Source organism: Pleurodeles waltl, chromosome 11, assembly GCF_031143425.1.
Source record: "Pleurodeles waltl isolate 20211129_DDA chromosome 11, aPleWal1.hap1.20221129, whole genome shotgun sequence".
Classification (NCBI taxonomy): Eukaryota; Metazoa; Chordata; class Amphibia; order Caudata; family Salamandridae; genus Pleurodeles; species Pleurodeles waltl.
In genome coordinates this window covers 913783170-914070747 of record NC_090450.1, presented here as the reverse complement: position 1 = coordinate 914070747, position 287578 = coordinate 913783170, and the positions used below count along the sequence as shown (strand labels likewise).

Sequence of the window (287578 nt, the reverse complement as noted above, 5' to 3'; positions counted from 1 at the left end):
CAAACTGTTTGCTGACTTCGGCTCTGGTGTTTACCTGGTTTTGTCCTCTACTGTTTCTGACTTGACTCTGTTTGCTGAGTTAGATTTTATTGCTGTCTTGATTTTTGGCCTGAGCAGTCGCTGACCTGCTTGAACCTTCGGTGGGATTTGCTGCAAATGATCCTAGTTGCTCCTGTGACATTGACTGCTTATTTGGGTCAGCAACAGTCTGTCCAAGTACTGCTCACCCTGAATCTTCAGAAGAAGCTGTGTGCATAAATATTCTGCTTTGTGGAGCCTTCTCCTGATGTCACTATGCATGTATATCTACAAAGGCTGCGACTGGTGTATGCATTGTGTTTATAGGTGTTTCTCAAAGGCGGAGCGGTTGTAGATTGTGGTCCTTTTATCCATCTCCCAGGAGTCCTCCTGGGTGTGTTACATCATGGGTCCCTCATTCCACAGTCACATATTAGTGCATTTATAATATAGTTGTGCTCTCTTTTGGTAATATTTAGCACAGTAACTTATGCCTTTTTTATGCTTCAGAGTAGCCTCCACCTGACTTTTCACCTTCAGGACAGAGAATTTTGCTACAGTTTGGCTAAGTCTGACAATCTTCTCCATGGTTTTGTGGGACGGTCCTGCCTTGTGAACCAGACAATGTATATAACATACTCGCTCTGGTTTCACCTGGGGCTACGGAGGAGGAGGCAGTGACTGTACGCCAAGGGCAGGAGCCCTTTAAAATCTGAATAGCGCTCCCGCCTCGCGGGACGTGCTCTGGTTTCACCTGGGGCTACGGAGGAGGAGGCAGTGACTGTACACCAAGGGCAGGAGCCCTTTAAAATCTAAATAGCGCTCCCGCCTCGCGGGATGCGCGCAGGCGCGCCCGGGCCAAGGGCGGGCCCATCCTGTGCCCGTCGGAGACCGGAGGAGGCTGGGCCACCCCCCTTTCATCTGTATTGCGGTAGCAGTAGGTTTGTTAGTGTCTGGTTAGTACTTGGTGGGATTCCCAGCCCCAGGTTCCTCTGTTCTCTTCCTACCCCTGGGAGAACCTTGCGGGCGGGGCCATTATCACCCAATCTCGTTTTTTTTTTCTCTCGTTTTTGGGGTCCCCAGACCTTGGCCCGGACACGCTGTAGTGAAACTATGGGAAAGCGCAAGGCAGATGATGTTCCTGCGCCCCCCTCTGGCGCCAAAAAACATAAGAAACGAGCTGGTCGGAAAACTGACGTCCCTCCGAAGCCCATTAGGAATCAGTTTCAAGCTATTGACTCCCTGTTCAAAGAAGTAGAGGCAATATTGAGGAGTCCATCCATTACCGCTCCTTCTATCCCGGGCAATTCGACCACTAGGAAGATTCCGGATCTATTTATTAAGAAACTCGGGCCCCTTCCCTTGTCTGTGGAAGCAGACCTCCATCCCCCTCCTAGACTTGAGGCTGTAATTTCCTCACCGCCAACAAGGCCTACTTCAAATGTTGATGTTGCAGAATGTAATCAACCTAGGGACTCCTTGCATTTGGGCTCTAACTCTGTAGCTTCTAGCAATATTCTCTGTTCCAATATATTTCAACTCCTATCCTTTTCTAGTGAGAGCCCAGGTAGTTCTCTGCCCTTAATTTCTGTGGAACCTGATACAGAGGAATTGGTCCGGCAGGCTAAATGTAAGATGTCACTGGAACTGGAAATTGTTTCCCAGAAGCTGGATAACCTAAAATCCTTGGTAACTGTTATCCTGGACAAAATTTCTGGACTATCTGAGACGAATGCATTGTGTAATTGTAAATTGCTCAGCATGAATGACCACCTTCCTGAGCTGATTGGAGGGCCTAACGCGCTAGCCACTTTAGATACTGGGGATAATTTAGTTTCTCACCCCAAATGTCCAAACCAGGGGGCTAAGTCTATGTGTATGGCTATAAATAAAAAGGGGAGATGCCTCTCTCTATCTGATGGCAACCCCATCGTCCCCGGCCGCATGTTTATCCCCGCTCCAACAAATAACGATCCACGTCCTTCCTGTATAAATCCCCTGTCTATGGGAGTCATGGTTGGGAAGGGTGCAAGGGTGTTTGCAAGTCCACCCAGAGTTTTATGCCCAGGTCAACTCCCAGCCACTCAGGCAGCAGTTCCAAAGGGGAGACACGATCAGAGTAGGAAGGATGCATACATCTATATGACAGGGGTCCCCAGGCTATCTGCTGGGCAGAGAGAGTCCCATGATTCTCTCATTAATAAAGTTGTCTACTGGTTTCACACACAGAGGAAATGTCTGTCTGTTATCCGCTCTGACATCCGGGAGGTACGTAGATATGCCCAACCAGACTCAGATTTAGATTACATTTCAATCCTCTTTTTTGACATCTTCATGGTTGATAACCTTATGACCTTCAACCAACGGACTCGATGTCTGATATCTGGTAGAAATATTGGAATCGGCCTCTGTAAGCACTCTCCGGGGGGGAGTTACGAAGGACTAATAGATCTTACAATATTCATGAGGGGAAGGCTTTGGGTCCACTTAATAGCAATCGATCACTTTTGACCAAGATCCGTTCCCCCAGGTTATCCGATTTAGATTGACTAAACAATATCTCTCCCTTAGCGCCTCCCACCTTGGTTGTTATGCCCCATAGAGGCACACGATCTAGGGCTTTGAACTCTACCACAACCCTGAGAGCCAGATCCACACCCGTGCCCTTTGTACTTAATATTTTATCTTGGAATGTGGCTGGAATAAGGAAAAAGTTGGGAGATCCTGGTTGGGTTAATTTCATTTCCAAGCAAGACTTATGCCTTTTTCAGGAAACCTGGGCGGAAGAGCTAACATATATTGAGGGGTTTACAACTTATTTTGTCGCAGCCCAGCCTGCCTCTGGAGGCTTTGGTAGGCCTATGGGTGGGCTTATGATTTTAGTGAACCAGAAATTGCAATGCGACCATTCCGTATTTCCCCTCAACTCATCAGATCTCATGGGTGTCAGACTTATATTCCACCCTGGTTTCACAGTGATCTTGGTCAACGTGTACGCGAGGTTCGTCCCCCCCCCCAACATGGAATCAAGGGTACTTGCTCAGCTAGTAGAGTATATGGAATCTTTGCATCCTTCTAACGATCTGGTGATAGGGGGTGATATTAACTGTTCTTTTGTATCCCAGAACCTCGTAGGAGATTTAACAACTGAAGAAGACGACTCCTGGGGTATCCCCCAAGCGAAGGATGATTTTCCTAGCACTGGTTCTTGTGCCGCTATTCAGATGGCTTCCCTCTGCCTACGCTATGGACTCAGGGAATGTAATGGTCGGACCAGATCTGATCTAAATCGCGCCCCCACTTTTAAGCGGGGGTGCTCTTTTAGTACCATTGATTATTTTTTTGTTGACATTAGGCTTTGGTCGCATATTCTGGATATGAAGGTTGAATCTCGTTACGACAGCGATCATTACCCTCTATGCCTTACTCTATTCAATAAAGCCTTTGGGAGAACTTAACATCTAGAGATCACTGACGTCCCGACCCCTTCTCTAAATTCCAGGCAAACCCGTGTTAGTTGGCCAAAAGTTATATCTAACTCATTTTTGGTCAAACAAATTTATTCTTTCTTCTTACAGTTGTTCTCTGGTCTTGAAAACCAAGAGGCCGATAGTCTTCCAATCATGAAAATTCATGCTGAATTGATAAATCTTTTACAGAACATTTTCTACAAAGAAACCACTGTGAGACATGCTCCAGACGCTATCCGATCCAGGGAATGGTTCAACAATGATTGCGATCTTGCTAGGTTCAATCTCAAATTGGCCCTCCGCAAGCACTCACAGGAGGAGATTAGGACCGCTAGAGTCGGCTATACTAAGGCCCTGAACCTAGCAAAGAAAAACTGGGAATTCGAGATCTGGCAGAAGCTGCTGGAGGCAGTCGAAAATCGAGACGAGGGCTCTTTTTGGAGGCTGTTGACGCACAGGCAAAGAGAGGGCTGTGCCACTCTTAATTTTCATATTCAACCTGAAAGATGGGTGGCTAATTTTTCCGAGATTTATGCGTCATCTGCCCAACAGCATCCTGCGGCCCATACGGGTGACAAATGCAGACCTCTTATTGAGGGTCCCATGGAGGGCATTGTTTTTACAATGGCTGAAACCACAGTAGCTATTAATTCCTTGAAACCAGCCAAGGCCCCTGGTCCCGACAAGATACCGGGGGACCTGTTTAAGTCTGAACCCGTTATTTGGGCGTGGTACATTAATACTTTATCCAATGCTATTGTAGCAGGTAGCCCCATTCCGGACTCGTGGCTTGGAGCCGAAATTATCCCTATCCATAAAAAAGGAGATGTGGGACTGCCTGCCAATTATCGCCCAATTAGCCTCATTGATAATTTCCAAAATATTTTTTCCAAGCAAGTCCTAGATAGGCTAACGGACTGGGTCCAAGCTAACCAAGTCCTATCACCCCTCCAGGCTGGGTTTCGATAAAAAATTAGCACTATGGACCAAGTTTTTAGACTCTTTTTGTTACTCTGGAAATATGTTACCCTGGCCAAACAAAGTTTGTATGTTGTTTTTGTTGACCTTAAGTCTGCGTTCGATCTTGTTCCAAGGCAGAAATTGTGGGAAGTCTTAAAGAAAATTGGCGTCCCGATGAACCTGGTGCATCTAATTCAAAGATTACATAAGAATACCTATGCTCGAGTAAGGTGGGGCAGCCAGGGGGAACTTACTGATCGTATTAATATCAGGCGGGGAGTACGCCAGGGCTGTGTCCTGGCACCTACTCTCTTCTCGTTGTTTATCAATGAAGTAGTGCAAGTTGTAACTGACTGCCAAAATGATGCCCCTTCCTTGAATAACTCAAAAGTTCCAATTCTCTTATTTGCCGATGACTCTCTCTTGATCTCTAAATCACCAATGGGTCTTCAGGTTCTCCTGGATAGGTTTAGTGCGTTTTGTGCAGATCACGGATTGGAACTTAACTCTAGTAAAACAAAATTCATGATTTTTGGTCCCGGCAGCTCTAAACGATGTAACATCTTGCATAATGGGGTTTCCCTGAGCAAGGTATGCTCCATTGACTATTTAGGGGTGAGAATCAGTAATGATGTGAAATGGCAAGCCCAGGTAGGGAGGAGTTCAGCCCTCCTAGCACATAGGTCAGGGGCAATTCTGCGCTTCCAAATGTCTAATATTGAGAAAGTTGTTTCTCCAGCTATTAAAATTTATCTAGCCAAGGCTCAGAGTGCCGCGGGTTATGGTGCTGAGGTCTGGGGTTGCTCTAAATCCAGCAAGCTATCTGTGGGGGAAAATAGCTTTGCAAGATCACTCGTGCATGTCCTCGTAGCACGCCCCTGGTCCCAGTGTTTATGGACCTAGGGTTCCCTCGAATTTCTGATGTAATATCTCTAAGGCCTCTAATTTTTTGGGTTTGTACCTGGACTACCCCTGAATTAGTCACCTACAAGGAATCCTTGCACGATTTACTGGATAGACCAAACGTATTTTCTATCCCTTGGTTTAAGCACATTTCAGAATGGTTCCATACCTTGGGGCTTAGTCACTTTTGGAGCCAGCCCAATAGTTTAAGGAAGGCATATAAGGACCATTTGAAATCTGTTTACTGGTCCCATGTTAGGGAGAAACATCTGTCTTGCACCTCACATGGTAGGTTGACGTCTCTTTTTCTTGATTATAAGTGGTTTCCCCACTTTGAACCTTTCCTGGACCTAATTACCGATCAACTTAGCAAAAGTTTGTATGTTCGTTTTAGGTATGGAAGCCTCCCTCTGAAATCTTTTTCTAGCTTATGGAGCTCCACCCTGCCATCAGATATATGTCCCTGCTGTAATGGTTCTGTGGAAACTGTAGTGCACTTTATGTTTATTTGTCCTGCCTATGGCATGGCTCGGCGGAAATGGCTTCGTCCCGCCTGTAGGAACATGGGGATAAGAACGTGTGGAGATGCCCTTAGGTTGATATTGAGAGATTGTTCCATTCCCCTAATTTGTCCGGTCAGCAAGTTCCTTGCGTCCGCTTGGTATACACGCACATCCTTTTTAAAAGAAAAAGGTTTATAGTGATTTGATATTAACTGATCCCTGATTTTACCTTATTTAACTTAAATTGTTTTATTTATTGAATCTTTTTTTTCTTATATAAATTATTGATGAGGAAGTTTAAAGCAGCCAACAAATGGAACTTTGACTCTTGCTCCTCATTTACAGGACGGGTCGCATACGCAGGTTTTATTGTAATTTTCCTTGCAGACTCCTCATTTTATAGTCTTTTATCTTATTTTTTATTATTTATCTTTTAGTCTTGCTGTTATATACAGTATTTATTATGCAAAGATCATGATTCCATTGTTGTAAGTTATTGCTTTGATGGTTATTTAGACCGAATAAAACATACTTATTATCCAAGGGTCGGCTAGGAGGGCACTTCGAGATTCAAAACATCTGGCCTTCAAAAGGGAAGCAAAATGTCTGCAACTCTTCTAAACTCAGAATGCTCTCTTAAAGGAACTGCTGGAGTGAGGTGCTGCTATGTAAATATCAATTAGCATGATTAGTGAAGCAAAACGTCTTCATGACAAATAAGGAAACATTTGAGAAAAACACTATTTGAAATACATTTTTTTATTTAGCAAGGTAGCATCTCAACAAGACATTCTGATGCACATAGAAACGGTTTGTGCGGTAAGAGATCAATATTTGTGTGTACTTGGCTTGTTGGATGTTTGTTGAGGGAATGCAGACTAAACAAACATTTACAATAGACAGGCTGGGCAGCTTACTTTATATACATATTTAGATTGTGGGATAGTGGGTTAGATACCGTAGCAGAGTACGATTAAGTTAGTAGGAACTGGTTGTAGTCACTAACAAGCATATGTAGGTGAGGGACGGCAATGCAGCTTTGAAAGCTGGAAGAAAGATACGAGTGTAGTTCGGCTGGAGTTGATTCCATTGATAACCAAGTAATTAGAAGGAGGTGAATCATGAATTGGAGAATAGTAGTCTGGCAAGAACGTTCTAGTTAGATGAGTGAAAGTTAAGGGTTAGATGAGTGAAAGTTGTGTGATGTCACTGCGATGTTGGCACTATAGGTAGTGTGGCAGTGGGCGTGGCGCTAATAAGGACTAAGATGTGCAGTTGGGGTGAGAAACAATGGTTTTTATTAATTTTAGTTATCTGTAACAGTGCTCAGGGGTATGTGGATAGTTGTCTTGTAACCCTATGTTGTTTTCTTCTTTTCCAGGACTCCTCTTGACAGGCGAAGATAGTCTCCGTGATTTCCCAGGTGGACCGAGAACAAGAGGAACGGAAAGATGGGTAAGTCTGGGTTTTTTGGATGTGATAGAAGTGAGAGAGAGAGAGAGAGAGAGAGAGAGAGAGATGCTCCCCTCTTCCCCCTCCTCCACAACCCTCTCCCTCGCCAAATTTAATCTTAAGCTGTCCTTTAAAAAGGACCGTACCTGATATAGCCACGTCCCTCCTGGGGCGTGGCGGAATTCACGTCCTTCTGTAGCCTCTTTTCCTGTTGTAGTGTTCTTGACAATCAACGTCTTCGTCTCCTCCGTTGGTCTTCTTTCTGTCCTTCCTGGGTTTCTTCCTCCGTCTCTCCTCTCGTCTCCTCCGACGTCCTCCTTCTTTGGACTGCGCGCCACGCGTAGTCCTTCATTCCTTTTCATGTCCTGGGGAACCCGGATATCCGGGTTCCCAGTGACGCCGATCACGTCTGTGGCGTCCTGGCAACCGTGCGAGGGCTCGGGAATCCGCCCACTTGGATTCCTGACGCCGGCATCTTCGTCGCACAGGAAAGGGAATCGAGACTCTGTTCCCGATTCCTCCCGTGATGTAGCCGGTAATTCCTGTTGCCGGCTACACACCCCATCCCAAGATCGGGACTGATATAGTTCCGAAGGCCCGGGAAACTGAGACAAATAGTCCGCAGGACCCTGAAGAGAGCCTGGAATATGACGAACCTGAAAAGAGAAGGGTTGTAGTTCCATAAACCATCTGAGGATGTGGGAGTTGGTGTACTTATTAGAAGCCAACCAAGTGAGGAGAGCATGGTCTGTGAACAAAATGAAAGGATGCCCCAAAAGATAGTACCTCAGGTTCTCAACAGCCCATTTAATAGCCAGACATTCACGTTCGATAATCGGATAATGACATTCCCTTGGCAACAGTTTTCTACTAATGTAGACGATGGGGTGGTCATGTCCATCGTCGTCAGGCTGGGAAAGCACAGCCCCTAATCCCACGTCCGAGGCATCAGTTTGAAGATGGAAAACCTCAGTAAAATCAGGACACCGTAGGACAGGTTCCGTAGTGAGGCATGATTTTAAGTGTTGGAAACTAGCCTGTTGGGAGGCTGTCAGGCAAGATATCTTAGACGGTAGGGAATTTTTTAGGAGGTCTGTGAGGGGGGCTGCTAAGATGGAATAACTTGGTATAAATCGACGATAATACCCTATCAGTCCTAAAAAAGAGCGGAGTTCTTTTTTTGTAGTGGGGGTAGGAACTTGCTGGATAGCTTCTATCTTGCTTTTCTGGGGTCGGAGTTGGCCTTTACCTATAAAGTACCCAAGATAAGCAATGTGGTCATAACGCAGATGACACTTTTTTGGATTGGCAGTGAGTCCGGCTGAGTGTAATGCATGGAAGATCTCATTGAGATGGACAAGATGGTCTTCCCATGTTTCGCTGAAGATCACAATATCGTCTAAATAGGCAGCAGCGTATTTTTGGAAAGGTCTTAAGAGGTGGTCCATCAACCTCTGAAAAGTGGCCGGGGCCCCGTGGAGGCCAAAGGGGAGTACAGTAAAGTGGTAAAGTCCTGAAGGTGTGGAGAAGGCGTTTTTTTCCCGATCGGCTGGCGCTAGGGGTATCTGCCAGTATCCTTTTGTTAGGTCAAGTGTTGACTTATATTGGGCTTTGCCTAATCGTTCAAGTAGGTTGTCCATTCTGGGAATAGGATAAGTATCAAATAGTGAAATTTCATTTAGACGGCGGAAATCAATACAGAATCTGACAGAACCATCTGGTTTTGGGACAAGTACTACGGGTGAACACCAAGGACTTGTAGATGGCTCTATTACTTTCATTTGTGACATGGACTGAACCTCTTGTTCAGTTAAATGTCTATGGGCCTCTGGAATGCGATAGGGACGTTGTCATATTACCTGTCCCTCAGGGGTTCTTATGTGATGTTGGATTAAGTGTGTTTTACCGGGTTTAGCCGAGAAGAATGCGCTATGTATTTTCAAAAGGTCCTCTAATCGTTTGAGTTGAGTTTCTGTGAGGTCTGGGTTATTATGGGGTGTCTCTGTGTCTATATCTGTACTGGTGGGATACAATTCAATGTCTAAGGTTTTCTCAGGGGTAACTAAGAATCCTGTTGCCGAATGAGTTGGGATGATGTCAGGTTCTTCCCATTTTTTTAGTAGGTTGAGGTGGTAGATTTGTGTCCTTTTTGGGTTTTTGGATATTTCCACCAGATAAGTAACAGGGGAAACCGCTTTTAGTATAGTATATGGACCCTGCCACTTGGCAAGGAGTTTATTGTCAGAACAGGGCCGTAATATTAGAACTTTGTCGTCGGGCTGTAAGTATCGTGGTTTTGACCTCCGGTCATAATATTTTTTGGGGGTATCTTGGGCTTTTTCCATATGTCTGCGTACGTCCTCCCATACTGTCTGTAGGCGGTATTTCAGTTCATGTGCATAGTCTAATAAGGGTTTTTGTTCTTCTTCCTCTTCCTCCCATATCTCAGCTGCCATATCTAACAGGCTACGGAGTTGTGGCCCAAAGACGAGCTCGAAGGGACTATGTCCGGTAGAGGCCTGTTCATGTGATCTTCTGGCGTAAAGGACCAAGGGAAGTTTACGGTCCCAATCTCTCCCGGATTCGGAGACCGTTTTCTTTAATAATGTTTTTATGGTACGGTTGTACCTTTCAACCAGACCATCCGTCTGGGGATGATATACAGAGGTCTTAATTTGTTTGACTCCTAAAGCCTTACAAATATTGGCCATTAAAGCAGACATAAATGGTGTCCCTTGATCCGTTAGGATTTCGTTAGGAAACCCTACCCTGGCAAAGAAAGTGATCATAGCTTGGGCTACATTTTTCGTTGTCATGCTCGTAAGAGGTATAGCCTCAGGATACCGGGTGGCATAGTCTACGAGTACAAGAATATAAGTGTGTCCTTTGGTGGATGGGAGAAGGGGACCTACGAGATCCATGCCAATTCTGGAAAAAGGGACCTCAATGATAGGTAAGGGTTGGAGGGGTGCTTTCCTTAGGGGACCTGGATCTATGAGCTGACATCGGGGACACTGGGCACAGTAGCGCCGTAAGTGCGCATATACCCCTGGCCAATAAAATCTTCGTAATAAATATTCTTCCGTCTTTTCCCTCCCGTAATGTCCCCCTCCCGGTTGATTGTGGGCCAGGAAGAGTACCTGTGGGCGGTAGGGCTCGGGTACTACTAGTTGACGTTTCTCCCCTTCGTCTCATTTGATGACTCTGTATAGGAGATTTTTTTGGACAAGTAAGTACGGACCCACCTCGTTAGTAATCTCTGTTTTAGCCATTTTCCAAGCGTTACGGAGGGTGGGGTCTTCCCGTTGACAGACCCGGAAGGAAGGTGAGGGAGCTGGAATAGTAGCCACGACCTTTTCTACATCTTTTCCTTTTCCAGTATTCCGATATTGTTGTTTTATGTGTCTTTTCTCACGTTTGGCGATTTATGTCGGCAGGGTTTATTCTAATATACAGTCTTCCACCAAACGGTCCATGACCCCCACCGGCAGTGGATCTTGTTGTCCGTCCCATTCGATTTGTACTATGGATAGTGGGTAGTTAACTTTATCCCCATGTATGCAGCATATAGAGACCCATTGGTGGGTCGGTTGGCCTGATAGATCCACTACATTGGCTCTTATGACGGATTGACTACATCCGGAATCTATCAGGGCTAGGAGAGCTTTCCCATTTACTTTGATTTCCTGTCTGTATCTTGGGTCCCCCCCGTGCATAGGACTCTTCCCCTTGTGACTCCTATCTCCATAGGTTCCGATTTGTCTCCTTTCCGAGGGCATATGCGAGCTATATGTCCCCACTCACCACAGCTGTAACACTGTGGTTGTTGCATAGGTGGGTGGTCTCCCATTTTGGGAAGTCCATCGTCTTCTGAGGTTTTCCTGGGAAGAGTTCGTAGAGGTATGGGTGAAGACCTGGTGGTCGGTTTGGAAATCCTGCTCTTAAATTCGGACGATCGATGGTAGGCACAGGCTAAGTCCACCGCCATAGCCGTATCAACATTCGGGAGTTGACGTATCCAACTTCGGGTGGAGGGAGGGATTCTAAATATTGTTCCAAAATTACCGCTTTTATAACGTCCTCCCTCTCTGTTCCCATAGGGCCCAGCCATTTCAGTCCCAAATCTTTTACCTCGTAATACAATGTTCGAGGGTCTTCTGTGGGGCCCCAATAAATTTTCCGGAACCGGAGGCGGTAATACTCTGCGTCATGACCTACTCTCTCCAATATGCTCTTTTTGATGTCCTTATATGGTGTGGTACCATCTGGATTTGCAGCCTGATAGGCAGTTTGGAGAATACCTGTCAGTAACGTGGCTACATATTGACCCCAGCGTTCTTCAGGCCATGGGGCGTAGGAGGCTACCCTTTCAAAGTTGGTAAAGAAAGTGTCGGGATCCTCCCCCTCCTGATACTTTTGGAGAACCGAGCTAGGCACATTAGGATGAACCTTGCTAGCTGCGATCGTGTCCGTAAGCTTTTGGAGGGCCGTTTCATGTACTAATTGATTGTTGGCCATGATAGTGGCCTGGCTCTTTAACGCGCTCTGTAGGGCCTCTCTATCTTCTTTAGCCTCCCTCTGGTGAGCCTCCCATAAAAGCTGAAGATGGCGTTGTCCTTCAGCTAGCTGCTGGATCATGTCCTCCAAAGTGGGTTTTTCCCCCATTATCACCTTTGGGTGTCCTCTATCGCCCACCGAAATCCCACTTCTGACACCACTGTGGCAGTGGGCGTGGCGCTAATAAGGACTAAGATGCACAGTTGGGGTGAGAAACGATGGTTTTTATTAATTTTAGTTATCTGTAACAGTGCTCAGGGGTATGTGGATAGTTGTCTCGTAAACCCTATGTTGTTTTCTTCTTTTCCAGGACTCCTCTTGACAGGCGAAGATAGTCTCCGTGATTTTCCAGGTGGACCGAGAATAAGAGGAACGGAAAGATGGGTAAGTCTGGGGTTTTCGGATGTGATAGAAGTTCGTGCAGACAAAAGAGAGTGAGAGAGAGAGAGAGAGAGAGTCCGCTCCCTAGAACCAAGTGATGATGTAGGTCAGAACCAAAAAGGGGGAAGTCACCTTGGTGTGGCTATATAAGCGTCAGAATTACTCTTTTCTAGTGCTCGTGTTCTTCTCTTCTAGTGCCCCTGTTCAAAATCCCTTCTCTCCTCCTTCTTGCGTACCTCTACTCTCCCTCCCCTCTCCCCTCACCCCCAGCTCCCCTCCTCCACAACCCTCTCCCTCACCAAATTTAATCTTAAGCTGTCCTTTAAAAAGGACCGTACCTGATTTAGCCACGTCCCTCCTGGGGCGTGGCGGAATTCACATCCTTCTGTAGCCTCTTTTCTGGTTATAGTGTTCTTGACAATCAACGTCTTTGTCTCCTCCGTTGGTCTTCTTTCTGTCCTTCCTGGGTTTCTTCCTCCGTCTCTCCTCTCGTCTCCTCCAGCGTCCTCCTTCTTTGGACTGCGCGCCGCGCGTAGTCCTTCATTCCTTTTCATGTCCTGGGGAATCCGGATATCCGGGTTCCCAGTGACGCCGATCGCGTCTGTGGCGTCCTGGCAACCGTGCGAGGGCTCGGGAATCCGCCCACTTGGATTCCTGACGCCGGCATCTTCGTCGCACAGGAAAGGGAATCGGGACTCTGTTCCCGATTCCTCCCGTGATGTAGCCGGTAATTCCTGTTGCCGGCTACAGGTAGGTATTCAGCAGATTGATTTGTGACATCTTTAGGGGCTAGAATTAACTAAGTTGCCATAACCAGGCAACTAGGATAGCAGAGGAGAAGACCAAGAAGTAGGTCTTTGGTGTAGTCTAGTTTGTTCAGGACAGGCCCATAGAGTAGTGTTTTGACTCTACGAAAAGAGATGGGATGGATTTCTGCTAATACCTGGTAACAGTGTCAGTGTTGATTATGAAGAATACCCCAGTTAAAACTGAGTTGAAATAAAGATCAGGGTTTCTGTCTGAGTGTGGGGTCAAGGGAGTCAGAGAGAATAGTAAAGGACTTGGTAAATTTGTGGTTAGAGAAGTGCATAATTTTGGTGATGGAAGAGTTTAACATGAGGGAACAGGTAGCCACCCAGTGACAAATGGCTGCGAGACAGCCTGAAACTTTGAACTGGAGATCATCACTGGGTGTAGGAAAGGAGAAGCAAATCTTTGTGTTCTCTGCATACTAAGTATAACAAAACCTGAGTAATGAGATGATGTCTCCTATGGAATACTGTTTAAATATAAGACAGAGAACAGAAGCTAGTGGTGCACTGACTGGCAGAGGACTAGGACTTGAGATAGACTTAAATGTGTAAGTTATTTGGTGCATGTTCTAGACAAAAATCCTTCCCTAGCCATCAACTGGGGATATTGATTCAATCTGGGAAAATTTCTTGCATCCTTAATTACAGTTTAAAGAAATCAAAAGGTAAAAGGTGAACAGCTAACTTTAGAAAACCTGTAGCTTCTTTACATTCCCTTTATGTGATTTTTTTTGTTCAAATGTTTTATTAAAGTTTCCCATCGGTACGAATTACACAATCATCAAGGGCATAGATTGAGGGTGTACAAGGATATGCATGATGGTACTCGGAGATCTGCATGTGCAGGCAAGCGGGTTTTGGAATATGCAAAACAATACCCAGGATACATAACTAGCTTTTGTTTTTCAGTGACATAAATGTAAGTATCACAGAGAAAAGAACACATGTAGCAACATACATATATATAATAAAAAAAAGAGAAAGACCTCACACCCAAACCTAACAAAGTAAAATCCTGTGTTATTGGGGGGGGCAATTTTAATCTAGACATGTAGTCGATGAGAGGGTGCCATATTGCAGAGAATTTTCTTTTGATTAGCATTCACGCGGGAGAGAGGTGCTCCATCACAAGAGTGTGCCAGAATGTGTTAAACCACAATAAGGTAGCTAGGATCTCCTTTTTCTTCCAGAGCAACAAGTTCTTTTGCCCGCTTGTCATAAAGTTTAGGTCTCTCTAGTCAGAGTATGTCATGCCCTCTAACTGCATAGTTTGCAATCCAAGTATCAATATGGTAAGTTCTGCCGGAATGGGGTAACCAAGTGTATTTTTAATGTGGACGAGAATTTTCTACCAGAATGTTTAAGTCACTACACAAGACCACTAGTTATGAGTGAAATCCCCCACAGCCTGCTTTCAGCGCCAGCATAGAGTAGAAACTATGGGATATATTTTGCTAAGCCAAAGAGGTGTTAGGTACCATTGGTACATAACTTTAACCCCTTCTGTGCCGAGGACGTAGTGGTTGCGTCCTTCAGCACAGTGCTGCTGTGCAGAGGACGTAACCACTACGTCCTCGGCACACAGCCTAAAGGGAGCGCTCTCGCTCCCTCTGTGTGCTCCCCACCACCCCCCAAAGGCAGGGATGGAAGGGGAAGCCCTTCCCCTTCCACCCCCGACCCCCCATAATGATGTCAGCGTGCGATCGCGCGCTGACTTCATTATGGGGTTCCCGTTGCACAGGAAGCCATTTGCTTCCTGTGCGGCGAGGTTGGAAGAGGTGAGTTTCTCTTCCCAGTGGGTGGGGGGCTTTGCAGAAAGAGGCACTGGGGGAAAGGAAAGGGTTTTCCTTTCCCCCAGTGTCTCTTTGAGCATTCCTGCTGCCCGATCGCATTGCGATCGGGCAGCAGGAATGCCCACTAGACGCCAGGGATTTTTTTTTTTCCAAATTGATTGTGGTTTCACTGTCGGGGAGCAGCCCCTTGGGCAAGGGTCGCTCCCCTTTTGGGGGCAACAACTTACGGCCATTTCTGCCCCCCGAGGGGGCAGATTGGCCTACTTTTTTAGGCGGATCTGCCCCAAGGGGGGCAGAAACCACTGGATCACCAGGGATGTCGTTTTATTTGTGTATTTATGTGGGGGGGGTGCCCCCTTGTGAAAGGGGCGCCCCCCCCCAAGGGGGCATAGAACTGTTGGCCTTTTCTGCCCCCCTTGGGGGCAGATCAGCCTATTTTTTTTTAGGTCCATGCCACCAGGGATTGTGTGTGTAGTGGATGGGGGGGCGGCCCCTTGGGCAAGGGTCGCTCCCCTTTGGGGGGCATGTCTTTTAGGGCCATTTCTGCCCCCCTTGGGGGCAGATCAGCCTATTATTTTTAGACTGATCTGCCCCAAGGGGGGCAGAAACCACTAGAACGCCAGGGATTTTTTAAAATTTGTTTATTTTTGTGGGGGGGGGGCGCCCCCCCAAGGGGGGCATTGACCTGTTGGCCATTTCTGCCCCCCCTGGGGGCAGATGGGCCTATGTTTTTAGGCCCACCTGCCCCCAAGGGGGGCAGAAGCCACTTACACACCAGGGATAGTGTGTGTGTGTGTGTGTTAGTGGATGGGGGGGGGGGGCCTTGGGCAAGGGTCGCCCCCCACTTTGGGGGCACATGTACTGAGGCCATTTCTGCACCCCTTGGAGACAGATCGGCCTATTATTTTTAGGCTGATCTGCCCCCAAGGGTGGGCAAAAACCACTAGAATGCCAGGGATTTTTTTGTATTAGTTTATTTTTGTGGGGGGGAGCCCCTTGGGCACGGGGCACCCCCCCCCCCCCGGGGGGCATTGACCTGTTGGCCATTTCTGCCCCCTTGGGGGCAGATGGGTCTATTTTTGTAGGCACATCTGCCCCCAAGGGGGGCAGAAGCCACTTAGACACCAGGGATAGTGTGTGTGTGTGTTAGTGGATGGGGGGGGCATTGGGCAAGGGTCGTCCCCCCCCTTTGGGGGCACATGTACTGAGGCCATTTCTGCACCCCTTGGAGACAGATCGGCCTATTATTTTTAGGCTGATCTGCCCCAAGGGGGGCAGAAGCCACTTAGGCACCAGGGATAGTGTTGTGTGTGTTTTTTTGTTTTTTTTGTTTGGGGGCTGTCCCCTTTGGCAAGGGTCGCTCCCCATGGGGACACACTAAAATAAAGGTATTTTCTGCCCTCCTTGGGGCAGATAGGCCTATTTTTTTAGTAGGCCCATCTGCCCCTATGGCAGAATCCACTTAGGCACCAATTTCTAAATGTTTGATGGTGGGGTGTTTGTCAACTGATGAAGTATTTGCATTTGTGATAAAAAAAAATGTCCTCCTTTTTGTTCTAGTTCAAAGCTTTTGCTTTATTTGCTGTGGCTCCTTGCGGTTTTGGCGGTGGTTGACCTGCAGTTTGCACAGTTGCATGTTTTAGGTAAGTAAAAACAATTTACTCCAAAGGAGTATTGTTGCCATGCATGAATGACATGTTTGTAGGGGGTGTACTAAATGCAGGATTGTGTGTGAAATTGTCCTTAGATTTGTGCACAATGATATTTGTTTTGTCTTATTTCTAATTTGCCTTTCTTTCTTTCTTTTTAGTGGGATATCATTGGTGATTGCTGTGTCTGTGCAGAGTAGTTGCTGGTGAATCAAGCTTTTTCAGGCAAGTGAGCGGTATAGTTTTTGAGTTTATAACTCTTACTAACAAAGCTACACTTTGTTACTTGTCTTACATAGTGCTAGTTGGTGGTGAATTTGTCCAGTTAATTTTAGTAGGAAAGATCATCGCTAGCCGCAGGATGACCGCTCAGCAGGTGGTTGGTATGCTTTTTGAGTCATTGTCTGATCATGATTATGAGACGGACGCTGCTTCTGAGGCAGAGGAGGAAGTGAGAGATTCTGGCAGTGATGTTTCTGTTGGAAGGGAATCTTCTGATGATGAAGCCACACTCAGTGCAGATGAAGGGCCTGTTTTAGAGGAGGACACTGATGTGCCATTAGTGCAGAAACCTGGGGCTGAAAGGTTTCCCGTTATAAGACCTGAACTCTGGGTTTCCCCAAACATGGAGCAGCCAGAGTTGCCTGCCTTTACTAGTCTCCCGGGGTGTAACACCAATACAGAGAAGTTTTTGCCTATCAATTTCTTTGAGTTATTCATGGATGATGTGTTTTTGGAAGAGATTGTTGAGCAGACTAATTTGTATGTGGAGCAGCATTTGAGGGACAACGCTGCTAGACTTAGGCCACACTCTAGAGCTGCCCAGTGGATTCCCACAAATTTGGAGGAGATAAAAAAGTTTTTGGGTTTGACTTTTTTGATGGGGTTGATAAGGAAGCCATCACTGGCTTCTTATTGGTCTACTAGTCCCTTGATGGCAACAGCTATATTTCCTGCGACCATGAGTCGTAATCAGTATTTGCTTCTTCTTAGGATGCTGCTTTTTGTTGACAATGCATTAGCCTTGCCACGAGATCACCCAGATTCTGACCGTCTTTTTAAGATTAGGACTGTCCTTGATCATTTTGTAGATCGGTTTTCGGAGGTCTATGTTCCAGGCAAAGAGATAAGTGTGGACGACTCTTTGGTCCTCTTCAAGGGTCGTTTGGTTTTTATGCAGTACATTCCTAGCAAAAGGGCACGATATGAAATTAAATTGTATATGCTGTCTGAAAGTAGTACAGGATATGTGTATAGTTTCCGTGTCTACACTGGTAGGGATTCCAATATTGACCCCCCTGGTTGTCCTCCCACTTTTGGAGTTACTGAGAAAATTGTGTGGGATCTTGGTAGACGACTGTTCAACAAAGGTCACCATTTGTATGTAGATAACTTTTACACTGGAGTGCAGTTGTTCAAGGAATTGTTTAAAGTGGACACTGTTGCTTGTGGCACAATTCGTTGTAACCCGAAAGGCTATCCAAGGGAGCTTGTTTGTAAAAAACTTGAGAGGGGACAGTGGTGTGCCTTGCGGAATGATGAGCTGCTAGCTTTGAAATTTTCAGACAAGAGGGATGTCTACATGCTAAGTACCATCCATGATGAGAGTACTTCCCCTGTGACTGTTTGGGGCCAGGTTGCTGAAGTGCGCAAACCTGTGTGCATTTTAGATTATAATAAGCACATGGGAGGTGTAGATAGAGTTGATCAGAGGTTGGAACCTTATACTGCTATTCGTAAGTCTTACGTTTGGTATAAGAAGTTAGCAAGTCACCTCTTACACTTAGCAACCTTCAATGCTTTTATTGTGTTTAAGGATAGGTCTCCAGAGTCAAAGATGACATTTGTGAAATTTCAGGAGTCAGTGATAGGGAGCCTTATTGTGGTGGAACAGGCCAGAGTTCCTAGAGTAGCAGTTGTTGGAGGATGTGGCTAGATTGAAACATCCCCACTTTGCTGAGCACATTCCTCCCACACCCAAAAAAGACTTTCCAGCTAAGAAATGTAGAGTGTGTTTTCGAAGAGGTATCCGGAGGGAGACTCGAGTGTACTGCCCAGATTGTCCTTCAAAGCCTGGGCTGTGTGTGGGTGGTTGTTTTAAGAATTACCACACCCAGAAGAATTTCTGGGAACAACCATGAGTGTAAACTCATGTCTGTTTTGTATTTTCATGTGTTCAGTTTCATGGTTAGCATTTCTGTCATGTACTTAGTTAGAGCTTTTGTGTTTGTAGTTTTGTAATTCTTTCTACTTAGGGGTTCCTCTGTTTAAAAAAAAAAAAAATGATGCCATTGTGTGTGGAGTGGGGCTTGGCTGAGAGTGTACATATTGACTTGCTGTTGGCTACTGCAACACACTGCCAGCCAAACACCAGTCCACACACTCCCATCAGCTGGTGTGATTGTTGTATCAGGCATGTGGGCGTATGTAAGTGATGGGCACTTGAGTGGTGCTGTCTGTCGATGTGAGTGTTGTAATGTGCTGGGCCCGTGGCTGGCGGTGTGAATGGTCTTGTGCATATCATGTATGAAAGTTGTATGAATGGACTGTAAAGCGGTTGGTGCCTTGTCGCGGCTTTACAGCTCACGAGCTGTGAGTCATTGGTTCAGTTTTTTGCCTTTCAGTTATTAACAGTGCATTTCATTTTTGTGAAAGCTCTTTTTAATAAAATTTGATCCACTGAACCATCACTCACCCTCGTGCCAAATCCAACCAGTAAGTGTGGTAAAAATGACAAAACCTTCTCCTCTGTAATCAGGCGTTGCAGCACACCTGTGACACGCTAGGTGCCTCAGGTGGGACGCCGATGATGAAGCATGCCACCAACTTGGTTGGTGGGTGAGGGGTCTTTTTCACATAACCTAAGTGTGTTTCTTTTCACAATTTTAGTGTTTGGCACATCACGGACGTATGTGGACACATCAAAATGATATATTACAAAACTACCTGTGTTTGGGGGGGAGGGGGCACCTATGTTTTTGGTCCTGGGTGCGGCCTTCATCTAGGGAAACCTACCAAACCCAGACATTTTTTTAAACTAGACACCCCAAGGAGTCCACGGAGGTGTGGCTTGCGTGGATCCCCCAACATTTTCTTACCCAGACTCTTCTGTAAACCTCAAAATTTGCTTAAAAAAGCATATTTTCCTGAGTTTTCTTCGTAGGATCACCGCTTCAGGACAAAATTCCTACTCCCCAGTGTTCCCCTCAGTCTCCCAAGTAAAATGACACCTCACTTATGTGGGTCCCCAAAGCAGAGTCAGTCTAAAGATGTATAAAAGAATATGTCCTCATAAACTCGCTGTGCTATCCCCTCTATCTCTACAAGTTTTGGGCCTTATTCTGTTGCAGGCACCTGGCCCACCCACACAAGTGAGGTATCATTTTTACCGGGAGACTTGGGGGAACGCTGGGTGGAAGGAAATTTGTCCCTCCTATCAGATTCCATAACTTTCTGTCACCGAAATGTGAGGAAAACGTGTTTCTTTAGCCAAATTTTGAGGTTTGCAAAGGATTCTGGGTAACAGAACCTGGTCAGAGCCCTACAAGTCACCCCATCTTGGATTCCCCTAGGTCTCTAGTTTTCAAGAATGCACAGGTTTGGTAGGTTTCCCTAGGTGCCGGCTGAGCTAGAGGCCAAAATCTACAGGTTGGCACTGTTTTCTATGAAAAAATGTGATGTGTCCACGTTGTGTTTTGGGCCATTTCCTGTTGCGGGCGCTAGGCCTACCCACACAAGTGAGGTACCATTTTTATAGGGAGACTTGGGGGAATGCTGGGTGGAAGGAAATTTGTGGCTCCTCTCAGATTCCAGAACTTTCTGTCACCATAATGTGAGGAAAATGTGTTTTTTAGCCAAAATTTGAGGTTTGCAAAGGATTCTGGGTAACAGAACCTGGACAGAGCCCCACAAGTCACCCCATCTTGGATTCCCCTAGGTCTCTAGTTTTCCAAAATGTACAGGTTTGGTAGATTTCCCTAGGTGCCGGCTGAGCTAGAGGCCAAAATCTACAGGTAGGCACTTTGCAAAAAACACCTCTGTTTTCTTTAAAAAAATGGGATGTGTCCACGTTGTGTTTTGGGGCGTTTCCTGTCGCAGGTGCTAGGCCTACCCACACAAGTGAGGTATCATTTTTATCGGGAGACTTGGGGGAACCCTGGGTGGAAGGAAATTTGTGGTTCCTCTCAGATTCCAGAACTTTCTGTCACCGAAATGTGAGGAAAATTTGTTTTTTTTTAGCCAAATTTTGAGGTTTGCAAAGGATTCTGGGTAACAGAACCTGGTCAGAGCCCCACAAGTCACCCCATCTTGGATTCCCCTAGGTCTCTAGTTTTCATAAATGCACAGGTTTGGTAGGTTTCGCTAGGTGCCGGCTGAGCTAGAGGCCAAAATCTACAGGTAGGTACTTTGCAAAAAACAGCTCTGTTTTCTGTCAAACAATGTGATGTGTCCACGTTGTGCTTTGGGGCATTTCCTGTCGCGGGCGCTAGGCCTACCCACACAAGTGAGGTATTCTTTTTCTCGGGAGACTTGGGGGAACGCTCAGTGGAAGGAAATTTGTAGCTCCTCTCAGGTTCCAGAACTTTCTGTCACCGAAATGTGAGGAAAATGTGGTTTTTTTTAGCCAAAATTTGAGGTTTGCAAAGGATTCTGGGTAACAGAACCTGGTCAGAACCCCACAAGTCACCCCATCTTGGATTCCCCTAGGTCTCTAGTTTTCAACAATGCACAGGTTTGGTAGGTTTCCCTAGGTGCCGGCTGAGCTAGAGGCCAAAATCTACAGGTAGGCACTTTGCAAAAAACACCTCTGTTTTCTTTAAAAAAATGTGATGTGTCCACGTTGTGTTTTGGGGCGTTTCCTGTGGCGGGCGCTAGGCCTACTCACACAAGTGAGGTATCATTTTTATCGGGAGACTTGGGGGAACGCTGGGTGGAAGGAAATTTGTGGCTCCTCTCAGATTCCAGAACTTTCTGTCACCGAAATGTGAGGAAAATGTGTTTTTTTAGCCAAAATTTGAGGTTTGCAAAGGATTCTGGTTAACAGAACCTGGTCAGAGCCCCACAAGTCACCCCATCTTGGATTCCCCTAGGTCTCTAGTTTTCAACAATGCACAGGTTTGGTAGGTTTCCCTAGGTGCCGGCTGAGCTAGAGGCCAAAATCTACAGGTAGGCACTTTGCAAAAAACACCTCTGTTTTCTTTAAAAAAATGTGATGTGTCCACGTTGTGTTTTGGGGCGTTTCCTGTGGCGGGCGCTAGGCATACCCACACAAGTGAGGTATCATTTTTATCGGGAGACTTGGGGGAACGCTGGGTGGAAGGAAATTTGTGGCTCCTCTCAGATTCCAGAACTTTCTGTCACCGAAATGTGAGGAAAATGTGTTTTTTTAGCCAATCCTTTGAGGTTTACAAAGGATTCTGGTTAACAGAACCTGGTCAGAGCCCCACAAGTCACCCCATCTTGGATTCCCCTAGGTCTCTAGTTTTCAGAAATGCACAGGTTTGGTAGGTTTCCCTAGGTGCCGGCTGAGGTAGAGGCCAAAATCTACAGGTAAACACTTTGGAAAAAACACCTCTGTTTTCTTTAAAAAAATTTGATGTGTCCACGTTGCGTTTTTCGGGCATGTCCTGTCGCGGGCGCTAGGCCTACCCACACAAGTGAGGTATCATTTTTATCGGGAGACTTGGGGGAAAGCTGGGTGGAAGGAAATTTGTGGCTCCTCTCAGATTCCAGAACTTTCTGTCACCGAAATGTGAGGAAAATGTGTTTTTTTAGCCAAAATCTGAGGTTCGCAAAAGATTCTGGGTAACAGAACCTTGTCAGAGCCCCACAAGTCACCCCATCTTGGATTCCCCTAGGTCTCTAGTTTTCCAAAATGCACAGGTTTGGTAGATTTCCCTAGGTGCCGGATGAGGTAGAGGCCAAAATCTACAGGTAAACACTTTGCAAAAAACACCTCTGTTTTCTTTCAAAAAATGTGATGTGTCCACGTTGCGTTTTTCGGGCATGTCCTGTCGCGGGCGCTAGGCCTACCCATACAAGTGAGGTATCATTTTTATCGGGAGACTTGGGGGAAAGCTGGGTGGAAGGAAATTTGTGGCTCCTCTCAGATTCCAGAACTTTCTGTCACCATAATGTGAGGAAAATGTGTTTTTTAGCCAAAATTTGAGGTTTGCAAAGGATTCTGGGTAACAGAACCTGGACAGAGCCCCACAAGTCACCCCATCTTGGATTCCCCTAGGTCTCTAGTTTTCCAAAATGCACAGGTTTGGTAGATTTCCCTAGGTGCCGGCTGAGCTAGAGGCCAAAATCTACAGGTAGGCACTTTGCAAAAAACACCTCTGTTTTCTTTAAAAAAATGGGATGTGTCCACGTTGTGTTTTGGGGCGTTTCCTGTCGCAGGTGCTAGGCCTACCCACACAAGTGAGGTATCATTTTTATCGGGAGACTTGGGGGAACGCTGGGTGGAAGGACATTTGTGGCTCCTCTCAGATTCCAGAACTTTCTGTCACCGAAATGTGAGGAAAATTTGTTTTTTTTTAGCCAAATTTTGAGGTTTGCAAAGGATTCTGGGTAACAGAACCTGGTCAGAGCCCCACAAGTCATCCCATCTTGGATTCCCCTAGGTCTCTAGTTTTCACAAATGCACAGGTTTGGTAGGTTTCGCTAGGTGCCGGCTGAGCTAGAGGCCAAAATCTACAGGTAGGTACTTTGCAAAAAACAGCTCTGTTTTCTGTCAAAAAATGTGATGTGTCCTCGTTGTGCTTTGGGGCATTTCCTGTCGCGGGCGCTAGGCCTACCCACACAAGTGAGGTATTCTTTTTCTCGGGAGACTTGGGGGAACGCTCAGTGGAAGGAAATTTGTAGCTCCTCTCAGATTCCAGAACTTTCTGTCACCGAAATGTGAGGAAAATGTGTTTTTTTTTAGCCAAAATTTGAGGTTTGAAAAGGATTCTGGGTAACAGAACCTGGTCAGAACCCCACAAGTCACCCCATCTTGGATTCCCCTAGGTCTCTAGTTTTCAACAATGCACAGGTTTGGTAGGTTTCCCTAGGTGCCGGCTGAGCTAGAGGCCAAAATCTACAGGTAGGCACTTTGCAAAAAACACCTCTGTTTTCTTTAAAAAAATGTGATGTGTCCACGTTGTGTTTTGGGGCGTTTCCTGTGGCGGGCGCTAGGCCTACCCACACAAGTGAGGTATCATTTTTATCGGGAGACTTGGGGGAACGCTGGGTGGAAGGAAATTTGTGGCTCCTCTCAGATTCCAGAACTTTCTGTCACCGAAATGTGAGGAAAATGTGTTTTTTTAGCCAAAATTTGAGGTTTGCAAAGGATTCTGGTTAACAGAACCTGGTCAGAGCCCCACAAGTCACCCCATCTTGGATTCCCCTAGGTCTCTAGTTTTCACAAATGCACAGGTTTGGTAGGTTTCGCTAGGTGCCGGCTGAGCTAGAGGCCAAAATCTACAGGTAGGTACTTTGCAAAAAACAGCTCTGTTTTCTGTCAAAAAATGTGATGTGTCCTCGTTGTGCTTTGGGGCATTTCCTGTCGCGGGCGCTAGGCCTACCCACACAAGTGAGGTATTCTTTTTCTCGGGAGACTTGGGGGAACGCTCAGTGGAAGGAAATTTGTAGCTCCTCTCAGATTCCAGAACTTTCTGTCACCGAAATGTGAGGAAAATGTGTTTTTTTTTAGCCAAAATTTGAGGTTTGCAAAGGATTCTGGGTAACAGAACCTGGTCAGAACCCCACAAGTCACCCCATCTTGGATTCCCCTAGGTCTCTAGTTTTCAACAATGCACATGTTTGGTAGGTTTCCCTAGGTGCCGGCTGAGCTAGAGGCCAAAATCTACAGGTAGGCACTTTGCAAAAAACACCTCTGTTTTCTTTAAAAAAATGTGATGTGTCCACGTTGTGTTTTGGGGCGTTTCCTGTGGCGGGCGCTAGGCCTACCCACACAAGTGAGGTATCATTTTTATCGGGAGACTTGGGGGAACGCTGGGTGGAAGGAAATTTGTGGCTCCTCTCAGATTCCAGAACTTTCTGTCACCGAAATGTGAGGAAAATGTGTTTTTTTAGCCAAAATTTGAGGTTTGCAAAGGATTCTGGTTAACAGAACCTGGTCAGAGCCCCACAAGTCACCCCATCTTGGATTCCCCTAGGTCTCTAGTTTTCAACAATGCACAGGTTTGGTAGGTTTCCCTAGGTGCCGGCTGAGCTAGAGGCCAAAATCTACAGGTAGGCACTTTGCAAAAAACACCTCTGTTTTCTTTAAAAAAATTTGATGTGTCCACGTTGTGTTTTGGGGCGTTTCCTGTGGCGGGTGCTAGGCATACCCACACAAGTGAGGTATCATTTTTATCGGGAGACTTGGGGGAACGCTGGGTGGAAGGAAATTTGTGGCTCCTCTCAGATTCCAGAACTTTCTGTCACCGAAATGTGAGGAAAATGTGTTTTTTTAGCCAAAATTTGAGGTTTGCAAAGGATTCTGGTTAACAGAACCTGGTCAGAGCCCCACAAGTCACCCCATCTTGGATTCCCCTAGGTCTCTAGTTTTCAGAAATGCACAGGTTTGGTAGGTTTCCCTAGGTGCCGGCTGAGGTAGAGGCCAAAATCTACAGGTAAACACTTTGCAAAAAACACCTCTGTTTTCTTTTAAAAAATGTGATGTGTCCACGTTGCGTTTTTCGGGCATGTCCTGTCGCGGGCGCTAGGCCTACCCACACAAGTGAGGTATCATTTTTATCGGGAGACTTGGGGGAAAGCTGGGTGGAAGGAAATTTGTGGCTCCTCTCAGATTCCAGAACTTTCTGTCACCGAAATGTGAGGAAAATGTGTTTTTTTAGCCAAAATCTGAGGTTTGCAAAGGATTCTGGGTAACAGAACCTTGTCAGAGCCCCACAAGTCACCCCATCTTGGATTCCCCTAGGTCTCTAGATTTAAAAAATGCACAGGTTTGGTAGGTTTCCCTAGGTGCCGGCTGAGCTAGAGTCTAAAATCTACAGGTAGGCACTTTGCAAAAAACACCTCTGTTTTCTTTAAAAAAATGGGATGTGTCCACATTGTGTTTTGGGGCGTTTCCTGTCGCGGGCGCTAGGCCTACCCACACAAGTGAGGTATCATTTTTATCGGGAGATTTGGGGGAACGTTGGGTGGAAGGAAATTTGTGGCTCCTCTCAGATTCCAGAACATTCTGTAAACGAATTGTGAGGAAAATGTGTTTTTTTAGACAAATCTTGAGGTTTGCAAAGGATTCTGGGTAAAAGAACCTGGTCAGAGCCCCACAAGTCACCCCATCTTGGATTCCCCTAGGTCTCTAGTTTTCACAAATGCACAGGTTTGGTAGGTTTCGCTAGGTGCCGGCTGAGCTAGAGGCCAAAATCTACAGGTAGGTACTTTGCAAAAAACAGCTCTGTTTTCTGTCAAAAAATGTGATGTGTCCACGTTGTGCTTTGGGGCATTTCCTGTCACGGGCGCTAGGCCTACCCACACAAGTGAGGTATTCTTTTTCTCGGGAGACTTGGGGGAACGCTCAGTGGAAGGAAATTTGTAGCTCCTCTCAGATTCCAGAACTTTCTGTCACCGAAATGTGAGGAAAATGTGTTTTTGTTAGCCAAAATTTGAGGTTTGCAAAGGATTCTGGGTAACAGAACCTGGTCAGAGCCCCACAAGTCACCCCATCTTGGATTCCCCTAGGTCTCTAGTTTTCCAAAATGCACAGGTTTGGTAGATTTCCCAAGGTGCCGGCTGAGCTAGAGGCCAAAATCTACAGGTAGGCACTTTGCAAAAAACACCTCTGTTTTCTTTAAAAAAATGGGATGTGTCCACGTTGTGTTTTGGGGCGTTTCCTGTCGCAGGTGCTAGGCCTACCCACACAAGTGAGGTATCATTTTTATCGGGAGACTTGGGGGAACGCTGGGTGGAAGGAAATTTGTGGCTCCTCTCAGATTCCAGAACTTTCTGTCACCGAAATGTGAGGAAAATTTGTTTTTTTTTAGCCAAATTTTGAGGTTTGCAAAGGATTCTGGGTAACAGAACCTGGTCAGAGCCCCACAAGTCATCCCATCTTGGATTCCCCTAGGTCTCTAGTTTTCACAAATGCACAGGTTTGGTAGGTTTCGCTAGGTGCCGGCTGAGCTAGAGGCCAAAATCTACAGGTAGGTACTTTGCAAAAAACAGCTCTGTTTTCTGTCAAAAAATGTGATGTGTCCTCGTTGTGCTTTGGGGCATTTCCTGTCGCGGGCGCTAGGCCTACCCACACAAGTGAGGTATTCTTTTTCTCGGGAGACTTGGGGGAACGCTCAGTGGAAGGAAATTTGTAGCTCCTCTCAGATTCCAGAACTTTCTGTCACCGAAATGTGAGGAAAATGTGTTTTTTTTTAGCCAAAATTTGAGGTTTGAAAAGGATTCTGGGTAACAGAACCTGGTCAGAACCCCACAAGTCACCCCATCTTGGATTCCCCTAGGTCTCTAGTTTTCAACAATGCACAGGTTTGGTAGGTTTCCCTAGGTGCCGGCTGAGCTAGAGGCCAAAATCTACAGGTAGGCACTTTGCAAAAAACACCTCTGTTTTCTTTAAAAAAATGTGATGTGTCCACGTTGTGTTTTGGGGCGTTTCCTGTGGCGGGCGCTAGGCCTACCCACACAAGTGAGGTATCATTTTTATCGGGAGACTTGGGGGAACGCTGGGTGGAAGGAAATTTGTGGCTCCTCTCAGATTCCAGAACTTTCTGTCACCGAAATGTGAGGAAAATGTGTTTTTTTAGCCAAAATTTGAGGTTTGCAAAGGATTCTGGTTAACAGAACCTGGTCAGAGCCCCACAAGTCACCCCATCTTGGATTCCCCTAGGTCTCTAGTTTTCACAAATGCACAGGTTTGGTAGGTTTCGCTAGGTGCCGGCTGAGCTAGAGGCCAAAATCTACAGGTAGGTACTTTGCAAAAAACAGCTCTGTTTTCTGTCAAAAAATGTGATGTGTCCTCGTTGTGCTTTGGGGCATTTCCTGTCGCGGGCGCTAGGCCTACCCACACAAGTGAGGTATTCTTTTTCTCGGGAGACTTGGGGGAACGCTCAGTGGAAGGAAATTTGTAGCTCCTCTCAGATTCCAGAACTTTCTGTCACCGAAATGTGAGGAAAATGTGTTTTTTTTTAGCCAAAATTTGAGGTTTGCAAAGGATTCTGGGTAACAGAACCTGGTCAGAACCCCACAAGTCACCCCATCTTGGATTCCCCTAGGTCTCTAGTTTTCAACAATGCACATGTTTGGTAGGTTTCCCTAGGTGCCGGCTGAGCTAGAGGCCAAAATCTACAGGTAGGCACTTTGCAAAAAACACCTCTGTTTTCTTTAAAAAAATGTGATGTGTCCACGTTGTGTTTTGGGGCGTTTCCTGTGGCGGGCGCTAGGCCTACCCACACAAGTGAGGTATCATTTTTATCGGGAGACTTGGGGGAACGCTGGGTGGAAGGAAATTTGTGGCTCCTCTCAGATTCCAGAACTTTCTGTCACCGAAATGTGAGGAAAATGTGTTTTTTTAGCCAAAATTTGAGGTTTGCAAAGGATTCTGGTTAACAGAACCTGGTCAGAGCCCCACAAGTCACCCCATCTTGGATTCCCCTAGGTCTCTAGTTTTCAACAATGCACAGGTTTGGTAGGTTTCCCTAGGTGCCGGCTGAGCTAGAGGCCAAAATCTACAGGTAGGCACTTTGCAAAAAACACCTCTGTTTTCTTTAAAAAAATTTGATGTGTCCACGTTGTGTTTTGGGGCGTTTCCTGTGGCGGGTGCTAGGCATACCCACACAAGTGAGGTATCATTTTTATCGGGAGACTTGGGGGAACGCTGGGTGGAAGGAAATTTGTGGCTCCTGTCAGATTCCAGAACTTTCTGTCACCGAAATGTGAGGAAAATGTGTTTTTTTAGCCAAAATTTGAGGTTTGCAAAGGATTCTGGTTAACAGAACCTGGTCAGAGTCCCACAAGTCACCCCATCTTGGATTCCCCTAGGTCTCTAGTTTTCAGAAATGCACAGGTTTGGTAGGTTTCCCTAGGTGCCGGCTGAGGTAGAGGCCAAAATCTACAGGTAAACACTTTGCAAAAAACACCTCTGTTTTCTTTCAAAAAATGTGATGTGTCCACGTTGCGTTTTTCGGGCATGTCCTGTCGCGGGCGCTAGGCCTACCCACACAAGTGAGGTATCATTTTTATCGGGAGACTTGGGGGAAAGCTGGGTGGAAGGAAATTTGTGGCTCCTCTCAGATTCCAGAACTTTCTGTCACCGAAATGTGAGGAAAATGTGTTTTTTTAGCCAAAATCTGAGGTTTGCAAAGGATTCTGGGTAACAGAACCTTGTCAGAGCCCCACAAGTCACCCCATCTTGGATTCCCCTAGGTCTCTAGATTTAAAAAATGCACAGGTTTGGTAGGTTTCCGTAGGTGCCGGCTGAGCTAGAGTCTAAAATCTACAGGTAGGCACTTTGCAAAAAACACCTCTGTTTTCTTTAAAAAAATGGGATGTGTCCACATTGTGTTTTGGGGCGTTTCCTGTCGCGGGCGCTAGGCCTACCCACACAAGTGAGGTATCATTTTTATCGGGAGATTTGGGGGAACGTTGGGTGGAAGGAAATTTGTGGCTCCTCTCAGATTCCAGAACATTCTGTAACCGAAATGTGAGGAAAATGTTTTTTTTTAGACAAATCTTGAGGTTTGCAAAGGATTCTGGGTAAAAGAACCTGGTCAGAGCCCCACAAGTCACCCCATCTTGGATTCCCCTAGGTCTCTAGTTTTCACAAATGCACAGGTTTGGTAGGTTTCGCTAGGTGCCGGCTGAGCTAGAGGCCAAAATCTACAGGTAGGTACTTTGCAAAAAACAGCTCTGTTTTCTGTCAAAAAATGTGATGTGTCCACGTTGTGCTTTGGGGCATTTCCTGTCACGGGCGCTAGGCCTACCCACACAAGTGAGGTATTCTTTTTCTCGGGAGACTTGGGGGAACGCTCAGTGGAAGGAAATTTGTAGCTCCTCTCAGATTCCAGAACTTTCTGTCACCGAAATGTGAGGAAAATGTGTTTTTGTTAGCCAAAATTTGAGGTTTGCAAAGGATTCTGGGTAACAGAACCTGGTCAGAGCCCCACAAGTCACCCCATCTTTGATTCCTCTAGGTCTCTAGTTTTCAACAATGCACAGGTTTGGTAGGTTTCGCTAGGTGCCGGCTGAGCTAGAGGCCAAAATCTACAGGTAGGCACTTTGCAAAAAACACCTCTGTTTTCTTTCAAAAAATGTGATGTGTCCACGTTGTGTTTTGGGGCGTTTCCTGTGGCGGGCGCTAGGCCTACCCACACAAGTGAGGTATCATTTTTATCGGGAGACTTGGGGGAACGCTGGGTGGAAGGAAATTTGTGGCTCCTCTCAGATTCCAGAACTTTCTGTCACCGAAATGTGAGGAAAATGTGTTTTTTTAGCCAAAATTTGAGGTTTGCAAAGGATTCTGGTTAACAGAACCTGGTCAGAGCCCCACAAGTCACCCCATCTTGGATTCCCCTAGGTCTCTAGTTTTCACAAATGCACAGGTTTGGTAGGTTTCGCTAGGTGCCGGCTGAGCTAGAGGCCAAAATCTACAGGTAGGTACTTTGCAAAAAACAGCTCTGTTTTCTGTCAAAAAATGTGATGTGTCCTCGTTGTGCTTTGGGGCATTTCCTGTCGCGGGCGCTAGGCCTACCCACACAAGTGAGGTATTCTTTTTCTCGGGAGACTTGGGGGAACGCTCAGTGGAAGGAAATTTGTAGCTCCTCTCAGATTCCAGAACTTTCTGTCACCGAAATGTGAGGAAAATGTGTTTTTTTTTAGCCAAAATTTGAGGTTTGCAAAGGATTCTGGGTAACAGAACCTGGTCAGAACCCCACAAGTCACCCCATCTTGGATTCCCCTAGGTCTCTAGTTTTCAACAATGCACATGTTTGGTAGGTTTCCCTAGGTGCCGGCTGAGCTAGAGGCCAAAATCTACAGGTAGGCACTTTGCAAAAAACACCTCTGTTTTCTTTAAAAAAATGTGATGTGTCCACGTTGTGTTTTGGGGCGTTTCCTGTGGCGGGCGCTAGGCCTACCCACACAAGTGAGGTATCATTTTTATCGGGAGACTTGGGGGAACGCTGGGTGGAAGGAAATTTGTGGCTCCTCTCAGATTCCAGAACTTTCTGTCACCGAAATGTGAGGAAAATGTGTTTTTTTAGCCAAAATTTGAGGTTTGCAAAGGATTCTGGTTAACAGAACCTGGTCAGAGCCCCACAAGTCACCCCATCTTGGATTCCCCTAGGTCTCTAGTTTTCAACAATGCACAGGTTTGGTAGGTTTCCCTAGGTGCCGGCTGAGCTAGAGGCCAAAATCTACAGGTAGGCACTTTGCAAAAAACACCTCTGTTTTCTTTAAAAAAATTTGATGTGTCCACGTTGTGTTTTGGGGCGTTTCCTGTGGCGGGTGCTAGGCATACCCACACAAGTGAGGTATCATTTGTATCGGGAGACTTGGGGGAACGCTGGGTGGAAGGAAATTTGTGGCTCCTGTCAGATTCCAGAACTTTCTGTCACCGAAATGTGAGGAAAATGTGTTTTTTTAGCCAAAATTTGAGGTTTGCAAAGGATTCTGGTTAACAGAACCTGGTCAGAGCCCCACAAGTCACCCCATCTTGGATTCCCCTAGGTCTCTAGTTTTCAGAAATGCACAGGTTTGGTAGGTTTCCCTAGGTGCCGGCTGAGGTAGAGGCCAAAATCTACAGGTAAACACTTTGCAAAAAACACCTCTGTTTTCTTTCAAAAAATGTGATGTGTCCACGTTGCGTTTTTCGGGCATGTCCTGTCGCGGGCGCTAGGCCTACCCACACAAGTGAGGTATCATTTTTATCGGGAGACTTGGGGGAAAGCTGGGTGGAAGGAAATTTGTGGCTCCTCTCAGATTCCAGAACTTTCTGTCACCGAAATGTGAGGAAAATGTGTTTTTTTTGCCAAAATCTGAGGTTTGCAAAGGATTCTGGGTAACAGAACCTTGTCAGAGCCCCACAAGTCACCCCATCTTGGATTCCCCTAGGTCTCTAGATTTAAAAAATGCACAGGTTTGGTAGGTTTCCGTAGGTGCCGGCTGAGCTAGAGTCTAAAATCTACAGGTAGGCACTTTGCAAAAAACACCTCTGTTTTCTTTAAAAAAATGGGATGTGTCCACATTGTGTTTTGGGGCGTTTCCTGTCGCGGGCGCTAGGCCTACCCACACAAGTGAGGTATCATTTTTATCGGGAGATTTGGGGGAACGTTGGGTGGAAGGAAATTTGTGGCTCCTCTCAGATTCCAGAACATTCTGTAACCGAAATGTGAGGAAAATGTTTTTTTTTAGACAAATCTTGAGGTTTGCAAAGGATTCTGGGTAAAAGAACCTGGTCAGAGCCCCACAAGTCACCCCATCTTGGATTCCCCTAGGTCTCTAGTTTTCACAAATGCACAGGTTTGGTAGGTTTCGCTAGGTGCCGGCTGAGCTAGAGGCCAAAATCTACAGGTAGGTACTTTGCAAAAAACAGCTCTGTTTTCTGTCAAAAAATGTGATGTGTCCACGTTGTGCTTTGGGGCATTTCCTGTCACGGGCGCTAGGCCTACCCACACAAGTGAGGTATTCTTTTTCTCGGGAGACTTGGGGGAACGCTCAGTGGAAGGAAATTTGTAGCTCCTCTCAGATTCCAGAACTTTCTGTCACCGAAATGTGAGGAAAATGTGTTTTTGTTAGCCAAAATTTGAGGTTTGCAAAGGATTCTGGGTAACAGAACCTGGTCAGAGCCCCACAAGTCACCCCATCTTTGATTCCTCTAGGTCTCTAGTTTTCAACAATGCACAGGTTTGGTAGGTTTCGCTAGGTGCCGGCTGAGCTAGAGGCCAAAATCTACAGGTAGGCACTTTGCAAAAAACACCTCTGTTTTCTTTCAAAAAATGTGATGTGTCCACGTTGTGTTTTGGGGCGTTTCCTGTGGCGGGCGCTAGGCATACCCACACAAGTGAGGTATCATTTTTATCGGGAGACTTGGGGGAACGCTGGGTGGAAGGAAATTTGTTGCTCCTCTCAGATTCCAGAACTTTCTGTCACCGAAATGTGAGGAAAATGTGGTTTTTTAGCCAAAATTTGAGGTTTGCAAAGGATTCTGGTTAACAGAACCTGGTCAGAGCCCCACAAGTCACCCCATCTTGGATTCCCCTAGGTCTCTAGTTTTCAGAAATGCACAGGTTTGGTAGGTTTCCCTAGGTGTCGGCTGAGGTAGAGGCCAAAATCTACAGGTAAACACTTTGCAAAAAACACCTCTGTTTTCTTTAAAAAAATGTGATGTGTCCACGTTGCGTTTTTCGGGCATGTCCTGTCGCGGGCGCTAGGCGTACCCACACAAGTGAGGTATCATTTTTATCGGGAGACTTGGGGGAAAGCTGGGTGGAAGGAAATTTGTGGCTCCTCTCAGATTCCAGAACTTTCTGTCACCGAAATGTGAGGAAAATGTGTTTTTTTAGCCAAAATCTGAGGTTTGCAAAGGATTCTGGGTAACAGAACCTTGTCAGAGCCCCACAAGTCACCCCATCTTGGATTCCCCTAGGTCTCTAGATTTAAAAAATGCACAGGTTTGGTAGGTTTCCCTAGGTGCCGGCTGAGCTAGAGGCCAAAATCTACAGGTAGGCACTTTGCAAAAAACACCTCTGTTTTCTTTAAAAAAATGGGATGTGTCCACATTGTGTTTTGGGGCGTTTCCTGTCGCGGGCGCTAGGCCTACCCACACAAGTGAGGTATCATATTTATCGGGAGATTTGGGGGAACGTTGGGTGGAAGGAAATTTGTGGCTCCTCTCAGATTCCAGAACATTCTGTAACCGAAATGTGAGGAAAATGTGTTTTTTTAGACAAATCTTGAGGTTTGCAAAGGATTCTGGGTAAAAGAACCTGGTCAGAGCCCCACAAGTCACCCCATCTTGGATTCCCCTAGGTCTCTAGTTTTCACAAATGCACAGGTTTGGTAGGTTTCGCTAGGTGCCGGCTGAGCTAGAGGCCAAAATCTACAGGTAGGTACTTTGCAAAAAACAGCTCTGTTTTCTGTCAAAAAATGTGATGTGTCCACGTTGTGCTTTGGGGCATTTCCTGTCGCGGGCGCTAGGCCTACCCACACAAGTGAGGTATTCTTTTTCTCGGGAGACTTGGGGGAACGCTCAGTGGAAGGAAATTTGTAGCTCCTCTCAGATTCCAGAACTTTCTGTCACCGAAATGTGAGGAAAATGTGTTTTTGTTAGCCAAAATTTGAGGTTTGCAAAGGATTCTGGGTAACAGAACCTGGTCAGAGCCCCACAAGTCACCCCATCTTTGATTCCTCTAGGTCTCTAGTTTTCAACAATGCACAGGTTTGGTAGGTTTCCCTAGGTGCCGGCTGAGCTAGAGGCCAAAATCTACAGGTAGGCACTTTGCAAAAAACACCTCTGTTTTCTTTCAAAAAATGTGATGTGTCCACGTTGTGTTTTGGGGCTTTTCCTGTGGCGGGCGCTAGGCATACCCACACAAGTGAGGTATCATTTTTATCGGGAGACTTGGGGGAACGCTGGGTGGAAGGAAATTTGTGGCTCCTCTCAGATTCCAGAACTTTCTGTCACCGAAATGTGATGAAAATGTGTTTTTTTAGCCAAAATTTGAGGTTTGCAAAGGATTCTGGTTAACAGAACCTGGTCAGAGCCCCACAAGTCACCCCATCTTGGATTCCCCTAGGTCTCTAGTTTTCAGAAATGCACAGGTTTGGTAGGTTTCCCTAGGTGTCGGCTGAGGTAGAGGCCAAAATCTACAGGTAAACACTTTGCAAAAAACACCTCTGTTATCTTTCAAAAAATGTGATGTGTCCACGTTGCGTTTTTCGGGCATGTCCTGTCGCGGGCGCTAGGCCTACCCACACAAGTGAGGTATCATTTTTATCGGGAGACTTGGGGGAAAGCTGGGTGGAAGGAAATTTGTGGCTCCTCTCAGATTCTAGAACTTTCTGTCACCGAAATGTGAGGAAAATGTGTTTTTTTAGCCAAAATCTGAGGTTTGCAAAGGATTCTGGGTAACAGAACCTGGTCAGAGCCCCACAAGTCACCCCATCTTGGATTCCCCTAGGTCTCTAGTTTTAAAAAATGCACAGGTTTGGTAGGTTTCCCTAGGTGCTGGCTGAGCTAGAGGCCAAAATCTACAGGTAGGCACTTTGCAAAAAACATCTCTGTTTTCTTTAAAATATGTGATGTGTCCACATTGCGTTTTGGGGCATGTCCTGTCGCGGGCGCCAGGCCTACCCACACAAGTGAGGTATCATTTTTATCAGGAGACTTGGGGGAACGCTGGGTGGAAGGAAATTTGTGGCTCCTCTCAGATTCCAGAACTTTCTGTCACCGAAATGTGAGGAAAATGTGTTTTTTTAGACAAATTTTGAGGTTTGCAAAGGATTCTGGGTAACAGAACCTGGTCAGAGCCCCACAAGTCACCCCATCTTGGATTCCCCTAGGTCTCTAGTTTTCACAAATGCACAGGTTTGGTAGGTTTCTCTAGGTGCCGGCTGAGCTAGAGGCCAAAATCTACAGGTAGGCACTTTGCAAGAAACAGCTCTGTTTTCTGTAAAAAAATGCGATGTGTCCACGTTGTGCTTTGGGGCATTTCCTGTCGCGGGCGGTAGGCCTACCCACACAAGTGAGGTATAATTTTTATAGGGAGACTTGGGGTAACGCTGGGTGGAAGGAAATTTGTGGCTCCTCTCAGATTCCAGAACTTTCTGTCACCAAAATGTGAGGAAAATGTGTTTTTTTTGCCAAATTTTGAGGTTTGCAAAGGATTCTGGGTAACAGAACCTGGTCAGAGCCCCACAAGTCACCCCATCTTGGATTCCCCTAGGTCTCTCGTTTTCAAAAATGCACAGGTTTGGTAGGTTTCCCTAGGTGCCGTCTGAGCTAGAGGCCAAAATCTACAGGTAGGCACTTTGCAAAAAACACCTTTTTTTTCTTTCAAAAAATGGGATGTGTCCACATTGTGTTTTGGGGCGTTTCCTGTCGCTGGCGCTAGGCCTACCCACACAAGTGAGGTATCATTTTTATCGGGAGATTTGGGGGAACGTTGGGTGGAAGGAAATTTGTGGCTCCTCTCAGATTCTAGAACTTTCTGTCACCGAAATGTGAGGAAAATGTGTTTTTTTTAGCCAAAGTTTGAGGTTTGCAAAGGATTCTGGGTAACAGAACCTGGTCAGAGCCCCACAAGTCACCCCATCTTGGATTCCCCTAGGTCTCTAGTTTTCACAAATGCACAGGTTTGGTAGGTTTCCCTAGGTGCCGGCTGAGCTAGAGCCCAAAATCTACAGGTAGGCATTTTGCAAAAAACACCTCTGTTTTCTTCAAAAAAATGGGATGTGTCCACGTTGCGTTTTGGGGCGTTTCCTGTCGCGGGCGCTAGGCCTACCCACACAAGTGAGGTATCATTTTTATCGGGAGACTTGGGGGAACGCTGGGTGGAAGGAAATTTGTGGCTCCTCTCTGATTCCAGGATTTTCTGTCACCAAAATTTGAGGAAAATTGTTTTTTTTAGCCAAATTATGAGGTTTGCAAAGGATTCTGGATAACAGAACCTGGTCAGAGCCCCACAAGTCACCCCATCTTGGATTCCCCTAGGTCTCTCGTTTTCAAAAATGCACAGGTTTGGTAGGTTTCCCTAGGTGCCGGCTGAGCTAGAGGCCAAAATCTACAGGTAGGCACTTTGCAAAAAAACACCTCTGTTTTTTTTCAAAAAATGTGATGTGTCCACATTGCGTTTTGGGGCGTTTCCTGTCGCGGGCGCTAGGCCTACCCACACAAGTGAAGTATCATTTTTATCGGGAGACTTGGGGGAACATAGATTAGCAAAACAAGTGTTATTGCCCCTTGTCTTTCTCTACATTTTTTCCTTCCAAATATAAGAGAGTGTGTAAAAAAGACATCTATTTGAGAAATGCTCTGTAATTCACATGCTAGTATGGTCACCCCTGAATTCGGAGTTGTGCAAATAACCACTGCTACTCAACACCTTATCTTGTGCCCTTTTTGGAAATACAAAGGTTTTCTTGAAAGCTATTTTTCACTCTTTATATTTCAGCAAATGAATTGCTGTATACCCGGTATAGAATGAAAACTCCCTGCAGGGTGCAGCTCATTTATTGGCTCTGGGTACCTAGGGTTCTTGATGAACCTACAAGCCCTATATATCCCGCAACCAGAGGAGTCCAGCAGACGTAACGGTATATTGCTTTCGAAATTCTGACATTGCAGGAAAAAGTTACAGAGTAAAACGTAGAGAAAAAATGATGTTTTTTTCACCTCAATTTCAATATTTTTATTTTTCAGTTGTTATGTTCTGTAGGAAACCCTTGTAGGAGCTACACAAATTACCCCTTGCTGAATTCAGAATTTTGTCTACTTTTCAGAAATGTTGCGGTTCCTGGGATCCAGCATTGGTTTCATGCCCATTTCTGTCACTGACTGGAAGGAGGCTGAAAGCACAAAAAAACATTAAAATGGGGTATGTCCCAGTAAAATGCCAAAATTGTGTTGAAAAACTGGGTTTTCTGATTCAAGTCTGCCTGTTCCTGAAAGCTGGGAAGCTGGTGATTTTAGCACCGCAAACCCTTTGTTGGTGCCATTTTCAGGGAAAAAAACAAAAGCCTTCTTCTGCAGCCCCCTTTTCCAATTTGTTTGAAAAAAAACGAAAATTTCACTGTATTTTGGCTAATTTCTTGGCCTCCTTCTGGGGAACCCACAAAGTCTGGGTACCTCTAGAATCCCTAGGATGTTGGAAAAAAAGGACGCAAATTTGGCGTGGGTAGCTTATGTGAACAAAAAGTTATGAGGGCCTGTGAGGGGTGGGTGTGTGATCGGGCTACAGAGAACACGGACGCAGATTTACACCCTTGATAGGGATTTACGTGATATATTTAAGTTATAGGAGTGGTGGAACAATTAATGTCTTTTGGTAGTTCTTCTTTTCCCTCCTCTTGCTTCCCTTCCTGCGTTTTCTTTGGGCCGCTACGGTCTTTAATGTTTTCCTTTTTGTTTTTGTTTTTCAGGTGGCGAACTCCCAGTGTCCTCCTCTGGGGATCGTGATTTCCTCGGGAGGACAGAAAAGGATAAAGCAGGTAAGTGGGACGATATTTTCTTCATTCCTAATTGTGGGGATTTTGTGCGGGGAGGGGAGAAGATGTGAGGGGAAGAGGAAGTGACGGGTGGTGTTTTTAATTTTTAGTAAGGAGGCTAGGAGGCTGCTCTGAACTCTCATCTAGGTTAAAGGTCAGGTGGTAGGGTGCCCTGGGAGTTTCCCCAGTCCTTGTCCCCCTTTCTTCCACCCCTCTCTTCTCTCCCCTCTCTGCCTCCCCTTCTCTCCCCCTTATTGAGAGTGCCCTTGAAGAGGGCACGTACCTTGTGCAGCCACGACCCTCCTGGGCCGTGGCAGGCTGTCTCGTCTCCTCCCGGTCGTGCAGATCCGGCCGTCTCCTTGTGTTCGGGGTCTGTCCTCGTCTTCTGCTCCTCTTGCGCTCCAGGTCCGTGGCGTTTCCTCCGCTCCGATTCCTCCTTCTCCTTCCTCACCCCGATCGCGGCGTCTCCTTCATTTAAAATGCCGGCAACCCGGAAGTCCGGGGCCGATTGCCGTCTCCGCCCCCACGCGTCTCCTTGACGACGTGGGCGGAAGTCGGGGAAGGCGTTGGATGAACGCCAATGTTCCGACTCTGTAGGCGAGGCGAGCGACGCCCACCTACAGGGCCTAAGCGCGAACTGCCCCAAATAGCCAAAAAAGGCTCGCCACAGGAGGGGGGAAAAGGCCTGGCAGCGAAGGGGTTAAAGAAGTCTCCCTAAGTGGAATACTTCAAAATGTTTTAGGAGTGTCCTTCCATTAAACGTTCCACTCTTTACACAATATGGGTATTCCATGGTCGGCCTTCCAGCATGATTGATGCGGTTGTGTCGTGAGCAGTCTTAAAGTGCTCTGTATGTGTCGGAAGTAAGGCCCTTAGTGCAGTTATCTAAGCACATCATTTTCTCATACAGGGTGAGAGTTCTAGTGGAGGCGAGAGGGCCGGAGGGACATAGGGCCGGAGGGACATAGGGCCCAGGGATGAATCTGGAGATACCGAAAGCGAGAAGATGTTGATATTTTGAATTCTAATTTGCACTGCTTGAATGTTTTGTTGGTGCCCCCTTGAATAGGTCACTGAGTGTTCTATAGTCACCCTCCTCCCATTCTGGAAGTTATTGGTGTAAAGTCAGGGTTCAGAGCAATACGGGTTTTGGGTGAGCCAGACCAGGCCCCACAGGGGGGGCGACACATCACAGCTCCGTCCATGAGGAACTATGGTTTTTCACTCCCTCTGATTACCTGTTCGAGAGAAAGCACAGGTGGGTGGCCCTGTAATAGTCCACCAAGTTGGAACATGCTAAACCACCTTTATAACTAGGGAGCATGATGCACAGTCTTTGTCCTCCCTATGTGAAGGACTGAATTTTGGCCTTAAGCACTTGACAACTCTGAAGCAATGAGTCTTTGGGGTTGGTGAAAGTGAGAAGAGCATCGAAATAATATCTGTATTTAACCACTGCTCCATCTTGACCACTGACTCCCCTTTGTACTTAGCCTAACTGCACACTGTCACATTGGTGACCACCAGTTTCATTTTGATTACTGACTCCTTTTTGTGCTTAACCTAGCTTTAGCCACTACCACATTAGAGGTGCAAAAGCTGCAGATATTTTTCTGCGCACAGGTTATGCAATGTTTTCACTCTACGTGTTCTCTTCTCACCAAGGGCTAGGACATAATATGGGGAAGTGAAAGGAAGATACGGATGTACCAGGATAATGTTTATGGTAGTTTTGAGAATGCACCTTGGGATGTGGCCAGTTCCAACGTGTTTTTTCAAAACTGACCTGAAGTAGCCAGCGTTTGAATCACAAGTCACCAGATGGGAGGGGGTTCTAGAATTCTCCTCTTCGGCTTGTTTAAGGTATATAAGAGACGGAAGCTAGACGGCTGTGGAAAAGGATTGAACTCAGACTGGAGAGGACGCACTGCCTGCCATTACTCCCTTGAGGTGGATGTCTCTCTTTCTCCCCGGTTGACTGGGTTCATGACCTGTTGCTGTCAAAGAGATGAAGCAAGCAACCCCCATGGTGATTAATTCTTTTTAATTATTATTTTTTAGCTTTGCATTGTGCATGAATATATAATCATTGTATATGGAGATATAGAATCCATGATCAAAGTAGTGTATTTTCAGTGTTTGTTTTTATGATCATTATTATTCAGGGTTTGTGTTGCTGCATTTGACCCACATAACTCCTCCTTTCGAACCTTAAACAGTACTTTAATAAATGTATTACTCATACTAAGAGCTCTGCATTGTTGGAATTCCTTTTATTTGTGTTTCCTCTCAGTTAGAAGTTGAAGCAGAATACTTTTATTCTACTGCAGTGTTTTTTTTTTTAAATGTGCACTTGTGTTGAACAAACCTTGCAGAGTGCCTTGATATATGTATTTCCTGAACTGAGGGTGTTGCATACCAGAAATTCCTTTCAGTACTTTTGTATTTATTCTTAGTCTGCAGTATAGCAAAACAATAATCAGCAAAGAGGTTTATCTTATGAGCTTGCCCTTCAAAGGTGACACTGCTATTAAAGTTGAACTGTCAAATCTTAATAGCAAGCGGGTCTACCACCAGGGCAAAGAGTAAAGTTGATAGGAGACACCCATGCCTAGTACCCATGACAGAGAGATTGGTTGAGTGGTTTGGACATTAACCCGGATGACCGCAGATTGGGTCGAATAGGCTGCTAAAAAAGCCAAAAGCAAAAGTGAAATGACTCTTATTAGGTAACCTTGTAAACAATGTGAGCAGTGCTCCATTATCGCTGATCAAGTTCACGCTCTTAGTGCTGTGAGTGCCATGGTAGCTACGAAATGCAGACAAAAGAAAAAAGTAGTTTGCCCAGGCTGAAGTATATCAGCAGTTGTGCAATAATCCATGTAATAGGGTCAGTCTGCAGGGCAGTAACAAAACCACCCCAAGGCGGGGTAAATGTAAAGCATTTACCAATGACATCAAGTGATTTTTTAAAAGCAAGCCCACGAACAAATGAAAGTGATGGGTGTGGTTAAAAGCCTAAAATACTTGCAACAGGTCAAAGCACTTGCGTGCTCGGACTCAAAAAACAGGGAGGGCATCACATTGGTTCCAACCTCTGATGATGCTCTAGTTGGGGCTTGTCTTTAAGCAAGATTTAATGAGGAGTTGAGATTTTGCACCCCACCCCAACTGTTAATAACCTGAGAGACAGGGCAATACTGCTTTTTGTTCCACTATTTTGGGCGATCTGCATCAATCTGAGAAACAAGTACATTTGATTTTTCATAACCATAGAACACAATTTATAAGATAACTTATTTAGGTTCCAGCCTTTACTACTGGCGGATGTAAGCTAAGTGCCTGTATGAGAAACTGAGCTGGCAGTGCTTTCTCAAGGAGAAATAAACCTCTGGAAAAAGGTCCTGAATGAATACAGATTCATATAGATTCTGCTAATAGCTCAGGTCACCCCATGCACAGCCAGTGTCTTAGTCATAAGGAAGACAGTACCAGAAACTCACCTAAGGGCATGAAAATTCAGACGAGGAAAAAGTCTTGTATGGTTTACATCAGCTCTCTCTCTTTATAAAATGTTCATCCCAAGATGGTGGTTAGCCCATTGGAAGCTATTGGCATATCCCAATCCAAGATATTGGTCAGTTTCTAATTTTGAAGTCAGTTCTTGTTTCAGACATTCATAAAGCAACGTTTGGAAGGTCACCACCTATCACAATGTATTTTGTACCCTGCAATTCCCAATTGCAATTCCTTTCTGTCAATTTTTCTTGTTCTCAGCAGTTCTTAGCTCACTGTCTTCATAGATCATATTTTGACTCTATTGATTTGCTTTTTCTTTGTGGTGTTCAGGAGAAGATTGGTGCCTAGCTGTTTTCATGAAGATTGCCAAAGGAGGTTTTCCTCTTTGTGGGGTTTGCTCCAAGATATCAGCTGCTAAATGAGGCACTTGTCACCTCTCACATAACATTAGTCTGTGCAAGCCGGCACCATAGCTACTGGGTGGGAGTTGCCCTTTCCTCAGGAATCTAGACGGGCACTCAACTGACCTTCTCAGTGTTCAGTCCTTATCCGACAGTCTTGATGAGACGCTTAGGGTCGTTCTACCACAATATCAAGTTTTAAATATTGTCCTAACACAATATTATATCTAGAATATCAACTACCACAATAATATGAAGAAAATATTATATATATATATATAGGATATATTTAGTCTTTCATATTCCTTCAAAATATAGCACAACTTGATGAATCATTTTAGAGAAGTGGCATTATGGTAAGGGATATTCTAACCACAGTACTATGGCTGGATGATATTTAGTCATTCGATATTTCACAATACATCCCTCTAAGGAACTTTTAGTCAATGTTTAGAATTTTAAAGACTATTTTTGTGATGAGTTTTTCGATTGTTACCATTTGAACAGATTACTAAAGTGGTTCAGGCATGTTTATGCAAATTAAATTACTGTTGATGTTTTATTTTTAATTTAAAAAAACATAACTTAGACCCTTTCCCCATATTTCTGCAGTTGCCACCACTGACTGCTTAGTGGTAACTAGATAATGATTTTTGTTATGTTTATACCTACTGTGGTTTGTGCCAACAGCTCTTACTTTCTTAACTGTTTTGCACAGTGGTTGTTGATTTCTCTACCCCCAGCACCTCTAGTAAAGTTTAGCTGTGAGAACAGCCCCTGCTACCTAAACAAGAGCCTAGAGTATTTCAACAAGCTCTTTTGGTTGACCACTGTTTGTCTTGTGACAGCTCAGTAAAAGTGTGTTAAGCATCTACCTGCCAGTAACCAACCTCATTCTTGCCACTCATGTACTGACAAGGTCCCTCCCTTGTGTAGAGCTCCCAGATGTTACTGATGAAGCATTTCACTCTTCTTCAGGCGATGGGTCTTTTATTCTTTGAAGGGATAAACTTAGGGAGTTAGCTTTCAACCAGTCATCATTCATTTACAGTCTAACCAATTTGGTCACACAATGAAGACTCAACTTGGAAATAAACTATTACAAATTAACACTCAGGTTAATGTAAACATATCTCAAAAGAATACTGTAGAGATACAGAATAACAATAAGATAGCCAAATCTCCTGAAGAAATTTAGATGAATTAGCTTAAGACAACCCGAGAATTCAGTTACAGCAATACAGAATATAGCAATAGAATCTGATTTTCAGAGAACAGTCTTCGGTCTTCCCTCTTACATAGAGAGAGTTTGGTGTATGCCTCAACCACACTTAGCTAAGCATAGGGGCACGGGAGAAAGTCAGAGGTCTGTACGTATCAAAGACCAGGGAAAAGTGTCCTAAAATCAGCCTGTGAGACTGCTAGGTAATACAACACAGTTATGTTAGGCAACAACTTCATTCACACCATCTTGAGATCCATTGTTTTCTTCTGTCCCACGCTGTAGCTTGCAACAATTGCACTCTCTCCCAGACCGTTCCTGAGAATGCTACTGTTATTGGTCCTCTAGACATCATTTGTAGCATGCATGAATAAAGGACAACCACCTCACACTCAGTTTCTCCATGTTCTTCCATCAAGGTCTCTTTGTTAGACTCTTTAAAACAATAGTACATCTATTTCCAGACTAAAATTGTGCGTGAATGCCCCAGCAATGAAATTACATGTAAGCAGAAAATGGAAAACAGTTCTCACATTGAAATAAACTGAGGCATTATCAGTGTTTTTTGATTAATTTCCCATATGATCATGAGAAATGTGGATGTTGTTGGTCTTTGTTTTCACCACAAAATTGCACTGCATAAACTTACCTCGAGGCCCAAGTTTCTGTATGAGTAATACCTGGGAGCCCTGCCAAGTGCATTCTCTGTGAAGGCATATCCCTTGGCTAAATCTTCAGTTTCCCGCACTCGTGACACTTCTGTGAAGTTGTCCATAAACTCACAAAGATTAACCTGAAGAATGCATTTGGCTTGTAAATGTTTCACTCCCTTTCATGTTGTGTTGAAATATTTTGCGTGCGTGTACCGCAACGTCTACAGTAGACCAGAGTTAATTCATGCACTATACGCAGGGCCACTGCAATTATGCGATTGTGTGGCTGTGGCGATTTTTGCATAATTATAGATTTGCTTCATTTGCTACATAATCCATCATCTGCAGCGTAATCTGCCAAATTTAACAAAAAATTGTTTCTATCTCAAACAGTTCAAAAGTGATTAAAAACGCAGCAACATGTGTTGCCACACAGTGAAAGGCCATTTGCAAAGCGTAACTTGCCACCTTTTGTTGCTTTTGCTATATTTGGGAATTAAAATGGACTAATGAGGTGCAACCAATGTCCAGATAACATTACCATGATTAAAATGATGAAATAATGAAGTAATACTATTACAAAACATCCTGCGTTATGCCGCACAATTCGCTGCATAATTCACTCCTGCCGCATAATTTGTCCCTCTCCTGCCACATAGTTCCAAAGGACCTCACTATACCCCTTCTCTTCTGTAGGACTTTAAAAGAACGCAATTTAACCCAAAGTCGGCTCCTTTGTCATAATATATATATTTTTTGGGGGAAACTCTTTTTATGAAAGTACTTAAATGCTCATAATATAATTCTTGTCAATATTAAAATCTGGATCACAATTTACTATTCGATTGAATAACACAATGTTTCAATTTGACATACCAGTCGGGTAGTGCAATTCTTATTCAATAATCCTTTTAAGTCTAACCCTCTTGTATCAAAACCATCCCTACTAATCAGTGACTTGGGGTACTCAATGCCTAGCCCTGTGTATACCGTTCACCTAAAAGCCTCTGTAGTTGAGCCAGTGGGCCCAAATGTTCTCGTACTTCTTAGAACAGCCCCTACCTTTGTAGATCTCTTGTTCAATTCTTGACACCAGTCCATATGATGTTTCCAGTCTCTAACCGATGGAGGGTCGCATGTCCTCCATGCTTTAGCTATATCCCTTTTGGACACTCCAGCCAATACCCTTAACCATGTTGCTTGCTGTCTGGGCCAGTTTCCCTACCCTGTAATATTGAGGATAAGCTACCTTGCTTCTAGCGGTACCTCTATGCCAGTTGCTCGGGGCATCCCTTGTACCACCTGGGACCAGTAGCCTTGAATGACTGGGCAGTCCCACACCGTATAGAAGAAAGTTCCCGCCTGTCCGCACCCCCTGCTGCATGAATTATAGTCATCCCGGCCCATGCGATGTAGGAGGGATCTGGAATAGTATGATCTATGTAAGAGTCTAAGTTGTATAAGACGAAATTGGGCTCGGATCGCCATCATTCGTGGGCTCTGTAGGGCCTCCTGCGAGTCCTTGTCCTTTATGGGGCCTATGTCTCCTTCCCAGGCCTCCCAAAGTTTACGCAGAGGATCTGAGGTGTTATTCAATATCTTCCTATAGATCACGATACTGCCTTGTGTGGGAGTGGTTCCAACAACAATTTGTCCTCCAGTGGGGACGCATCTGGAAGTGTCCACCCCCCCTTATGTGGCGTCCTAGTGCATGGCTTAACTGTTTGTGTCGATATTTCTTTGAGTCTGCCATTTGAAACTCAGTGCGAAGTTCTTCAAATGAGATAAACCCTCCATTCCTCCACACATCTCCCAGTTGTTCTATGCCAAAGAGATTCCATCTATTAAAACCCCTCAGTTTACACAGGTCACCCATGTTCGCTATCCCAAAGTGGGGTTGCACTCGTCAGTATATTCTTCCATCCTAATACCTTTGTAACCTCTCTCCAGGCTCGAACCACAGCTTATGTCTTGGAGGCATGGGGGTGGGAAGAGACCAGGCTCTCTCCCTCTAGAATATAGCACTGTAGGGTGGCCCTTCTCTACCATTTCAGTTCTATCTATCCTGTATGCTGGTTCTTCACTGTCTGCAAATACCCACCCATTCACTGTGGCCAACTGGGATGCCCAATATTATGCTCGGATATCCGGGATTGCCAAGCCCCCTTGAAAGACTCCTCTCTGAAGCTTGGTAAGGGCAATACATGAACTACCCCCATCCCATAAGAGGGCCCCCAACTCACTGTTGATTTTGTTAAAGAAACCTGTGGGCACTGGATATGGAGAATTTTGTAGAACATATAACAATCGAGGGAGTGTCATCATTTTGATTAGGGCCATGCGGCCCATTAAAGATATTGGAAGTGCCCGCCAGTGCAGTACATCGCCCCGAAGGCGATCTAGTTGCGGATGGAGATTTTTTTTAAATAAATGATTCCAGGCTCTGTGTAATGTAGATTCCCGGATAGGTGAACCCATCCTTGGTCAAGGATAACTCATCTTCGGGTGGCAGAACCTGTTTCCCCTCTGTTTACCAAAAGACCAGGGACTTATCCCAATTTATTTGGTACCCTGAATATTGTCCAAAGGTGTGCAGGATTTGTAGTATCCTATCTATTGAACAACTCGGTCTTGTGCCATATAGCAAGACATCATCTGCATTTAGGGAGATCCGGGCCTCCCAGCTATGCCCTTCCCGGATTCCACAGATGAGAGGCTCTTGTCGAACCCAGACAGCCAGTGGCTCTATCACCAGGGCAAATAGTAATGGGGACAATGGGGACAATGGGGACCACTGTCTCATGCCTCCGTGGAGCGTGATGGAGTGCAAAGCCGATCCATTTACTTTAACTCTGGCCCCTGGTTCATGGTATAGGAGCTCAACCCTGGGCGAATCCCATTTTAGTGAGTACTGCGAAAATGAATGGCCACTCTATACTATTAAAGGCCATTCTCGCATCCAATGGCAATAAAATCACTGCATCTGCATTAGGTGCGTTTGTTGCATGGAGTATCCCATATAGTCTTCTAAGATTGAGTTTGGTACTCCTGTTCGGCATAAAGCCCAACTGTTCGGGATGTACCAGGCTCGCTATTATTAACTGGAGCCATTTACTCAGGCTTTTCGCCAGCACTTTAGCTTCTACGTTTATTAATGATATTGGCCGAAAGGAGCCACAAGCTGCCCGGGTCTTGCCCTTTTTGTGTATTACTACAATCATAGCCTCTCTTTGGTCTGGGCGGAGGGACCTCATCTCTCGTGCCTCCTGAAACATGGCTAGCATGTGAGGGGCACTATGTTAGCGGCTCTCTTGTATAACTCGACTGGTCGGCTGTTGGGACCCTTCTCCTTTCCTGATTGTAGCCCCCAGATAGATGCTGGCACCTTCTCCACAGTTATATCCTGATCCAGTGCCTCTCTATCTATCCTCGACAGGACCGGAAGATGGAGGTCTCCCAGGAGTTCTGCACAGTCCTCTACTGTATGAACGGTTCTGGAGGCATGTATCTGTTCATAATAGGAGGCAAAAGCCTTTGCTATTTCCTGTCCTGAGGTGTGTGTCCTCCCCCCGTCATCTTGTAATTCTGCCACCCAATTTTGACCCTGATCTCTTTTTCCTAACTACATTATCAGTTTGCCGACCTTATCTCCCACATCATAAAGGCATCTTTGTACTGACACTGCATGTTTCCTGGCAGCATTTTCTGCAAGGTCCTTAAGTTCTTGCTGTTTAAGCCATAGTTGGTGGCATTGGTCTGACGTCAGCTCCATACCCGTTGCCTTCATTGCCTCCCCTTCCTCAATCTCTCTCTCTCTATTAGCTTATACTCCAGTTTTTTCTCTTTGTTGATCCCTCCCTATCACTGCTTGCGCATGGCCCCTCAGCACCACCATTAATGCTACCCATAGAATGCCAGCTGATTCCACTGATCCTAACTTTCTTGGATGTAGTGCTCTGCTCCCTCCCTAATTTTTTCGCAAAATTTGCCGTCTTTAAAGTGCCATGCTACTATCCCGGGAGGCAGGGCCCTAGACGTCATGTTTCCTGACAGCAGAACTACCACTGGGGAGTGATCTGATATACCACGTGCCAGATGCCTGGCACCGTGGAATCTCACTGCATTAGTCATATGTGTAAAAAAAGTAGTCCAGTCGGGAAAGGCCTCTGTGTGAAATTGCTAAGTATGTCAACTGTTGTGTCTTGGGGTTATGGTCCCTCCATAGGTCCACTAGTCCCAGGGAGTCAGAACGATCTCAGCGGGCTTGTGGGATTAACTGCTCTAGCGCTTGTCAGTCTGTCACGTTCTGGTTCCATAGTATCATTCATGTCTCCCCCCAGGAGCAAAATGCCAGCTGGCATTTCCAATAATACTTTTCCCAGGGCGGGGAGCATATCACCATGTAACTTAGGTGGCACATAAACTGAACAGATACTTATTGTCTGACCATTCCAGGTACCCGTCTGCACCACAAATCGGCCTATGGGGTCAGCCCAGACGTGTCCCGGAATAAATGGTGTGGAAGTCCTGCGCAATATCCCCACCCCCTTTGAGTTGGAGAGAAATCCAGCATGTACCAGCAGAGAGTATCCCATTTGGTTCAGAGGATTGTGGTTGGTACCTTTCAGGTGGGTCTCCTGCAGTATTGTCTGGGGCATGTTGTCTGAGAAACTGCAGGACAAGGTACGTTTAATCTTATTTCCGAGACCTGATGAAACTGATGATGAGAACGGGAGAAGAGGAGCCAATCATGGACGTGGGAAAGACTGTCTAACTACACCATAGATTTAAGAATGGATGTTTATTGGTTCTTCTGTGAACACCCAATGTTCTGACCAATGATGGTGCAAGAAATTACTTTGTGGATTTGACATATTCCAACTGCACATACCAGGAATAGCACAGTTCCAGATACGCTTTCTTCCTAGTTCTTTTTTGCCTCATTGCATAGTTATTGCTATTATTGATTGTTAATACTATTGCTTAGTTTGATGCCCTTTCTAAGTTGGTTCAGTGAACTTAGAGCCCAGTCGTGGCTGAGCCAATCCCCTTTACTTTCCCCTTACCAACGCTGACCAGACGGATGTCCGACTGATGAAGAAAGCTGCTGGATGCACAAGGAACTTTGCAGTGCTTTTAAAACTGTTGCACAAAGGAAGTAATAAATATAAAAACACACACGTGTTTCTGTCAGAAGCCAGAGCTGAAGAAGTGCTTTCCTGCTGGCCCAGGCCCACGAACCCCCTGGAAATGTCACAGACCCTTGGGGGGCCGCGGACCACAGGTTGGGAACCGTTGGGTTGTGGTATTATTCACCCACCCTTCACTCTCTGGTACTTAACTCTACAGTCCGTTCCATGCTCTGAACTGTAAGAGAATCTCGCCAATCCCTCCCACCATCTGTGGAATGGAGATGTACAATGGACAATATTTTCATTGGGACCTTTTTGCACATTTTGACCCTTGTGTGACCCTCGTTCATGCAACTACCATGTATCTTTATGACAGGGACTACACATTGCAGAGTTTTCCAAAAAATATTACAGAACATTTTCAGTCATCTTCCCTTTCGGCAATACTAATATATGCTTTACTAATAAAATGCTCGTATCCCCAGAGGATGAGGTAAGGCTGTAGCCCTATGACACTAGTACAAGGTGGCACCAAATTACAAGAAAATAAACAAAAAACACAGCCTTTTCATTACTGGATGGGGACAGCTCCACAAGCTGCACCTTTCCTGATTTACTACATACATTTGAATGACACTCATGCATTATTATGTATAGTTATCAGGTAAAGTGAACTGCCTCACCTAAGGCACTCGCATTTCTTCATTTGACCCACCCAACACCCTAACAAATCAAGGACACACACTTTTCAGATTCACATCTATTTATTGCATCTGTTATGCCTCACCTAAGGCACGCCTACTTTCTTCATTTGACCCACCAAACACCCTAACAAGTCAAGGACACACACTCTTCAGATCTGCCTCTGTTTATTGACAGAAACATATCATTAAGACCATCAACAGAGAACTTGGGCTACCAAGTCCAGAATTAACATCACAGTAGGAACCAAAATCTGACATACGTACATACATACATATGTACATACATACATACATACATCCAAAAGATAATTGCCATTAATTCCAAATCTGCCATTCCCAGAAAGATCAACAAAGGGAATAGCTCCATAGCCCAAAGACGCGACAAGGACAGCAGAGAGACCTAAAGAATAAAGCACCAAATTATCAAGAAGAAACCATTTTCCATTATCTTCATCCACAGAGAGATTTCCTGGGCAGACCCAGGACCGTGCCACATTCATTTACCCTGGATCTTGTCCAAGTCTTCTAAGGTAAGCTGTCTCTGAATCAACTTCAGAGATTTAGTCCCACCTCCAAGCACACTGGATAGCCCACAAAAGCTTGGCAATGTTTCAACAATAAATCTACAAAAGCTCATTTCCTCTGTTCAGCAGTGTGTAATTCAGATCCAGAAATAACTGCTTCATTATCTCCTCCGAGCTGTAAATCCAGGAGCATGGCTACCATCTCTCCAAGTCTCCAGTGCACCTCAGAACATCTATATGGGGGATACCTGCTGGACCCCAGATGCCCTGAGATGACTGCCTCCCCTCAAGCTGTCTATCATCTTGCGTCTGTCCACCATTTTTACCAGGGCATCCAGTGCATTGCTTTGAAAGCTTCAGCAGTCTGTCAGTCGTCTCCCTATGATGACCCTTTAAACTCTGCACAGAGACACCACTTCCTCATGCAGAGATTTCCGTTTCAGTACTCCAGTGATGAGATCCTCTAGCTTCTGTTATATACTATTAATAACTTCCTCTCTTTTGTCAGATGTCTCATACAAGTCTGTCCTTAAATCTCAAATGGACTGAAAGAGCGCACACACTTTCAGAAGCAGTTCTGACACAGGGTTCCAGTGGCCACCACTGAATGGTACAACATGTGAAAAGACAAAATCGTCTGTCACCTTTTATTTCCCTGCTATGTTGGCTCTCAATGAGAACTAGCAACAGGGATTAGAACTTGCCTTTTAAGCCTTCGGTCTTGATGCAGTGGGTCCAAGGTCTACACTTCTTTGTCCCCTACCTGCTGCAAGTAGGACAATCCCTCCAGTTAAAATAAGTCCACAAGGCAATCTCTGATGGTGAAAGAACATGACCCATTTAGCCACGAGACCTTCTGGGCCTTCATACCACCACATCAGACCTCATCACACCACACTTCAGGGAGCTCCTCTGGCTCCCAATACACAAACAAGTTCATCTCATACTTCTTACACACACATCCAAGGAACTATACAACTTAGGGCCCACCTACCCAAACGGTTGGATCTCCTACCACCAACTATGCAGACACCTCCCCTCCCAGGATTCCTACTCACACACATCCCACCCATACCCTGAACCATATCAGGAGGATAGCCATTCTCTTACATCGCTTCTAAAGCATGGAATGGCCTCCCACTTCACATAAGACCCTACTCCTCTCTTTTTGAATTCTGAAAGAGGATGAAGACCTTGCTTTTCGAATAACCAACATACCAGAGGCAAAGATACACACCGCCTCGGTGCCAGGATACCCTTGCGGTTCTCAAACAAAATAACATGAGCCCCTGAGCACTGAATGCTCACTAACAACCAATTTCTATTGTTTTTTTTACTCTACCATGACAGGCAGAAAGAAATATGCCTATAGAACATTTTTTGTAGAAATTATAACATGCTTGAAGGAGATACCAATCGTAAGCCTATGCCAAAAAATAAACTCAACACAAGCAACGCTTATTAGACCAAAATAGCAGTACACCAAATTATAGAGCACTCGTAGCAGAAGAAGCCTGATGCAACATCTTCAGAGGTGAACCACCACTCATTGGTGCATGTTCAGACAATAGCTAAGCACTGGACATCAGCCGTCCCTAAGCATTTACTGATAATTTTAATCTGTTTTCTTTAATAAGGGATAATTTTATGGTCAGTGACGATCTTCTGTTCATGTTTATTCACTTATAAAAATGAATCTTTGATGATGAAAGTTCTTCACAGGCTGACTCACACATACACTAATCACTTCGTGCTCACTCATGCTAAATTTCTATTTCCTTTAGCCCGCCAGTCTAAAGACAAAGGTAAATACACCTATAGAGCTTATGTAGTAGAAGCATTTCATTACCACATGCTTAGAGAGGAGACCCCAATCATCAACCTGTGCTCAAAATATGCAACCATACAGGGCAAAATAGAAGCAGACCGCACAAATAGAGGGTGCATAGGAGAAGAAATTCATTACTACGTGGTCAGAGAAGACCTGAGGTGATGGACATGAGCAGGCAGTGAGCAGTACTGTTTTAGGATTTCTTACAGACCTGCTCTTTCATGGTGGATTCTTTTGTGGTCAGTGACTGTCTCTTGCTCATTCATTCCTAACATCAGTCAGTTGCAATGAAAGCACGCTATAGGCAGAGTCATACAACTTGAGACACCAATCAGTCCCAGTGATGCTGAATTTCAACATCTCTGCTACTCCTCATAAATACACCAATAGAGCATATGCAATAGAACCAGCTGTAATAGCAACAGAGCTTTACCACATGCTTAGTGGATACATCCTAATCATCACCCTCTGCTTAAATATGTTCATTCTCATTCCCTCTTAGCCTGACTCAGTGACAATGGAAGCACTCCAAGCAAGGCTTGTACAACCTGAGACATTGATCACTCCATGCTTACCCATTCCAAATTTCCCTTTATGTTTCTGTGCCAAAAAAAGAAATAAATATGCAAACAGAACTTATGAGATACATAGAGCTAGCTCATCATTGCATGCTTATTCAAGAAATATTAATCACCTACCTATTCTCAAAATATGCGACCCCGCTAACACTACTCAGGCCAAAACAGCAGCGAACCACACAAAACCTGTTGTGTCATGCTCAGTGGAGAAACACTAACTCCCTGCATGCTCAGAGAAGACGTATGCACTGGCTTCTCAGTATTTCCAGATACCTTCACTCTGTCTTGTGGGCATGTTTTTTCTGGCATCATCTTTTTATGATCAATGACTGTGTGCTGTCCATAACCATTTACTCCTGACATAAACCAGTGGCAATAGAAGCCATCCAAGGAAGTCTCAGACAGCTTGAGACACTAGTCACTGTGCGTTCACAATGATCAGTCTCTCCCTCCAGTTCATGCTCATTCACTCCATACTGAATGTTTGATATTATAATGAAAGCACCCTATACAAGGACTCCTACTCCTGATGTTTCTGGAGACTGATGAAGAAGAAATAAAATCTCAGCAGAGAAACAGAAATCACCAGTGCATGCTTGGAGTAAACCGAAAGCACCAGACATAAGCACCCCCTAAGCGTTTCCGGATACTTTTAATCTGTTTTATGGGCACACACATTCACAAATTATTCTTTTGTAATCTTTCTGTTTCCTCTTCCAGCTTATTCACTCCTGGAATGAATCAATGGCAACAAAAGCTCTTGGACTCATTCAACTGGACAGACTAATCACAACATATTCAGTGTGTGTCTTTTGTTCCTGCTCCCTCACGTCTGGCATGAATTCATAACAATAAAATGACAATATGGACTCACAAAATATACCCACCACTAAAAAGTGTAGAGGTTGATGAAAAAAACGTGTGTAGGAGAAACATTAATTTTCAGTGCATGCTCTTAGAGGACCTGAGGACAAGAGCATCAGCTACACCTTTCCAAATTTATTCACCATAAAGGCTGCTGCAGTAAAAAACAACTACAAAATTGAGTACTTTGTGTATCTGCAATGCAACGTGTATGTATGATAATTGAGTGATAGTCCCAATGTAGACAATCCATTAGGAGGCAAAACGATGCACCAAACAAGTCAATAGCATGAGGTGAGAAAGAGATACTACCCTGGGACTGAGCCAAAGCCCACTCTATATTTAAAATATTTTGTAAGAAAAGGTTTGGCACAGCAAAGGCTGTTTGTACCCTTCCATAAAAAGGAAGCCATTTTATGGTGCACACAATCGTCGATTGGACTCGGAAGAAGAAAGGAAGCGGCCACCATTGGGCAGTGAAGGAGAAAGATTTGCCAGCGCTGGAGTTACCATCTGTGCTCGTATCCTTAGCTGTTAATCTTCTGCATCCATCCAACTTTGCCCATTCAAAATAATGTTTACACCTTGAAAAGTGTGTACTAGAAATTGTCAAAAACAGTGAAAGGAAGAAATATGCTGCTGCTTCGAAAGAACAAGGTGATGGTTTACATGCTGGCGGCATGCCCCTCAGTAAATATTGCACACACAGAGGCAAGTGAACTATTAGTTCTTTGTCTTAGTCTTAAGTACGGGATATGTCTGGTAGTAGATGCTTTTTCGTACCTCTGATTAATACACAAATCACTAAAACATGAGCAATGGCCAGCACGCCCCTGGCTAGTATCTGGTGGGATGACCATGAAGTGCATAGATTAGTGAAACTGGATACATGTATTTGACTGAACTGAAGAAATAGTTTTGATCATTAGCATCCGAAAGGTTTACAGGTATCCCATGATTATTTGCTACCACAATAGAGCTTAGGAGCAATCTTCTCAGATGAATTCCTGCCAAATGCTTTCCTCAACTTATTAAAGTTCTCTGCCAGAAAAAAATAGGACAAACAAAAACGTCTCCCATGTGCTAATGTGACCATCACCCACAATGACCTGTAGTCTCTATATATTCAACTTACTTGCCATTGGCAACAGCAGTAACATCTCATTTATGCATGCACGGGTGTCAACTACTCACACAGTGAGTATGCAAACTGTTGAGTGTCTCTTGTAGTCTCTCGGGATGTGCTGAAGTAGACTTATAGAGGAAAGCATTGGAGGAGTGCCTTATAACTGCAATGTAAATTAGGTGATCTCCCAGACACTTGGGGCATCATTACAACCCTGCCAGTCTTGAGGCTGCCAGAGTCGCAGATTGACCACCGCCAATGTTGCCACGGTCGGACCGCCAGCACCACTAGTTCATGACTTTTCGTCAGTCTGGCGGTGCTTGCGGTCCTAATCTGCCAATCTGGGAATTACGAGTCCCTTCTCTGTTGGTCGCCCTGCCATGTAAAGGCTGGCAGAGACGGGGTGCAGGTGCCCAAGGGGGGCCCAAGTACTGCCCATGCACTTGGCATGGGCAGTGCAGGGGCCCCCCTGGCCAGCCCGGTCGCGATTTTCACCGTCTGAAAATTGCGACAGGTGCTGGTGCACCCTACGCACTACAGCATTGCTGCTGGGACGCTTATGGGCCGTGGTCAATGTTGTAGGCTGTTTCACACTGGGCCAGCGGGTGGAAATTCTATTTTCACCCACTGACCCAGCAGGAAACTCTTAATGGGGCCCGCGGGAAGGGGACCACACTGGGGACCTGACTATGGGAGTTTGGTGGACGGCCTTTTCTGTCCACCAAACATGTTATGACCCCCTTATTCACTTTTCATGAAAATGCTGCAAGGCATTATCCACAGATAGCACCAGGGACAATGTAGTCCCCAATTTCACAGGGTGCATTTACAAAAGTATGACATTTAAAGAAAGAAATATATTTAATGAAGAAAAAAAGCAACCTAAAGAAACATTGCTATTTCACAAATTTTCTAACTGTATATATCAGAAACAATGCAATCTGTAAATAGCGCACATGTAAGGTAAGAAAAATAGGCGTAAGTAATGTTTGTGATGACCATTCCTTGTGTCAATCACAACCAGAGTAATTTATGCACACTTAGGACTGAAGGCTTTATGCATCACGTTTACAACTGATGATCTAAAATCAGCCCAGCAATATATTTTCCTGTTATCTCTGGTAATTGATTTACTGTAACAACTTTTAAATTAACCTAATGGTGCAGCAAAAGAGCTTTGAGGAACTCGAAGCACGAATATTGTTTCTCTTCTTTCATAGTAATCCCACTAGTAGCCTTTTCCTAGGGCTAAAGGGAGGCGTTCATGATTAATTAAAACAATATACTATTTCTCCAGTAGTGGGAAGACAGCTGCTGAGCTCCTTTTAATAGTTAAGGGGAGTGTGGAGCTCCTCTGCTGCTGGAAGCATTCCCCAAGTACACACAGAATCGAGCTTTGGAAATACCACAGCATCAAACTTTACTATAATACTATTAGCAGGGACATGGGGCCTGGTGGTGCCATTATTCCATTTATCCCAAATTTTCTTCTCACAATGTGGGCACTTTTTCTGCAACATAATGTGGCCAATTACTCAATGTACACATCCTCAGTGTACCGTGGTTCGGTAGTTTGCATCGAATTGGCGTGCCAGGTGACACCTAAAGCTGTCTGCAGGCAGGCGTTTTAAAAAAACTAAACTCATATGAACTCAACGTGATTTCACTATTCCACATAAACCTACCAAGAGAGGGCCTTCATCTGGCTACAGAAAGAAGAACAGGGGTTAACAGCAGGAAAAGAAAACAGTAACTTAAGGTAATTTAGTGGTTTCTGGAACTGTATGGCTGGGTTTATTTGGGCAGACATTCCTTTTGCCATGGGCGTGAGGTTGCCACCATGACTCTTTTTTAATATTTATTTTTCAGCATTTTATTTTTACATGCCACCCCCTTATTAGGGATTATGAGATGCATAAACTTCATTTATACCGAGGGGGCGGGGCTTGGCAGCAGCCAAGATGGCTGCGCTGTAAGGGAGCTCTGGTGAACTAAAGCAATTAACTCCGTAAACCGCCTAGAATCTGACTTCATCGGCACAAAACTCGCCCCCACAGAAGAAATTTAAGAATAATACACCGCAGAAGCGCGGAAGTCTTCTGGCCAAACCGTGTTCTCGTGCGGTGACCGCGGTGAAGGAGCGGGACGCACGAGGAACCGAAGACTGGTGGCCACCGGCAACGGGAGGAGAGGGGCACCGGTAGGCCGTTTGAGCTACAGAGAAGATGACGAGAGGCAGCAGAGTCACGTTGGGCCGGTGTTCGGTGGCGGCCAAGAGACTGGGGCCTGGGAGCGTCTAGCTCAACCCGTTGGATGAGGCAGCGGAGGCCGGTGAGATGTGCAAGGTGCCCCTCCTTGGGCAGTTGGGCGAGAGAGTACAGTTGCCGTCGGGGGTGCTGGGACCAATTGGGGGCGGCACGGGGGAGGGGTTTGGAACCTCTGCCCCCCAATCCTCTGCCCCCAGTGGATTACGTCAAAGGGGGAGGAGGTGTGGAACGTGGTAGGGCCATCTGGGCCAGGACCCAGAAGGGAGCTGCCCAGCGGGGGCCTAGGGACACCCAAATATTAAGGAGGACAGCGGACGATGAGGGAAGAGTGCGGGCCTGGCAATGAGGATGGCTCGGCCTGAAACGGCGGGCAGTGCCTACCCTGACAGCAGGTGAAAGCGACGGTAAAGAACTGCATGGCGGTGACGGCTGGATTGTAGAGGACGGGCTGCTGGGAGCGGTGTGACTTGGCCACAACAGGTACCAGAGTGAGAGAGCCCGAGGCAGAGCAGTGGGACAGAGAGTAGAAAGGAGTAAAGAGTGAGGAGCAAAAGTGACCTATCCAGCCTGGCGAGGCCTGCGTGCGAAGCAAAGGGGGTGCGTTGTGTGGTTGCCCGCCCGACAAGGCCTAGGAGCATAAATGGCAAGGAGAGTTTCTTCCCCATTCCCTCCTTCCCCCCCAAGCCAGCAGACCGGACCCCATCTACCCCCCAAAAGGACACAGAGAGGGTAAGGGAAAATGGTGAAACCGAAGAGCCACACACATGCACAGTCAAATAAAATGGACACGTACGCAGTGGCAAGTCAGCTGACGAAGAGTACTGGGGGGGTGGTGAGAGGCCACGAGATGCAGAGCCCTTGATGGGAGCCATAATGGACGCAATTCGAGAACTCAAAAGCTCGCTTGAGCCCAAGTTGGATGCTGTTCCGATGGATGTCAATCTCTTGTGAGCGGATTTTCACAAGATGTCTGAAAAAGTTAAATCCGCAGAATCACACATTCACCTTTTATTTTGCAATCTACAACGAAAAAGCTGGAGGACCAAATTCAGTGCCTAACAAAACAACTGGCACAGATGGCAGCCCGGCTGGAGGACCAAGAAAGTCGGGCAAGGAGAAACAATATCGGGGTGGTGGGGGCCCTGGAGGAGGTGGAGGAGGTGGAGGGGACTGCTGTACACGTCTTTTTAGAAGACTTGATAGTCAACCACCTCCACCCGAACCAAATCTCAAACTTTTTCTCAATCAAGCGGGCGCATAGGGCACCGATAGCGCCGCCCAGGCCGGGGCCCTCCAAGGACTAACATAGCTAGGGTGTTCAACCACTGGTCCGGGGTGCAATTCTTCAAGCAGCCCGTTTGCAAGGAGACCTCACCTACGAGAACATTACAGTGCGTTTTTTCCCAGACTTTACACTGCAAGTTCAGTGTCAGCGGCGGAGCTTCGATGAGGTCAAGAAGAACCTAAGAGCGAAAGATATTAAATACATGATCCTCTTCCGGGCCAGACTACGGATAGTAGCGGAGGGCAAATCCTGCTTCTTTGCCACGCCGGCGGAAGCGTGGAACTGGATCGAGAGATGCCGTCTGGTGGGAAAGCGTTCCCCAAGGAGCGGGAAGTCAGCTGGGACCATAGACCAACAATCCAGAGATGCAACGGTACAGCCAGTGCCGACCACATCGAACAGAACCCTGCCGAGGACTGGGGGAGACATAGGGATGGGTACTGGGAGGGAGAGAGTGTTCCGGCTGACACGGAGCTGAGACAATCGAAGACCAAAGAGTGAAGAACAGAAGTAAGGCAGTTGGTCCATAAATCTAATTGACTCAGGGGGGCGATGAGCAATGATGGAGGATTGCCAGGAGGCAGTAATTCAACTAGTCTGAACAGTGCTAAACTGGATGTTCTGTATAACCGATGTATGGTTAATTGAATCAGATAAGGGGTGTCGGGATCACACACATACTAAACAAAAGTTGATTGGTGATGCCAGCCTGTCCTTTACTAGTTAGATCATTCTAGGACGACAGGCCCTCTGCAAGTTGGGGTGGTGGGCAGGTTCAGGTCCACAATGCAGGGTAGCGGGGCGGGGAGAGAGTTATGAGGGAGGTTATCCAGGGTCACTTTGCGACCCTCTAGAAGGTTATTTGTTCTGCTCAGCTACACAATGTTCACGAGTGGGGGCACGGTTACGGATCAGGAAAGGGTGGCACACCTAGACGCGACATGGAATGTAAGGGTAAATCAGAGGTCAGGATTATGACCTGGAATGTCAATGGCCTTGGAAATAAAATTAACTGTACCATAGTCTTACAGTACATCTGGCGACATACACCAGACATTATCCTGCTTCAGGAATCTCATTTGAAAGGGAACAGATATAAGGCATTAGATTGAATGGGATACTCCCTGGTTGCGCGCACGGGCTACACATAAGCTCAAGGAGGGTGGATGAATATTGGTCAACACATCGGTAGCATATCCTCCGGGCAACACACGTGCAGACCCTTTGGGCAGATTTGTGTTACAGACGGGCACCTGGAAAGGTCAAATGATAAATATCTGATCGCTCCATGCACCGCCCACGCTGCACAGTGACACCTTCCGAGAGCTGGCGGGGGGTGGGGAGGGGTGGGGGAGCTTCTAGTGCTGCCCAAAGGTATTTTGATCCTGGGTGGCGATATGAACAACATCATGGATGCCATGATCCCCCCCCATCCCTTTGGAGTCCAAAGGGATGGGGGGGATGAGAGTCCCCTCAAGATGTTCGTGGAGGCAATGGGACTTGTGGACCTCTGGAGGGAACATAACCTAGGGGGGAACCTATATACATATTTCTCGAAAGCAAACACCAGTTTTTCACGAATAGACTACCTCTTCCAGCTGCATCTCCAGGCAAGACAGTTTCAGGCGGCAACTCATCTTGCAAGGGGTGTCTCTGATCACTCCCCAGTGATTGTGACGCTCAGCGGTCCGAGTAGAGATCGGGGGATGCCCCCAAGGTTGGAAGAAAAAAAAAAAGAAAAACTTCATTTAAACCATGTTTAATATGGCTGAGGGATCAGGTGGCATTTATTTTACAGACCTAATACTTCTGACAATCTCTTACACTTTAAAAATTAGCTCAGTGGAGCATAGATCCCATGGCTGGTAAAAAAAAGAAAATAATCAAAGCAAGTTCTCGACATAGACAGGTTCCTTCAATAAGGTTTGCATAATGTAGGTACAGAAAAACAGCAAAAAAGAATGATAGGTGTGCTTCCAAGAGCTAGTCCTATTGTGCTGAATTTGCATCTGACCCCATATTCAAACACGGGAGCTATGCAGCACTTTTGAAAGACTACTGTGTTTTTCTGGAGAAGATTTTGTAAATCAGAAGTTCTGTAAATCACTTGAGATTGGTATGAAGAATGAAGTTTTAATGTCAATATTCACAGTAAAAAAGAGGGTGCCTATAACTGAGAAAAACAGCCAGTGCAACATTAGTGCGCAAAGGCGTGACCATGGGGAGCTAGCAGAGAAGAGAGATCCAGAGAAGTAAACATCAAAGATTCTCAGCAATGTCCTGGATGGTAAAGTCAGACCTCTGGTACCAAATCCAAGGCAAAGAGATCACATATTTTTCAGCTGCTGAAAAGAGACTCCCTGTTCTTCCTGCACAGAAGAGATAAAAAAAACAACCATTTATCTCAGATAATCTGTCTGTCTGTCCGTCATCTCTGATGGGCTAGGACTGACAAGCAAGTGCATTTCAGAGCCAACCTACACATCGTTTACCAACATGTTGCTTACAGCCCAAAGAAGCCTATTACCTGATACCTAATCAAACAGCACACCAGACCTACCTATCCTATCCTCAAGGCTATTAGTAAGCCATCCTCAGGGTGAAACCGTTGATTCATCCTTCCAAGGAAAAAACAATCTCAAACTATAAACATCCTGTAGGCTCGATTATGCACAATCCAATAACACATACCTTTAGTCATGCAGGCTGAAGGGTGAGCAACAAACACCTAGTGGACAGAATGTAAATTACATTGTATTCTGGTTATTACTAATCAGGTGCACATGCACTAAGTGTGGGTGACCCAGCTCTTCCCAAACTATGTTTTTTTCTCATATAATTTATTGTTCTTTTATTACTTGGAGAGCAGATATGTGCCCAACAGTCTTTGGAGCATACATCCAAAAGGTGCCCATAATTTATTTTTTAAGTGCCGTAGTTTAAGTCCCAAAACTCACATACACCCCTAACAGCTCATTCCTTCTTTAAGGGCCTGAATCTGAAACCCTCAGAGAGTACACGTACCAAGAAACCCAGTTTCCCGTAGTCACCACAGCATGATAGTGTTCTGCTTCAATAACTACTTTTTAGGCCCTTACTCAGACATCCTTACTCCTGAGGACTTAAGACAGATGCCGTTTCATGATGTGCTCCAAAAAATACAAATCAAATAAATTTTTTACTAGTCTCTGAACAACCACATAGTAATTTGTCCAGTTCACTATTCCTTCAAATTCACCTGGTAAAGTCTTTGCAGCCCAATGTGCTCCCACTCACAGGAACTGTAACTAATTCTTGGCACTTATGCGTTACACCCCAATCGTTGGATAGAAAAGCAACAGTGAGCAGAAAGCAAAGACTTTGATGCTCATTGCAGCTTTGTGATCAATTTTAGTGAACTTTGGATTTTCCCGAATTCGGTGATTTGATCCTGCACCCCATAGGATATATATAGATGAATGGAATGGTTTTGGAAAAATATTTATTGTATGTTAGCTTTACAGTTTTTAAAAATATTGTATTCACTTTTTCATTAGAGAACAGTATAGTCACAATGTTTTTGTCACATTAGGTTCAGGTGATGCGCAGCAGACACGTGTTTCACTCAGGCCCATAACCCAAGGAGCTTCCTTAAGGGTTAATTCATAATGAAAATTCCGTAAAATATGGCAATAAAATTACATTCAGTCATGTTGTGTAGCTGTATAATGTTTGTTGTCACTTTGTTGCGGGCCGGTCACAAACTTACTTATTCTTCCATTTTGAGTCAAATACGGAATAAAATATCTCAAAAAATCACACTGACATGGGCTTTTCATACATATATTTATCGCTTGGTGTGTACGGTCAGATTAATTTACAATTTCTACTTCACTAGGACTATAAGGTCAAACCCTGACAAAAAGCACCCATTAGTTGGATTTAAACATGTATAATTCCACTACAGTGCCCAACTCATCTTCTCAAGTGGAAGACCTTCTTTTGCCAAGCTGTTCCGGAGTTACCTCACATACAGACACCTCAACAAGACTTCTTTAAAGATCTGGGTCTGAGGCAGAGGTTGCATCTTTTGCTGATTATGCCCCATCTGTCCTCCATGTTATGCAGATGTGTAGAGCGCACTATCACCCAGGGGGTATCCTGGCTCTGAGCAGGTACAAGTCTAACCAAAACTAGGGCCCAGTGGAACTACAGGAAAAGCCAGGTCTTCACTTGCTTGTGGAATTCTAGAAGTGAGGAGGAGGCTCATGTGTAGCTGCAGGTCATTCCATGCTTTAGGAGCGATGTAGAAGGCTCGATGCCTCTGTCTTTCTTTATATGTGGGATTTGTGCAAGTAGGAGTCTGACAAGTGGTGGTGTTTGGAAGTTTGTCATAGCAAATGCAATTGTTGAGGTATGCTGGGCCATTGTTATGTAGTGCCTTGAAAGTGTGGATGAGGAGTTTGAATTGTGCACGTTTGTTATGGGGAGCTAATGGACCTTCTTCAGGTGTGGTGTAATGCGTGTGCGGCATAGGAGGTTCAGAGTGATTCTGGCTGCCGAGATCTGAGATAATGGTTTGCAGACTTCTGGTGAGGTTTTTTTGTTGACCCACGCACAGTGGGACAATTTTAAAGCAACCAGTATTTACACTATGCCGGCCTCTTCAGTCGTCAGAAGCCCCGGCCCAGTTCAAGAATGGTACAGCTGGAGATTTCCTGTGTGTTGAAGGAAACATTGGGGGCAGAAGGGTATAGACACTCATTGGGCTGTTATGGAGATGTCCAAAGTTATATCGATACTGGCAGGAGGCACTGAAACCGCTAATAATATCCTTCAAAACAGAGATCGCTCAGTTTCCAGCCTACACCTTATTGGGTCTCCCTATAAGCAGAGGTGTCCCCTACGCTCTGGGAGAGGTAACGCAATCATAGTTGCATTGTGTACAGCCAGGTCAGCAACAACTGCACTACGAGGAAAGGAAATGACACTGGAATATGGGTCTTGGCTCACCAGGCTCAGGGAGCTTTTGGGTATGGAGAAGCTGTCAGCACATCTAGAAAGAAAAGAACTTGAGACAGTTTGGGAACAATTTATTAAGCTCCTGTCCTCTGAATACAGAAATCTTACTTGCCTTAGATATACCAGAGTACTTGGTACTATACCAGTCAGTGGTACTGCTAGGTTGCCATGGGCCCTAGTGCAAGCAATGTAACTAGGCTCCCTCATTAGGTGGACAGCTCAGTCTGTCATCTGCCCCTAACATCCCTCAGCATCTGCCATATCAAAACTCATTACCTTTCTAATGCACACACTATTGTATTTCCACTCCCTGCACTGTATTTCTACAAGTGATAGCTATAACCTTAAAATACTTTACCAAAGGCAATGGGTTTGTTGGCCCTTGTAAAGTGCATGCACACAGAGACATACCTCGCAGGGACCCCCCCACTCACAATGCTGCTCTCACATAAGCACAGTCCTTACGCTGCACTCGCAAAGGCATATGCCCACTCTGCAGGGTAAGTGGTCTACAGGTTGAAGGTTGTGCCTGTGTGAGTGCACTCACAAAATACAATGTTAATCCTACACTCACTCAGGCATATCCTTCACAATGCACTCATAAAACACTGTGCCTACCCTGCCGTTACACAATCACACTGCTCACAAACAGGTACACCGGTCGCTAGGAAGGAGCAGAGTTTAGACAGATGATGGCATAGGAGACACAAGTTAGGTATCTGGTGCATCGCTCCCAGTGCAATTGAAAGCTTTTATAGTAAGCTATACTGAAGCCTGAACATCCACTGAGGTTATCTAGTCTCCAGTCAGCCACACTTGGACCAGCACTGCAGACTATGTGGGTCTGATATTTGTGTTCTTTCACAGGAAGTGTTTTGGCATTTAAAAAGTCCCACTCGCCTTCTAAAAAAAAAAAAAAAAGGTTGTGGTCTCCTTTGTAGTTCAAGCATATATTAAAATAAAGGAACAACACCAAAAGAAAAAATATCCCAACTAAATGTGGAGGGCATGTGCTTCAGTAAAAAACATTATTCAATTAGCATTTGTGCATTTGTAGGTGAGCTGCCGGGGTATGAATTAAAGGAAATAACCCCATGTGGCCACATTTCTTTGGATGCAGAATAACACAGTGAAAGCAGGCACAATCCTATTACTCAGACTACCTGACATCCTGAAGACCAGTGGTTGTCTACTAGACATAGCCAAACATTGGCAACGGAGACTGAAGAGGGCTCAACTGCTGCCTAGTTGTATGTATGTTGTTTTGAAGGGTGGAACTAATATGTGACTGTCACTGTTGTCTGATTAATAACTGAAGTTGGCGTTCCTAAAGCCCATTTTCATTAAGCAAGAATATGTAATATTTCAGAGAAAATGCAATGCTGGTGAGACAGCTAAAACAGTATTTTCATCAGAAACACACAGAAATAAATCACAGGGAGCAGGATCGCAGGGAGTCCTTGGCTCTCACACATAAGACATGCTGCTCTTGTCACTATCTTTCTTGAAAGACATGGAATACATGTAGTACTGCAGGACCAAAGCAAGTTCCCTTTAAAGTCACGGAAGAGTGTGGTACTGCAGACAGTGCTAATTTCCTTCAAAGATATGGAACAAGTATGATATTGCAAGACCAGTTAGTGCAAGCTTTCTTCAAAGACAAAGAACAAATTTTGTACTGCAGGGCCAGTGCAAGCTTCATTCAAAGAAATGGAACTAGTGTTGCACTGCAGGGCTAATGCAAGCTTCCTTCGAAGAAACTGAACATGTGTGGTAATCGGGGCCAGTGCAAGTGTGCTTCAAAGACACGGAACAAGTGTGTTACTGCAGGGCCAGTCAGTACAAACTTCTTCCAAAGACATGGAACAAGTGTGGTATTTCATGGCCACTGCATGCTTCCTTTTAAAACACAGAACCAATGTGGCACTGGGCAACACTATTTAACGCCTCACTTATATACAACAAACATGCAGCACTTCAGATTTGGTACTAGTGTAAGGAACAGCACCGAGGTGTAAGAGTGCAAGCTTCGCACACAAGCATAGCAAGATTACCACACAAAAAAAAGATACTGCACCAGTCAGGAGTGCACACTTCCCTCACAACAACAGAACACATAGCAATCAGATCAGAAAAAACAGAAGCTTCTCTCCCATCCTCTGAACATGCACAGCATCTGCAGCAGCAGTCTAAGCCTATGTGTAAACACACACAAACATGTGCATCATTTGGCAGCAGTGTAAGTTCTCCTTAAACCCAGCACTGGTACAAGATGGCTGTCAGCAGTGCAAGCTAAGATATCCTCACATACAAAACAGGTATCACACTAGTAGCAGCATCTGAACTTATTTCAGACACAGGATACCCCGAGTAAAGTATAGAGCTGGGCAAGCCACTGAAAGCTGGAGCCAGATGCTAAGCTCTGGTTCACCTTGAGGTCCTCTTGAGCCGTCAAGGCAAAAATGAGCTGAGCTTTCTTGTGGCTTCTCCTACTCATATGCACCCAGCCTTATGCACCAAGAATGAAAGACAAAGCTTTAAACTTTGATGTCAAACTGGAGCAAGAAAGGAATACCAATCTAGTGGTTGAATTACGCAGTATGAGACCGGAAAACCTGGGATCAATCCTGGCTTGCCCACTTGACCAAATTGTGCGATCCTAGGCAATTATTTTATCATCCCTCCTATTTTTCCATTATTGTGTATCAGAAAACCTTGAAATAAGTGAGGATGTGTGCTATACAAAAATCTTCGTAATGGACAACAATGTTGCTTTGTGTAAAATAAGAATATAGCTCACATAAAAAGTGCAGAACAAATGAATTGGCTTTTTCACTCATTAATGGTATGGCATGAATATTTCAAAGTTCACGTTTAATCACTTTTAATAAATGCCTTTTATTACACTGATATCGGATGTCCCAAGGTGAAAAGCTTTTTTGAATTTCGAAGATACTGTATTTTATTTTATATAATATTTGTTGTGTGATTTTTCCATTCCAAATGTTTCCATGCCTCAGCTTGCGCCTGGGCTCTTAGAGCCAAGGCGGACTCTTGGAGCCAAGACAAACCATTAACTCTGCTCTTTCTGTTAATTGGTTGGCTCACCACCTATACTACAGTCCTGTATATAAAGGTTACTCAAAATCTCCCTCCGAGTCTCTCGCTCTGGGGAGCAACATCTTGTTTTCTGAAATTCTAACTAGTATCCACAGGTTATACTTCTGGCTTTAATAAGGAAGAGTTGAACATAAGCCACCCGAAGAAATTGTTTAAAGCTATTTGTGCAACCATTTTTTTTTTTTTAGCATAAATTGAACCAAACCATGCTCAAATCATTCATTTTCGCAATTACTGCATTCTGTCCCAACTAAATATATGTCCTTTTAGTAACTGCCATCATGTGTCCTCCACCAGTCAGGCTGAATGCAGTGATTACTGTGACTGCCTTGTCTTCAGAAGCCATCCTGAGCATGGGTGTAACTTCTTCTGGGTGTAACTTATTCTTTGACCTCTGCTGGGCATCAGACAGCCATGGCCGAATGGCGCACAGTGCATGTACAAAAGTGAGCATGCACACTGCTCAGTCATTCAGTGCACATACACTGAGGCCTTTGTAGTGCCCCCGCAGGTGCTTCTGTAGATTCTGCTACTTGAGAATCTGACTCCTGTAGCTGAGGGATTCCGATGGAGTTAATAGCAAGTTCCCACTGCTGTAAGAGCTCCTCTACCGTGGCAGGCAGTGGTGCTGGAACAATTTTCAGACTGGTGGTGGTGCCATCAATGTTACACCACTGGACTCTTAGGGATTCCGAAAAATCCAAGCATCACACAAAGAACAAGTGTCACAACTGAGCCATGCCTATTCAGCAGAAGAGTGGTAAGCGTGTTGTATGTAGTTGGTGTTGAATATAGGAGCGCACCGTCACAAATATATTGCTAAAGCATGGTGTAGTAGCCACTGTCATTTACATACAGCACACTTTCCATTAAAATGATCATTACATTTGCACAGACATACAATTTTACAGATAAAACTTATATAGCGCACAACTGATAATGTGTGGAAATAGGGCAACAGCAAATATTTGTAAAGTAAAGATTCTCGATTTGTTTTGACCCTATTAAAATCTTTGTTTTTATAAAAATAAGTGCTTCATTTGTGTTTTCCTGATTATTTTGAAATATTTGCACAGTTCATTTATAGGTATTTAAATATTGTTATAGGTTAGAAGAAAACAACATTGCCAGATTGAGGATTCATGTATCGCAGTCTTCAAGTGTAATCATTGAATAACCCGCACCATTAGCTTGAATATACCTTTGTTCGCCGACAAGAACTGAAAAGGAGCAAACATTTACATCAAATACCATGAACAGTGAAGTCCATTAGGGGCTACAAAAGAGTTAATAGAGAGAATTGGTGTGAGTTAAGGGGTTTTATTAACAAATTAATTTTAATTGATTTATTTATTAAGTCATAATATTTAGTCTTCACTAGTACAGATTCAAATAATCCATTAGTCAGCATTTCAAAGAAAGATAAAATACCACATTAGTGAGTATTACAAATAAAATAGAGAAAATGCAGCAAGTGTGTTCCATAAAAGAATTCCCTTATCTAGATTAATCAAATGTAGGTATAATAATGGAAATTTCTTCAGTAAGTTAGATAAAAAAGGTGTCTGTTCAGAAACCCAAATGAGGTTTGATGAGAGAATAGGAATAAAAATGCATAGGTATGTAGCCTTCGCACTTAGAAATAGATAATTTGCAAAGCTGGAAATGATTTGCCGCTATAAATCAGCAGACATCTCTGGGTGAGAAAGGGAAGGGCTCAAATGAATCTCTCCTGAAGAGAAGAATCTTATCCTGCTCTAGGAACACACATCACCAATATAAAATGTGAATGCATAATTGCAACAATTGATACATTCTCAGATCTCAGCAAACTCTGGGAGCAGGTAAACCCCTGGTTTCTCAAGTCTTCACAATAGACTACAGAATCACCTTCCTGAAATGATACATCGTCCACATCTTGCAGTTCAGACAGTTCTTCCCACGAGTCTCATTTCTTGCCATCTCCTCCCCTTCTGGTGAGAACCCCACTATAAGTTGTCTAATACACTACAAATGCCTATTCACTAGATAGCATTCGGATTCTGGAAAGTTACAGCATCTGCAGTAGAAGAGAAAAACATAATGTGCAAGACAACGGCTTAATTCGAAAACAGGCTTTTTCACACTAATTTATAAAATCAACGTTAATATTGCCTCAGCACTAAGGCTAACTTAGATCAGTACATTGGTACTTCATTTGTGCTTGCAACACCCAAGTAGGGTTACTACTACAAAAACTGCATTTTTTATGTGTGTTATTCAGCATCGAAGTTTTGTGCTTTTCATTTGAATGTGTTTAATTTGCAAAATGCGCAAAATTCATTCTGTCAATTTCCTACAGCATTTCCTTTAATTCCAGGGAGATGTACACAGAGTTCACTTTACAAAATCCTTACACTTTGCAGTAAGCAAAAGAAAACACCAGTTTCCAAGTTAAAACAGTAAGCAGTGATTTGTCAGAAGACTACACTAACATTTGACCTCTGACTTTAAACACACAGCAAATGTGACACGATTCCAGCTTGGTCATTTAGGTTCCCTCCCAGGGCTCAAGGGGCTGTAGCAGTTTGACCCTCTCTCTGCCCTCCCACCCCCAGACCCTGCCCCCTGCCCCCTGCCACCCCCTCCCCCCGCCCCCTACCGGTGGTTTACACCAGTTGCACCACTGATAGCTTCACCCTTGACACTCATGGACGTCAATTTACCAAAATGCCAGGGGTAGCAGAAATGACATCACCTGCCTTTTGACCTTTACGTTGACTCACACACACATGCTTACACGTACACACACGCATACACACTATTACATTAGCACACTCTCACCTGCAAGCATGCACACAACCTACATTTAAAAGATTTGTTTTACTTACTTCATCTGCCAGATGGGGTAATTTTCCAGCTAATTGTGCTCCTTTTTTTATTACACTAAGAGTGGTTATTATGATAATATTCACTAGTAGTGTAATAAAAAAAACGAATGAAAAGAAGGAAAGTGGAGACCCAACCGATGTCCATAAAGACAATCTGACCCTTTGTTCCTGGCACTGATTTTGCCACCTCTGAGGCCAGGGGTTGCAAAGGCAGTTCCAAAGATGCCAAGGGACAAGCCAGGGGTTGAAGTTGTGAACGCTGGCAACTCCTAAATGACATCCATGCGATTTAGTAGTTTTGTTTGGGATCATGGATGGATGCCAAGGTATTCACTTGCAAATTTATAGCGCAGAAGGATCTTTCAATAGCATCTACAGTTCGGTTGAGGGAGGGGAGTTGGAGCTTTAATTTCTTGTTTTGTTACAATATAATAATATCTCACTGATTATGCCGCCCTACTAGCCAGTGGGTGTGTGTGTAACGTTTTGAATAAGAATAGTTAAAAGATTTAAACCATAAAGGAATCCACCGCCTCATAATACTAAATGTCACTGTATGATGTGTACTATAAAAGTTTGGCACCCATGCCACACAGCAGTGGTTCGGGGACCTCTGGGGGTCTGTGAAGCCTTCTCAGGGCACTGCTCAGAAAATTTAATAACAACAGATTAGGTCCCCAGCTTTCAGTAATGACTCAGTAGAGGTCCCTGGATTCCAATAATGATTCAGTGGGGGTCCCTGGGTTACAGTAATGATAAAGTGGGGGTCCACAGAAGTCAAAAGGTTGTGAACCACTGCTATACAGAATGTCCTCCTGCCACTATAACCTCTCAATTTCAGGGAGTTGGTTAAAGTCACCATTTAATAGAAAGCAAAGGTCAGCATCTCTTGTTAGCCAGGTTTATAAAAAAGGAAAAGGCTTTGCGCACTGCATGCAGGTTAATGTAAGTGAATTTTGTGGGCACCAGGTATACCGTGATACAGCAAATATATACAGTGCAGTCTTTATGGTTAGTTTATTTGGAGTAAAAATATGTTCCAACTTACAGGTGCACAAAAGCACTTTACAATACTTCAAGGTGTAAAAACAGGTTATAATACAAAAGACAAAAAACTCATACAACCACAAGTTCACCATGTGGTTTGGCGATATTGGTTGAGTAGAGAAGTTATAGGACGTGTCAACGCAAAAAGCAAAACAGTTGAAAAATAAAAATATTTACCAACAAATCAGTCCAAATAAATGACTGATAGCATGTACCGTACCGCTGCCCACCATGCGGATCATGGCAGGTTGTACCCAGTGCGGCAGTGGAAATTCCTGGTCAGACAATGTAGTCGAAAAAGAGTACTTGAAACTTTGCATGCCACCTAACTTAGCCAAGCTTCTAACAAAAAAACTATGATTAGAACATTAAGTATCTTCCTCTCATTATCTCTGTCTAGTTATTGAGTGGTTGTGAGCCACAACATGATGGGTGAGTTTAGCATCAGCATCCAGGATGTAGAGAAGCCTAACAGGAGACCAAAGACAGTACCTGGAACCTATTGTCTACGCTGATTGGGTGGTAATGCCTCGTTAAGAACCAAATTAAAAACATTTTACAATATAAAACAAACTCTTGTGCAGAGTTGGGTTGGCGTGGGCCACCTTCCAAAAAGTGATGTCCCATCTACTATATTAAGAATTCCTTGATGTCAGCATCACTCTAAATAAAGTGGAAGGGATATCGGCCACTTCTTGGTAAATGTCCTACTCTACCAACCTCTACCCAAAGACCAGAAATATTTTATCCTGATGAAGTTATTAGTTCTGAGATGCTGTTTAAAATTAGGCACAATGACTATAGTTTAAAAAAAAAAAAAATCTGTAGTATCAAAATTTATAAGTGATGGATTTTGGAGGCTGTGGGTCAAATGACACACCAAAAACTAAAAAAAATCTCTAAAAACCGGAGTATGTTCTATCTTTGCTCGGATACATCTCACGAATAGTCTGTTTGCAGCAGCTTGGTATTACAGCGTAGGGCTGGATCTCGTCGGAACCGAACCGCCAGTGGATGTACTGCTCATACGCGCAGTGGCGCAACTTGTCATGGATGTCGGCGCTGTGCAAGTCCAACAAAGGCTCTTTGTAGAGCAGAATGAACTCCAGCGTCGGCCTGGACAGGACGAGGCGCGCAAAGAGCGGGGCGGCGGTGACGCAGGCCCCCTGGCGCCTTCGACAACACAGCTGCTCCCTCCGTTTTTCCATTGGGTGGCACCTTCCGCAGACACACCATGGCACGCTTTTGGGGTCAATTTTTTCAGACCTGTTGAGCAGCGGCAGTTCTTCCGGATTTTGAGAAACTAGAACCGGCAGTTGAACGTCTCTCATGTTGCTGCTGTTTCTCTGCAACTGAAAGATTACAAAGATTAGATAAGGCGCCATGCACAAAATGTGTGCTCGCATTTATCTTTGCTAATCCCTTCAGAGCTGGTCAGTCGTAATTTTTTTTTTTGTACAATAGCAACCTTTACTTCTCAAATGTTTAACAGCACACACGTGCCTCCCCTCATTATATGACCTAAGGTCAGCCAATGAGAGGAGGCAATAGTCCCAACCCTCCTGGCAGGTCTGAGACTTCCCTCCCCGAGAGCTGCAGCAGTTACATGTTGTGATTTAATTGACTATTTGGTGCATGCGTGTATGTATGAATGCATGTGTATATGTGAGTGAGAGTTGTGAGAGAGTGGTGTGTGTGTGTGCTCTCAATGACACCAAAACACACTTAACATGCACTTTCACTCAACCCCCTTCACTCTCACCAGTGCTTAATTTGTGCTTGTTTTATTTTTGAGGGCCTGCGCTTCGCCTTCTGCCTCGAGCATTTGCTGCGGGCAAAAGACACGTTTGGGAAAGACAGAGGAAGAGAAAATTGAAAAAGCGTCACAATGAGGGAAAGCAGAAAGCTGCAGGTGTGAGCTGAAGGGGCAGGGAGTGGCTTTAATTGGATTGAAGAGGCCCGAGATGGCCGTGCTTGCAGTTTGAATTGCAGCAGCCGCGTGTTTAAGAAGAGGGCTTTGGGCACCAGCACCTTTTTACTTACAAATTATGCACTGACTCTCACTCACTCATAAACACATACATAGAGAAATGTAATCTTTGTTCCCGTTACCTAAACACTTGATGAAACCCTCCGGCTCAATGAAGCAAAAGCAGCCCTCTAACCGGGAATATATCCCTACCACGGTAATCACGACACCATCAGAAGCCTAATCAGATACGTATCTGCAATGGTGGCCGGCTGCTGAAAGCGCTATGAGGCCACACCATTGGCAGAATACGCGCTACTACAAATGCCAATCCGATAACTCACGAGCCACACTCGCTGGTAAATATTCAGCCACGACGCTCCTGCCTCAGCATCCCGCCTGTCTCCCGGGATACTTGCAACAAGATGGAGGCGGTTTCCCCTCAAGCGGACAGTTCCAAGGGCGCATCTGAATGAACACGTTGCACTGACCCTTTCCTTCAGTTTATCATGCCCAAACCTCAGGTGACTGTTTGCAAACTGGGAGTGATCTGTGTCACAGAATTAAAAGCTTAATTTTTTCCTGGCACACAGTCGGTTCCATGCCCACGAATTTTCCAAAATCACTAACGAGATACAAATCTCACAGAATGTGGGAAAGCTCTGGTTGCCAGAAGGCAAAGTATAACCCAAGGAGCTGTAATCTTGCACTCGGCTGCCGGGTGAACAGCCTTCCTTCAGCCAAGGGTGTTCCACCATGAGGATGTCAGGCCAACCCAGAATGTTGTGTTTTATAACGATTCATACTCTTTCATGTTTACAATGTAAGGTGTTTTATTTCATAATGTAATTCAAACCTTACAATTTATGAGTTAGAAAACAATAAAAACATTCATAAAAACTCCCACAAAATATGACACCATTTGAACCCAAATAACCCTATTGAGGCCATCGCAGCGAGGCAACATTTTTTTCCAACTAAACTCAACGTTAGCCTATTTTAAATCACAATTTGGAAACAAGTTTTCATATCAGAGTAACAATATGTTCGCAAGTGAACAACACCAGTTCATAATATACGAATCATTTCTTTAATCAATTCTTCCAAGCTCTTTCAGGCGCGACAGCTTTTTTCTCCAAAGAAAACGCCAACATACTGAAATGACCTTTGACATGGCATAAACCAAAAGTGGTGGTGTGGGGGGGAGAGGGGGGACAACTTGGAGTAGGTCGTACCATTTTCTGACAATTACATACAACAAATAGAAGAGGAATTGGACTCTAAGATATGGTAATAATAAAGGTGTAATAACAATACAGTTTGTCAAATTATAACTCACCTTCGTCGTCACTGTGTGAGCACGTGGAGTAAAATAATACAGAGGCTGCAGCGCCTATTGCATCAGAAGATGAATGAGTGGAATGACGTGTGTTAAAGCGCCTACTGGATTTGAGGATATTGCGAGCAATGACATAAGGGTTAAAGTACCTGTTGTAGCTGAGGTTTCGACAAGACAATATCATATGTGTTAAAGTGCCTATTGTATCTAAAATTGAGTCAGGACAATAACATATGGGTTAAAGTGCTATTGCATTTGAGGATATGACAGGCAATTATATAGGGATTAAATTGCCTATTTATTCTGAAGTTGGGACAAGACAGTAACACAGGGGTTGAAGTGCCCATTATAAATGAGGTTGGAGCAAAACAATAACATAGGGGTTAAAGTGCCTACTGCATTTGAGGATATGACACAGCAATAACAAAGGGGTTAAAGAGCCTATTGCATCCGAGGGTGGGACAAGACAATATCATAGGAGTTAAAGTACCTATTGCATTTAAGGTTGAGCCAGTACAACAACATACATGTTTAACGTGCCTACTGCATTGGAGGATATGACAGGTCAATAACGGGGGTTAAAGTGCCCATTGCATATGATGTTGGAGAAAACAACATATGAGTTAAAGTGCTCAGTGCATTTGAAGATAGTGCAGGACAATAATGTTGGGGTTAAAGTGCCTATTGCACTTGAGGATCGGGCAGGACAATAACATAGGGTTTAAAGTGCCTAGATGTTCTGAGGAGGCAACAGGACAATAACATAACTTTTACATGACAAGCACAAGCGTGCACACACCAATACATTAGCCTCGGTGTGCGTGTCTTCTTCAGGAGAGACAGTATGTAACGTGTTTTTCCTGCTCTGATGCAATACGCGTGCCACCTAGTGGCATTTCGTGGAACTACGTTAAACTAAATATCACACGTAAACAGAAAACATCAAAAACAAGCATTGGCAAAGCCAGTAGGTCTGGCGTTGGCTGACAGGCGTCTGGCTTTGTTTATGCTCGTTTGTCATGGTTTTTGAAAAATGTATTGTTTGTGGAGCTGCCAAGTCCTTGCCAACAGAACAAAATGTCTAAGAGCAAAATATTTTTTTGTCTGAAAACGCACACATTGACATAGTAGTGCTTGGCACTGCAGGGAACTACTTTTTGTGTTGTTTTGCTCCGGTGAACGAGTGCCATCACTCACAGTGAAGTTAACCAAGGGCTGAAGTGGGCTGGCCCACTGCCCCATGCCTGTAGAGGGTGAATAACAAATGTGAATTACACATTGAAAGATCAAATAATGAAGGCTGACTGACAGCTCCTCTGAGTAATATGTTATGAATATAATTGTAGTGAAATCCGAAGGTCTTGTCTAACAGCAAACCACGAAACAAAAACAGGGCAGAGTCTTTGATTTACATCACAGCAGTACTGCTGGCCTGGTCTGTCCACCAGCCACTTAAGCATCTGTGCAGTTCATGAACATCCTGGGACTGACAGTAGATAAATAAATAAAACAAGGAATCCTGCACAGACACTCTTATGTTGTTTGGCTCCGACAAATGAAGGGAGCATCGCAAACATATCCTCGTCAGAGCAGGTAATAGGCTGCAAAAGCATAACTACGAGTGCTGTTACTTCTAGCCTCCAGTCACAGGACAATGTCTATATCTCTACTTCGGTGGTGGTCAAAGCTGTGTAAAGACAGCATGTACATAATACTACATGCTCGGCTGCAACAGCTACATAAAAACTCTAAAGAACATGATCATCACATTACAAAGCTGCAATCACATATTGCTCTTTCGGTAAAAATACACTTGCTTGCTTGTTCATATTGTAGAACCACGCGCTCCAGTGGTAAGACAGTGTACTGCACCCTTTTTTCTTCTTGGAATAATATAATGAATGCGAGGATGGCTGCTGCAATGCATAAATGCAAGCTCTCGGTAAATTGGAATTTAGATTCCAGCAAGTTTCGGTATGTAGTAATGGCTGAAAGCACTTTGAAAACTACTAGTGTTGTCTTTTGACAAATAATTACAGGAAAGCACTGTCCATATAAAACGGGTTCTCATTTTGATGTCAAAGCCTGCAAGACTGTGCAGCTATTGGGTTGCAAAGACCTAATGGGGACATGCTAAAAGCTTCCCTCCAGAAATTTATTCCACCCATTACTCACCATTGTCTTTGTGTTTTTACACTCATTTGCTTGCTTTCTATTCACTGGCTTTTTTGTTTTAGCTCATCTAGCAGGTGTCTGTACCACTTGTGGAACATAGGCTGTGCTCCACAGGTGGTACATAGACTATGCTCCACAGGTGGTACAGAGTCTCTTTACCACACCTCGTACTGGCTTCTTTTATTGTTCCACTAAGGTTTGGACATATACACACAGGCCGACATACATACACATGCTCTCTCTCTAGTCTTGTGTTTGAATATTGCTTATTTTGCAATATATTGTGTTTTGAATACTTCTAACAATCCACAGTGTTCTCCCTTTCCCTGCCTCTCAAGCCCCCTCCTGCCCTGCTTCTCATATAGTATATTTTAATATGATATGCCATCCTGATTGTTGGGAGAGCTAAAGCTCACACTCCCCAATCTTACTGACTAAGCTATGCCCGTGATTGGGTAGACTGAAGTTGAGAAGAGTAGATTGGGGTACACTTAAGTGGAGTGGGGTAGACTGGGGTGAAGTGGAGTAGATTGGCGCAGACCGGAGTGGCGTTGGGTAGACTGGAAAGGAGTAGTTTGAAGTGGTGTGGTCTTAACTGTGGTTGGGTAGATTGGGGTACACTGGATTGGGGTGTAATGGAGTGGATTGGGGCAGAGTGGAGTGGGATAGACTGGGGTAGACTAGAATGGATTGGGGTAGATTGGGGTGAGTTGGGTGGACTGGAGTAGATTTGAGTGGAGTAGGGTAGAGTGGGCTAGATGGTAATGAAATGGATAGAGGTAGATTGAACTGGAGTGGGGAAGGCTCAAGTGTGGTAGGGTAGATTGTGGTGGATTGGAGTGGGATGGATTGGGGTAGATTGGGGGAGTGTAGTGGATTGGGGAGGGGGACTGGGGATGGATCGGGGTAGAATGGAGTGGAATAGGGTAGGCAGGAGTGGGGTAGCTTGGAGTAGAATGGAGTGGGTATATTGGGTTAGACTGGAGTGGAGTAGAATGGAATGGGGTAAATCGTAGTAGATTGGAGTTGGGTAGATTAGAATGGAGTGGAGCAGATTGGAGAGGACTGGAGTGGGGTAGATTGGAGTGGAGTGAGAAAGACTGGAGTAGAGTGTGGGAGATGGGATGGAGTAGGGTAGCGTAGGGTAGACGAGTGGATTAGGGTATAATGAAGTGGAGTAGATTGGAGTGGATTGAGCTGGATTGGAGTGGAGTAGGGTAGATTGGGTGGGATGGATTAGAATTGACTGGGGTAGACTGCAGTGGTGCAGATTGCAGTGGGGTGAGCTAGAGTGGAAAGGAGAGAGCTAGACTGGAGTGGAGTGGGATAGACTGGAGTTGAGTGGGGTAAATTGGGGTGGGATAAGGTGGAGAGGATTGGGGTAAATTTGAGTGGGGTAGATTGGGGTGCGGTAATTTGTAGTAGACTGGAGTGGGGTAGATTGGAGTTGAGTGGAGTTGGGTAGATTGGAATGGAGTGGGGTAGATTGGAGAGGACTGGAATGCGGTAGATTGGAGTGGAGAATGGAGTGGAATGAGAAAGACTGGAGTAGAGTGGGGTAGATGGAATGGAGTAGGGTAGAGTGCGGTGAGGTTGGGTAGACTGGAGTGGAGTGGGCTAGATTGGAGTGGAGTAGATTGAAGTAAGAATGATTAGACTGGAGAGGGGTAGACTGGAGTCGGATAGATTAGAATTGGCTGGGGTAGATTGGAGTGGGGTCGATTGCAGTGGGGTGAGCTAGATTGGAGTGGAATGGGGTAGACTGTAGTTGAGTAGGGCAGATAGGAAGGGAGTTGGGTACATTAGAGTGGAGTAGATTGGAGTTGAGAGAGGTGAATAGATGTGGATTGGAGTTGAATGGAATGGAGTAAGATAGATTGGAATGGAGTGAGGAAGATTGGAGTGGACTGCGTAGAATGAGGTGGAGTGGGGTAGATTGGGGTAGGTTGCAGTGAAGTGGAGTAGATTAGGGTAGACATCAGTGGGGTAGATTGGGGTGGATTGGAGTGGAATAGACTGGAGTAGATTGAAGTGCCATGAAGCAGCAGCTGCACTTTATAAGTATAATTTCATTAATTCATTCAAGTGGAATCAGGAAATGGGTTAGATTTGGAGTGGGTTATACTGGGCTAGATTGGAGTAGGGTACAGTGCACTGGAGTAGATAGGAAGAGGTTTGAGTTGAGTGGGGTAGACTGCAGTGGAGTGCAATAGATTGGAGTGTGGTACAATGAAGTGGAGTAGGGTAGATTGGAGTGGGGTAGACTGAAGTGGGGTGGGGTAAATTGGTGTAGAGTGGAGTGGGATAATCTGGGGCAGATTGGAGTGGGGTAGATTGAAGTGGAGTTGGTTACATTGGATTGGAGTGTGTTACATAAGGGTGGAGTGGGGTAGAGTTTGGTAGGTTGGAGTGGGGACGAGTGGAGTGGGATAGATTGGATTGGGGTAGTTCGGGGTAGGGTGGAGTGGGTTAGATTAGGGTAGATTTGGGGGCAGTTGAGTAAACTGTAGTGGTCTAGATTGGAGTGGGTAGATTGTGGTGGAGGGGGTAGATTGCTGTAGGGTGGAGTGGAGTTGAGTAGATTGTGGGTAGAGTGGGATAGATAATTGAGTGGAGTGGGGTAGCTTGGGGTGGGGTGGAGTGGGTTGGATTATGGTAGATTTGGGTGCAGTTGAGTAAACTGTAGTGGTCTAGATTGGAGTGCAGTGGGTAGATTGCGGTAGAGGGGGTAGATTGCTGTAGGTTGGAGTGGAGGTAAGTAGGTTGTGGGTACAGTGGAGTGGGATAGCCTGGAGTGGAGTGGGTTAGATTGGAGTGGAGTGGGGGTAGACTGAAGTACACAGAAGTGGGAAGGAGTGGGGTAAACTGGAGTGAGCTAGATTGGAGTTGAGAGGTGTGGGGTAGATTGGTGTGTAGAAGATTGGAGTATAGTGGGTTAGATTGAGATACATTGAGGTAGGATACATTGTGTTAGACTGGAGAGGGTAAATTGGGGTAGATTGGAGTGGTTGTGGAGTAGATTGGAGTGGAGTGGGGTAGGCTGGTGTGGAGTGGAGCAGATTGGACAAAAGTGAGATAGACTCAGGTAGACTGGAGTGGAGTGGGGTAGATTAAGGTAGTGTGGAGTGGGGTAGATCTGAGTAGAGTGCGGTAGAGTGAAGTGGGGTAGATTGGAGTAGATTGGGGTGGGTGGAGAGGTGGAGATTGGGGTAGACTGGAGTGGAGTTTGTTACATTGGATTATAATGTATTAGATAGAGATAGAGGTAGAGTGGAGTGGAGTGGAGTATTTTAGGGTAGATTCAGTGGAGTGGGTAGACTGGAGTGGGGTAGATTGGAGTGGACTGGGGTAGATTGAGGTAGTGTGGAGTGGGGTAGATCTGAGTAGAGTGCGGTAGAGTGAAGTGGGGTAGATTGGAGTGGAGATGAGTGGGGTAGATTGGAGTAGATTGGGGTGGGTGGAGAGGCGGAGATTGGGGTAGACTGCAGTGGAGTTTGTTACATTGGATTATAATGTATTAGATAGAGGTAGAGTGGAGTGGAGTATATTAGGGTAGATTCAGTGGAGTGGGTAGACTGGAGTGGGGTAGATTGGAGTGGACTGGGGTAGATTGAGGTAGTGTAGAGTGCGGTAGAGTGAAGTGGGGTAGACTGGAGTGGAGATGAGTGGGGTAGATTGGAGTGGATTGGGGTGGGTGGAGAGGCAGAGACTGGGGTAGACTGCAGTGGAGTTTGTTACATTGGATTATAATGTATTAGATAGAGGTAGAGTGGAGTGGAGTATATTAGGGTAGATTCAGTGGAGTGGGGTAGATTGGAGTGGAGTTGGGTAGACTGTAGTACAGCTTTTAATGGTTTATACTGGAGTAGATTGGTAGTTTTGAGAAAGATTCAGTGGAGTGGGGTATAATGCAGTGGAATTGGGTGGCTTGGAATGGAGCAGAGTGGGTAGAGTGGAGTGGGGTAGACTGTAGTACAGCTGGGTAGATTGGAGTGTACTGGGATAAAGAGGGGTAGTTTGGAGTCGACTGGGGTAGTTGAATTGGAGTGGGGTAGACTGGAGTTGGGTGTGGTAGTCTTTAATGAAGTAGGGTAGAATGTCGTTGGGTAGACTGGAGTGGGGTAAATTGGGATTGTTTGGAGTAGAGAGGGGTAGATTGGAATGGAGTGGACTGGGGTAGTTAAGAGTGGCATGGGGTGGTTATGATGGCATGGGGTAGAATGGAGTGGGGTGGGGGACGATTGGAGAGGAGTGGAGAGTAACTGGTCGTTAGGCTACATCTCTTGCACCTAAGTGCATATGGATAGGAATACAGGGCACTTGAAAGCACTTTTGGTGGACTACATATGAGAATGAGGACTTAGGCCCAGGTTATAAGGAGACCTGGAGTAGTTGCTAATGGTGCACATAACTTAAGACACATACATTGTATCTACAGAGGAGAGTTGAAATACATTTTAGACTGAGGATATAGGTTTTAAGGAAAATTGATTAATTGCAGTGCTGGCAAAAGTGAGGAACTTTTAAAAGCCACATAACTGTTATTTGAAAAGGCACAGATGTGTCCAAAATGTTTATATTTCTTAGTGGCCTGAAGCAGGTGACAGGACTACTTGCTTGAAAAGACTATGCCAGTCCAGTTTCAGACTAGGTACACTTTAAACAGACACATACTTTGTTTGCAGAGTGAAGAGGTGCAGCCTACAAACAGATACAGTCACATGAACTGCTTTAATATTCCGTGCCATTTATTTGGTGCTATAAAAGGAAGCGCCAAAGTATAAAACAAAGTGACAAACTGCATTAATAGCCAATGCCATTTATGTGGTGCTGTAGAAGGAAGCACCAAATTCCAAAACAAATTAAGGCACAACAAACAAACCTGTATGGCGGAAAATAAAAACCACCTAAAGGTGTAGCAGGGAAGTGGAAATGACTGACAGAAAAATGAAAAAAGTACCCTGAAACACAAGCAGCGGAAGGACACTAATCAAATGAAATCAATTAGTACTTGGTTCATGCTCCGGAGGAAGTGACGTGCGCTATTGCTGGCAAATTAGGAGGCAGACAAAAAGAATGACACCTAAGCCAGCAAATGGTGTGTAATGGTCGGGCTTCAAGCTGCTATTGTATGTATACCCTTGTAGCAACAGCACATGAGCATTGTTAGACAAGACCTAAAAATGCTTTCCTAACTTCGTTACTCATGTGCTTGCATCCCTGCTGGTGCGCTCCTACAAAATGACACAACAGCTGTGACATAGCACATTTTGTTTTTATTTTACAGCCATGCTGCATAGCACCTGTGGTACTGTACAGCATGCCTAAAAATCAGTGACAAAGTCGGCCGGTCTTGCAGATGAGACTCATTGGCTTTGCCAATGCTTATTTTCTTAAACAATGTGTTAGCCGAACACTTTGTTGACGTGATCTTTAAACCATTTCACCAATTTTACTTGTCCAATGTCTTTTTAAATGCACAATTCGCCAATATTTTCTAAAATTCCGCTGGTTGGGGGATAAGCTACTAACACCGCTTTAATGTGGTCTTTAAATCATTTATACTTTTTCAGTCTTACTTGCCCAATGCACTATAGAATGCATGATTTGTCTCCATAGTTTCCAAAAGTATCCCCTTACAGGTGATTGGAGAGAGGGAGGGGGATTTTCCCAACTTCTGTGTAAACTGATCATCTTTTCAATGCTTTGCAAAAACATTACTGGTCCACTGCGCTTTTATAATTCTTCTTTTTAAATCTAGTCTGTCATTTAGAATAACAAATTATCAGCTAGCACCCTCCTGTCTTTAAAATGGACGATTATTTGATAGGGGGTGGTCAGAAGCACTCGATCAAACACCGAATCCTGTGATTCACCAGGAACGCTACCCCTGACCTATATGAAAAAACACAATTAAAATGAAAGCATCAACATTAAATCGTCGCCAGGAAAAACACCTAAATGAAGAAGATAAGAGTAGACACCAAAAAAAACAACAAAAAAAAAACTTAAAGAAAACATCAAAAATACATATAAAAATAAAGCTTCAATAAAGCCAGCAAGATGGTTCCAGGCGTTAAACGCTCGCTGCCGACATTATGGAGCTGTAGATCACGAGGCAAGGCCAACTCATCCATCCAGTCTTCCGAGGGCAGTAAATTCAGTACCCCCACACTGAGTAATGGCAGCACCTGGTATTGTACAGCGCTATAAACATGCAAAAAAAATGGTACGATGCGCTACATACAACACTATTATTTTTAATATTAGTAATGAATGATCTAGGTTAAAAACTCCAAAATATTATTTGAAAGCAAAATATTGAAATTGAATAGAATCAGACACCATTCCCCTACTACCTCCCTGCACTGCTGGCTGTGCCAGAAGCAGAAAAATAAAATGATAGTAAGCTAATGTTTTAGGTTTCTGTTTCTGGCTCAGCTAGTGGGGCGACGCTCCATCACCACCAGCGGAGGAGCTGCCCCTGTGCACCAGCTGAGAGAACCTTCACCTGTGAGCAGCCACGAAGTGCCCTCACAGGTTGTCAATAGCCAGGTTGAAGATATGTTGATGCTCTTCCAGGATTGGTTTATGGAAGTAGGAATCTTTGAGATCCACACATGCCATCCAGGCCTCAAGATAAAAGCGAATGTCACAAGATGGAAGGAGAGTACAACGAGAAAGTGTTTCAGGTAGTGGAGATCAAGGATACGCCTCGTGCCCACAGTACAGGGAGTGCAGAATTATTAGGCAAATGAGTATTTTGACCACATCATCCTCTTTATGCATGTTGTCTGACTCCAAGCTGTATAGGCTCGAAAGCCTACTACCAATTAAGCATATTAGGTGATGTGCATCTCTGTAATGAGAAGGGGTGTGGTCTAATGACATCAACACCCTATATCAGGTGTGCATAATTATTAGGCAACTTCCTTTCCTTTGGCAAAATGGGTCAAAAGAAGGACTTGACAGGCTCAGAAAAGTCAAAAATAGTGAGATATCTTGCAGAGGGATGCAGCACTCTTAAAATTGCAAAGCTTCTGAAGCGTGATCATCGAACAATCAAGCGTTTCATTCAAAATAGTCAACAGGGTCGCAAGAAGCGTGTGGAAAAACCAAGGCGCAAAATAACTGCCCATGAACTGAGAAAAGTCAAGCGTGCAGCTGCCACGATGCCACTTGCCACCAGTTTGGCCATATTTCAGAGCTGCAACATCACTGGAGTGCCCAAAAGCACAAGGTGTGCAATACTCAGAGACATGGCCAAGGTAAGAAAGGCTGAAAGACGACCACCACTGAACAAGACACACAAGCTGAAACGTCAAGACTGGGCCAAGAAATATCTCAAGACTGATTTTCTAAGGTTTTATGGACTGATGAAATGAGAGTGAGTCTTGATGGGCCAGATGGATGGGCCCGTGGCTGGATTGGTAAAGGGCAGAGAGCTCCAGTCCGACTCAGACGCCAGCAAGGTGGAGGTGGAGTACTGGTTTGGGCTGGTATCATCAAAGATGAGCTTGTGGGGCCTTTTCGGGTTGAGGATGGAGTCAAGCTCAACTCCCAGTCCTACTGCCAGTTCCTGGAAGACACCTTCTTCAAGCAGTGGTACAGGAAGAAGTCTGCATCCTTCAAGAAAAACATGATTTTCATGCAGGACAATGCTCCATCACACGCGTCCAAGTACTCCACAGCGTGGCTGGCAAGAAAGGGTATAAAAGAAGGAAATCTAATGACATGGCCTCCTTGTTCACCTGATCTGAACCCCATTGAGAACCTGTGGTCCATCATCAAATGTGAGATTTACAAGGAGGGAAAACAGTACACCTCTCTGAACAGTGTCTGGGAGGCTGTGGTTGCTGCTGCACGCAATGTTGATGGTGAACAGATCAAAACACTGACAGAATCCATGGATGGCAGGCTTTTGAGTGTCCTTGCAAAGAAAGGTGGCTATATTGGTCACTGATTTGTTTTTGTTTTTGAATGTCAGAAATGTATATTTGTGAATGTTGAGATGTTATATTGGTTTCACTGGTAATAATAAATAATTGAAATAGGTATATATTTTTTTTTGTTAAGTTGCCTAATAATTATGCACAGTAATAGTCACCTGCACACACAGATATCCCCCTAACATAGCTAAAACTAAAAACAAACTAAAAACTACTTCCAAAAATATTCAGCTTTGATATTAATGAGTTTTTTGGGTTCATTGAGAACATAGTTGTTGTTCAATAATAAAATTAATCCTCAAAAATACAACTTGCCTAATAATTCTGCACTCCCTGTATACCTCGGAACGAGAGAGGACTGGGATTTAATTCCAGCGACTTGCTTTTTGGTTCAGTGGAATACAGTTTTTGAATCTCCTTTAGATTTTCAGCAAACTCCTCTGAAATCTTGGAGGACAAAGAACAAGAGTGCGTAGGAAGATTTAACGCATAGCCCTTCCAGACAATACTCAACGCCCATTGGTATATGTTCAGTAAGGATGGGATAGTCTTGTTGCTACAGCGGATGTCCTCCCCTGGAAGCTCAGATGACCGTCTTGCATATGTGACATCAGTCTGACTTTACTGCGGTTACAGATAATAGTACTGGCTTTGGTCTGCGACACAATCTCACTTTTTTGCCTGCTGGCGCCTGGGTCCATTTCGACTTTGAAGGTATGAGAAGACTAGTAATTGCCTTGTTTTTTGGAGTTGTTTTAATTGCATTCATTATGTTGCTGTTACAACTTCAGTCATACACGTCTGTATGACCGCCTCTGTAGATGGTGAAAATAAGGTTTCACTAACAAAATGTACACCATCAATTTATCCTAGATAGTGTTGTGCATTGAGTAAGTAAGTAACCATGCATGCTGTCTTATGAACAGTGGGCCTGTAATAGTCCGAGATGTAGTACCTGTCATGCCCATTATTATTTGCAGCGGTCTCTGGAGGCCAAAGAACCAATCCCATTCTTTCACCCGAGCGAGACAGCCCACTCTTGCACCCTACGAGACAGCCCACTCTTGCACCCTACGAGACAGCCCACTCTTGCACCCAGGACAGACATTCAGCAAACTTATCTAATTTGTTCCAGTTTTACAAAATGTAATGCCACTTAGCCAATACAATGTAAGGCAGAGGGGCATTTCCATTGGGATTCCCACAGTCTTACTTCTTCCTCTAAAACCAAAGCAAGGACGCGGAGTTGGTCCTCTCACTTTTCTGAGACAGAGTAGAGCATTGCCCAAAAACTATGAAAGTCTCCTCTTTAGGTCATTTTTACTTAGTGTCCAAAGCTTTGGAGATAAAAGGCTCAGGCTGAGGCCTATTCTGCATGGAGCTCCTATTTCAGAGAGCTTTCCATGCCAAGCACAACATTACTTCGCAGGATTCAAGGGTTCCCTCTTCATGTCGGAATCCCGCGAGTCTGTATTGGTAGCCATGCTTTCTTCAGTGCTGCTGGACGCAGCGGCTCATGGATATTCACCTGAAGCTCAGGGTCTGGTAATGGTTCGCCTTCAGCAGGAGCCAGAACAGGCTCAGAACTTGGTAAAGGATTCAAGCCCTTTATATGAAGAATCACGTCTGACGTCACCAAGGCTCTTGGTACTTACGTGATATTCTTGAGTAGTGCTGAAGTATGTAAATGAGCTGGTGGAACCTTCTTCTCGGAAGAAGATACTGTGAAGCAAACTCATTAGCACCGTCTATTTGCACCGGAGTCTGAGAAGGCAAGGCAGAAGTGTATTAACAGTGGTGTGATACAAATTAAAAATCAAAGATCTGGACACCTGCACACAAATCAAAAATATTGGGTTCCCTAGCTATGGTAAAGTAGTTCCTAACTTTGGTCCCACCTGGCAGCCCACTCTTACCTTTGGATAGGCGACCCACCCCATCCTGCGGATCCCCAAAAAAGATCTCACAGACAGTGGAGGGCTCTGACGCGGGCAGTGCAGAGATAACCCATTGCTTAGATACATCGCTGAAGTGTTGCAAACAATGTGTGTTGGGTTGCCACGCATCCAGCTTCGCCTAGAGCTGTCCCTGTTCCAACATCCATGAGCACCAGGCTTTCTGCCAGGGATAGGCAGGTCTGAGTTTTAATTATCATTCTGCCGGTGCAGGCGTGTTCTGCTTGGGAAAACTTGTTGAATAAACCAGTTACTGCAGGAATGGAGTTTGTGTACACAAAAGCCTACGCGGGAAGAAATGGAAAAAAAGCAAGACCACAGACAAGTTTTTTGGAAAATACATTTTCAATTTCTCACATTATGACTTGTTTAAAAATAAATAAACCACATCCATCTTGCCTGCAATAAGTTTGTTCAGCTAAGGCTACTTCTGCTTATAAATTTACCTATTTCTCTTTGTACCTGATTTTGTTACCCAGAAGCCTCTTGCAGCCCTGCCAAATGCATCAGGGGTCAGAATGACCCATTTTGGTAAATCTTACTCAAGCAATGTGTGGCACTAGGCAGGCAGGTGCAGGACGAGGTGATTCATTTAAACAGAGCAGGTATTGTGCCCCCGCGCATCTCTAGCCTTCACAGCATTTCAGTATAAAGTGAGTTGAATGTGAAAGTGAAGAGCCCAGCACAGCTCCTGTCACAAAATACCGGGAGTGCAGAGTGTGTGGGCGCAAGGAATCTCACCATGAAGATGTCAGCATTTGAAGTCAGACAGCTCTACCCCTTCTGTTTTCCAAATGGCTGCAGCAGAACCTCAGATAGTGCCCCAGAGCCAGAGCTAGCCTTTGCTCATACAGCGCCCTGAGCGAAACCAAATTTGCCACCCCCTCCACATTTTTGTTTTGACCCAAGTCATCATAGGGGAAACTGCAGCAGGGAACTCCAGCGCCCCTGTGGAGGTCTGCGCCATGGGCGTGGGCCCAGCTGGCACACACCAAAAGCTGGTCCTGTCTGTAGCTGTTGAGAAGGACCTGAATGAGCACTTAAGATTTTCATTTCAATATCTGAACTTCCCCTAGTGGTTTAGCTCGGGTCGCAATGTGAAGGGTTCCATCTCTCTTTGGAAGCTTGACTACGCACAGCTTTCCTTTCATGAACATGATGATCGTCCTGCAAATATCTTTGCAAAATGTGCATTGTATTGTGCAGCTTTCTCCGGCAACTGAATATGAAAAATGGCCATGACATTAGAATAGTAGCCATGGACCACTTTTTTACTTTACCATCTAATGGCTTCAGGGAGGTCTTAGATTGTTCCATGAAAATGAGTCAATTGTTTAATGTCCTTTTTAAAACATGTTGGCGTGGTCCTATGTTGAATTTAAGGATCTGTAGCCCTGATTTAATCAGGTTAAATGCTTTGGCTGGTAGTTCAGCAGCACAGTGAATCACCGTGCTGCTGATCTAACTGATTAAATCACGGCTACAGATCCTTAACATTAACATAGGACCACGCCAACGTAATTTAAAAAGGACTTTAAACAATTGGCTAATTTTCATGGAACGATCTAAGACCTTCCTGATGCCATTAGATGGTAAAGTAAAAAAGTGGTATTATTAACCACACACCAGGGCTACATGAAATGGAAGGCAAATTGGTATCGTTTTATTGTTAACACGACTAGGATGTGTCCGAGTTCAATCAAATAGGGGTGCTTCCTATTTCAATATTCTGTCCTGATGAAGGCCCGCCTGAATTAATTTCTTTGATTGGGGTCAAAACGTCGACATGGTATTAGAAAATGTAGATTGGCTTTTGAAAAATTCAGCAGGCTAACAGTGCCTGTGGTTATAGGTGCTTATTTGGGACCTCATGCTTTTAACCACAGTTTGGTATTAGTTTTCATGTAAATAGCACTGCAACACTTATACTAACATATAATTCACTCACACTGCACCGTTATACAGGAGCACCTCGATTACTTTACTTTAAATTGTGAAATTTAAGTTTATAATAAATGTGATATATAATTCACAAACTTCATCAGTACAGAAAGTTCTTTATAGTACAACCACTGTCGTGGAGGTTAATTCATATCCTTCCCCTAGAGGGACCAAAACATTTTTCTGTTACATTATTCTTTCATTCTAATCTTGTCCAAGTCCCGCTCAAAGAGTTGAGCAATTCCTGATATTTTCTCTTTCTTAAACTCTAGCTTCTTTGCTTAGTTTGTTAATGGTTGATGCTGGTCCCTGAGCTTGAGGACCTTTCTAAATTGGTTCGGTTAACTTAAGAATCCCAATCGTGGCTGAACCATCCCCTCCACTGTCCTACTGCTGACGCCGACCAGACGGATGCCCAACTGACAAAGAAATCGCAGCTTGCTGATCCTTTGAGGAGAGGTATCCGAAATATTATTGTTCTGTTGTAGATTTTGTTCTTTCTTTTAGGTTCCAACCGCTATTTTGACAGAGCCCGAGTTAGATGGTTTCTAAATTAACTTTGACTAAAATTGATTTTTGCATAAAGTCCAAACATGCTATTCGGATTAGAGGATTAGTTAGTATGTGCCGAGTCATTAAATGTTATTAACCAAGAATTGATTTGTTCATCTGTTGAATCTAGATGTATGCTATCTCAGTTGTTCAGTTATCAATGCTATTAATTTGTACTGTAACTCTTGAATGTCTGATAACGGCTTTAGTTAAATTGAGATTCTTTTGCCGCTTTGGTCAGCCTGTGTTGTTTGTATATGCTAAACATTTGGTTTTGAGATTAATCTACGTGACACTAGCATTGTTAATATAGGGAAATAAACTTTCTAATTTTACTAAAAGGCATGGTTATCCAAGGCCACATGGGTCACGGTGTGTAAAGATTATTGACTCAAAACTTCTGATAATTGATTTGTTGCACCTGTTATGTTGTTGCTGATCAAGTTATGAGTTAGGATGGTGTAATCACTCTAAGCTTAGTCAAAAGGTGCATCGAACCTCAAGCGCGTCCCCTCATAAATAAATTACCAGAGACCAAATAAGGCCAGACGTGCTCACACTAATATGAAATTCAATTTAACTCCTGTCGATCTCTTATCAAATTGTGAGCCCACACCTGACATTTTCCTTTGTTAGGTTGCTGCGTTTACATTGTTTATGCTGGTGCAACAAACGTTTTCATTTTCAGTACAATTCTGTTAGTAAAGGGAAGTATGCTGCAGACGTTGTATAAGGCCATCGGGAGCACTGCACCTGTCCTAAGGTAGTTAAGAGATTATATTGTGAAAAAGGGGTAATATGTAAAATGTAACTATTAACATGGACATGACTGCTTTGCTCCACTTGTAATAGTGTCACAAAGTGTCACACAAGGAATTGATAGGTCACACAAATCACACTGAAAACGTGGACATGTCACACACACGCACAATAAAATCTTGGCAGCTATGCTCTTGTTACACCAACTATGCTTTAAAATTGTTTTCTGCACAGCATCTCCTTTACGTCAAGAAGCAGCGCTGTGGAAATGATTCTGCTCAGCCACGGCTTTCCAGAAAAGCCACTGCTTCTGTCTCTATTTGAAAACTTACTTTTTAGCCACGTATCTAACATGTTAGTACAAAGGCCATATAGCTCCTTCAGCTTCAGGCACACAAGACACCCTAATGTCAGCCTAAATTAAAAAAAAATAAAAAATAAAAATAAAAAAATAAAAACTTAAAGGCTTATTTTCAGCTGTTTTTGCAATGAGAAAAATGCTTAATGGATGCAAAAACAGTATGAAGACGCTACTCTGTATACTCCCTTATCTTCCTTTTAGGTCTCGTCTACCAGAATACTGCAAGCTGTCTGACTGCAAATTATTGTGGGCTTAACAAAACGTTCAGTAGGCTTAAAGCTTCCCCATTGCTTACAATTAGTTGCTTTATTGTCACTCTCATTTGCTTGCTTCTTATTCGATGGCTTGCCTTGTCCTTCATATGTTATACTTCTACAGGAACACAGGCTCTTTACCATCCTTTACGTGGGTGACTTGTACTTTTGCACTGCTCACTTTTAGTGAACTACTTTTTTATTTTTCTTGCAGCTCTCCATGACAGTCCATGGGTTTTCCAGCTCTCACCTTGTGTTCCTCCCCTAAACAGCTGACTCCTCTGTATCAAGTTGATCTCCCAGTCATGTACTTCTCTCTCCCACCGGACTCTGTTTCGCTTGACCTTGTCTGCTGCTTTTCCTCTCCGCATCTGGCTTAATTTTTATTTTCTGCTCCCCTCCCCACTCCTTACCCCACCTGCTCTTCAGTTGCTCCCCCACACTTCGCAGGTATGTAAATTGTTTTCAATCTGTGTAGGGAGATGCTGTTGCCATTTACTGCCAGGTGTTCCACAAAAAAAAAAAAAGCTTTCACAGACTTAACATTTTTTTTTAATGTACTGATCTATGTGTTGGTCCCCATCTTATATTGGTTAAGTAAAAAAACAAGAAAATGATGCCACCTGTATCATTCTGCAGGCACGCTCATGCATGGTGATGCATGGGTGTCTGCAGAATGACATGCCTGGCAGCAACAGCTGCATCATCGTGACTTTTTTTGGTCTGTCTTGCTTTTTGCTGATGCATCAAAGCATTAGAAAACAGCACTGCCGAAGCCAACAGGTCCAAAAGGAGAGACCTACTAGCTTTGCCAATGCTTGTCTAGGATGTCAATGGGTGAAAAAGCACACCTAAAATCCTTATAGTACATGCAAAAGAACCAGGCTGGATCCAAGGATGAGATGCCCTTTTAAGATTAAAAAGCACATGGTTTAAAGATTAAAGTAAATATTTTTGCTATGATGTGTTTTTTAAACTGCACAGGAAATCTCATTCATGACCAAAAGTAGTTACTTTTACATACACAGCAACAGCTGCTGGTGGGCTCCTCCTCCCTCTGACATAAAATTGAAAGAGTGGGCATTCTGGAAGGATGGGCTTCGTAAAGTGGAACCATGTTTGCCTAATTTCATTTTGCCTCCGCTTCAGCCAACTTAAATATGTCAGCCATTTCACCATAGGTAGGGCTTGCAAAAGATGAGAACTGTCCAACGAAGTTCAATGGAACATTTGAAGGCAAAATGGTAAAGCTCTTAGAGAACTTTGTGTGAGCCAGACCCAATGCATGGTTTCTGCACTCTTGCCAACAAAAACAAGCAGGAAGACGGCATGAAACATTAGATTTCCAATTTATTGGATCAAATTCTCCTACTTTTTTTACTTTATTGAGCATAACATAGTTGTCTTAATCTGTCCAAACCTCTTATCTTTGGATCTCTGGCTTTGGTCAGCATCATGTATAGATTATGTCCCTATTGAAACAAAACTTTTACAAAGTACACATTCATTTAGAGTTTGGTGCTAAATCTGGTGGCTGTAGCCCTAAGTGATATTAACGTTACTACACAGTATTAGCTCTGGATTTAGAGTTGTGTGCAATTTGTGAGAAATAAATACAATAATATTGTCAAATGTTCTTCTGCGAATATTTGTCTTTTCTTAGGACCAGTGTTTTGCTTGTGGTCACATCATATCATATCCTTTACCAAATGAGGTATTACTTAAATTCTCTAAATCAGCATGAATGGTGTAAATGTGTGGTTGTTGGATTATGGCTTTTACCTACCATTACTACGAGATAAAAAAAAGACTCTGAAGGTAGAAGGCTGTTGGGGCCTGGGTGTTTTGTGTCAATCTGGTGCTATGCAACCGGGTATGAGAGTGGCAGAGAACATGCTCCTATCTGTAGGTGCAATCTTGACAAGGATCATTGGTCCTAACTTCACTGAAGAGTTTATCTGGCAGTGTTTATGTTCTTTTTACCTCTATTTACTAGAGATTGTTTGCTATTTAGGTACCTACTTACATCCTGGAGACAGAGGCATTCTGATCTCTAGGGGCATAATGGGATCACCTATGCGGTATGTGAGGACATCCCAAATCCCATTTCTTTCAAAAAGCAGAAGGACAAGGAGTCGGAAAATTAGGGAATCTTCGGAACACAGACCTGAATCCTAATGCACCAGGGACCCCTTCATCATTTTGGTGCTCATTCATGCTCCTCTCCAGGCAAATATACAATTCAGAATGAGGGTAATGCATTAAGGACCCTTTAAAGGACCCCTGGCCAAGTGATCTCTCCCATACACTATATAATAAAATACAAAAGGGGATGGTCAATTTCAGCTCATTAATTCCCCCTGATGAGGGTAGAGACCCAAAACCATTTTAACTTCTACCTCTCTGGATCAGACCAGTAAAAGGTGACAAGTACTTCATTACTTGACAATAAATTTAAAATGAACTTAAAAAGTCAGGTCACAGATGACTGCATTTTGCAATTGCTTGGCCTAAGTTCCAGGCAACCATTAAAATAAGGTAACACAGCAATCTATCATTTAGATATTGCAGGTAGACAGTTTCTCCTGTGAACAGACAGTACAAGATAAGGGGCAGAGTCTCCCAGACCTCCTATCAAGCGTGTGTCCCTAGTCAGGTTTCCCAAGCACAGTCTTTGTACAAGTAAGGTCAGTCACACCTTGAAATGCTGCAGCTGTTTCACTTTAATTCACTTGCAACTAAAGGTCCTTCCTCTGGACTACGATTCGAAACCAGACATTGCACTTAGATTCACTAAACAATTCAAGAGGGGGTCTAAACAGCATCACAATTGCTACCATTAAACAATTTCAGATGCCACATACACTCGGGGGCGACCCAAGTGAGAGCAGACCACCTCAACCATGAACATCACATGCAAGCACCTTTGAGCACACACTGAACAGGCTAGTTGGGTGAGGAGGTCCCGCCATAACATACTACATGGTATGAGAGAGAGCGAGAGCGCGCGCGCCATGGCACTGATCGAGAGACTTCTGACAAGTACCTCTTGCACCAAAAACCTTTCTGTGCCAGTCGGAACGATAGAATGTAGTGCCGGCATCCCTTGGACACTGTGCCAGAGGGTGTTTAACCTTACACTAGGGGTGCGTGACATCATAACCCTTTTACGTAAAGTGTGCCAAATTTACAACATTTGGACTTCGAAGTTTGTGTCCCTCAGACAACTTTTCCTACATCAGTCTTCCACGGTTTTCCAAAGGTTTTGCAGCAGAATATATGCTAAAATAATTTTATTGGAAGAATTTGCATATTAAAAGTAAGACGTTTGTGGGGTTTTACTTACATGAACTGTTTTTCGCATCTATTTCTGTTTTTTAAAACGCCTCTAGTTTTATCATTTAAAAAAAAAAAAAAAACTTTGGGATGTACTGGGATGCGAAGTTTGGCAATTTCAGCCATTCCTTATTTAAACATATTTGCACCACTTCAACCTCTATAGAGAGACAGACTAAGCAAGCTGACACCTCCGAGTAGCTAAATTTAGCAGATTATTGTTATATGGTTTGCATTTGTACCATTTAGCGTCCGTTGCTAGCAGTGTACTACAAGTGTAAAAAAAAACATTTTTTTGCAGGTTGTACATCACAACTTGTTGGGGTTCTACTGGCTTGAACCTTAATACAGAGCAAGGCAGGCTGCGTACATAATTGATACATTACTGATTCTGCTAAAAGCCATCTAGATTTTCAGAGGTACAGGCCTGTCCTCATACCTCCTCACTGAATATATCCACATCCAGTGTGTTCATTTCATCCAGTTCAAAACAATCAAAGGTCGAGTTGCTACTGGCTTCTTTGAATCTCTCACTAGTAGTTTCCACACGACGTGTACAGCAGGTACACTGGCCCACTAAGCTGTCGTCAGTGGCGGCTGGCGTATGTTTATGGCGGGGGGACGTGCACAATAATAATAATAATAAAAAATAAAAACAAAAAAAGTAACTTACCTGCAGGTGTCTTCCTCACAGCGTCCTCCTGCTCCTGGAAGTTCCAACGTGCGGGATCAGGAAATACCAATTTTTTCTTACCAATGAGCAGGCAGGAGTCACACTTATCTTTTATTTAGCTCACATACCTCAAAGTAAACCGTCTTTTGTATTCTATAAAGTTGGATGCGATTACCAAACTCAATACTTTTTATGCCAAAGGATGACAGGATCGAATTTTATTCGATTTTAACACATCATAAATGGGCACACATAAATAAAACAAAAATAGCATCCATAGTATTGAAATAACATTTTTTAAATTCAGAGCACACAAATAAAATGAGTAAAACTCATATGACTAATTAAAATTGATCATAAAAGAACCCTTTCTTACAATATTTGTACTTATTACTTTGTCCAGGGCCGGCTTTAGCACTGGTGGCGCACTGTGCGACATTCTTCCACCCCCCCCAAGCCCCCCAAACTCCATGACCACCTCCTCGAAATTCCTTCACTACCACCCAGTAAATGTGCCCCATACCTCCTGAAAGCCCCCTTTCACATACATTCATTTGTTTTAAAGCGCTTGTAAACGCTGGCTTTACTAATCCACTCAGCTATCCACATAAAATATAGTTCTGATCTTTGCAGCAGGCATATTAACCCTCTATGCTACTTTATGGCGAGTCTAAGCTGCCCCTAGACAAAACTACCATCTCTCGCCCTAGCAGGAACATTAATCAGAAGAGGTATCTTGACACATTTTAATTGATGCCTGAAGGCTGGATACACAAGGAACTTTTCAGCAGGTGCTTTTAAATTGCAAGTTTCTAATCTAAGTTATTGCTAAACACAGTGCCCCCCTGAGGTCAGCGCCTCCCAATTCAGGTCAGCACCTGGTGCGGCCACACCCCTCGCACCGCCCTAAAGCCAATCCTGACTTCGTCAAGCCCAAGGGTAAAAGTAATTGCCTTTAGCCGTATCGTTTTCTTATGCGCAGAGCCCCTCTGATAAAATTGAGAACTGCCAGGTAGGGTAGACTTCCTGAGAGTCCTGCAAATACAATAATCTCCAACCATCATAAAGGGAGTCTGGGCTAGCAGGCACAATAATGGGATCAAAAATAAATGTCGAGGAAAATAATAAAGTGAACAAAAAAAAGAAAATGAACAGTTGACTTTCTAGAAGCATTATCACAAGGACAGGGAGGGAAATTTCCCACTCAACCACCCTGGATCGGGAAAGCCACTAGAAAATGAACAATGCCTAGATGTAACCTAGTCAAATAAAATCTATATTGGTGATTCGAGACAAATGATAAATAAACCTGCGACTATACGGCAGGCACAGCCTTATATTATTCATAAATGACGGACACGAGGGAAGTCATAAATGACGCTTATTAGCCAACACCGCTCTTTTGATATATACATTGATTTCATGAGCTGCTTTGCTTGGGGGCTGATGTGAGCAGGATCATCATAAAACATCCTAAAACCTAATTCTCCAAGAACACGTTTAACATATCCCGGCCATGGGATTTTATCATGATTAGACAGAGACAAACACTTTGAGATAATTTGTCTAGAGAATTCAAGCTCTACCGAAGACCAAAATGTAACCCATAAAAGTAACGGGGCTACACCTATTATGCTGCCCAGATAACTCTGTCCCAATTCTGAATGGCAAAAGAACATAGGAGACCCTTGTGGGACCATCTATAGTGTCTTAAGAGAAGCGTTCTCTACCGCCTGTAGTTCCGAACAATCGATGTAGCCTCCAACACCACCCCATATGAGATGGTTGACAGACATTTTGGCTTTATACAAAGTCTGCAACATCTCAACCGCCCCCTGTCCAAGTATGGCAGCAAAACTAAAAAGTGCTTCATCTATTTGGTTAACTTGTTGCACACTCAACATAACTAGAGGATCCCAATTTAGCTGGTTGTTAAAAAGTACCCCCAAATAGCAAAATTCTGAGACTTTATCCAACTCTTTTCCCTCAAGATAAAAAGTTTTAGTTGTGGTCATTTTAGGACAGCAAACCATGACATACGATTTGTTCAAATTCACCTTCAAGTCCAACGAGGACGTGAATTCTGTGAAGGCATCAAAAGCTTTCTGGAGGCTATTTGCTGTTCTAGCAACAGAACGGCATTGTCTGCATACAGTTGATGTGGAATGGAAAAATCACCTATCCTTGGGTAGTCTATTTTTCTTTGCTGTAGCAAAGCTTCCAAACCGTTGATGCATACCAAAAACAAAAAGGGATCTAGAATGCATCCCTGCCGAACACCTTCAGTAGAAATATTATAGTCAGTGATTTCACCCCCAAGACCAAAGCGGACTCTCACATGGTATTCCAGTGGAGCCTCCGAAGAAGAATGACCAATGGCTCCTCCACGCCCATTGCCCTCAGCATGCTCCAGAGTTTCTTACGGTTTACAGTGTGAAAAGCAGAGAACAAGTCCATGGAGGCCAGATGTATAGAACTCTTCATGGACTTGGTGTACTTACTTACCAGCAGTGCAAAAGTGAGACACTGTTCCACGGCCTTTTCCAAACCCATATTGGGCTCTTGACAGTGTGTTATTGTCACCAGCCCATGTCTCCAGGCGGTTTAGCAGTACTCTTCCCAGAACCTTAACTGTGGAATCTAACAGAGAAACTGGCCTGTAATAGACCGAATTGTTTCTATTCCCTCTTTTAAATATCAGGACCACAATAGCTTCCTACCAGGAGGCAGGAAGTGGGCCTAAAATGGCCGCTCTAAATACATTTTTTAAGGTAGTGGCCCAAAGCTCAGGGGCATTTCTAAAAAGATCTAGAGGGACACCACCTGGACCTGGTGCTTTCTGGCAGGTACCCTGATTAATTGCTAACGTCATTTGCCTGTAAGGCATCAATCAATACAGATGGACCATTTCCCACCGCTCAAGATATCTTCCCTTGGAGATTAAATAAATGAGTGGAATGAACAATCCACTCCACCCCAGTAATCACACAATCTATGCTGGAATCAGGTCCCTCTGTAAACAGAGGTGGACTGACCACCTCCCAAAACATCCTCAAATCTTTGAGCTGGCTAGCAATTTGTAAATCCACCCAAGCGCCTTTTCTCAGCCCCTCCTTTCTGGCCTCAAGCGTGATCTTACAGTTCTTCTGGGCAGCTACAACTGTTTCTTTGACTCTGGAGACCTCATTGAGAGCGGTCTTTAAAAGTTTATGGGCTTTTGTGCAGGCATTGTCAAACCAACAAGTCGGAGTGACAGGGGCTGCAGGCCATTTAACTGTTAGCTCACTTGATATAGCTTGACACAAAAGCTCAAAGTCCCTTATCACATCAGAGGGACAACCCTCATAAGAGAGGCAGCTGTTTATCAAATCAATATTTTCACCAACAACTTTCCCCTCAAAAACTATGGGGTCAGTCTGGTCCCACTGTTATCTAATACCCTGGCTTGAGCTATGCTGAATGGTAGGCAGATAAGATGGCCACAGACTGTCCCTAGATTGGAGACGTAAACAGGACACCAGAGGGTTATGGTCACTGGCATAGTATGGGACAACATGAAAATCCGTGACCAAATAACTGTGGTTATTTGAGATCATTATTAAATTTATAGTACTCGGTTTCAGCCCACCCAGAAAAGTAGGAGGGCAGAGGAAACCTCATCAGCGCAATCCCACAGAAATATTAAATCACTGACCATAATAATAGCATTTAATGCACTACCATAATGAAAGTACCTAAAGTGATTCGAGGGCTGGCCAGCCTTATCGTCCAGGCCACACACCCTCGAGTTACTAAACCCACAAAGTACAATTACATTCTCCTCCCCACAAAACACACACATCAGGGGTTAGAGGCTGCACCCTCTTGAGAGCCTTCCTTAACAACTCTACAACACTAATATTGTGCTGATCGAATATATTTTGGTAGAAGTTTATCACCAGAGTGTCAAACGAGCCCAGCCCTTTTATCCATAACAATTGAAACCAAGGGGAAGAATCCAATTGCTTAACATTTGCATTAAAACATTTGTTGGAAAGTAATACAGCCATCCCTCCCTTTGCCCTGAAGTTCAAAACTCTGCCAGTCCTCATTATCCAGTTTAGTGCGTATCCCCAATATGTTCCAGGGGACTACTTTAAAACAGATAAGTTTCTGCCAGTACGACAGGGGACAGGGCAGGGCTACACCTAAGCCTTTCCTTTCTCAGGGTCCAGGGGGGTCAGAATTACTCAATAAAAACCCTCTAGGAAGACCCCTGTCCAGAACAAAGGTGACTGGTGTTGCTGCGCAGGGGAAGGCACCACTTTGGACTTTATCCGTGGCCAGTCAGTCAACCTCCTCCAAGTCACACAGGGCAGAAAGACTATTTTCCGAGCAGAATTCCAATGTCGCAAAAGAGGTGGCGGGATAGGCGCTTGCATTCCTATCTCTCTCCAGGAGGTACAATCAATCACCAGCGTTATCTTGGCACTTTTGCCTGGAAACTGTTGGATATACAAGGAACTCTGCAGTGCTGTTAAAACTGCTGCACTGCTACAAAAGCGACCTTCTAGTAACAAAAGTGGCCCCACACCTTTCCAGCCTCCCGAGGAAAGGCCTGATGCCCGGTCCAGCCAGTCCAGCCTTTCTCTACACTTAAGTCCGTCCACTCCCAGCGGTCCTGACCAGCAGCAGCACCTGGCGACAGAGGGCCAAGTGGCTGACCCTGACAGCCAGACGCTGAATAACAGTGAAAAGCACAAGGGTGCAGTTGCACGCTAGTTTGTTCATTATGAAAAACGCTCACCACAGACGGTGGCATAAATAGGCACGGGGTCCATCAAGACGTTCATTAGTGAAGATCAGAATGCTGGAGAAGTTTCATTGACTCGACCCCTTCAATCCCACCACAGCTATTTACGTATCGGGGTCCAGGCTGCAGGTGCGGATTTCAGCTGAGCTCCCACTCTAAGCAGCACACCATTCAAGTTGTGTGGGCGAAAGGCTAGGGGTCAGGCAGAGAGGAAAGCGCAAAGTAGGCACTTTCGTTTGCTCATCAAATGCTCTTTCGGGCCAGAGCTTGAAATGGAAAAATTAATGTGCAGGGGGCTCTGTGCCAGAGTTGTTTCTAAGTGTCGGTACTCTCCAATTAAAAGTATTACGTTGTTCTTGAGATGTACCGGTACTCTCCCTCTCAAGATAAAAAAAAGTGCCGGTACTCGGTACTGGCCGGTACCGGCCCATTTAAAGCACTGCTTACGGCTAAGTTTGGCCAGCGGTTCCCAAGCCTGCCTCACATCCCAGCTCAGCCGTGACCCAGCCCCTAGCTACAATTTTCCAAAAGGAAACTCAGGGAGGGCGCAGGCACAGGAACGAATGGGTAGAGTAGTCCAGACACCGATTGATGGCGACATGGAACCATCCAACCGGTACGTTTATTTCGTAAAATTATCAGGACCACCGACCATCGGAGAAAAAACTTATAGTACCGGCCCTATAAAATAAGTTCCGGTGCTGAACACCGAAAACCCCGGCACAAATTAAGCATTGACCATTCCAATATGGCTGCCCTGTACATAATCAGTCAATGAGCGTCACAGCAGAACTAGGGAGCGAAGGCTGACAAAATCAGATGAAAAATCAAGCCAAAATCTGTTGTGTCCATTTTGATTTAGACACAGGGTTGAGAGGTTTGAGATGTTAAATGAATGTGCTCCTTCCTTCGGGAGAAGGTGATAGGTTGGCTTGGGGGGCATGTCAGTAGCGTAAGATGAGTAGACTTTACTAGTAAACAGAACAGTCAATAATCTGATATTAACAGCACGATCAAGATCAAAAGATATGTTAAAAGTACCACGTCAGACTGGTCACTATAATCAGTATCGGCAACAGTGGTGTACTGTGAAATGATGGGGCCTCCCTGCAAAGTGTGATGAGTGGCCCATGACAATTTCATCTTACAGATATTCATTTACCTTGGTCTGACTGGGAGAGTCCTGAATGGTTGGTGGCTGTCTGAAGGATTGCCCCCCTGCCCCACCTCCTGCACCCCAGGGGCTGTAGGGACTTGGATTAAGCCCTTGAATTTCAGTAGTAAATGAACATAAGTGTGTAACCTAACAATTCTACAAACTTAACTACATGGCATGATGATTACTTTGCACTCTGCGGTCAATATAGTCACACATTAATATAGTGTAACATTCCACGATTACTGGGCCTCTTGGCATTATGGTAGACAGACCCACTCTTACAGCATACCACACTGTCCTTCCGCTGACCCACCATCCCTGATAGACAGTCAGCCAAAGATCACAGAAATGGCTGCTGCAGCCATGAGCCACCCATTTGTGTGTTTAGTTGCTTTTTTCCTGGGACCTCAAAGAGTTCAGGAAAAGATGAGACAGGCAGTGGGAATGGAGGAGAGAAGTGTGTTTCTGTATTTGTTCATGGACGTTCGTTTCTATTGGAACATATTTTGCATACATTTCCAATATAAACAGCATTTACCTCTCTAGACCCCCAGGAGCACGCCCCTGGGGCTGAGTATTACCGATGGCCTTGCTCTCCTCGGCCCTACAAAACAGTGCTCATTTAAATATATAATTCCCCAAAAATAAATAAAACATACCTCTACAACTTGCCCTTTTGTCTCTTGCAAGCTTTTACTCAACTCTGTGTCCACCAAATAAATGTCCTTTTCATCAACAAACGACACGTACATCACAGCCTGGAATCAGAAAGGAAATTTGTTATTGCAATATTTGTGGCATCAGTATTTTGCTGTATTATTTATCAGAGCTTTCGATAACTGACCACCCCCAATAGTTAACAGAATGCAGTACGATAGATACCCCCATGACACAATAGTGAAGGCACTCAAGGGAGAAAAAACTGACAGTGATGAGGGAGCCGCAAAAAAATGGATGAAACTTAGTTATTTTGTCAGAAAAAGACAATGGATAGTTCAACAACCACAAGATCTGGGGTAAAGAAGCAAAGCCAACCAAGCATTTGCAATGCAATGGGTCTCGCGTTTGCTTGTGTTAGAGCTGATAGCGTTGTAAACTCCAAACCCGACTTTTCACTGGTAATGAAAGCTATTGGCAAAAGTGCATTTATGTACGTAACCCGAAAAAGTGCAATAAACTGTGTAACAGGGCCGATATTATGTAAAGCGCTCGACTTCTGCCAAGTGAGATCACGCTGGGAAAATAGAGAAAAAGTAGTCCATGAGCCGGACAGAAAACAGCGAGCCTCGCATGTTTTCTGTACTTGGTCGATGCGCTCGAGGAGGGCTACCCACCGGAAAAGGCATGACGTATGCATGCCTTCCACTAATGAAATCAAGTACATTCTAACAGGCAAGCCCACAAGCCAATGACAGACACTGACGTGACGTGGACAGGGCTCCGAGCCCTTTTTAATTACTAAAGCATCTCGCTTAGTGAAACGCATGCGCAAGCGCATGCGACGCAGGCTCAACCCTAATAAAAAGGGAGGTATTAAGCAAGGCTGTTAACAAGGATTAGATGGAACTGTTTATTTCCTTTGCTTGCAGATCTACATGTTAGTCCAGGACATTCGGAATTCCTGCAAAAAGTTCTGAGAAACGTGCACTGTTTTTCATAATGTTCTGTTCCTACACATATGATAATCACGCATGTATGAATATATTTGTATAATGTAATCACTGCTTTCGGTCATCTTTATGTTTCATCATTATTTTTTAAATGATAGGTTTCTAGAAGATTGTTAACCAAGTGTTACATTTGTTGTCTTCCCAAGAGAATACTTCCTGATGCAGTGAAACTAGCTGACATGGTATTACACCAATCTTTGTGATTAAAAACAAATTCAGCAAAGCCTAGAATAGTCTATAAACACCATAGAAAGCTAAAAGTCAGAGAGGACTTCATGCCACGAGACACAAGGACAGAGATCTGGTTACTCAGTCGGCCTTCACCAGCTCTCAGGCTAGGAGCACTGAGACTGGTTACTGCAAGCACACACTGCTGGCCTTGTGAGCTGAAAATAGAACTGGTTGTTCTGGAACAAGGTATGTGGGGTGCAAACCACCTTTGAAACTCAAAGAAATTGTAATTATTAATGTGCAACTAATGCATTAGAGATAGTATAGCCCTTAGAAGTACTAAATGAGAGCATTAGTGCTATGGAATACACAGCAATAATGTTGAAGCAGTTTTTACTGTTCACATTGCTTATAAACTCCCTTACTGTATTAATGTTTATTTTCATTGCAGTAACAATTCATATCATGTGCATTAAACTAGGCTTTCAGTTTAAAAAAATATTTTAACATGCACATCCAGCTGTCTAGTGATCCTTTAGGGGCATATTTATACTCCGTTTGCGCCGGAATTGCGTCGTTTTTTTTGACGCAATTCCGACGCAAAACTAACTCCATATTTATACTTTGGCGTTAGACACGTCTAGCGCCAAAGTCCATGGAGTTTGCGTCATTTTTTAGCGTGGACACCTACTTTGCGTTAATTATATGCAAGGTAGGCGTTCCCGTCTAAAAAATTTACTCCGAGGCATGTGCGCCGTATTTACACTCCCGGGCAAAATTCACGCCCGGGAGTGGGCGGGTCAAAAAAAATGACGTACGGTCGCTTTTGCGCCGTTTTTTAGCGCCTGGAAAAGGCAGGTGTTAAGGGACCTGTGGGCTCGGAAGGAGCCCAGAGGTGCCCTCCCATGCCCCCAGGGACACCCCATGTCACCCTTGCCCACCTCAGGAGGACACCCAAGGCTGGAGGGACCCATCCCAGGGACATTAAGGTAAGTTCAGGTAAGTATTATTTTTTAGTTTTTTTGTGGCATAGGGGGGCCTGATTTGTGCCCCCCTACATGCCACTATGCCCAATGACCATGCCCAGGGGACAGAAGTCCCCTGGGCATGGCCATTGGGCAAGGGGGCATGACTCCTGTCTTTGCTAAGACAGGAGTCATGTCAATGGGGGTTGGGAGTAAAAAAAAAAAATGTCGCAAATCGGGTTGCGGCGCAAATTTTGCCTCAGCCTGACTTGCCCCATTTTTTGGCGCCCAAGCTCCATTTTCCCCTATGCCGGCGCTGCCTGGTGTACGTCATTTTTTTTTAACGCACACCAGACAGCGCCGGCGGCTAACGCCGGCTAACGTCATTCAATAAATACGGCGCCCGCATGGCGCTTCAGAATGGCGTTAGCCGGCGCTAATTTTTTCGACGCAAAACTGCGTTAGTGCAGTTTTGCGTCAAAAAGTATAAATATGGCCCTTAGTGTCCTGTTCATTCATTTGTGAAAACGGATTTAGTGCTTCACTATCGCTGTCTAGTCTCATGGGACTGCACGTTACCTGAAACACTTCTTAGGTAAACATTGCTCCTTGGGCTGTGAATGGGTTACAGTTCAACTGGTTTTCTGATTCGGATTGAGATATTGACTAAGGTCAGAAATCCAAACCTGCAGCTCTAGCAAGTTCCAGAGAATCTAACATGAGCACTGCGTATTGTATACATATCACTATACAATAATATTTTACATGAGATTAATTATATGCACATCAGTGAACTGAAGTAGCATGGGACATGGTAGTAATCTGACGTCTGTTGTGATGCAGAGTAACCCACACACTAGTCCAAGGCTGGTGCAGTTTGGGCTCCTCATCTCTGCTACATGGAGGACTTAAGGGATAGTGAACTGGGTTTAATAATAAGGAACAGCTTTGTTCAGCATTGATTGACTCTGGAAGGAAGACTGTTACGAGGAACACAATGGACCATGCACTGCATCAGCAACTCTCTGATTAACCAAATCAACTCAGCTCTAACCCATCAACCACCCAGCAGTACCATTTCTAACCCCTTACCCACCTTGATGGTTTCTTCTCTATTACTGGGTCATTTGTCAAGTCTCTGAGACAGCAACCTGAACATACATTGCCTGTCATGTCCCTTATATTGAAGTCTTTCAAGAAGGCTTGGCAAATATGTATAACACAAGTCAGTATCACCATCTCACAGGATCGCTAGTAACTTCTGTGGGGCTACTGCAATGTTTGGAACTGTGAGATTGCTCTAAGGGGTTTCACACTGTCCACTGCTGTCTGAGTCTCTCCCCGAACTCAACACATCTAATTTAGTTGTGCCTGTGGCACTATGTGTAGTGTTGTCTGGGCCAAGACAGAATTTTAGGCAAGTGGTACAAGTCAAGCTATGGAAGCCAGATGCTTGTATGGTTCCATCTCTTTCCCGTAGGAACATCCTTGTAGTAGAAGCCATATGTAACAACTGGATAATCACAATTTAATCAAACCTAAAGTAGTATGTATCACATATGATCACAATTCAAAGAATGCAAACCACAACTCCCTAACCAGAATCTAATCCAGCTTCCTAGCAGAATGCTGTAACTGAGGGTGAACTGCTGTATTGGAGTTTGGCAACATAATAGACTTCCTCATGGTGTAGCAGGTCTATAGAGCAGGTTACGGTACTTACAGTTCTAGGCCCAATCACGGACTCCACCTTCTTTTCCATGTAGTACTTCTTGACCACGTTCCCGTTGCAACAGGGGTAAACGTAAGTTGTGATCAGAAAATCAATGACGAGCACTGCCTGAATGGACACAAGAAGGACTCTGCTGTAAAGGCTTTCTGAGGAGGTAGCAGGGCTTGAAACATGCAGAGGCAACACCACTTACCAGGCCAAAGTAGGATAGACACGAGCCGATGTACACCACCAATTCGAAAAAGTCAAACTTTCCGCCCTGGAAGAACACAGTAAATACATTTTAGTATAATGATTTGAATTTTAAGAAAAGGAAAGGGCAGTTGTAGTTCGTAAAACCTTCCGTTGAGTTTTCCCTTATTATACTTTGCCACAAGCCGCTGCCGTCAAGTTACAATGTATTTTTTTTCTACATAAACACAGTACACAGCTTCCAGTAGGTAAATCGTCTCATCTGTACGAAGATAGTGCCTGGTGGTACAACTCCATGCAACCAAAACCTTTCAGGGGCCTGCACTTAGTGGTGCCACCATATTCCAGGAAGTTTATGGTCCTTCCATCGCTGGTGAGTCACAGAAAGGGCTCCCTCATCAATGCACAGGTCCTGGCGTGTGGTTCCAAATATGTGGACCCAACAAATGTCAAACAAATACTAATAAACTGGGGGTGGGGAGGGGCATATAATCTTCCTGAGTGAATGGTCATGGTTTACCCAGGTACAAGCTTTTGTTAGGTACTCCCACAGCAAACAGAGCCTGTGAGCTTGCTGCAGCGCATGCACTAACTTCATGTTCACACGTGCACTGGAGAGTGCAGCACTGACCTATGAAAAACCATGTTTCGCTGCATATGCACGCTTGACGGCCTTGGTAACAAGGCCGGGGACACCCCGACTGGGAGGGCGCTCTGTGACCTAGGAGCACACTAGCTGTGTGCAACTTTGTAGGCCGAGCATTTCTGTAATATGGTTCATGCACACAGACAACAGCTTTTCCTCTAAAGCATGGGGGCCACCCCCATGCACAGTAGCACCCTCTTTACGTCAAGTGGGAGCTACATGTGTACAAATGCAATGGGTCTTAACGAAATGGTCCCCCCAGCATCTATGTGGCAAGCGCTTCAACAGACACTACATAGTCAGGTAAGTAGAATATGCAGAACCGAGATAAATTATATCACTTTCATGTATTTTTTTAAAAGAGCTAGGATTACTTTTTCAAACTCATTTAATTATTGTTAAAATATAGAAACGATCAAAGTAAACTTAATGCAAAGAAATGAAAATGTCACTTACCCAGTGTACATCTGTTCGTGGCATCAGTCGCTGAGATTCACATGGTATGCATGAGCTCGCCATCTGGTGTTGGGTCGGAGTGTTACAAGTTGTTTTTCTTCGAAGAAGTGTTTTCGAGTCACGGGACCGAGTGACTCCTCCTTCTGTGCTCATTGCGCATGGGCGTCGACTCCATCTTCGATTGTTTTCCCCGCAGAGGGTGAGGTAGGAGTTGTACTATAGTAATAGTGCCCGCGCAATGAAAAATGTAAGTATGTACCTATTAAAGGATTAAATAATATATATACAAATGTACAAAATTGAAGGTAACTTCTGAACTGCTACAGGCTTCCGGGGAGGTGGGTGGGTCCATGTGAATCTCAACGACTGATGCCACGAACAGATGTACACTGGGTAAGTGACATTTTCAGTTCGATGGCATCTGTCGCTGTAGATACACATGGTATGCATAGACTAGTAAGCAGTTAGTTCCCCATAAGCGGTGGTTTAGCCTGTAGGAGTAGAAGTTGTCTGAAATAGAGTTCTTAATACAGCTTGACCTACTGTAGCTTGTTGTGCGGATAGCACATCTATACAGTAGTGTTTGGTGAATGTGTGAGGCGTAGACCAAGTGGCTGCCTTACATATTTCCTGCATTGGGATGTTTCCTAAAAAGGCCATTGAAGCACCTTTTTTCCTTGTTGAATGTGCCCTGGGAGTAATGGGCAGTTTTCTTTTTGCTTTAAGGTAGCAGATTTGGATGCATTTAACTATCCATCTGGCTATACCTTGTTTTGATATTGGGTTACCTGCATGAGGTTTTTGGAATGCAATAAATAGCTGTTTAGTTTTTCTGATGTTTTTTGTTCTGTCAATGTAGTACATTAATGCTCTTTTGACATCTAATGTATGTAGTGCTCTTTCAGCCACAGAATCTGGCTGTGGGAAAAAAACTGGTAGTTCTACCGTTTGATTTAGATGGAATGGTGAAATAACTTTGGGTAAAAATTTTGGATTAGGTCGTAGGACGACCTTATTTTTATGTATTTGTATAAAAGGCTCTTGTGTTGTGAACGCTTGAATTTCACTTACTCTTCTTAGAGATGTAATGGCGATGAGAAAGGCAACTTTCCAGGTTAGGCATTGTATTCCGCAAGAGTGCATGGGTTCGAAAGGTGGGCCCATGAGTCTTGTTAGAACCACGTTTAGGTTCCATGAAGGAACAGGTGGTGTTCTTGGTGGTATAATTCTTTTAAGCCCTTCTATGAATGCTTTGATAACTGGTATCCTATACAAGGAAGTTGAATATGTAGTTTGCAGGTATGCAGATATTGCTGCAAGGTGTATTTTAATAGAAGAGAAGGCTAGCTTTGCTTTTTGTAAATGGAGCAAGTAATTTACTATATGTTTTGGAGTTGCGTCTAGTGGTTGTATCTGATTATGATGGCAGTACCAAACAAATCTTTTCCACTTACTTGCGTAGCAGTGTCTAGTGGATGGCCTTCTGGCCTGCTTTATGACTTCCATACACTCTTGGCTAAGTTGTAAGTGTCCGAATTCTAGGATTTCAGGAGCCAGATTGCTAGATTCAGCGATGCTGGGTCCGGGTGTCTGATCTGTTGGTTGTGTTGCGTTAACAGATCTGGTTTGTTGGGCAGTTTGATGTGTGGTACTACAGACAGATCTAGCAGTGTTGTGTACCAGGGTTGTCTTGCCCACGTTGGTGCTATTAAAATGAGTTTGAGTTTGTTTTGACTCAATTTGTTTACTAGGTAAGGAAGGAGAGGGAGAGGAGGAAAAGCGTAAGCAAATATTCCTGACCAGTTCATCCATAGGGCATTGCCTTGGGATTGCTTGTGTGGGTATCTGGACGCGAAGTTTTGGCATTTTGCGTTCTCTTTTGTTGCAAATAAGTCTATTTGTGGTGTTCCCCAGAGTGTGAAGTAGGTGTTCAGAATCTGTGGGTGGATTTCCCATTCGTGGACTTGCTGGTGATCTCGAGAGAGATTGTCTGCCAGCTGATTCTGGATCCCCGGAATAAACTGTGCTATTAGACCAATTTGATGGTGGATTGCCCACTTCCATATTTTTTGAGCTAACAAGCTTAACTGCGTTGAATGTGTTCCTCCTTGTTTGTTTAGATAATACATCGTTGTCATGTTGTCTGTTTTGACAAGGATGTATTTGTGGGTTATGATTGGTTGGAAAGCTTTTAGTGCTTGAAAAACTGCTAATAATTCTAGATGATTTATATGCAGTTTTGTTTGATGTATGTTCCATTGTCCTCTTATGTTGTGTTGATTGAGATGTGCTCCCCACCCTGTCATGGAAGCATCTGTTGTTATTACGTACTGTGGCACTGGGTCTTGGAAAGGCCGCCCTATGTTTAAATTTATACTGTTCCACCATAGAAGCGAGAGGTAAGTTTGGCGGTCTAGCAACACCAGATCTAGAAGGTGACCCTGTGCTTGAGACCACTGTGAGGCTAGGCACTGTTGTAAGGGCCTCATGTGCAGTCTTGCGTTTGGGACAATGGCTATGCATGAGGACATCATGCCTAGGAGCTGTAGTATTGTTCTTGCTTGTATTGTTTGGTTTGGAGACATGTGTTGAATGACCCTGTTGAAATTGTGGATCCTTTGTGGAGTTGGCGTTGCTACTCCTTTTGTCGTGTCTATTATGGCTCCTAGATATTGCTGTACTTTGCTTGGCAGAATGTTTGATTTTGCAAAGTTGACGGTGAACCCTAGTTTGTAGAGGGTTTGTATGACTTGATTTGTGTGATTTGAGCATTGTGTGAGCGAACTGGTTTTGATTAGCCAGTCGTCTAGATACGGGAACACATGTATTTGCTGCCTTCTGATGTGTGCAGCGACTACTGCTAGGCATTTTGTGAATACTCTTGGAGCGGTTGTTAAACCAAAAGGCAATACTTTGAATTGGTAATGTATTCCTTTGAATACAAACCTTAGATATTTCCTGTGTGATTGATGTATTGGTATATGGAAATCTGCGTCCTTGAGGTCTAGGGTTGTCATGTAGTCGTGTTTTTTGAGCAATGGTAACACTTCTTGTAGTGTGACCATGTGAAAGTGGTCTGATTTGATGAATGTGTTTACTACCCTGAGGTCTAGAATTGGTCTCAGTGTTTCGTCCTTTTTTGGTATCAAGAAGTACAGTGAATAAACTCCTGTGTTTATTTGTGTGCTTGGTACTAATTCTATTGCATTTTTTTTGCAGTAGTGCTTGAACTTCTATCTCTAGAAGCTGTGAATGGTATTTTGATAAATTTTGTGATTTTGGTGGTATGTCTGGAGGGAATTGCATGAATTCTATGCAATAACCATGTTGGATAATTGCTAGGACCCATGTGTCTGTAGTTATTTTGTCCCATGCTTCGTAATATTGACGTATCCTCCCCCCCACTGGTGTTGTGTGGGAGGGGTGAGTGACGTGTGAGTCACTGCTTGTTGGTAGTGGTTTTGGGGCTTTGAAATCTTCCTCTATTCCTAGGGAATTGCCCCCCTCTATACTGGCCCCGAAAACCTCCCCTGTACTGTCCCTGGTAGGTGGGCGGTGCGGACTGTGAGGTGCTAGCTTGTGTGGCCTGACCCCGAAACCCTCCTCTAAAAGGTGTTTTGCGGAAGGGGTTATAAGATCCTCTGCTCTGCGGGGAGTAGAGTGCGCCCATGGCCTTGGCAGTGTCAGTGTCCTTCTTGAGCTTTTCTATGGCTGTGTCGACCTCCGGACCGAACAGAAGTTTTTCGTTTACTGGCATGTTAAGCACTGCCTGCTGAATTTCTGGCTTGAATCCAGACGTTCTGAGCCATGCGTGCCTACGGATGGTAACCGACGTATTAATGGTCCTTGCGGCCGTGTCTGCTGCATCCATGGAGGAGCGTATTTGATTGTTGGAAATGTTTTGACCCTCCTCAACAACCTGTTTTGCTCTTTTTTGCAGATCTTTTGGGAGATGTTCAATGAGATGCTGCATCTCATCCCAGTGGGCTCTGTCGTATCGCGCTAGCAGCGCTTGTGAATTTGCGATGCGCCACTGGTTTGCTGCTTGGACAGCAACCCTCTTCCCGGCTGCATCGAACTTCCTGCTTTCTTTATCTGGGGGAGGTGCATCCCCAGAAGTGTGTGAATTTGCCCGTTTTCTGGCAGCCCCTACCACCACAGAATCTGGTGGCAGCTGAGAGGTGATGAATACAGGGTCCGTAGGAGGCGCCTTATACTTTTTGTCCACCCTAGGCGTCACTGCCCTACTTTTAACTGGCTCCTTGAAAATGTCCTTTGCATGGCGTAGCATGCCTGGGAGCATCGGCAGGCTTTGGTAGGAGCTGTGGGTTGAAGAGAGGGTGTTAAATAAAAAATCATCCTCTACTTGTTCCGAGTGTAGTTCCACATTATGGAATAGTGCTGCTCTAGCCACCACTTGTGAGTAGGCTGTGCTGTCTTCCGGTGGTGATGGCCTAGTTGGGTATGTGTCTGGGCTGTTATCAGACACTGGTGCGTCGTACAAGTCCCACGCATCCTGATCTTGGTCATCGTGGCTCATGGCGGTGTGAGCTGGCGAATGTGACGGGGTGTAAGTTGGCGAAGCCGGAGTTACAGGTGGAGGCGAGGGAGGAGGTGTTACCTTTTGTGCTGTTTGTTGCTGAGGAGTAAACTGAAGCGTTCTCTTTCGTTTGACAGGTGGAAGGGTACTGATCTTCCCAGTCCCCTGCTGAATAAAGATACGCTTTTGCGTGTGATCCACGTCAGTGGATTGCAGTTCTTGTTCAAATCTATGTTTCTTCATTTGTGAAGACATAGAATGCTCTTCAGTATAGGAGCCTGAAACAGGGTCTGATGTCGCTTTTTTCGGCTCCGAAAACCCTGTTGATTGTTTTTTCGGCTCCGAGGTAACCTTCCTCTTTTTCTGTGCCGAAAATTCTTGGCCTCTATGGTCTTCGGCGCCACTGTCTCGGCGTCGATCCGTGTCGACACCGAACTATCGGTGTCGATGCTTCTGTTTAGCACTCTCTCGGTCCCGAGGAGGCTGCGTGCCGGTGTCTCGACCGAAGTCGGACGATCTCGACACTGAATGGGCCTTTTTCGGTGCCGATTGTTGGTCACCGAGAATTTGGGTGGAGCCATGGCCGGTTGGCAGTGGCGTCCCCTGGGCCTTCTTTCCTTTTTTAAGTTCTGATCTCGACGTCTTACTCACAGTTTTTGTAGAGTCTAGCTCGTCGGAGTCTGAATCCTGGATGGAAAAGGATTCCTCCTGTTCCTCTTCTGTCTCGAACTGTCGACGCTCCTTTGGCGTGGACGCCATCTGCAGTCTTCTCGCTCGACGGTCGCGCAGAGTTTTTCGGGACCGGAACGCCCGACAGGCCTCACAGGATTCTTCGCTGTGCTCGGGTGACGGGCACAGGTTACAGACCGAGTGTAGGTCCGTATAAGGATATTTGTTGTGGCATTCGGGGCAGAATCGAAACGGGGTCCGTTCCATCGGCGTTGTTCTCCACGCGGTCGGGCCGACTAGGCCCCGACGGGGTGCCGAAATCTACCCCGAAGGGCACCGAAGCGCTTCGATGTTCAACGCGTCGTCGTATGTGTCTATCTCGAACCGGATCGCAACGATACCGTCGAAAATCTTCCGGTTTCAGCTATCTTTCCGTTCCGAAACTCGGAGCGACAGGAACACGTCCGAACCCGATGGCGGAAAGAAAACAATCGAAGATGGAGTCGACGCCCATGCGCAATGAGCACAGAAGGAGGAGTCACTCGGTCCCGTGACTCGAAAACACTTCTTCGAAGAAAAACAACTTGTAACACTCCGACCCAACACCAGATGGCGAGTGTAGGAAGTTGGCTCTGTATGTGCTATTTCAAAGTAAGGAATAGCATGCACAGAGTCCAAGGGTTCCCCTTAGAGGTAAAATAGTGGTAAAAATAGATAATACTAATGCTCTATTTTGTGGTAGTGTGGTCGAGCAGTAGGCTTATCCAAGGAGTAGTGTTAAGCATTTGTTGTACATACACATAGACAATAAATGAGGTACACACACTCAGAGACAAATCCAGCCAATAGGTTTTTGTATAGAAAAATATCTTTTCTTAGTTTATTTTAAGAACCACAGGTTCAAATTCTACATGTAATATCTCATTCGAAAGGTATTGCAGGTAAGTACTTTAGGAACTTCAAATCATCAAAATTGCATGTATACTTTTCAAGTTATTCACAAATAGCTGTTTTAAAAGTGGACACTTAGTGCAATTTTCACAGTTCCTAGGGGAGGTAAGTATTTGTTAGGTTAACCAGGTAAGTAGGACACTTACAGGGCTTAGTTCTTGGTCCAAGGTAGCCCACCGTTGGGGGTTCAGAGCAACCCCAAAGTCACCACACCAGCAGCTCAGGGCCGGTCAGGTGCAGAGTTCAAAGTGGTGCCCAAAACACATAGGCTAGAATGGAGAGAAGGGGGTGCCCCGGTTCCGGTCTGCTTGCAGGTAAGTACCCGCGTCTTCGGAGGGCAGACCAGGGGGGTTTTGTAGGGCACCGGGGGGGACACAAGCCCACACAGAAATTTCACCCTCAGCAGCGCGGGGGCGGCCGGGTGCAGTGTAGAAACAAGCGTTGGGTTTGTAATGGAAGTCAATGGGAGATCTAGGGATCTCTTCAGCGCTGCAGGCAGGCAAGGGGGGGGTTCCTCGGGGAAACCTCCACTTGGTCAAGGGAGAGGGACTCCTGGGGGTCACTCCTCCAGTGAAAGTCCGGTCCTTCAGGTCCTGGGGGCTGCGGGTGCAGGGTCTCTCCCAGGTGTCGGGACTTAGGATTCAAAGAGTCGCGGTCAGGGGAAGCCTCGGGATTCCCTCTGCAGGCGGCGCTGTGGGGGCTCAGGGGGGACAGGTTTTTGTACTCACAGTCTTAGAGTAGTCCTGGGGTCCCTCCTGAGGTATTGGATCGCCACCAGCCGAGTCGGGGTCGCCGGGTGCAGTGTTGCAAGTCTCACGCTTCTTGCGGGGAGCTTGCAGGGTTCTTTAAAGCTGCTGGAAACAAAGTTGCAGCTTTTCTTGGAGCAGGTCCGCTGTCCTCGGGAGTTTCTTGTCTTTTCGAAGCAGGGGCAGTCCTCAGAGGATGTCGAGGTCGCTGGTCCCTTTGGAAGGCGTCGCTGGAGCAGGATCTTTGGAAGGCAGGAGACAGGCCGGTGAGTTTCTGGAGCCAAGGCAGTTGTCGTCTTCTGGTCTTCCTCTGCAGGGGTTTTCAGCTAGGCAGTCCTTCTTCTTGTAGTTGCAGGAATCTAATTTTCTAGGGTTCAGGGTAGCCCTTAAATACTAAATTTAAGGGCGTGTTTAGGTCTGGGGGGTCAGTAGCCAATGGCTACTAGCCCTGAGGGTGGGTACACCCTCTTTGTGCCTCCTCCCAAGGGGAGGGGGTCACAATCCTAACCCTATTGGGGGAATCCTCCATCTGCAAGATGGAGGATTTCTAAAAGTTAGAGTCACTTCAGCTCAGGACACCTTAGGGGCTGTCCTGACTGGCCAGTGACTCCTCCTTGTTGCTTTCTTTGTTCCCTCCAGCCTTGCCGCCAAAAGTGGGGGCCGTGGCCGGAGGGGGCGGGCAACTCCACTAAGCTGGAGTGCCCTGCTGGGCTGTGACAAAGGGGTGAGCCTTTGAGGCTCACCGCCAGGTGTCACAGCTCCTGCCTGGGGGAGGTGTTAGCATCTCCACCCAGTGCAGGCTTTGTTACTGGCCTCAGAGTGACAAAGGCACTCTCCCCATTGGGCCAGCAACATGTCTCTAGTGTGGCAGGCTGCTGGAACCAGTCAGCCTACACAGCTAGTTGGTTAAGTTTCAGGGGGCACCTCTAAGGTGCCCTCTGTGGTGTATTTTACAATAAAATGTACACTGGCATCAGTACCAAACTTCCCAGTTTTCAGTGTAGCCATTATGGTGCTGTGGAGTTCGTGTTTGACAAACTCCCAGACCATATACTCTTATGGCTAACCTGCACTTACAATGTCTAAGGTTTTGTTTAGACACTGTAGGGGCACAGTGCTCATGCACTGGTACCCTCACCTATGGTATAGTGCACCCTGCCTTAGGGCTGTAAGGCCTGCTAGAGGGGTGTCTTACCTATACTGCATAGGCAGTGAGAGGCTGGCATGGCACCCTGAGGGGAGTGCCATGTCGACTTACTCATTTTGTTCTCACTAGCACACACAGGCTTGTAAGCAGTGTGTCTGTGCTGAGTGAGGGGTCTCTAGGGTGGCATAAGACATGCTGCAGCCCTTAGAGACCTTCCTTGGCATCAGGGCCCTTGGTACTAGAAGTACCAGTTACAAGGGACTTATCTGAATGCCAGGGTGTGCCAATTGTGGATACAATGGTACATTTTGGGTGAAGGAACACTGGTGCTGGGGCCTGGTTAGCAGGGTCCCAGCACACTTCTCAGTCAAGTCAGCATCAGTATCAGGCAAAAAGTGGGGGGTAACTGCAACAGGGAGCCATTTCTTTACAGCGAGCTCATGCATACCATGTGTATCTACAGCGACAGATGCCATCGAACTTATACTTATAAAATAAAATCATATTTAGTTTAAATTACAATAGGTGATGGTTAGTGGTAATTAAACATGGAGGTACATTAAATTAGTTTAATTAAAAGGTGTAGGATTAATTATCCAAACTTTTTTTTAGTTTTGCCTCTATGTGTATGGTCAGCCTGATTTTGCCTTTGTAATCAGCCTAGCTTATACTTCTGCAATAGAGGCTCTCATGCTCATACTTTTTATATATCCAAGTGTTCTTATATTAATGTTAATATGGTATCTAAGTGTTATATCACGGTCAATGTGATTCTGATGGAAATGGAATCTGATGGTGCCACTGTGATTATTATTTCACTGGCAATTACTCGAGTAGTTCTCTTCATGATGTGATGTACTTAATGTGTTTGATTAAAATATGTCACAAATAAAAATAAAAAACAATCATGCTCACCCTGGAAACAAAATTTCAGAGTGGAGATGAATAAAGAAATCAAAAAGGAATTGCCCACTTCAGTTAGGTGCATGGCGGCTTATGCTGTGGTCTCACTCATTTAAAACAATGGAAAGTCAAGAAACATTGAGGCATAAGAAAAAAATAAGGCAGTCTGAAAGAAGGTACTGCGAGGTGTGATGAAACGGATCAAGCAGAACCTTAAACCAGCCAGTCAACACCCTTAACACTAGACCGCTTTTCCAGAGTCCGGCAACATGCTATGGGCGAAACCCATGTTACAGATCTTAGCACAAGGCTCCACCCTATTAAGCATCTGCTCTATTAAAACAACAGCAGTAATAGAACGACTGGGCAAACATTATTGATGTAGTATAGGAAGGTTTGGAGCATATAAAAGCAAGCAGGGCAATATCATTAGCCATATAAGCAAACAATAACAAAAGGAAGAGGAAAAAGGCTTATAATCAGATTACATAAAGGTAAAACAACTCATAAGACTGAACAAGCGTACACAGAATTTAAAATGTTTGTTGCTTATGATGGCCGTAGATGGGACAAGTGCATCTGCTGTATTTTTACAGATCCCTATAGATACAGATTTAGATTGGGATCACCTGAAAGAGGGCTTTGAGCCATATTGATAGAAGTGATTGTTGAAAGCATTTTTTACAGGAAAGCGAAATTAGCAATATTAAAACATTGCAGCGGGATTCAGAGTTCCTAAACATTAATCTCCCTTATAAGAAGATGAAAGTGAGGGAGAGGACAGCATTCTCGTTGTATATAAAAGAGCTTTCATACACCTGGGTGGGGACAATAGAAAAAAAGATAAATGAGGTCGCTGTTAGAAACACATTTTTGGCGTGGAGAGCTTGTGGAGAGTTATATTCACGCTCAGAACCTTCACAGCATCTCGTAATTACAGGTTGTTCCTTGATGAGATGCTAAAAAAACAATTAGTGCACAAGACTAGCGGCAGGAAGGTGCAAAAAACTTTTGCTAACAAAAAGCTCAACTTTGGAAAAGGAAGAAGAACCACTCATCAGTTTAATTCAATTATCCAACGTATGAAATGTTGGCCAACAGAGAATCCATTCAAGAGATATACAGAAGTAATAATAGGAAGATGTTTTAAAAAGAAAGACATGCGATCTAAAGTAATTTTAATGCTCAAAGAAGCATTTGGTGTTTTCATTATGGGGTTCAGGGACAAAAAGCTGCAGATAAATCATATCCAAACATAGAGCAAGTATGTAAAAAGTGTAAGAACAAGTGGTATTTTGTTTGGATGTGCAAAGGGAAGTTGAGAAAAAGTGCAGATGGAGAACAGGTCATGGAAGAAAAGGGAGACAAGTACAATGAGAAACTTTCAGAAGAATATCTTCTGGGAGGGAGCGGAATAGGAAATGCAATTACAATAAAGGATGGACCACACTGGGTTGTAAGAATTAGAGGACAGGAAGTCCAAGTTTTGGCCGATTTAGGGACAAGGTAAACTTTGGTGACGACCAACTTCAGAAATGTGACAAAATAGAGTTGCAGGCACCCAATATTTGGCAGAAGAGATATAGAAATACCCTTATTGATGCTGTAGGCTATTTTAACCAAACACTAGAAATTAAAGAAATGAAAATTCATTCTAAAATATATATTACAAAAAATGGTTCATGTTTATTGCATTAGCAAAGCAGAAAGACTGCATGATAATGCTGGGTCCTAATCGTCCTAAACAAGCATTAGGGTATGATGATCACAATTACAATACAAGGAGAAAGATGGAGGTAATAATATTCAGAGGAAAAAAATGGCCACATAGTTTCTGATACTTTGGATTTGTACACAAAATTATCATCATGGGTGTTATCCAAACCAAAGGTATAAGGTGACGAATGCACTGTTATCTGAGAGGAATGATATGGAAAAAGAATTGTAAAAATTATGCCAAGAAGGAATTATAGAGCAAAGTCCTCGGAATAGTTTTCTCCTATCATGTTAGCACAAAAGCCAAATGAAAAACTGAGACTTTGTAACCACTTAAAAGATCTGAATGAATGAGTGTGGTTAGACACTTAGGGCCAGATGTAGCAAAGGTTTTTACCCATTCTGTGTCTATGGGAAAAAGTGTTAGTACATATGGCCCTTAGCCACTGCCCAACAATGGCAAATTTTGATAACAATTTAGGGGACTAAACTTCTTTCTATCCTGGATTTGTCATCAGTTTATCATCAAAGTGCACTGTGCGATAGTGCCAGAAGGTGTCTTTCAATACAAATGGATGCCATTTGGGTTGGTAACAGCATTCAATGTATATCAGAAGCAATGCATCGGTTGATGACATACATAGACAGTACCACATATTGTCAATACAATATTTGGGGGGTCATTCCAACCCTGGCGGTGGATGGCCACGGAAGCACCGCCAACAGGCTGGCAGTGCTTCATTTGGGATTCCGACTGCGGCTGTAAAGCCGCGGTCGCCCAGCCGGGTCCGGCGGTTTCCCGCCGGATTTTCCCCGGCTGGGAGAATCCGTCATGGCGGCGCATGGGGATTCCGACCACCTTCCCGCCAGCCTGTTTCTGGCGGTATTTCCCGCCAGCCTGTTTCTGGCGGTTTTTCCCGCCAGGAACAGGACGGCGGGAACGGGTGTCCTGGTGCCCCAGCATGATTTTCACTGTCTGCATAGCAGACAGTGAAAATCGCGACGGGTGCAACTGCACCCGTCGCACCGCTGCAACACCGCCGGCTCCATTCGGAGCCGGCTTCTGTGTTGCAGGGCCTTTCCCGCTGGGCCGGCGGGCGCTCCCTTGGCGGGCGCCTGCCGGCCCAGCGGGAAAGTCTGAATGGCCCCCGCGGTCTTCTGACCGCGGAGCGGTCATTTGACGGGGTAAGTTTGGCGGGCGGCAACCGCTGCCCGCCAAACTTGGAATGACCCCCTTAGTTTTTTCTAGCTATGCAGGAGAAACATGATGCAGTGTTGTGGGGGAGAGTGGTATGCCCATAACTAAGGGGAAATGTAAAATTGGTGCAAAAGGTGTTGCTTATGCAAGCTACAGCATTAGTGAGAATAGTGTATCCGCCATAAAACGTTTGATGTTGGCCATCAAGAATGCCCCATGCCCCAATGATAAGGATCAGCAGAACTTTTTCTTGGGCGTGGTTGAATATTTTTAGAAATGTATACCAAAGTTTGCTGATCTGACTGTCAATATACATGCTCCACAGAAGAAAAACACCAAGTATCAAAGTGACAAATATGATACTGAATTTTAGAAACTAAGGCACCACCTTTAAAACTGTTTGACCATTTATCATGACTGATGCTAGTCGTGTTGGTTTGAGGGCAGTCTTCTAACAGGAACGTAAGAAGCTAATGGGAACTTGTTAGAAATGGGGTCTTTGGTTGACAGTCAGGTTACCCCCTGTTCAAGCAAGGACCCTCACTCTAGTCAGGGTAAAAGAGAATCACCCTCAGCTAACCCCTGCTTACCCCCTTGGTAGCTTGGCAGAGCAGTAGGCTTAACCTCAGAGTGCTAGGTGTAAAGTATTTGTACCAACACACACAGCAACTTAATGAAAACACTACAAAATGACAACACCGGTTTAGAAAAATAGGAAATATTTATCTAAACAAAACAAGACCAAAACGACAAAAATCCAACATACACAAGTCAAGTTATGAATTTTTAAAGATTAAACTCAAAAATAGCGCTTAGAAACAAAAATGCTTCGAGGAGATGTTAACACGGCGTTGTGACGGAGTCGTTCCCAACAAGCCGACACCAGCAGCGCCGGACACGGAGTCGTGTAGACCCCCAAGTACAGTACCTTTGGTAAAGAGTGAAAACAAGCCGATGCGCGAAGTCGGGAATCGCGGCGTCTGTGCGAAACGTTGAATCCGTGCACTTCGAGCGGCGTCGGTCACAACGTGGTGCGGCGACTTCCACGGAGTCGCGGACTTCAGCGGGGCTACTGCGGCGTCGGGCCTGCGAAGAGCGTTGCGTTCCAGCGAAGGTCACGGCGTCAGGTGCAGGTGGCATTACCGGATTCAGCAGCGGCGTCGGTCCGAAGTCGATTTCCTTGGATTCCACCAGCTTTCCTTTCAAGGGCCCAGGGACTGGATAGGGCACCACTTGTCGGGGCAGGAGTCTCTCCAGAGACTCCAGGTGCTGGCAGAGAGAAGTCTTTGCTGTCCCTGAGACTTCAAACAACAGGAGGAAAGCTCTAACTCAAGCCCTTGGAGATTTCTTCACAAGATGGAAGGCACACAAAGTCCAGTCTTTGCCCTCTTACTCTGGCAGAAGCAGCACTGCAGGAAAGCTCCACAAAGCACAGTCACAGGCAGGGCAGCACTTCTTCCTCAGCTATCAGCTCTTCTCCAGGCAGAGGTTCCTCTTGGTTCCAGAAGTGTTTCTAAAGTCTGTAGATTTGGGTGCCCTTCTTATACCCATTTTAGTCTTTGAAGTCACCTTTCTTCAAAGGGGACTCACACCTACTTGTGAAATCCTGCCTTGCCCAGGCAAGTCATCAGACACACAGCAGGGGGTTGGAGCCGGCATTGTCAGAGGCAGGCACAGTCCTTTCAGATGAGAGTGACCACTCCACCCCCCCCTCCTAGCAGAGATGGCTAATCAGGAAATGCAGGTTACACCCCAGCCCCCTTTGTGTCACTGTCAGGTGTGAGGTGAAAAACAACCCAACTGTCAAACTGACCCAGACAGGGAATCCACAAACAAGGCAGAGTCACAAAATGGTTTAAGCAAGAAAATGCTCACTTTCTAAAAGTGGCATTTTCAAACGCACAATCTCAAAATCAACTTTACTAAAAGATGTATTTTTAAATTGTGAGTTTAGGGACCCCAAACTCCACATGTCCATCTACTCTCTAGGGGAATCTACGCTTTAATCATATTTAAAGGTAGCCCCCATATTATCCTATGAGAGAGACAGTCCTTGCAACAGTGAAAAACGAATTTAACAATATTTCACTGTCAGGACATATAAACCACATTACTATATGTCCTTCCTTAACCATACACTGCACCCTGCCCTTGGGGCTACCTAGGGCCTACCTTAGGGGTGCCTTACATGTAAGAAAAGGGAAGGTTTAGGCCTGGCAAGTGGGTACACTTGCCAAGTCGAATTTACGGTGTAAAAATACACACACAGACACTGCAGTGGCAGGTCTGAGACATGATTACAGAGCTACTTATGTGGGTGGCACAACCAGTGCTGCAGGCCCACTAGTAACATTTGATTTACAGGCCCTGGGCACCTCTAGTGCACTTTACTAGGGACTTAACAGTAAAACAAATATGCCAATCATGGAGAACCAATTACGTACACATTTTAAACAGGAGCACTTGCACTTTAGCACTGGTTAGCAGTGGTAAAGTGCCCAGAGTAACAAAAACAATAAAATCAGAGTCCAGCACCCATCAACAACCTGGGGAACAGAGGCAAAAAGTTAAGGGAGACCACGCCAAGGATGAAAAGTCTAACAGAACTGTAGTGTTCACACCCATACTTTTAAGCGGTGCGGAATCAAACTATGTAACAATAGGAAAAGAGACACTAGTGTGTTGGCGGGGAATTGAATACTTCTGACAGCATGTGTAGGGTATGATGTTTGCTGTTCAAACTGACCATCACCTGTTGGTGGGTTTGTTTTCAACAAATAAAGTGAGGAAATATTACTTCTCGAATATCGCAACAGCTGCCCAAATTAAAAGAGTATAATTTCAATTTAGAACATATTTGAAATATGATCACTGATCATAAAGTCATGATTTATGGGATCAAGTTACATTGGAAACCGTAATTTATTCAACACCATGAATGTACAAGTGAGGTATATAGAGAAACACTGAGTTAACACATAAATACAGCAAGTTGGATGCTTAAATTTTCATGCAGTAGGAATGTCCTGTGAAATATTCCAAATGAAGCCAAAAAGGTCAAAAGAACTGTTTTCTGTAAAATAGAACAAAGTAAGGAGTTGTTCTTTCCCAAGGAATGATGATGACAAATTATTTTGTCATATAATGTGAATTTACATAATTTGAGAAACCATTTCCCTTGCAGTAATTTGAATTTCTGATTGGATCAAAAAAAGTTAATGATTGGAAATGTGAAGTTGGACAGTTAAAAGATACTTATTGCAAATGTTATTATTTTGAAGTAATAGCTCAGTGCCTGATGTTTCAGGAATTGAAATAGTCGATCTCTCTGAGATTGTCAGAAGACTATTACAACATCTTTTCTGTTATTTTCTGTTGTCAATAGAATTGGAAACTAACTAATATTTATAAACTTGGATTACTTTATTGGTGTGATCGCCCCGATGAAGTGATCAATATAACTTGTGAAACATATGTTGGCGCTGGCAGGCACTGCATTTGGTATTGAGGTGTTACAATAATACACAAACAACTAAGTGAAAAAAAACCAATGAGTAGTAAACCATTCTTGGCGTCTCCTAAAGCCTTAAACATTTCTTACATTAGGGCAGCATGGGGATTATAAATACTGCCATTCTTTGAAGCACTAGTGTGTAGATCCAGTTCAATTAAATTTCTCCTTAGTTTTTAGAGAATGCATGATAACAATGTGTGTGTTTCACCTGCAAGCTGCAGGTTTGATTCCTCACAGGGCTGGTTCTGACTTTTTGATGTCATTGTTAATGTAATTGACAACCATTGTTCTGGGTGGGTGGAAACAGGTTTCATTTCTAATCTTTCAATGCAAGTACAATGAATTGCTGAGATTTTCACTTTTAAATTTAACAAGGCTGTCTCTCGCCTCCCAAGTTGCTGTGAAAGGTTGAACGCTTTGGAGAGGACATTGCTAAGACACCAGTTAATTGCCACTTTATAACTAGATTTTGCAGTCCATACCCAAAAGATGCATTTTGCAAATAAATGAGATTTTCTATTTACATATTTTACTACTCACAGGCAGTGCTGTACTGGACAGCAAAATAGTTATTTTGTGTTTTCCAGTACAAGCAAGTACTATAAAGGGGACAGAAACCTTTTTAAAGTCCATAATGGTCCCTAGCTAAGAAATATGTTTCTGTTTTTAAAGTATTACCGTTTGCACAGAAGCACTATGTATATCTACTTGTATAGCATTGTAAATGCAGAAACCAGCATTAGTGCTGGCCTACATTTTAATACAGAACAGGGCATTATTGGGCCTTCGGTTCCAACGTCGCATTATATTCACCAAGTAAGGTGCTTACAACAGTTGAGAAGAGGAACTGCTCAATTGATGCACATCAAAGTGGTCCTCGTTTTTCCAATCTGTGTCCACTACGTCAAATTCCATAATAATAAAAATAAGGTTGTCTGGTTAATATTTGGCTTAAGGTCATCAGCTTGAACTCGGATGCATTTATATCAAATTAGAAGTTGCACAGAAATTAGTGAATGCACTGGAAATCAGAACCAGATTCTCTCCTCTGCCACTTTCATCAGAACTGCAATCAAAGGTCTCAGTTTTCAGGAGGACTAGTAGGATTCCACCACCCCTATGAACATACCCACGCAACCCCTTCTTGATCTGAATGATTTATACCAACAGAATGATAGGGTGTCCCCAAAGTACTCGAATGAGATAATGGACCACGGTATTGTGCAAGTGAAATGGGCCAACATATTTGCACAGCATCAAGGCAAAAGATTTCAAAAACATCTTTGCAAGAAGGTTTCCCATATATGGATTTTTCATCTGTTCGTCCTCTTATCCTTTTTGTTTCGCATTGTCCTCTGTTTCCCTCACAACTGACTTACTTTATTGTAGGCCATCAGAGAACGCCAACACTTTATGGCAGAGCTGCTGGCAGATGAGAATAGGGTTTTTTATCCTCAAACCCTCTTTTCCTTGTAGGGCGTAAAGCAAACCGTTTCCTGTACCGAAACGGTTTGCTGGGAATCTGAAAGTGGAGATTTGGGGGGAATCATGGAATCTATCCTTCTCGAATTTGTGCTGGTCTGACACTCAGTCTTAAATCTCTGCCTTCATTTTACATCCTCTTCTACCCACATTTTAAACCACATTTTTGGGAAAAACTAAATTTAAACAACATTCAAGACATTGACAACATTTATTCCTTTGATCAAGAGATGAAGATCTTTTAAATCTGCAAAAACATGAGAAGATTTTTCTGATTTCATCACTGTCTAGGTTAGGAAAATAACTTCTTGAAAATATCATTATATGTTTTGTTTACGAGTATTACAAATCAGCAGATTGGTGAAAGCATATAATCTGTCTCTCTAATCCACTTCTTTTTAAGCAAATGCATCTCCTATTGTCCTGTATGTACAGCAAATACTGCTGGCACCTCGAATCCCCAAGGATAAAGTATGTTCCATTTTCTTCGAAGTTAATGCTATACAAATACCACACACATTACAATTCATACATAGTAAGGCAAATCAATATATTACAGTGATGCAATGGAAAATATAAATAATTACCGTGCCAAAGACTAGGATATCGAAACGTATTCCATATGCTTTAATAAGTGTCCGTTCCTCTATTCCATCTGGACGCTTGAAGTATTTTGCAAACCTGAAAACAAAAAGATAGAAATATGGAGTAGGTTGTTCATGTCAAATGTAAACAGCTATATCTAACAGAGACAGTTAACAAGCATTGACAGAGCAAATACTTTTCACCGTTCGGACCTACTGCTTTGTCAATGCTGTTTGTTGATGCTGTGCACCATCAGCCACAAGAAAACAAACAAACAAAAAAAAAAGAACGCGCTCACATAACTGCTGCAGTCCGTAGGCGCGCAGATGCATGATGACATATGTTTGCGCATCCGTCACCATGCATGGGCACAACTATGAAATTACACAGGTTCCTTTTTTTATTTTTATTTACTGATCCAAGATGGATTGATGCATTTAAAAAAAAACGGACTAGTTCGAAAGCACTTTTTGTAAATTGGAGTGTCTCAGCAGCAATGTGCAATGGAGGAGTTTGAGGTATGAGGAAGTAAAATGGAAAGCCCGTGGGTGGGTGTTTGGGAGAGCGAAACAGCACACAAAGGAAAGAAAATATATGCACACTTACTGAAAGAAAAAGTAAAAAAGTAGTTCCCTAGGTGTGAGCACTGGAAGTATACAAGCCATCCAATCAAAAGGATGTCAAAGAGGCTATGCTCCAGGGGAGAGACAAACAGAAGAATGGGAGGGGACAAGCACAAGATGGACAGGGAAAGCCAACAAATAAAAGCTAGCCAATAAGAGTGATAACAAAGGCAACCCAAATAAAGCAATATGTTGCCTACTGTAGGTTTTTGGTATAGTCCAAAATAGGCTAAAAGATGCCTAGTAGGTGAGACCCAAAAACAGAATAGGTTACTCAAGAATATAACAGAAGAGAAAAAAACCTCTAACAGTCAGAGTGAAATAAAGCCTGGATTTTTGACTGTGAAAGGATTGGCAAGCCATTTAATTTCGGACTGAGCAAAGTGGTTGCCACTGCAGCAACACATCCCTCTCATGGAGCCAACCAACATGTCAACTGGTCAGATGAGGCAAGTACATTTTACCATAACCACATGCACACAACATTGCGCCACATGATATCCAAAAAGGCCACAGAAACTGAGCAGTAGAGAACTGTATACCCCAGCAACACGGAAGCAGGCTCAGTGTCCTCTGACACACACAATGCACAGCTTATCCAGGTACACAGTCTTGCACATAAACAAACAAACATGGTGAAAACCTGGAAATATTCTTCGTGGACTACCCACTATTTGAATATTTTGACAGTGCAACATGTGGTCATCGTTTTACAAACATCATCTGCCAGTAATTTTATGTCAGGGCACAGTTCATGTGAAAATATTGTCTGAACTGTAGCTATTGAACGAAGCGAGTGAACGAGACCTGTTCTTGAAAGGCTTGGGGGACATTCCTCCCCCAAGAAAATTTTGGGAAAAAATATGGCAAATAGTGCATGTTAAACTACAATGCCCAAATACATTAGCATCTCTGAAAAGATGATGCCATAGCCTCTGAAAACATTCTCATTAAACATGACAAGCCAATGAAAACTTACAGCGCCTCCAGGAGTTTATCCCTTGTTTTATTCCAAACTGTGCTAGGGGTGCCACCGTATGCTAACATGTACATGTACTGTCCACATGCCATGGGTGATCCTTATGTCAAAACAACAACAGTATGACAGGGCCAGCATATTGTCAGATGCCGCTATGAAACAGGAATTGCCATCAGTATGCCAGGGCCAATGGTAGACCTGCAAACATAACACAGTCTCACTCAATCTCTCCTACATTTACTCATACTAATTTTCACTCACACTCACTTCCACTCACTGTTGCACCCACTCATAATAATTTTTCCTCAGGCTCACTCATACTTACTCGCTCTAACACTCGCTCACCCTCACTTATTCTCTTTCACTGACTCATTCACACTCACTCACATTCACTCTTGCTGTCACTCATTCATGCTCAGCTACACACTCCTACCCTCATTCACTAATTCTTACTCACTTTGACTCACTCAGTCTCAGTCAGTTAGGCTCACTCACTGAAACTCACGTATTCTCACTCAAACTCATTCTCACTCACACTTCATCTTACCCATTCACTCTTTCACTTGCAGTCACTCTTCCTCTAAGTGACTAATTCCCACTCACTCTGTCTTACTCATACTTGCTTACTGGCACTCGGCCTCTCTCCCTGCCACCGCCTCTCTCTCACTTCCAGTCACACACATGCTTACACATACAGCAGACATGCATGATCACATACACAAACTCTCTCACACAAATATAGTTTCACCAGCAAGCACACACCCAACATACATTTAAAATTTTAAAACCTCAAATGCCAGCGTAGGTCTCATTCTAGCTCCCTCTGTGTTCCATTTTGTATTACACAAATAGTGAATAACAGACTGTTATTCACTATTAGTATAATAAATAAAAACAGGAAGAAAACAAGGGACAGAAGAGCCCCATTGCTCCTAGGTTCTTGTCACAGACGTATTCACATCTGTAACTATCCCCTCGCAAGACTAGGGTGAAAGCATTGGACCACCGCCTTTTCTGCTTAGGTATCAGTTTTGTGGAGCAGCATCACACAAACGTGGCCAGCTCAAAGGCTGCTCTGATCTTTAACAGCTATGCTGCAGATAGCCACCTCTCATTTACAAAAACTAAAACAGAGCACTTCATTTGGCTGTAATGTGTGGTAAATGCTCTAAAACACCAACACTACAGTCAATCAGTTAACTTCAAATCTGCAGTCAGTTTTGGTTTACCCACATTTGTTTTGGAACTTGGATAATATTGCAGTTTTGTGAACATGAGTCAATTAAGCTGAAATAATAAGACGGCCACTTATTAGTCAGAAGTGCAAACACTATTTCCACCTTTGTCTGGAGAGACCGGTTTGACTCACACCTATCAATAACATACGTAAGCCATATGCTAGGCCCAAACGTCAAAGGTTAAAATGTACACTCACATATTCCCCTTCTCTATACCCAGATCGGAGGAGTTAACTAGAGATCATTGTTTTGAAGTTTTTTCACTAAATTGACCTAGTATCCACTAGTTTTCAGTGAATTGACCTGGTATCCGCTAACTTCTGTCATGAAGAGCTCTATTTCAGGCTATTTGACCATTGCTCCACGGGACATCCTAGGATAGTGCCAGGGCACCTTATTGGTAGTCATGTACTTACAGACACATAACATGGCATAACATAACATACCTTAATAACATAAGCATTGGCACAAGCCTTTGTAATTCGCTGAAGTGGTTAAAGGTGGAGAAAATTGTAAGCCAGGAGAAAGCTCCTCAGCCACAAAGACATCCTCACCTTGCTAGATCTTGCAATTGTTTTTTGGATTTTGTTTAGTGCCACAAAAAAACATCCCAGAACAAAAATTACATTGCACTACAGTACAATTCGGAGTGGAAGTTTTGGAACATGTCATTGTTGGGTTAAGAACGTTCTAATTTCCTGTTAAAAACTCATGCTTAGACCATGGGGATTTCTGAATCAGCTGGGATTCAGGCGTAGATTCAGAAGAAGGAAGGCTCCCTGCTGGAAGGCTTGCTGCTGCTTGTTGGAGGAGTACCGACTTCAATCATTACATCAATGATATGAATTTGGAACTAGGGAAGTCAAGTCCATGGCCTGGATTCTCTATGATGGAGGGGCTTGTTTCTGAAAGCTTGGGTGCTGTGGAGCAGGTACTGGAGCCAGATGAAGCTGTAGTCAAGATAAAACCTGTCCCAAGTAGAACCATCCCTGCAGCGCGGCACTGGTCCTTGGTAAACCTGCCCCCCCTTTTCCAGTCTTCAAATTTGCAGCATCTTCCACTCACTCGTTTGAAACCTCAGGTGATGCACATATAGCAACCCTAAGGAAATCCCTTTGCTCAGCTTCATCTTTTTAACTCAATCATGGCTGGTTGTCCAACATTTAGTTTGACCTTGTCTCAGTAATTATATTGTGGATTACTTACTTAACTCCTCCCTGCAGAATACTAAGATGCATTTGAGCTTGAAAAATCATTATTTTAAAGCTGGAGTACTGACCACATGTTGACTTTGCTCGCATCAAAGGACTTTGGCCCTAATTATGTCCTTAGTGGTAAAAACCGCCTACCACCGCGGTGACTGCCGCCAAAAGACAGTCACCAGGGCTACCCTCTGTCCGCCAGATTATGACCACAGCCGGACTTCCGCCACAAGAAGGGGGGAAATCCAGCAGTGATCATACCGGCAGATGGTGGTAAGGTGGCGCTGCTACCACCAGGACCGCCACGCCAGTAGACTGCTGCCAGCCGTATCATGACCTGTGATACGGACTGGCGGTGTTCTGCTGGTGGGAGCTGCTGGCGGTAGCAGCGCCCCTTCCCTGCCGGAAAACCACCTGGAAGAAGGTAAGTTGGGCTTCCGACAGGGGAGGGGGGTGTTGTGTGTGTGGGTTTATGTGCATGAATGTGTGAGTGTGTGCGTGAATGCGTCTGTGTGTGTGTAGTGTTAGTTGCGTGGGTACATGCATGTATGTGAATGAGTGTATGAATGGTAATGCGAGTGCGTGTCTGCATGTCAGTGTGAATGTGTGTACGTATGTGTGCGAACATGGCTGGATGTATGCGTGTATGAATGTGTGTATGCCAGTGTGAGTGAGTGGGTGGGTGTATGCATGGTGCGTGTGTGTATTGGGGGTGGGAGATCAGAAGGGGGGGGTGAGCGTGGGGAGTGGTTGGGATGGTAGGGCCTACCGCCAAGGTTTTTGAGGTGTTGCAAACGCCACAAAAAACCATGGTGGTAGGCTGGCTCAAAATGCCACCGGTGGTACTATAGAGGCTGCCAGGCTGGAGATTGATATCTCCGGCCCATGTTAGAGTCACTGAAGTTATAGAAAACCAGGCCTGAAGTTAAAGAGTAAGCAAAGTTAAAGAGTGCCTGAAGATTTAGAGTACCTGAAGTTACAGAATACATGAAGTTAGAGTGCCAGAAGTTCTGAAATATCTGATGTCATTGAGTGCCTGAAGTTATAGAGTACTTGAAGTTTTAGAGTGCCTAAACCTTTAGAGTGCCTGAAAATATAGAAAATCTAAAGATACAGAGTACCAGAAGTTCAAGAAAATATGAAGTTAAAAACAGCCTGATGCCATAGAGTGCTTGAAGATAAGGAGTGTCTGAAGTTATCGAGTACCCCCGAAGTTATGAAATATCTGAAGTTATCAAGTACCCGAAGCTACAGAATGCCTGAAGATATAGAATACCTATAGTGTCTGAAATTATAGTGTGCCTGCAGATATACAGAGCCTGATGTTGAAGAGTACCTAAAGTTATGGAATTTCTGAAGTTATACAGATTCTGAAGTTATCGAATATCAGACGTTATGAAATACTTGAAGTTATAGTGTGCCTGAAGTTTTGAAATACCTGAAAATATAAAGTGCCAGAAGATATAGATAAAGAGTACCTGAAGTTATAGCCAGGATATAATGCCTCTCCTTGCTTTTTGTCATCCAGGGGACGAAAGCTGTACCTCGGCTTGCAGTGGTAGGACCATTTATCCAAGTTGCAATTCCAGTTGATTTCTATTCCCATTACTCCACCCTGCAAATGCAAAATTAAATGAAAATAATGAGCATAATTGTTGACCACTTCACTTAGAAAAGCAAGCAGGAAAAAAAACATTGCATGTCCCTGTTTATATATTAAAAGCAAAATGTAACAATGTGCAGATTTTCCATCACACAATCACATGGTACTATTCTTGGAAAGACGTTCCACATTCTGTAATAAACCATGCAGTGTGAGGAATGATAAACTGATCATTCAAATGTAATGAGTCTCAGTTCTTAAAGTGATTTACCTGAATAGCCACTTCCGAAAAATTTTCCCCCGTTTCTCGAAAAATGTCTCCTAATCGAAAAATGGGACACCGCGGAGACGTGAATCTGTTAAATGTGCAGGATACATTGAAGCCTGGCGGAATATTATTCCTGAAGAAAAGTCAAGGAACACATTTGGGTTTTATGCACTGACCATAACCAGATACAGATTGACCAACTTGGCTACTATGTGCTATTTCTGGATCCTAGTATGAAGGCTAGTGGATTAATAGGCATAAGACCTGCTAAAATAAGGAAATACATTGTATTGCCTAAACCTTCCAGATACAATTTTATCCCCTGTTTTGGAGGTGGTGTGGGAGAAGATGGAGCACTAACTAGGGTTATACTTATGTAGACTTCCAGCCTCTACGTTGAGTTGGTACCAGCCTGCCCAAATCCAAAGCGCACAGAGATTTCACTTACTCTGTATGATCGAATATTGGAAAATGTATGTTGTTCTTGATTAAAACTGTGAAGTTTTCAGCACTGTTCAATACTGCAGGCCTGAAAGAGACAGAACAGCACCTTAAGAGAAGATTCTGGAATCAAGTGAATCAGATGTAACCCAGGTCCTGATTCCTGTCTGGCTACACCTGGTAACATGTCTGACACAATACTCCAAAACAATGAGCAGAGGCATAACTCATCATTTCATAAGCTTTAAATCTGAAGTAGTATAATAATCTTAAAATTGCTATTTTCATTTTTGGAAAATCCTCCCTCTCTCAGAATCCAGGATATAAATGAAGAAGCCCGTCTAGCCCATTTCATGACCCTTAATGTACTGCCATAGGCAGGGCATGCTGGAAAGTGCCAGACCCAAATTTAGATTTGTTTGCATATACAAAAAGAGGAAATCATATCACGAGAAACGTTTCAAATGCTAGTTCACAAAAAATTATTTTCCCCAGTTCACCTATCTGCATGAAGGTGAATTCCTAAAGGGTGGAATGCATGAACAAAACACAAACGGGAATAAGCAACAAATATGCCACCTAAATAGTTTAAAATATTAACAAATTAATGCACCTTCAACATTAAGACCTCATAAGGTCCACATACTTTCACTGAGGCACCATTATTTCAGCATATCTTTTCTGTGATAAATTATTCTGAGACATATCTTTACTAAGACACTGAGAAAATAGTACTGTGTAGATAATAAACAAGAAAAGTATTTGGAAAAAAGGATGATACAAGTTGATAAAATTAATATCAAATGATTATGTTAAAATGAGTTTAATTTCGCTATAAATAAAAGTTTACTACATTTAAAATGGTTTGAATTTACTGATCTCAAAATAATGATTTCTATTTTTTTTTTTTTAAATATTTAAAGTGTAAGGAACCTTACATTTAAAATAATGCTACAAAAGTGTCATTTAACAAACATGTGATGGAAAAAAAGGAAAAGGAAAATCAAAAAAATACTCACAGCTTCATCTTAAATGCAGCCCTAAGTTTAGAATTTGTAACAAATTCCTTCTGGCAACTACAGACTGTTTTGGTAGGGCAAAATTTGTCAGGTAACACATGAAGGAATTTGCATTGCTAAAACCGTGTGGTTTGTGAAAATCCACAGTGTGGTACCAGTCTCAAAGCCAGATACCACATCATTCTTTATAAGCTGTGGGAAAATTGTATTTGGGTACAAAAACTGCCCAAATGTGAGATTATGGCTCTTATCCTAAAAATCAAACCTATCGCATCTGGAAACTACTACGTTTAGGTAGGACCTTTTTGGGGGCATTTGAGATACCCAAACCTACCCGGCAAAGTGTGGTTGGACAGCCTTGGGTACTAAGCAACATCAATAGCTCAAGAAAGAGAGGCATGTTTTTAAAATATACTTTATGTCAAGGCAAATAATGCAGCAACATTGGTCACCTACAAATCATTGTACAGCATTATAAAAAATACGCATACTCATTGGAATGATGGGCGTCACAGAGGAGTATTAATCTGATACTTCCATAAATATAACATCAAACATCACATCAGCATGCAAAGCTTATAATGAGTCCCATTTAGATCCATCTGATATAAATTGATTATAGCGCTATGTTATGAAGATGTGGGGTGGATCTGGCTCCCCCGGATATACCCTGACCACCTCCCCTGTTCTAGCCCATCCCATCACCCTAGGATGGCCCTAAAACAGTTACACTTGAGCAGGAAGGAAACACCCAAGTCCATTCTGCTCTTCTAGCTGACACAAAGGACTCTCTTCCTATATGGGAAGAGGTGTGTTTTGGGTAATGTATTTTCAGTACTCTGGACACAGGCCCTGCGAAGAAAAAAGGGAGGACTCTGGGACCAGTAGATAGTTTGCAGTTAAGGGACCTAGTTTTGAGGAACTGCCAAGACCAATTCAGCATCCCACTGGTAAACTGTGCTCAGGGTAAGCCTTGTGGAAAAAGTGAAGGTCAAAGACCAAAAAAACAATCATTTTCAATGCAACCGGTCTCACATTTGCTCGAGTTAGAGCTACTAGCGTTGTAAAGAAAAAAAACGCAGCACGATCGCGCTATGTATCGCGCTGCGTGGAAAATAAACAGATAAAGTAGTACGGACCCCAGGCTGAAAACATCGAGCCTCCCATGTTTTTAGTAATTTACTGGTGCTGTGTAGGTGGGCTAAACAGCGGAAAAGGCGTGACGTATGTATGCCTTTCTCAAATGAAAGAAAGGGGATTTTAAAAGGCAAGCCCACGAACCAATGTAAGTGACTGACCGACATGGGCGTGGTTTGAAGCCCAAAGAGAGATTACAGGATGGACAGAGCGCTTTACGCTTGCCCATAAAAAAGGACTCAGACACAACCTATGCTGTGGTCTGTCCAGTTATCCTGAAAATGGGAGGAAGAGGAGGAGTAAGGGAGGGAGGGTGAGAGTGAGAATGTGAGAGAGCGCATGTCAAGCACTGTCTGTTCCTTAACAGCACATTCCTACCTTTCTCCTGACAGTAGTTATCAGTTGTCAAGGAAACAATGCATGCTACATTTCGATTTGTAGTGCTTTGAGGAAGCCTATAAAAGCAGAGGCCTGCAAACAGACCCCCAAACAGAGTTCACTGCGCTCTTATGTTTTTTTCTCTCTCTCAACTCCATTTCTGACCTCAACAAGAAATGTCTCAACCAACCAAGAGATCAGGGGCCAGATGTATCAAACAATCGCAAAATTCCACCAATTGCGAACGCAAAATAGCATTTCAGGATTTATGAAAGGCATTCGCAGTGCAATTTTAAGGAATCGCTAAAATAGTGATTCCCTAAAATTGCGACTCCATTTAGTGAATCGCAAATTGCGATTCCCTAAATAGGAAATCGCAATCAGGGAATACCTATTTGCGATTACCTATCCACATATATCATGCATTTCCTAAATGCAAACTATGCATTTAAGAAATGCAATTACCACAAATTCAAATATTGTGGTAACCAAGTGCAATTTTTTAAAATGCCTTAAAAATGTATTTTTAAAAGTGCCATGTAGCGCACACATGCCTCTAGGGCATGTGTGTCCTTTACGTGTACACAATGATTTTTGGAGGGTGCATCAAAGGGTGCCTTAGGCCCCCAACACCCTTGGATTTGCATTACCTAAATTGTGAATTCCTAACAGGAATTCGCAAATTAGGAAATGCAAAACCATTCGCACCTATGAGTCTTTAGGCCCATATGGATGAATGGCGTCCCATTCCCTAATAGCGATTGCTAATTTTAAGAAATCGCTATTAGGGACTCGCTATTTTCTTACATCCCACTTTGCATTTCTCAAATAGCGATTTCTTAAAATTTGCTATTTAAGAAATGCAAAACGGGTCTTTGATACATCTGGCCCCAGGTCTCTGCGACCACTATTAAGAGGAAATCAATAGCACTGTTTTAATCCATATATTAACAAACAATGGAAATGCAATAGGTCTTGCATTAGCTTGAGTTGGAGTTAATTGGCGATGTAAATTACAATGTCATCTACCCATGTGTTACGGATTGTATGAATGTGGTGTGTGGTGGAATTATGTGGGTTGGATTAACTCAAATTGTGAATAATAAACAGGATCTTGCTGGTTTGCTGACTCACTTAATTTTTCTATTGCATGCAGCTTTTCTCCCCTCCAGCAAACCATTTGGCTAGCTTATAATCTGGACAGGGGCTGTAATGACAGGGCCAAGGGCCGGGGCAATATAAGTGGCAGAAGGTAAGCGCAGCACAAGAGGAGGAGCAGCACGGCATGCACAAAGAGTCCGAGAGGGCGGGGCATACAGTAGCACTCGTAAAAAGCGCCCCTATTGTGAACAGTCACACGTGTGAAAAGCACGTGTAAATAAATGCCAAATTAGTCCCGAACTCTGCCAAAGTAGTACGACACCATTCTCCGCTTGGTTACAGTGTCATCTGGCAGAGCACGCTGCTCCTCGGGCGCTCGCACTCAACCAAAGGTATAGATGTTTCTTTGGAGAGTGCAGGCAGTGTACTCAGTTGCCCAGCAAAACGGCAACAGAGGCTGGTGTCAATTGGGTGCGCTGCAGCATGTCCTGATGCCGCTCTCTCCTGTTCAGGCTGCAGTGTGGCAAAAATATGCACACAACACTCAGCTTGAAGAGAAGGAAACTAACAGAAAAAAGAGTGCGCCTGAACTAACAGATAAGCGCTCCAGTGGAAGGCTACTGAGTAGTTAGGTGCTACTCCGTGGGCGGTCAGGCATTTGTATTTTCCTGCTTAGCAAACCATGACACTGGGTGAGGGATGATTCTGTTCACGGATGGTAGGAAGGCCTGTGTGCTGCACTGGGGATGAAATACTTTCACTAACAGGAGGAATGCCCAAACAGAACTATCACACCTCTGGAGCCTGGCTGACACACCTGAAAGAGGCTGCGTGAACTGGAGGCAAGTGCCGACTTTCCAATGCTTTGTAAAGAGATTAATTTAACAAGGGACTGTCCATTTAACCCTTGCTACTCTCTTCTAGTAGGCCGGAGACTTCCTTACAAAGATACAATGGGAAACTGAGAAGAGTTACAACAAATGGACTAACTGCATGCAAGTATGGTCTTTACAGTCACAGACACAATTTCTAAAACTGTGAGTCAACAGGTGCACGGTTGGTGGCGTGTTGGTGTACAAAAAAAGGAAAAACGCCAGAGCTGAGTCATGTTCCACCCTGATGACAATATTAGCGATAATTAAATATTTTCATGTTTGGTGAAATTACTGGTGAAGGTTATTAGGAGATTTTATTTTAATTATCGCTTGTCTTACATTGGAGCACTAGTAGGAAATGGACTAGAATCAGACAATTTGAATAAATGTTATTTGAGGAACATTCTTATTCGAAGTACATACTACATGTTTTTTTTATTTTTAGAGTATTATAAAGCACTGCATGTCGTCTTTCGGATACTTGGGAGTGCTTAGGGGAATGGTTCTCAAACTTTTGACTTCTGTGGAACCCCACTTTATCATTACTGGAACCCAGGGACCCCCACTGAAACATTATTGGAATCCAGGGACCCCTCCACTGAGTCATGACTGAAAGCTTGGGACCTAATTGGTTAATATTATTTAATTTTCTAAGCAGTCGCAGACCCCCTGATGAGGCTTCACAGACCCCCAGGGGTCCCTGGACCACAGGTTGGTAACCACTGGCTTAAGGTATTGTAAAAGAATGAATAATCTTAATTGAGTGTGGTCAGTAAGGAAAAATCTTGCTCATTATTCTTCTCGGATATCCCCTGTGCTGCAAAGAAATCTTAGTGGTAAGCAATTTAGACTACATCGGCCTTAAAAGGTTTTCTGAATCACATGTAGTTTAACTCAATTCTCAGGTTTAAGCTCAAAGCATTACATCGCCTAGGGCTCTTGACAACCCAAAAAATCTGCCTATGTGCTGAGATGGTATTTGAAAGATGATGTATGATGGGAGGTGGACTTTCCTGAACTGATAGGAATGCTGTTCTGAAAGTGCACATGACCTGTAGCAGAACCGGTTTTCAGGAAGTGATTTAATTTTTCAACAAAGCGAAAGTAAAAACCCTGGAGCCAAGAAGAATGGTTCAGTCCCTTCACGATGCGCACTCTATATTTAGGTGATAGTGGGATGAATTTGGGCTGTTCTGTCTGCCACTTGACTTGTATGCCGGTGCCTTTAAGATTACATCGAAACCCCACATGCCAGGATGCAAAGTGCAGCAACTAGACCAAGCTGGTGTTCATGAGAAGGGGGCTCTGGTGCCAGATGAGGACTATGTGTACGATGGGCTCTAATGTTTATTCATTTCTTTATTTGGTAGGTTTTATACAGTGTTGCATGTTTCGTTTTGGAGGGTTCAAAGCACAGGGGAGTAGCACAAACCTTGTGTGAAGGTGTGATTAGGAAACGTTAGAGTCCATCAGGATGCATGGCGCAATTTTCCCTAATTCCAACGTGCATGGATTTCTCAGGCCTTATGTATGCTGAAGAGAACTTTAACCTACTGGGTACCAGGGGGCGTGGCCAAGATGGCGGCCGGAGCGGACACCTGATTCAGGAGCTCTGCTCTCGGCCCACCGATTAATTAAATATCCTGACCCCTGATGCGCAACTCCTCAGGGAGGCTCCCCCCTGTCTTCTAGGGGAAGCCCAGCACGCGAATGCCCTGTACCGGCAGCGTCTTTGATGCGAGGAGTGAGCGGGACGGGCGCGAGGCTCCCGGCGCCGAGGAGCGGCCGTGCCGGATGAGCTGAGTGGAGGAGAGCGCCGCCCGTGGTCCATGTAGCGTCCACTAGCGTCGCTGCGGCCCCGATACCTGACGGGGCTCGGGGGGGCTGCGCGCTGCCTCCCGGATCACACTGATCGCCTCTGGCGCCCTCTGCCCCGGTCGGCTGGGGCAGTTTCGGCCCGGGGCGCGAGGGGCAGACGGACCGACCCCCGGGCAGGGAGCTGCGACCCGCCGGCCTGATTGACTTCGCGCGGGGGCGGCGTGCGGGCCCTGGGCCCCCGAGGGATCGGGCCCGGGCCGTGCGCGAACCCGGCTCTGTCTGATCGGGACCGCTCGCCCCTGAAGTGGCCCTGAGCTGTGCAGAGCTGTCTGCGGGGGCCCCGGGCCCCCAGAGACTCTACGGCACGCCCCATACGGACCGGGGCGGCCTGAACTTTGTTTCTGGGCCCGCTACGACTAGGCCGGAGAATATGGCCTATCTGAAGTGACTGCCCCTCCCCCCACACCGAGGAAAACAAGAGGGCCTGTCCACGGCCTAGGTTAACAATAAGGAACGAACAAATACAATCTTAAACTGAGGCGGAGACCGTGTGAGCACCAGGACTAGTTACAAAAACCACCTTGGAGAAACCCAAAGCAAAGAAAAGCACAAAAGGACAAAAAAAGGAGTAAAGGTGAAAAAGGAAAAAAAAAAAAAAAAAAACAATTCATTAGAAACCAGAAAAACAAAATTCCTTAAGTAGTAAGTTCTTGACTACAACAAACACCATTGGCGCACGATAATACCTTTGCTCTCCAACAAGCTGAGGCTGCTGCTGTAGGGGCTGCACCAGCGAGGACACTGTGGATTGCGCAGGTGAGGCAAAGGAAAAAAAAAAAAAAAAAAACTAAGCCCGCACTAATAACACATTCTCAGACAACCTCTGGCTCCACAACAGCACTAAACTTCGCACTACTACTCATTCAACCCTACAACAGTAGCACCAAACGCAGAATCTCCATATCACATACGAGTTGTCTGGCCTAACCCTCCTGGAACCCCCTCTGCATCCTACCTACCTCTACTTATCCCGCCCAAGAAGAGGGCACCATGGTCAAGCCAAAGCTCCCCAAACCGGGACCCCCCACTGGTGGGGAATCCCTCCATGGCACCGAACACTCTGATACGCAAGCTGCAACACTGCTCCAACTGAGCGAAACTCTACGAACAAATTCCCTACAGTTCGACAAAATCATGCGAGCAATAATGGAGACCAAGACCTCGCTGGAAGGGAAAATAGACGCAGCGGCATTGGAGGTCTCGCTGCTCTGCGATGATCACCGCAAACTGACAGACAGAGTGCATAACACAGAATCAACGTTAAAAACGGTCCAACCAGAGATAGCAGACATGAAAAAAAAAATCCAACAAATGGAAACGGAACTGGGGCAACTGCACCGCAGGACCGAAGAAGCAGAAGGGCGCTCCAGACGCAATAACATCAGATTTGTTGGCATCCCGGAGCGCCTGGAACAACCTATAGCCGAAGATTTCATTGAGAAATGGCTGAAAAACATTATGGACATACAAGGCACCGCCAAAGCCCCTGTAATAGAAAGAGCCCATAGAATTCCGGGCAAACCCCCCCGACCCGGAGCACCGCCACGCCCACTGATAGCCCGGTTCCTTAACCACAGGGAAAGAGATTCCATCCTCCAGCACTTCAGAAACGCTAATCCAATCATCTTGGTAAACAGCACGGTCTCCGCTTACCCAGACTACACAATGGAAGTGCAACGTAAAAGAGCGGCATACGTCAAGATAAAACAACTGCTGCGGGAACATAACATCATCTACTCACTTGTGTTTCCAGCCCGCCTGCGTATAGATACCGAAGATAAAACACTCATGTTCCCCACTCCGGAGGACGCATGGACATGGATTCACGCAAAGGACCTGGTCAACTCGCCCAAAGGAAAAGAACCAACTGAAGAATGGGTCACCCCCAAATCCAGAAGGAAAAAGAAACCCAAAACAATATCTCGACCAACAAAATCACAGATGGAAGCCGATCAAGCACAAAGCTTAAAGGAAACTAGCACATTCACCCGATCCCAAACCGACACCAGAAGCGAGGCGGACAACATCGACAATGGCTCTCCTGGAGGGGGGTCCAGCCCATCCCTCTCCCCTCTCCTGGCCGGCCCCGTCTTCACCCCACGCTCGGCTGACGAACTCTAATGTTTCTACACGAGCCGGAACCGCGCTCTCTCCAGATGCCATGTGAGGGGGGGCTGGACCCCCCCTTCCCACGTAGCCATGAATGGAGCCGTGCTGCCGCCCTGGACTGGGGCCGGAACTGCTGCCGCCCCTCCGGCTCCTCGCTGGACTGCCGCCGCAAGATGTGACCACAACTTAACGCACACAGGGAAAGAACTATCCTGGAGGAGGGCCATTGGAGGTCCAACCTCAATCAACCCACGCTCCCCATCAACCTCATACCTGTATGGAACTTAACCTCCTGGACTGCTGTTTAGGCACCGGTTGTGCCACTTTGTTTCAAATCGGGCCTTACCCGAAATATCCTTTAGTGTGGTATTTTGTTTTCCCTCTCTATTTTTCCTACTCCACCTCTGCACTATCTCCCCTTTTCGGGGCTGGGGTGGCCTCCGTGCCGGTGTGGGGCAGGGTGGGGGGCTCAGGCTGGGGGTGCGCGCGCCGTGCTGACAGCGTTACATAGACAACACTGGGGATGGGACCCCGGGATCACTACGCTGACACGTAAAACCTCAAATTAGCATAATGAATAAGGAACCAATATACAATATAATGACTTGGAATGTAAAAGGCATGGCGGGAATAAACAAGCGCAACAGAATTCATGCACATCTAAAAAGACATCGCATTCACATAGCCATTCTTCAAGAAACACATATCCCCTCAGATGAGATCCCGCAGTTGGCGAAATCTTGGGCGGGACAAGTCTATGGCTCTGGCAATTCATCTTTCGCTAAGGGGGTTTTGATCTGGATAGCTCCAGGGGTTCCCTATGTGGTACAACGCAGCATAACAGACAGAGACGGCAGGTACATACAACTAGTAGGCCATCTCGACGGAGAGATGTTGAGGATTAATGGACTATATGTCCCGAATGCTGGTCAGGGCGACTTTCTACAAAGAATGCTATCGCATATATCAGACGACTCACTCTCAACATGCACCTGGGGTGGTGATATGAACTGCGTCCCACAGATAGACATGGATAGATCACACCCCCCCATAGCGGCCACCCCTGTAGCTAAAAACTCTCAAACTCTGCGACTATGGATGTCAGACCACCGCTTGATAGACTCTTGGAGACATTTACATCCTCAAGACAGGACATACTCCTATTACTCCCCAGTACATCTCCTACACACTCGCATAGATCTCATTCTCACTACACAAGACTTGATACACAGAATCACAAGCGCCGAATACACTGCCAGAGTAATCTCAGATCATTCCCCACTTATTGCACATATCAAGTGGGGCAGGCCACGCGCTTGTATTTCAACTTGGCGCCTGCAAACACAGTTATTACAGGACCCGCCATTCAGAAAAGAACTAGCCACACACGTCTCCTCCTATTTCACTCACAATGACGGATCAACGAACACAAGAGCAAATGAATGGGACGCCCACAAAGCAGTTATAAGAGGCGCTTGCATATCAACAACGGTAGGAGTATGCCAAACATTGGTACGTGAGCTCCGCAAGCTTGAGGATGAAGTCCACTCCTCGGAATGTAAATTTGCCTGTGGCACAATTACCCAAGCTGAGCTCACCGGAACGCGTGCACAATGGCATGAAACGGATAAGCGACTAAGGCTCTTCGATTTCAGACACCACACGGCGCGTGCGGAGGGAGATAGGTCAGGCAAACTTCTGTCATGGCTCACGCATTCCGAACCAAGGAATTCTCCTATAGGGGCCATCCGCCTCGACACAGGACTAATAGTAAACACGCAAGTTGATATAAACTGCGCCTTCAGAGAGTATTATAGCACACTATACAAAGCTCACCCACCACCTCCCACAGAATCACTGAATGAGTTTTTTTAATGATATCACATTGACCTGCCTGACCGCCACACAAACAGCTGACCTAGATAGGCCAATAGACATTATGGAAATACAACAGGCTTTACAACAACTATCACAAGGCAAGGCTCCCGGCAGCGATGGGTTACCCCTAGAATATTACAGCACGTTCCAGACTCAAACATTAACTCCATATCTCGCTATGCTATCTGAAGCCCTGAAGCGCGGCCAACTGCCTGACACTTGCCGGGAGGCTCTAATAGCGGTACTCCCTAAAACGGGCCGAGACCCACTAGATGTACGCTCATACAGACCACTTTCGTTACTTAACACAGACTGTAAATTATTAGGTAAACTGTTAGCCAATCGATTACTCCCATATATGACATATCTGGTCCACCAAGACCAATCCGGCTTCATACCAGGCCGCAGCACCTTCAGCAACATCCGGAATTTACTGCGCCTAATGGCAAACTCCCCAGAGGATGATTATCACTGTATTGCCGTGTCACTAGACATAGAAAAAGCTTTCGACACGTTGAGATGGCCCTTCCTGATGGATACACTTCGACACATGGGATTCGGACGGATATACATAGACTGGGTGGGGGTGCTCTGCGCTAACCCCACCGCACGAGTCAAAACTGGCGACACGATCTCCCAACCATTCAACATAGAAAGGGGAACCAGACCGGGATGTCCACTGTCACCACTCCTGTTTGCACTTGCTATCGAACCACTAGCAGCCCGATTACGAGCGGTTGCCCCTTTATGGGGCATCCGCGACGATCACACATACCGCATAGTATCTTTATACGCAGACGATGCCCTTATTTTCCTTCGTAATCACAATGAAACTCTGCCTGACCTATTGAAACTATTGAGTGAATTCAGCAGTGTATATTCCCTATGAGCTCAGTCCCTGAAGTACTCCGGACGCTTCCCAGCTTGGGCGATCTGAAGTGGTGCAGCAATACTTTCAAATACTTAGGCATAAATATATACCACGATACACGTGACCTTAGGGAGGGCAACCTAGGTCAAGCAATCAGATCCATCAGAGGCTCCCTGCCCTTCTGGTGCTCGCTCCCGCTCTCGCCTCTGGGCAGAGTGGCCATAGCAAAAATGATAATCCTCCCCCGGCTATTATATTACTTCATGGCCCTCCCACTGATTTTACCAGCATCCTTCTTCAAACCACTGAATAGCCTATTAACAGCCTTAATTTGGGGCACCGGCCGGCGTCGAGTAGCACTAACTAAAATATACCAACCATTGAACGTGGGGGGACTGGGAGCACCCAGACTTGAGCTATACTACGCAGCCGCCCAAATACAGTGGACATCCACCTGGCTTGGGTGCCCTGATAGCGCAGAATCACAATTGATTCTCTCCACAATGGGTAACCCGGGACTACTACAATACCTGATGAATCGCGAGCACCCCAAACACCCACGCAATATATTATTGAAAACCGCGCACTGGATATGGGGCCGCTACGTCCTAGCCGGCGCCCAAAAACCGCAGTACTCCCCCAAAATTCCACTACTAGCTAATTCAAAACTCGCCAATATAGCTGCAAGGGTGGGGCTAGATGAATGGATTGATAAAGGCATACGCACAATCGGCGACATATACAATGAAAGGCACCTCCCAACATTCAATGCTCTTGCCGAAAAGTATGACTTGGGACAGGGTGGTTTCATAACATTTGGAGCAGTAAGACAGATAATACGCTCTTCGTGGAACTGCGGCAATTTAGAACCCAACATTGCTCCCACGCTCCACGACATACTGGGCAGCATAGACACCCCACTAAATGTATCCAGAACATACACGATCCTAGCAGCCCACCAAGAACACAGACAAGAACAAGCAAAATACAGATGGGACAACGTGCTGACTGCACCACTCTCACAACACGCATGGATCCAAGCTATGAACATGATAAAAGAGGTATCGCGCAACCCACGTTTCCGCTATACCCAGTTTAATTATATACACCAAACATACCTATCCCCTCATCGTATTAAGCGTATGTTCCCTCAGTCAACCCAGGTGTGCCCCAGATGCTCTGTTCCTGACGCCAACTTCTATCACATGACCTGGGACTGTCCTCCGGGTCATACAACATGGAATGACATAATAACTTTGCTGTCGGAATGGACGGCCATTACGCTCTCCCCCACACCCGAACTGTGCCTACTGGGGATAGCTCCAAGTCTTAAAAACTGGAAACAGTCACTGAGATGTATAGCTCTGGCACTGGTGATGTACAGGCGCCTCATAGCCATGCATTGGAAGGCCCTGGCCGCCCCTGGGATAGATATGTGGCGTTCTGAGCTGCTGCGATGGGCCAAAGCGGAGGCAGACACACTGCAGCTCCTATTGGCCAGGGGAATTCCAGTTAAAGGCTTAACCACCTGGAACTCCTTTGTAACAACCATAGAAAACAAAGACGACGAACGCCCACCATGAATATCCTACAAAACGGCAATCCCCGAGACTTTACACTACAAACCTGTTAACACTACCTCATATTAACATAAACACAACAAGGGTGCGTCTCAAAGCACACAGAACCACACGGGCACATGGAAAGCTCAACACACTTCTGGCAAGGGAACACACAATAACAATGAACAATAATTAAAAAAAAAATTAAAAAGCGGCTCGGTGCCTCCTCCCCCTCTTGCATGCCCCCCCCTCTGCCCGCGGCGTTCGCTGGTTGACCCCCCACCCCCTGACCTGTGCTCTCCCCAATACTTTCCTAGTAATAGATTCTTAATTTCTTAAGGTCGATCAGATAAACGCTCTCCCTGTGCCCCGCCCTACCAAACCAGCACGCGCCACTCCCTGATCGCGCGCGCACGGGCACCACTGGGCATCTCTACCTGGAGGTACCTGATCTGATTGCTGAGGGCTGAGCAGAACATGTCACTATTTGCCATGTAACTTGATCACCTGTATCGATCTTTTCTTTTTATGCTTATTTGTTACATGTTAAAACAATAAAAATATATTTAAAAAAAAAGACCTACTAGGTACCAGAGGAGTGCACGGCTAACAAGGCTGCTGGACCATGACCATACCTTCACATGCTCAGGTGCATTCTGACAACCTGGTTACGCACCAGTGGAACCTGTTCTTGAGTTTCCTTAGTTGTCCAGTATGAATAACGCGGTCTCTAAGATCAAGAGAATGGGATGTTGTTTGCTGATGCCAAGAATTCTGAAAACCTCCTGGGACAAGGACAGGACCCCATTGGGACAGTAGTAGGGCACAACCACTGCACGTCATCAACCTCTGGACCCTACTTTGTGCTACCTGATCATACCTCCCTGCACACTGACACTGCATCCTGCTGCTGACTTGAAGGGAGTCTGTAAGAAACTTACCTTTATTTGCACCAGGAAGGGTTCATTAGGGAAAAGCAGCCTGCCCATCTGATTAACCGTTGCTTCATCTGTGCTTATTGTAAGAGTTCAGAGCATCCAGACAAACATTTCAGCTTCCACACTTTAGGCAGCCCTCCAAAATATTGGAATCAAAGCAGAATTATCTCAGCAGGCATTTGCATGCGCTTTGCACCACTGTTGAGCCCTCAACCCTTGTGGAGGATTTACACGTAGGTTTGCAGCGCTGGCTGCTGCATCTACCATCCGCAACCACCACGCAGGTCCATCATCTACCTCACCTGCTCCTTTGTGTGAGGGCTGCAAGCCTCAGAGACCTGCACTCCAACCCCTTAAGTCCCATCTACGGCCAAATCTACGAGTGCCAACACTGCATGCCAACAGCTCCACCGATAAGAGGCCAGTGGGCACTCCTGATTGTAGTGGTAAAGAGATACACCCTATTCAGCCCTACACACACCGTGTGTATGGTTTGTTATTTGCTTTGATGGTGTACCCAAGTATTGGAAATAAACATGGTTTGTATTTTCTGGTTTGCGCTTATCTAAAGTGAAAACTATGAGGCAGTGTGTGGCCTCTGACTTCTGCTGGAGCTGGGCAAGGTTTAACTGCTCTCCACTTTTAACCCTTACTGTCAACGCTGAACTCAGTCTGCCTGTCTCCGAGTCAGCCACCCCCTAATGAGGAGTGCAATTTACAAATTCTTGTTGTCACCCAGCTTTCCATCCTAGCTCCAACTATGCTTCTACATGCAGGCTGATGCCATTGACTAATGTGCGGACCTGGAGAGTGAACAAGTATCCAGAGTAGAATCAGATTCCTTACTTTCTGGGGAGGGGAATTGTGCACTCCGAGGTTTGGAGGGAATCTGAAACACAGTGAGTCAGGCTCTGTCCCTCTGAAACCTACAATATGAGACTTGGCTCGGCTATCACAAAGGATGCCCTCTGTATCCAGTTAAACGTGTCCTGGCACATTGTTATGTTGCCATGGTTACCAAGTTTCTTTTTTCCCCAAGCTGGATAGGAACACTTAGTGCTTTTCTAAAAGCTGTGCCAGAGGATGCTGCTGGCTATGTAAGAATGACTACTGTGTACTACACATAATGCCTGTGTGTGGACGACTCTACTCGCCCAAACCATATTTGCTAGCCAAGATTGAGAAGAAAGGATCGGATCTACTTCAGAGTGGATTCAGACACAACTGCCCACAATGTTTGCTCTTCTAACCGAATGCAGTGGTCCACTGTATCATCCACTATACTGTCGGCTGTTGAGAGGACCAGGAGTACTGACGACTTCTTGTCTTCATCCTGTGAGTTGCGAAATTATGTCACCTAGGATGGTCTCAAGCATCATCCCCAAAGCATTATTGAGGATGACAGATTCAGCTACGTGTATTCTTCTTGCGGTCTTGCTTCTCTTCTTTTCCTGACTTCATGGGCTAATGGACAAGCGTAGATTGGATAATAGCTGTCCAGGGTCATCTGGTCTGTAGATAGTTTCAGGGAGCAGGGACTGGCTCCTTTCCAGCAGGAAGGCATTTATCATAGTTGCAATGCATGCTTCAAGGGGGGAGGAATTCCTTCATGCACAAGGAAGGGCAGGGCTCAGCAGACAAGCTGCATGTCTTTATTTCAATGGGCAGCCCAAACACCTCCTCCTCATGCAGGTACAACACAGGTTGAGGAAATGAAATGGCAAGGTTCTGGGTTGTTGCAGATGGAATTGGGGATTTTAGTTAATTGAGACTCAGCGGACACCACAGTGATTTCTCTGCGCTGCTGAGTCACACACAGGGTGTTTTTTTTAGGGCAGATGGATTAGATGGTGTCTGCTATTCGTTGAAAGTCCCCTTTCTTTCTATAGCTTGCAGTAGGGGTTGAACAGCAGGCTTCGTAGTCAATATTTAGTGGAGTTAGTTTCACTGCTCCGCAAGTCACCTTAAGCTCTTCTATGCCTGTGATCCTGGATGTTGCGCGAGTCTTGCCTGCATTGCAGTGTTGCGTTCTACAACAAATTCCACAGGAAGGTTTTAAATGAAGCTCTGACCCGCAATAAGACACAGATTGGTTTAATGAGTCCACTTTAAAGACACCTGACACGTCCTCACAAGTCCAGCCTTCACAGCAACTGCCTGCATCCTTCCCTTGGAATCCGCAATCTAGAATCCAGTAGAGTCAGCATCATCAGTTGCTAAGATACATCACATCTCCCTTCTCCACAAACTTAACAAAATATATTTTCCATAAAATTTAAATAACATAGGAACAAATCATATTGCCAACAGAAGGTAAATTCATGAACATACAGTATTTAAGCCAAATTGGTTTCCTTCTGTCCCATTCTTCTTTTTTGACTGATAATCTTGGCTCCACTCTTGCTTGTGGGTCCATTATCTCTACCCTTCCTTTCCATCCACTTATTACGTTCCAACTCATTGCACAAGGTTATTTTTCTCACATTCCACGTTTTCCCCATCATCTAACCATACACTCTTTCCAATTACCGTCCTTATTTCTTTGGGTTCAGACCACTTCGTAAAGTGAGATTTCTGATGGCTCATTTGAGCAGTTCTCATCAAATCACCTACTGCAAATTTGTGTGTGCACCTTTTCAACCTTCCATTATGTCTTTTCACATACTTCTCTTGACATTTGGCTACCCTTTGTATCAGACCCTTCCTGTCAACCTCCCTCTTCTATGATTTGTTCATCCACACTGGTGTTGCTATAGTACATGCTAATCTATCCTTCAGCAAAGAGAAAGGGGTCTCCCTTGTAGCTGTATGTGGTGTACTGCGGTAACTTCATAACATTTCCTTGACAGCTTACTTACAATCCATTCCACCTTCCTGAGCTAACTGAACACCCCCTTTTAACACCCAATAGAATTTATTTACGAGACCATACTTTCTAGGGTGATAAACTGCAGTTCTGTGCTACTTCACTCCTGTTTTCTCTTTTATAAAAATCCATAAACTCTTCAGCAATAAATTGTGGCCCATTGTTACGGACTACACATTCTGGGAATCTTTCTCTTATAAACACTTCTTCACCAAAGTCTACTACACAACTCACTCTTGTTTCTCTTACAAATGTTACCTCAGGCCGTTTGGAAAAACAGTCTATTAAAACTAAAACCCACTTTCCTTTTATTCCCTTGCCATTCAATGGTCCATAAATGTTGATGGCAAGTTTTTGCCAAGGTTTTTTGTTTTTACAGAAGTTTGGTTGGTGTGATGGGTGATTCTTCTGATCTGTGAGATTTGTCATTACACATGGAGGCTGTGCAATGATGCACAAACCTTTCAATTTCTTTATCCATGCTTGACGACCAGAAATTGATACATGCCTTTCTCTTCATACCAGACATCCCACAGTGACCTTCATGTAATAAGTTCAATAATCTGATTTGCAGTCAAAATACCATCCATCACAGACAATTCAGACCATGTCATCCTATAATCCGTATGCTCTCTTCTCACATGTTCTGTTTGACTGGTAGTGCTAGATAGACAAAGAGTGAGTTGCTTCAAGACATCATCCTCCATAACAGGCTATTTCCATTCCTCTTCCGTTATGGCGCCTCCAAACAGCTCAGTCCCATTTGTTACTATCCATTGCTCATAATTCAATCTAAAGTCTTATTCTTGTAGATGATACAACCACTTGGCGATCCTACGGTGTTGCCTTTCCTGCCCGTTTGTAGTAAACATGTCAATTAAGGGTTTATAGTCAGTTAAATATAGTTCCCCCACAGATAGGTCTTGAAATGGCTCACACCCCACCAACAGACTAGTGCTTCTCTCTCCACGACTGAATATGTTCCTTCCGCACCCTTAAGGGTGCATGATGCAAATGCTTCAACTCTTGATGGCCATACTTCCTTTGCATCAATACGGCCCCTAACCCATAAGCTCTAGCATCTACCACTATAATTGTTTCATTCCGGGGATCAAATGGTTTCAATGCAATGGCTTCCACTATATCTGATTTGATTATTTCAAACAATTGTTGACATTCTAGCGCCCATATATACTGTACACCTTTTTTGATCAATGCTCTAAATACATGTTCTTTAACAGTAAAATGCTGTATAAATCTCAAATAATGGGCCAAACCGAGAAATTAATGTAATTGTTACTTGTCTGTCGGTGAGGGTGCGCACTTGATTGCTTCAAGAAGTTTCATTTTTGGTCTCATTCCTTCTCTCGACACTGTATGACCCAAATAATATACTTGCAACATACCAAACTTGCATTTGATCATGCTCACCATCAAGCCTGAATCTTGTAATTTAGATTCATTTAATTTGCAATCATAACTTCCATATCAACACCCCACACTAAGATGTCATCCTGGAAAACCAGAACATTAGAAATTCCTTTCAATACACTGCTTATGAGTCTCTGGAAGACCGCAGAGGCTAATGCATATACAAATGGCCTCCGTACAAACTGAAAACCACCCTCTGGAGTTATAAATGACATGAGATGTCTAGGGTCAGACTGCAACTGAATTTGGTGGTACACACTTGACAGATCTATGGAAGATAAGTACTTTGCATCTTTAATACTGGAGATCATCTGATTTATATGTGGCAGGGATGGCAATCTACCCATATGCTTTGATTGAGATATGGTAAATCGATGCACATGGCCAATTTTCCGTTGGCTTTTTGTACTAAAATTATAGAACTAAGTCACTCTGAAGACTCTATTGGCTCTTTCACCCCTGCCTCACATAATCGATCAAGGTCCTCTTCGAGTTGAGCTCTCAAAGCAAGGGGAACATTCCTCACTTTCTGTACTTTAGGCACACTTCTTGCTTTCAAAATTATGCGATACTCGAACTTTTTCTAGCATCCTAACTTGTCAGAAAACAACTTCAGGTACTTTGTGGACCACTGTTTTGTGTGCTTCTTCCATTACCAGTATTTGCTCAGGGTGATTAGGGTCCAAAACTATGCCTATAGTCTCCTGCTCCTTCCGTTCCAAAAGTGCTCTTCCCTTCTCTACCACATACACTTTTCCATTAGCACATCTGTCAATGTATGCAATTTTACAATTGAAATAACCAATGAGAGGTAATCTTACACCACAATAACCCTCTGGTTCAACTCAGGTGGCATTAATTTACATTCACCCAAAGCCTTCCACAATTGTTTGTCAATTATAGTGTATGGAAGACATGAAGTGTGACATTCTTCAAGATACCTCAGCACTCAAAATTGGTTCGTAATCAATAAGTCATTCAGATGAGTTTGGTTGTAATAGGTTCCTTTTATTCATAGAAATGGACATCTTCGTGGTAAGATGAGTGTTGTATCTCAATCCCAGCCAATACGTGTTTCGCCACAACAGTTGACTTTTTCAAGGCTTATTGGGTAAGTGAGGTATATCCTGTAAAAAGCACAACCACGTGTGTCTCTAGATATCAGAATATATCAAAAATGTAGATATGAAGTCAGTCACTTGTTCATGCAAAAGGGTATCTGGTAATCCCTGACGCAATAGACCATGATAAGTCTAGAGCATCGGGTTTCAGCAGTAGTAGTGCTGGAATTGAATTCAATTGTGACTGACTTCATATCTACATTATTGATATATTCTGATATCTAGAGACACGCGGTTGTGCTTTTTACAGGATATACCTCTTCCTCATTCGACAGGTCCCGTCCTGTGAGATGTGGTACTTTATGTATGCCTATACCAGTTAGCTTGAATTTCCAGCTTTCGTCTGTCAATAAAAGAATGAGCTTCTCCGAGGGTCCTCGGCATCATTCTTGACTGCTAACTCTCCATGAAGCACCAGCTCAACACCATTTCCACATCCTGCTTCCACACGCTCTGCATGCCCACTCAAGATCTTTAAGTGGATCCCCATCAGCACGAAGACGACAGTGGCACATGCCCTCATCACCAGCCGACAGGACTAAGGCAACGCACTCTATGCAGGTACCACCGCCGGAGCCATACAAAGGATCTAGACGATCCAGAACGCAGTTGCCAGACTGATCCTCAACCTGCCCATGAGAACCCACATCACCCAGCACCTGAAGGACCCCCATTGGCTCCTGAGCCAGAAAAGATGCCACTTCAAGCACCTGAACGATGCCTACAAGGCCCTCCTTAACCAAGGACCCAGCCTACCTGAACTACCGCCTTCGTCTCTACCAACTAACCAAGAACCTCCACTCGACACACATCACCCTTGCAAAGATATCATGCATACGCCGCTGCCACTCCAAAGAATGCTCCTTCTCTTACCTCGCCTCCAAAGCCTGGAACGCCCCTCCCCGCACCCTCGCTGGCCCACTCAGAAAGAGAGTGAAAACCTGGCTTTTCAAATAAACACCTGCAGCAAGTGCCTGGATATCCACTAAGGTGACAAGCTGCTCTATACAAATAACACCTGATCTATGACTGGTTGGCTTTTGATGCCTAGATGATGCAGACCTTGCTGAATTTGAAACCTTCACAATAGGAAATTATTGTGGTCTGGCAATGACTTTTCCTCTTCTTCTATTAGCCCCAGATCTCAGTGAATACCAAACCTCTAATGATAGTGCAAAAAACGAGGGATTCATCATGGACGTCCAGCCTACAATGGGCCTCTAAATGTCAAATAGATGTAAGGTATGCTTTTACAGTTGTACTCCTTAGAAAGGATCCTTGAATTCTGCAGCAGACATTTGGGCAGTAGAGTACCGGTTCTCTCACAGATGGACTTTGCAGATTGCACAAATTTAGGTAAGCCATGACCAGTTTAGGTTTTCAGAGCGAGGGTTCCTCTGCGGTTCGAGGATTCATATGGTAGAGCATAGGTCAAGAATTTATATTTACGACTATTAAATTGGACGCTGAGTTTGTAACCTGCAGTATGTATGCTTTACATAAATGGAAGTTGTTATAGAATGCAGGGGGCAAAGTAAGAGGAAGAGGCAGAGACAGAAATAGAGGGTGAAAAAGAAATAACAAGAAAAGAGAAAGACCTGATGAGTGGCTGAGTTAGTTGAAAGGACAGAAAGTCTGTGGATGTACAATCCTACCTCATGCTCCCCAAAAACTTGGACAAATGTCGAGAAGCCATAACATCTTCACTTAGTTACAGTAACAAGATGCCAGTGTGACAGCACAGATACTGACAACCTATTCTTCTCTAGTGCAAATGTCATGATACGGTGCACAAAATTCTCATTCGCCGTTGTTCAAGCTTCAAGCATAGAAAACTACATAGAAAGGACTGTAGTCCTACTAGGAGATGAAGAACCAACCATAGCCTGGAACGTAACCCGTTACTTTACAAGTGCAAGCAGGGAGGGAAGAACTTAGGGCCAGCTGTATCAAACAGTTTTGCCCATTTTGTGTCTATGGGAAAATGTGTTCGTACACATGGCCCTTAGTTACACTGTCACAGAATGGAAATAATTAAGCTAAGTAAGCACTGGCCTGGGCTTACAGAAAGAAGCTTGAAGGCCAAAGGGTCCAGGAAATAAGAAGTAAAGTAAGTGAATTTCATTCAAACTCCGATCCCAGGCGAGTGATTATAAAGTGATGCTGAGAAACCTAGAAGTGTTTCAGAAAGTCCTCTCCTTTTCCCCTTCGGGGTTTCCCTCTACTCACTTTGGTCACAGGGGTCTTTTAGGGTTGGCTTTAGAACATAAATGTTATTGGTTACGTAATTCCTATTCCAATGGAACATCCAAATTAAGGTTATCAGCACCTTGTCCCACATAGCTAACCAGTCTTACAAAGTACATGGGTTTTCAGTCCCTGTCTGCTTCCCCCATCTGTCCCTGGAACTAAAGATTTGTTAAGTTAGGTTTATATTCTTCTAAACAGCCTCGCACTATGCAAAGATAACTTGCAAATCAACAACCCATCCCCTGGACTATCACTGGACAGTGGACCAGTTTTTAGGTGGCCAGTCGAGACGCTCACCTAGGGGCACTTCTATCCGACTCCACAGGGCACCAGGCCGACACCTCACAGGATCTCACAGATGAATTATAGAGGATGCACCTTCCCGTCTGTATTCCTGGTGGTTGGAAAAAAAATCATTAGGAATAGGATTTGTGATGACAACTAAGAAAAAAACCCAATAAGAAACCGTTCCATAATCAAACGTTTTACAAATAAAGCGTTGTGAAGTATTTTAGCGTGTTTAGATGTATGTTTGTTTATAAGAAACAACGTGTATTTTTAACAGCGGTGACCGCAGCACTTTTGCTGTTTAGCTAAGTCCTAATAATATAAAATGCCTTGTACCTAATTAATTGCCCTTAGGGAATGAAAGACTCAGGTGGCCAGGGCGCGACTCTTACTTGTAACCAGCCACCGCAGAGATCAGCCATTTTGCTGACATGCCCTGCAGGGGTGGCTGTTGTAAACATAGAGAATATATGCCATAATGTCAAAACTACAGTTAGAACACAGACCAGCGCAGCAGCTCGAGAATCACTATTACCTCAAGGGAGTGGGGTTCAGCCTGTTTGAAACAGCGCAGGTGTCAAAGGTGTTAAACGGTAACTGATAATTCCTGACTTCTGGGTGTCTGTTGAATTCACCGGTAGTCTAATATCTGTGGAGTTCTACAAAATGCTTTCTACGTTAAGGTATCTTATCTTATCCCAGGGCTGTACAAAACAGCATGACTGAAAATATTTTCATGACTTTGCATATATTACAAAAATGTCATTTTTTGACACATTTTTCGCCGGTCACCTGTAACTCGAAGACAATGAAAGTGTTTTGAAAGCACAAATGTGGTAATCCCTGCCCCTTTCTTGTGAAAGTGGGATTATATATATATATATATATATATATATATATATATATATATATATATATATATATATATATATATATATATTTATTTTTTTAGAAAAGATGAAAGTTTTGCTGCATTAAGAAAAACGTATTTTTCCTATACAAACCAAGTTTGAACTAGTGGCTAGCGAGCTGGAAAGACTCTGTAACGGGGTCAGCTACTTGCAATAATTAGAAGGTGGTGAATACATTGTAAATGAAACTTATAACAAGAACTTTAGAATTTTTTAAGTTTGTGTAGTTTAAACTTGATTTGTATATGGAAAATGAGTCTCCCTACCTATAACTAAGCTTTAACCTTTGTTTTTTTTTCATTTAATTTCAATGTATTTTTTTTAAATTTGAACAAAAATGTGTTCAAAGCATAGACTCCAATGTCACAAGTGGACAGTTCTTATGTGGAGTGTCGTACAGTTCTGTGGAGGAGAGTGTTGTAAAGTCTACTGTCATAGACTCGAGTACTGTACATTGGAATCAAGTAGAGTAGAATGTAGTAATGTATTGTACAGTGTAGTAAGGTGTTATATAGTGTAATGGCATGGTGTCTCATAATGGAGTCCGGTATCGTAGACTTAAGCAGCAAGTTGGACAGAGGAATGGCATTTCGAACAGTAGAGTAGGATGTCATAGTGTGTCAGAGTGGATTAGAGTGAAGTAGAGTGTCAGTGTACAGTAAAGGAGCGTGTCGTGGAGTGGCGGATCATGGAAAGACGTTGAGTGGCGTGCCTTCGAGTGTCATACAGTGAAGTAGAGTGGCGTAGAGTGGATGGGCATAGAGTGTAGTACAGTGGAGTTGCATACACTGGAGCAGAGTGTCAGACAGTGAGGCAGTGTAGAGCGCAGTACAATGGCGTAGAGTAGGATAAGGTGTAGTAGAGTGGAGTATAGTGGAGTACACTGGAGTAGGTTAGTATAGAGTGCAGTAAAGTGTCAGAGAGGAGTAAAGTGTCAGTCTATAGTGGCATGGAGTGCATAGAGTGGAGTGGCATAGCACTGCGTACAGTTGAATAAAGTGTCATAAATTGGAGTACCATGTTGTACAGTAGAGTGGAGTGGGGTGGTGTACAGTACTGGAAAGTGATAGAGACTACAGTAGAGAGGCATACAGTCTAGTTGTTTGTACAGTGGAGTGGTGTACAGTGTTGTAGAGTGTGGTACAGTGGTTTGGCAGACAGTGTGTTAGACACGGCATCTTTGGTGTAGTCTCCCCTGTCTTTTTTGCCTCTGCTTCCCATGTTTTGACTGTGTGCTGGACTCTGTTTTTGCTGTTTTTGGTACTCTGGGCACTTTACCACTGCTGACCAGTGCTAAAGTGCAAGTGCTCCTGTGTAAATTGTATGTGTAATTGGCTTTTTCATGATTGGCATATTTGATTTACTAGTAAGTTCCTAGTAAAGTGCACTAGAGGTGCCCAGGGCCTATAAATCAAATGCTACTAGTAGGCCTGCAGCACCGATTGTGTCACCCACATGAGTAGCCCTATAAGCATGGCTCAGACCTGCCACTGCAGTGTCTCTGTGTGCAGTTTTAAACTGCCAATTCAACCTGGCAAGTGCACCCACTTGCCAGGCCCAAACCTTCCCTTTTTATGCATGTAAGGCACCCCTAAGGTAGGCCCTAGGTAGCCCCATGGGCAGGGTGCACTGTATGTTAAAGGTGGGACATGTACTGATGTGTTTTACATGTCCTAACAGTGAAATACAGACAAATTCATTTTTCACTGTTGCAAGGCCTATCGCTCTCATAGGTTAATATGGGGGCTGCCTTTACATATCCTTAAAGTGCAGTTTTCCTTTGAGAGTAGATGGAGATGTGGAGTTTGGGGTCCCTGAACTCACAATTTAAAAATACATCTTTTAGAGAAGGTGGTTTTTAGATTGTTAGTTTGAAAATGCCACTTTTAGAAAGTGGGCATTTTCTTGCTTAAAACATTCTGTGACTCTGCCTGCCTGTGTATGTTGTTTGTGAATCCCCTCTAGACAGTGACACAAAGGGAGCTGGGGTACAGCCTGCATATCCTGATGAGCCATCTGAGCTAGAGTGGAGGGAGGAGTGGTCACTTACACCTGAATTGGGCTGTGCCTGCCCTCACCCAATGCAGTCCCCAACCCCTTGGTGTGTGTCTAGGGCCAGGGCTGGGCAAGGCAGGATCTTGTGAACAATAGAGACTTTCCTTTGAAGTTTGCCTACTTCAAGGGCAGAAAGGGGTATAAGTAGTGGACCCAAAACCCTAGAGTTTCAGATTTGCTTCTGGAATCAAGAGGAACCTCTGCCTAGGAGAAGAGCTAAAGAGCTGAGGAAAAGTGCTGACCCTGCCTGTGACTGTGCTTTGTTGGGCTATCCTGCGGTTGCTGCTTCTACCTGTGAAGGAGGACAAAGCCAGGACTTTGAGGTATATTCCTGCTTGTGAAGAATCTCCAAGGGCATGGACTGGGCTTGCCTTCTGTTTTGAAGTCTCGGGGCCATCAAAGACTTCCTCTGCCAGATACTGGACTCTCTGCTGAGACTCCTGCCCTGCCAAGTGGTGCCCTATCCAGTCCCTGGGCCCTTGAAAGGTGAAGCTGGTAGAACAAGGAAAGAAATCCACGCACAGGAAGCTGTACGGGGAAAATTTCGACGCACCACCTGCAATGTGGCTGAAAAACAACGTGCCATCCACTTCGCGGCTGAAATTGACTCTCCGCCTGCATCGCAGCTGGGAGATTGACGCATCTCGGCTGGAGAAATGACGCTACACCAGCTTGCAGCTGCTGATAGCAGAAACCCCATGCAGCGCAGTTGTCCAACACGTGCAACCAGGATTTCTCATGCATCGTCACTGGGCGTCAAAGTAATCGTGAACCTGCGCGGATCCGAGGTGTCCTGTCTGGAAATAGACATCACTCTCTTTTGGGGGAGAAAAATGACACTTCGCCTACCAGACCAGAGAGGAAACGACGCACGGCCTCACTTGTGAGTAAGGAATCAACATATCGCTGACTTTTCTGATGTACGCTTGCCCGTGCGGTTTTATTTTTTACACAAACCAGGTACTTTGTGTAAAATCAACATTTCCATTGTTTTCTATGGAGTAAGACTCTTTTTACTTAGAAAATTCATATCTTGACTTGTGTATGTTGGATTATTTTTGTTCTGGTATTGTTTGATTTAGATAAATATGACCTATTCTTCTAAGCTGGTGTTATATCCATTTTGTAGTGTTTTCACTGTATTACTGTGTGTGTTGGTACAAATACTTTACACATTGCCTTTGAGATAAGCCTGACTGCTTGTGCCAAGCTACCAAGGGGGTGACTAGGGGATGTTTTAGCAGTGTAACTCCCTTACCCTGACTATAGTGAGGGTCCCTGCTTGCAGGAAGTGCAAACTGACTGCCAACCAGAGACCCCATTTCTAACACAGTGTTATAGAGTGCAATGGCATTGAGTGGCGTACAGTAGAGTAGTGGAGTACTGTGTCAGAGTAGAGTGGCATACAAAGTAGAGTGTAGTGGCATAAAAGTGGTGTACAGTGTTGTATAGTGGACTAAAGTATTGTAGAGGTGAGTAGAGTTGTACAGAGAAATACAGTATAGTACAGTTTTGTAAGTGGAGTGAAGGGGTATGGACAGGAGTAGAGTGTCAGAGTGGCATACAGTGTAGTACAGTGTTGTAGAATGCAGTTACACAGAGTAAAGTAGAGTGTAAATAGTGGAGCTGCATAGAGTGGATTGTTGTATAGTAGGGTAGAATGAGGTGAAGTCTCGTACAGTGGAGTAGAGACAAGTGGAGTAGTGTACCATAGAGTGGAGTAAAGTACAATAGAGTGTACGGTGTGTCATAGAGTGGCATGGAATGGAGTGTACTGGCATAGCATATGCATTAAACTGTTATAACTTGGAGTGGGGTCTTGTACTAGAGTAGAGTGCTGTGTCATATAGAAGTGTCGTACAGTGGAAAAGAGTGATGTACATTGGAGTGTATGGGCATAGCGTGGAGTACAGAGTTGGACAGTAGATTGTACAGGGATAGAGTGGAGTAGAATGCTGTGGAGTCCCATAAAGTGTGGTAGACTTTCATAGAGTGGAGCTATATAGAATGGAGGACAGTCATTCAATGGAGAAGTGTAGAGTGGAGTAGGGAACAATGTAGTGGCATAGATTGGATAACCGTAAAGAGGAGTTGCATACAGTGGTATAGCGTACAGTGGAATACTGTACAGTGGAGAGTAGAAAAATAGAGTGGCAGAGTGGAGTGGTGGAACAGTGTAGAGTGGAGTGGTGTACAGTGGAGTGTCATACACTGAAGTGGTGTAGCATTAAAGAGTCAAGGAAACTTTAATAAATTGGAGTGTGTCTCATACAGTAGAGTGGAGTGCTGTGTCGTACAGTGCTGGAAACTGTCAGAGTGGGGTAGAGTGTTTTATAAGAGTGTACAGGCGTAGAGTGAAGTGCAAATTTGGACAGTGAAGTGTACAGGGGTGGAGTAGAGTCTACTAGAGTAGCATAGAGTGTAGTACAGTTTTGTAGAGTGGAGTTATATAGGGTGGAGGAGAGTAAACTGGAGTGGCATAGCGTGGATTAGCATACATTGGAGTGGCATAAAGTGGTGTAGTGTAGACTGAAGTGTTGTACAGTGGAGTGGCGTAATAGCATATAGTGTAGTAGCGCATGGTGTACTAGCATATAGTAGAGTGGCGTACAGTGAAGTTATTTAGACTGAAGTGGTATATTGTGGGTAGAGTATAATAGCATAGAGTGGAGTGGCGTACAGTGGAATACCATAGAGTAGAGGGGCAAAGATTGAAGTTGCGTACAGTGTAATAGCGCATAATAGAGTGGTGTACAGTGGAATAGAACAGAGTGGAGTACAGTGGAGTGGCGTAGAGAAGAATATCTTAGAGTGGAGTAGAGTAAAATAGCGGAGTTGCATCAAGTGGAATGGTGTAGACTGGAGTAGTGTACATTGGAGTTGGGTAGCGTGAAATAGCTTATAACGCAGTAGTGTGGAGTGGTGTCCAATGAACTAGCGTAGGATGGAGTGGTGTACAGTAGTGTATAGTGGAGTGACCTACAGTGGAATAGGATATAGTGCAGTAGCGTACAGTGCAGTGGATTACAGTGAAGTGGTGTAGAATGGAGTGGCGTGTAATAGCATACAGTGGAGTGGCATCCAATGGAATAGTGTAGAATGGACGGGGGTAGAATGGAGTAGCATACACTTGAGTGGCGTAGAGTGAAGTAGCGTAGAGTGGAGTGCCTACAGTGGAATAGCATAGAGTGGAGTGGCATACAGTAGAAGGGTATATAGTGAAATAGCATATACTAGAGTAGCATATAATGAAGTGGCGTACACTGAAGAGGTGTTGAGTGGAGTTGCATACAGTGTAGTAGCGTAGAGTGGACTGGTGTTGAGTGGAGTTGTATATAGTGTAACAGCGTAGAGTAGACCGCAGTGGAGTTGTGTACAGTGTAATAGTGTAGAGTGGAGTGGCGTAAAGAGGAATGCTGTACAGTGGAGTGGTATAGAATGTAATAGTGTATAGTGGGGTAGCATACAGTGAAGTGGCGTATAATGCACTGGTATAGACTTGAGTGGTGCACAGTGGTGTGGGTTAGTGTGTAAAGCATTCAGTGGAGTGCGTACATTGGAGTGGCGAATAGCGTAGAATGAAGTGCCGTAGAGTGGACTGCCATACACTGGAGTGGCGTAGAGTGGAGTAGCGTACAGTGGAGTGACACACAGTGGAGTGTTGTAGAGTGGAGTGGCATACAGTGGAATAGGGTAGAGTAGAGTGAGGTACAGAAGAATCACAGAGAGCGGAATACCATATAGCGGGGTATCGCCCAATGGAGTGTCATAGACTGGCATTGTGTACAGGTGTAATAGAGTACAGTGGAGTGGCCTAGAGTGGAGTAGCATAGAGTGGAGTCTCATACAGTGAAGATGCATAGAGTGGACTGGTATAGAGTGGAAAAGCGTACAGTGGAGTAGCTGCAGTGCCACGGCATAGAGATGTATGTCAAATTTAGCAGAAATGTAGATTATCGTGTGCAGAGTAACACAAAACAGCAAATTGTGCTGCATTGCATTTCTTCAGATTTATCAATCAATGCAGGGCCATGCATGGTGGCCTTGCTATCCTTTGTAAATCTGACTTAAGTATTGCATTGCCTATGCAGCACCGTGAGTGACTCAAGGGTACCGCAATCCAATAATACAGCTAGGCCTTAGTTATATTTTGGGCCAGGGTATACCGCGATAATTTGGCAGTATACCACGGTACATGTTGACAAGCCAGTTAATAATGGCGTAATGGCCACTTTCTACGGACGAAAAGGCAGCCATTTTGTTTTTACTATGGTTTGGCTGTGTTCAGTGTTAGGGCCTTAAATACAGGTAAGCATTAGGTCCCTACATATAACCACTTAATTAAAGTGGTAATAGGTATGGACATTTATTTCTATTTTTTATATTTTTAAATAAGTTCATGGCCATATACTACCTAGTTTCACCAAATGTAGTGTGATTCTGCCAAAGTACTGCAGTAACAGATGTCACTAAGTTTAAATGCCTTATAATTTAAAATACTTACCATACTTAACTGCAGTAAACCAAAATACATCATCTCTGTACCATGATGTATAATCCGGACGAATGTTCCCCCCTTTATCTTTACACCACTTTAACGACTCACCACCAAAATTTATATCATCTCAATATGTAGAAAAAGCTATAGGTCTGGAAAGTTTTGTGGTGATTTGTGAAACAGGTGGAGAGTTATTAGGAAGGTAATATCAAAGAAATCCTAACTTTGAGAATACTAACTATAACGGCAGTAATTAGCCTCTCTCTTCGATGGGGCGTGTAGCTATAATGAAGATGGTCATCATCCCGAGGCTGTTCTATTTTTTTTTTTTAATATACCACTTCCTCCACCTTATCATTCTTTTCATAACCTGCACACTGTCATGGTGCACCTTGCCTGGGCAGAGAGAGCAGCTTCGACTTAGTTTAGAAACCCTGACTCTGCCCCGTGATCCAGACAGACTCACTGCCCCTGATTTTGAGCTTTAGTACCTCAGTGCACAAACCACATTTGCTCAGTATTGGCTTAGGCCTCCCCCACCTGTCTGACACATTTTGCACCTGAGCAGGACCAGGAACACCCGACCCCTCTTAAGGCTCTGACTGGACAAGCCCCTCATTAATCTCATGGTCAAATAGACGTGGTTGTGTGTTCGCAACAAGCCTGGGTTCGTTTACAGACTAAGCTTGGTCACCAAACTCTATACTTCCCTAAGCAATTGCTCGCTCACTCCCCGTTGCACTGTATACCACGGGAGAGATTAGCTGCTCAGAGAGTATCACGCTGGAGTGTGGTGGAGAAGGGTGGTCTTTTCCCTGATGGGCAATTCTATGAGAGATGAACTACTATGCATGCTTATCACCCTGTGGAGGGGTGTCAGTGCAGAGGTCAGTCCCTCTCCACACCTTACAATGTACACCAGACGCCCTGGTGATAGCTGTCCACAGAAAGGCTAGTCCATCCCAACACCCTCTTATGAATACCTGTCATCCCAGAGACAGATTTCAGAGGAGAGGCTGGTCTCTCTCCTCATTCTAATATGCATGCCCATCATCCAAGAGAGATGTCTCAGTGGAGAGGCCAGTCTCTACCTACACCCTACAACACACATCCAAGAGAGAGACCTTAGTGAGGAGGCCAAATATTCCACAATCACTGACACACCTGTCGTCTAAGAGCGACGTCTCAGTGGAGAGGCTGGTACCTATCCCCACACCCTACTATGCACACCCGCCATCCAAGAGAGACATATTTGGATGGGGTCCCCAGGGCCTATTAAGGTTCGGGGAGGGGCTGCACTCACCCCTCCCCTTCATATATATGTTTTAGCCTCACGGGATGGCATGCTGAGGGTCCAAAAGCCAACCCTATGCTGTGCTTGCCAAAGGCTGTGTGCAGTGGGCAGTCGTGTGGGGGTTGGGCCACAGGGCATGGTGGCAGGCCAAGCACTGTGACCAACCTCCTGCTTCGCATGGCAAAAGGCTTTGTGCAGCTCTGGGTTGGCTTCCTGCGGGGTGCTGGAAACAGGGCCTGGCTGCAGCACAGTCCCTGCAGCTAACCCCAAATAAAGCATGAGCAAAGGCCATGTGTGTTGTGGGGTTGGCTTCCTCTGGGTGGCTGCCTGCAGGGAATCAGATGCAGGGTCTGGCTGCAAGCCACGCACTGCGGCCAACAATCATACCGCGTGGAACGAAAGGCCATGCGCAGTGTGGGACTGACTGCCTAGAGGAGGGCTGGCCACAGGGCCTGGCCACAGGCTAGGCCCTGTTGCCAATCCCCCGCTGTGTGCAGACTAGGGCCCTGTGCAATGTGGGGTTGGCTGCTTTTTGGTGGTTTGCTGCAAGTCCAGGCCTGGCAGAGCTAACTCTAACTTGCGCCCCCGCCATGCACTACTTATGATGTCACATATTACATCACTCATGACACTCTATGATGTAATTTATGACATCATTCATGACATCTCCAATGACAAAGATGACATCGATGACATCACCGATGACATCACCCAGTCTTCTTTTGTACACAATACTGTATAAACTAGTAAGGAATAGGAGGACTGAGGGGAAGTACAAAATAGCTCAGGATAATATGAAGCATCATTAATGCCAACACAGATACAGCTCTCCTAGGTGTAACAAGCATGTGTTATGTGCCACATTGACCCTACACCATACACTTTACTGGCAGGCTAGTTTACATTAACAGTCAACTACAGAGAGACCCCTACTGTATACTGTGTTCAATCTGTATACAACTGAGAGTACCAAGTTCCTCCAGATACTCAACTTCTGTTTCATAACTAATGCCTTACTACAGACAGCCTTTATCTGTATCAAACCCTTCACAACCACCAAATCTACAGTGAGAAATGAAGTGGATAGGACTAGAAAAGTGGATACTATGAACAGTGTTTACTCTATGGAGATAGTTTACTCTGTACCATACTGTTTGTAAAGAGTGAAACCCTCATTAGAAATACACCACAAAGTATTAAAAAGTATCTACTAAGAACAGTGAACACCCCATGCAGCACTTGTCAACAAAGACACTATTCATTTAAAACAGCCAAGGTCTGAAGGTGCTAACGATTATACTGCATGCAGACTTCATACTATGCTGAAAACTTTACAAATAGCCCATCTTCTGAAATAAAAGAGGCACGTGTAGGTAGGTTAATACATGGTGCACACAGCCGTCTACATTATGCAGAAATTGTCAGGCTGAGACTCAAGTCTGCCTACAATACTTAATATCTACTACGTAGAATCTTTGCACTGTTGGGAACCTTTTCTGCAGAGCCAAAACACTTATGTGGAACATACTGGACGTAAGATGTCAACTGCATATAGAGTTACTCTTCAAGACAAAGATTTATAACATGTTCATTACCTTTACACACCTATGATGCCTCAGCAGCATATGGGTTTTGTAAACATTAACACCCATTAGCTGGACACAGGCAGGCCAAAATCAGGTAGAGAAGTAATAAGGTAGTTCCCCAACACTATGTAAACTACAAAATAAAGTAGCACAATCCTTAGAAGATGTCATTTGAGATGTCATCAGTAGTTTCATTTGAGATGTCAGTGATTTCATAAATGATGTCATAGAACAGGTAGTTATAGTTAGGACCTAGTTTTCATTGAAAAAATATTTTTTGACTTGGCTATATCTTTGGCACCATTTGATGAATCTTCATGAACTTTTTCCCAAAAATGTCAACTTGGACCTTGTTGCGCATGGAAAGTTTCGGGGTGATCCGTCAAGCGAGGGCCGAGAAAAAGTGGGGCCAAAAAAAAGTGCATTTTCCTTTTTAATTCCCAAAGGAATTTTGAACATGACTGAAGCCAGAACCGCTGGCAAGAATTGCACCAAATTTGGCAGAAAGGTAGCTTTTGGCCCAGAATGCACAATTTGTTTTATTTGGTATAAATCCATTCAGTAGTTTGAGATTTTGAAGGAAATCCAAATTTGTATACCTGAAAGCGTGAATATTTCACAAATACTCCCGATCTCATGTAGAGATCTGATTGCCTGCCAACAGAGGAAGTGTTGGCAGCCAATTTGGGACTCGGCTTCAGCCAAGTCCCCCAGAAAAACACATAAAAAAAAGAAAAGGGGGCAGGGTAGGAATGCCCTAACACTCTAGCCATGGTCCTAGGGTCCCCCTGGACCCTGCCAGGGCAAAAAAGCATTTTTTTGTTTTTATTCACGGTGAAATTCGCGAATATTCGCAAATTTCACTGCGAATTTAGAGAGAAAAAAAGCACTGTCTCTAGCACTTGTATTTAATTTTGCCCTTGGGTGGGACAGGTCCCGGGGGTATTTCACATTTAATAGAAAAGGGGGGCTCTTAAAAGCCCCAGGGACCACCACCTCCTCGGGTCTGCATTAGATAAATATACGGGAACTATGCGGATCCTCCCCAGGCCCCGGGGACCACCGCCTCCCAGGGGCTATTCGTTAATAATGATTCAGGGGTTCCGCTCAGACCCCCAGCCCGACAGGCCCAGAGGACCACCACCTCCCTGGGGCTAGAATTCGAAAAGGATGCCGGTGGGCCGCTCAGACCCCCGGGTTCCGGGGACCACCACCTCCCCAGGGCTATCACTATCAAAAGATGTCGGGCCGCGAGAACCCCCCTGGCCCTAGGGACCACCATCTTCCTGGAGCTATTGGTAAATAATAATGCGAGGGCATGCAGACCCCTGGCTAGAATTACAAAAGGGGGCTACACAGACCACTCTGGGCCCATGGGACCACCACCTCCCCGGGGCTATAATTAAACAAGCATTTGCAATTCAACGGGTCTCGCACTTGCACAAGTTAGAGCTATTAGCGTTGTAAACTCCTAACTGGACTTTTCTTGCCACATAAATGGAAAGAAAAAAAACTGAGCGCAATTGTGATATGTAAAACCCAAAGGGATCGCGCTGCGTGGAAAATAAAAAGATAAAGTAGTGCAGAAACCAGGCTGAAAACATGGAGCCTCGTATGTTTTCAGTAGTTTACCAGTGCTGTGTAGGTGGGCTAAACACCGGAAAAAGCATGAGGTATGCATGCCTTTCACTAATGAAAGCAAGCAGATTCTAAAAGGCAAGCCCACGATCCAATGAAAGTGACAGGCGTGACATGGGTGTTCTTAAAAGCCCAAAGATAGATTACAACAGGTACTGAGCACTTGTGCTGTCGACCCTAAAAATGATGCGGCCGCACAGACTCCCCCTCCCCCCCCCAAGTCCCCAGGGACCACCAACGCCCTACTACAATAAAAATTTGATGCAGTGGCGGAGTGAAACCACCCCACCCCCTTCTGTGGCTCCAGGGACCACCACCTCCCCAGGGCCAATTTATTTTGAAAGAAGGAGGGGGGCCCTCCTTGAGTCATATATGACGCTGGGGCCACCACACCACAGGGCCGGCTCCTGCTATAGCCCAGGTGTCCACCCTTGGGAGATAGATGTTTGCTTTTGCTTGGCAGGAGCTGTGACAGCTCTCAACAAGCAAAAGCACACACTCTGCTTGCAGCAAGCAGGAGTGGTCAAACTGCTCCCATTTGTTGGAAGCGGAGATTTCATCTCTTTCCCTGCTCAGCTGAAGGCCAGGCATGGTGCGGGGCTGGGTGGTTATAATGGTTTGGCAGCAGGGCCTGGCCAATGACAGGCCCTTAGGCCAACCTCCACTGTGCACGGCTGAAGTCTGTGTGGAGCAGTAGTTGGATTAACATAAAGTAATTAAAACTACTTTACATTAATAAAAAACATAGAACTTTACTGAAAAAAACAAAGGTTACAGGGACGTTATAGTTCGGTCCTGAATTTAATCACACAAAACCATAGAAATTCAGCAGTTATAGTTATGGTTAGCTGAAATAACTGTAACTAGTGCCCTAAGGTAACTAGAACTCGCGGCCACATCATTCACAGTTTTCTCATCAATAATGTTTCTACAGATGTGACAGTGATATTATCAGTTATGTTATAAAAGATGTCATGAGTGCTGTAATATCTGGGGAAATCAGCAGTGCATAGCAAGGGCGCAAGTTATAGTTACCTTAGGGCCCAAGTTATAGTTAACGTACCTGTAACTTTTTTTTGTGTGAAATCCATATATAGCACAAAAAAAAAACAAAGGTTACAGGGACGTTATAGTTAGGTTCAGATTTGTCATGCACTTGTATTTCAAATAACAATAACTCGTGCCCTACGGTAACTATAACTAGTACCCTCGACATGCACAGTTTTATCATCAGTAATTTTACTACAAATTTTACAGTGTTATCAAGCATGTCAAAGAAGATGTCATGAGTGATGTAATAATTGGGGTAATTAGCAGTGCATGGCGCAGGTGTGATTTAGAGTTTCCTTAGGACAGAAGTCCCAAGATGGCAGCACTTCCTGGTTGAAGCGCTGACAGCCAATTAGATCTCTTCATGAGATCTGTGCTTAGGTCTCTGCCCAAATATATATTTCAATTGAAAATCATAACTCACAATTCTTATTAAGTTGATGACATTTTGAAGAGAGAAATTAAAAATATTTTTTGGCCATTTGAAATTCGTGAGTCAGCTCTGACTTGTAAGCTTCGCGCCACGGAAACAAAATTCCACAAGCATGGGGGAGGCACTAGGAGAGGTGCCCTATGCAAAGGAGTGCTGGCGGGCTCCCTATGTCCTGAAAAATTCCCTTTCAAATCTGAAAAGATGGTTTCAATGCACTTGAATCGCAATCTACATAAACGTCGTGCAGCAGAAGTAGCCGTATTAGATGGAGAAAAATGCTACCATTATGTTCTGAATCCCGCAGTTTATCAAAATTGTGATTTTCAACCAAAACCTAAAAAACTGGTAATTATTTTCACATTTAAAAAATGGAAATGTTTTTCCAATTGAAAAACGTGGGATAAAAATGTACAAAAAAAAACCAATCGACCTGTTGAGCCTGTCAGACAGTATTTTAACAAAGATCTTATAATCACAGTTTAGAAGCAATATTGGCCTATAGGAATCACAACTCCTCGGGCATTTACCCATCTTTAATATTAGCGAAACAATGGCCTCATTCCAGGACGGGGTTAACATCGCACCTGACTCCAGTATATCTTTATATACTTCTAAAAGTAGACAATCTTGGCATGGTGCTTTACCTACTTTGCTAGTCTTAAAAGCGTGTTCCACTTCAAACCTCTCAATATGTCTGTTAAGCTCTGCGTTCTCCTCATGCCCCAGTGCGCCTAGATCTTCAACCCAACTTCTCACCATCTCTCCCGTCACCTCCAAAATCCTCAGAGTATAACCCCTCAAAGAATCTCCGAAAAGTATCTTTGATCTATCTACTGACCCTGCTGGTGGCCCCAGTTCTCTTACAGCTTAGCTCACTTATTGTGTTTCTAGCTAAGTCTGACCTTATTTTACATGCAAGCAGCTTCCCACTGCTTTCCCCATTCTCAAAATAAGCTACTCTGTTTACCTCACATGTCTTTCTTACCCACAATCACTGCTACAAGCTTGTCTTTCGCGGTCTGATCTAGGGCCCTGAGGTGATCCATCTCCTTGCAATCTGGACCATACCTCGATATCTTCTCAATCTCCTGCACCTGTGACTTCAACCTATTAATCTCCTTCTTTTATATCCTTCTTTTAAAGGCTGCCAGCCTGATGAATCTACCCCTCAAAAAAAGCTTTAAAACAGTCCCACACCATCCCCGGAAAGGCCGAATTTAGATTGATGCAAAAATACTCCACACTACAAGATTGAAGTTCCATTATCACCTTCTCATCTAATAACAGCGTCCTATCTAACGTCCACATAGGCTGCTCCTCTTTGCCGACTGATTTAATCTCTGAACTCACTACAGAATGATCTGACAAGTCAGCTCCTACATTAACCACATCCTGAACAGAATACTTCAATCTCCAATCAACCGGTAAGTAATCAATCCTTGACTGATGACTATATTTTTAATTGCTGAAGGTATAACCTTGCATTGACCCCATCTTTTCTCTCCACACATCATTCAGCCCCACCTGCTTCATGATGAATTTTACCTGCAATCTCATTTTAACATTTATTCTTGCCTTACTACCCAGGTCATAATTCAATACCACATTGAAATTCCCTTTAAAATTTACTGAGGTCGGAGAACTGCAACAGGTGTTGAAACATATCTATCAATGGACCCATATCATCGATGTTTGGCCCATAATATCACGCTAAGGTGTACGCCTGATCATGTGCCTCCAGCTTCAAATTAACCCATCTACCAGCCTTATCTACCATCAACTGCTTAACTGAGAAACTCAAGTGCTTCTTGAGTACATTAGCCACACCGTTAGTACCACAATTTTGACACGTACATAAACTTGTTGTACGCATCTTAGAAATTCCACACACAACATCCACACGTTCTGCCTTATTCAAATATGTTTCTTGTAGGACTATTACATTAGCTGGAGCATCCCTTAAATACTGTAATACCTCCCCCTCCTACTTTTAACCTGTATTTTATTAACATTCTAAGACAGAATTCTTATCTTCTTATTTATCATCCCCATTCATCCCTTGTATCTGTGACTCCAAAACCTGTTCAAAGAACAATCCCTTGCACCCACCAGAAATCATAGATTCCTGAGGACGTATTTTTTTGGATTTTTCCCCACATGCTCCTCACCCTGTGCCCACACTCCCACCATCTACCCCAAACCTAACCCACTCCCTGACTCCGACATGACAATCAAAAGTAGTTCCTGAAGGGTAGGCACATGCATGAGTTGCTGCAGGGGTTGATTGGCTTAATAGACCTGGCTACGACATGTGAGGTTACTTTGGCAGTGGTTATGTTGGACGCAACTAAGGAGTTCGATAGAGTCAATTGGACATACTTACATATGCTGTTTGAGGTTCTTAACTTTGGGAAGAAATTTTGCCAGGTACTTCAAAAGATATATCGGAGCCCTCATGCTAGAGTGCTGGTGAATGGCTCTCTAACACCCACCCCTTTAATATAGAGAGAGGAACAAGATAGGGGTGTCCGTTATCGCCACTGTTATTTGATCTCTATAGACAGCCCTTTGCAAGTAAAATCAGAATGGACCAGAGTATAGCACCTTTCAGTTGTAATGGTTGGCAAAGGAAAGTTGTTCTCTATGGGGATGACCTGATTGCAGGAAGCTGGCCCTCTATTGAGTGTGCAAAGCTAGGCACACTGTGCAGGAAGTCCAGACAACTACACATTGGTTTACAGAGGTAAAAACTTCAGGCAATACAACTGACCTATATACTCCTATTTCCCGTGCGCCTCAAGGTCTTCATGGACAGGAAATCCTTTCTTTTTTGACTCGCCGGAGGTGGCGTAGGACTGGCTTACTGAGGAGAATCGGGGGGCCCGGTGGGACCCCCCCAGTTTGGGGGCAGCTCTCTGGGGTCTGGCCCCATCAGCTCCCCAAGATCGTTTGGAGGAAAAGGAGTGGCCCGTACGGCGCGTCAGCGGAGGATGGACAATCGAGCCTGAGTCCCCCTGGAGGACGGAGCACGCCGGACGGCCCGGGGGAAAAGAGACTTGCATCGACTGTGGAGGAGGATCGCCTTTGCCAGTCTCCCTCGCTCTCCTGAGAGCGATTTGCACGGACCCCGCATGCTCGGGTGCGGAAGAGAGCTTCCTCCCAGGTGCTGGGCGGCGGTTGGCCGCATAGCAGAACTCCGACTATATGGAAGGGTCCATCACTCCACACCTATTACAGACAAACTGTTCTTGAAGTTTTGGGTGACAGATGCTTCTGGGCTGGAAGTATGGGGTGGGGGGCAGCTGGGGGGAAAGGTGGGAATGTTTACAATTTTTTTTTGTGGTTGAGTAGGAGTTATGTTATTTTTTCCTGTTAGTTGGTCACAGCAGCGCTTTTGGACAGGCGCACTGCACGCAGCATTACCAATTCCCCACACATGCCAGAACCGTTTAAACGGGTGCTCTCCTGGAACATCAATGGGCTCCTAGATAAAATTAAGCGATCCATGGTTTTCAGTACCCTCCGCCGCTTTGCTCCATCCATAGTCTTACTCCAGGAGACCCACTTACTTGGTACCTGGTGCCCGATGCTTATGTGAGGAGGGTATGACAGGATCTATCATGCAGGATTCTCCAGGGGCTCTAGGGGTGTGGCTGTCCTGTTGTATTGTTCATTACCCATGGTGGTGGGCGCTTCCCAGTTGGATCCACAGGGACGATATGTAGAAATATCCGGACTGCTCGGGGGCACCCAGTCAATATCCTGAGCACCTATGTTCCTCCGGGAGCTCTTAAGCGCTTTCTAGTGGCTCTCCGGGATGTAGTGGTGGGGCTTCCCCTGGGTTTAACCATACTGGGGGGGACTTTAACTCCGTTATGAACCCAGAGGTGGCCATTACCTCGGTCTCTGAGACGAGCTACCCGGGCAACCGGATTGAGCCGATGGGCAGAGGGCCTTGTCCTCTGCGATGTGTGGCGGATATGGCATCCCCAAACACGACAATACACCCACATGTCAGCGGCGCACCACACTCACGCCAGAATAGATCTTTTTCTCATGCCAGCCCTCGACGTACCCAGAGTCACAGGGGTTGAGATACTCTCACACGGGGTCTTGGACCACGCCCCACTCCTTGTTCGGCTAGACGATATGGATGCTGTCCAGCGTCCGGTATGGCGACCTAATGCCTGGTGCTTGCAGGACAGTGACTACACCCAAGGCCTGGGGGTCCAGATTACCAAATACTTCACTTATAATCTGGGGTCCGTACGGTCACCTGGTACAATCTGGGCTGCTTGCAAGGCCACTCTCAGGGGGCATACCAGACAACTCCTCCTCATGCGGGAGCTCGCGTGCAACCAAAAGGTGTCGGGGCTCGAGGCTGCGATTGGAGAGCCAACTCACTGTGTCTGCACATGCATCCATTACGAGGCAATTAGCTTTAGTTAGGGAGGAGATTAAACACAGTACTCTAGAAACAGCAAAGCACATGTGGCGAGCCTCAGTGGCCCGCGTGTACGGGTATGGGGATAAGAATGGCAAGCTCTTGCATTGGCATGCAACTCGACCTATTGCGAACAGAGTCGTTCCGGAGGTCATCGACGTATCGGGAACCATCTCCCAGACGCCATACGAAATAGCACAAAGTTTCGCTACTACACAAGACTCTACGAAGAGCAGCCTAGGCCCCAAGTGGCGAGTGAGACCCCCCCTTGTTGGGGAAGGTGTCCTTTTCAAAGATCTCAGCGGTGGAAAGACAGGACGTAGATGAACCCATTGGGCTCGAGAAAGTTGGGATCGCCATATAGGCACTGGCTGCGGGCAAAACCCCTGGCCCGATGGTTTCCTGGCAGAGCTTTACAGTAAGTTTTGCGATATCCTAGCTCCCCACCTACTCGCCATGTTTGAAGAGGCCGAACAGACGGGTGGTTTTCCCACGGGCCTTGACCAGGCCACCAAAGTGGTGATTCCCAAGACCAGCCCCCCTTCGCAGCACTGTTCTGCGTATCGCCCCATCTCACTCCTGAATACCGAAGTCAAGATATTGACCACGATACTGGCCACTAGACTGAAAAAAGTGCTGTCCTCGTTGATCCACCCGGACCAGTGCGGCTTTATGCCAGCCGGAAGTACCAGACATTGCATTAGACGACTGCACGTGGCACTGGCTGACCGGGCCCTCTTAACCCCTCCCCTGGCGCTCCTCCTTTTGGACTTCGAAAAGGCATTCGACACAGTGGACTGGTCCTACCTTCAGCGGGTGCTCTCAAGCACCTGGTTTGGCCCTGTTTCTGAGGACTAGTGAGACTCTTCTACTCTAATCCAATGGCGCGGGTGCAGGTAAACGGGCCAGTGTCAGATCAGTTTCCTATCCGCCGGGGAACCCGCCAGGGGTGTCCCCTGTTCCTGCTCCTATTTGCATTGGCAATACAGTTGCTTGCGAAGCTCATAAGGGAGGATCCCTTGATAGACGGTTGGTCTTGGCCCACCAGGAGAGAGGACCGCATTGCATTGTATGCAGATGATGTACTCTTGTTTTTGGCTAATCCGGCCAGCAGTGGACCTCGGGTGATGCAGCTGCTGGGGCTGTTCACTGAGGCCTCTGGTTTGATCATTAACCCCAGTAAATCACTACTAGTTCCGCCATGCCCCACAAGGGATTGTTATGGTTGGCAGAGTGCGATCCCTATCCGACGCAACAGCTTCCGATATCTGGGAGTGAATGTAGCTCCACTACCAGAACTGGCATGGTCACCTAATGTCTTGCCACTTACCCAGAGAGTCAAGGAGGACCTCCAGAGATGGCGGTCTCAGCCCCTCAACATCCTGGGTCGGATAGTGCTGTATAAAATGATGGTACTTCCTCCGATTCCTCCATCTGCTTCAGAACTTCCCCTACCACATCCCCAAGCGCTGGTTCAAAGAAATGGAAGCTGCTGCGCGGCAATTCTTATGGCACAATTCCCGCCCCTGGCTGGCGTTTCGCACCTGCCAGGGCGATGTGTATGAAGGTGGTCTGGGGATGTCCAACGTCTATCTTTACTACCTAGCGATGCACCTACTGGTGGTTAATGACTGGTTAGGGGGGAGACTGGTGGGATCCTGCATACCAACTAGAACTTCTAACAATGGGCTTTCCCGGCCTGTTCGGGATGCTGTGTGGTGACCCCTTGCCGCGTAGGGTTCCTGAGGTGACAAGGGTGGTGCTCATGGAGTGGAGACCGGCGCAGAGGGTTGGTGGTGCCATCTCACCCAGCAAACCCTGCTGTGGCATGGGTCGTGGCTGGGGGAGGTCTTGGCGCTACAGGTGTTCCATAAGTGGGACCTTATTGGCATTTGGCTGTTGGGTGACATCTGGGAGGGCTCCCACATGCAGTCCTTCCAAGAGCTTCAGCAGGGGTTTTTGCTTGCCAGGACCCAGTTCCATTGATAACTAAAACTTAGACACGTGTTAAACGTGCATATTCAGGCAGGGGTGGTCCTTCCCTTGTTTAGTCCTATAGAAGCCAAGACACTGATGGGCGGGTTGGGTAGAGGGGGGAGTGGTGCGCATATATCGCACCCTAGTCACTAACACAACACCGACGTTTGACAAATTACGAGAGCGGTGGGGGCAATGGCTGGGTCCGATGGAGGACGAGGACTGGAGAGACGCATTGATGGCCCGAGAACATTGACTATGACCTCCCGCCTTCGGGTGGTGCAGACCTATTACCTTCACACGGCTTACCTTACTCCTGACAGGTTGTGTAGAGCGGGTCTCCTACCCCATGCTGATTGTACTCGCTGTGCGGGCCCGGATGCAGACTTCTACCATATGGTGTGGAGCTGTCCCCACATAGCAACCTATTGGCGAGCAGTGGTGATGGAGATCTCTAGAGTCCTACAGGCGGAGGTTGAAGTTGCCCCATTGCCAATTTTATTGGTGGTCCTGGAGGGGGTGGGGTCCAGTAGAGTGGACCAGGCCTTTGTGGGAGTGGCATGTTTAGTGGCTAAGAGAGATATTGCAGCGGGTTGGAAGGCAGAGACAGCACCTGCAATTGCGAAATGGCGGCGAGGGGTAGACTAATGCACCCAACAGGAAAAACTAGTAAATGCGGCGAGAGGCTGCCCTGCTAACTATAACAGTGTGGGGGAAACGGACGGGAACCTGGGGAGATTGTTCTGCTGACATGTCTTAGATGTAGCGATTGTTGTGTGTGCCGTCCTTGACTACTACGGCTGCTCTTGATCATATGCCTCTGTTACCTGCATGGGACTTGTGCATTGTTCAGTCAACAAGGTGCAGTTGTGACCTATTTAGTTTTATACTGCCATACAAAACTAATAAAATTGCTTATCAAAAAAAACTAGACCACCTAATGTTCTAATTTTTTTTTTATGGTAGCTTGTTTGAGCATTTAGACTAATCTTGGAGAAGTGCAAAGCAATTGTCATGCTCACAGTATCAATAAATGAGACCACACTCTCAAAAAACATAATTCGAGACCAATTTACAAAAATACTTTAGATTTTTATATACTTTTAAGACCAGGATCATCAAAATCGGGTTATTACTTTTTATGTTATGAATTTTTGAAGTTTTAATAAAAATAGTCTTTTGTGCGTAATTATGCACCAAAGGAATCAATGGAGAAAATACTTTGAAAATGCATATAACACCATGCAATGTGATTACCAATGTCTCCTTTTGAAGGTATGTCGAGGTTATCGGTGGGCACTATGGACCAGCTGGAGAAGTCCGGACGGCCCCAGTTTCGGCAGGAGCAGCTGCAGAAAGTCGGTGGAGCTGGTGCCAGGCCACTGCAGGGGAAAACTTGGAAAAGCACTGCACAGGTGGATTTAATGGTAAGTCTGGTGGGTCCCCTTGGAGTGTCGAGGTTCCAAGGGGTGGGGGACCCTTAGGGCACAGCTGGATCTTCGGTACAGGGCACAGGGCGGCCAGGTGCAGAGCGAATCGGTGAGCCAAGAGCTCTGCGCAAAGGTGCCCTTGGAAGCAGGAGGTAGCTCTCTTTGAGGGTCACTTGCAGGCCAGCAGGGGCACTCTGGTGGGAGGTCTTGGTGGTTTCTGAAGTCCCTCGACTGGGGCTTCCTTATGGTCCTTTTACAGTCCGGAATGGACTGTCCTTCTTGGTGTCCAACGTGAGGTGAACAGTACCTAGGGCTACTGCACCGTCTGGCTACTGGAGGGTGCAGTGCCACCAAACTTGGCACATGTGCAGAATTTGTCCTCACGGTCAGTTGGGTGGAGTTTAGCCTAGCTGCAGCATCTGGTTTCTTGAGCAGCAGCCGGTCAGAGAAGGGGCCTTCACTGGGTCTTTGGTCTTGGGTTGCAGGATTGTCCAGTGTCCAAGCAACCCCTGAGCAGCGATTTTCGAGTCCTGGAAGCAGCAGGCAGGGTTTGGCACCTTTTCTTTGTGCAGCAGGTCTTTAGTTCTTGAGCCTTGGGTCTTCTTTGTTGCTGGTCTTCTTTTGTTCTTGGAATCTAATTTCTTGGTCTAGGGATGCCCACTAAATACTGTATTTAGTGGGCGTTTAGGGGAGTACCTAGTAGTGACCAATGGGCCATCTACCTTAGGGTGGCTACACCTACTAATTGACTACTTCCTGTGGGAAAAGGTCACTTCCCTACACCTGATTGACTATTTTCCTCTCATGCAAGATGGAGGGAAATGAAATGGAGAGGTCACCTCGCATGCAACACCTTAGGGATTGTGCAAGCTGGGGATGACCACTCCTCCTATCCTTTTCCCACTGTTGCATCAGCCAAAAGTGGGGGTTGCAATGGGGGCGGCCTTTTGCTGCTAGCAGCCAACATGGGGGTCGAGTTTCAAGGGTGGTAAGCCCTTTGAAGCTCAAGACAGGGCAGTGCACATACCTGAGGGAGGGGGTGTTTGCACCTCCACCCAGGAAGGGCTTTATTCTGGGACCAAGAGAGCAGGATCTCTCACCCTAGGGTTCCAGAATCGTGTCTGGTGGTGGCAGGCTGGTTGTGACTGACCAGCAACCATGCCAGTGTAGTTAGCTTTTGCAGGGGGCACCTCTAAGGTGATCCCTGGGTATATTTTGTAATAAATCCCTCACTGGTACCAGTTTGGATTTATCATTCTGAGTTGTTTGATACCAAACAACCCAGCGTTCAGAGTAGCCATCATGTAGCTGTGAAATTCGTACTGACTAGTGTCCAGCACAGGTATTAAAACAGCTGCCCCATTTGCTTACCGTGCCCAGGTTTGGCAAGGACACAGTAGGGGAATATTGCTCATGCAGTTATGCCCACACATACAGTATTAGTGTGCCCAGCCTTAGGGCTGGAAGGCTTGCCAGAGGGGTTGCTTACCTATAGTGCATGTAGTGTGTAGTGGACAGGTCACACAGGCTGTGTGCCATGTCGAGTATGACTTTTAGGATTGCATCAGAACACTCAGTCTGCAATGGCAGTGCTGGGTGCTTCTGGATGCATGGCCCTAGAGGGTGGCACAATCAGTGCTGCTGCCCTCAGGGGCCTACCCCTTAGTACCCCCATCCTCTGGGTACCTAAGTACCATTTACTAGGGACCTATAGTGGCAGCTAAAGGTGTTGCCAATAGTGCCAATGCATCACAACAGTTTTAGGGAAAGAGATCTGGCCCAGGGAAGCTGGTTAGCAGGGGCCCTTGGCACTGACAACTTTGAGACTACATCAAATACCAGGCAAAGAGTGGGGGCTAACCATGACAAAAGCGGCCTTTTCTCACACTCACGGTATATACGTCTGATCTAAGAAGTACGCTGTCGGTGCTAGAAAAGTTGATAGTAGAATTTGGAAGGGTGGCGGGATACTTGATTAATTCTGTGAAGGCGGAAGTTATGGTTTGGAATATGCTAAGGGAGGGTGGTCAAATTAAAAGCAAAATGAGGTATTTGGGTATTATAATTACACAGGATATTGATGAGTTTGCAGAATCCAACTTTGTAAAGGGTATGAAGGACTCTTGCAAGTTAATGAGGAGTTGAGAACACTTACCACTCACTGTTTTAGGGATGGTCAATCTGGTCAAGGTGTGCATTGTGTCAAGGTGTCAGTGCCACTGCTGTTCAGAATAGAATGGCTGAATGAATTGCAGGGTAAGATAAATAGCTTTATCTGGGCCTCATAGGGGGCACGTATTGCTTGGAAGAAGTTGAGGAGGAAAAAGGAGAAAGGTGGCCTGGCGCTTCCTGATCTCCAATTCTATCTATGCACAGGCTTTCTTCTTGAAAAAATTTAAAATGTTTATTGAGTAGCCTGGAGGACTTGGGGGTGGGGCTGTGTACAGAACTATGTTAAAAAAATATCCAAGAAGCGGACTATGGGTTCCTATACAAATTTGGTCATCCTCATTTTTTTTTAAAGGTGAGGTTTAAGATGCTGCAAGACCTGGCAGAGCTATGGTATTTAGTCAGGAAGGCAACTAATCTCCTGTATTGCAGCTAGTATGCACCTATGTGGGACTGCCCTGGTTCCCTGGAGTGGACTGGTAATAGCTTGTCAACTACTCTGAGGGAGGCGGGGTTTAAGGAGTGGGGTCAATGCTGTCATAATAGGGAACTGCTGTTGTGGGAGGATTTCAATTCGAAGGCAGGTGGTGCAGTGTCTAAGTTTAAATATCTCAAAATTAAGAGTTGGGTGCAGAGCTTGAGTGAGAAGGGGGGGGGTTCAAATGAGTTGGAAGAGCTATTATATCTAAAGGCTCCAACAAAGAAGGAAGTCACAAAGTTTTACTGGTTAACGGTGGATCTTTCAGAGGGCGACTTGATTGCGGGGGATGCATATAAGAGACCTATGGCAAGTATATAGTACCCTGTTGTACACTACAGTGAAACCGGCCTACTTAAGGAGAAACCACTTGTTTTCCATCCACAGGGCCTTCTGGACTCCGGAAAGGTTATCGAAAATGAAGCCTGGCAGTTTGTTCAGTTGTAAGAAATGTGAGTTGGATGGTGCAAATGATTTGCACATGTTCATGGATTGCCCAGCTATCAGAACATTTTGAGAGGAAGTACAGACTGCAATTGGTGAGGTACTCTCTTTAACAAGATCAAGTCAATTTGAACAATGATGGGCCAAACTACTCTTCTATTTGATTCTGTTGGCTCGAAGGGAGATATGTCGAAGATGGCTCAATAACCTCCTGCCTGTGTACTCGGACTGGAAGGGGTATCTTATATACACAATTTGAATTTGGATGCGAAGGAAATAGAAAACAGATGGTATACGTTTTGGTTCCCTCTAATGAAGTGTTTGGGGAGGTACGTTTCGGGAAAGGAGAGGGAGATCTTCAGAGGAAACATCAAAGGGTAGATATTGAAAAATATGTATTGTCCTGTGATTACACCAAATAATTGCCTGTGATGCTCCAATATGGGCTGCAAGGCCTGGGTGTGTCGGAGAATTTGGGCCACTCCAGGCTGGAATTTGTTTTGATCCCTAGTCATAAGACTTAAAACTAGGGTGGTTATGGAAAAATAAGAAAGATCTCAAGGGAAGTTCCTGGAGGTGAATGAGGACAAAAAAAAAACCCCAACCAATTCTACAAGTGGCCAAAGCCCATGCTTACTAGGGGTTGGCCGCCAGCAACCGGTTTCGCACAGGGCCTGGCTGCAGGCCATGCCCTGCACTCAACCCCCACAGCACACGGCTAAGCTGGAGTTAAGTGTAGGTAATGCAGCCTACCAAATGAAAATTGCTTAGAGTCATGTGCAGCAATGGTTGGGCACCCACACCTGGTTCGGTGTGGCTTAACACCCACTGCTTACAACAGATGGTGGATGCCGTCAACAGACTGGGAAGCAGTGCCCCGCAGAGCAGAAAGGATTCAAAACTAAGCACAAAAATAAAAATGAAACTTGTGGAAAAAAACAAAACCACAGTTAAAAAGTGAATTATGGTTTCCCAGTTATGGTAATCAATGCACTCTGCGCAAGCCATAATTCACGCTCCACACCTTGCTTATAAAACCAACCTTGAAATGGCACAGATACAGAAAAACAGCTATGAAGATAACAATGTGGTGGGCGGCATGAGTTATGGGATTTGGTGAGCACATTGATAAACTAAGGGGTGTTTATCAGGGGTATTACATGTTTTTGCCAGAATTATACTCAGATTCGAACTGTGTTTTTCAGTGAATACAAATATATATGAATGGACAGAACAAAGACTTGCAAGAGAGCGGGTGTCCTAATGGGGGTAGGTGCAGGATGATGGGAGCAGGAGCCTGCCAAAACCATAACTCTACTTACAAATAGACCATACGGAGCAGATGGTCTGGTCAACAAAATTTGATCAATATTCTGAACAAATGATCTTCTGGTTGAGGTATATTGATGATCGCTTTGTCATTTGGAAGAAACATCTGCTTTGCAGTTTGTCAGCAACTATAGTCTGAAATTGACATTAACTGCCACAATTTGTAGAGGAAAACTCAAATATCTAGATGTACTAGAAGAGGCTTATGATGGGAGGGTATTCACGTTCATATTTCCTAATCCTTCTGCAGCTACCATTATTCCGCACGCACACAGTGGACATCTGCCCACCTTGAAAGGGAGTATTCCATATGAAAAACCTCTGTTAGCAAATAGAAATTGTACCAAAGATGACTGTTTCAACAAAGAAAATGAACGAATTCTCAGACGCTTCAAAGAAAGGGGCATCCTCGTGGGTTATATATCTATATAGATATAGATATATATTATATATATATATATATATATATATATATATATATATATATATATATATATATATACACACACACACACACATACAGCAATTAACCTCTTAAGTGCGGCACACTACCTCCCTGGTCCGGGTCATGACCAGTGGCCGACACCAGGGAAGGGGTTAATAAATCCTCGGGTGCATCGCACCCGAGGATTTATTATTTTCTTTTTTTGTTCCCTGGGAGACACGGAACCTCTTCCGTGTCTCTCCCCGCCCCCCACCCGCCCGTTTGTGACGTAGCGGCGCGCTGACGTTACTATGTGGATTTCCCCATCGGAGCAGGAAGCAGCCTTGCGGCCGCTTCCTGCTCCAATCGGGAAAACAGCCACAAACGGCCTTCCCCACGTTCAGGAAAGCCTCGTAAGAAAGGGGAGAGTCTCCCCTTTCTTACGAGGCCTTCCTGAAAGTGTTTCCTGGCCCCCGATCGCAGCATAGCGATCGGGGGCCAGGAAACAGTTTCAGGAAGGCCTCGTAAGAAAGGGGAGACTCTCGACGAGGCCTTCTGAAAGTGTTTCCTGGCCCCCGATCGCTGCAATCGGGGGCCAGGAAACACCACTAGACACCAGGCATTTCACTTGGGGGGGGGGGGGGGGGGTCGGCCCGGAAATAAAATAAAAATAAATGGACAGGGGGTCGCCCGCGGGCAGGGCGACCCCCTGTGGGGGCAATATTTTTTTTAGTTGTTGTAGGGTTTCCCTCGGGGCCATTTTGGCCCCCAAGGAACCCATACAACAACTAAAAAAAATATAGATCTATATATATATATATATATATATATATATATATATATATATATATATATATATATAGAGAGAGAGAGAGAGAGAGATCTATATATATAGATGTATCTATGTAGATATATCTATCTATATGGATATCTATAGATATATCTATGTAGATAGATATATAGAGTTAGATCTCTCTCTCTCTCTATATATATATATATATTTATATATTATCTATCACTTTTGTCAATACGTGTGTGGTTTCCCTGGGGGCTGTGATCGGCCCCCAGGAAAACCAGACCCACATATAAAAGTGATATATATATATATATATATAGATAGAGAGATAGATTTGCCACCAGTTGTCTTGCAGTTGCCGCTTGCGTCTTCAAAGCAATGCACATACTTCAACTGATGCTTTTCAACTGTAGCTTTTAGGCAGCAATAAAAAAAAGTCAAGCAAGTATTATGATTATGTTTCTGCTACAAAAGGGTCAGACTTGTCTAGTGGCAGTTTTAGTTCCATAAAGAAGCGCAGAAGGTTTATATGCCTACTACAAAGAGCAAATCTGTATTTTATGTAAATAGCTGAGTACATTAGTAAAGTCAGCCATTACCTGTGCTATAATACAAATGAAATGTATGTGCGGGGTGGAGGGCGGCTATGGAGAGATGAAGGGCACTTTTTCCTGGGTGGTAATGAGGGAATCCGAGGAGGAGGGAGTGGGAGCACCAATAATGATTGTTGGACTGGGCGCAGGAGGTGCTAAAGACTGTGACAAATGGTATGTGACAATGTGTTTTTTGAGTGTCCTGAAAGAACGTGCTGATTGAGGGAAGAAGCGCAGGTAAGGTGGCCTCTACTGTTGCACGTATCTCACACACACCATCGATTTTGTGACTGTTTACGTAGGCTAGTGTTTTAGAGCAACAGTTTAGCCAATAGCAGAGATGGCATCTTGATGGATGACTGCTGCCGTCACTCGGGTTATAGAGGACAGCTCTGACATAGGATCAGAGACTGAGACATCAGATCCTGAGACAGCATCTGAGGGATAGGACAATGGCGCAGACTCTGGGAGTGATTTTTCAGTCGGAGGAGTCCCATTCGATAACTCCTCTTCCAGTAAATTATGAGGGAGGTGATGAGGACAGTCCTGCTGTCCCTTCGCAAGCAGTCTGTGCAACTGGGTAATAGTGGGTTAGCCCAACCCAGAGAGCAGGTGAATGCGGCGGCAAGCAGAGAGAGAGAGTGCTCTCTTGGGAGCTCCCCAATTTAGTTCAGCCCCAAATTCCACTGCCCAAATCGTATTGTGGAGACATCAAAATTATCTATCGCAAAACAAACTGGTTTTATAAGGCAGGCACCTGTGTTTTTGGTCCTGGGTTCGGCGGCCATATAGAGAAACACACTAAACCCAAACATTTCTGGAAACTAGACATTCGGGGGAGTCCACAGAGATGTGACTTGTGTGGATTCCCCAATGTTTTCTTACCCAGAATACCCTGCAAAGCTGAAATGTTGAATAAAAACTCTATTTTTCTTGCATTTCTGTCACACAAACTACAGGAATATGCTGGGATCCACAAAATTCCTACCACCCAGTGATTCCTCACCTGTCCTGATAAAAACACTACCCCACTTGAGTTCCTACACCTAGTGCCTGCGTCAGGAATGGATCACCCCAGGGTCAACAGCTGCCTCATGTAAGGACCAACATTGACCGTTGTGTGATCTATTCCTGTCGCGGGCACCAGGCCTACCCACACAAGTGAGGTACCATTTTTATCGGGAGACTTGGGGGAACGCTGGGTGGAAGGAAATTTGTGGCTCCTCTCAGATTCCAGAACTTTCTGTCACCGAAATGTGAGGAAAACGTGTTTTTTTAGCCACATTTTGAGGTTTGCAAAGGATTCTGGGTAACAGAACCTGGTCAGAGCCCCACAAGTCACCCCTTCTTGGATTCCCCTAGGTCACTAGTTTTAAAAATTGCACTGGTTTGGTAGGTTTCCCTAGGTGCCGGCTGAGCTAGAGGCTAAAATCTACAGATAGGCACTTTGCAAAAAACAGCTCTGTTTTCTGTCAAAAAATGGGGTGTCTCCACATTGTGTTTTGGGGCATTTTCTGTTGCGGGCGCTAGGCCTACCCACACAAGTGAGGTATCATTTTTATCGGGAGACTTGGAGGAACGCTGGGTGGAAGGAAATTTGTGGCTCCTCTCAGATTCCAGAACTTTCTGTCACCAAAATATGAGGAAAACGTGTTTTTTTAGCCACATTTTGAGGTTTGCAAAGGATTCTGGGTAACAGAACCTGGTCTGAGCCCCGCAAGTCACCCCATCTTGGATTCCCCTAGGTCTCTAGTTTTAAAAAATGCACAGGTTTGGTAGGTTTCCCTAGGTGCCAGCTGAGCTAGAGGCCAAAATCTACAGGTAGACACTTTGCAAAAAACAGCTCTGTTTTCTGTCAAAAAAATGGGATGTGTCCACGTTGTGTTTTGGGGCATTTCCTGTCGCGGGCGCTAGGCCTACCCACACAAGTGAGGTATCATTTTTATCGGGAGACTTGGGGGAACATAGAATAGCAAAACAAGTGTTATTGCCCCTTATCTTTCCCTACATTTTTTCCTTCCAAATATAAGAGAGTGTGTAAAAAAGACGTCTATTTGAGAAATGCCCTGCAATTCACATGCTAGTATGGGCACCCCGGAATTCAGAGATGTGCAAATAACCACTGCTCCTCAAAACCTTATCTTGAGCCCATTTTGGAAATGCAAAGGTTTTCTTGATACCTATTTTTCACTCTTCATATTTCAGCAAATGAATTGCTGTGTACACAGTATAGAATGAAAACCAACTGCAGGGTGCAGCTCATTTATTGGCTCTGGGTACCTAGGGTTCTTGATGAACCTACAAGCCCTATATATCCCCGCAACCAGAAGAGTCCAGCAGACATAACGGTATATTGCTTTAAAAAATCTGACATCGCAGGAAAAAGTTACAGAGTAAAACATAAAGAAAAATGGCTGTTGTTTTCAGCTCAATTTCAATATTTTTTTATTTCAGCTGTTATTTTCTGTAGGAAACCTTGTAGAATCTACACAAATGACCCCTTGCTGATTTCAGAATGTTGTCTACTTTTCAGAAATGTTTAGCTTTCCGGGATCCAGCATTGGTTTCACACCCATTCCTGTCACTAACTGGAAGGAGGCTGAAAGCACCAAAAATAGTAAAAATGGGGTATGTCCCAGTAAAATGCCAAATTTGTGTCGAAAAATTTGGTTTTCTGATTCAAGTCTGCCCGTTGCTGAAAGGTGGGAAGATGGTGATTTTAGCACCAGAAACCCTTTGTTGATGCCATTTTCAGGGAAAAAAACCCACAAGCCTTCTTCGACAGCCCTTTTTCCCAATTTGTTTTAAAAAAACGAAATTTTCACTGTATTTTGGATAATTTCTTGGTCTCCTCCAGGGGAAACCACAAACTCTGGGGACCATTAGAATCCCTAGTATGTTGGAAAAAAAGGACGCAAATTTGGCGTGGATAGCTAATGTGGACAAAAAGTTATGAAGGCCTAAGCGCGAATTACCCCAAATAGCCAAAAAAGGGCTCAGCACTGGGGGGTGGAAACGGCCCAGCAGCTAAGAGGTTAAAAAGGTGCAAGAAACTTCAAAAGCCAGTCATTATTTAAACATACCTCAAGAAAGAAACATAGAACTCCTAGGCTTATCACTACTTCTAATTCGAAATAAGTACACAAGTTTAACACTGAATATTAGTACGTCCTTTAGAGTAATCTACTTATTAGATAAAATACATCTAATGTTCCACAGATAATCTATTGTAAAGTTAAATCTCTTAAGGATCACTTGGTACAAAGTCATTTATTAGGTGACTAAGATTTTTTTGGGAACATTTAAGGAAGATACATTTTCTACAAGCAAAAAGCTAACACCTGTATAATAGTAAAAATAGAAAATATTTTTCTTTATCCAACAATTGGGGTGAAAAGGTAAGAGTAAAACTTACATAAGACTACACGATCTACATGTTGACTTGCCCTTATTCAAAATGGTACATAGGCAGTACAGCTTTTCCAGTCACAAAGAAACATTTTGGAACACTTAGAGTCCTTACGCGCTGTTCTTGTTCAGCTTTTGCTATATCCCGAAGCAACACCCGATGCTCACCGGCAGCTACTGAGATACAGCTCCCTCTAATGACTACCTTGAACGCGTTCCATTCTATCAGTTTTGAAGTTGTTGAGTCTTCATTAGTCTCAAAGTAAGCATCTATTGCCGTGCCTATAGTTTGCTTAAAGGCTCGTCCTCTAGTAAAGTTGGTTGGAGCCACCATGTGGGGGATCAGTGTGCGTATCAGAGACCATCCAAGCTAATTAGCAATGGATTATGGTCCGAGATCGTTCGAGTTAGGTATTCACTCAGGTGTGTCAGCTCGTGTACCTCTGGTGTACATAGGAACATATGTAATCTTACATGTAGATCATGCATTGGTGAGTAGAATGAATAATCCAGTTGACCTGGGTGTTGGATGCACCAGGAGTCAACCAGGCCCCTATTCTGTTGGCAATCACGGAATCCGTGGGCTGTCCTAGTGGTTGGTGATGAGGGCATGGGGGGCGGGGGTGTGACCTTTCTAATCTTGTGTCTGCTATACAATTGAAGTCTCCCCCCAGCAAATCAGGTTCCATTAAGTGTGCAGCCAGCCATTCAGAAACGGATGCTAGAAATCCCGCCTGGTCTGTATTGGGGCCGTAGATGCTGCCCAGCACTGTCTCCCTCCCATCTAGCTTTCCAATAATTATGGTATATCTTCCCAGTGGGTCTATGACAGTCACCGTGTGTTAATATGGTACCCCATGTTTGATCCATATCAAGGTCCCTTTGGCGAAGGCAGAGTAAGTGGTATAATATACCTGGCCTCTCCATCGCTTTTGGAGGTCATGGCCTTCAACAACATCTAGATGTGTCTCTTGCAGCTTCGCTATTTGGACACCCCGCCTATTAAGGAATGAAAATACCTCTGATGCTTAGTCATGGATCGTATCCCCCTAAAATTCCATGTGGGGAACTTGATTTTTAGTGTAGTATCCATTAGCAGCGTAACAAGAACCCAGTGACTGGCTTCGAGGTCCCATTCCCATCCTAAGGGTGCCCTATTCACATCCACGTGATTATATGAGATATCTAGGCAACACAAAGTGGATTGGTCTGTAACCAAAAACACTCTCCCCAACTCCCCTTCCAAAGGGCAAAGAACTAAGGGCCTCATTCTAACCTTGGCGGACGGCGGAGGCCGTCCGCCAAGGTTCCGCCGCCAAATGACCGCACCGCGGTCACAAGACCGCGGCGGCCATTCTAACATTTCCTCTGGGCCGGCGGGCGCTCTCCAAAAGAGCGCCCGCCGGCCCAGAGGAAATGCCCCTGCAACGAGGACGCCGGCTCAGAATTGAGCCGGCGTAGTTGCAGGGGTGCGACGGGTGCAGTTGCACCCGTCGCGTATTTCAGTGTCTGCATGGCAGACACTGAAATACTTTGCGGGGCCCTCTTACGGGGGCCCCGCGGCACCCCCTACCGCCATCCTGTTCCTGGCGGGAGACCCGCCAGGAACAGGATGGCGGTAGGGGGTGTCAGAATCCCCATGGCTGCGGAGCGCGCTCCGCAGCCATGGAGGATTCCCCCGAGCAGCGGAAAGTCGGCGGGAGACCGCTGACTTTCCGCTTCTGACCGCGGCTGAACCGCCGCGGTCAGAATGCTCGTGGGAGCACCGCCAGCCTGTTGGCGGTGCTCCCGTGGTCGGTGGCCCTGGCGGCCACCGGCCGCCAGGGTCAGAATGACCCCCATAGTGTTTTCGCCAAAACCATCAAAAAAACAAAATTCAATAATGTTCATAGCCTCTAACTTTCAGGCCACGTTCTGTGCAGGGGTGGTGGTTTCGTTGTCCTGTGGCCAGGTGCTCTGGGATTCCCTCGGCTTGCATCTCACCCCTCATTTTGTTTTCTGCTATGAGGGAGGGTCCCAAAATTGTGTGGTAAGGGCATTTTTGCCCATAGTATTAGAGAAGGATGTATCACTATTCACACCGCCCATCCAGGGCCCACCAACGGGGTAGCAGTTGGAGTTCCTAATCAAGCACTATTGCAGTGCTCTGCCTCTCTTCTATATGAGTTCATCTGCTTTGCTGGGGTGACCACTGGCAGAACCACCAACGATCAGGTTGAGGACGAGGCCCCGCTGTCTGAGTCCGTCTCTTCTGCCCCTCTGTTGGCTCAGGGACATTGTGCCCCCTGATGTCCTGCCCAGCGATGCAACCACCGCCATCATCCTCTGTCGTTCCTCTTGTGCTTCTTCAGGTGTGGGCGGGTCAGTCCAGGATGATGGCTGTCTCCTACGAGATCTGGGTCAGCGTTGCTAAGTGGCACTCGGGTCCGGGTCTGGTCTCATCTCTAACCAGGCCCACACTTCTGGCGGCGTGTTGAAGAATTCCACCCCTGTCTGGGTGACCACTCGGAGCCTGGTATGGAACAGCATAGAGTAAGGTATCTCTAGTTCTCTGAGCCTGCGTTTCACAAAAGTGAATACAGCTCTCCGGCGTTGGACTTCTCGTGAGAAATCAGGGAATATTGTTATTTTACTGTTTGCAATCTTCAGATCTTTGTGTAGTCGTGTCTGGTGTAATATGTAGTCTCGGGCTCTGAAATGGGAAAGTGGCGCTATCACCGGTCTTGGGGGAGCTTCCGGAGGAGGTGATTCAGCAGGTACTCTATGAGCCCTTTCTATGCCGAAAAAGGGTGAGAGGCCTTCCGGGGCCACCACTTTGTAAGCCATTGTTCCAGATATCCCACCATATCGGATCCTTTGTTTTTTCCTGGAAGTCCTATTACTCTCATGTTATTGCATCTTGCTCTGTTCTCAGCATCTTCCGCTCTATTTTCTAGTGCTTTTAGGTGGGTTTCCATGGCATTCAAATGGCCATCGCAGGAACCGCCTCAGCTAATTTCCGTTCCGTCGTGGTGACTCTCTCTGCTAATCGTCTGTGGTCATCCCCAAGGAGGCCTAGATCTATACTCAGCGTGTCTATTTTGACCTCCAGTGCTGTTCGCGAGGCTGCAATGGCCTGGAGTACGTCCTGTAGTGATGGTGTGGTGGGCGTCATCTCCGATGTGTGGAGTGCAAGTGCGTCTGCTGCTTCCTTGGTTGGTCTGGGCAGCAAGAGGCCCCCCATGTCGCACTCTCTTCTTGAGGGCTTTGCCTATTTGGCAATATATTGGGGGTAGGTTCCTCCCTTGGGTGTTCATTGTGACCAGGCATGGTTTCTCTCTTATGTTGTGGACCTGTGCCCCCCAGGAGGCCCCGGCGAGGTGTCTTACTGCTGTAGTCGGTCTAATTTGGAGAGCCGGTGTCTCCTGGGTCTCCTTGGTTGGGTGTGCTGGGTTGTAGCCGCGCTGACACGACCTATTTGTTTATTGTGGGGTTCGCCGACAAAGGTCTACAAAATCGCCGAGTTCACTTATTTCTCTTTTCTCCAGGGCCACTTTAGGCCCCCTAGGGGGCGGCTCAGTGTGCCCAGGGCTGACGGGGGTTCCATCTCTCCTCACCCGCCACTTCTTCCCTCTCCTCACCACAGGGTACTGCTTCCCTCCAGTTTCCCTATGTCACCACACCTTCCTTCAAGTGTGCCATCTCTGTCTGATCAGGTTTCTTGGCCCCAGCTCTTGTTCAGGGGTATCACTGTGGTGCCCTGTGTCGCCTCGAGGTGGCCTCGCCTCCCCAGAATGGTCAGTCAGTAGGCCTCGCTGTACTCTGTTGCACCAAGGCTTGCAGTCCTAGTTCACTATTTTTTCGCCAGTGTACTCCATGGGTAACCTCCACTCCTATCTCCATGCTGTTGTGGGGGGAGGGGGGGGGGCTCCTTCCAGTGGCCTTGTAACTTTGCTCTGTCTATTCCTCCTCTACGCCAGATCTCCTGTCTGCTCCTGTAAGGCCCTGTCGTCCTCTGTGCTGGCCTGCATTGATACAAGGGTGTGGTGTGTGGTCTGTTTAAATCTCTGCTGTCTTCTCTGGCACTGTGCATGTCGCTGGGCACTGCCATTAGGCTGTGCTTGCCCGCAGCCCTCTCTCGGGTCCTTCCTGCCCATGCTGACTGTTAGGGCATTCCAGGGTTCCCACGCCCCCATCTGGGCCCCGCGAACCTCTCTCACCTCTTGTCTCGCACTGGAGGCACGCAGGGCACCGATCTCGGGGGTTCTCCTTCTGCGGGTCCCTCAGCCGCGTGGGACCCCCCTTGGCAACGCGGAGCACAGCGGCTGGCCGTCCACCCGTCAGGTCTGGGCTCCGTCACCTCAGGGCCCAGCCTTCTCCTCTCTTCGTCGGCGGTAGGGCCCAGGCAGCAGCTCGTCAATCCAGGTGGTGCAAGCCGCCGGCACTGCCCCTGGTGCACAGCGTCCCTTTCAGTGGTCTCCACTCTGAAGGACGGCCGCCGTCTTGGGCTGGCCGCGCTCCACCACCGTAGATGTCGGGTTCAGGGAGTTCTGGTTTACAGCACGACCGCTGGTTGGGCTCCTGGTTGTCTCAGGGGCTTAGGGGAGGGCCCCCAAGTGTTTCCCCATTGCAGGATCGTCAGTGGGGGTTCCAGTACGACCGCAGGTCCCAGAGCTCCGGCGCCCTGCTGCCTAGTCAATTTGGTGCTTGGCCACGTCCCCGAAATACACCAATAAGCTGTAACACTTTTATATATGAAAGACTTGGCAAACATTGCATCAACTAGCTTAAAAAGTGCCTTACACTCATCCAAGTCTGGATAGCATATGCCCATCAAAAACTGTATCCCCACCAAAATTGAGTTCATCCCAATCACCGAGAGTGCCAAACAACCTCATATACAGAACTAGCTCACTGACATGAACCTGAGAGACTTGCATCTAAGCAAACCGAGCATGGCAAAATCACTTGAATTTTACTTTGACAAAAATGTGATCTTCTGAATGCACAACGTCAACAAAACCCACACAGATTAGTGCCAATTATACCTACACAGCGAAATGAAGCTAAACTTTCCAAAAGGAGGCTTCAGGGCATTGGTGTTTTTACACCTGGACTGGAACAATGCCCTTCTTTCAGCATCCCTGCTATTCATCTAGTCACATTGTGTAGTGCCATACCTATCACAGCACCTCTACTCTTAAACAACTTAATGACCCCTACATTCGCCAATAAGCAGCATGGCATTCAAGGCCTGGCGCATCATCAACTAGCCAGTAACCTCCAACAAGCCACCCTTTCTGGCATAAAAAAATAAAATCACTATAGTGATCAAAACAAAAAAACAAAGCCTCAACATTGTAAGCCTGTGATCCCAGAGATGTGAAAAGGGTACAAATGTAATCTCATATTGCACACCATGGATCAGGAGTAATACCCTGCCTCAGATCCCAAGTAGACCAGTAGCTGCTCCACTACAGAAAAGATCTGAAAGCCTGTCTCTTCCAGAAACACCTCGATCATCACTAATACAGCTACCTAGAATCCAACTTGTGGACAGCATGTGAAGAAATCTTAGTTCCTGGCCATGGTATTAATATAAAAACTGCTTCTTTTCTCATGCACATTGCTCCATTGGTTTTGAGCTACACTCAGATAATGTACATTTTGACAACTTCATGTACAGATGCATCATACGTCAGTGGCATGTCCTAATGTCAATCCTAACACCTAAGTCCACATTCAATCAAAAGGGCACAAATCTTCATATATGCATGCATTGAAAGATGCATAGCTATGGGAACGTACCATTACCCTGCGGGGCCGCATGGCCTTTGATGCACACTTTATCCGTAGAGCAGATTGTTCTGGGAGTTGGATACTGAAAAACAGAATGTCATACACAAGTCTTTTTAAATACTGTAATTCAGAAATAAGACATACCTCTTCAAAGGGCACAAGTACTTGTTTACTGTAAAGATCTTGGATGGTGTACCCCTAGTGCTCTCTGCCCATCCAGCTAGCTTTGCTCTACACACGTATCACTACATACATTCAACCAGTTGGAGAAACCTGTACGCAGAGGGAAAATAACTTAGCAACTTTCCCAGTTATGAGAGCAACATTTTTCTCAATCCCACTTTAAATAATAGAGCACAGCTACTTGCTAAGCTGGCCGAAGTGCAATGTCTCTTTAGCTGCAAGTGTCACCTTCGGGTCTTGCACATCTTAGCTGTGGCTCACATTCACACTTCATTGTATATATTTATGTTTTCATAGTTTTAGGAGGCCTGTCGATTTAAAGTTGGGTGAAAACGCAGCAAATAGCACCTGAAGAAGTAAATCATGTTTTGGCAAATTCCTTACAATTTTCAGCTTGAAGTGCTTGTCGGTTTATTTTGGGGAATGCATGCTGGTCTTTACCTCGGCGGATCTAAAGCTGTTCCTTACACATTTGGGGGCTGAGCGTGAATGGCCCAGGCTGGACGCTGTGCGTAGTGCACCCGTTACAATGTGACACCAATGCATTGGGAATTTGGTAGTGCAATAATTACCACCTATAGAGCTTTTTAGGGAATAACGTGGAGTGATTACAGCACCACAATAGGCATGACCCGGTACACCCAGGTTTTTTGCCCTTCGTTAGGGTTAGATCGGCTGAAACCTCACAGAGGAAGCGAACTTTATTGCAGTCCCTGCCATGAATAATTTAAGTAGGATCATATTTCACCACTGGCTTGGATGAGAGGACTTTGGAAGCAATGAGGGAATGTTCACTTGGACATGAATCACTTTCAAAATACGTCAAGGCTAACATAAGTATTTGAGGTGATTTGGGAGCCAATTAAACAAGTTATGCAGGGTATCGAAGTGCCCTGCCAAGGCGATGCCAGCCATCATTTCCTTTTTCGAGAAGCTTTCTTTACAGTTTTCCTGACTGATGTACTGTAGGGGTCTAACACGGGCACGCGTGTACCAGAGCCACATCACATTTGAAGGATGGCCACAGAAAATAAATGCACATACTCATCATTTGAACTATTGGTAGTTACCCTGAACAACTACCACATGTGTAGCACTGGTGTTGAACATCATTATATACTCTATCCTCACCTCCGATTCTCTATATCATAATTCAAAAAGGTGGTATCACAGCTGCATTGACTCAGATAAGCTGTTTATGGAACCCCAAAACAATGGGTATATCATCTATGACTAGGGGTATTGTTTTTTTACTATACCCTTAGGAATACCCAAACCTGGACTAATTCAGAAGACTTATTTTACATAATCACAGAAATGGTCAACATTTAAGCAGCTCTAATTCTTACTGCTGTATCGACAGTCTATGGCATTATACACCACGTAACCTAAATAATCTTGTGCCCCCGGCATTTTTCTGCAAACACACAAGAGTCCATTACCTTATCACACTCCTCCATCCTGATGAAGGCCCGAGGAGCATGGCCACAGAGTTGAAACATGGACAACCACTTCTAGGACTAAATATGATTTATATTTAGGCCATCCTCCCACAGATCAGCCAGGCGTCCTGTTTTCTCCTATGATATGGTACTATTGGGAAACTTTAATGCATTACTGAGCCAGTGTGTGAGGCTTTCACCGTGCTGTCAGCACATCAGTTTATGCCCCTCCTAACTGTGCGTTTTGAGTGTAATTTTCTAATGAATCCTATTAAGCATTTTCTTTTCATGCACTTGTTCCACTTTGGTTCTTTGGATATATTTAGAACTTTCCAAACTATTGAGTGCTGTGCAACTGATTTTAAGCAATTAAGTTTGAAATCACAATCTAGAAAAATATTGTTTATGTTCTAAGTGTATGGCCCATAATTCATTTAGGAATACAATAAGTATGTAGTTGTCTCATATAACCTACGGATAGTGTTGCATCAACACACAGGCTCAAAATTCTACTGAAGGCATTACAAAACACAATGGAACCATAGAAATATCAAAGCTTTGGGATTCGGAGAATTAACACTCTGTACAGGTGTGATCACTCATGAACAATATTAATTTACCTCGGCACAGATATTCTGTACTTGTTTTTCAGTCCATATGATGTTAGTTATAACAAAGAAGGAGTCTACACCCTACAAAGAAACACAAGACAAGAGAATACAATCAAATGATGACAAAACATAAATTAACCTGCCAGCACAGTCTATTAAAAATAGATTACTTTACTTATGTTGATTATAAATGGAACATTAGCATGCAACCCAGAGCCCCAAACTGCACATGCTATGGAGGCATGATAACAATATGTGGGAGAAAAGAAGCCTCTAGTGTACATTACAAGGTTACTGCAGGTCACTAATGCTACTGTAACCACATAGCGGAACAAGGTTGAGCTTCTTTATAAAGTCATGGAACCCCAAGGCAACTTACGACAGCATTATGAAATACAGCATATGTTATTTTAATCCTTGCATTACGTGACCACTCCATCATCTTTGCGCAAACCTTTTTCAAGCGTATGTCTTTCATAACATAATCCAAGAGAGCCAATATAGTTTCAGCTACACAGAATAAAAGTGACATTTCTCAAATGAAAAGAAGCACATCAATGTGCATCACATACATTGTTGTGAAATCTAGGCCACTCATAAACTGCATTGTATATTATGCTTATTAGCACTAGAATAGAACTATTAACGTACTAGAAAATGCTATTCACAAACCTATGTGCAGAAGTTTCCACCTCTGCTCATCTTTTATGTGCAAAGATGTCTGCCCTGAGTGCAGATCTCCACACAAGTAGATATCTATTTTAGTAGAAAATGTGGGAAGGGCAGAAAGAGTGGCTGGAAAATTAGGAAAATTTAGGGCTAAAGAGGAGGAGTTTTGGGGGAGTAAGGAGGAGCTATGGAAGGCCTAGGGAGGGGTTTAGTGAGGGATATGAACCCACAAACAAAAGAGTACGCCACTTCTTATTCTAAAGCTGTACTTCTAAAGTCAATGACGCCAAAAAAGACCCAAAACAGTTGCATATGTACTCCAGTTCAGATGTGGAGTAATTTCAGCATTACCCTTGGCCATTCACAGGTGCTGCAATAACCTTAGAAAATAATGGAGGAAGGGACTTAAAATAAAACCGCATAGGAAATAGTGTTGAAATAAATGAACAAACGTAAAATTTTAAACTATATATATGTTAAACAAACGCACAATGTGCTGAGGCCTACTTGGCCCACCTGCACAAGTGAGGCATCATTTTTACCAGGAGACTGAGGGGAACATTGGGTGTTAGGAAATTTGGCCCAGGGCTATGATCCCACACAGAAATGTGGGAAAATTTGATTTTTTTTAGCTAAATTTGAGGTTTGCTGAGGATTCTGGGTAAGAAAACATTGGGAGATCCACGCAAGTCACACCTCCCTGGACTCCCTCAGGTGTCTAGTTTTCAGATATGTCTGGGTTTGGTAGGTTTCCCTAGATGGCTGCTGAGCCCAGGACCAAAAATGCAGGTCCCCCGCAAAAACAGGAGGTTTTGTATTTGATAATTTTGATGTGTCCAGATAGTGTTTTGGGCATTTCCTGTTGCAAGCACTATGCCTACCCACACAAGTGAGGTACCATTTTTATCGGGAGACTTGGGGGAACGCTGGGTGGAAGGAAATTTGTGGCTCCTCTCAGATTCCAGAACTTTCTGTCACCGAAATGTGAGAAAAAAGTGTGTTTTGGCCAACTTTTGAGGATTGCAAAGGATTCTGGGTAACATAACTTGGTGAGAGCCCCACAAGTCACCCCATCTTGAATTCCCCTAGGTGTCTAGTTTTCACAAATGTGCAGGTTTGGTAGGTTTCCCTAGGTGCCGGCTGAGCTAGAGGCCAAAATTCAAAGCTAGGCACTTTGCAAAAAAACAGCTCTGTTTTATATGGGAAAATGTGATGTGTCCACGTTGTGTTTTGGGGCATTTCCTGTTGCGGGCGCTAGGCCTACCCACACAAATGAGGTAACATTTTTATCGGGAGACTTGGGGAACACTGGGTGGAAGGAAATTTGTGGCTCCTCTCAGATTCCAGAACTTTCTGTCACCAAAATGTGAGGACAGTGTTTTTTGGCCAAATTTTGAGGTTTGCAAAGGATTCTGGGTAGCAGAACCTGGTGAGAGCCCCACAAGCCACCCCATCTTGGATTCCCCTAGGTGTCTAGTTTTAAAACAAATGTGCAGGTTTGGTAGGTTTCCCTAGGTGCCGGCTGAGCTAGAGGCCAAAATCTACAGCTAGGCACTTTGCAAAAAACATGTCAGATTTCAATGTAGAAATGTGACGCGTCCATGTTGCGTTTCCTGTCGCGAGCATTAGGCCTATCCACGCAAATGAGGTACCATTTTTATCGAGAGACTCAGGGGAACACAGAATAGAAGACCAAGTGTTATTGCCCATTGTCTTTCTCTAAATTTTTTCCTTCCAAATGTAAGACAGTGTGTAAAAAAGACGTCTATTTGAGAAATGCCCTGTAATTCACATGCTAGTATGGGCAGCCTGGAATTCAGAGATGTGCAAATAACCACTGCTACTCAACACCTTATCTTGTGCCCATTTTGGAAATACAAAGGTTTTCTTGATACCTATTTTCACTCTTTATATTTCGACTAATTAGTTGCTGTATACCCGGTATAGAATGAAAACCCACTGCAAGGTGCAGCTCATTTATTGGCTCTGAGCAGTGCTTAATTTGTGTTTGTTGTTTCCGGTGCTGAGCACCGGCACTTATTTGTGAGGGCTGGGGCTTATTCTTATGCCTCAAGCATTTGCTGCGAGCAAAAGACACATATGTGAAAGACGGAAGAAGGAAAAACTAAAAAGCGTCAAAAAGGGAGATAGTAGAAAGTTGCAGGATGAGCTGAAGGGGCAGGGGTGGCCGTAAATGGATTGAAGAGTCCCGAGATGGCTTCAGGATTACTCTGCCTCAGTATTCAGTGCTTGCAGATTTTATTACAGCAGCCTCGTGTTTAAGAGAAGCGCTTTGAGCACCGTCACCTCCTAATTTACAAATTAAGCACTGGCTCTGAGTACCTAGGGCTCTTGATGAACCTACAAGCCGGACAAAACAGAGGTCCTCATCCTTGGGCGCACCCCCTCTGCCTGGGACAACTCATGGTGGTCGTCCACACTGTGTCCCCCACCGACACCCACCGACAGCGCCCGAAACCTCGGCTTCACCCTCGACTCCTCACTCTCCATGTCAAAGCAGGTCAGCGCCATCTCCTCCTCCTGCTACAACACCCTCTGCATGCTTAGCAGAGTTTAAAAATGGATCCCAACAGAAACAAGAAAAACAGTAACCCAGGCCCTCGTCAGCAGCAGACTCGACTACGGCAACGCCCTCTACACCGGTATTTCATCCAAACTCCTCCAACGCCTCCAAAACGCCTCTGCCCGACTCATCCTCAACATCCCTCGCTACTGCCACATCACCCCCCACCTAAGAGACCTTCACTGGCTCCCCGTCAACAAGAGGATCACCTTCAAACTCCTCACCCACGCACACAAGGCACTCCACAACACCGGACCATCATACCTGAACAACAGACTCAGCTTCTACACCCCCACCCGGCATCTCCGCTCCGCTAACCTCGCCCTCGCCTCCGTCCCCCGCATCTGACGCAAATCTTCCGGCGGCAGATCATTCTTGTACCTCACCGCCAAGACCTGGAACACCCTCCCACCGGATCTACGACAGACCCAGGACCTTCTTTCCTTCAGAAAACTACTCAAGACTTGGCTCTTCGAGCAGTAGCAGCACCCTCCCCCCCAGCGCCTTGAAACCCTCACTGGTATGTAGCGCGCTTTACAAATTGATTGATTGATGGATTGATTTATATCCCGCAACCAGAATAGTCCAGCAGACGTAAAGGTATATTGCTTCAAAAAACCTGACCGCGCAGCAAAAAGTTACAGAGTAAAACGTAGAGAAAAATGGCTGTTTTTTTCACCTCAATTTCAATATTTTTCAATTGTTTTATTTCAGCTGTTATTTTCTGTAGGAAACCCTTGTAGGATCTACACAAATTACCCCTTGGTGAATTCAGAATTTTGTCTACTTTTCAGAAATGTTTAGCTGTCTGGGATCCAGCATTGGTTTCACACCCAATTCTGTCACTAACTGGAAGGAGGCTGAAAGCACAAAAAATAGTAAAAATGGGGTATGTCCCAGTAAAATGTCAAAATTGTGTTGAAAAATTGGGTTTTCTGATTTAAGTCTGCCTGTTCCTGAAAGCTGGGAAGATGGTGATTTTAGCACCGCAAGCCCTTTGTTGATGCCATTTTCAGGGGGAAAAAAAAAACAGAAGCCTTCTTCTGCAACCCTTTTTCCTATTTTTTTTTTTTTTTTTTTTTAAAACAAACACGAAATTTACGCTGTAGTTTGGCTAATTTCTTGGTCTCCTTCAGGGGAACCCACAAAGTCTGGGTACCTCTAGAATCCCTAGGATGGTGGTAAAAAATGACGGCGTGGGTAGGTTATGTGGACAAAACGTTATGAGGGCCTAAGCGCAAACTGCTCCAAACAGCCATAAAAAGGCTCGGCACCTGAGGGGAAAAGGCCTGGCAGCGAAGGGGTTAAAGAAAAAGCATGGGAGCCCACATTTAAAAAGAAAATTATTTTTCCAGGAAATTTGCGACCATGTTGCTATTTCAAGGGAATTTTTTTTAAGTGTTTTTTGCTCTGGCACCAGAGCTAAGGTGTCAGGGTGACTCTACCCTGGCCCCTTGTCTTTTTTTTTCTTTTTACTTTTTTTTTAGAGAAACTCGTCTCAGGCGCTGGTTTGAAGTTTTGGCAGCCAATCAGAGCTGTGCATTTGCCTTGCCGAGCACTTAATCTTCATGAAGTCGTCAAAGCCATAGATATACAAATTTGTTTTCCCTTTTATATCTCAAAGACTACTGAACGGATTTACACCAAATAAGCGAAAGCACAATCTGTGTACCGAAAGCAAGCTTTCTGCTAAACTTGGTGTAATTCCGTCCAGTGGATCGGACTGTAGCTGTGACTAAAGGTCCTATGGGAATTGAATTAACATGGGAAACACAACTTTTTTGACCCCCCCTCCCTTTTTCTCAGCCCCCACTATACGGACCACCCCAAACCTTTCAGTGCACAGCAAGAATCACCGGCACACTTTTTCTGGGAAATTTCGTGAAGATTTATCAAACAATGCCAAAGATATAGCAAAGTCAAAAAATGCGTTTTCTATGGAAACATGGTCCTAACTATAACTACCTGGTGGCGACCGCCGCTAGGTAAGATATATATATATACACATACACACACACACACACACATATATACACACACGTGTGTGTGTGCGTATATATATATATATATATATATATATATATATATATAAATAAAAAAGACACACGCCGATATACCTTTATGTCGCTATTTCTTTTACTCTTTTGTGAAGTAGATCATCAGATAGTTTTGGAAAATAAAAACACAGATAAGATTTGAATGGCCTAAGTTTTTAGTAGCCTAGCCGTGTAGCACTTTTAGTAGGCGAATGACTGTTTTTAACTGTAGAGACACTTTCAACTCTTAATGTGTATAATATGCATTTCTGGTTAGGACTTCTGTAAACTGAAAACCAGTCAGTCTTGTGTTACCTTGTTGATTACAGTAATTAGTCTCTTTGAATTATCAACACAATATGCACAATATAAACAGCGTTGCACTGAGAAACAATAGTTATGAAATCACTTTAAATTATTTCTAGTTCACTACTTATATGGAACGGTTTGTAAATATAAATGTTCAAAGTGCTTTTCGATTCCGGGCATTCAGCTACTTAAATACTTCTTGGTAATGCATTCGCATTCCGGTTATCACCCTAGAATCCTGTCCATTACAGAGCCACATTTTGCGTTTGCCTATAGTTCCAAATGCCTTCTTCACAAGTAGGAACATATGCAAATTGCATCATCCACCTGCGTTCATATCTGCTAAAGGAAAACAAGCAAAGTCAATAGTTCTTGGCTTTCCCAATAATATTTGCTGCTGTTGTGGAGCATTGACATTTCTGTGCAGCATGAGCTAAAAATAAAAAAATAAAAAAAAAAATAGTATAATAGCACAATGAAGTATTTGCGCATGTGAGTGTCTGTTTGAGGACACAATGGTGGCCTAGCAGGATGACGTATCCGGGCATGCGTAACGATGCAGCCACCATTTTTTTTATTTTTTACAGTAAATGAGTGGGGAAAACACAAATTTAAATTAGTGTGAAAGTGTGTTTCAGGAACCGAGCAGCCGTGCAGCTGCAAGGCCCTCCAAGAAGTGTGGATGGTGACCTATGGAGGAACTGGTGGGCTGGAGTGGGTGGGGAAGAAGGCAACGCCAGAGAACACAGCGAATGGTTGCATGAGCAACAGAGACACCCCTGTGAATACCAAAGTTAAAAACGGAAAAAAAAAGATAGAGTGGGGAAGCAATGGATGGGGAGGAGGAAGAAACACAGAGCACGTGCCCTGGACGTGGTGTTCGAGGAGAGAGCAGCATATGAGGGAAAGAGCAGAAAAACGTGCATTCTTGTGTAGTGCTAAAATAAAAAAGGAAATTGTAGTTACTGAATGTGAGAAATGGAAGGACACAAGTCATTTAATCAAAAGAACGGAGGGATCAACACAAGAAAAGAAAGGCTTGCTGTCCAAATAAAAAGAAAGTCAATAAGTGTGACAATAAAGCCAATCAATGGAAAGCAATAGATGGGTTTAAACCAAGTTTTTGGTATGGTCCACAAGAGGTTCAAAAGGAGGAGGACTAAAAGCTGCCGGTACGTGAGAACTATAGAGATAAGCATAGGTAGGCTGTAGTCTCCTGGTCACCTTCTAAACATTTTGAGAAGTTTAAGCAATACTCCTTTTTCTCTTTGCCCAATATGATTAATACCCTGTACTATACATTAAACACCTGCTGCTGTTCTATTCACTCTTACAAGGCATTCAAATATTCATACTGTATTTCATTCTTCACTTGTGCATTCACAGAAGGGTTAACCATTGAACAATAAAACATCTGGCAGATAAAAAGTTTAAAGTGCTGATGGTCAGGGCATCAACTGTAGTATTTAAAAAAGCATGGACCAGAGGATGGTACTAAAAGCCTCTCATCTTGCGCAACCAGTGAAAGCCAGCCTCGGAACGCCCCCCTTAGGACACCTTTAATCTCACGCTCTGTTTCTTCAGCTCACGTTCATGCCACCGCACTCCATCAGAGGTCCCTTTTCTAGTTAGGTTACACAGTGAACCCAAGATCTTGGCTGAGGGAATACTCCATAACAAACATGAAGGATATCTCGTCTGCCTTATTACAATCTCCACAGGAGATTGTGGAATCGTAATAAGGCAGATGGGATATAGGTCAATTTGTGACTGAGTCTTCCCCTCCGTCAAGATCTAAATCAGGCCCTAAGTATCTGGTGCATCTCACAAGAGGATGAACAGATGCTTTTTAATAAATGAACGTTCAAAACTTTATAACCAGACTTTGTAAAAAACAATTAAAATTGATATAGTGCTATGATTTGTATTCCTTTTATTGCCAGGCGCACATGAAAGTAATAAATGTTCAGACAAAACTGAAAAGTGAACATTCCTATTGATGAACACTAATCATGAAGTATTCTCCCAGCAGAGGCTTTAAAAATGTATTCCTACAAATGTAATGCAAAGTAACATAAGAATAGGGTTGGCTGTCCTTCCCTCATAGTTAATCCCTTAATCCCTTCCCTCCGAAAGTTTGTGCAGTGAGATTGCTCCTCCTGCTCCTCTAAAAGAAAGATCTATCACATAACTACAGAAACACTGTATGTGTTCCACAGCGTTTCCCCATCACCAGATTTCTGCCAATTTAAAACATTTCCAAAAAATGGATAATTACTAGGAAAGTTTGTTTTTAAAAAAAAAACAATTTCTTCTGGGTGGCTCTGTGTATCCGTTCTGGAAAGATATGCGGTCACAAGTGTGAACACTCTCTAGAGTTCAGAATCCTAGGCTGTGGCCATGTGATGTATCAAAGCTCAACAATCTGAGATTAACTTTTTTTAAATGTGGGTAATTAATGCTACATGTATAAAGTGACCAAAACTGAATTAACCACTTTTCTACTGTGAATAAATTCCATGTAAATGCTGGAAGGAGGACATTGCTCACTGATATTATTTAAAAAGAGAACTTCCACATAAATTACAACTTATGGTTTGGTGTAGCACCTCTGCCAGCAGATTTTGCTAAGCTAAAGCAGAGTATTAACTATTATTTAACCAAATGAGATGATGTAGCATATGTTGCAGCTGTCTTGAAAACTTGTTAGTTACATTTCATATTAGCTTAACTTTCAGAAGGCATCACCTAACATGAATTGACTCATAGCATTAAGTAACCAAAACCATCACTAAGATATAGATTTCTATATTTTCTATCTACTCGTTTTGTGGATTTTTTCTCATACTCAGAGGCTGTAGGCAATCATTCTCATATCTCTGTAGCTCTCTGTTGACTTGAGCCCTTCTGCAATTTAAAACCATACCAACACATGTAGACTGGCTTGTAAAGTAATCCATCATGATAAAAACACTGGCTGATGATGCCTAGCAGCTCTCCAGTGTCTCTGTAGTACACAACATACACAGAGTTATGACTTGGGGTGAGCAAAATTGTTAGCCTCACAACAGTGTGCATTTTTTAATTTTGAATGAGTTGAAGCTTGGGAGTATAACTGGTGAGGTTAAGTGTTTTTTTTTTATTGTATGTAGCAGCTCTTTTTCAAGCCTTTGACATGATAATTTTCACTCGGCTGAGTGTAGAAAGGAGAGGAGCTGGACAAAGCACCTCAGCACTGTCCCTGTTCAGCATTAGATGATTAACACTAATCTGTCCTAAGATCCTGGGTAGGTAGTCGTAGCATGCAGACTGTACAGCTTCTATAGGTTATACAAACAAAGGTTTAAAAAGGGGCCAGTGTTGCAAAAGAAACCTCCTCTTGCGTGTAAGGCTGGGAGGCTGGGGTCCCTAGCGACCATGGTCTGTCTGCTTTTCATGTGCCCGATAATCGAGGTGGGAATAACCAGCAGAGGGGAAAGGAACAGACACAGTATAGTGAAGGCTACTGTGCTCCCCGCTACCATTCAGGTGACAGCGGGCAGCACAATTACTTGTAGCCCGAGGTCTCGCCCACCTTTGCTGTGTCTCCATGAGAGAGAGCAGGGGTGTGCTTTTTGAACCCCGTATTAAGTCTACTCTTTTATTTCATTTTATTTCCTTATACTTGCAAGGGACACAGTGTGGTGAAGAATAATGAAGACTTCACCAGGTAAGTGCAGAAATATATGTTTATTCCAACATTAGAAAGAGCCAACTCAAAGCTCGTCCCGATGTCTTCGACTGCTACTTCAGAACAGTACCACCTGCTACCAACAATCCGGGTTCTTAATTCTAACCCACACGAATACAACCATGGACTACAACATTATCTCTCTCTTTTTTTTTTTTTACATTAATCATATATCTACATATCTAAGAAACAATATACCAAGACCATAAACAATACACCTCTATAATCTTAATAAGCATTCCCCTAGACAAAACATGTGAATACAAGTACTTACACTGTTGGCGTGAGAAAAACATAAAGCTGTAGCCAACAAGCGACTGCTATACCATAGGATGAACAAATATACATACCATACAATAATAAAACAAATAAGAAAAAAACAACCCGAAAAGCCAAAATACCAAATGAATAATACAAAATTTCTGAACCTACAATTTTTGCCTCAGCTACCAAGGTATGAATTGTTCCTGGGAAGGTCTGCGTAAGCCCATTTACTTTGTTGCATTAAAATCCATCCTGGGACCTTCTGGTGGACAACACACATCTACTTGTACACTGAGGGTCATCCTGGAACCTTCTGTTGGATGACACACTGCTGGGCGACAACAAACCCCCCTATTACGCTCAACACTTGCGGGAAACTTTTCCTATATCTTTATAATTTTAGCCCTGTTCCACCATCGTCCCCCATCCACCATTACTGCATTGCCACATGTTTTCTCCACACTCACAGGATCACCATAACAGGCTTCCCCTTTTTTTACAAAGTTACTGTTTCTTATACGTACTATTTCCCCTAGGCGTATATCTTGTTTTTTGGTTGCTTTCATAATATCATATCTGTTTTTCATTCTGTTTTGTTCCAACACCACTCTCTCCAACTTGTCTGCAAATCTCTTGTGTACTCTTCTTTTACAGATTTAGCTAACCATGCAGGGAAAAGAATGGAAGTTGGTTTGCAACCTCTTAGTACTTCAAATGGAGATATCTTTGTCAGTGAATATGGTGTGGTAAAGCCAGAACATGGTTTTAATCGCCACTTCCATACCATAATAGTTTTTCCTTGCCTTTTTTATGCATTCTCCTACTACTTTATTCATCCTCTCAACCAAACCATTGGTTTGAGGATGATAAAGAGAACTATTTAAGTATCTAATTCCTGACTGTTCAAGAAACACTCCATTTCATAGCTAACAAATTGTACTCAATTGTATGAGATAACTGCGTCTGGGAAGCCCTCCCTCATGAAAATGTCTTTCAAGAAATTCACTGTATTAGATGCAGAAGGTGTGGCACAAAACATATTTCCAGCCATTTACTATGATAATCCATCAATATAAACGCATACCATAAACTGTGAGGAGGAAAATGAAATGGACCAACCATGTTGATACCAAGTTTCACCTAGCACTTCTCTGGAAAATCTATAGGTTGTAGTGGAGGTGTGCTTACTTTAAATCCTTTCTCTGCACCACTGCATATCACACAGTCTTTTACCACTGCATGAACATCTTTATTCATGGAAGGCCACCAAGAATGCTCTTTCAGTCTCCGTTTCATCATTGTGGCCCCAAGAAGTCCTTCATGGGCAGGGTTAATCAATCTAGCACAAACACCATATGGTGAAATACACTTCTCACTCCTCATTAGCACACCATCTTCTGACATTTAGCAAAATGGTTGTAATGCCATCTCCAAGTCTCCGTCCTTCAGCCAGCCCTTCACCACTTGCGTCCTCACTTTAGCTAATACCACTGTGTTAGGTCACAAACTTGACTGGAACTTTTTAGGTCCCATTCACAAAGGGGTTTCCCTACACGTGATAATTTAACATAATAAAAGTTGTAAATTTGCCATACACTAAGCTGGACATCATTGACAAAGCAAGAGACATCTAAGCTTTGCATGCAGAGTAGCTTCCTACATATGCAGAAGTAAAAAACAAATTGTCACAGTTGTAACATTCGCATGGATGAGTAGATGTGGGTGTTCCCAGTTAAAATTTAGAACAGAAGTTACAGAATTACAACACTAAGGAAATACACTCCTATACAGTGGTAACATTATCGATATTCATCAAAATTAATCTCTCATGGGTATCTGCACTTCATGTCCCAAATCTCTGCAATGTAGATTCTGCACATGAAAGGTTAATTAATTTTTACCCCTGACTACAATGATCAGCAAAAATGTTGCCAATGAAATTACCCACGATGATAATATACCAATTTTTTTTAAGCGATTAGGTTTTGTTTGGAAAGCTAGAACCCTGATAGTAACTAAGAACACACTATTCCACAGTACAGGGGGTGGAGAAATTGACTTCTCAAATATAATTGTATACATACATGCATCCCAAATAGCCAGGCATTCGATTGGAACCATAATCTGGGGGAAGAACCGTGGGTAGAAGTGGAACTAATTTTTTCCTCAGTCCTTCTACAATGCCTATTATTTCCACCTAAAGGTAGACTAGGGAACCTCAACTTTCTCCAGTCAACACTAACTCACTGGAAATATTGGCAACAAAAGGCAAGAAAGACTGGTCCACAACCTTTCCCTTCCCAAGGGCACATGTTACAACCCTGATCTTTCAGACATGGAGTTTGGTAGAGGAGATCAACGCAACCCACCACCTCAAGGAGGTTTATTTTCAGAAGGGACACTTAGCTCAAGAGAGAATTATGAGGGACTAGATCTAAATCAAGAAGATGAAGTCAGTTTAACTCAGCTACTTCAATCAGCAAACTCTCACAAGGTGAGAGAGCTGGAGAGCAGCGAAAGAACACACATAGAGACAATGTTTCAAATAGACTAAGACGAAAAGGCATCACGTCTTAACATCCATTTGTGTACAGTGTAAAGAAAATGCATGTTAACTTATGAGGAGATGCTATTTGGCTCGTACAAGGCTGAAAGAAATGTTTGGGAGTCCGGTTACCTCCTGGAAAAATTTTAAAGAGGCACTCTGGTCCACATATGGGGGAGCTTGAAGCCTATACAAACATACTGAATGGATTTTGTCTCCCACATTAGAGCCATACAATCGGTTATCCTTCCTCTTCAACCTATCACCCTCATTTGAGGATCCAGGTGTGAACAGCATCCATCCAGTAACCAGACCAGCAGGCAACTAATATCCCAGTTACTGCTGCTCACAGAACACGTCTGTAAACCCCAGACCATTCCATAAACACGTTTTTGGTGGATAAAGATATATGGACAATATATGCCAAGGAAAAAGTGTCTGTCCTCATAAATTACACAATTAATAAGTTTGAGAGAGTTTGTTGCCATTAATCCCACATATGAATAGAACCCAAGTTTTGGGGGGAGAACGTACTGTAGGGAAACAAGAAACATAACAGATCCGGTATCTGGCGTCCTCTAGTGGTACGAATCGTGTTAGCTGCCTCGTCTTTAACAAAAATGTGGCAGCTCCCTTTACAAATCTATAAATATCTTGCAGCAGCAGTGTGGGGCCTCCAAATAGTGCGGGGCCTTTGGAATAACCCACCTGCCTCCTCTGACGGGCCTTATCGTGTTATATACCAGAGGTCACCTAGAACGGGCTCTGTATCGCTGTTCTTTATTTGTAAGGTCAGTTGTCTTTGGGCCTTTTTCCCACCAGGATGGCTCGCGGTGCTGGAGGGTTGCACTTTTAACTAGAATAAAACCTCGATATACTTAACCCATGCTTTGAATTATCAAGCTTTCAACACAGGTCCATGAGAATATCTTAGCTGTAGGTCTTCTGCGCAAAGTGTTTTTATTCTTGTTTTGAGTGATGCTTTTTGTATCGTATGTCTGACTTCTTTGAACTATTCCAGTTAGAAAGGAGCACACAGGAGAAGAATGAACAAAGGTTTTCTCAGTGGACAGGTTTACAAGGTGCTGTTAACTGCATCTTAGCTCTGCCATTAGTAATTTAAACTACAAGATGACTTGGAACGGGTGCACCCCTTTTCCGTCGCTATGACCCCATTTCACCTCCCCCTTTAAGTATTTCAGTAATAATAGCCTGTTTCTTATATAGCGCTGCATGCTGCGCTGCTGCCGTTTCTAAACGCTGTAAATAACTAGTAACTACCCAATCCAAAGATGAAAATGTAGTAGCTCTACACAACTGGTGTTGCGTACATTTTTGTAGTTGGTTTAATGCAATGCAGTGTAGGAATGTACAATAGTCAATTTATAACAAAGTGCCTCCTGAATGGAAATAAGATGCAAGGATGTAACAACGTTCCATGGAGCCCAGAAGCAAACTTCAGAGTCCCGCTTCCTGCTTTTGTAATCGGTGTGAGGCTTCTCTGCTGGCTGTGAAGAGGACCAGGCCTTCAAGTACTTCAGCTTTTATTTTTTCTTTTGCTGCTGTGTCATCCACGCACCATATGATCTGCTGCCACTGCCCTGGGTGGGTGACATTGCAACATTCCATCAAGAGCATCATATGTTCAAGAGAGAGCGCAGGCAGTGGCGTATACTAGCGAGTGCTATCAGGGTTGCTACTGCCAAGACAGTTCGAACGAGCAGTGAGGCACAGAGGTACACCTTGTGCTGTTTAATATGTGGCATCTTGGGCTACTTCCTGGGCCTGCTGAGAAATGGAGTGTACTTAGGAAGGGGGCACTGACTGCCCAAAGGCTGCTCCTCCCCGTCGGTGCAGAGCATCACCACACCTCCCTCTCTGCAGCGGATTACTCCACCACTCACTACCTGGGTGGCGCTTACCAACTCTTCCCTGTCAGCACAGTCCTTCAACAGGACTAATTCCAGCTCTCTGCCTGAGCAGTGCTTCCCCACTCTTCCCTGCCTGCAGGGTGCTTCACCACTCTTCCCTGCCTGCAGGGTGCTTCACCACTCTTCCCTGTTTGCAGGTGCTTGTCCAGCACCCATTCTGCTTCCCTGCATGCACAGCACTTCACGACCCTGTCTGCAGAGTGCCACACCACCCCTGTCTGCAGAATGCTTCACTACCCCTGTCTGCAGGGTGCTCCACCCCACCTGTCTGCAGGATGCTTTCACAACACTTTCCTGTCCGCAGGGTGCTTCACCACATTTCCCTATCTGCAGGGTGCTTCCCCACACTTCCCTGTCTGCAGCGTGCTTTCACCACACCTGTCTGCAGGGTGCTTCACCACACTTTCCCGTCTGCAGGATGCTTTAGCACACCTGTCTGCAGTGTGCCAAGCCATACCTGTCTGCATGGTGCTTCAACACACTTCCCTATTTGTAGAGTTCCTCACCACACTTCCCTGTCTGCAGGGTGCTACAACACACCTGTCTGCAGGGTGCTTCAACCCACAGGGTGCTACAACACACCTGTCTGCAGGGTGCTTCACCACACCTGTCTGCAGGGTGCTTCACCACAGTTCCCTATCTGTAGAGTTCTTCACCACACTTCTCTGTCTGCAGGGTTCTTCATCACACTTCCCTGTCTGCAAAGTGCTTCACCACACCTGTCTGCACTGTGCTTGTCCAGCACCCATTCCGCTTCCCTGCATGCACAGCACTTCCAGACCCTGTCTGCAAAATGCTTCACTACCCATGTCTGCAAAATGCTTCACTACCCATGTCTGCAAAATGCTTCACTACCCATTGTCTTCAAAATGCTTCACTACCCATTGTCTTCAAAATGCTTCACTACCCATGTCTGCAAAATGCTTCACTACCCATGTCTGCAAAATGCTTCACTACCCATTGTCTGCAAAATGCTTCACTACCCATTGTCTGCAAAATGCTTCACTACCCATTGTCTGCAAAATGCTTCACTACCCATGTCTGCAAAATGCTTCACTACCAATGTCTGCAGGGTGCTCCACCCCACCTGTCTGCAGGGTGCTCCACCCCACCTGTCTGCAGGGTGCTCCACCCCACCTGTCTGCAGGGTGCTCCACCCCACCTGTCTGCAGGGTGCTTCACCTTCCCTGTCTGCTGGGTGTTTTCACAACACTTCCCTGTCTGCTGGGTGTTTTCACAACACTTCCCTGTCTGCTGGGTGTTTTCACAACACTTCCCTGTCTGCTGGGTGTTTTCACAACACTTCCCTGTCTGCTGGGTGTTTTCACAACACTTCCCTGTCTGCTGGGTGTTTTCACAACACTTCCCTGTCTGCTGGGTGTTTTCACAACACTTCCCTGTCCGCTGGGTGCTTCACCACACTTCCCTACCTGTAGAGTTCTTTACCACACTTCCCTATCTGCAGAGTGCTTCACCACACTTCCCTATCTGCAGGGTGCTTCACCACACTTCCCTATCTGCAGGGTGCTTCACCACACTTCCCTATCTGCAGGGTGCTTCACCACACTTCCCTATCTGCAGGGTGCTTCACCACACTTCCCTATCTGCAGGGTGCTTCACCACACTTCCCTATCTGCAGGGTGCTTCACCACACTTCCCTATCTGCAGGGTGCTTCACCACACTTCCCTATCTGCAGGGTGCTTTATCACACCTGTCTGCATTGTACTAAACCATACCTGTCCGCAGGGTGCTTCATCACACTTCACTGTCTGTAGAGTTCTTTACCACATTTCCCTATCTGCAGGGCGCTTCACCACATTTCCCTATCTGCAGGGTGCTTTCACCACACCTGTCTGTGGGGTGTTTCACCACACTTCTCTGTCTGCTGGAAGCTTTATCACACCTGTCTGCAGTGTGCTGAGCCATACCTGTCTGCAGGGTGCTTCACCACACTTCCCTATTTGTAGAGTTAGTCACCACACCTCCCTGTCTGCCAGGTGCTTCATCACACATGTCTGCCGGGTGCTACAACACACATGTCTGCCGGGTGCTACAACACACCTGTCTGCCGGGTGCTACAACACACCTGTCTGCCGGGTGCTACAACACACCTGCCTGCCGGGTGCTACAACACACCTGCCTGCCGGGTGCTACAACACACCTGCCTGCCGGGTGCTACAACACACCTGCCTACCGGGTGCTACAACACACCTGCCTGCCGGGTGCTACAACACACCTGTCTGCCGGGTGCTACAACACACTTCCCTATCTATAGAGCTCTTCACCACACTTCACTGTCTGCAGGGTGCTTCACCACACCCGTCTGCAGGGTGCTTCACCACAGTTCCCTATCTGTAGAGTTCTTCACCACACTTCTCTGTCTGCAGGGTTCTTCATCACACTTCCCTGTCTGCAGGGAGCTACACCCACACTTCCCTGTCTGCTAAGTGCTTCACTAGAGACTTCAGCCACAGCTCAATGTCTGCCCAGCACTTCCCCACTCACTTACTGCACAGTGCTTTTCACTTACGCATGGACTGTGCAGCATGTCTGCCTCACTCATTCTCTGTAGATTGCATCCTTCTACCTCACTGTCTGCACGGTGCATCCTTTTGCCTCACATCTGCATTGTGCATCCTCCTACCTCACGGTCTGCACTGTGCTTCCCAGTTATTCAATTAAGGATGATGAATGATGGGCAGATATGTGGTGGGAACTCCACCTGACAGCTAAAAAGGACTACTGCTACTGAGTCACCCATAACAATGATTATCCCGATATCACACAAAATCTGATCACATGCCTATAATCAGCTCAGTGGTCAGGCATGTTCCTCTCCTCTCACCAATCCCTCAAGGTGGAGTATGTCAAAAATCCTGCTGGGCCATGCAGAGATACCAGAAACAATTAATACATGTCTGGAATGTAGCTGGAGACCGACAGCAACTACACCAAACTAGTGGAAGGACGTTTTGCTAAGAGGAGAACACAGGAGTTAAGTTTTTGGCATAAAAAATCGTTCACATTTAGAATTAACTCAACATGAAGACAAGGACTCCCAATTGCAACAGTGGAAACACCCAGATCCTATAGCTAAGAAGGAATTGTTAGACACTAAATGGTAATTGGGCCTAGCATGGGGTACACTGGACAGATTCACGCTCAAAGAATACAGACAGAAATTCCACGGAAGGGGGAGAAAATCAGGTAGACTGTTGGCTTGGTTATTGAAAAGGGAGAAACCATCACAGCTCATATTAACCCTAATTAGACCTCAGAGGAGACAGGCAGGGGCTCAGCTAGGTATTAGCATTATACAGGTCAACCAGGCAGGCCTGTGCAAACACCTCTCCCTCCCTCCCCCCGGCACCCGGGGCGGAAATGCTCGGGAATGCCCTGAGAGGTCTTATCCTTCAAAGACTCCCTAACAAGCAAATAGAGGAATTGGAGTGAAATCTCCAAAGGGCAGAATTAACAGAGGTGATGCCACACTGCACTGTCCTCAGGGCAGATGGCCCCTCCCAGGAATGGTATCAATTCTTTTCTGCAACTCTCTCTGAGAAATTGTTGGAGTTCGAGAATGAAGCAAAGTATATGGATAGACTTCCGTACTCGATGTGGGAGGCAGTTGACAGACCCAAAACATCCAGGTCTTGCAACCCCTTTCACGGATAAATGTTGATGCAAAGACACTGGCCTAAGTTTTGGCCAACAGGCTTCTATGGGTTGTAGATCACTTGGTACATGAGGACCAGTGTGGCTTTATCCCATGCAGCAGCACACTCATACATTTCAGAAGGATTAGTCATGTCCTTCTTACTGCAGAACTAAGCAAAGATGGTGCACCTGACATTGAACAAGCATTCAACACTCGCCATGCGGAGTACATGTTCAGTGAGTTGCAAAAAATAGAATTTTGACAGAGCTCCCTAAATTGGGTCAGGCTATTATGCACAAATCTGGGTGCAGTCTAGCAGCATATTATCCACATAATGGACCATAGAGAGGAGTACTAGTTAAGGATGCCCAGTGTTACCATTATGGTTTGCTTTGGCAATGGAAATCCTGATGATTAGACCCTGGAAAGAGCTCCGAGAACATGGAGTAAGGGTGGCTGACAGTGCACACAGCAAATGACAGATTACAGCCGGGTACATGCAGGGAGGTTTGGCCGCAGGGCCACAGGCCAGTCCCTGCATCACACGGCCAAGCCTGTGCTGGTTGTATTAATGTGTGGTAAATATATATTACCTTACATTAAAAAAAAAAAACATACACATTCACTGGAAAAAACTAAGATTACAAGGATGTTATAGTTATGTTTACCCACTCAAAAACATAGAAATTAAGCAGTTATTGTTATACTTATCTAAAGAAACTTTAATTCATGCCGTTAAGTAACTTTAGGCCACGAGTTTATGTGTCTTTACATAAGTATAGCTATAACTATAATTGCTAAATTTCTTGGTTTTGTGTGAGTAAAACGTGAACCTAACTATAACGGCCCTGTAACCCTTGGTTTTTCGGAGAATACATATGCAAACACACATGCGCACAGCCTTCGTGATCGCCCACTGTAAGTGCCCCGCTCATTTTATCTGTGACCCCTTGTGTGCCCTGACCTAAAAATCTTGTCTACCCCAACTTCTAGAAATGCTACTGAAGCCAGGTCTGTAGCAATGGGAAGCAGACACAGGTGGAAGGGTGAACCACCCATCAGGTCTTTACCCCATGATGTGGCAGCGTCAGTTAAAAGTCAGCTGAGTGTCTCCGAAATGCCAGTCTGTTGTAAGCCACATCGTCTCTTGGGTGTTTCATGAGCCCACTAGCATTCCCATGGTTGGTGCAGAGCAGACAAATTCGTGATTAGCCTTTTTAGAAGTCTAGGGCCCAACAGGCTTGGTAGTCTTCACACAGTTGTTGTAGTAATCTCCATTCAGAACGATGAGGTCTAAACAATCAAATGATAAAATAAGGATTTATTCAGCACAAACTCCCCAGCGCTGCCAGCCAAAAGCAGCATCCCATCCAACTGCTTTCTGTGTGCCTTCATAGCATAACACTCCTTCCCAAGGTTCTGATGCCTGACACCATTAGGACTTCTACCTTTTCACCCAAACTCAGGCTGGAACATCTCCTTCTGTCTTGGAAACACAGCACAACAACATGTAAATCAAACATTATGTGTACACAAAATGCTTAACAGATAACTAAACTACATATTATCTTACGATTCCCATATTGGATGTGTGGCTTAATTTCCTCAACACATAATCTTTCATTCTTAAAGGTTTTTTTAGTTCTTCCCAATTGAAGGTCCCTCTTTTTATTATTTTCATCTCAGTTTTATTATCAGAAACTTAATTTTCTTTTATAATTTCAGTGGCAACCTTTCCCTCTCATCCCTTTTGCTTGCACACACCACATTTGAATTCTTGTCCCATACTGTTCCATCTATTACTTTGACAAATGTCTTTCCCACGCTAATTACTTCAATATGTTCCGAGAACATAGTTTCACCTTTCCATAATATACAAGGATACTTCACTCAAACTGGTTAACCAACATACACACAGACACACAAATAATCCACATTTTTTGTACTATTATAGCATAATTTCTATTTTTGTTACTTCTTTATTTTTTGAGCAAATTTTTTGACTTTTGCATACTTTGGCCAGTGAGCCAGAGGGATATATAAAACAATCACTTTTAAATAAACTGTGTACTTAACATCTTTCAGGTAACTGCTCCCCCATCCCACCCGTCCCACTCCCAGCCCCAAACCCAATAAGAATCCTTGAGAAATGTATTTTAACCATAACTTACACACTGCATACCTCATTTTTGGATTTCTTCATCTAAACATGTAGCAACAGTGCGAGGAGGCGGCAACTCTATACCCCTGTAATCCGCCCATCGTTGCCAGACTTTTTGGTGCTTTTGCCGGCAACACAGCGCCTGAAACACTGTCACCTCCAGCCCCATACAAATGTTTAGTCCTCTTTTCCACACACTCAGGGCGGGTGCACGGGGGGCTTCCATGCTCATGCTATATATCTTTTGGCTGTGGCAAGGCCCAAAAAGAGACGCACTATTTATATCGATTCCCACCGATCCCCTCTGTGATGTGCAGGATGGTCAACTTAGGGTCAAATGGCATCTCCCAGGCAAACACCTTGTCAAGGCAGTCGGTTATTCTCCACCTAAAGTGAACCACTAAGGGGCACTCCTATGCGGTGTTTGTTACTTCTTTTTGATATTCTCTTCAAATTCCTTGGTATCACATCTGCCACTCAAGTTTACAGCACCTACCATCAACATAGCCTTTGGTGTCCTACCTCTTGCATATTATGTGGTATTGTGAACAGTTGTCCTATACAACCACACAGTCTAATTCACATGTTCAATCACCGACCTGCCATTTGCAACTGCCAACTATATACTCTCCTTAATGACACGATTAACTCTTTCTACTAAGCCATTGGTTTTTTTGTTACAGACCACAGTTTTTTTTATTTACAATGTTGCAGTCTGCCAAATATTTCTACTCTCGCTGGAACGCAACTGGGTTCCACTGTTTGAAATCAACTTCTCCGGATAGCTCTGACTCATAAAAAAAATCTTTCTAGGAACTTCATCACCTTCCTGGATCTGATTTTGGCTACACATCTGATCTCAACCCATTCTGAAAAATAATCCAACATCACTATGATATATTCACTCTGTGTTGCAAGCCTGTTAATTGCCCAATTCTATCAATGGCAACCTTTGTTGAAGGCCTCATAGAAAACTCCACTGGTTGTAGGGGTTGTGTATGTGAATTTGTACTTTGTATTTGGTAGCACATAAGCAACACTCATTGACTTCTTCTTCAATCTCTATACATATCTGGCCAGCAAAATATTTCTCTTAACCTACTCTTTGTTCTACTTCTTCGCAAGTGTCCTGATGACCAAGTGACCAATTAATTTGCCCCCCCAAATTTTGGGAGGGATCCATTTACTGCCTCATCCTTATCATATGCTCTACTCCATTTATCCTCTAATATAGCTCTCAGGTCTTCATTTGTTACATTATCCAATTCTTGTTCAAAATCACTCTCTATGCCATTACCTTGATTATGCATCAACCAACTTTATTCTTGATAAGCTATCTACAAACACGTTGTTTTTACCCTCCAAAAATTCTAAAATGAAATTGAATTCCTCCATATTTGTTTATCCATGTGGGGGCCAAGTCAGACCATCTAGTAATCAACAGATGTATTAAAGGCTTATGATCTGAAAGCACTTTTAAGAGAATTCCCCACAAGTATGTTTTGAAATTTTGTACTGCCGAAAATCCGGTAAGGGTATCCCTCTCAATATCTGAATATAATTTTCAGTATCATTTAGTGTACATAAGTCTTGAGCAATAAAGTATTTTTATCCTACATTTGGCTTAGACTATAGGTACTTACATTGGGTGTAAGTATAGCCTTGTTCTTAATGTCAAACATTCCGATAGGTGATGCTTCCTTGATCTCATGTTTAATATTTTCAAATTTAGACAGGCATTCATGACACCATACAAATATATTACCCTTCCTTAACAATTCACACATATGTTTAGTTTTAGCAGCAAACATCCATATTTGGAATAAAATTCGACCACTTGCAGGAAAGATCGCAAATCATCCTTACTATCTGGCCCTGCAGCATTCTGAACGCCACAAAATTATTTTGTCACAGGGGCTAATGCCTCTGGCATCAATAGCATGCTCAAATAAGTAACACTGTCTACTTTTACTTTGAACTTTCCTGCTTTGGCGTTAACGTATTTTGTAGCAAAATGACCAACACTTTCTCCAACTATTCATCAGGTTCCACCTCAGATTCTGCAAACACTAAGATGTCATCTTAGAAGTAACACACTCTAGATAAACCACAAAACAGTTTTTGCATTATTCTTTGGGAACTAGAGGTAACCAAAGCAAGACTAAAAGGCATATATTTGAATAGAAATGCCCCAATATGTGTAGTTGGCATGATGATGGGTGCAATTCAATCTGGTGGTACATGAGAACAGGTTTATGGTGGAAAACCAACTCAGGATGTAACAGTAATAGTCCCAACAGGCTGGTGTGCACTGATGCTAGTGTTAGAAGTCTGCAGTGATCCTCTGAGTGAAAAACTTTGGTGCTTGCAAGCAGAAGCACGCCTTCCCTCCACCTCGGGGGAATTCAGTTCAGCGTGTGTGCCATACAGGAAACACCACTCCCCGAGACTACACGACTCACACATCTGCACTACACGTGACAGACCTCTACACACTGAATGTTTAAAAGGCAATAAACAGGTGCTGGACCTAATCAACGCAAACCAGCATCACAGCAAACAAGGGAAGCTCCAGCAGACTGACCACCAGAAATAGCCTAAATTTTTTTAAACATATACAGGTCGGCAAAAAGCAGCAGCACAAGGGTGAGGGGCTGACGAAGACTCAAACAGAACAGAACTCAACTACTTCACAAATGCACTCACTACAATGTCACTTACAGACTAATTCGTGGAAATTTAAATGAAGTGGGAAAACACCACCGACTCCGCTCCCTCCCTGCAACATCTAACGCAAAGGTCATCAAAATGTTTCACACAAGAAAATTCAAGAAACTATAAATTTCACAAAGTACACAGGTCTCGGTTAGGCTGTGGAGGCAGGGTGCGGTTTTTAAAAAAAGTGCTTGTGTGCTGAAAAGTGAAACCAAAATGCTAGACCTGCATCCAACACAGCTCATTTCGGAACAAACAGGAAGTCGCATCGGCCAAGAAGCAGTAAACGCGCCCGGCATGTTTCTCCTCCTCAGATAAGGTAACTTTCCCCAAAAGCCGAAGCCTTGAGGCCCTCTGACCCCTTGAAGGCCCTGGTGCACCTGCGCCATTGGCACCATTTTAGCCAAGCCACAGGTGGGATTCCAGAACTTGACATTTAGCAATACAAGTTGTTCAAGGACATTTAGGAAAGAGCCGAAGACCCGCCTCCTGGAAGGACATTACGTCACAGCACAGTAAGGATTCCACTTCCCCCCCCTCTGAACCAGCACCCCCACGTAGACTCACAAACTGGTGGTATGGCATGTCTGCCTTCCATTCAGTATAGTAATCCACAGCCTTGCGGCTGGGGTGCATTATATAAATACCACATACATACAGCGATTTATTTCCGGATCACGGCATACCTGCATAGGCAGCGTGTACTCTGCAGTGTCCCAGATTCTGTTACCAGCATCTGCAACTCCTTTAACCTTCGTGTGGACTGAGCTTATAACGTTGCTCTGTTTCTGATACCGTTTATCGGTCAGCAATACAAAGCTAAGGTGGGGAAAAAACAGAAAACATGATTTATTACATAAGGTTAGAGAAACAGACCTTGCAGGAGTCAGCGCAATATTGTTGATTTACACAAAGTCCTGGTGAGCCCACCTGTGGGGGGCCGGAGGTGGGCTTCAGCTGCACAAAGTGTGCATGTTTGTTTGGCTGCCCGTATTGGACCAGCCATACAGACATGCGCACTTTGCATGTTCTCTACCCGGCTGTATTGCAGAGCCGGCTTGAGAACATACCCAGGCTTCCATTCCTACCTAGTCTGAGCAGCAAAGCAGGCCACTCAGACCAATCACTACGCTGCAGTTATGCTGAGGACAGTAGCGTCATGATTGGCTGGGAGCCTGTGTGAGCCAGGACGAGGACTGAGGGGAGACGAACACGTCTACCCCACAGGTAAGCTGTTTTTTTCTCTTTTTTTTTTTTTCCTTTCTTCATCCCCCTTCTGCCCCGACCCCCCCCACTGAGTGGCAGCCACCACTGGATCGCAAGTGTCCTATTTAGACAGAATATGTCTTTACAGGTCAGAGGTAACAAATTCATGTAAACAAATACTGGAGACAAGTGGGTTCTGTGGTACACCAGTGGCAGCCAATGCAGCAATGGCTCAAATTCTAGGTTCATGTGCTTTGCCTCCCCAAACGTACCTTCAAAAATAATGCGTTTCCTTATGCAAAGTATCCTGAACAATAACTCTGCATGTTTGCATTCACAAAGTACGTTTTCATTTTTTGTCATGTGCCCTCGTTCTGGGACATCACCATGTACACTGGGGCGTAGATACCTAGATTGGTTGCAAGGATGCAGGCATGTATAGGAGAAAATGACACCAGGGCAGAGACACAGGAGCACAGATGGTGGGACAAGGGACACTGGTGCAAGGACAGTGGACATAGCAACACAAGTGTTAGGCACAGACTCTGTGAGACAAATACAGGCTTGTAGGCACTCCTGAGAGCACTCACATCTGACACTAATGTGGAAACAAGAACTGAGACATTGGGACACAACACAGGCATGTGCAAGTGAGGCATGTCAACAGCTCTCAGCACCAACACACTATGCACAAATGGAGTGTGAAGTTTTTTGCCATGACCTTTGCTTGTGTCTTCCAAAAACACATGGTCATACTATGCTGTCTAGGTACTTGGACTTATAAGTCCCCGGAAATCCTGAGTGCACCCTAAATGTAAATTTCCTTAGGAGCTCAGACAATCAATCCTGTCTCCTGTATCCCCAACCCAATTTACCTGCCCGAAGATCCAGGTTCGCGAAGCCACCCTGGGCTTTCATTGGTGCTGCCGGGTTCCATGGTTTGGACTCCGACAGTCCCAGGTGGCGCTCACCTGAAACACATCATCATCCCATGGGTAACACATATATCTACATTGCATCAAAATACTTGTTTTATTTCATAAACTAAACATGTCAATACTTTGAAAGCTTAATTTTGAAGACAATAAAATGCCATACAAATAGATCCATAGTACATACACTTTACCAAACAATAAATCAACAACAGAGCTGCACAATAAACAGCTTCAATCTCTAATAAGAATGGATTAGTGATGATAATTTAAATTCTAATACACTATATGTAACTAAACTAGACACAACACAAGTCTATTTGAAAATGTTTCTTTAAATGTGACAACATACATCAATAACAAACAATAATGGCAGAACAATTAAACTTATGCACTCTAACGTGTGTTGGCCAGGTTTACGTTTACTGTATGCTGCACCTAATATATACCTGTCGACATATGTTTCAGCTGTTCAGGCAAAAGTGCAGAAGGCAGCCTTCTTCAGGAAAACAAGCTGTTTGAAAGTTATTGTATATCTGCAGCACAAAGAAATGGAGCAATTCCTTGCAGGGCAATACCGAAGGCCTAAACATGAATGATTCTGAATGCATAGTACCAATGCAATGAATATCAGGTGGGTCAAAGAGGCTGGGAAAGACTTGATCTTCAAGGGAGAAAGCTCATAGCACATGAAAATGTGTATGGGGGTGACAGGCATCTTGGGCATTGGGGTGGTGGGTAGTTTTAAGCCCGCCCCACAAGGTGATTGGGAGGTAGCATTTGGGGTAGGGGATAGTGTTCAACAAGGACATGGACAGACTAACAAGGATACAGTAGGGCAAATACAGACAGACACAATAAAGAATCTAAGGGCCAATGGAGGATGAGACGAAAGAGGCCCAAAATAAGGGCCAGACCCTGAAGCTTCTCTCATGGAATGTAAATGGCCTGGGGAATAAGCTCAAGAGAGGGGTGGTAAGAAAATATCTATTTAGACACGACCCAGCCGTAATCCTGTTACAAGAAACCCACCTACTCGGCAACAACTGTGGTTTCCTGGGTAGAGGCAGATACAGAGTGGTGGTACATGCGGGATTCAAAGAAGGATCCAGGGGGTTGGGAATCCTGATCAGACTCTCATTGCTACTGGAGGTCATTCGTACATGGGAGGATAAACTGATGCCAGGCCGCAATCCACGGCCGCTGGGTCATGGTATTTTCCCCTGGGGTTGCAATCCACAAGTCTTGAGAGCATGGGGGACTTTGACCATTAATGGTGGGGACCTCAACTTGACACTACAGGGAGACATGGACAGGGTGACGAGATCGAGGAACCGAGTGAGACCTGATACAAGACTGGACAGCTTTGTGGACTCTATGGGCTTGGCTGACCTGTGGCAGACAACACACCCGGACATAAGCCAATACTCTCATGCAACCAATGTTCTGTCCCGATTAGACTACTTCCTAGTACCCACATATAAGATCACGAGATACTCCGGTACCACCTTTCTCCCCAGGGACATATTGGACCATTCATCACTGCTCACAAGGGTACACATGGAGGTCCGGAATCGGACAACTTCATGGAAACTAGATGCATGGGAACTGACGCTGGAGAGACATACATCAATGGTGACTAAGATGACTACTAAATACTTCACAGAAAACGAGCATTTAGTCAAATCGGAAACCAATCTTTGGGAGACATATAAGGCGGTCCTGTGGGGTCACCTGATTGCACGCAGGGTGAGCCAGAGAAGGGTTAGAGACGAGGAGTGTCGAAGCTCGAGGAGAAATTATTGCAACTAGAGGCCGACTATGTGGAAGCCCCAAACAGAGACCCTGCTCGCAAGACCAAGGAGGTCAGGTGTGCATATGAAGCCATACCATGACAGGAGGCAAGAGCTCAGTTCAGGGCTACTCAGGGTCAGATCTATGAAGCTTGCAACAAGGCCGGCAAGCTCCTAGCATGGCTGGCAAAAAAGGAAGAGGATCAGCGCTGGATTAGAGGGATGAAATCGGGAGGGATGGAACTGAGGGAGACACCCCAGGATATTGGAGGGGAATTTGCAAAATATTTGGCAATGCTGTATCGCAGCTGGGCCACCCATGAACAGGGAGACTTGGAGGCCTTTGCAGGAGACATTCTGGACCCCGCCTAGATCCAGACCAGGTTGGAATGCTGGAGGAGAAGATCACAGAAGGAGAGGTGAGGGAGCCAATCTCACAAATGAGCAATGGTAAAACCCCCATCCCTAATGGCTTCCCAACAGAATTCTACAAATGTGTCACTTCGAAAGTGGTGAAGCTGATGCTTTCCATGTTTAACATGGCTAGAGAAGCAGGAATTATCCTGCCTGATCTTCGAGAAGCCACAATTGTCTTGCTTCACAAAGAGGGAAGGGCAGGTGATCATTGTGCCCCTACAGGTCGATTTCTCTGGTAAACATTGAAACGAAGATCCTGGCTAAAATAACAGCAAATCGTTTGACACAGGTGATCGACTCCCTTATCAACCGTGACCAATCTGGCTTCATGCCCTATAGAGCCATGAGGCATAATTTGAGGAGGCTGATGGGCTGCCTGACGCACAATGGGCACTTGCACGAACCGGGGGCCCTCTTGGCCCTGGATGCCAAGACGGCCTTTAACTCCCTAGAATGGCCATATATGATGGCCGTCTTTGGGAGGATGGCATTTGGTCCATACTTTTTTCCCTGGATTAGCCTCCTGTATAGAGAACTGACATCGAGAGTCTGAGTGAACGGATTCCTATCAGAGCGTTTTGAATTGTCCAGGGGTATTAGACTGGGTTGCCAGTTATCCCCAGACTATTTGCGGTGGCTCTTGAATCCCTAGCGTCGTGGATCAAGGTGGACACACAGATCAGGGGCCTTCAATGGGAGCCGGACTGGGAGGATATAATTTCATTATAGGTCTATGACATCCTTCTCTACCTGGCAGACCCTCAACACTCAGTGCTGATAATCCTGGAAATCTTGATTGTCTTTGAGTTCTATACGGGGTTCCGTACTAATTGGCACAAGTAAGTGGCCTTCCCAATAGGGATGGGGCCCTCTGACAGTGATGGGGAGCTGCCCCTTCTGATGGGAAACCCTAGGGTTCCACTATTTGGGTATTTTTGTAACCCTGAATAAAGAGTCTTGGAGGCCTATCACAGAGACAGAGAGAGATGGCGAAAGCTACCGCTTTCACTCTTGGATCGAGGAGGCCTCTATAAGATGATCTACTTAGCCAAATGTCTGTACATCCTACAGAACACCCCATATCCAGTCCCAGATGCCTTCTTTTGCAGTGTAGATGTGGCTACGAGAGTATAGTGGGATATCCAGAATAGCTTTATCACTACTGACTAGACATCAAACGGAGGGAGGTAGTGCCCTCCCAAATCGTCGACTATTACTGGGCCTAACAGTTGCTGACTGGGCCTTTTCATCCCAAAAGGAACCCTCCCTGTGGGTGAATCACAGCTCTATGGCTCTGGAGGGCTATCCTCAGTGACTATATGGGGGAGGCGGGCTTCCTACTTTTCCTACCCCAACTCAGACAGTGGACCGGATCTGGAAGAGAGCACGGGGTGCAATAAGATAGCGGGACAAGGTGACACTGCGGACCCCCCGGGTCTCCTTTGGGGGTTAAGAAATATAGAGGGTCATCGAAATGGGGATCTGTTAGGCATCTCCCAACAGGGTGACGTCTGGAGGGGTGGTTGTATTCAACAAGCTGCAAACTGAATATGAAATGTCAGGGAGTCAATTCTTGAGGTACCAACAGATGCATTTCCTTCTTAGCTACTGTGAGACACTACACGGCTAAATATAGGAGAAATACCCACTGGAATATAGAGTGTTGGGCTCCCCCTTAATAGACCATGCAGTGACGGAGGAAAAGATGGGAGAGGGATCTTGGATATCTAGAGGATGACGACTGGAGTCAGGCATGCGGGTATCCCAGAGAAATCGTGATCCGGGCGAGTTTCCACCTGCTACAATTAAAAACATTGCATAGGGCCTAGTACACCAGGACATGTCTGTTCAGGATGGATTGGGCATCTGATGGTCGATGCCTGCAGGGATGCAACATTCTGGGCATTCTACTACACACACTCTGGGAGTGTCCGAAACTGGGGGCCTATTGGAGACAAGTAAGCGACAGGCTTGGGGAAACATTGGGCGAGGAAATTAGATTTATGCTCCAGTTAGTGTCCCAGGGAATCTGGGGTGACAAAACATTGGACTGCTATAGCCTGCTCGTCCGTAATCTGGCCTTGATGGTAGCCCGCAAAGATATTTTTAAATACTGGTGGTCCCTCAGCTAGCCCACTGTGAGGGAATGGGGAGAGGGCCTGGACTAGTGTATGGGGGCAGAGAAACCAATATCAGACACAAGGTTGTCAATGCAAATTTGATAAAATATGGGGCCTCTAGAGAGAGGGGAGGGAACAAGAGGACTAGGGGAGGATGATAAGGGTATGTTCAGAGAACAGATGATTAGATCCCTACCCGAGAGTGAGAAGAGAAGCCCCTATGGCCAATAGTAAAAATTAATAAAGAAATGTATTATTTGCTGTCCGGTCCTGACCCAATTCCTGGGTGAATATGTGTATTTTGAATTTAAAATGTATAATAAATCTCCATGTCGATGATGTCATGAGACGGCCAGCCAAACATACATGTGCAGTGAGGGGGAGTGCTGTGCACTCATACTCGTCACCCCCGTGTCCCTGGCCCTTTTACTGAAAAACTATAATAAACATAGTTTTATCGTTTTTCAGTAAAAGGTTTGCAGCTACTGCTGCTAGTGGAGGGGGGGAGGGGTGATGCTCCTCCGCCCAAATGGAGGAGCCGCCGAGTCCGAATAGTAACATAAAATACCACTCACAAAAGGTGACAGTGTGATGCAGTCGGAACAGCAGACAGAATTACCCGCCTATCATATAACCCTCTCTATTAGAAGAATAAGAGCAAAGGTGGGAAGAAGTGGAGTCAAAACATCTCTAAGCAATGACCATGAAGAAAAATGCATGCTTTATATCCACAGCAATCTAAGATGACTATCGAGCCACGCTCAAAGAATCATAAATTTGGAAACCGCCTTTCCCAAGACCACAGCGCAAAGGTGTGATCGCTATTCCATTATCCTGGATCAAATGTCATCTTAGGGTCTGGCTATGTGCACTAGCTCTTTGGCGGAAATCTCTCCCAAAATTGGCTTACCACAAACAAGCTGTGTGTTTGCCAAGATCCTGCCATGTGTTATCTCATTCTGGAAAGTACATATCCGAAAGAGGACACCACTCAGATGGGTAACCAACCATTTTGGAAAACTGTTGGACTCAGTATTTAATAAGGTAATGAAGTGTCAGGCGAGCTCTTTGCCTTAACAAGGTTGTAGTACTATCATGAATCTGAAAAATATAAGCCTTTCTTACATGGATAAATTACATCACAAACCCTATCATGGCATAGATGGGCTACAAATGTGCCATAGGCCATTTAGGACAATTGCCATGTACATGTGGTCCTCAAACAAATGAGATTTATCTATAATGCTCGGTTACAGAAAAGTCCTAATTACGGTCACAGTAAATGAGTACAGATCCTACCCTACGTGGCTCAGCCCTTCGATGGAGAGACTCCAGGTGTCCACAGTAGTATACTCAGAGCCCAGCACCCCATACCCAATGAGGGAGGGCAGAAACATTCTCTCACATTAAATATAACCATCACTGAACACCCAAGACACAATCTTACCCCCTGTATAAGCTCTTGCAATGTCCTAACTAGAAGGGAGTCCTTTCTTTTCCTCAATAACTTGAGGATTACCTTCTTCAGTTCAGGGAGTGGACAAGTTGACTCTTGTGTTTTCGGTTTTCCCAATTCCTTCTGTCCTTTATGTAGTGTTCCCCAACCCCCGGGCCGCAGACCGGTGCCGGTCCGTGGATCAATCGGCACCGGGCCGCCCCACTGTGGTGGGCAATAAATGTTTGATAATTTTTCCGTGGCCCGCTTGTCACACAATGGGACAAGCGGGCCACGGAAAAATTATCAAACATTTACCGGTCCGCTGCAATAAAAAGGTTGGACAACACTGCTTTATGGTATATTGGCCCTGATTTACGGCGCCCTAAAGTTGATGTGTATGCGAACTCTCCACTCTGTTGACAGTTCAGTTTCCGTAAATACCTCGTGATTGAATAATGATATCAATCTCGGATCTAGTATCCTAATTTTTATAGCCATGTTCTCAGTATCTAAAATAAATGATTGAGCATTGGCGAGTGGTAAAACTTTAAATGTATCCTATGTAAATGCCTAGAAGGTGTCAACAATGTAAATGTGGCGGGGTCTATTGAAACACTGACATTTCAGTGAAAGTAGGGCGGCCCAGCTCACGAACATCATGTTTTAAAGTGTTTTACACCATTGTGAGAACAATCAAACTTTCTACTCTAACAAAGGATCCAGGTGTGGACCGAGACCTGCTGGTTATTATTGAAACAGAAGAAGAAAAGTAAAAAGACATGGCATACTGTATGTTTGTTCTATGACAAGGGATCAAGGAAGAAGACCTACATGGCAAGGAAAGAAATGACCCATGAGTTAGAAGTACCTCCACAGCTCAAGAGAGGACATTTCCATAAGGTTAGCATGATCTCCCAAGCACCAGAAACGGAATTCTTATAGGATTAGAAGTATCTTTGCAGCTCAGGAGAGCTGTATCCCTACAGCTCAAGAGAATGAATTCTTCTAGGGTTAGAAGTACCTTTACAACTCAAAAGAGGGAACTCTTCTAGGGTTAGAAGTCCCTCCACAGCTCAAGACATGGAATTCTTCTAGGGTTAGAAGTCCTTCTAAAGTTCAAGAGACTAAACTCTTCTAGGGATAGAAGTACCTCGACAACTCGAGAGGGAATTCTTCTATAGTTACTGTAACCCTCTTTTTGAATACCAGTATCCTGTTGCTAGATTAACCTAAACTTCACATTAATATTAACCTATTCTTCAGAAGAAGCTCTAGAGGAGTCTAGAGAAGTCCTTGCCAAGATTTGGAGTCTGTTTCCAACACTACTCTCCCACCCAGAAGCTGGGACCAAGCGTGTGACACCTGCAGGAAACTAGATCCTGTGGTGCCCTGAAGCACCAAGGAACTAATCTTTGTCACCGTATCGGTTGCTGGCACTATGACAAGAATATCACAGGTGCGAACCGCCCATCACGGAGCTATTGTGTTGACAGAGAGGAGGAGGGCTGTGTAGCAGAGCACTCCAGATATCATGGACACAACCCAAGACAAACAGGACCCTCCTCATCGATTAAAGGGCCTTGGATGTTGAACCAGGAACAGTGCCTCTGGCTGACATGGTTGCTCCACAGCATCCCAGAAAAAGGACACCTCACACGATCTACATAGCCTGGTAATGAAAGCTGAGACCTCCGCATTGCTGGGTCAGCGGCCTTAGGACACTACACCCTTCTTTACCGTCTGCATCAACACCATTATTCTTAAGAAATGTTTTGACTTCTGGAGCCACACACAAGTTCTATGGACCAAAGATCAATATTAGATCCCCATTTATGAGTTGAAGTGGAGTGTCGACTGTTGTGCAGCCACAGTGCTTAATTTGTAAATAAAAACGTGCCGGTGCCCAAAGCCCTCCTCTTAAACACGCGGCTGCTGCAGTTAAATGTGCGAACACCAGTGCTTAATTTGTGCTTGTTGTTTCCGGTGCTGAGCACTGGCACTTATTTTTGAGGGTCGGAGCTTATTTTTCTGCCTCAAGCATTTGCTGCGAGCAAAAGACAGATATGGGAAAGACAGAGGAAGGGAAAAACGCAAAGGGAGAAAGTAGAAAGCTGCAAGAGTGAGCTGAAGGGGCATGAGTGGCTTTATATGGCTTGAAGAGGCCCGAGATGGCTTCAAGATTAAGCCGCCTCAGTATCCGTGTTCGCACATTTAATTGCAGCAGCCGCGTGTTTAAGAGGAGGGCTTTGGGCACCGGCACGTTTTTATTTACAAATTAAGGACTGGCGAACACGGAATACTGGCAACTCTGAAGCCATCTCAGGCCTCTTCAGTCCATTTAAAGCCACTCCCTGCTCTTCAGCTCGCCCTTGCAGTTTTCTGCTCTTCCCCTCCGTGAGGCGTTTTCGTTTTTTCTCTTCCTCCGTCTTTCCCATATGTGTCTTTTCGTCTCAGTAAATGCACGAGGCAGAAAAATAAGTGCCCGGCCTCAAAAATAAGTGCCGGTGTTCCGTACCGGAAAAGACCAGCACAAATTAAGCACTGGGCAGCCAGGCTCTAGCTGTGTTCAGAACTCTTTCAACTATCCTTCTTTGATGGTTGAAAGAGCATTGATGTTTTTGTGGCAAACTGACCGTACACTACAGTTCATGCCAACCAGGTGTAGGCCCTGATCCCCTCGGTCCCGCCAGCACCCTAAAACCGCAAGAGCAGATGGTGGAAACAGACTCCTGTATCTTTGAGGCCAACAGAGACCCTTTGATGTTAAGCGTTAGGTGCACTCTGCAAATGAAATCGAAAACGAATGCCTCCGAGCATTTATGGGCAGTGTGCAAATTTCTAGAATGCGAGAGACCGCGTCTCTTTCGGGTTAGTCAGTCTGAAGGAGTGGCAGTGGGAACTGTTCACACACGAGGCATCATAGCTCCACGAAATGTGGGCGACTTTTCTGTGGCTATGTGTTGTAACACAAAATACAACCAGTGGCAAAGCCAGTTGGTCTGGCATTGGCCGATTGCCTTACGGCTTTTTGCAGGTGCTTGTTTTGTTTTTTAATGGTTTTGTATGAAGGCACAAACATACATGTTATGTAAAAGCATAAGTTGCTCCAATACAGGCCCTGGCACTGAAGGGGACTATTTTTGGGGCGATATACACATTGTGCCAAACCAGACTGACGTCACAATCACGTAAAGCAATGCCTGACCCCGTGCTCCATGCTCCTACTCTTTCTTCGGTGGGCAGAAGCAAAATATGAATGACATGGCAGCAGACCAATGGATGAAGAGAGCTGACTGAAAGCCCATAAAAGTATTACAGTATATATATGTTTACTAAAAACAAAAAAGGGGGGGGGGGGGGGAGAAACCAAGCCGACAAATTAATTCCTGCAGCTGGGAGACCAGGAAACCCGAGGTCTAATTCGAGCTTTCCCAATTAACCAAACTGTGTGATCCTGGTGAAAATAATATCTTCTTATTTCTAGGTCCACTTCTATTCCAACCTTTGTGAGAAGTGAAATATTGATAGAGTACGCCAAGGCAGAAAGCAGGACAAAACTGACTAATGTCTGGATATTCCTACAGATGGGCATCCCAAGCCGTTCTTGCCCTCGGCCCGAATTCTGCAATAGTGGGTAATCTATTTGTAAATGTGAATTAAGACCCTGTTGTAAGTATGTTGCGTCCTTACTTGCGAGATCTTGGTCAAATCAGTAGTTCCATGCTTCCTTACTTGGTTAAGTTGTGTGATCTTGGCCAAATCATTCTTTCCCTGTAGCTATAATACTGCAGATACCAAAAAAAACAAGATAAATGGTGACATTGATCATTTCAGAACTTAACTAGAATGGACCCCAAAAGAGTGGGTATTGTCCCACGGAAGAGTAGGGCAGTGGTTCAGTCGTCAATCATGGAAAGCATTATGCATCACTGGTCACTAATTTAAAAGCAGTTTTGGAAAACAAACCCCAAACTCCCACATTAAGTGGTCTAAAATCAGATAATAAGTAAAGAATTACTAGCATAAGATAGACAGGCCTTACGGAATAGAAGGGGCGTCTGGTATCTGTAGGCAGGCATCCTATAGTTGTTCAATAATAGCTGTTGATCAACTTACTTAAGTACTAGTCTGAAGATTATTTTTTATAAAGGAACTAAGGGGCAATCGCTTTCAGGGGCACCAGTATTGTTACATTTTGCCATTTGAGTGCTCCCTTTTACCCAGCAATGCACACACCCAACTCCACAAGCCACTATAACGGACATACAACTAAAATGTATATGAACCACTCTCAAGTACTGGTGATACAGCTGAAAGAAATAAACCAGTCTCCAGCTTTTCTCAAGGCCACGGGTTAAAGGTGTGATCTCCAGGAGTTTGGTAATGTATGTGTTTGTTTAAGGCTACCTGCCAAGCTATGCTCTTTACCACATTCCCTTTACTTGTGTATGCAAGGAGTGTGTTCATCTATGTCTGTTATGAGCAGAATGTTCAAGTGCCAGTCACAGTGATGCCATCACTGAAGTGCTGGGGCTGGGGCTGGGGCTGGGGCTGAGGGGAAGGAGAATGTTTATTCACTTGGAACGCGAACATGTGAGGTTTGTGTCTGCCAGTGTGGAGGGGTTAGCGTCAGGAGCTATGCCCTTCTCAAGTATCCACAAGACTCAATCCTACATATGGCTCTTAAATATAGAGTGCCACACAAGGTCTCTCAAGCGTACTGAGAGAGATCACAGGATCCAGCAACCCCAAGCAGCGTTCAGTGCGCCAACTTACTTTCCCAGTTGAGATGAAGGTTGAGAGCCGGATATTGTAGTAAAACGTGCTCACGGGAACCATCTGGGTTTTGTGATTTAGCATCATGGAGGTATGGAGCACATTATTGGCTGACATTTACGCTTCCCACTCTGGGGGAGGGTGGAGTGTTGTAGGCCGGTGCGACCCTAGTGGCTGCGGCCAGATCAAGTCTACTCCATCAGAAGGGGCCCTTGAGCACCAGTCTGGGTTGATGCTAGATACCTCTATTAGGGATTCTGTCTCTGAGCTGTCAGGACAGGCTGTAGACGACTCTGCCTTAGGAGACTCCTGTGGGGACACTTTGAGTATTCCTGCTGTGGGGGGGGGGGGGGGGGAGGCACTGAGGCAACCCGGAAGTCCTGGCTTCCGAGGCAATGGCTCAGCTAGCAAGAGCAATCCTTCCAGCGAGTGAGGTAGAAGGCAACTGTGTGTCTAGAGGGTGACCTGTCAAATTCACTTAGGGATCTTTAGACTCCCTATTGGGTCTCCAGCTTTACTGCCGGGAGACCAAGGAGTAGCCTATAATGAGTGGGTGTCAGCCGGTGCCGACCTGAAGTCCCAGGGAACTACTGGCTACGTAGGGCTGGAGAAAGCTTGGGTTGGGGCCGTAGACCCTCCTCCCGAGGAGGACAGGCACATCTAGTTTCCCAGGCCAGTTACTTTGGGGGACATCAGCTTTCCTAAGACCTAGAGAGGTTTGAGAGTTCCTGCACACGGGATCATAGATCATGTTCTCCCTGCAGTGGACAAGAAGATCTACGTTCCCAGGGTGGTTCTGCAAAGAGGGAGTTGCTGCTATTTCTTTCTTTGGGTGGCATCAGCTTCCCTATGACTCTGGAGGGCTTGAGAGTGTGGGGGAAGGGGCATGGACCCTGTAACCACAGAAGACTAGGAATCTAAGTTTGCAGGGTGGTTCCTGTGTGGTGTTGAACGACCTAACGGGAGTGTATGGCAGGTTTACCGGACGAGAGACCTCAGCCCTCCTGAGGGGTGAGTGACTTTAGCTTGACCACTTAGATCATAGGGCTGGACTCTGGTGTCCCAACATGGAAACAAGCCAAGGACCTGGTGGTACTTCTATGTCAGGAGAATACACAATCTTTTTTTATTGTTCTTGTTCGAGAGAAAGTCAGTCATTCCTCAAGGGTGGTGGCAGCTATAGATCCCAACGTGTTGTGGATGAAGGTCAGAGGTCCTATGAGGGGCCTGCGGCTGAACATTTAGGGTGTAGTGACCCAGATCAGTGAGGGCACTAGAGTTGTGTATTCTCCAGATGGACAAAATGCCTTAGACCCAAGGGGCAGGATTCAGACCTCTCTGGCTTGACAGCCTTGGTGCTGAGGCACTGAACTCTTGACAGAAGGAGTAAGGTGTGTGAAGTGTTGCATGGCCCAGGGAAAGGGTGGGCCTACACCTGTTCAGGTAATGTGGGCGCTTAGTGTCCTGGATGCATCCAACATAGACCCAGGAGGGTTCTCAGTGCAGTCTAGGTTCCCTTTAGGGAGAGGTGGCATAATGCCTGAGTTAGGCCAGTGATCTTGGTAAAGGAATGCCACCTTAAGATATCTGTGGTGGTGGACATCTTGCTAATGAAGTGTCTGGTGGGAACCCCTTGCCACCTGTTCCCACCAGGGTCAGTCTGGTCGATAGGGCAATCAGGCTTCGCCCAATGGGCTCGTCTGAAACGTCAGTGTGTGGGCCAGATTTTCGGCTGTGCCCAGGCCTATTTTCTGTTCCAGTCCGACCCTGGTTACCACTGACTATCCAAGCTACCCACGGCCAATGACTAGCTTCTTTCAATCTGTAAAGCTGGTAGGGCATGTGTATCATGTTGAGTTCCACACATTTGGCCCCCAGGAATTTTCACCTTTGACAATCCGATTTTTGGCATTTACTGTAAGTCTCACTCACAGTAAATCGACTGAGTGTGCCAACTGCCAGAGTCTGCCTTTTAGGATAAGGTCACTCACTGGCTACACATGATCACACCTATGTGAGCACATGGCAGGCTATGTATGTGAGCCTACTGTTGTGCACAGCCTGGTACTTGTGCACAGGTAGCCGGCCTTAGATGGCACTCTAGGGGATTGATATTTACCTATGTAAGCCTTATGTGAATGAGCATCCATACAGTTGGTCTGTAGTGCTTATTGAATGTCTATGATGCTTTCACTGCATTGTACATTATACGTAAAGTGTGCCCTAAATATTCATTTTGCTGTATTTAGGCCTACAAAGTCCATCTAGCTATCAATCAGTGGTAAACTTGCATTAGGGGTTTGAATTTGCAGACCCTAAAAACCTACATACATATATTATGCGATTTCAAGATTTGTCATATTTCTCTGGATCAACTCATGATTAGATTCCAGGCCTTTGTCCCCTCTAAAGGGCCACATTGATTACTCTGCTCCCCTGCTAAGGGATCAAAGGGCTTCCCTACATAAAAGAGTAATTAACAGTTCTTAATCTGTATCTGCTAATTAGCTCATCAAACTGGACCCAGACTAGAACAAAGTAGGGAGCCCAGATGTCTGGAGTCAACACAGGAGGGGCTCACCTTTGAAGTTTCGGTAGCAATGGGATCAGGTAGCTGCGTCAGATAGGAGTGGAACCGAGACACTCAATGGAGCTCTTACGAGAGACAACTTGAAGTCGCTATTCTGGACTGTCCCAGAATCCTCTGCAGGAGAGTATGGACTGGGGTAGATGGATGATGTGGCATGCTAGGATTGTCCAAGGATGCCTGGCCCCTAAAACATTCCACCCCTAGTTAAAAACCCTGCACAAGGGAGAGACAGTTGAGAAGACCCTGGACCTGGGAGCAACAAAATTGAAAGAATGCCCAGCTGCAGGAAGAAGCTACCTAATGCCCTGCAAGGATGGACTTTAGGTATTTGACTCCTGCTGACCCCCAGAAGTAGAATGGGTCTATCCAGCTGACCCCCGCCACTTTTGCACCCTTAGGGACAGTAGGTGCAAAGCACCCGCTGTAGTACCTTGGATGGCTCTGCTAGGACAGCTGTGGAATGGTCTTTAACTAAGCTTTTGACACACAGGTGCCCTGCAAGATGGCCACAAGGTCATAAGGCCTGGGGAGTGCAGGAAGGAGAATGTTCTGAATGCTGGCTGTGGGTGGACGGGCAGTGGAAGATGCCCACCAAGCATGAGAGATACTCAGGAGCACAGGTGTAGGACTGGTCTGACAGTAAAATTCCAGCTCTCCAGAAGATGCCCAGTTAGGTGCAAGAAGGCCTAAAGAGGATGCTCCTAGTTGCTAGGGCTGGCCACCTGGAGCAAAACAAGTCAAAGATGAGGAATATTGGTCCAAAAGGGCCAGGGATCTGCACCTTTAAAGATTTACTTTTGTAAAAATGAAAGAAATCCGAAAACAGAGTATTTCCTTAAAAGAAAAACAGGGTTTGCCAAGACCTGGGTAGGTCGGCTGACCTTTATGGATTTAATACGTTTGGGTAGGAGGCATTTGTGAGGCCCCTTCCTCATACCAATTATTGCCTCCGATTGAACCCCATTTCCCCTGGGTTGGCTCAAAAAAGCAGAAAGAAGGTACATCAGCTTGCGATCTTCACTGGTCCCGGAGGTCTCCAGTTCCAAGAGACCGAATGCAATCGTGGCTGGGCACATCCAGCCACACAGAAGAGCAGCTGCTTCCATGCAGTGGGAGCAAAAAGGAAGATGTCGGCTCCCACGCAGCATACAAACTGAACACAGGGAGCTGGTGGAGTTGCTGGATCCTTGGGGCTCCCACCCTGATCCTAATGAATAGATTAAGCTGTGGGTATCCAGAGTAGAACCTGGGCACCCAAAATAGTTTGGCACGTTGCCGCAGTTAATTTATGAGGCGGTTCGCCCGCTGATTTCTCTTGTTTACAAAATGCAGCGAACAAAGGCCTATAATGCTGCACAACGGTTAATTTGAATATATCTTGCTTCCTTGTAGTGCCCCCAAACTGGCAGGACACCACCAATGTATTTCAAATGTGTTGTGGGGGGCTGCAGGAGGTGCAGCAGCTTCCCTCCAGAGTACGTCAAAATGTGCCCTATTTCTCCTGGGTACTAAAAAATCTGAACATAGGAGAGGTTTTCTTTGGTTGAAGCACTCTCAGAGTTGGAGCTTTTGCCTTTAGCACTGGAGTGTGGGGGCCCTTGTAATTGGTCCTATGGCAGACTTTTGTGGCCTGTTCAGAGTAAAGAAAGACTCAGACACACATGGTTATGACTGTTCCGAGTTTAAATGTTTTATTGAGGATACTAGTGCCTCAACACCATGTTTTCATTTCTAATGAATTTTTTTTATAGTAATATTCTTCCCCTTAATTCCAATGATCGTACAAGGGCAAAGTATAACATGTGATTGCTTTTATTAATGGGGTGAGCCCCTGACAAAGCCACCAGACCTGCCTTACATATACTGGCACCCCTTATATTGTGATGTTGCATCTGATATAGGTGGGAGGAGTTTACGATGACAGTGCTCAGGATCCATTAGCGTTGGAACGTGATATGAGGGTGTTACCAAAGATAATCCTATCTTCCTGAAGTAGATATTTGTATTATAATGCACAGTGTTGTTTAAGAGGAGGGCTTTGGGCACTGGCACCTTTTTATTTACGAATGAAGCACTTATCTAAGAGATTTAAAAAATTCATTGTTCCTTTGATATGTAAAAATAGATCATGCCTTGCAATGGAAACAGGACATAGGAGGTGGAATGATAGACCAACATCCAGTAACATATGGAGAAACAGAAATAGCCCTCTGTGTCGAGCCTAAGTCCACTATATATACTTTATGCATATTTTGGATGCAGACAGCTGAGCTTTCAATTCAAATCTAAAAAAAGAAGGCACTCCCAAAAATAATGCATTTTACTCAGAGCATAAACCACTGTTGCCCTAAGGAGAATGGAAATAAATGAGGGAGGGTTCTCACCAAGAGACATAAGGGTGACAGATAAGCATACCTTATCTTTAAGGCAATGATTATGCGCTATTTTATCTTTACATTAAATTACTGGACGGGTAGAAGTCGCTAATGCAGGCTTGCTTAAACTGATTGAGTGAAGATGAATAACGTCAAGCTGGGCTGGCAAAGACATTGACTTTGTTCGCAAAATAATTCCGTGTTCTAAAGTTCAATAAACATTAAATTAAAAAAATGCTTACACTGAAATTTAGGAGAAAACAGTGCTCCTTAGTTAAATTTAGACACAATAATCACATTAATATGATGCATTTTCCCATTACATGTTCATTTATTATCGTGGCAGTAGTAGCTAATGTAAAGAGTAGGGGCTGAGAGCATTTCGTTAAACTAATGCCCTGGCCAGCTTCTTTTCAGCCCCTTCCAGGTGTTATTTAAGATTTCAAAAGTTCCTGGTCGGACTAGCATCGAGTAACAGTGTGAAACCCGCCTCTTGTTATAAATGGAAAGTCCTGCGCGTGCTTTCAGTGCGCCTATTTAATGTAAGTGACACGAGAGAGATGTGTTGCTAAGGTAACCGAAGTCCGACAACGGTAGAAGGCCTTATTAATTGTACATTTATCTATATAGCGCTTACAACCCTGGCCAAGGCATTGAAGCGCTTTCTGAGGGGCGTAGCACGCCACTTCGGAACCCAAGATTAGCAATATGCGTTATACAAATCACTGGACTATAACGTGGCATTTTTTTAGACCACTTTCTGCACTCTAGTGCCCGCATGTGTCTATTTGTAGTGGCCCCACGAGGCAGATGCTTACAGTGGCCTTAATTAAGCACCGACCCCGGGGAAAAGTGCAAAGTGTTGATCGCCCTTGAACGTCTTTCCAGATTTGTTTAGAAGAACAAGTATAATGTACTAAACTGTGCGAATTTTTTAAAAACGTTATTGGGGGCCTCCGCGTAAAGATCTAAGCTACTGAACAGTTAGACTGTAAAGCACAAAAAGCTCACTTCACTGGTCATACTTTTAAATAAAAGTTTTATAAAGGGAAACAATTTATTGCAGTTTACTGCAAATGAGCTTAAATGAAAGTCCATTGATTACAGAAATAAACAAGCATTTGCAATGCAATGGGTCTCGCGTTTGCTCGAGTTAGAGCTATTAGCATTTTAAACTCCAAACCGGATTTTACTTGCCACATAAACTGAAAAGTAAAACAGTTTCACATAAGCGAGCAGACGGCCACCATTAGTGCAAAGCAAACACACAAAAGGAAACAGAGGTTTGTGCAACGTATCGGCAAAAGTGCAATTATCCATGTAACCGGCAAAAGTGCAATTATCCATGTAACCGGGTCGATGTTATGCAAAGCGCTCGATTACTGCCCAGCGAGATCGCGCTGCCTACGAAATAAAAATAAAAAGTAGTCCAGAAACCATATGGATAACATCGAGCCTTGTATGTTTTCAATAGTTGGCCGGTGCGCTCAAGGAGGGCTAAACACTGGAAAAGGCATGACGTGTGCATGCCATTTACTATTGAAATCAAGCAAATTTTAAAAGAACAGCCCACGAACCAACCAAACTGATGGGCGTGACACGGATGTGGTTAAAAGCCACAGCGAGATTACACCAGAGACAGAACGCTTTGCGTGCTCGACCCTAAAAAGGACAATCAGTATCACTCACTAGGTAAGCAATAACCGAAAAGCGTACAAAAGGGGTTTTTACTCCAAAGGTTATTTAACAGACACTCAAAGAATGTATCTATATTGTTTAGGGCCTTTGAATATAAGTGCAGTGAGCAACATTTCACCTGAAAGGCTCCAACAAAGCACATTTGATGGTACTTCCCTTTAGTCCAGCAGAGCTCGATATGAATTAAAGGAAAATTTCAATGAAAAATCGGATAGGCACTTTAGAGAAAAAAATGCAATGAATGAAGCTTTATTGGCCCAGTTTGTTCAAGAAAAGCATAATAAATGCCACTTCATGGGACTCGTGAAAGAAAAAAGCAGAGAAAGGTCAATTCACTTACAAAGAGTCTTTGCAGAGAAGTGCAACCGTAGATGCTGTAGTGCAGTGTTTCCCAACCTGTGGTCTGAGGACCGCGGGGGCATGAAGCCTCCTCCGGCGGTCCGCAACTGCTTAGAAAATTAAATAATACTAACAGATTAGGTCCACAGCTTTCAGGAATGACTAAGTTGGGGGAGGTCCCTGGATTCCAATTATGATTCAGTGGGGGTCCCCGGGTTCCAGTAATGATAAAGTGGGGGTCCACAGAAGTCAAAAGGTTGGGAACCAGTGCTTTATTGGACAAACCCTTTAAAAAAAAGGTGTAATCAGTGACTCTCAAAGGGCAGAACCATTAGTCAAAACCTCTTAGGGTCAGACGTAGTATCTTTCGCTAATAAAGTGTCACACTCATACTAAGCAAAGTATCCATCTTGCTAAACAATCCAGCAAAACATCTTACAAAAAAGTTTTTGTTATACAAAAAAAAAGACCTATAAGCTTTGTCAATGTTTGTTGTACTAATATTTATTTTTTAAGTAAATGAGGTGGCAAATAGTGTACTAAAAGGATTATGGCACATCAAGCTACGTTTAACGAGAGATGGAAGGTAAGGTATATAAATATACAAAGAATTCAAATATTTGCTGTGGAGTTATTAACTTAACTTGAAAAATAAGTTGCAATTTAAAAAGCCAAAAGAATGGTTTCAGAGGTGTCACCTGGGGATTAATACAACCATAACTGCCAGGTCTGGTGGCTTGGTAGACATATGCGTCCATTGTAGCAGCCTTTGTTTGACCTCATTGTCACAGGTTCAAATCCCGATAGGTACACTCAGCCTTTCATCCTTCTGAGGTTGATACAATGAGTGCCAATGAGTGGGTAACAATAAACATCTGTTGTTCAGTGCCAAGATACCCTTCTGGGTGAACATGCACTTTACAGATACGCATGTTATGTTAGGTTATATTGCTCCTCAGGAGTAGCGCAGGATGGAAGGAGAGGTTTACCGCGAAGAGAAGGAACGTGAAGTGACACCTGGCCAGGCAAGGCTTTAAGTGGGCCGGGTCCCTATGGGTTTCAGACCCGGCAACGATTAAAAACTGATATTGAAACGAATTCCTATCAGACCCCAAATGAATGCCCTAGCTTTTCAGGTAAAACACGGATTCATTGCTGAACAAGGACTGTGAAAACAATAAATGAATCCAGGTTAGCTATGTAGACGTAGCTCTTGTTTATGCTTCACAAGTTTACTCAATTTTGCATTCCTTAAGAGTGTTTGCTTTTGACAGGGAGGTGTTTTTCTGGTTTTTTTTTCCATACAGCATATTACTCTTGTATAATGCGTACTGTGTACTGAGTCACTTCTAGGTGTCGTTGTGAGTGAGTATTACTAACCAGCCTCGATTGGGAGCTCTGGAGTTCTTGCCAAAGAAGCACAAGTTTCTAACAGTGCCTGTCAGTGGGTCATCAAAGGGTCTGGAATGCACGCTCATCCAATCCTTGGCCTCTCTGCAGAGCAAGGGCCCGCTGTGCTAGATGGGATTCCAAGCAGCAGTGTGTGATGGAGGTATGCAGCTGCCGAAATACTGACTGACCCAAGATAAGAGAAGATGCAGTGCTTACAGGTGGGTGGGTGTGTTGTGTGTTTGTGGGCGGAAGTGAAGGGAAGGAGATGCAAGGGAGTACATGCAGAAGGGTAGAGTGAAAAGAGGGTGCTGAAACAGGAAAGAGATGATATGTAACATAAGATTTCAGACAGATGTGGGGACAAAAGGGGTGTTAATGTTCAACAGAGACTGCAGGGAAAAGTGATGTGAAGGAAGAACGGCGGTGTCAGAGACACTCCGAAGACTAATACCCCTTCCAAAGACCAGGTAACTTTTAATTCACAGACTCGTACTTTAAGAATGGATTTTGTTTTTTTAATTCTAATTCTATTAGACACACCTCTCGGAAAAGACTCATACTTATGATTCTTAAGCTTTGCCCCTTTTAGAGATCCCTCCCAATTTTTCATCTCACTTAAAACCTGTGATTAGGCAAAGTGTGGCTATGTCATGGAAGGTTACAATGGGCGTTGGGTTGTGTAGGCTTAGACTCAACAGAGGAGTGAATTTATTGTGGCGCATGAGAGGAGTGTGGCACTTTAGATGCAAATGGTGAGCTAGGTGGAATATGGCGGGAGCCATGGACCATTGGTCCGGGATGGATTGACTGAGTGAAAGAGAACATGCAGTTCCTTTGTGTGGACACTTGGAGCCAAAAGAGTGTTGAAAACCATAAAAAAGAAAGGAGACCGTAAGAAATAGTGAGCGTGACAACGAATGGTTTGCGGTATGTACAAATGGACACCCAAAAACCCTCAAAACACTCATTCCTTGCAGTCTCCAGAGTCCTGAGGGTGCATGGCCTTCTGGCTGGCACACTTTCAGTTTCAATCTCAAATATAGGTGATCAGTGCCATCCGTCAGGCGTGCTGCCTGGTTCCCTCCACTTCTGTGCCAGCCCAAACATTTATTTACTTGTATTTTATATTCTTACTTCGGATTTTCGTAATGTGCTACATGCCACAATGTGGGAACAGACATGAGGGAAATAGAAAGTTGCACAGAATATTTGCCACAAACTGGTGGTGAAGTAGTTGACTTGGTGGCAGCAGGAGATGTGCCTTGAGATATCTACCATCTAATATGTCCCCAACATGATGAATTGCTACTTATTGATACTATAATATATTGAGCCTGGAATGCGTGCTGAATTGCTTTTGTGCTTAATATATGTTGATTACTAACCACTTGAGCTTATCTGCCTCAGACGAATAAAGGTTTTGAGTTGGCCCTGCAACGTTTCACACTTAATCCTTGCTGATTAAATGCAAATTTTTGTAGCAGGCATTTAGCTTACTGAACTATTTACAGGAAAAGGAACTCATGACCTGAAGGTTACACATGGATAGTTGCAACAAAACCCAAACACACCGTGCTAACTTATTAAGACATTGACCAATAATGGGACCAATGAAGGGACCAAGAAGCATCAGCGATTTAATCAAATTTCCAAATGTCGAAAATAGCTCTTAAAGGATATTTCTGAATGATTTTAAGACTGCCTGGAGCTCAAGCTGGAAACCCCTAAATAGCATGCATTAGCATAATCAAGTGTGAATTGATTGCATAATTAGCCAGCAATGTTTTCAAATCATTAGGGATAAAAGGAAAAAAAATATCTGATGAATTTTAAGCTGCAAAAAACATGTAGAAACCACTGCTTTGATCTGTGGCATCAGACTCAGATCCTTGTCCGGGACAAAGCCTAAACTTTTAACTTTTTTCATCCAGCACCAGAAGGGGACCAAGAGTTCCAGCCACGAGGGTGGAACTAAGGTTTGCTTCTTCCCACGATCACCAATTTTGACTTTGCGCCACTCACTCTTAAAGAGTTGTAGTTCATCTAATGAAGAACAGCACCTAGGGAGTTAGAGACATCTTCCTTAATTCCATGAAAAGGTTTGCCCAAATTTAGAATCATCTGCGTGTCATTCACATAAGAGATTATCCTGAATCCATATTTTCTTCAAGCACTAGCCAAGCGTCTCAAATAGATGTTAATCCAAATGGGTGAAAGTGCGGACCGCTTCAGCACACCACTCCCAATTAGGACATTCTTGGAATGACAAGATGGAAGCATAAATGGCAAATGTCCTCTTATCAATGAAAAGGTTACCGCATGGAAATTTCACATGCGTAGTTTACATCCCAATCAGGGGCCAAGTGTAGTGTGAGGTATATGTAGAAAGGTTCCTAATAGTCTCTAAAACTGCATTCCAATGTTTCTTAAGAGTTGAAACCGTTGACAATGTTTCAACACATTCATCATTTACTGGACATCATCAAGGTGGCGAGAGTCAAGTCATGGCACAAAGTTCTAGAAAGGATAAGAGGTCACAGCTAATCAACACTGAGGACCTAAAGGCTTTAAGAGGCTGCATGATGAGGGTGACTTTCTTAGAAGGACCCTTGAAAGAATCAAAGCTCAGAAAAACCTTGGTCAATTGATCTAGAAGACCTAGAGGAAATAAACGTTCAATTTTATATCAAAACAACATATACGACCAACAACAATGCAAAAAAAAACAAAAAAACTGCATAAGCAGAAACAGATTTATGAAAATACTTACAATGAGCCTGCAAAAAAATAAAAAAAAAAAATAATAATATATAAAATATATATATATATATAACAAACACTCTCCTTCGGCTTGGTTGCTCTGCTCCTAATCGCCGGTGGTGCTGCTACATGAACGCGCGCCACCGCGTTCTATAAATCGCCACTTTCCTCCGTCTTATTAAAGGAGGAACAGCACTCCAGAGAATGTATTCATTAATTTATTTTGCTATCCCAACAGGAACGCGTTTCGGCACAACTGCCTTCATCAGCCGATAAAAATGGGCTGGTGCCCAAAACTCTCCTCTGAAACACGCGGCTGATGCAATTAAATGTGCAAGCATAGAATACTGAGGCAGCATAATCCCGAGGCCGTCTCATGCCTTTTTTAATCAATTTACAGCCATTCCCTGCCCACAGAGCTCACTTTCTGCTTCTGTGCGCTTTTCAGCCTTTCTCTTCCTCCGTCTTTCTCATATGTGTCTTTTGTTGCAGTAAAAGCCTGATGCAGAAAAATAAGTGCCGCCCCCAAAAGTAAGTGCTGGAGACCCCATCGGAAACCACAGGCTCAAATTAACCACTGTTCCAAGTGCTTATAACTGGCCACGATTGAGAGCTCTGAAGTTTAGGCTGGAGGCAGTGCACTCACAACCCCTATCAGTGGCTGATACATGGTATTTAGACTACATGGTCAACCAATCTTTGGCCTTGCAACAGGGCAGTGGTCAAGTATTCCAACTGAAATTATAATCCTGTGCAAATGTATCTGATGGCGGTAGAGAGTTGTCCAATATTGACAAGGCGAAAGAAAAAGAAAATGCAGTGCTTACCGGTGAGTGGGTACATTGTATGTGGTGAAGTGAAGGAGATGTGAAGAAGAGCATTCAAGAGAAAGTAAAAACAGGGTGCTGGACAACATGTGGAGAGAAAAGGGATGTACAAGTCTAATATAGAGTGAACATAGTGAACAGGAGTGTCTGAAACACTCTGGACACCACTACCCCTTCCACAGGCCCCGTAATGTTTAATTCACTGTCTCAAAATTTCAGAATTGAAATATTTTCAGTATTATTTACAACAAAATCATTGTTGTTACTCATTTACCTTTAACAGTTAACAACCATAGACAAAGCCACTAGTGCTGGCTGATTTTATGTATGTGTCAGTACTTGGATATATGGATGCAATAACACAAAGCTCAGATGGACACCAACATGCCTGTTACATGCCACACCATGGCAATCGCAGAGATCCAGTTTGTGTATTTAACACACACCCCTAAAGACACAGGACACACCCTTTCTAGAGACCGCCCTTCCACTTTTTTCATCCCAATTAAAGCCCTGCATCGTGGGATTTGCTATCTCGTTTTATAACGAGACGAAGAGGACTATAAAGACCAGAATGAAAATACAAAACCTCGGCTGAGTAGAGGTGGGAGAGCCAGGAGATTAACTGGGAGAGCCGAGCCAGATCAGCGGTAAGGGACTGCTAGGCTCCTAGAACATGTGCACGAGCTGAGCCCTAGGAATGTTTGCTACGTAACTAATACAACAAATATTATGTAAAATAGGATAATGTCTATTCAAAAAAAAAAAAAAAAGAAGAAGAAGGAGTACTTCTTTAGCATGTGGAAGCTTTGACGTTAGTACATTATAGCACTGCAAAGTTCTTGGGAAGGCACATCTCCAAACTATATTAGAACCCAAATAGAAACAAATTTTCATCAAGTACATCCAGTGGGTTCCCATGCCTAAACTTCACCGAACAAAAGATTGAAGCAAGAATACAGGCCGGTAGAAGCAGCGGGGCCTCGGACCCTAATGGTCTGCCCGCAGCACTAATTAAAAACAATTGAGTGTTCTGGAATAGTCACCTCGGCAGAATATACAACACCTTCGTAAGAGAGAACAGGTTTCCAGACTCATGGAAAGGGGCAATTATACATCCTATTCATAAGAAAGGCCCATGCGTGAACCTGGATAGTTACCGCATGAGTGCCCTCCTCGATATTGATTCAAAAATATCTGCAGGTCTACTACTTGAGGAACTAGAATCCCGGGTAATGAAAATAAAACCCTTAAACCAAACAGGCTTCTGTCCTTCTGTCCAGCATCAAGCACCATACCAGGAAAAAATGATCCTTATATACCAGCTTTGTAGACATTACTAAAACAGTCGATTTAGTCAACTGAAGCCGCTTCTGGAGAAAACTAGTTGAATGGAACATCCCTCTGAACCTGCTAAGAAGAATACAGCTTCTATACTCAGACAACTGGGCCAGGGTCTCCCTTTGGGATACAAGGGTTTAACATCTAGAATCCTGATATATAGAGGTATAGAACAAGGATGTGTGTTGGCCCCGACTAACTTATACTTAGCAGATTTGAGTGCCCAACTGGATTCCACCCACTCCCATCCACCAAAGTTAGGCCAACAACTAATAACTGCATTACTATACACAGGCAATATTATTTCAGCAAGTCATTCAGTTTGTTATCCTCTTTGCATCAATACTACCCAACCAACAAATTGACCATAAATCTTGAGATAACAAAGGTAGTCACCTTCGGCAAAAGGATAATCAAGAAGACCACCGGGTACTGTGGGCGAAGCCCCCTGGGTAGAAGCTGAAGCTATAAGTACCTGGGTACATGGCTGCCAGAATGCTGGTCCCATCACCTCCACCTAAATACACTGAAAGCGAGGTTGGCATCACAAATTGGCTTCCGGAACATGGCACAGAGCTATTTTTATGCCTCAACTTACACATGCTGCAAAGTGCCTCTCTGGCGTAAATCGGACTGGAATTTGGCCTTGCGGACCACGAAGTGTCTTTCCTTGAATACTTATTGTTACTAAGGGAGCCGAAAACAAACACACTAAGAGCATTACTATGGCAAGAAATAGATTCAAATGTGTCCCCAAATGTAACCTCCGGTGGGGGGTGGGTAAACAGCAGCGCCAATTAAACAACTGGAAGCGGAACAGTCTGGCATACTAACTTACCTCACCAGTCGTTCAAGCTAGTGCTAAACAAACAAATTATGCAGATCTCCTGGCGAGAACATGAAGCCAAATTCAGGTTGAGCAATCATGCATGGGTTGCCATCAACACTTACAAGGCACTGATTGTTACAACTCATATGAACACTTCTTAAAGAAATTTTATAAAAATAAAAGTGCTCCATAAGAGATTTGGGTTTCTACCATCACGCAATGCTCTTCCAAATTGGCACCAACCAATAGAGAACAACTAGTGTGTCCTTTTTCAATTTCTTCAGAAAATATTTCTTCATACACTATGCATGTGCCCAGTTTTACTGCCTTAACACAAAAACTATCTTCAAAACATCTTTATTTTAAACACCATTAGATCTTGAAAGCCAAGTAATTATGTTCTGTAGGAAAGGTTTGACACCACAAACCATGGTGTGTTTTGCTAAATTTCTTTTAAAAGCAGAGTTACTTATAAAACAGATCACAATTAAAACTTGAGGAAACATGGAGTCAGCAAATATGCTGCCTCCATGATTGTTACCCACTCTTAGGCCAAAAGGCCTGGACTGTCAAAATCTAAAGATTTCACGTACAGCACCGGACCTTCGATAATGCTAGATGAACTGCCCTTTAGCAACTTGTCGCGCCAAAATGAACGGTGAACTGCACTTTAGCCTCTGTGTCACACTGAGGGTGTGATTTTAAAATGCATGTTTAATTCTCCCAGTGCTTAGACTGACTTCGGTGAGGCACTGCATATCTTTTGGTTGAAATCCGCCCTAGGCAGAAGTATGGCATTTCAGCACTTTGGCTCGTAAGCGTACAGCCTCTTGTATACTTGTTTTTTTTTTTTTAGGTCAAGCGTAAGTGTACGGCCTCTTGTATACTTTTAGTATACTTCTGTGGGCTTAAAGCCATTTCATTTGTTTGTTTCAGTGTCATTTAAAAATCCTTGCCTGCTAGTCGTCAGCCATGCCGGTCTGTCCCTTCTTTTTCCTCTTTGGGAGCAGGGACCAACCACTCTATAATTACGCTTAGTCGTACTTATCTGTTCTTTGGCGGACTGTTTTTTAAATGGTTTCCTGGTCGTATTCGGCAAAGCTTCCCTTTTCATTTCCACAGCATTCATGCTCTCAGCTAACATAACCATGTTGTTCCTGCTTACATTTGGCATGCTTTACTTAATCTAGCATTCTCTATGAGTGTTTGCTTTTTTCAGCCAGTACTCTTGCTCCCCTCCCTCATAACCTACTTCCCATTTTCTAGTTCTCCAGCACCGCAAGGTCATATGAATGGCAATAGCGCTCTGCATATATCATCACTCCATTGCATATAAAAAACAAAAGTTTTTAAAAAAATGCCATTTTCAACGCCAAGAGCTCCAACTTCCACAAATGCAAGACCTATTGCATTGCAAATGCTTATTTATATAAATGGTTTGTTTTTACCTCTTTGTGTATTCTTCTGTGGTTTTTATATAGCAGAACATTGACCTGAAGGTACTGGAGTTTCAAGTGACGCCAGTTACATTTCACAAGGTCACCTTCATTTGTTGTGGGCACAGACAAATTAAGTGATTTGCCCAGGATCACAGGATTTGAGCCCGAGCGGATTCGATCCCACTTCCAAACCTACAGCTCTGGCCATAATGCCACATCCTAGTACAGGAAGGACGGCAGACAGACATGAAAGCTCAACTCGTGGGTTCGAGGTTCCAAAAGGACCTCGAGCTAGGCCAGAGCCAGGCTTTAGGCTCGAGCTTTCAGCGGCTCGCCCACCTCTAAGGCTAGGTGAGCTACTCACACACGGAACTGGGCAACTCTAGAGTTGTGCAAGGGAAACATACTAAACATAACTGATTAAATCATTATGAACCGCCTGCAGCTGAAATTCAAAACACCTACAGGCGTCTAATATCGCCATATGAATCACCAGGAGTGAAAGCTCAGTGCACAAACACAGGTGCATCTGCGGATGCTGCAAGGCTAACCACAGGGCGTGCATGTCAAACCGTCTGCAATTACCGGAGGTGATTTCGCGTCAGCTCATCCGCCTCGTGCGGCTCTCTACCATCATTCATTGTGGTTTTTTGCACGGCACGAGACCTCTCCACCGACAAACACGTAAATGGTGCCTTAAACTAGAGCTCTTAAGACATGCAGCCCTGTTCCTGCCTCATTTACAGCATGGAAGTGATTATTTATCCGGCTGCCGGCCAACGAGTAGTTAAGTTCATGGCTACTCTTTAGCCGGCGGCCTGCTAAACAGCGGAACCCTCATTATCCGTCACTTTATTATACAGTATTGCATTTATATAGCGTGGACATTGTCAGAGATCAGCTGTCTTCACGTAGCTACCAAATTGTGTTCTGTGATACCTTCAGCCTGTTCTAGCTCTTTTTAAGCTGTATAACACGTTGCATTCTGGTACTTGATGTTTCATGTTTAACATCGTAAGCACCGACTCAAATCACAGCACGCAGAGTGCAGGTGGCTAAAAAGCCTGATCCGCTGAGCGGCCTCACCCACAATCTGGAGGCATGTGGCAGTAAGTGTGCACCTGTGCATGGTGTAACATTCATCGCCTCCCGCCAAGGATGCGCGGAGGCCTCAGATATCCATGCAGTGCGCGCACCGCAGCCTGACCTCGCCACACACAGGTCAGAGAGCACATCCCTGGATCCACTCACCAGACATACAGCAGCACGGCCAGGTGGATGGCCCACTTCAGCATGCCGTACTTGACGCTCCGGATGCGGACAACTTTATTCGTCTCATAATCGCACATGTCGCTCAGGCTGCAGCACCCGGGAGCCATTCTTGCAGCTTCCTCCGCACACTGTGCCAGCTGCCGAAGCTGTGTTTTTCCCAACCCGCCCTCGCATAAAAGTGAGGCCACACCACTTAAAGACACAGCGGCAGAAGCGAACTCGGCTGAACACAAAAACCCATCGTGCACGCCCTTCCTTCACTGGCTACACCCAGCCCTTCACGCGCCCGTGTGGTAACTGTGAAACTGCAAGTCGCACAATGCAGCGCTGTGTGTGCTGAAAAACCAGGACTCATAAGTGGCTCACGTGACACGGGGCTATAATGTCACACAACTCTGCGAGCCAAGCGAGTAACTCTGTGGCAGGTGCGCACTGATTCTAGGTCTGGTCTAGAGACAGCTAGGTCACTATTGCCTCATGTTTTCCATCAAATGTTTTATATATGTGTGTGTGTGTGTGTGTGTGTGTATATATATATATATATATATTTTTTTTTTTTTTTTCACTGAAAAAAATAAAGTTTACAGGGATGTTCTAGTTAGGAAATAGAATTAAAAAGAAAAAAAAAATCTGAAAATGTTAGAGAGACATTATAGGGACCTTATAGTCAGGTTCTGTATTTACTGGTACAAAACCATAGAAATCTAGCAGTTATAGTTAGAGTTCTTTCAAGTAACTATAACTCAGGCCCTAAGGTAACTATCACTCTCACCTCCGCCATGCACAGTTTGTTCTTCAATAATTTGACTGCTAATGTTTCATTTATATATATATATATATATATATATATATATATATATATATATTTTTTTTTTTTTTTCAAGAGTTTTTTAATTGGGATTTTATACAATAGGAACATTATAACATAAATGAAAAGGAACAATACATTGTATGGTACCATAAAATCAAGTGGGAGCAGTGGTTTAGGGTATAGCACGAGAAGTCAGTCCACATTTACAAAAGTAGAGAGTAGAGATAAGTGTATTTGTTTGCAATAGTGAGGTGAGGTTAATCAGTGTATGTATTGTGACGGAGCGTTTTTTGATGTTGTAGTGAATGATTATGGTACCTCAGTTGTAGATTAATGAGTCAGAGTCAAAGAGCGGAGAAGAGAAGAAGAAGGTGACGGGGTGAAAATTAGGGAGTACATGGGGAAGTGGGGTATGGAGAGGAGGAGGTGGGCGAGTGGGGGGAGGAGGAGGGTGGGAGAATGAATGGGTGAATGCATGAATGATTGATTGATCGGATGATTGTGGTCACATAGACGAGTGAGACATAAAGTTGGCTAGTTTGCACCAGAGTTTACCATTCTTCATTAGTATTGTCATAAAATATAAGTTTAGTGAGTTACAGGCAGTTCTGGTGGATTAGACCCATTACCACCATATGTGGGGGGAGACTTTGGATGAGTCTTTCCATTCTTTGAGGATGACTTTAAGGCCAGTTGCGACTAGAATGCCGCATAAGAGATGGTCCTCTTTGTTTAGTGCCTGTTTATTGTCAGTGGGGAGGATGCCCAGTTTAATAGAGGCTAAATTAGGAGTCTATTATGTATGAAGAATTTGAGATATTGTATTACTGATATCATGCCAGAACGTTTTGGTGGAGGTGCACTCCATTAGCCTGTGTTTTATGTCTCCTGTTCCCTTCTCACAGCTCCAGTATGTGTCAGAGGACTGTAGGCCTACTTTGTAAAGTTTGTCTGGAGTCCAGTGGGCCATATTGGCAATCCAGTATCTGCTTTGTGCTAGTGATGGAGGTATTATTTTAGAAGTGAGGTACTCCAGGTAGATGGCCAGTCTGGTGCAACCTTTGGAGTCTGATAGTAGAGTTTCACACTTATCTTTTGTTGGTTTATTTAGTGAAGTTTTTGTGGGGGATAGAAGGGAGTACAGTTGGAAGCTAGGTGACCTCCTTTGGTAACTTTTTCTAATGTGCTAGGTAGGTCAGGGTGGAGCTTTGGCTATTAGTGATTTTACTTTAAGGAAATGGTAAACATCTAGGTCGTTTAAGTCAAATTTGTCTTTCATTTGAGAGAATGGTATGGGTTCTGGGGGTGTGTCAATATCTCCCACCAGGAGAATATCTTTTTCTGCCCATTTCTCTATATACGTTGTTCTCCTTTCTAGTTTTAAGTTTTCATTGTGCCATAGTGAAGCTAGACATGAGTGTTTAACTTTGTTGGGTAGTTTTTTGTCAATCTTTCAGAGTGCCTGTTCTGTGCTGGATAGAATGTTATAGAGTGGTGTGTTTTAATTTTTTTGACAATAAGAAATGAAGTGAGGGATAAGGGTTCAGCGAGGGCAATTTCAATAGCGAGCCATGGCGGCAAGGGGTTGGTGGGGGTTAGGAGCCAGTGAATCACCTGTTTCCCTAGGAAGGCATGTTGGTATCTCCAGTAGTTGGGTAAGTTTAGGCAGCCAAGATTTTTTAGGAAGTCACAGTTTCTTTGGGGCAATTCTGGGCTTTTTAGACTTCCAGAGGAATTCAGTAAGTAATGTGTCTATTTTAGTAAAAAAGGTATCTGAGAAGTAAATGGGGGACATGCTGATTACAAAATTAATGAGGGGGATAATCATCATTTTGATAGATTCTATTCTACCCCACCAAGTAATGAACCTGGGTGACCATTTGTCTAAGCTATCTTTGATGTTATGTAGTGTCTTTTTCTCATTGAAATCGATAGAGTCTTTAAGGCTATGGGTGAACCATATACCCAGGTATTTTATTTTATCTGGGTCCCATCTGAGTCCATAGGGGCTGATGTGTGAATTGTTGCAGTACACATTGAGAGGAAGAGCCTCTGTCTCAGTAGCCTGACATCTTAAAGCAGTCGTTGATGGTGGATATAATGTGCGTCAAGGCTGAGTCTGCCTGGGTGGTAAAAAGGAGAATGTAAGCCACGTAGGCAGCTAGATTTTGTGAGCCTGACGAGAAAGGGATATCAAGGATGAATGGATTTTCTCTGATCAATGTAAGTAGGGTTTCTAGCGTTAGCGGAAATAATATGGGGAAAGAGGACATCCTTGTCTGGTTCCTTGTTGGAGGTAAAAGGGATTAGACAACTTTTCATTGATGTTTATTCTAGATTTCGGTTCTTTGTATAGAGCACGGATCATTTTTGAGAGAGCAGGGCCAAAGCTGAAGGAGGTGAGTGAGGCTTGGAGGAAGGTCCATAATACTTTATTAAAAACCTTCCCTGCATCTAGTGCTATTGCACGAGTTGGTTGGTGCAGGAGTTTGCCTATTTCAATTGCTTGACAAAAAATTCTGAAATTATCTGCACTGAATCTCCCTTTGATAAATCCTGATTGAGAGGGATGTGTTATGTTTTTGAGAATGGGCTCTATTCTGAGGGCTCGGATCTTTGCGTGTATTCTGCAGTCTGTGTTTATGAGGGCTATGGGTTAGTAGTTCTTGAGATTAGATGGGTATTTCCCTTCTTTGGGTATAACAATTATGGTTGCCTTTGTGGGGGAGCCCTTAACGGAGCCAGTGGAGGAGAAGTGGGCGAATACGTCTTCTAAGGGCGTGGTTAGGGAGGTACCCCAAGTTTGATAGAATGATGACGGGAAGCCATCTGGACCCAGGGCCTTCCTGGCTTTCATTGTTTTGATCGCATTTTTGATTTCTTTGCGCGAAATCGCCTGTTCTAGTGATTCTTTTGTTGATTTATCTATCTTAGTAGCATTAATTGTGTTTAGGTAGTTTACGCATATGTCATAAGATGTGTTATTAGTTTTAGAGTAGAGGGTGTGGTAATATTTTTCTAAGGTATTTAGGATGTCCTTCTCGTTTGTCGATGTGACACCATGTTCGTTGGTTATAGAGGTTCTTCTTGTCTTATGACGGGCCTGTTTTAAATAAGACACAAGAATTTTGCCAGCTTTATTACATCCACAGAAATGTTTCAATTATATTTTTAATGATGGTTTAGAAGTTGTAATGAGTGCTGTAATATCTGGGGTAATTAGCAGACCATGGTGAGGCGCAAGTTATAGTTACCTTAGAGCGCAATGTTATAGTTACTTGAAAATACTCTAACTATAATTGCTGAATTTCTATGGTTTTGTACGAGTAAATTCAGAACCTAACTATAGCGTCCCTGTAACCTTTGTTTTTTTTCAATGAATTTCTGTTTTTTTTAAATTCTATTTACTAACTTCAACATCCCTGTAATCTTTCTTTTTTTTCAGTGAATTTTTATGTTTTTTTTAACATAAAGTAATTTTAATCAATGTATGTTAATCCAATCACCGCCGTGCACGGCTTTGAGCCGTGCGCAGCAGGGCTTGTCAGCAGGGCCTGCAGTCAACGCCCTATAACCACCCAACTCCGTGTCGCACACAGTTGAAGTGTCTGTTTCTCTTGGTGTGAGAGGGTGCCTCTGGACATGAGAATGTCTGCCTGAGTGTGAGAGTGGGTGCGTGAGGGTCTGAATGGTTCTGTGAGTGGATGTGTGACCTTCTGAGTGGGTCTGTGAATGGGTGCATCAGTGTCTGAGTGGGACTGGGAGGGGGTGCTTCAGTGTCTGAGTGGGTCTGTGAGCTGTAAACAAGGCTATAAATCAGGTCACATAAGGTCTTTGTGGGCTCTCTGCACCCTCTCTAAGCTGCCTGACTCCGCCCTTCCTTTGCTTGGATTTTCTTTACCAAGTGTGCCTGCCTGTGTGCTGAAAGCAAGGGCAGAGGATCACTTGTAATTGCTTATAGCCTAGGCACCCAGCTCTACCAGGGCTCCACAATCCATAGAGAGGGTGCCCAGTTCTGCTCCATGCTGGGATCCCACTCGCAGCTCTATCAGTGCACCTCAGTTCACACACTCTAAGCCCTCAGCCATGCCACTGCCAGGAACCCCACACATGCTGTCTGCCAGAGCACCTCAGTTCTTGCAGTCTGTAGACTCTGCGGCTCCAGTATTGGGACCTTGGGCGCAGCTCCATCAGTGCACCGCAGTTCACACACTCCAAGCCCTCAGCTGTGCCAGTGCCAGGAACCCCACACACCGCTGTCTGCCGGAGCACCTAGCTGCTCCAGTACTGGGACCTCAGGCGCAGCTCCATCAGTGCACCACAGTTCACACACTCCAAGTCCTCAGCCGTGCCAGGAACCCCATACATACCGTCTGCCAGAGCACCTCAGTTCTTGAAGTCAGTACACACTGCTGCTCCAGTACTGGGACCTCTGGTGCAGCTCCATTAGTGCACCGCAGTTCACACACTCCAACCTCTCAGCTGTGCCAGTACAAGGAACCCCACACACGCTGTCTGCCAGAGCACCTCAGTTCTTACAGTCACTCACAGCTGTTCCAGTACTAGGACCTCGGGCGCAGCTCCATCAGTACACCTCAGTTCTACCCCGGCGAGGTCACTTCCTTTCCTGTGCTGGGACCCCGCTCACATACAATTCCATTATAGCAGCTCAAATCTAATATTCAGTCCCACTGTCAAGACAGTACTGGGCCCAAAAGGGCAAAACACAGCTTAGCCAGTGCACCTCAAGTCTAACATCCAATGCCACTGTTGATGTGAACCACCACAGCTCTGCCAGAATCCACCAATTCTAACATTCAGTGCACATTTCTTCTCAGTACTAAGGCTCACACACAAGCCCTTCAGGACTCCTCGCTTCTGTAGTTTAGAGGCAATGCCACTCCCATACTGGGCCACACTCGCAGCTTCACCAGGGCAGCTCCAGGCTAACACTTGGCAACATTGGCACACCAATCCTAGGTTCCACACATAGCTCCATTAACATACCTCACTTCTGACCTTGTGTGCCTGTTACTATTCCAGTACTGCAGCCCACATACAACTCTTGTCAGTGCACCTCACCCCTAACCTGCAGTGCCCCCACTATTCCAATACCAGGAATTATACGGCACTCCATTTTTAATTCCTCACCTGCTGCCTTTCTGTTATTTCAGCACTGGGCCGGGCCACAGCTCTGTTTATACCACCAATCCTGATCTGAAACACCCCAATATTACTGTATTAGGGTTCATATACAACTCTGTTAATGAACCTCCTAATGTTCTGCAGTGCCCCCTGCTGTTTCACACTCTGACTTCTGTTTGAGGACGTGTGGCAGACAATTAAATCTATTCTTAGCTGCCATCTTATTTGGGATGGTCTGCTCACCTATTTCACTCCGTTTTTTCCTTTACTCTGTTTGCTCTCAATGTTTTCTTTCTCCCCCATTTTACTTTTTCCAGCTCTTGAAATCCACATGTTAACAGTTTCGCTCATTCTTTCAACTGTTTATTTCTACTCCTGTCCCTTTTTTTTAATTTCCCTTTTCCTCTTGCTACTTCCTCTTTCAAACTGGAAAAAACTTGGTTATTTCTTTCCTTGTTTCGTTCCGCTCTTTTTCTTCATCAGGCGTACATTTGTTCACAGTTTTTTCTCTTCCCTTCTTTCTTTCTTTGTCTTTTTTATTTGCTCCTTCCTTTGACTCAGTATGCATCCTTTCACTTTTTTTCTTCCTTTCTCTGGTGTTTTTCTCATCTTTATCTGTCAATTCAACTTTTACTATAAATCCCTTTTTTCCATCTGTATGTGGAAGGCACAATTTACTTGTTGGGACCCAAAGTGTCAAAGTGGTTTTCCCATTCTGGGTTTGTGGGAAATGTGTCAGTACATACATGCCCTGGTTCTTTCGCTGCTTGTTTCTCTCACCATCTCTCTTTTTTCTTCTAATGTTCATTTTTCTCTTTCTTTTTACACTTCTTTAATTATTTTTTCCTCTTTATCTGTCGTTTGCTAGCTTCCGTCCCTTTTTTCTTTTGACTCACGTTTGCTCTATTTCTTCTCTTAGTTGTGTTTTCATTTTCTCGTTCTGTCTTTCCCTTCTTTCTATTAGTTCTTTATGACCGTCTTCTCTTCCTTCCTTTTATCTGTTGTATACCTTTCATTTCTTTTTTTCTGCCCATCCGCTTTCTCTCCTGAGGCCTAGTTATCAATGGAGCAACAGGTGCAGTGCACAGGGACCCAGAAACCTATGGACCTCGCTCAACTCTAATTACTGCTGTATTTTCCTACCCAAATGGCAGTCAATCATTTCCCTTTCTAACTCCCAAGGCCCATGACACAGTTATTACGCTACTTGTCCTCTCCATCTTTACTCCCAACTCCCTCTTTCCTTTCACCCTCCAATCCGTCCCAAATGATGTTTTTGTTGTGGTGATTTGAGCATTACAGTCTAATGCCAAAAGTTTATTTCTGATAAAGGTTTATATGATAATTGTATATGTTTTAAGATAGAGGAAGAAGTTAAATGGAAGTGCTTTAGTTAAATGCTGGGCCACTTGAATTATATGGCAGGAAAAGACAAAATTATGAGACAGTGTTGACCAATTTATGTGGCAGGAAAAGCCCAGTTAAGAATTTACAATGCCAATAGCTCTAACCCAAGAAAATGCAAGACCTATTGCATTGCAAATGCTTGTCCTCTCTTCCATCCCATTATGGGATGAGTGAGAGTGTGTGAGAGAGAGAGATATATATAAAAACAAAACAAATGGGGGAAGCCTTAAGGCCCCCATGGTCCTGAGGGAGCCGGCATTGCTCCCACAAGCAGGGAGCTGCTTTTAATAAGCTCCGGGGAGGTGGTGGTCCCGGGGCACTAAAATGTCCACAATGGGGTCCCCGTGTGCCCCCTCCTAATTTTTTACGTTTCCCCCAGAACCTGGCACTCCTAAGGGCTTCACTCAAACAAGTGTGGGAGACCACACTTGTTTTTTTTTCTTTTAATTTTGCCACAGATTTGCAACAATGTCGCAACATCACAGTAAAACTATTTTTTAAAAGTGCTTTTTTGCTCTGCTGAGGGTCCGTCTGGAACCCTAACACAAGAGCTAAGGGGTCAGGGTGTCCCTAAGCTTAAAGGTTGCCTAGGTGCATTCATTACAAAATCAAGGTTATATTTTCTACACAAATCCTATATGAGTGTAGTTTACATTCCCATATATAACACCTAAAGTGTTACTCCACATTTGGAATATGATATATATATCCCCCTTCCATAACAACAAAGTACTGCATGTACCCTCTCTCCTCGACCACTTCATTTACAAATGTAATCTTTCAACCACTTGGGTTTAACCTTTGTTCTAGTGGTGGTTTTTAATGGTTCTTTCTCCTTTTCAATTTTCTTTTCTAACATTCGATTCTTTATTCAACTTCAACATGCCCATTGTTCTGTTTGACTGTAAATTGATAACTTCCTCGCATACCACCACCTCCCATCTGGCAATTTTACAATGGTCCCCCTTACCCCTAACACCCCTTCGATATAGAAAACTTAGAGCAACCCTTTTTTGCTTTGTTGTCTATGGATAATCTCACAAATAAACCAGGAACTACTTGTTTGATGTTTTTCTTTATCCTTTCATTATGTCTCCGCTCATATGCAACCTGATATTTCTTAATCCTTTGTCTCAACTCACTCTGGTTTATCCTTCTTTTACATGTCTTGGACATCCTCGCCGGAACAGCTACCGTACACAGTGCTCTTCCCTTGAGTAAATGAAAAGGTGTTTCTCCTGTTACAGAATGAGATGTGGTTCTCTAATTCCACAACATATCTTTAACGCTTGTTAACTGGATACGTTCCACTAGCACTTGGTTAAATTTCTCTATTAAACCATTTCCCCTTGGATGATACACTGGGATTTTGCAATGCTTGATTTCTCACTTTTTAAGGAATGTTTCAAACTCCTCTGACATTAATTGGGGACAATTGTCCGTTATTATTTCTGCTGGGCATCCCTCTCTATGGAAGATATCCTCACAAAATGAAATTACACAACTCAATTTTTTTTTTCCTTTACAAATGCTACTTCTGGCCATTTGGAATAATAATCCATCATGACAATGTCGTATTTTTCACTCACACACAATCCATCAAATGGACCACATATATCCATTGCTAATCTTTCCCACGCTCGCTTGGGAAACTCCATCGGTTTTATAGTTGTTTCTTTAGCCATGTGCGACTTATCACTACAAGCAGAAAACATACAATCTTGAACAAATCTTTTAATTTGTCTATCCATGCCCAGCCACCAGAAATGTATGTGAGCTTTTTTTTTCATCGCCGACACACCTCCATGTCCTTCATAAAGGAAATGTATTAACCTTTCTCTTAAACTGGACGGCACCACCAGTTTTTCTCTTCTTTTTACTATACCTCCTTCCAATGATAGCTCTGACCCGACATTCTTGAACATCTCAAGCTTTTGATTTTCATTTTGTATTGCTAACATTAGGTAACAAATATATAATTTTCGTTAATAATAGGTCTGAACATGCCTCCTTCCACTCATCCTCATTTATTGCTTTACATACATCTTTCACTTCTGCCACTATCCAGTCATCCTCTTCCACTTTGTTATTATCCAAAGGCAACCTTGATTGACAGTCAGCATTTATGTTATTTATGCCTGGACCGTATTTCATGCTGAATGTACATTCTTGGAGTCAATATAACCATTTTTGCCATGCATGGCTTTCCCAGATCCTGTTGTAGTGAAAAGATCCAGCAAAGGTTTGTGGTCCGTTCTCAGTTCAAATTGTATACCCCAAACATATGTTTGGTAGTATAGTACTCCCCACCAACAGGCTAATGCCTCTTTTTCTACGGTAGAATATGATTTTTCTGCCCCTTTTAGAGTGTGTGAAGCAAATGCAATGACACTTTCCTTCCGATCATGCACTTCTACTAGAACTGCTCCCCAACCATAATTGCTTGCATCAGTCACTATGATGGTTCTGTCCTCATGATCGAATGGTTTCAAGGTTACTGCTCTCGATATAGATTGTTTTACTTCCTCAAATGCTTTTTGACAATCTTCAGACCACTCAAATGTTCTTCCTATTTTCATTAACTCTTGCATAGCTTGCACTTTTTCTGTGTAGTGATGCATACATTTCGCATAATATTCAGCTAGACCTAAAAATGATCTTAGCTGATCCTTATCTCGTGGAGCATCTTCTATCACCTCAACTAAACTACGTTTCAGTGGAATTCCTTCTTTGATAATCATGTGTCCTAAATACTCAACTTCTTTCATGCCAAATTTACACTTGTCTAAGCTTATGGTGAGTCCCGCCCTCTCTAATCTTTGTAAGACTTCTCCCAATACTTTGTCATGTTGGTTCTTATCAACACCCTACACCAATACATCGTCTTGAAATAGAGTTACTTTGGATAAAGTACTCAGAATTCTTTGCATTACCCTCTGGAAAACTGCTGATGCCGAAGCTAGGCCAAAAGGCATGCAAATAAATTGAAATAAGTGTGAAAGGGGAACAAGAATTAGACCATACCTGGACTTGCCATCCATTTATCTGAATTATACATTTGGGAGGGTGATAGCTATCACTCTTAGTTTCATCCCTTTCTCCTTCACTTGCTTTCATCCCATACACAATCAACACATCCACGTCCTCATCATTTCTACTATATAATATTTAATCATCACCTACTCTTCGTTTTTTCTCTACCAAATTCACTGTCTTTTTATATCTTAAGGTTTCACTCATTCTACAAAATCTTGCAAAATTGCCAATTTTTTTGTTTTTATAACATTTGCTCCTGACTGCAGTACACTGATCAGATTCAGCAGTGTGTTTTGGACTTCCACACCTATAACAAACTTTTGTTTTAGCATCTTCTTGATTTTTTTAAAAATTGATAAATCCTCTTTAGTTTTCTTTCCACCTCTTCTCACACTATCTGCCCATTCACATTGTCTTCTTGACTTTCCTTCTTATTTGATCTCCCCAATTCTTTTACGTCCCGAGATGTATTTTCCATAGATTTGGCTCCCTCAATTGTTTTCTCTAAAGAGGGCTTCTTCAAACCCAATAATTTTTCTTGAATCTTAATATCGTGCATTCTATTGATTATCTGATCCCTTATTATCTCATCCTTCAAATCTTTGAATTTGCAAATTACTGCCAACCTTCTTAGATTTGTTACATATTGTTCTATTGACTCCTCCTACATTTGGGGCCTTACAAAAATCAGTTTTTCGACTACGATGCTCATCTTCCTCCCAGAATTTTCCTCTAATGCTTTTAGTGCTACTTCATACTCATCATCTTCCTCGCTGTCTGACCCTGCCTCTAAAGTTCTTCTTTCAAGGTTATTCAAGGGTAAGGTTTTTAGTACTTTCCTCCCTTCCACACCCAAGCAATGTTTTAAAATTGCTAACGTTCTTTTTGCTTCATACTCACAAGCTCCACTGGTTCTAGGTATGTCTCAAAAGTTTCCTTCCAATCTTCCCATGCCATACTGGATTGACCATGTTCTTGTAAAAATGTTTGTGGCGCATGTATAAATTGTTACACCATATCTACTTCTTACATTCAAGATGAAGTTAACTATCTATGTACGAGTACCCCTGCACTGACAAAAACCCTTATACAACTTTTTTCTCACAATTCTCTTTTGTTATATTTGTATTGGTAAACTTTCCAATGTTTCTGTACCTTAGAACTATATACTTAGGGGGTCATTATGAACACGGTGGTCGAGACCGCTATGTCGGTGGTGGTGGAAATTACCGCCCCTAGCATGGCGGTCTCGACCGCCACATAATGAACACAGGGAGGACCGCCACAGGTGGCCCTCCACCACCGCCAGGCTACCGCGACCCGGCAGCCCGACGATGGCAAAATTCTTCATCCGACAGGGCAGCGCTGCCCTCCGGATAAAGAACCTGTATTCCGCCAGCCACTCCCTGGCAGTTTCACCCCTGGGGGCCCCTGCACTGCCCATGCACATAGCATGGGCAGTGCAGGGGCCCCCGTGCACAGCCCCATCGTGCAGTTCACTGCCTGATTTACGGGCAGTGAGCAGCACCCGCCACACTGCGGCATTGACAGTGGCTCCATGTGGAGCCGCCAGCAATGTCCTAGCCCAGCATTCCGCTGGGCCAGCGGGCAGAAACACGGTTTCTGCCTGCCGGCCCAATGGAATGTTGATTATACGGCCTACAGGTTCTCAAAGGGACTGCCGGTCTATGTTTAGACGGCCAGCATGAACACGGCAGGGAATCCGGCCGTGTTCATAATGATCCCCTTAATCTCTTAATTATTGATATTTCACAACAATTAAAAAATAAGTGTGTGACTTCAGTTCTTACATAGGTGTGCCTGCCACCAATCCTCAAACAACAGGCAGATCAATTTCCTGGTGATGGTGTGCCTGTCACCGATGTACTGACAACAGGCAAATCTGTATTTTCTGTGATGGTGTGCCTGTCACCGATAACTTTGTAAATAATCGTCATTCATAAAATCACAGGCACAATATTTCGCTAGTTATGGTGTGTGTGCCTGTCACCAATGTTCAATATTCTCACGTTAACCACAATAGCTATATGGCTTCCTGCACTTCCTGGGCTTGTCAAAGTTGCCAGGTAACAGTTCCTTTAAAGTACATTGTATGCTCTGATGTCTGACGTTGACTTCCGTTTCTGTCCTAGCCTAGGTATTTTCTAGGCAATGTATTTTTCCAGTTCAGAGTTCCAAACACACACTTCTATGTTGCAGTGTAACAAAGAGCACTTCGCCTCTGCTGAACGTTGCTCACCTCTGCTGCTTAATTGATGCGTTCCCCACACCATCTCGGGCCAGGGAGTGTGCTGCTCAAATACCTGTAGGTTCACTGCACCCAGGACGGAAATCACAATGCTCCACTGCAAGCTAATAATTTAGTATAATTTAAGCTTCAAGTCCTTTTTAGGGTCAAGCGTGCACACACTCTAGCCTGTTGTAATCTCTGTGTGGGCTTTTAACTATACCCACTCTTGCTATGTATTTTTTGTTGTGCTTGTCGTAAATGCTTCATTTTTATTAGTGCATACTGTGAAATGTCCCTCCTTTGTGTGCTGAGTTCCCTCCCCTGGCGATTTAACTAAGTGAACATTTTCGTTGGGCATCACAATACTTCACGCTTTCTCTTGTTACAGCGTGTGATGGCCCCTCCTCTGGCTTCGGTTCACCTTTTATCCCAGCCGCTATCTTTTCTAGACATTCATGTAGGTAACCAATAACTCTTGTGCTCATGGCCGCGGTGGCGCTTTGAATCGGCTCGCTTATGTCAACTGAATTACTTTTCATTTTCAATTTATGTGGCAAGAAAAGTCCAGCTAGGAATTTACAGTGCTATAGCTCTAACTCGAGCAAACGCGAGACCCATTGCATTGCAAATGCTTGTTTACTTATTGTATCTCACTGCTGCAGCACTAATTACCACATGGCTGTGACTTTGTTAAATTGTTAAGAGAATGCAAAATATTCCTGCTTCCCCCTTGCACTCCAATAAAATCATCCTGTCACTTGTATGTAGTAGAGCTGAACATAAAATTGTCACTTATCTTAGCAGGAATTGTATCTTGAGCATCCAGCTCTCGTAGTCACCAGATAAGGCCACAAGTTTCCTTTGGAATTCATGTTCAGGCAGATCCAGGGGTCATATAGTTTTGGGTTTTTTCCTCCAACGACACCGGTTTTTCTCAGAATTTTTAATTAGTATCCCATCCTTGCCACCAATTTTAAGACTCCACACCAAGAAGTTTGCTTGACATTGGCGATACATACAATGACTCCTGATCAGCTCCTGATCCTCTGACAACTGTCAACCTGCACAGATTCTAATAATCTTCAATCCAGATTGCAGAAGTGTAAGCTTCCAGGTTGCCTATGTACACTCATTACTAAATCAGGGTTATATTTTCTAAACAAATCTTATATGTGTATAGTTCACATTCCCATATGTTATAACTGGAGCCCTAAGGTAACTATAACTCGTGCTTTCTCCATGCACAGCTAATTACTCCACATATTATGTTATTGATGAGATCTTGTATGACATCTTTGATATCACTGCAATAACATTATTGATAAGAAAACTGTGCATGGAAAGCGCGCAAGTTATAGTTACCTTAGGGCACAAGTTATAGTTACTTGAAAGAACTCTAACTATAACTGCTGAATTTCTATGCTTTTGTATAAGTAAATTTAAAACCTAACTATAACGTCCCTGTAACCTTGTTTTTTTTCAGTGAATGTATATATATGTGTATATATATATATATATATATATATATATATATATATATATATATATATATATATTACCTAGTGCCAGTTGCCACTAGGTAGTTATAGTTAGGGGCATGTTTTTTTTTTTTTACTTACCTATATCTTTGGCACCGTTTGACGAATCTTCACGAAAGTTTCCAAAAAAGTGTTGCCGTGATTCTTGTTGTGCATGGAAAGCTTCGGGGTGATCTGTCAAGAACGAGCCGCAAAAAAGGAGGGTAAAAAAATGTTGGGTTTCCCATGTTAATTCCCATAGGACCTTTAGATATGTCTGCAGCCCAAACCACCTGACAGAATTACACCAAATTTAGCAGAAACCTAGCTTACAGTATGCAGATTACGGTTATTTGGTGTAAATCCGTTCAGTAGTTTTCGAGTAATTTAGGGATATTCAAATTTCTATATCTCTAGCTGCGAAGTATTTGCGAACAAAGACAAGCTTGTGCAGGAAAATGCACAGCTGTGATTGGCTGCCAACACTTCAAACCAGGAAGCCGAGTCCCAGTAAACAAGTTACTAAAAAATAAAGGGGGCCAAGGTAGAGTCACTCTGACCCCTTAGCTCTGGTGGGGGGGTGTCCAAGATGGATCCTCCAGATCACAATTTGCACAGTTGTCTCATCAATAGTTTTATTGCAAATGTTTCAGTGATTTTTTTTACCACAAACTTTATTGCTACAAATTTTGCAGCGATAATGTGAAAGATGGGATAGAAGATCTCATCAGCGATATAAAAATGTGGAGTAATTAGCTGTGCATTGCGAAGGCGTTAGTTATAGTTATGTTAGGGCGTGAGTTACGGCTGAATTTCTATGGTTTTGTATGAGTTAAATTCAGAACCTAACTATAACGTACCTGTAACCTTTGTTTTTTTCAGTAAATTTCTATGCAAATAAGTCTTGACCATGCACCCCATGGGAACAGTCCAGCCCGAACTGCTAGGCCAGGTCCTCCCTGGACCAGAAACAAGCATCCTGGGACCGATTTTAGGATATCACCCTGCATCAGCCAGGCTAGCTTGAATTCAGTGGCATAGTGAGCCCAGGACCCACGTCTGGGCATACCCGGCGCACTTAGGGTGAGAAAAGCAAGCAGACACAAATGGCGGATGGAATGTGAAACCAATCAAGCTTTCACTCCCAGTCACAGATCTAGGTTTAATCCATCAATTCTTTTGCTCAGTATGCCACCCCAGTTTGGACTCAGCCATATGCAAATCAGTCTTGACCCAGTTCCCCATGGGAGAAGTCCAGTCTGAACTGCCAGGCCAGGTCCTCCCTGGACAGGAAACAAGCATCCTAGGACCGGTTTCTAGGTATCGCCCTTCATCAGCCAGGCTAGCTTGAATCCAGTGGTATAGTGAGCCCGGGACCCACGTCTGGGCATACCTAGGGCGAGAAAAACAAGCAAATACAAATGATGGATGGAATGTGGTGTATACCAGGTTTGTCATTGTATGAATCACACATGCACAATGTAAAGTTTATGGTCCCTAGCAGGGACAGAGAGGGGGATGAGGAAACCATATGATGCCTTTTCGAAACAAGTGAAGAAAATGTTGGAGGACTTGGGGCTACAAAATGCCTGGCATGAACTCCATGTGACCGACAAAGGTTACATGTTCACTGCACATACTCACAATTTGACTATATTTTAGTGAGCAACCCCTTGGATGGTCTGTTAAAAGAATCAGTGATCGGCTCCATCCCTGTCTCTGACCATGCCTGTGTTCTAGACAAAATTGATCTACGACTGTCCAGGACACTGGTGGCTGCACTCCTACCTGCTAATAGACCTGGTTATCCGATATGAAACTGGTCAGTCGATTGATGAATATTTTGAGCTGAATAAGAGATAAGGAGGTCCCAATTCCTGGCGTCTGGACACTATTAAGGCAGTTATTAGAGGTCTTTTTTTCAGCCTCAGATTGTTAAATGGCTGTGTTTTGTCAGTACATTTACTGCCCACAAGCAGGGCTCCTTAATTCACTCCACTGGAAGTGGTTTTGGTTGCCCCAGGTACTTTGGGGTGCCAAGTTCATATGCTTCACTTTGGTGCAAAGTGAGTGAAATTCTAGATTTTATTCAGACTCCTCGTTTTTTACAAGCACTGACTTGCCTGATTTACTGGAAAAGTGGAGCCAGGCACTGAATGATGGGTGGTCGAGACTTTGCCTTCATCACTCACTCTGGGTATGAACAGGGCCAATGCTACCAATGGCGCAGCAGGTGCAGTCGCACTGGGGCCCAGACATGTGAGAGGCACACTGAGTTCCAATTATAGTTGTCTTTTACTGCTACCAAACCAGGGCCTGGAGGGCCATTTTTCTTCCTTGCATTAGGACCCATGTAAGTGTTGCTAAGCTACTGCTGAGGCCCAAGGGGCACCTTGGAATAAACTGCACCTGATACCCAAAGGGATACTTTGGAAGGGGTCTGCACTTAGGCCCAGAGAGGTACCTTGAAGCAAACATCAGCGTTGCAAATGCAGAGGTCTCACTGATGTTTGTCCACATAGGACCACTGAAGAGCTCTCACTTCGTGAACAGTTTATTGCCCAAATTTACAATACACCTCCCATCATTTAGCACCTATTAGCCTTTCCTGTTGCACTTTTTTGTTGGCCAGCATAAAACCCACACTCCGTACCCTGTGGCTGCATGGACCTCCTCGTTCGTCCTATCGTCTAAGGTGTCTACATGCCATGTGTCAATTGGAGTGACTTGCACTCCATTAATGTTTGTTTTAGTTGATTAATGTCTTCTCACTTCCCTTTTTAGGCTTGAAGGACTGGAATTAGTGACCAGTTGGACCCTCTCAGGTGCTGCATCCCACCACCAGATGACAAGAGAGCTCTCACGTTTGTCAGTTCCACGCCTGAGTAACCCATTGACTTTGTTACTTTTTTTGCATTTTGGGTTTTTAGGCCTGTTTAACCTATTAGAAAACCAATATTGCAAGTCACAGAATGCAAATAAAAATCTGGTCTGGATGATGTGCTTAGACTCGAAACTTGATAGCAGTGCGAGACGAGAGCAGGCCAGCTTTTCAAAGCTCCTCCACCAGGAGAAAAGGGGTTTCGCCTTGCTAGCCTGCCAGTCAATATATGAGCAGCATAGGGCCCCTCTCCCACGCAAGTAATATGTGGATGACGGTCCTGTCACGCCCCTTCCTTTCAATTTTAGCAGGAAACTGCAGACCCTTTCTCAGATATAACAAGCACCTGCAGACAGTCAGTGCTTCCCAAGCTCAGTCACTATGGGTGATCTGTTTAGAGGAGTCTCACATTTCACTGCAGCTGAAAAAGGTGTGTGTGGGTGGTCACACCTGAATTCAGGTGAATCGACAGGTATGTGGGTGAAGCTACTGGCGATGAAGTGCAAGCAACGAAGATGACACACAACTGTTGTTTAGGTAATAGAAGCATTATTCAGTGGTCAGTGGGACCTTTTGGGCTCTGGTGCAGCTGCCCCATTTTTGTAGGCGTAAGTAGTACAAAACCTGTGGTCCCTTAGAGATCAATGGGCAGAAAGGCTAGATGGGCTCTACAAGCATCAACTCTTGCCCGACTACTGGCAGTCTTTTGTCCAAGGGTGCCGCAGGCCCTCTCAAAAGCAATGAATAATATCCCCGCCCCCCCTTCCTCTAATAATATTAAAAATCTAAAATGGGGTGCAGTGTGCCCTTCACACCCCTGGGCCCTGGTGACACTGTACCTGCTGCACTACTGATAGCTATGTTCCTTGTTACTAGGCCATGTTTAGTCTGCTTTACATCTTCTAAACACCTCAGCCTTAGCACAAGTCTGTTGTCTCATGTGCTGCATTAGGCATTCTGCCCTTAATGTCCATCTCAGGTTGTACTTCGTGTACTCAGCAGAACTGTCCCTTCTGGCACTAGATACCTCAACCTGAGATATGTATGCACGTGCTTAATCCGTGAACCAGAAGCATATATACACAGTATATTACATACAACCTGAGATTCATGTCAGAAGTGAAGGGCAGATTTTTATACAGTGTGTAGATAAATAGAAATTTCATTCTGAATTACTCCACAGCTGTTGAGTGTTCCTGATACTGGACATACAAGTTCTTTTTTGTTGAATATCTTCTTATACTATGTGTGTCTCTATGTAACCTTTATGTCATATTGTCTTTCTTTTTTTAAAGAAACTTTTTTTGTTTAAATATTTTTGTTTCTATTTTAAATTTTGAAACACTATAAATCGGACTCCAGTTTTCCATTTTGTTCTGATTTTTATAGTTAACTACAGACAAGAAAGTAATTTCATGTCTTTATTTATTTTTAAATAAAGAAAATACAGAAAATACATCTTATTTCGATGATTCTCACGACTCTCAATCGAGAGTGGCAGGTCAATATGTGTGCATGTGACAGGTAAAGGAGTTAAAAAGAAACAATATTTCCTAATGAAGCTTAAATAAATACAGATATACAGATGTTTATGGTGTTCTACAATGCACATGTTTTTCGATGACAATATTGTACTGTATATAGCTAAAACATGTAGGACATTGAAATGTGAGTATACATTTAGCAGCTAAATAAATGTGGTAATACACCCATTGCATATTCAGTTATAAACTAAACACAAAATAAAAATGAATAAACGCAGAAAAAATGAGCAAAATATAAATATGGATAAATAATGACAGATAGATTAAAAAATAAATACCAACAACTGGGAGTACTATTTATAAACCACGAGTCATTTTAATTATATCTGCGTTTTCTGCAAAAGCTGGTGAGGTTTGTTTGATTTACACCTCAACGTGTTTTTATGGTTCTTCTGTGCATGTAAATATATACTACTTAAATGTTATATTTTACAAACTAAACACACTTGGCTGGAATATTATTTTTATTTGTCTGTCTAATACCAAAGGTTCAAGAATAAAATGCTATGCATGCATCTGTCTTTCGCGGGTCTATTTTTTGAGTATTTGGCATGTATGGTGTCACCATGTAAGGAAGCAGAGATGTGTTATGGTAGGAAACACCTGAAGTGCCTATTTTCGTGAGTGTGTGGATGTTGTAAGCTAGAGAGTTATATGGCATTTTGCAAGTGGCCCAATTTTATGCTTTGGGAAGTTTTTGACTTGTTTCTAGTGTTTTCTTGGGGCTGTAAAATGCTATGTTTGGATCCCATTTTTTCAGTAATTTGTGTTCATTATATGCTGTAAAACCCGGTGTTTGAGTCTATTTTTTTCAAATATTTCATGCCGGGGAGAACTCCCATATGTCCCGCTTCTTTCACTTCGGGCTCTTGTGCACGGTATATTCAGGTTTAGAATTTCCTCCCCATCACTTTTAAAATCCACCATCCACAACTGCTGCTGTTCCCAGGTTAAACGCGCTGTTCTAGAGTCAAATCTTGATAAGAACAGCTTTGATGGTTTTCGACCACAACAAGCTTTTGTGCCCTGTGATAAATTGAAATGGCACTTTACAAATTCTCTAGAGACAATGCATCAACTGCATGCTTCCTAGACTTTACAAAGTTCTTTTTGAATAATGTCGCAATAATGGTGCAATCACAAGTGTCACAGGATCCCTAGTTCTATATCAAGATAATAAAAAACAAATAGCAATATCTAATGTATCAGTATCCAATTAAACACTTCTGAACTGTTTGTGCTGTAATACTGGAGCTGAACACAAAACTACCATTCATTGTTGGATTTATTTGTCTTCTTTCTCTCCCATTGAAAAAGGTAATCTTTCTAGTCAATCTTGCTGTATGTGCACTAAAGCTACATATTTCACAATACATTTACTTCACAATTTTTCACATTCTACAATATTTTGAATGCCCAACAAATTCTTGGTTGCAACCACTCTGGGATTGCTAGGACCAATACTGAGCTACTTCTCCATGAGAGATTACACACATATCCAGTCATTCTGCTTGAGTAACATGAGTTCTCCAATGTGTAACACGGCATACAGTAATGGTACCAGAAAATCAGACTAAATATTGTCTGACAAAAATATTGTATCCTTAATATTGGTTTAAAAATATTACCCCATTGGGTTACCACATTGGAGTTAATAATATTAAGTCTACATGCAATAGGGCAATGTTCTTGTAAACAATAATTAGGCCAATGATATTCTGACGTACAGCAGCATACAGCCTGTGCTGACTAAGTAACTGTAATGCTAATATTACATGCAGCTGATGCATATACAATCAATAATTTAACAAAATGCTGAAATGCAGGCAGAAAATTACTTAAGCCAGTGGTTCTTAACCTTTGGACTTCTGTGGACCCCTACTTACTAAACGCTTGACACCAACCTCCCTCCCCCACACCCACCCCACCTCAGTGTCTTGAGACCCTCACGGGTGAGTAGTGTACTTTACAGATTCCTGATTGATTGATTAAGAACATTACGGTGAGTCCCCTAAACTTTGAGAGACATACACTAGATGAGACAATGATACTCCGGCCATCTCGTCTCTCTCTCATTCTCATTCCGTCTTCCTTCCAGAGTTTAGTCCTGCTATCCGTTCTTAGCCGTTTACGGGTAGTATTTCATCTTGAGGAGTGGGGCAGTGTCATCAGACTCCGCCATTCAAGTTCTACCCACCTTGACTGAGGTCAGCCATGAGTGGTAAATAAAACCTTTTGTTTGCTTACTTGCTTCGGGATTTATTATCATTTTACAGTCAATGGAAACATTTTACAATGGGGTTGTCTTTTGCTCTGGCTTGATGGAATAGCACAATCATGAGGGTGATGAGCTGACACATTCTCTGCTACCTTTGGACTGTATACATCAGCAAAACTTTGATACTCCTTTATAATAATTTCAGTAATTTGGGAAGCATTTGCAGGTTCAGTGGACTTTCCAGCAATGACAGGAATCAACTAACTCACCTTCTCCTAGACACCACTTCTGGGATCAGAATTAAATTGTACCAAAGTGTATTTGTAAAGTATTGTGGGATCCTGCAACATACGTTTTTCTAATCAAGAATTACATCAAAAGATGGATGTTACTCACAAACAAACTGGGCTTTTCTTTGTGATGGCCTACCTAATTTTCCAATCTACAGGTTTTGAGAATGGTCAATCCCAGTCTTGTCACCTTCTATTTAAGACTAATTGGGAGGGACTCCAGTTTTTCTCCAATAGAATCTGGTGTTCTCTTACAATGTGTATTTGTAACACTTTAAATTGTCCCTAAGCCAACAATAACTAGAACCATCTTTCAGAGGTATTTCTTCAGCTGGATTTAGAAGACCAAACGTCTAGAACTTTCACTTACAACTCCAAATTGAGAAACATGTGTCACTTCCTGGAATCAAAATGTAAATTTCCTAATTACGGAAATTTGCATGGAATTTAAGGCCTTTCTTAACAATGTGGCCCTTTGCCCCGTGGTATAATAACAACTTCTCTGCTTGCCACACCTTCTTCTCTGCTGGAGTTAATGACCTTCAAATACTTCCCACCTGCATAAGCACAGCCTTGCTAGCTACATCATCTCACCCCAAGTCTTTCACAAACATGCTGGTTGTATTTGCATTTTATTTCTAATGATCAAGTCACCGATCTATGTGAAGAGCCACATTTTCCTTGCTAGACTCCCTTGAACCTCTTCCTTGAATAGAGTTTGATGTGCTGCCTCCATTCTGTTTTCTCTCCCTCCACTGCTGACTTCTGCCTCCTTCTTTTGTACCTGTGTTTCTAAACCATGAAAGTGAATGACTGACCATATTGAAAGTACTGTGTTACTGGTTTTGACATTGAACTGTTACATGTATGATTACTGGTGAATGTGAGAAGTCTAAATGCTTATGGATACAAGTCTGCTATATACACAAATATTACACAAACAAATAAACATCAGTCATATTGTCAGTATTGTCATGATAGTGAGTAGCAATTGTAATGCCTTTCTTCACTTTTCATTGCAAACTGTAATGAAATGAAGTAAACTGCACTTTTTGCGGTCAATGGACTTCGGCTATCAGTTTATCAATATGTGCCACATAAGGTATCATACTTGTGGTTTCCTAGTTTTGTGAAATGAATTCTTACTCTCTTCTGCGTAGTAAACATCTATATGAATTTCACTTAGAATTCTTCCACACAATTTTCATACTAACTTAACATCAAATTTTTTGTTTTATGGATAGCATACCCATATAAATGCATTTTGTCAAAGTGACAAATATAATCTTATCTCAGTCAACAGGGAAATTCTGGGGTGCTAAAGGAAGCACAATCAATGAACACTGGGCCGGGAAGCCAGAATTTGCTCAAATTCCCACAAACATGTTATTGCAAGAGGATTGGTAAAATCAGGATGGCTACCTCCTGGAATCTTTTAAATGTAGGCTGTTAGGCCCTCATTATGACTTTGCCGGTATCTGAGTGAGACCGCCAAAGCCACAGGCGCCAGAAGACCGCCAGTGCTAGCAGTCTTCCACCTGCCATATAATAGGTACTGCCGGTTTTCCACCACACTGTGGGTGGATATCTGGCAGTAGCCATTCTGGCGGGTGGTGGCGCTCTGGCATTGCTACCACCTGCACCGCCCCGCCCGCCAGTAGGATGCACCAGCCGTATTAAGACCATTAATAGGACCTGGCGGTGTCCTGCTGGTGGGGCGCTGCTGGCAGTGGCAGCGCCCCTTCCCGTTCCCTGCCAGACGACCTCCTCGCTGGACAAGGTAAGTCGGGCGTCCGACAGGGGAGAGGGGTGGGAGGGTGGGGGGTGTTGTGTTTGACTGTGTGGTGTCTGCGTATGAATGAATGGTTGTGCATGTGTGAATGCGACTGTGAATGTTGTGGTGTATGCGTGGTTGTATGCATGTGAGTGAATGCATGTATGAATGTGTGAGGGAGTGTGTGTCTGCATGCCAGTGTGTATGCGTGTGGCTATGCGTGTTTAGATGTTTGTGTGTATGCATGCCTGAATGCGTGTGAGTGTATGAGTGTATGGATGAGTGTGAGTGGATGCATGTCTGGAAGTGTAGGTGAATGGGTGTATGCGTGGTGCGTGTGGGTGTTTATGTGCATGTATGCGGGGGTGGGAGGCGCGATGTGAGTAGGGGGGCAGGGGGTGCTGTCACTGTAGTGGGTGTGGGGGTCAGGTGCTTGCTGGGGGGTGGGGGAGCTGTCTACTGGTGACAGGGAAGGAATTTTGCGAATGAGTTACCACCCACTTCAAGACGGTGTTAACTGCGAGTTGGTTTGCGACCGCTTTCGCGGTCACAAAGCAACTCAGCATCGCGGTGCGAGTCGCAAATAGGAAGGGAACACCCCTTCCTATTTGCGAGTCGGATTCACATTTTGCGAGTCGGTACCGACTCGCAAAATGTGAATCAGCATCGCGAAGGCCGTTTTGCACGGCGCAACCGACATGCAAACCGGTTCCTACATCTGGCCCTTGATGGCTAAGGCAGGAAAATGGCAACTTTCTAAAAGTGGCATTTTCAAAATTGTAATTTAAAACCCGACTTAAGCATAAGAGAGGATTTTTCATTACAATTTCAAAGACACCAAACATGAATTTGTTATCTGTTCTCATTTGGAAGATGCAGCCCATTAAAAGTATTAAGGTAACTCCAGTGGTTATCCTATTGGAGAGGTAGGCCTTGCAATAGGGAAAAACACATTTGAGAGTTTTTCACTACCAGGGCATGTAAAACTTAAAAGTACATGTCCTTTTTTAAAATATACTATACCCTGCCTTCTGGTTTGCCCTGGGCCTACTCTAGTGGTGACATTTGTTTTAAAAAGAAAGGCTTTGGTGTGGCAAAAGGTTTACATTGCCAGGTCGAAATAGCAGTTTAAATCTGCATGCAAAGACTGCAGTGGATTCCTGAGTTAGGGTTAAAGGGTAGGCCTGGGTGGAGTTCACGGAGTTTGACTCAGCGGAATTCCGTGGAGTTGGTTAAAAACTCTGTGGAATTCCACAGCTGTGGAGTTCTGTGACCCGTGGAGTCCTGAATGCGCCCTATCTCAGAAGCGCTAAGCAGGGTTAGGCCTGATTAGCCAGGCCTGACCCTGCTTAGCGCTTCCGAGATTGGGCGCATTCAAGGAGAGGGCAATGAAAGCTGGCGTTTTAGGCCTATTGTGCACGGTCCAGTCCCATGTGCAGTGCACACCGGGCAGGCCAGTGCACAAGAGGCCTGAAACTTCAGCTTTCTTTCGCTGCCTATGGCCCTGGCCTGAATTCAGGCGAGGGCCGTAGGCAGCGAAAGCTGCCAGGCCTCTTGTGCACTGACCTACCTTGTGTGCACTGCACATGGCGCAGGCTGGTGCACAAGAGGCCTGAAACTGCAGTTTTCGCTGTCTAGGAACCTGGTCTGAATTCAGGCCAGGGCCATATGCAGCGAAAGCTGCCATTTCAGTCCTTGTTTGTGCATCAGTGTGCACAAACAATGAAAAAAAAGAAACTACTAAGAGATGAGGACTTACCTGGGGCCTTGTCGTCCTTCCGCCAGTGGCCAGCCTCTGCCTCCCTCTGTCCCCTGCTCCGCTGCTGGCAGAGCGAGGCCAGGCCCACCCTGGATCTGTCGCCAGTGCGCACGACACTCGCCAGTGCGCACTGCAGCCCTGTCTGTCCTTGCGCTGTGTAGCCAATAACTGGGCTGCAGTGTGCACCGGGGGAGCTCCGTTCTGCTGGCGGGGGTAGCGGAGTTTTTGGCAAACTCCGTACTCCAAGCGGAGCAAGGAGTGCCAAAAACTCTGTTAGCTCTGCCAGCGGAGCAGAGTTCCCTGCCCACCCCTATTAAAGGGCTACTCCAGTGGGTGGCAGAATCAGTGCTGCAAACCCACTAATAGAATGTAATTTAAAGGTCCTAGCTACATACAGTACCGCTTTACTAGGGAGTAACTAAGTTGAATATAACAATTGGCTATAAGCCAATTCTACCATGTTATATGGAGAGAGCACTTTAGCATTGGTTGGTAGTAAAACAAAACAAAAGCCAACAAAAACGGTTAAGAAAACAGGAGGGTGGAAGCAATACGTTTGGGGGATGACTCTGCAGAAAAGTCCAAGTCCACAGTGATTTGATTTGTGATGTCAAAAGTGATGATAATTAATGTATTTTGTGATGTTAACTGTGAAATCATGTGGTCATAAAGAATGCATGATTAGGGTAAGGGTTAAGGATGCAGAGGAGTGGTCCCAGATGAACCCACTTCCTTCTGCTCTGCCCCCGGTCCTTAGGCAATTTTCACCTGTCAACTGCTGTTTGTGCAGTTGGGAGGAATCTCTGGACCCTATCAAGAGAACAGGAAATCTGTCCAAGTCCTCTCCACACTGTAAAACAGAAATGCAGGATAACGAAAAATTCTCCCTTGGTGCCAACCATTCACGCTGAGAAAATTAGATAAAACCAGGCATCAATAGGGATGTGCCAACCCCAACACTCCTGAAGAAGAAGAAGAAAATACTCTGCAAGAGCATGTTCTGCACCACATTCACAAATAATTATGCTTTTCACATCTTTTTGCTAATAGTGACTGCAGCCTTAGATTTTTTTTATGTATATTTTTAAATATTTTTATTGATAGTGTTTGTTCACAGCAAAAGCCGGTATACATCAAAGAGCCTGTACACCAAAGATTTAGGTGACATTCAATGCAATATGCAACACAACAGAGCCAATTAACACTTGCAAATATCCAAATATGTGAATGAATATATAGATGTGTAATATTGAGTAAAAGACAATGTCACATATGCCGGGAAAGGTAAGGAGGAACTCAATAGAAAAATCAAATGTCCAATCAGAATATACAAAACAACTAAGCCCAACATCGCCATTCCTACATTTCCCCCCTGCCCACCACCAGAGAACTGCGTAGAGTGTAACTGAGCATTCCGCGAAATCACTTTGCTAGGACCATACAGAATCCAAACAGAGTCTGTCAACACTGTGTTTGACTGCCCACCAGTCCCTAAGTGCTCGGTGACATGAACCATAGGGATCATGATTCAGTGTGCTATATAAAACTGAAATCGCTTGTTGCAAACTTGTGGTGGTCAGCATTGGGTTCCAGTGGCCATCTATCCACGTCAGATATCTCCTGGTATCCCACATTTTACCAGTCACATCCCAGACAGATGAATATAACAGAAACTGCCCTAGGTTAAGTCGCCACCTTCTAACATATTCTCAAATGTGTGTAGCTTACCTTCCACTATCATGTCTCCCTATTTCGTATATCCTGCTGCCATCCAGTCCTCCACCAAGTAAAGAGTCAGTAGAGACTTGCAAAGTGGCAGTTCCCACAATAGTAAAATAAGCACATATGGGATTCCTCTCCGGCTGCGATAAATGTACTTTCTTAAGCCCATGCAGCCACTTTCAGTAAGACATTTGGCACCAGGCAGTGAGAGGGACATGTTAGGAACCACCCGAGTATGGAACTGCATCCAAGATCAATACCCAGTGTGTCTCTTTCCAGGCAAGAAGCAGCATGAAGCCATTGTAGCGGCCATTGGATCTGAGCAGCCGCATAATAAAACTCATAATTAGGAACACCTAGGACCCCCGAACTCAAGTGCTGGGGTCATCGACTGAATCTTAAGCCTATGTCTCTTGGAGCCCTACACTAAGGAGGCAATCAAAAGTCGTAGTTCCTGGAAAAAAGGTGTCCGCAATATCACTGGTAGTGCAGCAAAGAAGTAGAGGAGACGTGGGAGTATTAACATCTTAGCTATAGATACCCTACCCATGGGTGACAGCGGTAATTGTGTCCAAAATGGCAGTGATTGGCGAATGGATGTGAGTCTCTTACTGAGGTAGCCATCTACCAGATCTTTTTTGAGGTGGTGGACATGGACATCTAGGTATTTAAAGGTATCATACACTGATGGTAGAGAGAGCACACCTTGGCACAGGTGTCTGTAACAGTGGGAAAATACATGACTTCCTTCAGTTGATCCAAAATTCAGATATCTGATCAAAGTCATCTAAGGCCGACATCACTTCCGGTAAGATCAATGGATCTACATTCAAATAGATCAGGGTATCATTGGCATACATGGAGACTATTTGAGAAATGTCTACAGTCCAATATCCCCGTGTAAGCGCTTGTTCCCTGAATAGATGTGCTACTCGTTCCCATGGCAAGAGTGAACAGTAATGGAGACAGGGTGCCTCCCTGTCTGGTTCTGTGTTCAGAGGGAGAACTATCAAATATTATACTGCCAGTGTGCACCCTGGCCAAGGGGGCAGCATACATAATCTGTATCCACGTACAGAACAACAGGCCAAATCCCATTTTCTGCAAGTCACCCTGTTGATAGGTCCATCCTATGGTGTTAAGCACCTTCTTTATATCTAAAGAGGCCACCCATCCTTGAGTGTCCAATCTACGTGCCCCATCCATAACACACTGAATAACCGGCAGATATTAAGGAATGTATTTCGAACTGGAATAAATCCATTCTGGTCAGGGTGAATCGCCGTATGCATCATCGGAGGCAGTCTGTTCGCCAGAACTTTCCCTAACACTTTATAATCAAGGTTGAGGAGAGACAGCGGGTGATAGGATTCCACTTCAAGAGGATCTCTTCCGAGTTTTGGAAGTACTATTATCAAGGCAACCTCCATACATTCTAGTAGGCTGCCATGCTCCTGGGCTCGCCTGCCTAGAGCCAGCAATCATGGTACGAAGATGGTGTGGTATGTGGTGTAAAATCGGATGGGTAGCCCATTGATGGCAGGTGTTTTAACCCTGGCAATATGTTTATTGGCTAAGGAGATCTCCTACAAGGTCAACAGAGCATCTAACTCTTGCAACAATAGGGGATTAATAAAGGGAATCTCTAGAGGCTGTAAATAAGCAAGTACCATCTCAAAGGTCATATCTCAGGGGCCCAATGTAACCCCCGATAATAAAGTTCAAATTCTTTATTGATATTTAACTGGGAGTTCACTATAGTGCCTGCCGGGGACCAAAGAGCTCCAACGGTAGTACGTAGGTGGTCAGATTTCAACAGCCATGCTAGTAAACTACTAGCTTTATCACCCATTTCATGTTGGCACTTGGTATGCTCTGTGAAGTCAAAGGTGGCTAGTCATCCAGACAGAACTCTATAGTCTGTCATAATGCCTGCTAGTGCAGGGTATGTTTCAAGATTGGTTACTCAGTTCATCTCCTCCGCCTTTATTTTACCCTCTAGATCTCTCATCTCCCCTTAAATAGCAAATTGTGTTGTCAGGCACACACCCCTAATTATCACCTTGAAGGCGTCCCACTCCTCCATCTCATCCAAAGCAGAACCGTTGTTTTCCTTAAAATACCTTTCTATGTGTTCCCCAATGGTAGTCCGAAATGCATTGTCAGCTAGGACTTGAGGTTGTAGGTGCAAGTTGGGAATGGTTGAATGTGGTCTCCCACACTGAAAAGACACCAACTGGGGACAGTGATCAGACAACATCCAACCAAGATACTCCGCATGTTTGCATTTAGTCACAAGTCTCCCAGTGCCATCAATCAGTTCAATTTGTGTGTGGAGAGCATGCAGTGCAGAATAATGGGATTAATCCTGTTGAAGCAAATATAATGTGTGCCAAATATCCATCCTCTGTACATTCTGGGACCACTGTAAGTGTTTGGAAGTAGCGTGGGATTGAGCACCCTGGACAGGAGAAGTGGATCTATCTAGGTCCAAATCTGGGACTCAATTAAAGTCCCCACACCACAAAATGGGTGAGTGTGCCGAATGTAGAAGGGCTGGAGACATGGAGGTCGAGAAGAGGGACTGACACACATTATGTGCATAAGGCACTTCTAGAGTAAAGAGTTTCCCATTCAATGTGCCCTCCGCTATCACAAATCTACCTTTGGGGTTGATTGTGGCATGTTCCAGCACAAATGAAACGCTTTCCGCAAAAGGACTCCCCTGGCATAGACAGAATAAGTGGTACCCAGTACAAGGCCCGCCAGTGTTTGTGTAATTTCAGAAGCTCCCCAGCGGCTGTGTGTCTCCTGCAAGTAGGTGAATTGGATACGATGCTGTTTCAAATAAAAGTGGACCATGTGTCTTTTCCTATATGTGCCCACGCCCCTCACATTCAATGTGAGTATATTATAATCACATATAGTCATGTAGCAGGTGTAAGAGAAAAGACGCCAACTGTGTCCTTTGTGCTAAGGTGAAGAGGGAGCAGCAGGGAGGCTGGGCTGTGAAAGAAAAATATCAAACATTGAAAGAAAAATATCAAACATTGAAAAAAAAAATCCCCAACAGACCCCTAATCCCAGGCCACACCCTCAGTTGGTAACGGCCAGACATGTCACGACCTACTCGTAGTCTATGTCTGTGGCCCACTGCAAGTGTGGCGAGGTTTTTGTTCTTGTAGATTCTGCCTTGGCCCAAATAGGGGCGACCCTTTCTGGTAGCCACGGTGCTGCTGACGGAGGGAACGCCAAAGGCAGTCCGTGCCCTCTAGAAGGAGTCCCCGAGGGGAAAAAAACCAAAAGGGGAAAACCTCAAAAAGGAACTCCTGAAACAAAAAACAAAAGGTAAAAATAAATCAGAACAAAAAGGCAAAAATGACCAGGAAAAGCTGGAACAGGATCAGAAAAATCAATATCTGACGCAGAATAACAGGAGCGCAGATCACCACCCAAAGGAAGTGTTGCAGCGCAAAGAGAAGAGGAATCACACACCTTATATACCCAAAGAACAGGAAGTGACCGACAGGAAGTAAAAGGTGCCATATTGGATTGGGATCATATCATAGAATTCCATAGAAAAAGCACCATATTAAATAAGGTTCCAAGGCATGCAGGGAAAGGAAGGCATGCTGGGAAGGAGAAGGGAATCATGGGTAGGAAAGAAAGACATAAGTCAGGAAGAAAACGAGGACGACAGAAAAGAAGGAAAAATCAACAGAAGGTAAGTGGGGAAGAAAAGGGAGAGTGGGGAGAGGCAGCAACTAACGGGGGCGCACCTCGCCAATGCAGAAGCGAGGCCCCATGCCCAATTTGGGGCCTCGACAAAGATAGGAAAGGGTAGGGGCGTGTTGCGTCTTACTGCTGCGCGCAAGACATTGCCATCAATGATTGGGCAACTAATATACAGTCTATTCGATGTTGGGGGGATTACAAGATGATCATCCTTCAAAGACACAAAATATGTCCCCTTTGATAACCCAGGAGGTTGAAAGCCCCCCCCCACCTGCACTGCAAAGGTAGACCCTAGGTCTCACCCCCCGCCGTTGCCACCCCCAAGGGTCCCAAGTGCAAGAAATACAACACCAAAAGGATATATGCTTTCTCATCAAGTGTTTTACAGTAGGCGTGCGATCATTGATGTGGCCAGAGGGCCTCCTCTCAGTTCCTCTGGTAGGTCGATCTCATGTGGAACATCGTGTAATGGCCCTGTCTCCTCATCTGAGGTCCTACCATCTATACAAGGTAATGAGGTTTGGCCTGCCAGTAGGGCCTCTGCTCTGCCCTGTGCCACCTGCACTTTTGATGGTTTGCCTTGAACAGGTCTGCTAGATCACTTCTCAGGTCGTTAAGTCTTCCATGTTCTGTGCTGAGATAATTGAGAAGAGCACTGAATGTCACCTCTAGTTCCCAGCCAGGTCCAAACATCATCTGAGGTTTGGAAGAACGACGTCTTGTTGTCCGAAATGACCCCGTGTTTTGCAGGGAACAACAGGGCATATTTGATGTGCAAGGTGCGGAGTCGTTGTTTCACTGTACGGAACAAGTCACGTTTCTTCTGTTCCGTTCCATTGTATAATCTGGGAAAACTGTGATGGTGATGTTTCCCACGGTCCATGGTCCTTTGGTTCTAGCACTATGCAGATATTGTCACTGTCTCCAAAGTTAAATAATATTTCTACAGAAAAGAACTTGGATATCCTCCACCCAACACATGCTCTACCAACTATGTTTCTAAAAAAAGCTCAACGATGTGACCTTCCGTGCCCTCCGGAAGGCCCATCACTCTGATGGTCTTTCACTCTGTCTTTGAGTTTTTTTATGGTCCTCAAGGGGAATCCCCAAATCCATCATAAGTGAATCCAATTTAGGTTCCAACGAGGACTTTAGGTTATGAACTGCTGTTAACAGTTCTGTGAATTTCTCTATGTGGTTGTAAGTGCTTCTCTACTGGGGAATGGTGCACCAGAGGGTCCGTGTCTGAGCGATCATGCCTAGTAGCTCTGTCACCCTTTAGGCTTTGGGCATGGTGTCACCATGACTCCTTTAGTACACCAATGGGCACTGGATGGGGTAGAGACATGGTAGCGGTCCAGTGGGAAATCCCTGCAGCACTCACTCTGTGAAAGTATTGAGCGATAACTACCACTAGGGCAGCGGCATCAGTGGAATTTCATTACATCCCCTTTGTCTCCACTCGTGTATCAGAGGACCATATCTCATAAGTGTCTATAAGGGAGCAATGTCCATTGGGAATTGACAATCAAGTGCTACGTGGGGCACAAGTCCCACTGTGTTACAGCTATATTACTGTTACCGGTGTCTGGAGATGTAATACAGGGACTGGCTCACTCAAGCTGACAGCACATCAGTGGGAGTGCAAGTAGTATTTGAGGTACAGTGCAGTCGTAAATCTCCTTATGAGAGTACTGGTGGGGCTGTTGTCATCCCTGAAGGGCTCACGCTAGCATTACCAGTAGTAAAGATCCCAACAGAGATGGCGGGGTTGTCCCTGCTAGCAGCTTACCTCAACAGCAAACTCCGCCAAAGCCTCAGATGATACTCCTGAACGAAGAGGAGCACAGTCTACAGGAGCATAGAGGGAATGCACTATGGAGGCAAGCAGTGGTAAAACAGTGCCAATTAGGTCCCAGTTTACTCTGAGATATTCTCTCCCACTCCGGTTCCATTATGTACTGTTCAATTATTGCAGGGGGAGGAGGCTGTTGGAGGTTGAAAAGAACAAAGTTTCACCAAAGACAGCTTAATAAGAAGACAGAAAAGCAAAATGGAGAAAAAAATGGATACACGAGTATCAGGAAAATAACGCTACAGATGTGGGAGCAGTGCACACTTGGCCAATGACTGGAAATGTCCTGCACGGAAACAAAAATGTTCAAATTGTAGGGTAGTAGGACATTTCCACAAAGTATGTCAAAAGAAGAAAGGCAAAAAACAAATTATCAACAAAAAATATGGTATTCACAATTTGCTCCCATTTTGGGTACTGATTTGGAAGATGCTGACATTTCACCTAAAACATTTACGGGAGAAAGCATAGATTTGGTGGGCTATAGAGAATTGCTTTCTAAGTTTAAGAATAGGGAGGCTGTAAGCAAACTGTATGTTTCGAATGAAGGTCTATCAGTACAAGGATGGGTGGGTCAAGGAAAGTTGGGTATTACCTTAAATCCAAATAGCCCTGCACCTGTACTATCATTACAACCTAATGAAGAGTGTGGACGGAACATATTGGAAAAGTTTCCTAAGGTTTTTTCTGGGGAGATAGGTGAACTCAAAGGATTTCAACACAGGATTATGCTAAAATCTAATGGAGAACCTAAAATACACAAAGCTAGGAATATTCCGATGGGCTTAAGAGAAATGTAGAAATGGAACTTGAGAAGTTATTGGCAGCAGGTGTGATTGAACAAGTGGAATCTGCTGAGTGGGTTGCACCTTAAGTAGTAGCTAGGAAGGCGAATAATAAGATTAGATTGTGTGTGGACCTCAGAGATCTTAATAGGAGTATTTTGGTGGACCAGTTTCCTTTGCCAAAAAGTAATGAGATGTTATCTCGCACAAAGGGCATGAAATGGTTCACCACAATAGATTTAAAAGCGGCTTACCATCAAGTGCCATTACATCCTAAAAGTAGGAGTTTAACAACATTTGTTACACCTTTTGGTTGTTTCAGATTTAAAAGAGTTCCGTTCGGACTAGCCTCATCTGCAGCCATGTTTCAAAGATTGATGCATATGATATTCAAGGGTATAAAAAATGTAATGTTCTTCCAGGATGACATACTAATAATGGGTGAGAAAAAGGAGGAACATGACCAGAAATTGACACAAGTTATGCAAATCCTGGAAGGGAAAGGCTTAACAGCTGAGTACAGCAAATGCAAATTTGCCAGTAATCAGGTCACTTATTTGGGTCATGAGATTACTGGAGAAGGGATTAAACCTAAGGATGAATTACTAAAAGCCATTAGAGAGTCCCCCACACCGAAACATAAATATTATTTGAGAGCATTTCTGGGATTAGCAGAATTTTATTCCAAATTTGTGAGCAATGTTTCATCAAAAAGCTATCATTTTCAACAATTATTAAAGCTTAAGAACAAATTCGAATGGTCCGACAAATGTCAGGAGGCATGGTTAATGATAATGATTGATATATGCAATGCACCCCCATTGCAAGGGTATGACCCTATGTTGAAAAGTGTGATAACAACAGATGCAAGTGGTAAACGTGTTAGAGCAGTGTTGACTCAAATTGGGGAAGATGGTAAAGAGTGTACCATTGCATTTGCGTCCCGCTGGTTAACACCTACAGAAGAGAAGTGTTCTGTGATTGAGCGAGAGGCACTCGCATGTGTGTGAGGCCTAGGACATTTTAGGCAGTACATTTGGGGTGTCAAAGTCACCTCACGGAGTGACCACAAACCACTCACAAAAGTTGTAACCACAAATGAGCTATATAATGCATCTCCCAGACTATCTTGCATGTCTATTAAATTAATGGAGTATAATTATGATGTGGAATACATGCCAGGAGCTAAGAACGTAGTTGCAGATTTCTTGAGCAGGATGCCTTTACCCTTGATTGAGGTTAAGGATATGGATTAAGAAGAATGGTCTATAGCCAGCATTCTGAATGAAATTCCTGGTGTCACGTGTGAAGAATAGAATAGAGCACAAAAAGAAGATGAAATACTGATAGAAGTTTGCAAGATGGTGAAAGATGCATGTCCTGAGAAAAACAAATTAAAAAAACAATTGTTGACATTTTGGGAAGTTAAACATGAATTATCTCTTGAAGGAGGATTGATATTAAGAAATGGGAAGGTCATTCCACCAGATTCATTGAAACCAAGATTATTGGATATGTGTCATGAAGGGCATCTAGGAATTGGTAGAACTAAATGTAGAATTAAGAATTTGTACAGGTGGCCGGGTCTAGACAAGGATATAGGGAGGAAAGTGAGGAATTGTATTCTTTGTGAGAGTGCTGACAAAACACAAATTACCCTGAAACCTCCATTACATCCCATCAACAGTCCCAACATGCCCTGGGAGAGAATTGCTGTGGATATTATTGGTCCCATTTGTGAAAACGCAGATAAATGGTATGTAATTTTTGTTTTAGATCACTTTTCTAAGTGGCCAGAGGTGGAATTTGTATGCAATACTAATTCCAATGTAGTGGTAAGTGTACTAGATAAGCTATTCCTGAAAGAGGGATTACCTAAAATGGTGGTGAGTGACAATGGACCACAATTTATTTCAGATGTGTTTAAATCCTTTTTAAGTAGGAATGGTATTGAGCACAAAACTACTTTGGTGTATCATCCTTCAGGAAATGGTGCTGTAGAAAGGCTCAACAGAGTTATTAAGGGCATCATCCAGCTAGCAATAAGTAACCAGTTAGAGTGGAGGAAGGAACTCTTTAAAATGGTGTGGTCGTATAGAATCACACCAAATGCTAATACAGAACGGAGTCCATTTGAACTAATGAGGGGGCGTACACCCTACACCTTTTTCTAAGGATAATGTAGGTTGGATGGAATCTGAGAGACTGGTGTGATCCCCAAAGAAGGTCAAAGAAAAACTAAGTCTAGCTCAAAGCAAGTATAAGAAATATTATGATGAGAAATGTAGGGAGTTGGCTCTGTATTTACTATTTCAAAGTAAGAAATAGTGTGCACAGAGTCCAAGGGTTCCCCTTAGAGGTAAGATAGTGGCAAAAATAGATAATTCTAATGCTCTATTTTGTGGTAGTGTGGTCGAGCAGTAGGCTTATCAGAGGGTAGTGTTAAGCATTTGTTGTACACACACAGACAATAAATGAGGAACACACACTCAAAGACTTACTCCAGGCCAATAGGTTTCTATATATATAAAAATATATTTTATTAGTTTATTTTAAGAACCACAGGTTCAAGATTTACAAGTAATACTTCAAATGAAAGGTATTTCACTTAGGTACTTTAGGAACTTTGAATAATCACAATAGCATGTACAGTTTTGGCAAAAATGGCAATAAGCTATTTTAAAAGTGGACACAGTGCAAAAATCAACAGTTCCTGGGTTAGGTAAGTAGAGGTTAAGTTCACACGTAAGTAAAACACTTACAGGGTTCAAAGTTGGGTCCAAGGTAGCCCACCGTTGGGGGTTCAAGGCAACCCCAAAGTTACCACACCAGCAGCTCAGGGCCGGTCAGGTGCAGAGGTCAAAGAGGTGCCCAAAACACATAGGCTTCAATGGAGAACAGGGGTGCCCCGGTTCCAGTCTGCCAGCAGGTAAGTACCCGCGTCCTCGGGGGGCAGACCAGGGGGGTTTTGTAGGGCACCAGGGGGGACACAAGCAGGCACAGAAAGTACACCCTCAGCGGCACAGGGGCAGCCGGGTGCAGTGTGCAAACAGGCGTCGGGTTTTGTATAGGAAGCAATGGGGAGACCCGGGGGTCTCTTCAACGATGCAGGCAGGCACAGGAGGGGCTCCTCGGGGTAGCAACCACCTGGGCTAGGCAGAGGGTTGCCTGGGGGTCGCTCCTGCACTGGAGTTCGGTTCCTTCAGGTCCTGGGGGCTGCGGTGCAGGCGTCGGGTCCCTTGTTACAGGCAGTCGCGGTCAGGGAGAGCCTCTGGATTTCCTCTGCAGGCTTGCTGTGGGGGCTCAGGGTGATCGTCTCTGGCTACTCAATGGCTCGCAGTCGCCGGGGAGTCTTCCCTGATGTGTTGGTTTTCTGCAGGTCGAGCTGGGGGCGTTGGGTGCAGAGTGGAAAGTCTCACGCTTCCGGCGGGAAACGTGAAGTCTTTAAAGTTGTTTCTTCGTTGCAAGAAAGTTGCAGGTTGTTGAACAGGGCCACTGTTCACGGGAGTTTCTTGGTCCTTGGTTGCAGGGCAGTCCTCTGAGGCTTCTGAGGTCGCTGGTCCCTCTTGGATGCGTCGCTGTTGCAGTTTTCTTCGAAGTTGGGAGACAGGCCTGTAAGGCTGGGTCCAAAGCAGTTGTCGTCTCCGTCTTCACTGCAGGTCTTCAGGTCAGCAGTCCTTCTTCTGGTTAAGGTTGCAGGAATCTAGTTTCCTAGGTTCTGGGGGCCCCTAAATACTGAATTTAGGGGTGTGTTTAGGTCTGGGAGGGCAGTAGCCAATGGCTACTGTCCTTAAGGTGGCTACACCCTATTTGTGCCTTCTTCCTGTGGGGAGGGGGGCACATCCCTAATCCTATTGGGGGAATCCTCCATACACAAGATGGAGGCTTTCTAAAAGTAAGGGTTACCTCAGCTCAGGACACCTTAGGGGCTGCCCTGACTGGTGGGTGACTCGTCCTTGTTTTTCTCATTATCTCCTCCAGCCTTGCCGCCAAAAGTGGGGGCAGTGGCCGGAGGGGCAGGCATATCCACTAGGTGGGATGCCCTGGGGCGCTGTAACAAAAGGGGTGAGCCTTTGAGGCTCACCGCCAGGTGCTACAGTTCCTGCAGGGGGAGGTGAGATGCACCTCCACCCAGTACAGGCTTTGTTCCTGACCACAGAGTGACAATGGCACTCTCACCATGTGGCCAGCAACATGTCTGGTGTGTGGCAGGCTGGCAGAAACTAGTCAGCCTACACTGGAAGTCGGGTATGTTTTCAGGGGACATCTCTAAGATGCCCTCTGGGTGTATTTTACAATAAATTGCACACTGGCATCAGTGTGCATTTATTGTGCTGAGAAGTTTGATACCAAACTTCCCAGTTTTCAGTGTAGCCATTATGGAACTGTGGAGTTCGTGTGTGACAAACTCCCAGACCATATACTCTTATGGCTACCCTGCACTTACAATGTCTAAGGTTTTGTTTAGACACTGTAGGCGCACAGTGATCATGCACATATGCCCTCACCTGTGGTATAGTGCACCCTGCCTTAGGGCTGTAAAGCCTGCTAGAGGAGTGATTTACCTATGCCACAGGCAGTGTGGGGTTGGTATAGCACTCTGAGGGGAGAGCCATGTCGACTTAGCCATTTTCTCCCCACCAGCACACACAAGCTGTGAGGCAGTGTGCATGTGCTGAGTGAGGGGTCCCCAGGGTGGCATAAGACATGCTGCAGCCCTTAGAGACCTTCCCTGGCATCAGGGCCCTTGGTACCAAGGGTACTAGTTACAAGGGACTTACCTGGGTGCCAGGGTTGTGCCAATTGTGGAGACAAAGGTACAGTTTAGGGAAAGAACACTGGTGCTTGGTTAGCAGGGTCCCAGCACACTTTCATGTCATAACTTAGCATCAGCAAAGGCAAAAAGTCAGGGGGTAACCATGCCAAGGAGGCATTTCCTTACAAGAAACATGGATGCAAACCTCTTCCTATGAAGGTAGGTGATTGGGTGAGAGTGAAGAGAAGTGGAACGGTGAGGAAGGGTCAAAGTAAATTTTCTGATCCTGTAAGAATAGAAAACATTTTTGCAACTCAGCTTTATTGAGTGACGGTAGGGTTTGGCCTTTAAGTTCATTGTCTGTGTGCAAGGGAGAAAGAAAGGATGCAGCCTTGCTGAAACATAACATTGAAATAAGGCAAAGAAGTGATTGGATGGAGTATGCTAGCAAGGATGTAGAGGATGTGTATAAACAAAGGCAGTTGGTTGCTAGTCAACAAACAGTCCAACAAGGCAATGATGAATCAAGAACACCAACCAGACCTGGTTCAAGTCGTGGTGGGGAAAGTGAAAATGCTAGTCTATATCCTGCGCCCTCTAACGTGGTTTTGTCAGAATGCTGCAGAGGAAGTAAAATTTGTAAATGAGGGTGAATAATAAAGAGACCAAGGAAATTGGACAACTATGTTTGTGAGTAAAGTGGAATACAAATTTTGTAAATATTAATGTAGGTGTCTAAGCATAATATGTTATTAGAATAAGTTATTAGTACTGCAGCAAGGAATTTTGTTTAGCAAGGGAAAATGTGTTAAGATGTATAAATGTGTTGATAATGTGCAGATCGTTCGGAGCACCGTACAATGAACCAAACTATCCCGCATTGAGAGTTCGGAGGTTGGAGAAGGGCAGTGAACCGTTGTAGGAGATGTAACGCGACAGCTCCTCTGCTTGTTGTTGGGGCGAAGAAATAAAGTAAAAAGGATGACAGAAACACAGCATGGCAGTGAGCACAGCCTCAAGTTGCACCACGGCCTTCAAGTGGTGGATGTCCGTCATATAACCTCAGGACATACGCCAGAGGAGTGCCCCCAGTATATCATCCTGTCGCCGCAGGGGACGCAGTATCTACCTGCATGTCTCCATCAATCCTTGCGTTCCCCCAGTAAGCCCTCCTTCCCTGGGTGGAGGCTTAGAGACCTCAGTGAACGGGTGTTGCAGAAAGCAGTTGACATGCCCTACCAGTCGTAGCCCACCGTATTATGTAGAAGAGGCACTGGCAGCAATCGATACCTGCAAGTTTGTAGGAGGTGGGGGGTCCGTCCGCTGAATGTGGGGGTGCAGGCACCGAGGGTCCGAGGCCAGGAATGAGCAGGTACCTTCCTCAACACAGAACACGGGCCCCAGCACCATGGGTCCATGTATCGCCGCTGCACACCAGAAACTTCCATCGGGTCAGGGAGGGACCCCAGTCTTCTACATAACAGGAGCACACTTTTAAAAACAATGCGCTCATGCGGAAGGGGCATCTGGGTGGCTAAATGTGGCGATGGGTAAAAGATCGGATTCAGGCTACCATCCCGTCCGCCATCTTGGACATACTCCCCCTGCAGTCTTAGATCTATATAGATAATGAGAAATTTCCTAGCTATCGAGACGGAAAGTTCTATTAAGGACACGGAGGCGAGGATTATGCATACCTTTCTTCACTTTTATTAAATAGCAGAGTTCAAAGTTCAACAGATTAGAAAAAGTAAACTACAACACCCATGAGACACCGTCTCCATGGTAACCAATGTCCAATCACTGTTATCTCCGACGGTCTGTATATAAATCCTGTGGTGCCGTCGTCCGTCCTCCACCTCACTGCGATAGTAAGTTAAGGTGTCTTTAAGTTGTAGCGGTTTCCGTTCCTAAGAAGCAATGTAGTACAATGAGAGATTTGGACGTGTGTTTGTCGAAGGTCTAAACAGTTGAAATAGTTAAACAATTCAGAGAATCCTTCCCCCCTCATCACAAGCATCGATAATGCATGCAAATTCCATGATTAGGCTTGAACAATTTCAATATTAGATTGTATCATTGATAATTAAAATAGTGAATACCACCTCCAGTGTTGTTGTGTCAGCTCCCGGGTGGGCAACATTTCTCTAATGTCGGGCGGGATAATCCTCGCCTCCGTGTCCTCAATAGAATTGAAACTTTCCTTCTCGATAGCTAGGAAATTTCTCATTCTATGTCAGGACTGGAGGCGAGGATTATGCATGTTTAAAGCTTACTTACTACCAATGAGGCTGCTTCGTGAATAGGTTTAAAATTAAAAACAAATTGAAAGTAGACTCTGACGACCAGTCAGCAGCGTTCATGATGTCTTCCAGTCTTCCACCTACATGAACGGCTTTGGAAGCCGTGGCACCCCGAGTGGAGTGTGCACCAAAAACCTGCACATTAGTGCCCGCTTCCATCAAAACCCATTTGATCAACCTAGCGATGGAGGGGGAGGAAACTGCCTTAAAGGGTTTCTTTATTGAAATCAACAATTGTCTTTCCCCAGGTGGCCGGTGTTCAGCCGTCACTTCCTCATATGTCTTCAGTCACCTTACCACACACAATTTAGGCATATGTTCAAAAGCTGGATAAGTTACTGACCTGGTATTACACTTTGTTCGTCTGGATATCGTGAAGGTCACTCCCTCTGGAGAGAAAACCCTAGCGGATATATCCAGAGCTCTCACGTCCGATACTCGTTTGCACGAGATGAGGCAAAATAGCTAGTTTTGCTGACAATTCCTTCCGGGAAAGATATTGGTTGTCCTGCCAAGAGGTTAAAAGACACAGAACCTGGTTGACGTCCCATAGCTCTGAGTACCTGGGTTCAGGAGGTCTGGCCATCCTGATGCCTTTCAGCAGCTTGCACACCCATGGGTGCTCCCCCACCGGGCTGTTGTTAATAGGGGGTGTCCCGCCGATATCGCAGACCGAAACAAATTAATCGAGCAGTAAGACTGACCGGTCTCTGCTAGATCCGCTAGAAACTTTATGACATCTGGAACCTGGACCCCCATGGGATCGATATGCCTTTCCACACACCACGGACCCAGCGGTTCCAGGCTGTTCTGTACCTTTTACATGTGCTCAGAGCCCAGGCTTGTCTGATGAATGTGAAAATCGGCTGTCTTTCCAGGGAGACCGGAAATCTTCCAAGCCACCAGAGAGAGGTGGCCCTGAAGGACCAGCGGGTGCTGATGTCCCACTGGGTTCAAGAGAATTTTCGGGAAATCCGGGAGTTGAATCGGAAAGTCACAGGAGAGTTCCAGTAGGGATGGAAACCACACTTGCGACCTCCAAAGAGGGGTTATCAGGACCACCGTAGTTTCTTGGCAACGCACTTGGGCTGTCACTCTCGGAATTAGAGGGAAAGGGGGGAACGCGTAACTCTGATCCCACCCCCAATTCTGTAGGAATGCATCCACCGCTGTCGCCCCGGGATCTGGACGCCAGCTGAAGTAGCTTGGTAGGTGGGCATTCCATCTGGACGCAAAGAGATCCACTGAACAGGGACCCCAGCGCTCCATGAGCGTGAGGAACACAGCTCTGTCCAGTTGCCAGTCGCTGGGACCCTCCAGAAATCTGGAGTTCCAGTCCGTGAGGGTGTTCTGGGAGCCCTGGAGGTACTCCGCCATCACCGATATTTGCTGTTGGAGGCAGAAGTGCCAGAAATCTTTTGCCATTTCCGCTAGGGCTCTAGAGCGAGTGCCCCCTAATCGATGTATGTACTGCACCGCAGATACGTTGTCCATTCTCAAGAGAATACAGCAAGAGACTTTGTCCCGTGTCAGGGGCCTGATCGCAAAGGATCCCGCCAGGAGCTCTAGGCAATTGATGTGTAGGTTGAGTTCCCGTGGGGTCCAACATCCTCCGAACGAGACGTCCCCACATCGGGCTCCCCAGCCGTAATGGCTGGCATCCGATTCTATCATGAGGTCCGGCGAGAATCCAAAAATCGCTCTGCCATTCCACGCTTCCATGTGGTCCAGCCACCACTGGAGTTCTGTCTGCGCCTCCTGGGGACGAGTTATCAACTCGGAATAGGTTAGTCCGCGCCGAAGGTGGTGAGCCTTCAGGCGTTGAAGAGCCCTGTAGTGCAGCGGACCCGGAAAAATGGCCTGAATCGAGGATGAGAGAAGTCCCACCACTCTGGCCAATTGCCGGAGAGAGATTCTGTCGCGTCTCATGACCTTCGTCAGCTCCTTCTTGATCTTGGATATCTTCGAGATCGGGAGACTGAGGGAGGCTGCATTGGAGTCGATGATAAAACCCCAGGAAGGTCATTGACTGCGAGGGAAGGAGGTCTGATTTCTGAGGATTTATCACAAACCCCAAATCCTGGAAGAGTTGAATAGTTGTGGTCGCACTGGACAGCAGTTGTGCATGGGATTGGTCCATCAGGAGGATGTCGTTGAGATAAATGATTAGGCGGCTCCCCCGGGACCGTAAGTACTCCACCACTGGCTTGAGCAGTTTTGTGAAGCACCACGGTGCCGACCATAGGCCGAAGGCCAGGGACGTGAATTCGAACACCTGATCCCTCCAAAGGAATTGCAGGAATCTGCGATGAGGGGGAAAAATCGGGACCGTCAGATAGGCATCATTGAGGTCCAGACAAATCAGCCAATCCCCTTGCAGAAGAAGATCCCTGAGCATGTGAATACCTTCCATTTTGAAGTGTCTGTACACAACCCACTCGTTGAAGGCTTTGAGGTTGATTACCGGCCGGAAGCCTTTGTCTTTTTTCTCTACTAGGTCGCTTAAGCGTTCGCGCACTCTTATGGAAGACCTCGGTGAGGATATCGAAGCCTTCCAGGTGCCCTGCGTCACGCTTACGTAGTTTCTTGGGAGCCGTCGCCATTATTTTAGGGTCAGCACCCGTCCCCCCAAACATGCCTGTCCCCTGGTCAGATAGCTTAGCTACACTATCCTTAAGGGGAGCCAAGGCCCTGGTTATGGCCTGGGTAAGGAGGACATCCACCTCAGGAGGTAGCACACGCTGCAAGGTGCCCTCCCCTGGGGACAGGCTGGGGTAGAAATGGTGGTCCTGAGTGGACTGTATAGAGGGACACAGTAGGTGAGATATACAGGAGAATCTCCCTTATAATAATAATGAGAGAAGCCCCCCCTCACTCCTGTCAATGAAGTGAGACCAAACGGCCTCAGCACGCCTTTTTCAATCGCTGCGCTGCGCTCCTTGAACGGGAGCCGTCCTTACCGCTGTTGCGGTGTTCTGCGGGGGTTGGATGGTTAATATGAGCTTCACGCTCAAGAAAAAACCCTACCGCGCTATTCTAAAGCGATCGAGCGCTCACCGCGCCTCGGATCACTGAGGAAAGCGCTACGGGACACCAGCGTGCCCGAATGAGCGCCCTCTGGTGGACCCGACACGAATCAAAAAACGAATCTGCGCTCGGGCAAAGAAAGCCTACCGCGCTTACAGTATTAAACACACAGCAAGTTATAAACAATATGCTGGCACAAAGCTAAGCAGAAACAGTATAAAACACTCTTTCCCCCAACAATCTCAGAGACAGTATGGGCCAAGAGACTCAACTGACGATGAGCAGTGATTTCTAGACATGTTAGCTTTATATGTTTAATAAATGTATGAGGACAAAGCTATGTTAATTTGTTTCAGGATTATTAGCTTCTTTGCATTTTGGAAATAAACATGTTCCAGACTTTGAGTAGGCTGAGAGAGTTATTTTCATTATAAGTAGTACTTTAGTCTTCCATCATAAGATAATGACTATTAGGGTATATTAAAGGGGAACTGTTATTATCTATATACACTGCATTCAAAAGGACTTCATTGATGACATTACTGAAGCCGCAAAGCATTATGCTTTTCCACATCTGCTTGCAGACAATGCAAATATAGATTTGATATCATGCCCTCATCTGAGGAAGTGTCCAGAGTGGTTTGTGGCAGGGAGACTAGATGTAGCTTGCAACCGAAAGGCTGTGTCCTGCGATCAGGGGTTTCTTTGCAGAGTGTGAGAAAAGTGGATTATTAATTGGGATAGTTGTGAGAATTCACTAAGTAATAATGGGCCAGATGTAGCAAACTTTTGCGAGTCGCAAATGGCCCGAATCGCAATTTGCGACCCCGCAAAATCGGAAATGGGATGCAAAAATCCCATTTCCGAATCGCAAAATGCGACGCGAGCCATTACCAACTCGCAAAAATAGCGACCCCATTTTGCGACCCGCAAATAGGAAGTCGCTATTTGCGAGTCACAAACCATATGCAATAGCCACTCGCAAATTGCGACTAGTCGCAAAAAGCCCATTTTGCACTTCCAATTAACCACTAACTCAGAGCAGGTGGTAACCAGAACCAAAGTATAAAAGGAGACCCAGAAGGCACCTGGGTTACTCAAGATGGCGGAGATATATGTGATAGCAAGGAGGGGAGAGCCCACGCCGCACAGCAGAGGAGGGGGAGGAGCCAGAGACAGGAGAAGATATACAGAACCAGACAGACACTTTTCCAACAAACTGAGGAGGAGATATATGATAAATACAGACAGCAGTGCAGCAATCCTAGATTTAATAGATCTACTCAATCCGCAGCTTCAACGCCAGACTGTGCGCGGCAGCGCCATCCCCACACATGTGCAAGTGCTATGCTCACTGCACCTCTTGGCCTCGGGTAGCTATCAGGGGGTAATTGCAGTGGCAGGTGGGGTATCCCAAAGTGCACTCTCACGGTTCTTCAGAGCATTCCTAGATGCCATACTCACACACATGTCCAGATACATATACCTACCCAGGAATGAGGCAGAAATCAACAGCACCAAGTTGGAATTCTACAGGATTGCCAACTTCCCCCATGTAATAGGGTGTGTAGACGGGACACATATACAAATATGCCCTCCTGCAAATCTGGAATATCTGTTCCGCAACCGGAAGTGTACCCACTCACTGAACATCCAGGTGGTATGTGACGCCCATTATGTTATCACTGACATGGTTGCCAAATTTCCAGGGAGTACACATGACTCCTACATTTTCAGGCACAGTGGGATACACCAACGCCTAGAACGTGGGGAGTTTGGAGACGGATACCTCCTAGGTATAGCTGAATACACCTTGAAGACATACACACAGGTCAATGTGGAACCCATCTATGCCCAGCTAACATTGTACATTTTGTGCCAAACAGGTGACAGTGCATATGCACTACGACCATGGATACTTACCCCGTACTTAACACCCAGCAATGAGACAGAGAGGCGATACAACAGTGCACATAGGAGGACCCAAAATATTATAGAAAGGACCTTTGGACTGCTGAAGGCAAGATTCAGATGCCTCCACAGAAGTGAAGGTGCCCTCCAGTATGCCCCAATAACAGCTTTCAAGATCGTTGGCGCATGCGCTATACTGCACAACATTGCCACCAGACGTGGGCTACCTCTCACCCCAGAAGACCCAGATTCGGAGGATGACGAGCAAGAGCTACCACATCGCCATCATGGGGATAGAAGCATTGCAAATCAAGGCAGACAGAGACAGGACCACATTGCAAACCTATACTTTGGAAGGTACGTGCTAACTGTCACCACACACACGAATGTCACACACAAAGAGTCCAGGTGTAAAGTGGAACAAACAAGGACTTTAATAATGTGCACCAAAAAAGCTATTTGCATAAACTACAGTTCAGGGGCTGTAAAAGTCCACCTGCCATGAGGACACATTAACCTCATGTGCCTCCAGTCAATGACAGTGTGTAGCTCACACCCTACGCCGTGCTCGCCCAGCATGGCTGGTTCCTGGTGCGTCTGCAGTGCCCTGCCGTGCGCTACCACTGCGCAACACCCTGGTGTCTGTGGCTGAGACACTGCTAATGGTAGAGCCCTCCTCACTGTCCTGCGGCGTGTCTGCCGCGCCCCTAGCACCTGTTGTGCCTCCATAAGATCAACTGCGTGGCTAATACGTCCCAGCCCACGTGCCACATCGCTGGCAAAGTGGCCCATGTCCACCTGGAGGCTGACCGTGCACCGTGACAGCCCAGTGGTGTTAACAGCCAGCCGGACGATGGAGGCAGACATGCGGCCCAGCCGGTGGATGAGCTACCGGTCACAGTGCCTTGCACCCTCTCTCTCGGTGACCAGTTCTGACACCAGTTGTCTCATTGAGAGTGCAAGGTCACCACATGGGTGTTTAGCTGTTGCAGTTCAGTGTGGACCAGTTGCAGCCCTGTGGTCTGGTTGCGTTCCATGCGCCGCATGGCCCCTGAAATAATTCTTATCTCTCTTGTCTGCAGGTGCTGACCATGTAGGAGTGCAGCCTCGGCTGTGGACATGGAGGCGTCCCCTGCTTCACCCTGTGGCACTGGAGGGACATTGAGACGTCGCCTGCGACGTGGTGGAGGTTCCGTGTCCTGTACACTGGCACTGTGGCTGGGACCGGGTGCTGGCTCACTCTCCAGTATGGCCACTGGTGCATCAGGAGGGGACTGTGTTTGGGTGGTGCAGGTCCCTGTGGTGGCTGGTCCTGGGTCCTGTGCTGGCTGGTGGCTGACCTGTGGCCCCTGGACGCTGTGGCTGGAGGGGGTGTC

General features: G+C 44.7%; 1 protein-coding gene across 7 annotated transcripts; it reads right to left on the bottom strand.

Moving 5' to 3' along the window:
• Positions 1-69757: 69757 nt before the first annotated feature.
• Positions 69758-280666, bottom strand: P2RX7 (purinergic receptor P2X 7). 7 transcript variants are annotated; one of them, XM_069214884.1, is made up of 14 exons: positions 280252-280666; positions 214013-214108; positions 212618-212750; positions 189338-189409; positions 187102-187174; positions 150367-150463; positions 128663-128743; positions 128218-128347; positions 127822-127958; positions 122304-122397; positions 103750-103815; positions 103548-103664; positions 99678-99776; positions 69758-71156 (listed from the first exon to the last, which is right to left on the bottom strand). In XM_069214884.1, exons 2-14 carry the CDS (start codon positions 214072-214074, stop codon positions 70704-70706), a joined length of 1614 nt encoding a protein of 537 aa, XP_069070985.1. In that variant the 5' UTR covers positions 214075-214108; positions 280252-280666; the 3' UTR covers positions 69758-70703. The 7 variants fall into 7 exon arrangements, with proteins under 7 accessions (XP_069070985.1, XP_069070984.1, XP_069070988.1 ...); XM_069214883.1 differs by lacking the exon at positions 280252-280666 and adding an exon at positions 241455-241739; XM_069214887.1 differs by lacking the exon at positions 280252-280666 and adding an exon at positions 241455-241494 and having other exon boundaries at positions 214013-214145.
• Between the last annotated feature and the right edge of the window lie 6912 nt (positions 280667-287578).

Bases quoted from the DNA above. Each gene is read 5' to 3' on its own strand.
- P2RX7 (XM_069214882.1), bottom strand. From the start codon at position 241,582: ATGGCTCCCGGGTGCTGCAGCCTGAGCGACATGTGCGATTATGAGACG. The intron at 150,464-187,101 runs GTACGTTCCCAT...TCCAACCACCAG, and splicing joins TGCGGCCCCGCAGGGTAATG to GAATACAGACGGGAAGGTGC. The intron at 128,348-128,662 runs GTAAGTGAAATC...ACTTTTCTTCAG, and splicing joins CCAATATTCGATCATACAGA to GAATAATATTCCGCCAGGCT.